The following is a 206,015-nucleotide window of genomic DNA, read 5'->3' on the forward strand; positions in this document are numbered from 1 at the left end:
ACTTGGACCCTTTTCTTCTCTCAGAGCACCTCCTGCTGGCAAAGGAAATTGGCTTCAGAACATAGGCTTCATTCTTTTCACTGAAAGAGGGGCATTTCCTTTCCCAGTTTTTTCCTCAAAGGAAGTGGTTAGTGCAGATTTGAGACACAAGGCCAGATGTTCAGCTGGTGTCAATAGACATAGCTCCCTCAGCATCCATCAATGAGAATCTAGCCCACTGTATTTTTATGTGCTCTAGGGCTGTTGTACAGTTATGTTGCAAATACCATTTTCCCTGCACATTGTCAAGATATTTTATTTGTACACACACTATCAGTAGTTTTATGCATTAGCCTCTTGAAACTAAAATCTGCGTCAGGGCCAATTTGGCTTTCCTCTGCTGGGACCATATAATGGTTTGCTATTGTAATAGGTCCCCCAGTGCTGGCTTCTGACATTTCTTATTTTAAGTTATCTGAAGCATTTGCTTTTGGGGGGGAAACTTCAGTGTAGCAGAGTGTGAGGTTCCCAGCTATACTGCCAATTTACGTTGATAGTCAAACTAGGTTAGTTCCAGTTTGGGAGTATAAGAGACTGAATACTGCAGGCAAAATATAAGGAATACAAATGTTCCCTTTTTAGTCTTGTCTGTGTCAACTTCTATTTGTTCTTTGAGCATGCACAGGTTGTTTTATTGTTATGGTAACACCTCAATCTCAGCCAACCTGGATCGGGGGCTGAGAGGGGTACTGTGCTAGTGCTGCATAAACACAGAGTCATAGTCAGTCCCTGCCCCAAAGAGCTTACAGTCTAAACCAACAAGGGACAAAGCATGGGAAAAGAAACAAAAGCATGGTGAGGTGTTCAAGGTCACACTACAGATCGATTTTATTATTCTACCCAATTTATTATCCAACCCAATTTGCACAGTTAAATGGGCCACTGACTAGCCACCGGGTCTGTCATGCACATCTTTTGCCAATTACTTTATCCAATTTTATCATGTGGACCACTTGATGTGCAGAGGACATCAGGAGAGTTGTGACAAGCAGCTCTATCATTGCTACTCCACCTCCACCTAATCGGGTGAAACAGCAAAATGTTTTATTAATCGCTTTCTATCGGCTATTGCTTGCAAAATTGGGTTAGGACTTTTTAGAACTTGCTGTGTCAACAGTGTGTCTATTCTGCTATTAAAAGGAAACTGCCAGTCCAGCTTTTTCTGACCCCTAATATCTTCATTGTACCATCTTTCCTCCCCTTCAGGAGTGTAAATAGATAAGGCATCTGAACCAGGCTCTCTCTTATTTTACTTCTTCCTGTCTTTAATAATATTATCATCAATGTCTGGTTTAGATTTTACTAAATATAGGGCGAGAGGCTGTGCAGTGGTCAGTTCCTGTTGGGCAAATGCATTTGGAGCAGCTGATTTAGAAATGTCTATTTCTTTTCTTTGCTTTTTTCATTTATCTTGATTTGTAACCATGTTGTTCTACCAATAGACTCTGTTCCAGGCACCTGCCACCCTAGCAACTTATACAGGTGTCCTTGTCAAATGCTTTCAACCCAGGGGAACATGAAGTGAGTTTTTCAAAACATCTAAGTGGATGAGGCATTGAAAGCCAAGGAGCAGTAAGTACCAGCCTGAACTTTTTAAAACTCCACCCCTAACAAACTGCTCTTGTCCATGGATAAATAAGGTGAATAAAAAACACTGATTTCAGCTGATTTCAATCCTAGCCACCTACTTCTTTCAAATGACAGAGGAAAGATAGTCCTCACAGCCTGTTGATCTCCAGGATGGCAATAGAGTAACAGTCACTGCTCCGTTGCAGTCTCCCATAGGTTTTCCCTGATCTCCCATTTTGAGGGTGTGATCCTGCCTGCCCTTACTCACCTGAGCGGTCTCCTAAGCAGCACTGCTGTGTTATGCCACCCACTAATGCTGCTGGAAGGGAAGTGACTGTACCAAGCTGCACTTTGATTAGCTGACACTGCAGCACAGTGAGATGAGGGGCCCCAAAAGAGGAAGTCACCAAAGGAAAAGTGATGAATCATGGAGTGTGTGGGGTCTAGTGAAAGCATTACTACATGTAGTTCACATACTACCTATCCACAGGTGGGCAAGAAGGACTATAAGGAGGCCTGAGGCCTGGATACCCAGGCCTCTCTGTTTAAGAGCAGGCAAAGCAAAAGGGTCATGAAACATTGCATCTGTATGCTAAAACCACACTGGTATCTGTGTCCCCCCCACCTCCCTTAGGATATAGAGCCCAGAATGCAGCAGGCGTTCACTGCTACAGCTACCCCCTGTCCTCGTGCAGTGTAAACCCAGCCTTCAGCCCCCCGATGCCTGCACTGCTCACACACAAACCCGGGAAGCCTGAACTGTGTATTTGACCCAGAAAGGTTAGCTGGTGAACAGTGGATTATGCAGCCATTGTCTGATAGCCAATCCAGATGGAATCCCATTGGTAGCCATTATTAACAGGTTTCACTCTACTTCATTTAATCCAGCCCCTGACCAGGCACTTATCAAATGGCATAGATCTGTGGATCCAGGGTAAAAGATGAAAAATAGCTTGCCACGTTATGTTGCCTTGAAGAAGGGTTATGGGCAAGTGTTAGGGCTGGATTCATCGCCCATTCAGTTTATTGTGGCGGGAGGTGCTATTGACTTAACTGGGAAACAGAGAGAACCATGAACTTCTTTGGGCCTTGGTTTCTTCCCTTTGTAAAATGAAGGAGAAAAGGAACAGAAAAAAGATGGGGCCTACCCCCATCATTAAGAGTCCTTTCAGGCCTGTGGGTGAACAATGCTAGGCAGCATGACCCCATGACTCTGAGCTGAACTCCCCTTTTGCCTCTACTATTGACATGTGTGACAAAGTGGGGCCTGTATTCACTCTGTTCCCTTTGTTACGCTGCATGAGATTTCGCTTTGTTATGCTGCATGGGATTTTTACTGTCCTGTGGCAACCCTGTGCCTGTACCTCATTTTCCTTGGGCGCTGCACCAATAGCTAGATGGGGATGAGAAATCCTGGTGTGACTCCCACTGAGGGAGGCTGGACCAGCTCAGCATATACACAATGGTGGAGGCTCTCTGAAACCTGAGCCTGGGAGGGGGACGTGATCAGGTAACACTTTTCCCCTGAAAAGCTGGATAAAGGCTGGAAGTGGGGTTGGCTGCCGGAAGACATGGACTGCTGGGGGCATGAGTGAGTCTTGCTGGCTTGGGGTGCATTGATGGGTGGAAGGGCCTTTGGCTCTGAGCCTCCTTCTCCCCCAAGATGGATTGTACTGACTACTTCTGGTTCCTGTGCTAGTAAGTCTGCTCTATGCTGTATCCCTGCAAGCTAATAGGCTTTCTGTTCTTTCTGCTGGCTGAGAGTCACATGTGCCTGTGGATGGGGGTGTAGGGTCCAATGGCCCCCCACTCCTCAGTGACAACTTGCAGTGCCCCCCCCCCCACCTGGCAAAAGGGGCTAATTCTAGACACCCAGCTCTGGAAAATGCTTTGAGCTGAAGAGGGGCCTATAAAGGGCAAGTCTGTCCAAAGCTCAGACTTGTACAATGCCCCAGTGGGGTGCTAAGCCTCCGGGTGCTGCTGCAATGATTAATAATATTGCTCCGGTAGCTTGGCTAACACAGGGCTTAGAGATACAATGCCAAAGCCAGAGATATCCACTAACAATGCAGGGAGAAGGCTTCCGATGGGGTCAGAAGGTCAGCCCAGGGCCTGAAGCAGAGAAGCCCTCCCAAGTAGAATAGCACAGGATGCATCTCTCTGGACAGACCCAGCCTTGCCCCAACCAGCACCTCCCCCCTTCCATTTAATTTGCTTCCCTGTGTTTGGATGCTGCCTGTAGAAGCCGGTGTTTTTCACATTACTAAGTATAAATCCAGGTTGCCAGCTGTCGCCACCATCTCGCTTGTTCCCAGGCTGTCTCCCAGCTTTATTACATTGTGTTTCATTTCTTGGCTGTATTTTTATTATTATTATGGAGCCGAAAGAAATGAAAAGCCCAACTCTTCCCTATCTCACCTTCTTCTTTGCTTCCCCTCCTTCCCCCCCCCCCTCCAGGCTGGCGGGCTAAAGCTGCAACATGCCTTACTCAGAGGCTTGTGTGGCAAATGGTTTGAGCAGTTTCGATGTGTTTGGCGGCCTCTCGGTGCTATACACAAGTTCTCCAGCTCATTAATTTCCTGAAATGAGAGGGGTAATGGAGAGGAAAGTCTCTGTCACTCCCAGACAAAGCAAGAGACCCTTTCAATAAGGGATGCATTTCATCACAACTCAAGGAGTATTTAGTGGGTTGTTTCTTACAACAAGGGAGTGCCACTGAAAATGTCTGATCCACTGGCTGCGGGGTGAATTATTCTTGGGGATCTTGGCTACTCCTAGCTTTATTCCGGCCATTGGTTATTAGCTTGTCACTTAGCCACACTGAGAAGTGGGAAGGGGCCAATTCGCATTGCATGGGAGGCCGCTGGGAGAGGCCAAGAGAGGTCTGCCCGGAGCTGGGAGAGCTGCTCTGGGAGCCCAATGCACTTTGCACCGCTTGGGACAGAAGCAGGCCACATTTTAGCAGGGGGAGATTCCAAGGGGCCAGATGGGATTTGGGGTTTAACCTGGGGGAAAGGGGCTATATATTTGCTCCCCCACCCCAGGATATCTTAGAGACACACGGGGGCTGGGATCAATCACCCGGTTACTGCCCCAGCTCTTGGCCGGCTTCCGGTGAGCCAGCTGCCCCGTTGACAGGCCAGGCACCGTTGCCCATGTGCCCGCTGCTCTCACCCAGCACGGCGGGGACCACCCGGCCCGGGGGTTGCTGTAGCTGCGTGGGTCCCGCCGGGCTGCGCAGCGGTCCGGGCGTTCCTGGGGTGTCATTTGCGCCTCAGTCTCCTGCCAAACTTCCGCCCCCAGGCTGAGCAGGGCCGCCCCCCGCCTGGGCTGGACTGTGCCCGCAGCTCCTTGCAATGGGGGGGCCGGGCTGTAGCAGTTACCCAGTCCCACCGCTCCGGGAGAACCGCTCCAGCCCCGCTAGCCCTCTGCGCTCCCTTGTCCCCGGCTGTCCCTCCCCAAGCCAGCCCGCACCCTGCCAGGCCCGATCCACCCCCCGGGCCGCGCTCCCAGCTGCCACACGCCGAGGCATCGTCTCCTCTCGCTCCAGCGAACTTCCTTCTCTCCAGCCCCAGGACCGAGGCCCTGCTGCAGCCTGGTCTCTCTGCCGCGGGGATCCCGAGGGTGTGCTCCTGCCGGAGGGGTGGGGTGGGTCGTTACTGACCCGGGACTGGACGGCTCCGGGTCCTAGCCAGGCTCGGGGCGCAAAGGGAGCAGCGGCCCTAAAAAGTTCCCCGGAAAGTTTGCAGGGCGCCAGAGCCCGGCCCGATGGGACTCTCCCCGCTACGGCGGCTCGTTTTTTTTTTGTGTGTGTTTGTTTTTTTTTTACTGCGGTGAGATGCGAGGCCTCGTCGGACCCCCGCCCGGACTGCCAGCAGCTCCCCGGGGTGGAGGAGTGATGGGCTGGGCCCGGAGCCTCGGGCTGGGGGCGGGGGGCGGAGGCTTTCCTAGTGGGGAGCTCTTCCTTCCCGACCCCCCTTCTCCTCCACAGGCAGCCTCAGCCCAACAAGCTGCTGAGAAGCTTCGGTGCTTGCACATCACCCAACGCTCCATTGGATCAGCCCGCGCCGTGTGCCGAAGTTACACACCCCCTTCCCTCCCCTCCCCCTCCCCCCGCGCCGCTCCCAGCCCCTCCCTCCACTCGGACTCCTACATTAAACCTTTGATCACGCTCGGCAAGAATGTGCTACTACCTAAGCGCGGGGCAGCGCCGCTGCTGGATGGCCGCTTCCCAGCCCCGGAGCGCCCTGGACTAGATGAACCCGCCCCCCCTCCCAAGCAAAGAGCGGAGCCCAGCGCTTCCCACCGCGCCTCGCCTGGCATGAATCCCGTTGCATTTCCTGGATCTTGGAGGTTCCTTGCTTGACGCAGTGAGGAGCTGCAGCCCTTTCGCTTCTCAGGCCGAGTCCAGCCCTGGGATTTGTCTGTTTCAAATTTCCCGTCTGGAGTAGGAGCTGCAGGCGCGGGGGGTGTGGATCAGCCGGAGAACGTGTCCCCCCCCCCTCCCCCGGGCGGAGACCAAGGACCATCCGACCCGGCCGAGGGACCCCTCCCCCATGGCGGAGACAGGTAGGTGAGCCGGGCTGGATGGGATTTGCCTGGCAGGGCGGCGGGGCCAGCAGCCCACGCCGTGTCCCTGCCTTCCCTTCCCGTCCCTCCCCTGCCGCAGTACTCGGGCAGCGGGCGCCCGCTCCCCCTTCCCCCGGTGGCTCCGGGCAGCTGAGGCGGAGATCGGTGGGCGAAAGGGGCCGGCGATGCGTAGGGAGCAGCCAGTCCCGGTGTCCGCCCACCCAACTCCGCGCTCTCTTTGCAGCGCGACCCGGTCGCTGGCCGGCGCTGCCGCCTTCCCCTCCCCCGCTGCCCTCTCCCCATCCCGCGGCAGATGTTGCCGGAGATAAGCCCTCTTACCCCGGGCTCTCCCAGGCGAGCGCTCAGCCGGCCGAGCCAGCCCGAGCCGCTCCTGCGCTCTGGGAGAGGCGCCAGCAGCCGGACTGGCCCGCTCCCTAGCTCGCCCCCCTTCGCCGGCATCCCGCCAGCGTCCGTGCAGCCAAAGGAGCCGGCGGGTGGCCGCACCGGCTCGCCCAACTTTTCGGGCCGGGGGATTGTCGGGGCTGAACTCGGCTTGGCCTCCGTGCCGCCCCCGCCAGGAGTCCCCGGGGCTCTGCGGCGTCCCTGAAGGCTCTCCGGGTCCTGGCTCCAGAGCGCCGAGCCAGTCCGCGGAGCCGGCAGATTTCAGCACCCACGGACAGCTCCCAGCCGGGCGCCTCGGGCTCGCAGGAGCCCAGCCGGAGGGAATCTCCCCTTCCCTGCCCGGCAGCCGCCCCTTTCCTGAGGCTGTGGGGTGTAAAGAACTGGGAAGCTGCCGCCTGCAGCCCTCCTCTTCCTCCCGCAGCTCCGGGGCCGGCCCGGCCCAGCCAAGCGGAGCTCCTAGCGGAGTTAGGTTTCTCCCTTGCTTTGGGGAAGCTCATGGGTCCGCCTGCACTTTAGTAGCTCCCTGCGGCCTCGTCACTGGGAAGGTTAATGCAACGGTTACCTGCAGAGAGGTCTGGAGATCCGGGGCTAACGCGATCCGCGCCCAGGCTAGTTGTGGGGGAGTGGTAGCCCTGTGGAGGAAGAAGCTCGCAAGGCTTCAGGGCTCACTGTCCGCCGGCAGAGGAGGGAAGAGTTTGGCAAACCTCAATAAAATGTGTGTTGTGTGCGTGTGTGCACGCGGGCGTGACTGTGAGTGTGAGTGTGTGTGTGTGTGTGTGTGTGTGTGCACGCGCGCGCGCCGTGGCGGTGGGTGGATAATAGCGAGATGCCCAAATGTTTCTTAACAGGCGATTGAAATCTTCCTGACAGGTTAACTTGTGCTCAGATAAAGCTGTTTACTGATCGCTTTGGACCTTGTCGAAAATGACTAATGACCTGACGGTTACTGTTCCTGAGAGAATGCAACTTCTTAGCCCTGCAAATCAGGATGGCTTTCTCTCTCTCTGTGTGTGTGTGTGTGTGTGAGTGAGTGAGTGAGAGAAAGAGTGTGTATGTGTGTGTGTGTGAGAGAGAGAGAGAGAGAAAGAGAGAGAGAGAGAGAGAGAGAGAGAGACTGTCAGTGTGTGAGTGTGGCTTTCTCCGGGTGTGTGTCTGTGTGTTGATTTATCAATAGATTTCTTTAATTCGCACGTTGCTAATTTGCTTCTGAGTTGGCGGCGCTCTGCTTCTAACTCTCCACATGTCCTCTTTAATAGGAATTCTATTTTTGCAGCCAAAAACGTGCCACACATATAGTTTTAATTAAACGGAGGAGCAGGGTGGGGGGAACACTCTCTTGCAAATATGGGCTTGGATTTTAATCACCTCTTATCCCCGGTCCAACAATATGTGACTCTAATTGAAATGAGGACTGCAGAGAGTTATAACCTTGTTAAAGAAAAAAATTCCTATTGAACCTAAATGTTCTTCTCTTGACATCTCATCCTCCCTCCCACCCTCCAAGATTCCCCAGCATTGGCTAAGTTTTAAAATAATAATAAAAGCCAGGCTGGACAGATGGACAGTCCATCTCTTTGATTGGTCTCCAGTGGGTTTTCTCCTCTATTAGATTATGTAGTTTTAGCTTGTAAAAGAGATTTCCTTGCTATCCGATGAATGCATTGCAGCCTTAATTAGAATGACAGATGTTGCTGCAAAGTTCCATCTCAGTAACAGAATTAATGATAAACACGGAGCATCCAGGAGCTTGCCAATCAGGGAGCCCATTGTGAAGCCGCAACCAGGGTTGCCAAATAATTTCGGTGATGCATTTTAATGAAGCGAGGCCAGTAACCCCTTAGCCCAGTGCCCAGAACCGGCCTCAGCGCACATTGACTCTTTAAACTGGGCCTGCCAGCCCATGCTTAGTCCGGGCTCTGGTGCACACGCATGTTGGACCCTGGACATTTCTTCCAGTCCATTTAAAATCTCTGTTCCTTTACAGCGTGATAGCCCCAGCGCTGCTGTACGAGATGCACTAAACGAGTCACGTCGGCCCTGCTTTTGATTTATTTACAGCGCCTGTTTCCTTGGGGTGCGAGGCAGGCTCGATCTTCCCGGCTCGGCCGCGCTGTTTGCGGAGGGGGTGTGTGGTGGAATTGGGCTGGGCTGTTACTCTCCCTCCGGCTCTCGCTTTCATTGGCCTAACACTCCGAGTCCTCACTTCAGGGCTGCCTTCGGTTTACTAACGCCTTCACTCCCGGGCAAAAATAGAACAGGTTGACTCGCAGGTTGCTGTTTTCCTCCCTCTGGAAATGTCAGCGTCTCTTCTAACAACTTGCCACCTGCTCCCGCGTGGAGCCGGGAAGCTGCAGCGAGGCCCGGCTCCCAAACCAACCCTGGCGCACGGCGAAGCTCTTTTCGGCGACCCCAAGCCCAGCCCGCATCCGATTAGTCCCACCAGCCCCGGTGGGGGCTGGATCCTGCGCTGCTCCAGCTCCGGCTGGGCCCTCTGGCTGCTCCGCCAAAGACCATCCTCCCCCCCGCCCCGGCCTCCCATCGCAGCTGATGCTAAGTCCCTTCTGGTAGCTGATACATCCCCCCTTCTCCGGAAGGAAGGTCCGACGTATTGGGCGCGAGGCGCGCCTTGCTGACATCTCCCCTGGCTTGTCAGGGCGGCCTCTCTGGCTTTCTCCCTGCAGCCCGAGAAAGAGCCGGGCTAATGGCCCGCCGTCACCAAACTTCCCCCCTGCTTCCTTTGCGCCCTGCGCAGGGGCGCAGTCCAGCACCGGTGCTCTGGGCTTGTAACGTACCGGTTTGATTCCTGCTGCCGGCTCCAGCGCTCACAGCGGCCCGTGGCCCTGCGAGGGGGCTCCTGTCGGGCGAAGGATTTGGTTTGGGGGCCCTGTTGAGTGGGGCGTGTTACACTGCTGGGAGACGTGCCACGGTCGCGCGAGGAGATAAGGGATCTGTGGGACTCGGGACTTAATTAGGAAGGGTGATTACTTCCCTGTTCTGAACCCGCAGTGGCTGCGCGCTGGTCCCCTCCGGTTCTCGGAGCTGTCAGAGAAACTGCTACCACTGACTTCCCAAACGACACTCCTCTTCCTGCCCGCTTGGGCTGTCTCTCCTAACCCACAGCACCCCCAAAGGCACCCACTGTCCCTAGCTTGTTGCTCTGTGGCAGGGAGCTTTGGATTTGGAGTGTCAAAGAAAATCCACTTTGTTCTTTCATTGCTGTGTGAGGATTCTGCATGGCCCAAGGTTTCCTTCCCTTTCTCAAAGCCCAGAGCCCCTCTTGCGGACCAGCCTGCCCTTATCTAATGGTTTTAACCTGCCACACAGGCCCAGTTCCCTGAAGAACTGAGCCAAAGGTCTGGGGATGTCACACAGTGATGTCATTGAATACACAAGTCTCGTGTTAGTCTGCATCTGCAAAAACCGATCTGAAAACTTGAATATCTGGACACACACAGCCTTTGCTGTTGCATTCACTTTCCTAGGAGGACTAGACAGTCGCCAGATTCGGATCACAATTTCCTTCCATCGTCCGCCTCGCTCTCCAGCTCGGCTGGGTATTTTGCTCCTGACTCTGTACCAATTAGTCGGTTCCATTCGAATTCTGAGCCGATCGCTGCTACATCAGGGCGACCGCTTTTCCTATACACTTGTTCGAGTAGCAAGCACACACCCAGCCAAGGGGTTCAGCTGGGTTGCTCCCAGCTGGACTGCTTCCCTTCTCTTGATTTCCACTCATCAAAAGGTGCTTTGGTCAGATTTTCAATTTCTGCTATCAACAGGCTTGCCCAGTGGGGGGAAGGCGCAAACAGCAACTCACATGACAGTGACCTTTTAGCTCGCTCTCCATTAGAGTACACTTTACTTGCCCTTTCTGTAATTACGGTCCTCAAGATTTAGCTGCAGATACCTTCGCTCGGCTATGGGAACAACTTCCTTCTGCTAGTGTGAGACACTCTATTGCCAGTTTGCGCTGGATTACACACTGAAAAGTTTGCCGCGGTGAAGAAAAAGATCATTAATATAAATGGATTCCAGTGTTTCCAAGGGGGGGTGCCGCAGTCTACATAAATGACATCTATTAAGGACGCCGTAGAGTGAGCAGTTGGTGCCTGGCGAGGTGAATTTCGAATGATTTCAGAATGTTCCCACATTAATGGGGTGTCGCTCTGAAGTCTCCGCCAGCGCCAAAACACCGACGCTGTAAAAGGGGTGTGGGGGGGGGGATCAAGACGCCTTGAAGGGTTTGCAACCGGCAGTCTTGGTTGAGAGGTTCCTTCCTCACCTTAGATTTATTGTAGCAATAATTGGGCGGCTTTTTATCTCGCTTCCACAAGCTTAGGGGGAAGCGGCCCACGACTGGAGCGGGTGGGGACTGGGATGCTGGGCACCGCTGATCTAGGTGCGCAGGGAAAGCGGAGAGGTGGCTCTCCCCCGGACCGACTGGACAGGCTGTAAAAGGCAGTTCCTCTGACCCCCCCCCCCCCCTTGCCTTCCCAGTCACCAAGCCACAAGCAGCGGCTTCTAGGCCAACACTGGGGGTGGGCGCTGGGAGAAAAGCTTGTACCCGAAAGTGATGGGAAGAAAACAAAGCAAACAGGCATCGACCCGGCCTGTCCTCTTGGCTTGTCTTAAAATCTTTATAGCCGCATCTGGTGGATTTCCAAGGGCAGCGACTGTGGCCAAGAGGCGTAACATAAACGTGGTGGCAAGGCCGGGCCCACAAATCCCTGCGTTTATTGAGCGTGGGACAGAAAACAATCCTTCCCAGGCGTCGCAGGGGCAGGCCAAAGGCAGGTGGAAGCGGAGACGGGGACCAGGCGCAGCGTGGGCTCTCACACAGAGCTAAGTACTGTCCTGACTGCCCATCCCGCTTCCTGACCCCTCTCTTTTCCCTCCTCACTCCCTCGCTCCCCGCTCTGTTGAACCTGGAGAGCCCTTTGCTTGGACCCCGTGTTCTGTGACCGGCCCGCAAAGCCCCGCAAGAAGCTTTGGTTGCTGGCACCGGGCGCTGGGTAAGCACTGCACAAGGGTGGCTAGTTGCTCTGGTTTTGCGCCTGGGACAGGGGCGCGGGGCGTCAACGCCTCGCCACGCCCGTGTCCTTCTGTTGTTGGATGCCTAGTGACCGCGGCCCATTGGGCTCCCCCATGCCCTGTTTCCAAGAGCGTTTCTTCGCGGGGAGGGGGGGGGGACTGTTCTTCCTTCGGCTCCCTCTCTCCCCCAGGCCTAAGGGTTTCTCGCTGTCTCTGGGCTTGAGTCAGCTCCTTTGTATGCCGCTTGAATTGGCCAGCTGCTTTGTGGAGAGAGGCTGAGATCGTGCTGTGGGTACAGAGGAAGAGGGAAATCAAAGCTCGGGATGAAAACGGGACAGGAAGCTGGAGCTCGGAGGGAAACAAAGAGTAAAGAGGGAGCGAGGGAAGGGGAGCTCTCTGGGGAGCTGGCTGCCGAGCCGGCCAGATGGCTCCTGGCTAAGAGGGAGGGGCTGCAACGGAGGGTCTCCCTCCCTAGCCGGGGGCCAGACGGACGGACACACGGGCCCTGGAACAGCGAGTGCCACTGGTTCAAGGAGCAGCGCCTTGGTCCGGGGACAGAGAGGGGGTGCAGAGTTGTATTCACAGAGCAGGAAGCGTCCTCATGGGGGGTAGGGAGGCGCTACGGCTGAGTCCGGCGGGGGGGTTATCCACTTTTACACCCGGAGCAGTGAGGAGCGGACACATGGAGGATGCACAGAGCAGCGGCCGGGTGTGGGGAAGTCAGGGGCCCGGGTGAGGGCGCCCACAGTGATGGGCGCGAGAGATGGGTGAGAGCAGGACAGGGCCTTATCAGCTGGGCGAAGAATCGGCTCCCTTGTGCAGCTGAGATACTCCCGATCGTTCTCCGGCCCAGAGAGACAGGCCCCCGCCGGCTCATGCCCCCGGGGAGCCTGCATCCCCGCACCCCTGTCTCTGCTGACCTCCCCTTCCCCATTTCATCCCCGGGGGATCCCGCAGGCGGGCTAAGCCCCGCTCCCTGCCCGGCGTGTGCCCAGCTGCCCGGCGTGGGGCTGGGCGCGCGCTCCCCATTCTAATGAGAAGGCGGCTCGGAAGGGGCGAGGCCTCATTCGCTCTGCCTCCGCGCGCCAGGGGCCGGCCGGGGGCTGGCGGGGCGCGCGCGGAATGAATGAATCTCCATAAAGAGCCCCGAGCGGGAGAGCGCGCGGAGGAGGAGGAAGAGCTGGTAGCAGAGCTGGGCTGGCAGGGAGCGCAGGTAAGGGTCGCCCCTGCTTCCAGCGCAGGTCCCGGGGCAGCTCCTGGCCCAAACCCGCGGGGAAGGGAGGCGAAGGCAACAGGTGCGTGGCTGTGCAGGCGAGCTCGTCCCCCGGGCTGCGTGGGGCTCGGCGCCGACGACTCCGTGGGTGGATATTGGCTGGAGCTTGCACAGCCCGGAGCTGGTTTTTTCCCTGCCGGAGCTGCTGAGCGCTGTGCACAGCCATGGAGGTGGGGGGAGAGGTTCCCCCTTCCGCATGTGGAAGGGCAAAAACTTCCCGAGAAGTTTCTCCATGGGCTCGCTCCCTTCCCCCACCGCCGCCCCCGTGGCCTTGTTCAAGCTAGAACCAGGAAGCATGGGGAGAAGTGGACAAGCAGGGAGGCCAGTGGCTTTAACTCTCCAAGGGGAGGGAATCTCTGCCCATCTCGGGCCCTCCTCCCCCACACGCCCCGCCAGCGCTTTGCAATGGGCGAGCTGCGGGGTGGCTGGAGCGAAGCTAGTTCAGTGCTACTGGCCGGGCACAGACAGAGCCTCTGAGCGGCATGACCTTGCGGGCACTCGAGCAGCTCTAGGGCAGAAAGTCTCCCCACTCCCCGAGAGGGACACACGGCCAGGGAGCGGGGCTCTCGGCGGGGCAGGCTGGAAGCAGGGCGCTCCTCGCCCACACAGGGGTGCAAGTCCCTGGGCTTGCCTGGGAGAGGGTGCTGATGTCGCCAGCGGCGCTGAGATCTGGGGTCTCTCTTCCCTCCCCCGGACACCTGAGGTGGAGGTGTGTGTGTGTGTGTTTGGGGGGGCAGGGTTGATTGCTAATAACCCAGCGGGCAGGGGGAGCAGGTTTCCTGGCGATGTCCTCGCGGGTTTGCGCCTTTGCGCTCCGTGGGCTGCACAGACCCGAAGGGGCACGTCCCTGAGCGTTGACACGAAACACCAAGCAGGCAGCGCTTTCCCTTCAGAAGGGAAAACCATTTGTACTGATCTGAAACGCGCCATCTCATTACCCGGCGAAATCGAAGAAAACAGCTTCGAAGGCTCCCCGGGGCATGGATCTCGGGCTCGTAACTCGCTGCATCTTCATTCCGCTCCAGGGCGCAGGTTTTCCTTTCCCGGGGCTCGCAGCACACAGGCTGGGATAGCTAGTGCGGGGGGGAAGAGAGGGCCGGTGCGCAGAGCCCGCCTGGATGCAGGCGCGGGAGCCAGACACCTGCTGCGTTCCGGACCCGGAGCGACTTCGCGACCCCACCGCTTGCTGCACAGCGAAGTTTGGTGGCTGGGGGAGACTTGTCCCCAGCCGCTGCGGGGCAGGGAGAGGGAGGCGCGGGGAGATCCCAGAGACAGGCCCCAGCTGCCAGGCGGCAGGGAAAGCTCTGCCTGCCCCCAGGCAGGTGACACCTTCTTCGGGAGGCCCGGGCTCGCCTGGGCTGTTCCGGGCCTGGCTTTGCAAGTTTCTTCCCGGTTCCCCCCGGCGAGCCCTTGGGCCCGGCAGAGTACAGCCAGCCCCGAGCCCGCCCGGGACTGCCACCCCGCCCGCCCGGCTGCAGGAGGAAAGGGCAGCATGCTAGCGTGGCCCTGCCAGGGTCAGTAGCCGCGCCAGCCCCCTCGGAGCTGAGAACACAGCGAGCCGGGGCAGGTGGTAACGCAGCCCAGCCCTGGAGAGTCCAGCCTGGGCGGGGCCCCACGTCCCACTGGCGGGCCAGCAGCGCTGCCTTGGCAGCCGGCTTTCCCCGGACCCCCGGGCTCGCTCTGTGTCTATCTCCTTCTCGGAGGCCGGTGGGGCTGGCAGCGTTTAGTTTGCACTGCGTAGGTCCGTGCCTCAGGCACACTCACCTGTCTCCTGCTCTCTCTCTCTCTGTCTCTCTCTCTCTCTCTCTCTCACACACACACACACACACACACACACACACACACACGACTCCTTCCACACTCGCACACCGTGACACGGACAAACACACCCAGACACGCTCCCAATCCAACACACCGTGACACTGACACACACACACACACCCCGACACGCTCCCAATCCAACACACCATGACACTGACACACACACACCTCAGCTCTCTCACAATCCAACACACCGTGACTGACACACACACACACACCCCGACACGCTCCCAATCCAACACACCGTGACACTGACACCCACACCTCAGCTCTCTCAGAATCCAACACACCGTGACACCGACAGCCGGACTCTCTCACAATTCAACACACCGTGGCACTGACATACACACACCCCGACACGCTCCCAATCCAACACACCGTGACACCAACACCCCCGGACACTCTCCGAAGCCAACACACCGTGATACTGACACACACAGACTCTCTCACTATCCAACACTCTGCGACACTATGACACACACACTCCTTGATACCGTCGCACTCCCTCCCCCTTAGGTCACTACGGGGCCTTTTAAAGTATGGCAAACTAAACACACGGAGGCAACGCCGGCTGCGAGGCCCCAGGGCTGAACACAGATCTGGGCCCTCCAGCTGCTATTTCTCCTGCCAAAGCCGGGGCGGAGGTGGGTGCGATCCATGCACAGGCGCCCAGTGATCACGGCCGCTCCCTCTCCGAATGGGGTGCCCCGAGCAGGGATTGCTAAATTGCTAACTTTCCCCTGATTGGCTTCATCTGCCATTCAGAGCAGTCACTGCATTAGGGCTTGATTTTTTTCCACCTTGGAGTCCCAACCAGATTAGATTATGGATTTGGCTGATTTCATGCAACTGGGGGAGGGAGGAGTCACAGAGAGAGAGAGAACAGGATCCCCTGGAGGGGAGAGAAATCGTATCTAGATAAGAGCTTGTTCTCCATGTCTGCTTAATGCAATCCTGTTTGATCATCAGGCAGCACAAGATCTAACGCCTCACCAGGAAGGATTAGCCAGGAAAGGTCAGACTTCGTGTTCCTTTGATGTGTGAGGAGTATTATTATGAATGTGGGGGATTAGTTGTTTCATCCCTTCCATAGTCCAAGCAGCAACAAAAACATGCAAACAAAAAACCGTATGGTCACAGCTCCAAAGATTTGTATAATCTAAATTGGGGATGTGATACTGTAGTGTGGGGAGGGCAACAAACCAGCACCAGCAAATTCTGGTCTGTCCCTGAGCTGTAGCGTGGTGACCAGCAACCCCTGCAGCTGCCTAGGAATGTCTCTTTAAAAGGTCTCTCTGCTCCACCACATGGTGCATTAGCCTTTGCTGGCCACCAGTTCCGGAACTGAGCCTAATCCCAAGGATGGACAATGCCTGAGACTAGGAATGGCTAATCAATGCACAGCATGCCAGAGCAGAGACTTAACATATTAACTGTAATAGAAAGGTCTTGGGACCATTTCTGGTAGATGTCCTGGCAGTAGTGACATTCCAATGAGTGGATAATAGTCTAAGGTGTGGGATCAGGAAGGCTGCTTCAGGTGGAGTGAAGGGAAGAAAATCCCTTTGTGAAAAGCAGGCAAATAGGATGTGCTGGGTAACAGCATTGGTAGAATATAGGGAAGGAGTGGATTATGCAGTCAGAGATAAAGTCAGAGAAACGGGGAGAGGCAGGGGTAGGTAAAGCTTTGAGGGCATTGATAAGAAGGCTGAAGTTGCAATGGAGAAGGAGAAGCCAGCAGAGGGATTAAAAGTGGAGGTGGGATGACATAAAGAGGCCAGGTACATCATCCTGGTGATTGCATATTATACAGACTAGAAGGGGACAAGCTGGGTGACAAGGAGGCTTGAGAGTGGGGATTGGAAGGGAAAAAATCTTTGAGTTGAAGGTGGTGAGCTCCTGATGAAACTCTCAGAAAGCAAGATCAACAAGGCTACATCTACACTGCAAGGTTTTTGTGCAAATCCACCGGGTTTTGCACAAAACCTATGGAGCGTCCATACCTTAAATGCACTTTTGCGCAAGAAACTCAAGAGTAAAATGGCAGAACAAAGGTTTTTTTCTGCTGTAGATAAACCTTCTTTTATGAGACATAACTCCCTTTTGCTCAAGAGTTCTTGCATAAAAAGGCAAGTGTGGACGTTCCAGAGAGGTTTCTTGCACAAGAAACCCCTATTGGAAAAAGCACAGGTGCTCTGATGGCCATTCTGTGAATGGACATCAAAGCTTTCTTGCGCAAGAGCATCCATGCAGTGTGGACGCTCTCTTGCGCAAAAACACATTGCTTTTTGATGTGCTTTGAGGGGTGGACGTGCTCTTGCGCAAGAAGTTTTTGTGCAAGCGGTGTAGATGTAGCCTGAGAGAATGAGAGAAGCAGGCTTAGGACTCATCTGCTTTTGGATGGTCATTAGAGGTGTGTGAACAGATGAGCTCAGCCAATGAAAGGGTGCAGAGAGAGCAGGGAACTCTAAGAACAGAGCTTGGTGGGACCACCACAGAAAGCAGGAGGAAGACGACCCACCAAAAAGACAATGGAGGGTCATAAAAGAAAGGGAGAGACAGAGGAGCAGAGCTGTGGGAAACTAAGGAAGGGCAAGAGGTCGAGCAAGACCAGCAGCGTTAGCAGCCGCTAGGAGTCCAGGAGAGTGATGGAGCACTGACCCCTAGCCAGGAAGAGACCATTACACATCTGGGAGAGTGCAGTTTGAGGAGTGGAGAAGGTGCCAACTAGGATGGAGTAAAGAGACAAGGCGAGTGCATTTGGAGAGTGTGGAAGTGAGTGTATGTACAGCATCTGGCACAATGGGGTCCTGATCCATGACTAGGCCCCCCTGCTACTGTAACCCAAACAAATAAGAAGAAAGGAAATGAGGGGTAGTTGGAGAGGAAGGTGGGGGACGAAGTGCTAGCATTGTCGGGTTGGGGAAACTGGAATATGCCTGGTATATTCTGTGGGGCAGATGGGAGTAAGCGGTTGAGTGGGGGCAAAAAGGAGTGAGCATGAAGGAATGAGGTCAGGATAAATCAAGGGCAGATGAAGGAGCTGGAAGTAGAGTCTCAGGCTACATCTACACTACAGGGTTTTTGCTCAAAAAAGGCCGTTTTTGCACAAAAACCAGAGGAGCATCCACACCTCAAACACGTTTTTGCCCAAGTAAATTTACAGTAAATAAAAAGAACAGAGGGGTTTTTTGCAGTGTAGGCATTCCTCTTTCTACGAGAAATAACTCCTTTTTGAGAAAGAGTTCTTGCGCAAAAAGTTGTGTGTGGTCGGGCAAGAGGGGGGTTTTGTGCAAAAAGAGCCAATTGAAAAAAGCACAGGAGCTCTGGTGGCTATTCACAGAATAGCCATCAGAGCTTTCTTTCGAGAGAGCGTCCATGCAGTCTGGACACTCTCTTGCGCAAAAGCGCATTGCTTTTGTGATGCACTTTTGTAGTGTGGACGTGCTTTTGCGCAAGAAGGTTTTGAGGAAGATCTCTTCCGCAAAAAGCTTCTTGTGCAAGAAGCCTGCAGTGTAGACGTAGCCTCAGTGTCAATCTGCATATAAAGAAAATCTACCAATTCAGCCAGAAACCCTCCGTCTGCCATTTCAGTTTAGCCTGGCTAAAACAGCACCTTCTTTAATGCTCTTTTGGCATGATTCCTAACATGGGAATTAGATGTAAAATTCAAGAGAATAGCGCAGCCTAAAAAATATTCTGAAAGCCCTTTGTGGAAATGAAATCACAGTGAGCCACATTTATCAGAATAGCTCCTCACTGCGCCATGGCTGAATGGTATCTGTAGCTTTGGATAGCACCAGGGAAGAAGAAAAGACAGAAGTGCAAAAAGAGGAACAATCTGCAACACTGGTGTCACAGGGAGGAGAGTGACTCTGGAGAATATACATTTGATAGACTCAAATCCGGAAGTCTTTACTCATATGAATAGTCCCCTTTGCACAATGTCAATAGTCCTACTGAAGGCATGGGGGTAAGAGCTGTAGGACCTCTCACGAATGTGCCGCAGAACACAATACACACGTGCAATATTTTAAATACACTGTAGATTTGTCCAGTGTTCATAATAACACTTAGTAAGCAAAGCCTCCACAAGTATAAATCAAGGGAGCTCTACTGAATTCAATACAATTATGCCAATTTACACATGCTGAGGATCAGCTATGACCCAATAAATCTGAAAAATATTGTCATCATTTGCATCCTATTATAGTGTTTAAATATAGGAGCTGGACAAGTGCAATCTTTTATAGCTACGTCACTTTAAAAATCAATGGTAATAAGTATATGGAAATGTATGTGAGGTCCCCTGTATTGGCTTCTATCAGCTTTTAGTTTTATTACAGTAAATGCATACATTTATTGTGCCAAATTCAGTCATTCATTCATCCAGTTAAATTGAGTTAACTATGGGCATATTTGGCATCTTGCTTCTCTCTATACCTTTCAAAAATGAGCAGGTGGCGATAATAAAATGTTTCACTTTGTGGCATCATGCATGGCAAAGATTCTTCATTTTTAAATTATGCTCATAAATTGTATCGTGTGTATTCATGTACATAAGTCAGATGCATTGACATGGTCTGTATTTTCTCATACTCGTGTATGCGTGTGTGTGTGTGTGCAGATATAAATAACACATTATTTTGCTTATGCCACATTAAAACTTCCTCTCCTTGCAAGATAAACAATTTTAGCTAGGACTTTTCTCCTCTGGAGCATGGTGTGTTTTAGTTACCATGAGTCCACCTCCAAAGTCCTAAGAGAAAGGTAATACATGTGAAGTCCCTCCTTAAATAGATGTTTTTCTAGACCTAAAAATGTCACAAATGCAAAGACTGCTATCCCTGGACCTCTTAAGGGTAGACGCAATTGTTGTGAGGGCCATTTGGTTGTTCAGAATCTCACATTCCAGTGGCTTAAAGTTCCTACTGCTAGCACAGTAAAGCCCAAAGACACTGGTCCTTGAATTCTAGTTCATCTTTGGATATTACCTGTCTGGGACCCAGTGCTAGAGTTCTGTGGGGTAAATCACATTTTTTTTGCGGGAGAGGAGGCAGAGCAGGGAAATACATTTGTGGTGCATGAATTATTGTTTTGAAAATGATTGTTGTTCATCTTGGCCTCTGAGGATAGAACAAGAAGCAATGGGCTTAAACTGCAGCAAGGGAGGTTTAGGTTGGACATCAGGAAAAAGTTCCTAACTGTCAGGGTGGTTAAACACTGGAATAAATTGCCAAGGGAGGTTGTTGAATCTCCATTTGTGAAGATATTTAAGAGCAGGTTAGATAAATGTCTATCAGGGATGGTCTAGACAGTATTGGGTCCTGCCATGAGGGCAGGGGACTGGATTCAATGACCTCTCGAGGTCCCTTCCAGTCCTAGTATTCTATGATTCTATGAAAACAAAGCCTCTGAAAACTGCTCACCCATCTGGATTCTTAGTCCTGAGGAGCTGGGTTAGTTGGACTACTGCAGCAAGGCAGTTGAAGGCGTACACTAAATTAATTTATTACACAGCTCAGTAATTTATCACATGGAAGTGATGTCTACATATGGGATGTGTGGGTGTGTGTAATTGTGGAGAGATGACATAGATATAGAGGGTAAATAAAAAAACAGTGGTGAGTAACAAAGACATAAATATAATTTGGGATTCTGGTGACACTAGAATAAGTAGTGAGTAGTAAACCATGAGAGGGATATGACGCCAAAGGAACCCTATAATGAATTTATATCCATGTTCAGGATTAGCTGGATTTTATAAAATAATGCATTAATTCAATTACACATTTTAAAGTGTTTGCTCAAATTAGAGTGATGCCATCAACTTTATTTTACTTCCTTTTGATATTTCTTTTGCTTGGTTTGTGGATTTTGTTTCCAGTTTTTCTCCTTGCTTAGTGAGACTCATAATACACAGCTGTGATGTACAAAACATGAACTTCCATTTCTTTGATAATATCAGAGAGTTATGTGTTATGAATATTTTTATGCTAGCAGGCTATAGAGCATGAAGCAAAGTCAGCAATTAGAGAGACAGCACAGTCCTCCTAAGATTCGGAGTCTCTTACTTAGTGCCCCTAACTTCCGCAGACCTGGATGGGAGATGAGGGTGCTCTGCAGCTCCCAAGAACTCAGCACCTTGCAACATCAGGCTCAGATGAGGCACAGAGAGATGAAATCGGGTGGGCAAGATCCTCGGTTAGAGATTTTTATATGCTATTTTTTTTCTCTTGTGTAGCACATCGCTCTGTTATTGATGGAGACAACTTGCAAGTTATAAGCTGGGGCCAAATTTTTGGCTGCAGCTGCTAGTTCTGTGCTTGCAACAATGTACCTTTTCTATGTATCAGGGAGATATTTGTGACTGGGATGTGCAGATTTGGAGACCAATTGAAAATTGGGCTCATTGTTGCGCCCTTAAAATAAAAGCCCCGTGCAATGTCACCTACTCTGGCTCTCCTGACGCCAGTGTTCACCTACCCGCTAAGGCCTCTTGAAGTGGTTGCTTCATTTTCAGGATATCAAAACCTTTCATTCCTACTTCATCCAGAAATTTGTTTCCTCCCTCTCGTCCCCCATAACTGTCACCTAAAGCTTTTTGAGGACTGTAGCTCACTTCTGTTGTGATATTTATCTCCACTTGGGAGGAGAAGAGGGATAACTCACAAAAATCTAGAAATTATTCCTTACCTGCTTGTTTCTGAAGAAAAAAGTCCCCCCGAGATGTGGTATTTTCTCTCTATATATATCCCTCCTGTGAGGAAAAATAGCTTGAGATAGCTATATACCTGGTATACACGCAACAGCCATATAAATGCTCATGTTGCACTTACCCAGTTTAGTTAAGAGAAGATTGTTCCTTTCTTCCTTATAATCTTTTGTATTCTCACCTATCTCCTCCTCTTCGCATCCTTCCTATGGTTCTCTTTACCCACTCATCTTCCCCCAATTTGGTGCCAGGAAAGAAAGGCCACCTTCAAAGACCATCACAGCCTGCTGCTGGTAGCAACTAACAGCAGCAGTGACTTAATTGACTGCATTAGCAAGCGAATTTCAAATCATTAAACTCCAGAGACAAGTTTTCAAATAGAGTGAGATGAAATTCAAATTTATAATAAGTACAGGAACTGACCACCACTGAGGTCTTTCTGAGGCCCACACTAGACACACATGTTATGGTGACCCTCTCTCACATCTCTCTCTGTGATGTAGTTCTAGCAACTTTCCTTTACATATGGAGTGACAGGCCTCCAGCAAAGTGAAGGAGCGAGTGTGATTTACCAAATCTTTGTCTATAATAATTTCCTAGTTCATGAAGCCTCCTATCTGAATATTTGAAACCACTTTCTTTACACTAATTAATAAATCGATTAATTAAAGTCTTACAACACCCTGGTGAGGTAGATAATTATTATCCTCATTTTACAGATGGAGATAATTTAGATATATAGAGGCTAAGACCAACAATTTCAAGCTAGGTGCCCAAATTAAGATGCTTTACTCTTTTTTGGATCAATTGTGTTTTTTCACCTTAAGGTATGTTGATTTCAGCAGTTGTAGCTCCTCAGTATGTCAACGAGTTTTCCCAAAGTGTCTCAAGTTGGGCACCCCAACATTTAGGTGCCTCCAAACAGTGGAGATCTTTGAAGATTTATTTCTAAGGGACTTTGCCTCCGTCTGACAGTAAGTCTGTGTCAGGGCCAAAACTAGACCCAAGGTCTCTGGACTCCTACTCCTGTTCTGTAATCAGCAATCCATTTCCCTGCTAGTTAACATACCATATTACAATTCCATACATCATATGATATTAATGTTATAGTCTTTATTCGCCCATCTTTACCATAAAAGTTTCCACAAACAGAATCTGGCTCATAACCCTGAATTCCTCAAAGCCCTTGAAACTTTCTGTGTACATTTTATACATAAGCTGCTATCTGATTGGCTGACCACACAGAGCAAGTCTCTTCTGTATGCTAATCAGAATACAACTTTTCAAGAATGCTACATTGAGCAAATGTCACTCTACAGCACTAAAAATCCATCAAACCGAATGACAGTAGCTGTAATCATCAATCATTTGGGTTCCTCAAAATAAAGTCATTGCAATAGAACATTGTCACAGGATAAATGCCTTGGCTTCACCTTGGCGCCAGTTCCTGTTAAATGCTGCTGGTTTGCCAAGATGTTTAGCAGGTGACTGTAATCCTGTGACCTGTGTTCTAGTCCATTAACATTATTATGTATCTAGTCTACCTCCCAATGAGACAGCCAATCCAGTGTTTCCAAGTTTTCCAATCTTTTTTTTCTGTGTGCGCCCAAGGCCACAGGGCTTGGATATTTTTAGCATTCATCCATCTGACACCTAGGTAGATGAATTTGTTGGCTGCACTGATGAGGAAAAGCAGCTCTGTCAACAACATAGGCTACTCTCACTGGAACACAAAAGAAGCAATTCCCCAAATCAGCTAAAACATCTAATCCAGGTAGGGCTGAGCATCACGAGAAAGACTTTGATATGAAATAGAACAAGTCTGTTGGCTACTTTTCCCATTATTGAACTGATAATCTGGGTTAGAAAAGCGTCTCTTACAGCTACACCTTAAACCTAAATGACACTTACCAGAAAAAAAACAAAAAAACCAACCCCCACACAAAAACCAACCATGTACTCCCTATCCCTTCTGCCTTCAAGTCAAGGCAGGATGCTTCCTACAGGACATGGCCAGCTATAGCATTGGAAGCAGTTAGTGCAGCCACCGGAGGTTCAAGAAACAGAACTGCTCAGGTAGCTGTCACTGAACAGATTAACTCCTGGGAAAAGTGGGGAGGGGAGAGAAGGGAAAACACGGGAATAATGCAGCTTTGAGCATCATCTTCTCTCAGGGAAATTGTGCAGAAGAGCAAATCCCAGGTCCAGCAGATAGTTGAAGAGGATGCCTCTTGGCTCCAGTAGCGCTACAAGTTCCCAGACTTACACAGCTGTCAATAGAGGTGATGGGAGCCAGCTATCAATGCTCCTCTGTCTTCACAGTGTGGGAGGGATGCACACTGTGCTAAGGGAACCAACAGAATGAAATACAGATTAGCATCAGTGGTCACCTGGAATCCCCTTGCAGGTTTGGAAACATACTACAGAAAGAGTACCTCTGTCCTCCTCAGTCCATCCCTGTGTGTTCTGTGTGTCTGGCACACAGGAGTGCTGGCAAACCAGCTCCTTAGCTGATGTAAACCGGTGCTGCTCCAAGGAGTTTAACTGTTGCTTGAGATCTGAAAGATGTGGCCTGCTAGTTACAGCTTTGATACTTAAAGTGTGTACAACGGGAATTTAGCTGGACATGGACCAGACAGGGTCCCCTTGTCCCTCAGGGCAGGCTATTCAGCATTCATAGCCTGTTTATCTAGGGATTACTTTGGGCCATACCTAGACTTTCATAGAATGCCTCACCAAGCCCTCGCTGAAGAAAATGACCTAAAAAATAAAAAACAAAAAAACCCACCACCCAACCTGCTCAGCAAAGTAGCTGGTTCTACCTGAGTGAGCCGATACACAGGCACTAAGAAGTTGTGAGCTTGCCTTTTACTCTTTGGTAGCCAAGTCCTGCTCCCCACTGTGCTTCAGCTCTTCCTAACATCAAGTGACAAGCCCCCATGCAAAATTTGTTTCTTAAGATGCAAGGCACATCACAGCTAGCCCTGTTTAAAGATGTGTGTAATCCACCGACCCGCCATTTTAGCTCAAGGCACCCTGTTTAAACAATTCTCCCCCTCCCCCCAGGAACCTAGCTGTCACTGCCAGATGGTGTACTAGCCAATCCTCATCTCATGACAGATCTGACAGCCCAGCCCCCTGGCTTTGACCTTCCATGCCATCTTCGGGTAAAACTCAACTGCTTCAGATGTGAAGTGATCTAATGACTATAGTGGGGCTTTGGTGTTTCCCCCACTTTGCTACTGTGGTCAGTTAGAACACATGGGTCACATGAGGCAGGCTGTACCCAGCGCAAGGCTGCCTGGTTTCCTCAGGACATGCACAGTGCTCTTCCCCCAGCTGTTGGGTAGTTAGCACATTTAAAGTAACCACCTTTATTTGTCTCTCTTTATAGATGTCATCACAATATATAAAATGGCATAATAGGGTACAACCCCATCTGAATATCTGCCCCTGAAACTTGCTCTCCTGGCCCCAGGCAGATGATAGAAGTGAGGATTCCACGGGTTAATACCCCTTGGCATAGATATTTCACTGGCTATTCTTATACCTGCCATGCCCACAGAGGGGCTTCCCTGGAGTCAGGAGGACCAAGAGGCAAAAATACCAACCTAGCAACTCTTCTTCCTTCTGTGCTCCTGCCCCTGGATCGACCAGTTTGCTCCCCTCTCCCTGTTGAAGTGGGGTGGAGAATTTAGGGTTTGCGACGTGGTTCATATTTACTATTCCCTTGCTTTAACATTTTGCATGAGCCACAAGGATTATAAAGGCTGGAGAATAAGAAATAAAAGGAAACATCAATAAATCACCACATTTTGACAGCTTTCCTAATTCACAAAGTAACCCAAATCAGAACACAGAGTTTGCATAAGTGATTCACATTAAAAGAAATCAGAGTGGGATGAAATTCTTGAAACTTCCATGCAAAGGGATTCATAAGCAAAACCAATGACACCACAGAGACCAGACTCTGGAGGTGTTCTGAACATTTCCTGCTATTATGATCGGCTTGCTAAGCCTGAATTTTTCTAATAGTTTTCTGAGGAAGGTCACCTACATTAACCTCTCATCTCCCTGTTTAGTTGCAAAATCATTTGTAGCTTGTTTCCCCCCCCCCCCCCCCCCCCCCACTGTTTTTAAGAACAAAAAGTGGAGGGTTTTTTTTCTGTAAAGATTTACTGGTTGTGTCCCATTGTGTTTTGATTTTTTCCCTCCCAACAATTATCTTAATAACAGGAACAGCTATAACAATACTAAAATGTTTGCATACCCCCTAGCTGCGCTGAGAATGCACCCTCCGGTGCACTGTAAATCTAATTTGCTAGGGTGAGCAAAGTAATACACTTTTCAGTTTAATTAGTTCAGGATGAGTTGGAGACAAACACACTTTACTTTTGCTCTTAGCTTTCCCCTCCCCACCATTCAGTGTTGTGGCTTCTATTTTCTGTAGAGGAAAATCCTGTCTATTGTAGGAAAGTCTGATCTTATGCCATAGAGTAATATGAAGATTCGAATGCAGCCCAAAGCTGCAAGTGGAATAGCCTCTCCTCATTAAGTAGTCTACAAATGGCCTGCTATAGGGCAGAGTTTAGAAGCAGCCTTTAATTTCTATCAGAGCTCTCAGAGCATTGCCAAGTGGTTCACAATAGTGTATTGAGCCTCACCATCCTGTGATATAGGTATGGCTGTTCCCATTTTACAGATGGGAAGTTGAGAGGGGCAATGACTTGCCCAGTGCTATGCAGTAAACCAGTAACAGAGCTGGGGCTAGAACCCAGATCTCATCATTTCCACTTCTTCACTTCAATTAATAAATATGCTTCCTTTCTTTGTCTCTGATTCTGCAGAATGCTGCATTCACTACAATGGAATTTAAGTACGGGATAAACCTAGGCTCTATGGATATGTCTACACAGCTCATGTAAGAACAAACTAGGGATGCCAGCTTTGTAAATGCACAAAAATAAACACCCCTGCTGCTTTTCCAAGACCATACCCTTTCTCTGTGGCCCCGCCCCTAATTTATCCATCCCCTCTCCCTTTGTTGCTTGCTCTCCTCCACCCTCACGCACTTTCACCGGCCTGAGGCAGGGGGTTAGGGTGTGGGAGGGGTTGGGGACTCTAACAGGGGGGGCTTTGGAATGAGGGGTTTGAGGTGTGGGAGGGGGCTCTGGACTTGGGCAGGGAGTTGGGGTGCAGGGGGATGAGGGCTTCAGCTGGAGGTGCAGGCTCTGGAGCGGGGCTGGGAATGAGGAGTTTGGGGTGCAGAAGGGGGCTCACGGCTAGGGAAGGGGGTTGAGTGTGGTGGGTGGGGGCTTCAGCAGGGAGTTTGGGTAAGAGAGATGAATCCAAACCAGGGAGGCTTCATACACTGCCCTCTTGCATGCAGGTACCACCCCGACAGTTCCCAGCCAATGGAACCTGCAAGGGCAGCGCCTGCAGGCATAAGGGTGGTGTGTGGAGCCTGCTTGGCCACCCTTGAGTCTATAAGCCTCTTTTGGGAGCCTGCCTGGGCCTTGGGCCCCCACTGCCCTGCTGACCAGATTTTTAACTGCTGACCAGAGCTGCCAGGTTCCCTTTTCAACTGGGTGTTGCAGTCACAAACCGAATGCTTGGCAACCCTAGGTCAATAGACTCGGGCTTGCGGCGCTCACGCTAGCATTCTAAAAATAACAATGTAGACGGCACTTTGAAGTTGTGGCTCTGGTCCTGAAGCCTAAGGAAGGAGGGAGGCTTCAGTGCCAAGCACCAGATGACGCACTCGCTTCAAAGGACTGTCTACGCAGCTGTCTTAAGACCACTCCCAGGAACCTGTCGACACAGGCTGGGCAGCTTGGTACAGTGAGCAGTGTGGAGATAGCTGATATGTACACATCTGAACATGGGCACTATAAGAGGGGGTCTACAATTTTATGATTCTGAAGACCAGCAAGAAAGAGGTCATCTCCTCACCCCATAACCTGCATTCTTGGTCTGCCTTGATCATCCATTGCACTGTGGCACTCATTTAATCTGATCTGCATTTTTGAGGAAGGTTTAGAAAATGAAGCCATGTGAAGTCCAGGAAAAAATTCGCCAGGTTTTCTAAGGCCCAAGGTTATCAATGGTAAAATACTTCCTTTCTGCTGACATCAGCAGGAGAGTTCTGCTGCATCAACCACCAATTTGGCATTATTCAGAAAGAATAGGTCTTCTGCATTCAAAACCTGAAGTTGTATACAGTTGGGCTTGGTGCCCATAAATGCATCTCCGAAACCACAGCAATAAAAATACAAGTCAGTTACATTCCTCTGGAATTCTTTGCTCCTGTGGGACTCACCCAGGGCTGCTTAACAGAAAATCATCTTTCTTAGATCAGCGTGTGTGTAATAAGCTCAGAGTAGCCTTCATTGGAACATCTAGGATTAAGTATTATGATGAACACAGACTGTGGGAAATTCTGTGGGGCCTTCCCATTAAATACAGGGCATTGGATGAAATGATCTTGGTGATTCCTTCCAGCTTTATAGTCCATGACACTAGTGTGATTCCACCACATCTCCCCCGTGTATTAGTTAATAACATTTAGCGAAGGGAAACAGACACTTATCCAGCACCTGGCATCCCAAACTGGCTCTTTCTCCTGCACTTGCTCTTATAACGTTGTCACTAAAGATAAAATGCAGCGACTCCTTTGGGGGGTGGAATGTAGCAGCTTTAGAACATCCTTCTGTGACAATACCAGTGGATCAGGACATGGGAGGAAGAATATTTTACAGATTGAAACAGCAGGGTAATTTTTAGGCATATAAAATTGGGAGGCTCAGTGGTTTGAGCATTGGCCTGCTAAACCAAGGGTTGTGAGTTCAATCCTTGCAGAGGCCATTTGGGGCAAAAATTTGTCAGGGATGGTACTTGGTCCTGCTGTGAAGGCAGGGGACTGGACTCAATGACCTTTCAAGGTCCCTTCCAGTTCTAGGAGATAGGCAATCTCCATTAACTAAAAAATTAAAAATATAGTTCCCTACAATGAAATTTGCTCAGTCACTTTTGCTAAAATTACCATGGTCTCTTTAATGACTATTAGTGGTATTAGACCCCTTCCAAAAGGTGGCACCTTCAATCACACAGTGCCCCCATCACCATGGCTGGGCACTGATTCAATACTGACTCAGAGGAAAGATCCATAATTATTCTGTGGGATCTGGGTTTCTCCCATTCATGTACTGACTGGACCACGCTGCTTAGCCTATGACATTTCCTCACAGCCCATAATGGTGAGACTGTAGGATGGAAGAGTTATTAAAAAAAAGGAAGATAAAGTAAAATGAAGTCAGAGTTATGTATGACTATGACTTATTTAAATGAGAATGGATAGTTATGTATAAACCATTTAAATATTTCATCCACGGAGAAGCCCAGAATGAAGAATGTAATATGCATGCATATGTGATGAGCAAACGGCAAAGCGTTTTGTGGATATGGTGCACAGAACACACTAGCAAAAGTAACTTTTGAACATTTTGTTTTAACCTGACCCACTATATTCATAGCGAAGAACAAAAGCCAGGAGACCCCCGAATGGGTCCTTGGCCAAGACGTGTCTGTCTCCTCACATCCCTCCATTATCCAGTTTCAGCTTCTCATCTTCCTCTGCAGGGCACTGCGCTTCTCTTTGCTTATAGATATCTCTAGATAGCCAAAAAAAAAAAGTGTGTTCTGCCTGGGATTAGCTAATTTATATTAACTGCCTGGAAGTAAAATAGCAGTGAAGACAGAGCTTTTGTTTGGGTTAGATGCTTGAGTTTGACCCCAGGCTGCCCTATTGTTGTAAACTCACGCTGCTAAGCAGGTTGTTGCTGTTGTAGCCTGTAAGCTGTGTGCTTGTGCAGCTGCTCAGGGGAGATTCAAATGCTGTCCAGCTGATTAGCAGAGTGCTCACAGCTAGGATTTTTGTTTCAGCTAGTGGTGCACATTCACACATGCCTCGGTGCACATAAGATTTATCCCGCACATGGATGGAAAAAATCTGCACATGGATGGAAAAGATTAGAGAGAACATTGCTGCTAACCTGAGTTAAGGACACAGCTTTTTTTTCCAGTGTTGTCATATACTCTATATCTCTGCCTTTGTATCTTCCCCGTCCCCTTCCTCCTTGCCCTTTTTGCTCTGTCCAGTTCCCTCTCTTTGTGTTCTCCTTCCATGCTGTCATTTGTGCCTGGAGCTGCCTCCCACTGCTGGCCTGCACTGCTCTCTGCATTCAGATACCCCCTCCTTAAAATTCAGGTCTTCTACAAAGCCCATCAATGCCTGCCTGCCTCAGTAAACTGGCTCTGATGGACCAAATAGACAAAACAAAGCAACTTGCTGTGCTCTAAGAGGTCACCCTCTCGCCTCGCCCCCCCCCCCCCTTCTATGTCATTTTGTGTCTGAAATGGTTTGTCTGAGTAACTGGTGTATGCTCCTGAGCAGCCCTGACTGTGATGCCGAATGCCCTCCGCTCTCATGGAGTTCAGTGCTGGGCATCACTCAAAAAATGATGGTCAACATCTTGCATCGTTGATTTCAATGTGAGTTGCAGGTTCTCATTAGGGGTGTAGGTCCCTAAAGAATGAATTCCTTTGTGCCCAATCCTGAGAGGTGCTGAGTCAATGGGAATGAGGTTGCCCACTGGCTGGAGGTATTCAGTACTTCACAGGATTGGGTCCCTTGGCAGAGGCAGAGGCTGTGTCATCTGCCACAGTCTGTACAGCACGGAGCCTTCTGCTAGCACTTAATGACGGTGATTCTTTTGATTCTGTGTTTCTGGGGAGCAGTTGGTGATGCAAGCTGATGAGATGCAAATTGTATGATAGAGAAAGCTTTGATATTAAGCAAACTCGTGGATTAAAAAGAGTCCCAGCAAGGTACAGTACATGGGCCAAATTCTCTCTGCTCCACCAGTGCAACCCCATGGAGATTAATATGGTCACTGGTATAAACGGGGGCAAATTTGGCCTAGTGTGTGTATAACTATATCTGCATATATAGATAACAACATTTACCTTTGTAACACACATTTACTTATAAACCTAAAACAAAATGAACATAGAAACTGCACAGATTCCTTCTTGTTCCTAAAATACTTAGGTTTACTGCTTTTCTATAACCAGGATTAAATAGCTGTTTCCCATTTCTGCTGTGGAAAATGCACTCTGATATCACTAAAATGGGATTCTGTAATCTTCAGCAACTAAAGTGGTTAGTTAGGGTCTAAGAGTATTTTTTTATCCTAATTCTGTCCATTCTTATTGAAGAGTAGGGTTCCCAGCAATGAGTGATTCAGGGCTTATCACATATGGTATTGCACTTTAGTTGGAAGTGCTGTGAATACCAGGCCTATACTTACATGAGAGTAGAAATGCATGAATTTTTCCAGATCAATAGGAGCTGGAGGTTTTTGTTAAAGGTGTCTGCAGCTGCAAATACCGAGATATGGCTCTTACTAAGAGCTGTAAGAAGTCAGAAACCCATCTGCAAAATTTAAATATGGATTTCATGCTTCAGAATGCTGCCTGTGTACAATGATACATTCCATGTGCAATCCTGCCCTTCGATACCCAACAGGTGTCTTGGGCTTTCTGGTAAACCTTATGTGATGGGGATATTTAAATTGTTCTCTCGCGCAAATTAACTGGCCTCCCCAAATCTACCATAGGAAAAAATCTGCGTGTGTTAATATCTGCAGCATAAATAAGCTAGATGTGCTCTGCCAATCATCAGAAAATGGAAAGGAAGTCAAGATAAAGGAAGTTTACTGGAGGAACACACGATTCTTGTGTGTTATGATTTCAAATCAAGGAGGTTCTGATATTTAGTAGGTATAAATCAGAGCCAGTGAGTCAATGGAGCTTAAGTGATTGATATAAACTGAAGATTTGGCTTCAAACATTTAGTGTCATCACTCAATGCATAGCTTGACAATAAAAGTTTGATTAAATATATGTTTTATCTGACATCTGTTGGGAAACCAATACGGCAGTATGCAGGCAATCCAGGAAGTTTTTGGAGAATGTTGGGGATAACTTCTTGACACAAGTGCTGAAAGATCCGACCAGGGGCCGTGCACAGCTTGACCTTATGCTCACAAACAGGGAGGAACTAATAGGGGAAGTAGAGGTGGGTGACAACCTGGGAAGCAGTGATCGTGAGATGGTAGATTACAGGATCTTGACCAAAGGAAGAAAAGAGAGTAGTAAAATACACACCTTGGACTTCAAAAAAGCAGATTTTTACTCCCTCAGAGATCTGATGGGCAGAATCCCCTGGGATGCTAACATGAAGGGGAAAGGAGTCCAGGACAGCTGGCAGTATTTTAAAGAAGCCTTATTGAAGTCACAGAAAGAAACCATCCCGACGCATAGCAAGAGAGGCAAACATGGTAGGAGACCAGATTGGCTTACAGAAGAAATCCTTGGTGAACTTAAGCACAAAAAGGAAGCTTACAAAAAGTGGAAACTTGGACAAATGACCAGGGAGGGGTTTAAATGTATAGCTCGAGAATGCCGGGGGGTTATCAGGAAGGCGAAAGCGCAAATGGAATTGTGACTGGCTAAGGATGTGAAGGATAACAAGAAAGGTTTCTGCAGGCATGCTAACAAGAAGAAGGTGATCAGAGAGGGTGTGCGGCCCCTACTGGATGAAGGCGGTAACCTAGTGACAGATGATGTGGGGAAAGCTGAAGTACTCAATGCTTTCTTTGCCTCTGAATTCGTGGACAAGGTGGGCTCCCAGACTAATGCGCTAAGTGACGCAAGATTGGATGAAGCTGGACAGCCCTTGGTGGGCAAAGAACAGGTTAGGAACTATTTAGAAAAGCTAAACGTACACAAATCCATGGGTCTGGACTTAATGCATCCGAGGGTACTGAGGGAGTTGGCAAATGTCATTGTGGAGCCTTTGGCCATTATCTTTGAAAAGTCGTGGTGATCGTGAAAAATCAAGGAAGATTGGAAAAAGGCAAATGTAGTGCCCATCTTCAAAAAAGGGAAGAAAGACAATACAGGGAATTATTGTCCGGTCAGTGTTATCTCGGTTCCTGGAAAAATCATGGAAGGGATCCTTAAGGAATCCATTTTGAGGCACGTGGAAGAGAGGAAAGTGATTAGGAATAGTCAGCATGGATTCACAAAGGGCAAGTTGTGCCTGACCAATCTGATTAGCTTCTATGATGAGGTAACTGGCTCTGTGGACATGGAAAAGTCAGTGGATGTGATATACCTTGACTTTAGCAAGGCTTTTGATACAGTCTCCCACAATATTCTTGCCAGCAAGTTAAGGGAATGTGGATTGGATAAATGGACAGTAAGATGGATAGAAAGATGGCTAGAAGGCCGGGCCCAGTGGGTAGTGATCAACGGCTCAATGTCAGGATGGCGGTCGGTTTCTAGCGGAGTGTCCCAAGGTTCGGTTCTAGGACCGGTTTCGTTCAATATCTTTATTAATGACCTGGATGAGGGGATGGATTGCACCCTCAGCAAGTTTGCAGATGACACTAAGCTAGGGGGAGAGGTAGATACGCTTGAGGGCAGAGATAGAGTCCAGAGTGACTTAGACAAATTGGAGGACTGAGCCACAAGAAATCTGATGAGGTTCAACAAGGACAAGTGCAGGACAGAAGAATCCCAAGCATAGTTACAAGCTGGGGACCAACCAGTTAAGTAGTAGTTCTGCAGAAAAGGACCTGAGGGTTACAGTGGATGAGAAGCTGGATATGAGTCAACAATGTGCCCTTGTAGCCAAGAAGGCTAATGGCATATTAGGTTGCATTAAGAGGAGCATTGCCAGCATATCCAGAGATGTCATTATTCCCCTTTATTCGGCTTTGGTGAGGCCACATCTGGAGTATTGTGTCCAGTTCTGGGCCCCCCACTACAAAAAGGATGTGGACGCATTGGAGAGGGTCCAGCGGAAGGCAACCAAAATGATTAGTGGGCTGGAGCATATGACTTATGAGGAGAGGTTGAGGGAGTTGGGTCTGTATAGTCTGCAGAAGCGAAGAGTGGGGGAGGGGGGGAGATTTGATAGCAGCCTTCAACTTCCTGAAGGGAGGTTCCAAAGAGGATGGAGAGAGGCTGTTCTCAGTAGTGACAGATGGCAGAACAAGGAGCAATGGTCTCAAGTTGTGGTGGGAGAGGTCCAGGTTGGATATTAGGAAAAACTATTTCACTAGGGCTGTGTCCAGACTCAGGGTTTTTTTTTGGGAAAAGTAGCCTTTTTCCGAAAAAACTTCACCTGCGTCTAGACTGCAGCAGTGTTCTTTCGAAATTAAATCAAAAGAATGTGGCTTTTCTTTCGACGGCGGTAAACCTCATTGCACGAGGAAGAACGCCTTCTTTCGAAAGTGCTCTTTCGAAAGAAGGCGTTCTTGAATGTAAATAGGGCTTCTTCGAAAGAGAGCATCCAGACTCACTGGGTGCTTTCTTTCGAAAAAGTGGCTTGCTTTTTCGAAAGTTCTGCATGCAGTCTAGACGCTCTCTTTCGAAAGAGGCTTGCAGTCTAGACATAGTCTAGGAGGGTAGTGAAGCACTGGAATGGGTTACCTAGGGAAGTAGTGGAGTCTCCATCCCTAGAGGTGTTTAAGTCTCAGCTTGACAAAGCCCTGGCCGGGTTAATTTAGTTGGGATTGGTCCTGCCTAGAGCAGGGGGCTGGACTTGATGACCTTCCAAGGACTCTTCCAGCTCTATGATTCTATCTATGGGTCTAATGACTTTTTCCGTATAGTCAGATACAGCCTTGGCTAAGTCCAGTGTGTGGACAATGACCAATCTGCTATATTGGACCCAACCATTGGATCTGATGTACTTCCAAGCCAGCTGGGTTTGGACACAGTCCAGACTCTGTCTGTAGCCTGGCCGCTCAGGCACACTCCTAGCACGCAGATTTTCTGTCTGGCCTTCTTCCTTGGGACATGATTCTCTGAAATCCAACTGCCTTGAGCTCCAAGACCAGTGCTGAATGTTTTATATCTCCCCAGTAGCTTATGCACACTTCCTCAGGGCACCATGCTAGTGGGTCTTCCGCTGTATAGTTTAATTGTCTGGGGCTATGTGTCAGGTAAAGTACGGAACACAGACTTTGCGAAGGAACTTCTTAAAACCACACACTTCACTTATCAACTGCCCAGAACAGGTATCTCCCCATAGAATCTTCACCCCTCCTCAGAGTCAGTGTCTTTGGGGGAGGGCAACAACCCGTCTACCCCCACTTCTCCAGCTTTGGAATGGCTCTCCTAGCTTATAGCACATTGCTTTTTAAAATAGGTTCTGACACTTTGTCAACTGGAGAAACTTTTCACCAGCTCTTTTAGGCCTGGGCTCCGGGCATAGAAGGATTCCAAACCCTTCCCTCCCCACCCAGCTTCTCTCCAAGCAGATTTCTGTGAAACACTAATCTACACGAAGGCCTTGCTAGCAGAACTCTCCCTGTTCAAGCAGCTAAGAGCCATCCAAGGCTGAGGGGCTCTTGATTGCTTTGTCACATCTTTCCATGCTCTTCACTACATGCCAGGTTCCTGCTACCAAATGGATGATCTAATTCAGAATGACTGTTACAAGTTCAAGTAGTGTTCATAAAGCCACATGGAATCCATAACTTGACACAGACATTCCCCAACCGGTAACAGCCATATATTATATACAAGAGAGCAAAGATAGTCCAGCCTATGAAACTCTTAGACAGTGGTTCCCTGACTTTGTGTGACCTTAGGTTCCTCTGTGCCTCTGTTCCCCATCTGTACAATGGGGATAACAACACTTCCCTCCCTCAGAGGGGTGTTGTGAGGATAAATGCTTTAAAGATTGCCAGGCAGTGAGATACTATGGCAACAGTAGCTATATATATATATATATATATATATATATATATACTTAAGATAGATTGGCTATATGCCAGGGCGGATAAATAAAGTTAGGGAATACCCTCCAAATTAGTCCTGATACCCTCCAAATAAGTCCTGATAGTGGTTACACACCGAAGGAAATATAAAGAACATAAATAAGACTGACCTATTGTTTGTTGCCTTTAAGGTTTCTTCATTAGAAGGAGCCAAATAGCAGCACAGCTTGCTTAATAATAACATTTAGCACCTTTATAACATGTTGCAGATACAAACTCATTTAAAGTGTGATTTTGTTCTGAGGAGGGACTGTCTAAAAATGATACCTCCTTACTCAACAGATCTGCTTTCTGTAGAGTCTAAATTGCTTACTCAGGTAATGAAAGTAAGTTCTTAATACTTTTTATGATTGTTAACCCCGCACAATGAATGCCTCTTTGGGAGGGAGAACTGATTCTCCTCTTGCTCAATACATCATCAACAAAAATTCTAGCTATCTTCCAACTGCAGGTCGAGTCCTATCCTTGTTTACACTTGAGTAACCCTATGGAAAACGTTGGGGGACACCCCACTGCAACCAAGGACTGGATCTGGCTTGCAGAATGTCGTCATTTGCTCAGAAGAAGCCAGCTTGACTGGCAGAGACCAGAACCTCTTTGCAGGGGTGATGGTTAGGAAAAATCTCCTTTGACTTGTAAACTGGGTATGTTTGAGTGGGAGGTCACTGGCCAATGCTAAACACACAGCTTCATGGCGCCATATTTAGTTCAAATTTTAATCTTTTCAGCACCCTGAAGGGAACAGTGAAACTGAGCAGCTTGGCCACTAGCTAGGCTGAAAACTCAATGGGTCCTGGTTCTTAGACTGCTCATTAAATCATGTCATTGCCTCACTCTTAATAACCGTACACCTGCATATGCACACATATTCATCTCTTTCCCACATACCCACCTCAGCTGCTGTTGGTTGTGGCCAGTGCTCAATTGCTAAATATACCCTGGAACATCAGCAGAATGATGTCAGGGCATGTTGTCTAAACTCCAAACTTTGAACGGAGCCAGAGTTGTAATTCTGCCTCTCCTAGGGTTGATGGACCAGCATCACCATCCACCAAACAAACACGCTGGTTTAAGCCTGCTTCTGCTGCCAGCTACACTCGCTTGACACCTAGCTAATGGGGGAGCAGGAGCTCATCACAATGTGTGTGTGTGTGTGTGTGTGTGTGTGTGTGTGTGTGTGTGTGTGTGTGTGTGTGTGTGTGTGTATCAGTGTAGTTCCATGCTTCAGTTGGCACCAGTTGAGGATCTAGTCCCTGGGCTTTTCACTATAACTGGTCAGTAGTGCACATATAGGGTATGTCTAAACTACATGCCTCTGTCAGCAGAGGCATGTCGATTTGTTTGTTCAGCAAAGGCAAATGAAGCCGCGATTTAAATGATCGCGGCTTCATTTACATTTACATGGCTGCCGCGCTGAGCCGACAAACAGCTGATCAGCTGTTTGTCGGCTCGTGCGCTAGTCTGGATGTTCCCTCTGTCGACATCAAAGCCCTTTGACGACAGCCCCGGTAAACCTCATTCCACGAGGAATAATGGGGCTGCCGACAAAGGGTTTTGATGTCGACAGGGGGAGCGTCCAGACTAGTGCGCGAGCCGACAAACAGCTGATCAGCTGTTTGTCGGCTCAGCGCGGCAGCCATGTAAATGTAAATGAAGCCGCGATCATTTAAATCGCGGCTTCATTTGCCTTTGCTGATCTGTCTAATCTACATGCCTCTGCCGACAGATGGCATGTAGTCTAGACACAGCCATAGAAAGCAGGACTCTGCTCCATAGGACTCTCCATGTTACTTTGTGCCTCAATGGACTACTGCCGGTTCCCAATACAACCCTCATCTTCTCTCTCAGGAGAATCAATAACCCACTGCCTGGTTCTGAGGGTTTAAACCATTGGCATGGGTTTAAAACACTGGGTCTGAAATCTTGGTCCCAGTGAAATCAATAGCAAAGCCACCATTGACTATAGTAGGGTGAGTGTTTCATTCTTAGATTGCACAATCAGTCTCACATCATTTGTAAGATCCTCAGGGCAGGCCTCTTTTCTTCCTACATGCTTGTAAAGCATCATTTATACCTCGGTTGCTTTATAATTGATTACATGGTTTCCTTCAACCAATACACAGCATAATTATAGAAAGGAGTCTATAGCTTACTGGTATTTCCAGCCAGATGCTGTGTAATATTGTACACTTTGTGCATACTGTGAGCCTCCAGGATCACTGGAATGCTCTGCCTCGTAGTGGGTATTGTGGCATGCATTAGCATTACAAAAATGCTTTTTTTACTATATGTATCAGCCACAAAATTCTCTACCTCCCGCCTCAGAAATTGCCATAGAATTCAGATGCCCTGCATGTAGCTAATGATTAATAGTAAAACAATACTTCACTCCAGCATTACTTAGAAAAAAACATCGAATGCATTGTACAGTGAATAGCAGCATTGATTGAAGCAATATTTAATCCCTATGATGCACATGATGCATGGTCTAGGACTTCTTATATATTCATCATATAATGTGCATCACCGGGCTTAAATCTCTCTTCTGTAAAGTTGTCTAGATCAGTGTTGTTTTTTTGGTTTGCGAGTGGTACCGACAAAAATACTGAATGTGATTAGCAGTGGTTTTTCAAAAATTATCATTTTGCCCCAAATTGCGAACCTCTCTGGTACAAGGACTGAAACATAGCAGGGAGACATTGGGGGATGGAGGAAGTGAGAACATGTACATCATAATAGAGCTGCTCTTGTTATAAAAATGTGATTGAAAAAGAGGTGATCTACCATCAATTGCATTAATTGACCACAACAGTAGGTCCAATATAACATGATGGAAAAACGCTGGCTGTTTGTCAGAAGGAAAAAAGAAGTGGGAGGGAGTGTGATTTGAAAATGTAGAATAAAATGTTTTGATAACCCTGGCTATGGTAAGCCGACAGCCTAAGGCCCTGATTCAGGTCCATAGGTAAGTGTGTGAGCCGTGTGATGTAAGTACCTTGCAGAATTCGGGCCTATATGATAAATATTAGGCAATGTGTCGGTCACAGTCTTGAGCTGGACATAAGATCCCACTTAGTCTAAATGTATGCATGTGCTACAAGCCACATTGATACTTCTCTTGATCTTTGCCCTTACTGGAGACCAGAACAATCTTCAGCATAGCTTATTGCAGCCTAAAAGCTGCTCAAAGTTGCCTTGGTTAGAGCAGCTCTCTAGGAACCTCTCTAGTGGCGGAATATTGTGCAGAGCCCTGTGCACTCTGGCTTTGTCCCTTTCACTCATGAACCCACCCTCTAGGCGCCGTGTTGCTGAGGTATACGCCACTGGCTGCTAAAGGCAATTTTAAGTGTCCGTTGCACCATGGAATGACGCAGAATGGATGAACATCTGACCTGTGAGATGTGATACACTCAGGAAGATGTATAATGCTATGGGCTAGATCAATTCACCTTTGAAATGGTCATTGTACCATTGCAGTTGTTTGTTTTTGCAGTTACAGAATTTTTGGTTGTACTTGCTGTCTAAGGGTACATCTACACAGCAGCATTATTTCAGAATAACTGACATTATTCTGATATAACACAGGGCACGTCTACACTACAAGCCTTTATTTCAAAATAAAGTCAAGCTGAAGGACTTCTTACTCCGACTCATAGTAACCCTCATTTCACGAGGAGTAAGGGAAGTCGAAAAAAGAGTGTTCTTCCTTCGATTTCCCGCTGTGTAGACCGTGCCAAAAGTCGAGTTAAGATATTTCAACTTAAGCTTCACAATTGATGTAGTTGAAGTTGTGTAGTTTAATTTGACTTTAACCCTGCTGTGTAGAGGTATCCTAGGTGAATAATTATTTTGAAAGCACTTCTTTCTAAAATCTTAGGAAAAAAATGCCAACGTGGTACAAGCTCTGCAATGACCCATGGGAAACCACTGGCATCTCTTATCTGCTGCAGTCCACCCTAAGAACATAAGGAATGGAGACATAGCCAATTAAATTACTTAGCTTGTAGCATCTTTGGGGTTAGGGCCATTGTTTTTGATCAGTGGTTGTGCAGTGCCTAGCCCAGTGGGATCTAAGACTGGCACTATTGCAATGCAGGGAAGTAATAATAAAAACAATGAAAATAGTTGTTTCCTTGTGATCACGTTGGTGATCCATAGTAAAGTATAGAAATACTGAAACCCTTCTCAGAGGCATATCTGTTCTGATGCGTTTACGTGCTCAGTAGCATTTCACCAGGAGAAATACACATCCTACAGTGAACACCAGCAGGCATCCATGTAAATCATCATGGGGCAGGAATGGTCTTCACTTGTCCTTCAGGGTTGCCTTTGCCTCTGTGCTAATATTTCCTGGAGCTGTCCAAACTGGTGAAATGCCAATACTTTTTCTATATGACATAAAATAATGAACTACTAAGGGAGACAACAACTCCTCTAGCCACCAGAGGAGCCTATTTATTTTCACCCTCTGTTCATTTGCTTTGCCCTGCTGCGGCTGGTACATTTTTTATAGTAGCTGCAATTTTTACAAAGAGCATTGTAGTCTGAGAATTTGGCACTTATGATGAAAGGAAGAAAGAACGATGTACCTGGTTTGTGTGCCTGATAACATCCTTGAAAGAGCTAACCCTATGATTTCCATGGATTCCATTTGCTCACTGTAGAAACCATTTAAGAAACAAAGATATGTTGAAAAATCCCAAAGGATCCAAGGGAGTGAGATGCCCAAATATCAACGAAATTCAGTGGGAGTTGGAAACCTAGCTAACTAGCTATATTACTGATACGGTCTTATTGCTGTCGTGTCTGCACCTCCCACTCTTTAACATATATCTCCTCACAACACCGCAGTAAAGTAGGGAAATGCTATAATCCCCGTTGTACAGATGAGGAATTGAGGCACAGAGTGATTAAATGACCCGCCCAAAAACACACGGCGTCTGCTGCCGCCCGAGGGATTGAACCTGAATTCTAGGCTATGGTTCTAACCACTAGACCAGCCTCTCACTCCTAATGCCCATAGGCTCCTCTGCACACCCTAGCCTTGTATAGAAATTGGTTTTAAAAAAAAGATTCTGGACTTCCATTTATTCCAGGTTAGTGGCTTTCCTGATATTGAGGCCAGAGACTCTGGGGAACGAGGTGGTGCCTGTCACACGAGCTTGTTTTAGACTGAAGAGATGAAGATAAAATCCCTTAAATTAGCCAAGAAGTCTCTGATTGGACTTGCCATTTAGAAGCCTTGACAATTTCAGTGTACTTAGTAAATCTGTTCCTCTGGTGAGACTGTAAACAGAGCAGCTGCCCTGTGATGTGGCCAGTAGAGGGTAACTGAGATGGATTTGCTGACCTCTCCCCTTGTTTTAAAAGAACATAGGTGGCAGGCAAGGCATTCTGGGTGAGGGCTCCAGGACTTTGAGACTTGCTCCCCCAGTGGGTCTGAAATAGCCCCTATCTGATGACCTGCTAGGCACGCAGCAAAGTCTGTTCCATGGGGTTTATGGAGAGGCCTGAGGTGATCCGTCCCATAATGATGAAGGAATGGAAAAAAATTTGTGTAGGCGTGAAATGATATTTTTTAAGACCAATGCTATTTTATTGGCTCAATAATAATGTATTCAGGTGCCTAGAGCCTAAATGCATCCCCCTTTCTTCCCTTTTGCGGCAGCATTCTTGGGGAAACACCGCTCCTTGACTCTTGCAATAAAATGATAATTTATCATTCCATTTTATCATTACAAGTTCCCTACAGGCCATCTCTCTCCTTCCCCCTCCTTTCTCTTGATAATCATTCTGTGGCTTCAAAAATAATTGATGACTCTAAATCTATAGTTTATTATTAGAGAAGGGATGGGAGGAGAGCGTCTTAGGTTTAGAATAACATCTCAATCTCCGGGCTCTGGTTTTGCATGGACAAAACTGCTCTTGCTTTGTGTGTTGGATTCACAGCCCATACAGGCCGCCTCAGAGGCCTCCAATCTTTATAGGGAAGGTTTTTGAAACCCCTAGAATACAGAGGAGCATTATTCCAGGAAGAAAGCAGGATCAAAAGTCCAAGTCAGAAGGGAGAGTTGAAGAGAGGGAGAAAGAGCAGAATGAAAGCTAGGTCTTTGGGTTCTTAGGGACAAGGGACCAGTGTGGGGTTGTAACAAGGCACAACTCACCACCGCGGCACCTTCTGCTGGTGACTATAGGAATTAACTCCGTTCAGCACCTGAGTGCCCCCTTCTGACCAGTGTCTCTCCTGCCGTTCCCTGTTTTCTATTAGCGGCTCCACTGCCTTGCTTTAGGAGCTGTCCCCCCCCCCCCAGACCATGGCGACTTTCCTCCAAATACTAGCCCACAGCAGTGCCCCCGCGCTCTGGTGTCCTCCCCCTCAGGGAACCCTCAGCCCCCTATACCCACCTTGCCTCAGTGCTTCTACTGCCATTTTGTCATCTAGCCTCTTACCTCAGGGGCAAACTGCAAAATGAAATGGCCACTCATCGTAGGCAAGGGGGTATGGATCTGCTGCCTTTGCCTGGCCTGGCTGCCACACCGCAACACTAGTATCCCTCAGGCCTTACCTCAGGCCCTGCAGCCTGGGGGTGATGTCAGGCCAGGGTTCGCCTGCTCTGCCTGCCTTTCCCCAGCACTGCTCTGTCTCAGGAAGCCTCTAGCTTCCATGGCAGCCAGGTCCTTCCTGCTCCGCAGCTGGAGCAAAAGTGTCTCTTTCCTCCCTTCTAGGAGCCCTTATTTATAAGCCCTCAGCTGGGCTCCACCATCTCAGCTCTCTCCCAGGGCTGAGTTTAACCCTTGCTAGGCCAATGCAGGGCAGATACCCCATCACAGGGGTACAGACTGCTGAGTCATCATCAACAGCTCTATTTAGCCACTCCCAACTCTGCTACTGACCTGCTGAGTGACCTTGGGCAAATGACTCCCTGACTTTGTTTCCCCTCCCACTCTGCTAGACTGAACATTTTTTGGGACTAAGCTTGTCTCTTGCTCTGTGTGTGTGCATGTGTGCGTGCATGCATACACAGTGCCTCGGATGATGGGGGCAGTAATCTCATAAACCAATTAGCAATAATGATGGTCACGCCTCTGAAAGGTCTCTGAGACCCCCGCAGAGAACTACCCCGGGGGAAAAAGACAGAAAAGACTAATGGCCCCCACTGAGCACCGACGATCTTTTTTTTATTCCACATACAAAGAAGTCTAATACATCAGGAAAGGGCAGACAAATAAACAGTGGCAAATTTTTAAAGTGCTTCTCCACAAATGCTAGAAGTTTGACTAATAAGATGGAGGAGATTGTATTAAAGGAGGAGATTGACATAATAGGCATCACAGAAACCTGGTGGAATGAGGAAAATCTGTGGGACACAATCATACCGGGATATAAAATATATCGGAAGGATAGAACAGGCTGTGTGGATGGCGGAGTGGCACAATATGTGAAAGATAATGTAGAATCAAATGAAATAAAAATCTTTAATGAATCAACATGTTCAATAGAATCACTATGGATAGTAATTCCATGCTCCAATAATAAGAATATAGCAGTAGGGATATATTATCGACCACCTGACCAGAACAGTGATCGTGACATTGAAATGCTAAGGGAGATTAGACAGGCTACCAAAATAAAAAATTCTATAATAATGGGGGATTTCAATTATTCCCATTTTGACTGGGTACATGCCACCTCAGGAAGAGATGCAGAAATAAAATTTCTCAATGGCTTAAATGACTGCTTCTTGGAGCAGCTGGTACAGGAACCCACAAGGGGAGAGGCAATTCTTGATTTAGTCCTGAGTGGAGCGCAGGATCAAGTCCAGGAGATAACTATTACAGGACCACTTGGAAATAGTGACCATAATATAATAACATTTAACATTCCTTTGGTGGGAAGAACACCTCAGCAATCCAGCACTCTGGCATTTAATTTCAAAAAGGGGAATTACACAAAAATGAGGAGGTTAGGTAAATGGAAATCAAAAGGCATAGTGATGAGAGCCAAATCCCTGCAACCTGCATGGAAACTTTTTAAAGACACCGTAATAGAGGCCCAACTTAAAAGTATACCCCAAATTAAAAAACATAGGGTATGTCTACACTACCGCCCTAGTTCGAACTAGGGGGGGTAATGTAGTCATACGGAGTTGCAAATGAAGCCCGGGATTTGAATTTCCCGGGCTTCATTTGCATAAAGCCGGCCAGCGCCATTTTTAAATGCCGGCTAGTTCGGACCCCATGCCGCGCGGCTACACGCGGCACAGACTAGCTAGTTCGAACTAGGGCGGTAGTGTAGACATACCCATAGTAAGAGACCTAAAAAAGAGTCACCATGGTTTAACCACCACGTAAAAGAAGCAGTGAGGGACAAAAAGGCATCTTTCAAGAAATGGAAGTCCAATCCCAGGGTGTGTCTAGACTACATGCCTCCTTCGACGGAGGCATGTAGATTAGCCAGATCGGAAGAGGGAAATGAAGCCACGATTAAAATAATCGCGGCTTCATTTAAATTTAAATGGCTGCCCCGATCTGCCGATCAGCTGTTTGTCGGCAGATCGGGGGAGTCTGGACGCGATGCCCCGACAAAGAAGCCTTTCTTCATCGACACAGGTAAGCCTCGTGAAACCAGGTTTACCTGTGTCGATGAAGAAAGGCTTCTTTGTCGGGGCATCGCGTCCAGACTCCCCCGATCTGCCGACAAACAGCTGATCGGCAGATCGGGGCAGCCATTTAAATTTAAATGAAGCCGCGATTATTTTAATCGCGGCTTCATTTCCCTCTTCCGATCTGGCTAATCTACATGCCTCCGTCGAAGGAGGCATGTAGTCTAGACACACCCCCAGTGAGATAAATAGAAAGGAACAGAAACACTGTCAAATTAAGTGTAAAACTTAATAAGAAAAGCAAAAAAAGATTTTGAGGAACAGCTAGCCAAAAACTCAAAAAACAATAGCAAAATGTTTTTAAGTACATTAAAAGCAGGAAGCTTGCTAAAAACCCAGTGGGTCTCCTAGACAATCAAGATACAAAAGGAGCAATCAAGGATGATAAAGCCATTGTGGAGAAGCTAAATGATTTCTTTGCATCAGTCTTCACGGATGAGGATATTGGGGAGATTCCCAAACCTGCACCGTCCTTTGTGGGAGATGACTCTGAGGAACTGTCCTGGATTGAAGTGTCATTAGAGGAGGTTTTGGAACAAATAGAAAAACTTAACATTAACAAATCACCAGGATTGGATGGCATTCACCCAAGGGTTCTAAAAGAACTCAACTGGGAAATTGCAGAACTGTTACCTGTAGTTTGTAATCTGTCCTTTAAATCGTCTTCCGTACCTACTGAATGGAAGATAGCTAGCGTGACACGAATATTTAAAAAGGGCTCTAGAGGTGATCCTGGCAGTAATAGACCGGTAAGTCTAACGTCAGTACTGGGCAAATTAGTTGAAACAATAGTTAAGAATAAAATTGTTAGGCATGTAGAAGAACATAATTTGTTGAGCAAAAGTCAACATGGTTTCTGTAAAGGGAAATCATATCTTACTAATCTATTAGGGTATGTCTACACTAGCCACCCTAGTTCGGACTAGGGTGGCTAATGTGGTCATTTGAACTTGCAAATGAAGACCGGGATTTAAATATCCTGGGCTTCATTTGCATGTTCCCGGGTGCCACCATTTTTAAATGCCCGGTAGTTTGGATTCCCTGCCCGTGGCTACATACGGCACGGGCTAGGTAGTTCGAACTAAAGCACCTAATTCGGACTACTGTTACTCCTCCTTCAATGAGGAGTAACGGTAGTCCAAATTAGGGGCTTTAGTTCGAACTACCTAGCCCGTGTCATGTGTAGCCACGGGCAGGGAGTCCGAACTACCGGGCATTTAAAAATGGCGGCACCCGGGAACATGCAAATGAAGCCCGGGATATTTAAATCCTGGTCTTCATTTGCAAGTTCAAATGACTACATTAGCCACCCTAGTCCGAACTAGGGTGGCTAGTGTAGACATACCCTTAGAGTTCTTTGAAGGGGCTAACGAACATGCGGACAAGGGGGATCCAGTAGATATAGTATACTTAGATTTTCAGAAAGTCTTTAACAAAGTCCCTCACCAAAGGCTCTTGTGTAAATTACATTGTCATGGGATAAGAAGGAAGGTCCTTTCATGGATTGAGAACTGGTTAAAAGATAGGAAACAAAGGGTAGGAATAAATGGTAAATTTTCAGAATGGAGAGGGGTAACTAGTGGTGTCCCTCAAGGGTCAGTCCTAGGACCAATCCTATTCAACTTATTCATAAATGATCTAGAGAAAGGGGCAAGCAGTGAGGTAGGAAAGTTTGTGGATGAAACTAAACTGTTCAAGATAGTCAAGACAGAAGCAGACTGTGAAGAACTTCAAAAAGATCTCACAAAACTAAGTGATTGGGCAACAAAATGGCAAATGAAGTTTAATGTGGATAAGTGTAAAGTAATGCACATTGGAAAAAAATAACCCCAACTATATACATATAGTATGATGGGGGCTAATTTGGCTACGACAAATCAGGAAAGAGATCTTGGCGTTATCGTGGATAGTTCTCTGAAAACGTCTACACAGTGTGCTGCAGCAGTTAAAAAGGCAAATAGAATGTTAGGAATTATTCAGAAAGAGATAGAAAATAAGACACAGAATATCTTACTGCCCCTGTATAAAACTATGGTACACCCACATCTTGAGTATTGTGTACAGATGTGGTCTCCTCACCTCAAAAAAGATATTTTGGCCTTGGAAAGGGTTCAGAAAAGGGCAACTAAAATGATTAGGGTTTGGAACAGGTCCCATATGAAGAGAGGCTAAAGCGACTGGGACTTTTCAGTTTGGAAAAGAGGAGACTGAGGAAGGATATAATAGAGGTATATAAAATCATGGAGAGGGTGAATAAAGAAAAGTTATTCATTAGTTCCCATAATATAAGGACTAGAGGACACCAAATGAAATTAATGGGTAGCAGGTTTAAAACGAATAAGCAAAAGTTCTTCTTCACACAGCACATAGTCAACCTGTGGAACTTCTTGCCAGAGGAGGCTGTGAAGGCTAGAACTATAACAGAGTTTAAAGAGAAGCTAGATACATTCATGGAGGTTAGGTCCATAAAAGGCTATTAGCCAGGTGGTAGGAATGGTGTCCCTTGCCTCTGTTTGCCATAGGCTGGAGATGGATGGCACGAGACAAATCGCTTGATCATTGTCTTCGGTCCACCCCTTCTGGGGCACCTGGTGCTGGCCACTGTCAGCAGACAGGCTACTGGGCTAGATGGACCTTTGGTCTGACCTGGTACAGCCATTCTTATATTCTTATGTATGTTCTTATTTCTGTGGTTATCTGTACAGTTTGGATGGCACTTGACCTCAAGACTTGTGTTATCCTGCAACAGCTTTTGGTAAGAAATGCTTCCTAGATGCAGCTGGTTCTGGGGTGTCATAACCTTGAACATGAGGCACACTCTAGCGGCTATGCTGGCAGAAAAAGGCTGCATGTCTACAGCTAGCACAGTAACGATGGGGAGTAATTTGCTTGGATCTTCCATGCTCTTCCGCTTGCTGCTGACTGTGTCAGAGTTAGTTGTTGCCTGGCTTTGGGGGAGCTGAAATCTTTTGAGAACAGTTAATCCCAGGAGATTTCTGTCAGCAAGCAAATAAAGATCAGAAATTGGGATCTCCTGGAACCCAAAAGTACAAGAGAGCTGGTTCAGCATCAGAGATTCTTCTTCCCCTCCTCAATTCAGAGCACTTCAGGAGAATTAGGTTTTGTCCCGCTGCTGTTTATCTCAATTTATTATGGCATCAACCTGAAGCAGAGTCAAAGCACACAATAGGATAAGAGACGGCCTTATCAGGAGACTAAGATGCACTTTCTCTCTCTGAAGAGACGTGAATGGATGAGAGTATTGGCAGGAAAATGAGGTTTTCCTGGCATTTGTTTTAAATGTGGCCTAACCAAATCTCCCTGATCAAAGATCTTCCCAGAAGGGATTCCTCACTTCAGAGTACTTCTCTAATAGCAAACACGTCACAGTAACCATCTCTAAATGTCCGCATTTGGGAGAACAACATTTTCTCAGCCCTAGCACACCTGTTGTCTCAGCCCAGAGTGGCAGAAACAAGCAGTCTTTAGGTTGTCATTGTATTAGCACTTTGGGGCACTGCAGCAGTGAGGTCTGTCACCATCGATATGGATTTTATAAAGCATTTGAGATTGTGTCTCATGAACTCTCACATGAAAAATCAATTCAAATTGGCTTGCGTAGAAGTCCTGCTGTGTGGATTGAAAACTGGCTAAATGACCCTAAACAACATCCAGTGATGAATGGCAATTTAGTGAATTGTGGGGCCCTGTCCGGAGGGGAGGCTCAGAGTTATGTGGCTTGGATTTGATAGCTTTCTTACAGAGGAGAAGTAAAATGGACGCTGAATGGCATTTGCAGATGATGCAACACTGAGTAAGTTGCAAGTACCAGTTTGGGCTGAGTAATAATGCAATGGAACGCTGAGAGATTAGAAACAACAGGAAATAACAAAGCAAGAGACAGCTACAAAGAAATGACAGGGTTGCATCCATGGGGAAATAATCTGAAACATGTTTACTTAGGCTAAATCTACACTGCACTGGTAGCCAGCGTGACTGGTACTGGGTCAGCATAGTGTGAGTGGGAGCAGCCACTTTGCAAGGCCCTAGCTGTGTTGCTGTGTCCTTACTGTTTCAGCACTCACTCATGCATGTCTGGTGCTATGGTGCTCTGGGATTCTTTCCTAGTCAGTTGTGCCCTTTGCTGGAGAACTTGTCTGTCTTTCAGGGGGAGCTGTGGGAAGGTAGTAGAGGACTATCAGCACTTCAGTGATTTAGCCGCATCCTCACTGCAATGGGGAGTGGGTTCCAGCCTGAATTAAAATCCCCCCTCCCCAGCCTTGTGAGTTAGCCAGTGTTTATAGCACCTGGAACTTGCAGGTCAGAAGTTTTTCAGTGTGAAAGGTAGAGAGGTTGAGGCTAAAACTTGGATCAGAGCCCAGGTTAACTGCAGTGCTAACATACCGCTAATGACAGGGAGGTACACTGGAAGCAGCAATTCTGGCCTCTTGGCATATGAGACCCAAGTTTACAAGTTGGCTTGGAGACAGAAAAGACCCAAATAACATGGGACTGCAAAATCAGAAAGCATCATTTCATGGAGCAGGGAGCTAATAGTTTTTCTCTGTCAGATCTGAGGTAAAATCCTGGTCCTGTTGAAGTCAGTGGGAAGTTTTGCCCAGACGCACATAGGATTTTACCCCAATGCATCCATCCCAGGAATACTGGGCCAAATTTGTCTTCATGAATCTACTGATTTCAGTGGAGTTACCTGAGGGATTAACTTGGCCTATTGCGGTCCATCCTGGCACCGCATAAACAGAGCTGGAGATCAAAGAGCGGAAGAAAGGATCAGGAGGCTGCTGAAGTAGATTTACGAGGGAGGACTAAAAGCACTAAATGGCTGTAGTCTGGCCAACATAGGGGGATGCGGCAACTGTCTAGAAATGTTTGAAGGCTATAAATGCAAGGGATTGAAAAGGCTTGCTTAGCATGGTATATGGGAGTGTGGGGGAGGGGAGCAATAGCAGAGTGGGGTGGGTGAGAGGGATTCAGAGAGGACACACTAAGGCTGGGTAGAATTCCTGAGTGTGAGCTTTGTAGTCCATGTAGCAGGAAGATGGTGGGAGCCCCAGAGGTTGGGCCTTTTTAAAACTGCAACCAACCCCCATCCTAGAAACATACAAAGCAGATCCCAGGTAACGAGAGGGCCTGAGTATGTCACTGCTGCTATTTTCCATTTTTCTCTTTTTCTGATTTCTGTTTGAACTCCTAGTTCTCAGGATTGATTTAAAACTACTCAGGGTTGGGATTGGCAAACCCTGCACACTGGAAATATAGGTCCAGGCCACATGCCACCATGACCCTGTGCATGTCCAGAACTGACCACCATGATATCTGCCTTGGGACTGGGGTCATACAATGAATTCCTGCTACTCCATGTTACCTATGCAGGGAGCAGAGGAGAAGGGGCAGGATGAAGCATGCCCCAAAGTTTAGCCCTGCTGCATTTTATATGGCCTTGTGTGTCACAGAAGAGTCAGATGTAGGGCGTGCAGCTCATCAGGCTAGGATGGAAGTTTTCATCCCTGCTGTACACAGCTAAGCATAGCCTGGGATCCTGCTGGCAAAAACACCAGGGGCTATGTCTACACTGACGCGATCTTGTGCCAGAGCTATGTAAATGAGGCTAAGCGTGGAATATTGCCAACCCTCATTTGCATATCTAATGAGCTGCCATTTTTGCGGAAGAGGCTCTTGTGCAAGAAGGAGCTGTCTACACTGCCACTTCTTGTGCAAGAAAGACTCTCTTGTGCAATGCCGTTATGCCTGAAAATAATCAGCATAACAGCATTGCACAAGAGGGTTTTTCTTGCGCAAGAAGGGGTAGTGTAGACAGCTCCTTCTTGCGCAAGAGCCTCTTCCGCAAAAATGGCAGCTCATTAGATATGCAAATGAGTCTTGGCAATATTCCACGCTTAGCCTCATTTGCATAGCTCTGGCGCAAGATCGTGCCAGTGTAGACATAGCCCAGGTGTTCTTTATCAGACAGCCTTCATCTGCTTTAACCCATGTCTTGACCTGGGAAACTACTAAGTGGTAAACAAGTTTGACCTCAGGCTCAGCTCATGAGAATGTTGAAAGTGGTGTTGAGCCAGAGCGTTCACACCCTGCAAACAATTATAGTATAACTGGTATAGGGAGTCCCGTGCCCGGTGAGTCTCACCAGGGATCTAGACCTTGGAGGGTGCCCTGGATTCCTTCAGCTGGAGCCACATCCACTGCAGCCTGGTGCGAGGTGACAGGAACAGGACTCCCTGCAGACTGAAGGGCGTAAGCATTTCTAAGTGCCTGTTGCACGCTTTTATACATTGGTCTGCTTAAGCTTATTGATAGGTTGCTTTGCAGTAGCTGTATAACCATCTGGCAGTATTAAACCTGTAATAGTTGTGACGTAGTGTGATTAATAAATGCAACTATCCCTAATCAACTCTGTTGTGAAGTGAATCTAAAACCCTGTTTGGCCATGGCCCTGTGATCTGACATTGTGGAGAGGAGGTGAATGGGTGTGTTTAGTTAATGGTGACTCTCAGTCTGAATTTTCCCCTGGATGTGATGACAACCAAAATGTTACAAGAATGCAGAGATTCTGTCTTTAAGGAACAGCTGCTAAGGGGCTCAATTTCTTTTTTTCTCTTTTACTAAGTGTCCTTAAAACTTAAAGTTCAGGGCTTAAGTGTTTAGCTCTCATGGATCTGAAATTTAGCATATAACTTCCTCTCTGACCATTGTTCTCGTCAGAGAAATACACTTGAGCACAATGAGCCTGAGGGGTGTGGAGACACAAGGTGGGTGAGATATAATCTATTGGACCAACTTTTGTGGGTCAGAAAGACAAGCTATTACCTCACCCACCTTCTCCAGCTACTATTTCTGATAAGTGTTGCTACTTTAATTTGACAAAATCCCATTCAAATGAATGGGCAGTCTGTTCAGTAAATGAAATGCACTTTTGCCGATACTCAGTTTTGCACAGTTGATTCCAATGACCTAATTTTCAAAAGTGGCTAGCAATTTTGGGAACCTCAATTTTTAGAATGTCCATCATGGAACCCCTTAAAGGGGTTGATTTGCAGGGGGCATGTATTAATTGTGTTTATTACAGTAGTGCCTTAAGACTAACCAAGAATGGGGCCTCATTTTGCTAGACATTGTACAAACCCAGTGTAGTAGATAGTCTCTTCCCTGAATAGCTTAACCTCAACCCGCCCCTCTCCTCTGAGACCCCATAAATAAAGGGGCACTCCATCCCTATTCCTAAATTCCTTGGCTTTGAGTGGGGACTACCACATGGTTGTTCATTGGTACCAAATCTCTCCCCCTTCATTGACTTGGTATATGCAGTTCAAATTCCTACCCTTGGACACCTGCATGTCGGTCTTGTTGTGCTGAATGGGAACTGTGCACAGATATGGGAGGGTAGTGTGAATTTAGAGGCTCTACAAATACTGCCAAACCCTGTTGCCGAAAGCAATGGCTATTGTCTCTGTTAATCCCACAGTAGCAGACTCTCCGTATTCTTAATAGCATTTTGTTTAGATTACTCTGAGTCTCTTCTGTATAAGTGTCTATAACCAGAGCAATGATGCGTGAGTTTTGAAATGCGGGGTTATATTTTGTAGTGGGGGAAAAAAAACAGAAAAAAGAGATATTTGAATGTCTGAATAGGTCTTTCAGATCTTGAAAAGCGTGAACCAGATTCTGTCCCGAGCTGCAGTGGTATCTTTGGAGCACTTCCATTGACTCAGTACAGTTACTCTGAATTTAAACTTGTGTAACTGAGAGCAGAATTTGGCCTGGTAATTTTATTTATGAAATTCCTAGCTGGGTGGACAACAGTACTCAAAGGTCTGGAAGCCATAGACTAAAGCAAATAGCATGTCATAATATGTTAAACAAATAATGCTAATGCAAACCACAAGAAAAAGGGTGGAAGGGAAATTACATTCCCCTGCTTGGGAAACTGGGGGATATTTAGAACCAGAGAAGACGTCTCTTAGAAGAGAGGGGCGTCTCGTAGGCTCATCATTCCCCAATCCCTCCAGATAAATTGCTGCTTGCTGGTCTGCCTAGTATGAGTCAATCATATTTTGCGTGGTGCTTTCGTGAATGATTTCTAGCTGGTGAAAAAGCTCACCCAGAGGCAGGAAAGTGGGAGTTAAAATGAAAATCATAGCTGTTACAGATGGGAAAAATACCTTGTCACAGTATTAAGAGAACTGCACAGTAAGAAATATTTGTTTCGTTCTCATATTTTAGGATGATTAGAACTATATATATATATATATATATATATATATATATATATATATATAAATATGAGAGAGGCAATTTTTTTCCTGGAAGTTTTTCAGTTAATAATAATTATGAATGGGAGAATACATTTCTGATTGATAGGGGTACATTGAACGCTAGAATCATTTAGAGTCATGTTATTGGAGAGCCACTGACTCTGCTCCGGCTGTTTATTCACTGTTTGGGTAATAAGTTAAGACAATGAGGATGCGTGCTGCGCTATTTGGCAGTGAAATGAATCCCCACGGATATCAGTACAATATTGTTTACTGGCGGGGAGCCTCCCGTGCCGAAGGGTCAGGGTTTTGCAATTAAGTAGAGAATCAGGTAAACAAAAGGTCCCTGTTTTAACACTGGCTTCATTACAAGAATATATGACGAGGATCATTAGTGCAAGAGCCATCATTATCTTCCAGTCAGATTAGTTTTCTCTCTCTCTTTTTTTTTTTAGACAGAAAGTCTGACAAAAATAATGGCTGATTCCTGTTAAATCAGATATAGTCAAAGACTAGTGATACCAGAGAGATTGAGGATTTCAAGATTTAGTTCCAAAGGGAAGAGAAATTACAGTTCTGAGTCTGCTTGCGGCTACACCAGCCGTATGGTTAGGTGGCTTGCTATGCAGATAAACAGGCCAAAATAAAAGGGCTGTGCAGGAAGAGATGGCAAGAAAAATAGGAACTAATCAGCAGACGCAGCCACTGTAATAGTGCACTAAACATGGAAAATTGCATTATATTAGCTTCTCTATTTCTCAGTGTATACATTAGACACAAAATCATCAGTCGACAATTCACTGTAATGATGCAACGCTGCAGACTTTCGGCTTCATTTTCGCTGGGGAAAGAGTTCATGATGCAAAAGGGGAAAAAAAGCATTTTCTCATTCTTCTAGCAACAAAGTGGCTAAAGTAGGGCCCACCAAATGAGCACAACCCATTGAGTTCTAAAATGTGATGTGAGCAATAGATTGATCAATCCTCCTATCTTGGATGCTTCGACAGCTCCAATCACCCTAATTTTGAGATGCTAATGAGCCCCGTGACTTCACTTTATGGGGGAGGAGAAAATTGGTCCATTGCAGTTTCTTTTTTAATAGCATGCACATTTGTTTGGAAAATAGGCATGGTCGTCTGATTCCTAGCAAACAGCCAATGCAGCCCCACATGTTGCGAGATTCAGCAATCCTGCTGACATTTGCATGGGATTAGACAAGTTTATTCCTAATAAAGATAGTATCACCAGACGGGAAAAGAGCCAAATTTATTTGAAAGAAGCAAATTCAAAATGAAAGAAGATAAAACCAGGATAAGCAACATACAAAAGTTAATATTAAAACACCTGTTTTTCTCCATTACTTCGGTCAGGTGCTCCAATCATGATTAGTACATATATCCGTCTGCACTGCAACTGTAGGATGTTGGAAAGTTATGGAGAGACAGCCACATACTCACAACTACTGGGTACTGAGTTAGGCTTCAGGTACAAATTGTTGTGTTGTCCAAGCCTACAGTCCTCATCTCTGAGGAACAAAGCCTGTTAGTTGCGACAACAACAAGAGGAGATTCATCGCAACAGTAACAAACACTGAAGTGCATCTCTAAAACTGGCTCATATAATGTAAGCAAATGTGGTCACTCTTCATGGGGAAGACAATGGGCCATTGAAAATACATGGGAAGCACTCTGACCATAGCAAGTACTGCTTCGATGAAGACAGAGCTGCTCTTCCTTCTGTATGTCAATAAATGCAAAGGAATGCCCATTGGGAAACATAGCCCCAGGTATGCATATGAAATGATGGGGTCTAAATTAGCTGTTACCATTCAAGAAAGAGTTCTTGGAGTCATTGTGGATAGTTCCCTGGAGAAATCTGCTCAATGTGAAGCAGTAGTAAAAAAAAAAAAGACAAAAAAATTGCAAACAAATATTAGGAACTGTTAGGAAAGGGTTAGACAAAAAAGACAAAAATATAGACATACAAAAGCAAGTTGGAGAATATCATAATGCCTCTATATAAATCCATGGTATGCCCACATCTTGAATACTATGGGCAGATTTGGACAACCCTTTTAAAAAAAAAGATCTATTGGAACTGGAAAAGGTACACAGAAGGTCCACTAATATGAATAGGAATTTGGAACAGCTTCTGTGTAAGGAGAGATTAAAAGGACTGGGTCTTTTCCACTTGGAAATGAGAATAAATAAAGGGGGCGTGATAGTGGTCTATACAATTTGGAAGCGGTGGGGAAAGTAAATAAGGAAGTGAGTTTTACTCCTTCACATAACACAAGAACTAGGGGTCACCCAATGATATTAGTAGGCAGCAGGCTTAAAGCAAACAAAAGGAACTACTTCAATGTACAGTCAACCTGTGTAACTCTTGGCCTTCACAACATCCACTGGCAAAAACTAAACGGAGTTCAAAAAAGAACTAAGCAAGTTCATGAAGGATAAGTCCATCAATGGCTACTAGCCAGGATGAGAGGAATGCAACACCATGCTCCGAGTCTCCCCAACCTCTGTTTTCTAGAAGCTGGAAGGGGATGACAGAGGGTGGATCCCTTTATGATTGTCTGTTCTGTCCATTCCCTCTGAAGCACCAAGCATTGGAAATTGTTGGAAGACAGGATACTGGCTAGAAGAATCCAATTCGGCCATTCTTCTGTGCCTGCTATTTCTGAACACACAATATAAACTAATGGCAACATTTTCACTCACATCCAATAGTGGCCTAATCTGCTCCAGTTGAATTTATGGTAAAACTCCTACTGCTGTCAATAGCAGCAGAGTATCACAGATGATAAGACTAGGAGGGACCACAGTGATTATCTAGGAGGGCCTGAGTTAGACCAAGGCTGAGCATTTCTGAAAATTCCAGTTTAAACCAATACCTGATACAACTTTACCTTTACTCCCTGCAGCATCATTATCAAACAATGCGTACACCCTGCCATTGCCACCTTCCTGAGGTCAAGTGGAATGTCTCATCTAAAACTGCTGTCCACTATGACCTAGAAACCACTTACCGCTGGTGAAGGTTAAATGGACAAAGCTGTGCATATTGCCCTCAGTGAAGTGCATTTTCAAACATAGGTGCTGGCATTTTCAAAAGGGACCTAAATAAGTTAGATGCATTAAAACTCATGTGGATGCCTCCAGGCCCTTTAAAATTACAGCTTAGATTCACACATAGGCACCTAAATGAAAGCATTCTGCTTCTGCTTCAACTGAAAGTTAAAGCTTTGAGAACCATGTGGCTTTCTCTAGGTACCCAAATGTGGATTTAGGTGTCCAGATTTAAGGTCCTAGCTTTGAATGTTTTTGGTCATCAGCTCCCACAAGAAACCCCTTCCTCACAATATTTGGATAGTGTCTGTGCTCTACCTCATCCCTTGGAGACAGGTGACATAAGGCAAATGGGCACATCAGCAAATATCACAAGCTTCAGATGGTGTCTCTTTCACCTTACAATACAGTCATACTGGTTTGCTTCCAACAAAAAAAAATATTTCTGTACTGACCATGACTCTGCCCTCACAAACTCTATACTTCTTCTTCCCCCATCAGCAAGGTGGGCCCCAGATAGACATAATAGCTTCAAGGTGCTTTATTCCCTCCAGATAGTCAGAACGGCTAATTGGCGTGTTGAAGAGAATCAGGTTTCTGTTAGAAAAACTTTTACCTGGTTTGAGGCATGTGTTTGTTTTTTCTCTCCCAGACAAATGGTTTGTAGGGACTACGTAATGCTTTAGTTTGTTTCCTTTAGGCGTCTGTGTCGATCTATCTAGGTGAACACTCAACCAGTGGAAAGCCATCTCTGCAAGTCATTTTCACTGAGCAGTGTCACTCTTCTAAACTGTAGGCCATTATCACAGACTGGAATTGTGAGCTGGTCACTAAAATGCATTGAAACATTCTTGGGCTTTCTACAGAGTTCCCTAAATCTGCAACTGCTGTAAGTGGATTCCACCAGTTTTCTGCCCAGTTTTCAAACCCAGGCAATTTAGTAGGACATATACATTGTAGTAACTCAGGGTATGTCTAGACTGCATCCCTCTGTCAGCAGAGGGATGCAGATTAGGCAGGTCGACATTGCAAATGAAGCGGGGATTTAAATATCCCGAGACTAATTTGCATAAAAATGGCCACCATTTATGCTGACTCAGCACTTTGTCAGCAAAAAGCAGCAGTCTAGTGGGAGATCTGTTGAGAAAGAAAGCCTTTTTTGACAGATCCTGTAAACCTCCTTGCAGGAGGCAAGGGGAAAAGGCTTTCTTTATTGACAGATCCCCCTCTAGACTGCTGCTTTTTGCCGACAAAGTGCCAAAAATGGTGGCCATTTTTATGCAAATTAGGCTCAGGATATTTAAATCCCCGCTTCATTTGCAATGTTGACCTGCCTAATCTGCATCCCTCTGCCGAAAGAGGGATGCAGTCTAGACATACCCTCAGAGCCCTCCCCATCTAGTACCCCAGCCATTTCTGGCCCTTGGGGATTTTTGCTAATGACAGTTGTTGATGGGCCACATGTCATCATAGGCAGTCCCAATACTATCCCTACCATAAACTTATCAAGCTCAACCGTGAAGCCAATGAGGGTTTTTGTTTGTTTGTTTGTTATTTGCCCCCAGTGCTCCCCTTGGAAGGCTGTCCCAGAACTTCACCCCTCTGGTTAGAAACCTTCATCTAATTTCAAACCCACGGTCTGTGTCTAGACTGGCAAGTTTTTCTGCAAAATCATCTGCTTTTGCGGAAAAACTTGCCAGCTGTCTACACTGGCCGCTTGAATTTCCGGAAAAGCACTGACGATCTCATGTAAGATCGGCAGTGCTTTTCCGGAAATACTATGCTGCTCCCGCTCGTGTGAAAGTCTTTTTCCGAAAGATTTTTGCGCAAAAGGGCCAGTGTAGACAGCACAGTACTGTTTTCCACAAAAAAGCCCGGATCACAAAAATGGCGATCGGGGCTTTTTTGCAGAAAACCACGTCTAGATTGGCCACGGACGCTTTTCCGCAAAAAGTGCTTTTGCGGAAAAGCATCCTGCCAATCTAGACGCACTTTTCCGAAAATGCTTTTAACGGAAAATCATGCCAGTGTAGACGTAGCCACACTGTTTAACTCTATTTGTTCTTCTTTCATCATCACTACTTAGCTTAAATAACTCCTCTCCCTCCCTGGTATTTATCCCTTTAATATATTTACAGAGTACAACCGTATCTTCCCTCAGCCTTCATTTGGTTAGACTAAGCAAGCAAAGTTCTTTGAGCCTCCTCTCAGAAGGTAGGTTTCCCATTCCTCAGATCTCCCTAGCAGCCCTTCTCTGCACCTCTTCCATCTTTTTTAAACATGGGAGACCAGGACTACTCACAGGGTTCCAGAGGAGGTCTCATAAGTGTCTTTTAGAATGGTGCTATCACTTCCCTATGGCTGCTAGTGATACCTCTTCTGCAATATTTGTTTAGGTGTTGGGCCATGCCTAGATTATCTTTAATCTCCATCTAATCCTGAGTATTTAGTGGTCCCACTTCTTTCCTTGTTTTCTGTTTATTTCTAGGCTACGGAGCCTTTTGCAATTGGTTTTAAATCCCTTTGCAAGGTCCAGCTCTGCTTAGAGTTTTCCAGTTCTCTCTTTCCCCCCTCTGCTCTCTGAGAGGTAGTTCTCCTTGCTGATTCCGTCCATCTTCCATTCCTTGAAGGGTTTCTGCTTTCTCTTCCTTACCTGTTTGATCACCTTGGTCATCCAGTTTGGTCTGCAGCCCTCCCTAGCAATTCCTCTCCCCCCCTCCCACTTGTGCATGAGATAGTGGCTTCAGATAGCTTCTGTAGCATGTTGGCTGTATACAGAGGAGGTTTTTTTTTGGGGGGGGGGAATGGGGCTTTCTACACAGTAACTACATCAAGTAATCTCGCTGTTAATTGAGGAGCTGAAATATATTATTTGTTAATGAAACAAAATACAGGACTATGTAGCACTTTAAAGACTAACAAGATGGTTTATTAGATGATGAGCTTTCGTGGGCCAGACCCACTTCCTCAGATCTGAGGAAGTGGGTCTGGCCCACGAAAGCTCATCATCTAATAAACCATCTTGTTAGTCTTTAAAGTGCTACATAGTCCTGTATTTTGTTTCAGCTACACCAGACTAACACGGCTACATTTCTATCATTATTTGTTAATGTCTTTGAGATGCATGGGGGACGACTGTCTACGACAATGTTTCTTCCATGTGTATGGATATGTATGTGTGTAATTTCTAGGAGCAAGAGATGGGGAATAGTGAGCAATACTTCCATTGTTCCCTACTAGGGCCTATCTATTGCCGCTGGGTTTGGTCTCCTCTTCAGACCTCTCTTGTTGTTCCCCCTATTGCAGCCACAGGGCAGTGATGTTCTAAATCACCAGGTGTTTCACCTGGGACATGTTCTCCTGACAGCACATTTCCCCCTTGTACTTTAAAAGTACGTCTACACTGCAAAGAAAGGCCTGCGACAGCAAGTCTCAGAACCTCGGTCAACTGTCTCGGGCTCACACTATAAGTAAAAAATGGCCATGTAAACATTCCTGCTTGGGCTGGAGCTCCAGCAGTGAAAACTGGTGAGGTGGGTGCAGGGGGGGGGGCAGAGTCTAGGTGCCAGCCTGAGCCTGAACCCTGGCATTTTTAGCCCTATAGCGCAAGACTCATGAGCCCAAGACCATTGACATAGCGTCTGAGACTCTCTGTTGCATGGTGGCTTTTTCCAGCATAGATGAACTCTTAAAGACATCCAGAGCTGGATTTAGGTTTTTCCACTCAAACCACTCATGAGCTGTAGCAGGGCACACACATGAAACATGGCACAAGGAAATGCCAATGACAGAAAGGAAGGAGACAGTTCATAGGCCACTGGATGTTGTGATGTCAGGTTCTAACCTCCCTGTATTGCCACCACCATCAGATTTCAACTTCCATTGCTTACATTTATTAGAAGGGCCTCAAAACAACATTTTTGCTGTTTATATACAAACGGCACATCAGCCTCTGCGCCTGTTTTTGTGCACTTTGATTCATATGTGGACTGGCCGGTATCCACAAGCGTAGGGGTGCATCAGACTTGCATGTGGAAACCATTTGCTTGCATACACAAATGAGGTGCAGTCAGTTGCATGTGCAAGAGTGGAGTGAGAGTTCCAATGCCCTTTAATATTCCAATTTATAATCCTCTCCTTAATTATCCAGTGAAAAGCTCAATAAAACAAATCACTGTAATTTCATACTTGTATTCCCTGACTTTTTCAGTTTACTTAAGAATGTAAGAGCCATTAAAGAGCTCTTTCTCACTTGGGATCACTTTCCAATGGATCATAGTTATAAAATGGATTTATGCTTCTATCTTGTGTTTTATCATAATTTTCATTGCCGGTTTTGCTAATTACCCAAGATATTTTGTTGAAACAAGTGCTGTCTCCCTCACACTCCATCCTCTCCTCGGTAATCCAGCTGTGAAGTCATAATGCTGAGTTTGTGACATTCCCATGGCAACTGATTGTGATGTCACAAACAGGGGATTACAACTTCATTGGAGGGTCAAAGCAAAGGCAAGGGGGCTGGGAGGATGAAATACTTTTATTCTCACACAGATATAAATAAGGAGCGAGAGAGAGAAAACCAAGAATCTTGAAAGTTCCTGAGAATGTAAATGGCTCTTTTAATATTACCTTCCCCTACGTTAGTCCAATAAATGGTTCTATCTCTGAGGCTCTGGAAAAGACTTTGTATTTAATTCAACCCCAGCTGCTAGTGTCATCAGGTGGAGGAATCAATCTAGATCTCTTGTCACCTGAGAGGTAGTGGGAGTTTTTCCTGAATACATAAGATCTCCTCAGTTCCTGTGGATCAGGACTGCAGGGTCAAAATCATAGACCTTTTTGTCCAAGCATTTCCAAACACTTTTTAAAAACAATTACACCTCATAATATCCCTGCATTATGAATAAGCAGGCTTGGCAGACTTCTTATTTTGTGTGTGTGTGTTTTTTTATAATTTAGATGAATAATATCAATGTTTATTTTTAAACATTTTAATATTTTGTATCAGTTTCCACAGCTGTGCAAAATCCTGGAGTTTAAGCAGTTTTTAATTTTTAACCACTTAACTTGTTATCATTGCAGGAAATTACAGTCAGACAATAGAGGGTGTCAGGCAATAATTTTTTCTTTAGAGAAGACCTGATGATTCAAAAAGTTAAACCTATGTACCTCTTAAAACACAAATTGTCAACATTATGTGTCAGAAATATACAAAGTAAATATCCTTAAATCAAACTGTAGCAAGTTCTCTAGTAGCAGGTTTCTTATTATCTATCTTTACATTTTGATGATTATTGATGGATTTTTTTTCTGTGTGTGAGTGTGTGTGTTGAAATCAGCATTTGCTCCCATTTGCCAATAAAAATCTAATTCTTCCAAGCCTATTGATAAGCAGCATGGTCTCTACTTTATGGAGGTAAACTGAGGCACCAGATGGGAACGTGACTTTCCTGAGATTTATCTGTCTTTGGTATTTTAGGTTCCCAGTCACAGTGTTCTCCAGGCATGTCACATAGATTTAAGATCAGTATAGCCCAGGATGAATTGGAAGAGTGGCAGTGAATGGGAGGTAAGCTCTCTATTGCTATTTTTGCCGTTGAAAAACTCCCCTTCATTCTTAGCATCCTGAGGTCACTATGGGCAAAAAAATACTGCAATAAAACACTTGTGCCTGGCTCAGGTCAGCTGACCAAAGGTCATGGGGCCTGGGATGCAGAGCTATCAAGCAGTGGTGTAGATTTTGGGGCTTGGCTGGAGTCTGGGCATCTACACTCCCATTCTATAGCCCCGTGGCCTGACCCTGTGGTCCCGTGTCAGCTAACAGGGACCAGCCACAGGTATTTCATTGCCGTGGTGACATACCAGAGTGACACATCAGCCTGCTGTAGCGAGGCAGCGTGGTCTGGAGATAGGGCACTGGACTATCACTCAGGAGATCTGGGTTCTACTTTGCCCCCAACCTGCTGTGTAACCTAGGCAGGCTTGTCAGGAGAGGGCAGCTGTCCTGGGACCCAATTATTCAAAGGGGCCTGTGGCTGCCACAGCCACTGGGATGGCAGCTGGAGTCCTGGGCCCTTTAAATCACCGCCAGAGCTCTGGGTAGCTCTGAGGGCTGGGGATGGAAAGCATCATTCTCTGGGCAATTCTGAGGACTGGCTTTGCTTTGCCCCTCTCCTCCCAGAAGTGTAGGTTTCCCTCCCCACCTTGCAAAGAGGCCTGTAGAGGCTGTTGGCTCCCCTGGACCAAGGGGAAGTCATTTACCCTCTCTGTGTCTCTATTCCTCTTTCCTCTCCCCCCCCCCCCTTGTCTGTGTGGTCTATTTAGACTGTAAGTTCTTTATGACAGGGACTGTCTCCTTCTATGTACTTGTGCTGTGCCTAGCATAGTGGGGCGCCACTGTTACTTGGGAGTGCTGTAGTAGTAATAATAAACAGGATAGGCGTTCCAGTCCCCACTCTCCTGATCTAACCATTTATTCACACTCTGTCCCAACACCTAATGTGAAAAAACTGTATTCATTCCTTGCTTTCTTTAGTGTTTGTTGTCTTATATTTATAGCATTAAAAATAATGTAATGTCACCTACACATTCCCAACTGACATGAAAATAACTTTAGGACAATACCTCATTGCACACCTCAGGACAAATCAGGAGAGAAAGAATGGCTCTAGCAACTGACTAACACAAATTAAGTGAGACATCTAAAATGACAAACCCCCAACTTACATAAATATCAGTTATCTGGCTTCCCTCGGTAACTTCTTTAGCAGGCAATAGAGAGACAAGTAGACAGCAGAATCAATCCTTTTATTTTATTTTTCTAAGTTAGGAATAAAAACAATATTTCAAAGCCGGCAGTGTCTCACCCAACCAGTAAGGTGGAAAACCAGGCACCGCAACAGAACATACTGTCCTGTCTCTCAGCTTCTCAGATCATAACTTCTAAGCTGGCTGCAACAGGAATAAATGCTCAGTAGTTGCTGTGGTGGCTTTTGGAAACACAGCTAATGGAGCAAAACTATAAAACTGGATACAACGTTTTTGACAGGCGCTTAAATATTTAATGCTATGCACAGCGAAACCCTACGGCTGGGAGTTCATAGCACACCTGCAGGGAGCTGTGCCCTTTGTTAACAAGAAATAAGAGGCCCCTTGTGTGCACAGGGTGAAAATTAAGCAAATGATATTTGAGTTACTCGTTAGTAAACGAGCGCTCCTCCAGGCATTGTGCATTGAAAGCACACAGAACTGAAAGGGCATTCCTTCAGTCCACCTCCCGAGTTAAACAGCAGAGGTTTTGCTTTCTGTGGAGTCATGTGTTTCTTTCTATGTCGGTGTGGCTGCTAGAACTAGAGCAGTGGTTTTCAAACTACAGGTCACGATCCAGTACTGCGTCGTGGAATGTCAGGCACCGGGTATCATTGCTGCTGGTGTTCAGGTGACCGGGGTGTGTGTGTGCTGAGGCAGGCTAACTGCCTGTTGTGGCCCTGCAGACTGAGCTGCCCAGAAGCGGCCAGCAACAGGTCCGGCTCCTAGGTGGGGAGAAACATACAGGGCAATATGTGCTGCTCCTGCCTTGAGAACTAGCTCCGCACTCCCAGGGGCTGGGAACCTGATGCTGGCTGCTTCTGGGGCGCAGCATGGTGTGTGGTGCAGGGAGGGGCAGGAAACTGCCCTAGCACCCCCCGCTGCATTGCTGACTGAGAGCCGCTCGAGAGAACCCCTCGTGACCTTCCCCCTGAAGTTGGAGCCCCCTCCTATGCCCCAAAACTGTCCTCCTCAGCTCCACTCCAGAGCCCACACGCTAGTCAAATGAAGTTGGGTTGCAGGCATCAACAGTTTTCTTCAAGTGGGTCATGGACAAAAAAAGTTTGAAAACCGCTGAACTAGAGGGAGCAAGTGCCTGTGTTCTGTTGCTTACTGGGTACAACCTGGGGTAGCACTCCAATTCTGAGGGGGAGATACGTATCTGCCACACACCAGATGATGAGAGGGCTGAGGAAAACTATAACACTACACACCACAGAGACAGAGGAGATGAAGGGACTGCAGTGATTAAATAGGATCTGCTGAAATCCTTCCAAAGCAGGCTTAAGAATTAAGAGCCAACAATGTCATATTGAGGGTCATCCGCCAGAGGATTCCTTAGGCCCTGTGTCCAGAGCTTTGCGCCAATGCTGCTTGGTCATGCCCTTTTAGACCCCTTAGGGGAGGAAGACCCATGACTCCAGTGAAAGCCAATTTGGCTTTGTGCAATAGATCTTTCACTCCTCCGCTGCTCAGGTGAATCTCAGGCCTCAGAAACAGGAGCCCAGAAAAGGCCATTGGCCTGAAGGGGGGGATTGAACTGTCAGCGTGTGTTTCACATTTGCTACGAATTCAGGCTTCCTTGCAGATCAGTGACAGAGTGAAGGTGTTGAATAAAGGAGTCAATAAATGTAGCTGCTTCTGTCTGAGTCTCATTCATACCAGAAGGTGGGTGTTTCTGTAGCCCTGCCAGCAGGAACAGATGATCAGCAACAGTGATGGAAACAAATCTCCAAAGAAGTGTGTATCAATAACATCATGTGACTTGGAAGGTGTACAATGTCTATTCTGAGAGATCAGGCATCCAGACCTTACTATTATCTATTGGTTTGGCTGTATACTTTGAGGCCCCAACCCCATGGTGCTGTGCAATCAGACAACAAAGTGGTGATCCTTTCCCTAGTGGTGGGTTGTCTACTCCCACACAAGGCCTGCAAGGGTAAATCAGTAGCTATCCACTTTATATCTGTGGGTATCTGCAGCCATGGATGTGGCTGCAGATACAAAACGTTGTATCCATGCAGAACTCTATAAATTAGTCCAGCTAACCTATATGCTATGCCTGGAGAACAGCCAGCGAGTGCTAAGATCTAATTGGCAGATGGAAGTCCAGCTGTGGGAGGAGCTGGGTCAGGTTTATAAAACCAGGAAGCTGGCAACAGAAAGGGGCTGCGGGAAGTAGTCTGCAGTTGCTGCCAGGAAGATGTGTTTGAGGCTGTAGGGTCCATAATCTGTAGTTACTCCGTGGCAGGACAGAGTTTGATCTGGGATGACCACAGACTGAGAGCAACCAGAAGTCCAGGGAAAGAGCAACAGGGTCAGAGGGAACCTTGTACATGGCTGTCCATGGCAACAGTTGCCAGGTGTAAGTTGCCTGAACTGGCTCCCAGAATAACGGTTGGGCTTAGATTCCCCTCTTAGCCACTGAGGAAATAGCACCGGTAGAGCAGTGCCAGAGAAGACTACATGGGGCCATTGGTGTGGCAGGACTTCAGTACCCAGGAAGGGAAATCCACATAGTGACCAAGCCAGAGGGCCATGTGATGAAGAGGAGGCTGCAGTTCCTGGAATGAACGAGGGGCCATAGAGAGAAGAAAAGATGGAGTGCCAGTGCCAGAAGGGGAAACAGCCTGGGTGGGTTACCCTTCAGAGCCTTCAAAGGAGGAGGCACCATCCAGGGGTGAGTAGAGCTTTCCAATATAGCCCTGAAGAACTTACAGTATAAGACTAGAAATATCAAGGGACGAGGGAGACAAGGTGCTGATAAGGCAACTGTGATCAGCATGATAAGCCGTGGTCACCACAAACCAGCTCCCTAACCATCAGTAAGTTGTTTGGAGGCATCACCACACAAGTGAGGGGAGATCTGAGAGGACAGGGTGGTGGCTCTGCAGATATTCAATGGGGAACAACTCCCAGGCATACCTGTGTGGTGCTGATTTTGTTTGCTTCAGTACATGTTTTCTTGTCTCTTTCTCCATATGAACAGATGGTCTCCACATCAGTCCTGATTGACTTTTAGGCTACGTCTACACTGCACGATTATTTCAGAATAAGCTATGCTGGAAGAAATACTCTGAAATAGCATATCTCAAAATAGTGCATCTACACTACAGGGAAGCCTCAAAATTAGACGGAGGCTGGCTTCCTTAAGGTGGATGCACTACCTTGATTTAGAGCCCCAGGAGGCACTGAGGAGTAAATATTCTGAATGGCCCTGGGGAGGTGCTATTTTGAAATAGCAGCAGTGGAGCGTCCACACTACTGCTGTTCCGAAATAGCTGTTTCGGAAGAGGTGTTATTCCTCATGGCATGAGGTATACAGAAGTTGGAATAAGCACTCTGTTATTTTGAATTTATTTCAAAATAATGGAATTGCTGTGTAGATGGATTGTTATTTTGGAATAACGGACGTTATTCTGAAATAACATTGCTGGGTAGACGTACCCTTAGTGCTCAGCTTTGACTCAACGCTGCTCCCGTTGGCATGCTAATATTTTCATCTCTGCACCAGCTTTAAGCTCCCCTGGGCAAGGAGGACTGTGTCTTCACATAAGTTTGCACAGTGACTAGTTTAATCCTGAAGGTAGCTTCTGGGAGCTACTGCAATATATCAATATATCCTCTCTATGCATTGCAAAGGGTCATGCACATCTATTGTAATTGCAGCAACAACAATAAACAAGCCCTTCATTTAAAAAGACTGCTAGCAGAGGACAAGCCACAAACATCAGGAGCAGTGTTTCCTCTAATTTACCATCTGTGTGCATAATAAATTTTATTTTGTGTATAATAAATTTTGTTTAGTGCACCAAGGCATGTGTGAATGTGCACCACTAGTAGAAACACATGTTGCTGACTGGATGCTCTGCTAATCAGCTGGGCAGTATTTAAATCTCTTGGGTGGCTGCCTAAGTGCTCAGCTTACAGGGAACACCGACAGGAGAGATATTCCTGGCTGGCAGACAGACAGATGCCATGCATGAAATCTGCTACCATTGCAGACTGTTTGCCATCATTTGGTTCCATCACTCACACCCCGTAACCAAGCCAACCAACTAGCTGAAGAAGGAAGCTTGATTCCTTTTGTCCCTCAGCAGAGAGACGAAAGCCAGCAGAAAATGATCTTTTTCCCCCTATTACTGTTAGAGACCAAGGGCTTCGTCTCTCAGACAGACAGTCACTCGGAGCATGTGCGGTCTCGTTTCCAAAGACGTGCCTCTCTCTCTGATCTGGGTCTCTCTGTGGAATTTTTCTCACTGCTGCCAGGATGCGGCGGTCACAGCAGGGAGCCTTTCACAGATCATTAGAGCGGAGTGTCCAACTTCACAACGCTATCAACCCCAATCAAAGCAATTTAAAAGGGAAAGTTTCCTTTAATCATCAGCAGGCACTCACATTGGTTTGCACTGCCAAATCTGTGGAGAATCACACAGGTCCCCTACGCACATGGGCCATCTTGATGGGGAAGGAAACTTAATCAGACCATGGTAATGAAATAAGCTCGTGTAGGCCCAGCAGCTGGGTCAGCGGGGTCATCGCTGTTAGCTCCATGTTTCATCATCTCTGTCACGGCTCAGCCTTCAAGGGGATGTGAAGGAGGCCTTTAGTTCACCGTCTCTTCTGATGAAAGTGGGTGGACACAGGAATTGGCCTTGCTGGACATGGCCCACAGCAGGATAAGAAGCTGTTTCTTTCCATAGCCTTGCGTCTCCTGAGTAGGAGAGGATGTCTAACCCTGACTAACCATTCGAGTGTATCCTTAGCTAAAGCCTCTGGGACATAGGGGCTGGAACTAAACGGGCAGGACCCCCTGGCTTGAAGTCGTTTCCATTATAAACAGGGTTTCCAGTTGGCCGTGGCGACACATGGCAGGGGAAGGAGGGGGAGGCACTGGCCCCATTGCTCCCTCCCCCTTGCTCTGCCCCCATCCTGCTCTTGCTCCACCCTTCCCCACCCACCTCTGCCCAGCACCCCCCAAAGCAGTGTGGCCCGGGAGTCATGCCACAGGGCTGGAGCCACCCAGCCTGTGCCTTCCCCGCCAGCCACTGCCACTGCCAGTTAATGGAAGGAGGACGGGAAGAGAAGGAGGAAGGGGGCTGGGCCGCAGCATGGACTCCTGCCACCACCAATCCTCCTGCCAGCTGCTGGCTGGCTCCTCCCAACTTTGGGTGGGCACTCTAGGTTCAACAGCTCACAGCACCCCCACAATAAAGATGGTTCCAGCACCTCTGGTGTGGGGCGCTAAGTGGAAACAGTCTTCTGAGCAGAGGCAGCCCATGACTATCATCTGATTACCTGAGAAGGTGTCAGAGAATCCTAGCTACTACGTAAGTCCAGCAACCCTCCCAGAGCTAGCAAGTCACCTGAGATGTGCCTTGCCTTTCAGTCCCTTAGCTAGCGGCCATGTGCTCAAACATGTGAAAACATGCTCCTGTGTTCACAGTCCCTACTCACACATACAATCACTAAGTCCTGGCACACAGAGCATGTGCACGTGTACAAACAGGCTGAGTGCATCCCCATCCACCTGCCCTTGAAAACATTAGATACATGTGCAAAAGGCATCCTCATCCATAACTGACAATCCTTACCTATGTACGCACACAGCTGCAGTACCTATAATGCACAGTCACTACTATATACAGTAATGATATGCCTGTAAAACATGGGACCATGCAACATATTCAAATGCAGACATGAAAAAACAGTCATTCAATTGCTAACATGTACTTGTGTGCTGTGGTACGAAACATTTCCTGCCGCATGCACAACAACCAACATTCCCATGTGTGGGTAGACACACACAAAAGCATATTTACTATGTATTGGCAATGAACTTACATGCAGGAAACAAGAGCTGGTTAAAAGATGATATTATAAAAATAATTTGTTAATGTATTTATGTGAGTGAGTGTCACTTCTAAATTTCCCATTAAATTTTTGGGATTTTCAGTGTATGTAATGGAGTGTGTGTGCAATGTTTAGTTTTTCGAAATCCACCAACTGATTTTTTTTTTTACCAAATACCTGACACAGAATGCAGTTTTTGTTCTTTTTTACTTAAAAACCCTTTTTTGGTCTCAATTACTTTTCAGCAAAAAATGTTGATGAGCTCTGCTAGAAATCTACCCACAGGGATACACACATGCATGCATGTGTGCCTGTCACATACATGCAAATAGAAACCCCCCACACAACTGTCAATAATGCTGGCATCCCCAGCGATAGGAAAGTCACAATGAAATTCTACTATTAATGCACAACTGCCCAGAGAATGCAGAGTTGAAATTAAATGGCCAGGTTGCCATTATAGCTAATGCCATTTAAGAGTTGGAGGTGTGGAATGACATACAGATGTGAATCAAGGCAAGACAGCATCCTACTGCATTTTCACTTTGATCTCTTGGTTTTAGGGTTGGTCTTTCCCAATCATTATTTTCAGAGAAATTACATAAAGGAAAGGGAGAAAAAGTAGCAAGTTGCCTAGAACTAGACAGTTACTTTTTGGAGCTGCCTTCATCGATTGGCTAAACATGAAATTATGGTCCTTGACTGGAACTGATCCTCTGGAGCCATGTTATTCGGCAGGGGAGAAGTGTTTATCTCTGCTTTTCAATGTGGATTATTTTTATGATGGATAGTAATAGCTTCTTTGGAGGCATTAGGGTTTATTATGTCAGGATTTATTTAAGGCACAAAGTAATTGGACCACATTGCAAGCATATACTGGCAACATTTCATTCTGCTAAAGTGAAATACAAGGGGCCATTTCCCTTTTCTCTCATGCTGATTCTGAGGCAGCGTCGCTCCATCAGGCCAACTCAATCAAGATGGTGTCTGTTCGCTGTCTCTGGGCTAGATCTTCCAGACAGGTTTTCACAGGTTCCCTCATGGATGTTGCAGGAGTAGGTCTAGGAGTGAGTGGCATCTCCAGGTACATTTGTGCTACAAACGCCACAGTGACACAGCTGCAGCAGTGCTGCCGTACTACAGCAATGGAAGGGGTTTTTCCCTCACTCTGATAAATTCAGCCCCTCTTTTGTCAACTTATCAGTGTCTATACAGGGGATTAAGTTAGCTTAACTGTGTCTCTCAGGGTCACAGAGCTGTAGCAAAGGCCCCTTCCTGGCCCTGCACCAGGACTGTTATGAAGAGAATCCTAGACTCTGTGCTTGGGATCTTTCCTAGAGTGTTTCAAGCTTCTGGAGCAGTGGTGGGCAGCCTGCTGGCTTCTGTACAAGGCTGAAAGTTCTCAGCACCTCAAAGGATCAGATGTGCAGTGAAAAACACTGAAATTAGCCATAGTTCCAGAGAAGATACTTCTTTTAGCCTTGTGAAAATACAAAGAGCGTCAGGCCCAGTCACAGATGAAGGAACTGGAAACTCATGTAGTGCTGAGGAGATTTCAGAGTATAGTGTTCTCAGAGCCAGCATGATTATTTCTGGGGTCTAGCTTGAATATATGGAGCAGGAGCGGGCCTATAGATTTATCTGTATATGTCAATATAGATATATAATGGGTGGCACAAAAATGATGAAGAAAAGTAATCCAAATTCACTATAAAACAATAACTAAAACCAGATTTCACCACATGAACGTCATTGACACACTGAGAATTGTCAAAACGGCCGATAGGCTTATGCACCATACGCAGTGGGCTATCTCTGTATTTTACACGGCTATGCCCGCATTACTGACTTCGTTATGGGGCTTGGTTTAAAATGGACTTATGTATTTCAACCTTATTTGCCTATGTCATAAGGAACATTTTACTTCTGCAAAACCCATGTATGTACTAAGGACTAATCAACTATCCGATAAGCATGATCAGATAGTCGAGTCGACTAGTAGCTTCTCCCCCTCCCTTTGCTGCCTTTATCAGATAGAGACAGCAAAGAGGGGAGGGAGAAGGGGTACTTCAAAGTGGCTGCACCACACAGAGCCTGGTAAGGTCTCCATGCAGCGCTGCCCCTTTGAAATGCCGTGGCGGCATTTCAAGGGGGCAGTACCCCACAGCTGATCCCGGGCTCAGTGCAGCGCTGCCTCTTTAAAATGCCATAGCGCGCACAGAGCCCAGGATCAGCTATGCGGCATTGCCCCTTTGAAATGCTGCAGTGTTTCAAAGCGGCAGCACCGTGTGGAGCCCGGGATCAGCTGGGAGCTCCCCAGCTGATCCGGGGCCCCATGCGGCATTTATGCAGAACCCAGAGTCAGCTGGAGAGTCCCCAGCGGACCCCAGGTTCCGTGGACATGCCACATGGAGCCCCAGATCAGTTGGGGAGTGCCTAGCTGATCCTGGATTCTGTGGAAATGCTGCAGGTCAGTTGGGGACTTCCCAGCTGAACCCAGGTTCTGCAGAAATGTCACGTGGCGCCCGGGATCAGCTGGGAAGTCCCGAGCTGACCCTGGCTCCTTGTGGCATTTCAAAGTGGCAGCGCTGCATGGAGCCTGGGGTCACCAGGGGACTCTGAATCCTCCGCTAACTAGAGGCTCCATGCTGGTGCTTCTGCTTTGAAATGCACAAGAGCCCCCGCTGGGAACTCTTGTACATTTCAAAGCTGGCATGCCGCGAGCAGTACAGGGCCAGCGGGAAGTCCCACTGACTCCGGGCTCCATGTGGGCACTTCTGCTTTGAAATGCGCATCTTAAAAATACGTAGGTGCCTGTGTTCTCTCTAAGCGGCCTGGCAGCCCAGCTTCACAGGTGATTGATCAGCTCTGCCCAGTCAGAGGCTCAGGGCTCCTTCCACAGAGCAGACTGACGGGGCAGGGCTGATCAATCACCTGTGAAGCTGGGCTGCCAGGCCGCTTAGAGAGCACACAGGTACCTACGTATTTTTAATAGAATTTGAACTTTTAATCATGATTTCTTTTAATATGTAATAAAACAAAGTCTCCAGTTCATGAGAATAGAGCATGGAGCGGGGCCAATAATAAAACGCAGGGCCATATGCAGGGGAACTGACTGTACCCGCCTCACGCTGGCCCTGAATGGTGCTGTTATTGCACATCACCTGGGAGCCCCCGTCACAAACCAGGACGCCGCAGGGCCAGGGCCCGCACTGATACAGAACAGAAAGATGGTCCCTGCCCCCACAGCATTACAACCTCTGTCACGTCCTGCTGTGATTGCTTTGTAGTGCTCTGGTGATACAAAAAGCTTGCATGCCCAGCTGAGCTGGCCTGTTAAAGCGAGGGCAATGCCACTTTTCATTAGTTGACAGCTGCTTCATGTTGTTGGAGTGGCACTAAGCAATGGGAGCCTGGGAGGAAATCGGGCCCTTAGTGTGTGTCAGTGAGGGAGAGAGATTACCATCAAGTAGCTGGTTTTGCGGGGAAGACAAGGAGCCTTCTGCTACAGAGAGCTAATAGAGTTCTCCTGCAGATGGGATTGGAAGCCTGTGGCTTGGAGTGGGCAAGCTCTCTAGTTCCAGCTCCTGGAACATATGCGACCTGGCCTCGGAGCCATTCGGCCCACAGCCTCCTGCTAGACTCAGCTACTGTCCATGGCTCTGCTCGGTGTGATTCCAAGAGCCGGGATTCTCAGGAAGCAATGGCAGGAAGACGACGACTGCGTGCAGCAGCTGCACATTCCATTAATTTAATGAGGGTGGTTTTTTTACGAGGCAGATGGTAAAATAGCTATTTTCCGTTGCCTAATAAATACCATCAGCAAGGCAGAAAATGTGCAATTGCGCCAAGCCTGTTCTGAAGCCGCCCCCCATTTACACATTCCCCATTCTCTGCTGGGAGCTTTGGGTGGGGAGGGGGCGGAGGAGGGATGCCTAAGACATGTCTGAGGCTGACGACAGGCCCTGCACAGCCTCGCTGAGGCCTCCTGTGATTGGCCAAAGCCTTCACATCCTGCTGGGAGAGATGCACTCTGGCAGCCCCTTGCAGAACCAATTCTCACTTCATCTGATTGCGGTAATAACAACTTGCACAAATTTCCTGCCTCAACCTGAAATCTTCCAGCTCTGCAATGCAAATAATATAATGTGTGATGAGGAGGACGATGACGAGGATAATAATAATAATGATGATGCCTTTATTCAATGAATGAGTGAATCAAGCAAGCAAAAATAAATGGCATTCAGGGCCTGAAAAGCAATAGGAAGAGAAATCAGGAGGACATGCTGGGGGTGGTGGAGAGGGCTTTGGGGGAGGGTAATCTTTAGCGATGGGATCTGCTAAAGAGAAGCAAAGTGTCCGCCTGTTCTCCAAGGTACTCGCTATCCTCACAGGCTTATCACAGCCATGCTCACAAATTTCCCTTTCCCCAGCCCATTGGCTGGCCTGCCTCGGTGTGTCCCAGAAATCTGACAGAGCCTGTTCCCTGCCTCGTAGCTGACCTTGAACTGCATTCTTTTTGCCCTCCTGTTGCACTGCCTGTTGTGTGCTCTTCGGCCATGTGTCAGACAGCGCGGGATTTTGGGGGTATTCCTAGATGGGGTGACAGCCACCTTCCATCTCCTGTGTGTGCTTTCATCCAGAAAAGCTCCAGACATCAGTCTTACTCTGTGATGAGATTACCTCCCATCAGCGTGGTCTCTCTCCTTCCTGCATTCTTCTCCCCTTCACCTCTCTTTCCGTCTCTCTATTCCCTGCTTTTCCCCCAATTACTTTCCTTATCTGTACCTCCAGCCCTCTCCCTTTTACCCTGCTGGGTCTCTGGCTCTCTGCTTCCTCCATTCTCTTCCTCCTCCTCTCCCCTCTCCCTGCTTACTAGATGCAGGTCAGTTTGGCCTGATACTCCAAGTTGTTGCTGCTGCTGCCGTGAATAGAGGTTTCTCTGAAATCCCGGCTCACAATACTAGCTAATACAATAATTCCACTGGAGTCCTTTTAAAAACGTAAAGCCTTGGCGGGCAGTAAAACTCTCCTTTTAACTTGGTTTCCTCTATCAGGGATTCATTTCAGACAGGATTTCCTTGTGCACAGCTCTGCCGCACTGTGAGCACAAAAAGGATTAATTCCTTCAACAGGTGACTACGTTTTACAGCTGATGAGCAGGATGTATTTCCCACTTACTGCAGGTACATGGGGGATTTAATCATCTAACACGGTGCTCTTTTTTGTTGAGCATGTGTTTGAATTATTCTCCTGTATCTGCACCGAGATCTCCCGTACAATGGCCTATTTTTTACCCAGTATGGTATTCCCATGAAGCCTCAGCAATATCTAAGGGATTTCCCCACTCTTGAGGCATGTAGTGCTTGGATTTGCACTGAAGTTCTGGTTTCTCAGTCAGCCCTTGGCCGATCAGATCTATTAAATCTTTTCCCCACAGTACCATAGGTGTTGCCTGGTGCACGCCCAGCCCTCTGAGGATGCACAGGGCCCGGGGAAACGAGGCAGGGGCAATCTTTGCCCATCTGTGAATGCAAGGACTGCTCAGAGCTGCTGCCTGCAATGGGGCTAACCTTCACAGAGAGAGTAGTATCAGACCCCTCTGCACTGGCTAATGGACTTGACCCAGGTGGTGGGGAATGGCTCCATGGAAAAAGGTGGTGTGGTTGCCGCATCCTCATGCCCAGCTCCCTGAAGGATTAAACCTGCTTATAGTGCAATACCAACACAGCCCATGGGCTACCAGGTCAAAGTTCGGGCAGGCAGGTGGGCAGCATGGGGTCTGCATGCACTGCCCCTGCCTGGGCTGTCTCCCGTCTGTGCATAAGCAGACCTCCCCTCTGCTCCTGCTCTGGCATCTTTCCAGAACTCACTGAGAAAAAGAGAGGTGCTCCTGGACTCTTCTGATGGTGACTGGGAAGATTTGTATTATATTTAAATATATGTAAATCTGCCTTTGTATAAATGATGCAAAGGGCAGCTCTGGGAAATTGATTCTGACTTGCAAGGGTGCTGGAGAGTGGCGTTTGGTAAATTGAATCCAAATCACCTTCCCTCCCTCCCATCACTTCACAGTGACACCAGCAAGGGGGTTACTGCCAGGAAATATACAAACAGGCAACTCCTGAATGGAGTGACCAGGCACGTCCCAGCTGCCGGTTGGGGCAGGGTGAGCAATAGCAGAGCCCCCATCCCCATTAGCCCCAAACAGCAGCAGACCTTCCTGGCATCCTCTCTTCTAGGGAACGCCAGTGCCTTATGGCCTCTCTGCCACCCTACTGCAGGTGCAGAGCGCAGCTCTGACCATACGGGGGGTAGATCCCAGCTCCCTATGGAAGTGAGTAAGTGCTCAGGGAGCCTTGCACAAGCGAACCTGAAATCCTTTGCTCCCACTCCTTCAGTGCATTCCTTCCCCATATGCAGAATACACAGTTGTGTAGGGCACCCAAAGATTTGGGGCACCACTGGGCCTTACTCTCCACCCATCTGCTTCCTTTTATCTGTGGCGCTGCTTCCCCTGGAGAGGATCTAGTTAACTTAAAAGTGAAAAAGCCTGCCAGAGCTATTAGCAGAACACTGAGCCTGTGAAAGAGCCATTCACATGGTAATGAAGCTATTTAACAGGCATTTGCCAACCCCAGGTATAGACCGTCACTTTTTTATTTACTGTATCAGTTGACAGGACCTTAGTTTAAACTTTGCTTTAAAAATATTTCGTGGGAGTAAAGAGACAAAGCCCCACTGGACGGAGCAAAGACTCTCAACGCATGTTGCATACATTTATCTAAGCTGCCCAGCTCTTTTGCCTAGCAATGGAGGTATTGCTATTTCCATTGGCCAGAGCAGAAACCTCTGGGACAAAGAAGTAACCTGGCTTGCTCAAAGTCATACAATTAATCAGTGGCAGAGTTGGGACTAGACTCCCCATTTCCTGAAACTCAGTTCTGTGCTTTCTGCACTAATGAGTTATTCCAGGAGTGCTTACGGGCCCCATCTCCTATCAGGGCTCCTTGTGCTGCATACGCATAGTCTGATACAGTCACTGCCCAAACAGCTCATGTGCTAAGGCCAAAATCCAAAGCCCACTGAAGTCAATGGAAAGATTCCCACAGAGTTTACAGGAGGGGCAAATGTTGCAGGCAGAGCCGTGGCCCAAAGGAAGCTGAGCTTTGCTCCACAGTCTGCTGGGGGGTCGACAAAGGTCTGTTTTGGCGTACAGTTTAGCAAACATTTTGCAAATGTACATATTGGCCCAGATCCATTGGGATCAGTGGGGTTTGTCTCTTTACTCCAGCTAAGAAGTAAACAGCCATATAATCAATGGAGCTGTGTAGCGCCACTAGTGAAACACACCAACTTGTATTTGGGAATTATTGTAGTGGAAACAACCATTTTTATTTGGGGAGGAAGCTGGAATTTAAAAAATAATCTTAACAATCGCTCTCAGGAGTGGGTTTGTACCTGACCACATTTGTTCCTTTTATTAAAAGTGAAATAAATGAGCTTCTATTCTAAACCTGGTGCTTACATTATTTATTAATACAATTGCTTAATGGCGGGGGGGCTTGTCTAAGCCCATATACTGTGTGCCCTAAGTCATCTCTGCCTGCCCCCTGAGCTGGTGGCTGGGACATTGGGCTCTAGCTTATTTAATCCTTTCAATGCTCCATTTCAGTGTTCGCAGCTAAGTGAGCTCACTTGTACTTCCAAAATAAAAGCTTCTACCCTCAGTCACAGGCCAATGAGGCCCAAACTTTGGGTATCTATTGGTTCAGCAGGGAGCCTGAGTGAGAATTCCAGCTGGTAACAGCTGATAACAGAGTTTTAGAAAGGAACAGCAGACCTATCTAATTATGCGTATGCAGTAAAGGGAGCTTTCCTGAGTGTACTGGTCCTTCAGGAGAAACTAACAGACCCCACAAGACCAGAACTCTCTAATGGAGTCTACTGGAATATCCCCTTAGGAACTTGTTTTGGCTCTGCACTGGAAGGGGAAACTTAAGGCTGCCTATGGTTACAATGGGATATTTATTTGTCTTCTCTTGTGCTAAGCAGGTTGGCACTTTCAAGAAGACAGATTCAAGTGGTGTGTGTGTGTGTGTGTGTGTGTGTGTGTGTGTGTGTGTGTGTGTGTGTGTGTGTGTGTGTGTGTAAAACATAGGTAACTGTATGCTTAACGTTATTAGCCACATGGACCATGTAACATCTGATTTTCAATTTGCTATTCAAAGTGCTGATCTTCATTCATAAATCCCTACCTTGCCAGCTCCTGGCTGATCATCTTTCTCCTGCCATACCTCTGAGTCCAGTAAGGAAGCTTCTGTTAACAGGCCTCGGTATTTTACTGCGGAGGGACTGCATGCTCTGTGTGTTCTTCTTGGAGAGCCTTTTGGTCTGGAATTCACATCCCATTGGTCTAGCAAAACAATAACAATTGTATTAGAGGGCCTGGCGCAAGACTCATCTGTTCGCTCTGACTCTTAAGGTCAAATTGAGGCTGTCAGTCTGGGGAGATGATTTGGGCTGACACTTTCTATTGTATTGCTGTATACACTGCACATGAATCCAGAGAGGCTCTGACGGGCACACAGTGATAAATATAATCGCAGCCAGGTCAGTGTCTGGGTCCTGGAGAGCCTTTGTTCCTGCCCATGTGCTTCCTTTTGCTCACTAGTGCGATAATAAGTGCTATCATGTTTAGGTTAGTTAGGTTCTTGTTCACTTTCACAAGCTCTGCAAGACCGAGTGTTTGTAGCACAGCGAACGCCAATTAGTTCTGGAAGCAGCACACGCCGGGTTGAGCTTGCAGTTATTTCACTCCCCAAGGCAACAGCAAGGAAACAAGGCTTGAAAATGGGTTGTCTTCATGGTCGGATGCAAAGTGTTTGGCTGTTGCTGTGTCTAGGTATGTAGGACATGCCTCCTTCGAAGAGGGCTGGCACTCGTTCCATTGAGAGTCCTTCTTGTGTAGATGCTGTTTCAAGAGACCTGAGCTTGGAAAATTAGCCTTTAACCTGAGTCCTCTTCTGCCCCAAAATTCACCCTAGCTCCCAAATCAGCCTCTCTCCCTGGTCAGTGTCTATCAGTGAAGTCGGATGGCTGCTCAGTTTGTTCGTGGGCCTATCCCAGACCAAGGAAGACAGCAGCCAGGCAGAAGGTGGTCTGGGGAGGGTGAGCATTTGTAGGTAACCAAAAAAGAGGGGAGTCCCAGGTAAATGGAGCCCTGTGTAACCCACATGCCTTCTGGATGTGCTGCACTGTCCTACCTAGTGGCATCAAGACCACTTACAGAGATAATAATGACTCTCCTCTACAGCTTTATCTAATAGACAGCTGGCTTTTAGCTCATGTGGTAGAGACTCATGCACTCAGCTACAGAGGTACCAGGTTTGATTCGGCCCACAGACGACTGGGGTTTGTCAGCATTACACCTGCACACCATGTTTGGTAGGGCACCCCAGAAAAGCATGTGAGATATGCAATTGGCAACATTATACACAAAGTGGGATTGTTGGGTGAATAATCACTGGATAGTGGGGATCCAATAGGAAATCTCTTCTTGTTGATCAGTCACTGATATCTAGCAGGGATCTTCTGATTTCAACCTGTGAACAGATTCAAGAGGGATTTCAGCACCAGGACACTTGCAGGTAGTGCTCAACCTCTTTGGTTAGTGGCAAAAACCAAATACAGCTCCTTCATTCAGAGATGCTCCTATAGAATCACAACACACTAGAACTGGAAGGGACCTTGAGAAGTCATCAAGTCCAATCCCCTGCACTCATGTCAGGACCAAGCAATATCTAGACCACCCCTGACAGATGTCTGTCTAACCTGCTCTTGAATATCTCCAGTGTTGGAGATTCTACAATCTCCCTAGGAAATTTATTCTAATGTTTAATCACCCTGACAGTTAGGAAGTTTTTCCTAATGTCCAACCTAAACCTCTGTTCGCTGCAATTTAAAAACCTCCCATTCTTTCTTGTCCTATCCTCAGAGGCCAAGGAGAATAATTTTTCTCCTTCATCCTAGTAACACCCTTTTAGGTACTTGAGAGTTTCTGTCATGTTCCCTCTCAGTCTTCTCTTTTCTAGACTAAATAAACCACATTCTTTCAGTCTTCCCTTATAGGTCATGTTTTCTAGAACTTTAAGCATTTTTTGTTGCTCTTCTCTGGACCTTCTTCAATTTCTCCTCCTCTTTCTTGAAGTGTGGTGCCAGAACTGGACACAATAATCAAACTGAGGCCTAATCAACACAGAATAGAGCAGAAGAATGACTCTTGTGTCTTGCTCACAGCACTCCTGTTAATGCATCCCAGATTCATGTTTGCTTTTTTTGCAACAGTGTCACACTGTTGATTCATATTTAGCTTGTGGTCCACTATGACCCCTACATCCCTTTTAGAAGAACTCCTTCCCAAACAGTCACTTTCCATTCGGTATGTGTGAAATGGATTGTTCCTCTCTAAGTGGAGTACTTTGCATTTGTCCTTATTAAACTTCATCCTATTTATCTCAGACTATTTTTCCAGTTTGTCCAGATCATTTTAAATTATGACTCTATCTTCCAAAGCACTTGCAACCCCTCCCAGTTTGGTATCATCTGCAAACTTTATAAGCATACTCTCTATGCCATCATTTAAACAAGATAATGAACAGAACCAATCCCAAAACTGTTCCCTGTGGAACCCCACTTGTGCCCTTCCAGCATGACTGTGAACCATTGATAAATACTCTTTGAGAATAGTTAGCCAATCAGTATGCACCCACCTTATAGTAACCCCATCTAAGTTGTATTTCCCTAGTTTATTGATAAGAAGATCATGTGAAACTTATCAAATGCTTTACTAAAGTCTAGTTATACCATAACTACTAGGGATGTTAAATTTAGTTTAATCAACTAATCAACTAGTCGGTGGATTTTCCATTGACTAGTCGGTTAGTTGATAAGCAGGGGAGCTTCAGCAGGATTAGCTCCCAGGGCCAGAGCTAACCCCACTGCGGTTCTGCCTTTTAAATGTATTAAGAGCTGGCAGGCTCTTAAATGTAAAAAGGCTGGACCACAGCAGGGGGACCCAGTGTGAGCCAGGAATCAGCTGTCCCAGCTCATGCCGTACTCTTAATACATTTAAAAAGCAGAGGCACAGCATCTGGGACTGGGCATGAGCCAGGAATCAGCTGATTCCTGGCTCGCACCCGGTTCCCACTACTCCACTAACTCTCCTGTCTCCCACAGAGACAGTGCTGGGGAAATTGGCTTTTAAGCTGGCTCCCCCCAGCACCAGCTCCTGCTCCTCCCCTCCCCACTGCTGACCATCTGATAGTGGCAGCAAGGAAGGGAAAGCAATTAGTCGACGGATAAGTTTTTGCTTCTTGGATGGTCAACTAATTGACTAGTTGCTTACATCCCTAATATCTACCACTTCCCTCTTATCCACAAGGCTTGTTATCTTATCAAAGAAAGCTATCAGGTTGCCTTGACATGATTTGTTCTTTACAAATCCATGCTGGCTGTTACCTATCACCTTATTATCTTCCAGATGTTTGCAGATGGATTCCTTAATTACTTGCTCCATTATCTTCCCTGGCGCAGAAGTTAAACTTGTCTGTAGTTTCCTAGGTTGTTCTGATTTTCCTTTTTATAGATGGGCACTATATTTGCCCTTTTCCAGTCTTCTGGAATCTCTCCTGACTTCCATGATTTTTCAAAGATGATAGCTGAAGGCTCAGATACCTCCTCTATCAGCTCCTTGAGTATTCTAGAATGCATTCCATCTGGCCCTGGTGACTTGAAGATATCTAACTTTTCTAAGTAATATTTAACTTTTTATTTTTCTGTTTTAACTTCTGAACCTACCTGATTTTCACAGGCATACACTAAATTAGGAATCCAATCACCACAAACCTTCTTGGTGAAAACAAAAACAAAGAAGTTGTTAAGCACCTGTGCCATTTCCACATTTTGTTATTATTTTTTCCTCTTCATTGAGCCATGGCCCTACCCTATTTTTGATCTTCCTCTTGCTTCTAATATACTTGCATTTGGCCAGGAGTAGTCAATTATTTTTTTCCTAGGTCCAAATTTGTTGGTCAAGGCATAGTCAAGGTCCAGACTCAATAATGATTCTTTCAAAAGCATCTGGCCCAGAATCCAGTATTGACCTTTCCTATGTTCTCTTAATTTTCTTCATCCTTTGCTTTTCCCCAGCCATATCCCTTGCTGTCTGATATAGGGTGTGTGTAGACTACAGGGTTTTGTCGACAAAAGTGGCCTTTTGTCGACAAAACTATGCCTGCGTCTATACTACCACCGAGTTCTGTAGACATAATGTATACAGAACTCGGCAGTTTTGTCAACGGCAGTAAACATCATTCTACAATAACGTCTTTTGTTGACGGAGTTCTGTCAGCAGAAGGCATTATTGCATCTACACTGTCCTTTGCATCTACACTCTCATGTCTACAAAGCGGCTTGCTTTGTTGATAGAACTGGCCGTAGTCTAGATGCTCATTGTCGACAGAAACTTTGTCGACAGTGTCTGTCGACAAAGCCTCTGTCGACAAAAGCCTGTAGTCTAGACGTACCCATAGATAATAGGCCCTGTCTTGCAATGCTTACTCCTGGAGGGCTGATTCTGCTTCCATCAAAGTTAATAGCAAAACTTCCATTGGTTTCAATAGTACAAGATGTGGTTCTCAAAGCTCATGGAAAGTCACATGATCAGTGATGCTTGCCACCAACTTAGCTCTTTTTTTCTTCCCAAATATCTGCAGAACAACTGGCACAGCCTACAGAGACCTGTTCCCCGCAGCACTTCTCTGCCCATTATTTGTGGCACACGGGAAGAAATGCAAGGCAAGTGGTCAGGGCCGGCCCACAACATTTTGGCACCTGAGGTGGGGAGCTCAAATGACGCCCCCATCCCCCTTTTCTCCTGCCTTCCTGTTATGTCTCTTGTGCCCTCCTTCCTCCAGCACAGCACTCCACCATCTTTATGCGTCTAGAGCAGAGAGAATGCATATAAACCAGCAGCAGACACAATTTTCTACACTCTGGGTCCTAGTGGTGCCCCCGCCACAGTCTGGCACCTGAGGCGGCCACCTCAGTTTGCCTCATGGTAAGGCCAGCCCTACAAGTGGTACTATCTCCCACCCCTGACCGGAAGACTGAAGCTTTTTTTATCTAAGGCAAAATGAATAGTGAACAGCGCACAAGAGTGGAAAAGCAAATGCCACCCTCCCACCAGTCCTAGTGATCAGAAGATTCATTCATCACAGCTGGAAGCTGTGAAACATTTAGGATTAGCCACAATCATTTTGACATGCCAGGTGATTATATAAATATGCATGAATAACAAATGATACGGTCCCATTGATAAAAGCTAGCTGAACTCAGCACTTTTCACACAACATAGTCACAAATCATTTTTTTTTAAATATTCAACTAGCTCTAATAAGAATTTTAACTAAGTAAGGTCTGCACCATTGCCCTTTCTCCCATCAGGATGATTTGAGGGGAATACTGATTCCATAGCCACCCTGACCAAAGTGTCTTCTGAGCCTTTTCACTTCTGTGTTTGGCCTCCCATATTGGCCCTCTCCACACCCCCATGCGGGCTGCTGGTTGGGGGAGCACACAGATTTCTGCAGAAAGAGAGCTGTCACTAGAACATGGATCGGGCAGGCAGCTGTAGGGAAAAAAAGAAAAGAAATGCAGCCAAAATGTCACCTCTACATCATACTGCAATCTCCAGACTAAGCGCAGAGAAGTTTGTGTCTGCCCTTGGTTTGTGTTCTTCCACCTCATCCATTCAATGCCCCATGGAACTCTTTGCCTCAAATATGTCTTTTTCTGAACTGTGGCCCTCCTCATTGTCATGAGATGTTCTAGCTGACAAGGACTCCTGCTTCCACTGACTGCCCTTTTCAGAGTGTCTGTTTTCAGTGTGAAATCACAGCAGAGTCTCAGAAGGAGGACAAAGTCTGGCTTTGCCTCTTGTACTAACAGGCCTTTATTGGCTGGTTAGTCCAGCTCAGGGCTTTTCGAATCATCACTCAGAAAAACTCCTGCAGTCCTGCTGCTTCCCAGCTAATGCAGGTGGTCAGCCAGTTGGAACTTATTAAGATTTAAAAGGAGAAAAGATGCACTTGGATTTACAAGGTGAATCATGAGAGAGATTATTGTGTTTAGGACTATGCAAGCCTAGAGGGTCAGGTCAGATTAGTCTATCCTTCTAAAATGAGTATTATCACAAAGTCCTTCTTCCACTCTTGTCCCCTCTCTATGTATGTTTTAGTGTCTTCACATATTCAAGTGCAATGTACACTCACTCCTGACAGTGGATTTCCAGCCCTGTTTAGGAGAGACAGCTGCATTTGCACACACTAAAACACACGCAAATAAAGATGCATATGCTCACACTTAGAGGCAAATAGCCTCATTCAGATAAATTCACAGATGCACTCATACGGCACTCAAACAAGCATGCCCGCACGTTTACATATTAGCAAATCTCCAGGAAACATACACACGCGAACACGCTTCTTGATACCAATGTGCTAGGTCCTGATACAGAAAGAATGTTTGTATTTTCCAGCACGTCCTCCACTTTATTCAATCTGCCAGTCCTACATCACCACGGGCAACCCTTCCCCTATCCAAATGCAATAACGTTTTCCCAGGTGTCTGTCAGGATTAATCCCACCACAACCTAAAATGGCTCCTTGAAAAGAGATTGACAGGCTGAACTGAATACATCTGGAGCTGGGAAAGTCTTGGCTGAGCGGGAAGGAAAAATGTTGGAATTTGTGAAAAGGCAAGAGCCACATACATGTGAAAATAGCCAAGCTTTCTGATCACACCCGCTTCTTTATGTGCATGAAGAACAGAGGCATCATACGTGTAGGTGACAAAGAGACCTCAATTAGTTTGGAGTTGCACATAAGCAGGACCACCAATGAGGGATATGGGGGGTGGAGAATTGCCCCGGAGCCCCATGATTCAAAAGGGCCGTGGGCTCCCGGTTGCCTGTGCATGCTGTCGGCTCCCATGCACATAAGTCACTGATCTGGCTTGGGAATTTTATCTGTCCAGATCCTGCATTTCAAGCAGGCCCTGCGGTAACAGATCTTTTTGTCTGTCAGCATCTAGGACAGGGGTGTTTCATTCCTGGTGCCTTTTCTGGCCTTCCTGCTTAAGCAAGCCTCATTTCCCTCTCTGTCGGTGAATGGTTGGGTGTCCATGGGTAGGTGTTAGAATGGCCCATTCTATCCAAGGGTGTTTGGGTGTTTACTAGGAGCTGCTCTAGTGCAGGCTGATCCGGGTTAGGTGAAATTTAGGAGATTGCCTCTTCTATCAACTCTTAATTGGGAGAAGAAAAGGTTCTCTTGGATAACAGAAAGTAAGCAAAAGTCTGCTCTTAGTGACTCCAGTGTAAATCTGGAGTAACTTCATTGAAACTGGTAACTGCAACCCAGGGCAGCATTTGGCCTGGTGGAACAGAACAATGACACCTCATTCAGCAAATAGCCCCATCTTTGATGCTCTTCCCAGAGCTAGGTTTCAGCTGTCACCACTCAAGTGCACACTGTCATGTCGTCTGCTCTCCAATCATCAGAGGTACATGGCTTCAGCCCGTCAGACAGCGGTCTGATTCTAATGCTGCCTTTTTCTCCTTCTGTCCCTTTTCCTCTCTCTGTGTCTCTCACCGTACATCTCTCTCTCTCTCCTCCTCATTCTCCCTGCCTGGCGCTGGAGCATGGGGTGGAGTGGGAAAACAGCACAGGGCTGTTAAACCAGAACTCACTGGAGAAACAACACATGCTTCCAAGCCAGACTGCCTTTCTGCTGCTCTCCTGCTGAGTCTGCAGAGCCATTGCTGTGGTAGGGACCCTTTGACATCAGTTCATTCCCACAGCCCTCGGCTGCCTGAACACAAAGCCCTCTGTCACGGCAACATGCTCATCTAGTTGAAAAGCCGCTGCCAATGGGGTCACCTGTTCTATTACCCTCTTCCCTCTTCCCCTTTGAATCATTTTGTTGAGGTCAGTGTTCAAGAGTCAGATGTTTTATTCATTATTCATAGGGGGCGTTGAATGGAATCCGACTTCCTGAAGCCTTTCTAAAGATATTAGATCTTCTCAAATTGCTTGTCTTCCGCAGAAGTGACAGCTTCCCGGCACCTGGGAACAAACCTTTCACTGTGACAAGTCCATTGTTTCTATTCGAGGCATCAGGAATCCCTCAAATTTACCTTCCCTACAGCCCGCCCCTAAAACATGGCTATTTTAGCCTACCCCCAGGCAGCTATGGATGGGCTTTACTACTCAGGAGACCAATCAGCTTGAAGCCAAAGAGCAGTTTGGCCTTGTGGCTCGACATTTGCCTTGCTCGCTGGATCTGCAGTGGCTGGGATCACCCCCATTCTTCACAGTCACTCGTAAGCCAGCCTGACTCCTACGTGACAGTGCAGTTGGCACCCGCTCACAGCTGTGACCCTACATATACCCCACATACGATAAGAAAAAGCTAATAGGTTAATGCTATAGACTACACGCATTTCTCCCACCCCACCCCTTGCCAGTAAATTTTTTAGCAGGCTGGCCAGCAGCCCATCTCAGTCCTGGCTTGCATTGGGTCCAGGACCTACCCCCGCTGCGGGTCTACATTTAAAGTATGTTAGGAGACAGACAGGCAGGCAGCCCAGCTCATTTCCAGCTCGTGCTGGGTCTGGGAGCTCAAACCCGTCCCCCCCAGACAGAGGCTGCCTGGGGACTATAGAATAGTTGACTAACTGATAAGAATTCATGAGGTTAATCGACTATTCAATTAACCAATATTTAACATCCCTAATAAGGACCCACTAAATCGACAGCTGATGGTGCCCCCGTTGGCCCCAGTACTCCACAGGGTCATGAGGAGTAAGGGAAGTCGATGGGAGAATTTCTCCTGTTGACCTCCTGCTATGGGAACATTACAGAAATTTGACTTAAGGTACATTGACTCCAGCTGTGCTATTCTCATAGCTGGAGTTGCATATCTTAGATCAACTTTCTTGTGCAGTGTAGACATGGCCTAAGAAAAGGGGGATGTACTGGCAGCCAACTTCATTTTCCAGCTCCAGTTGCCTGCCCGGCTTAGAGTTACAAAAGGCAATATGTCTAAATACATGATATGGGTCAGCATCCATTGACTGAAGTGGCTACTCTCTTAATTCTCCACTATTTTGCATAGTGTGGTCTCATCTACACTATCGTCAGCCATCAATCTAAGTTACACTACTTCAGCTACATGAATCATGGGCATACTTAGATCTACTTACCACGGTATCTTCACAGCAGTAAGTCAACAGCCAATGCTCTTCCCTCAACTCTGCCTACAGCTTCTTCTTCTGGTGGAGTACCGGAGTTGATGGGAGAGTGTTTGGTGGTTGATTTATCATGTAATAGGCATGATAAATCAACCCCTATTGGATCAGTTGCTGCCCATTGATCTGGTGGATAGTGAAGACATACTCTGTGTAAAACATTACGGCTAGGTCTACACTGCAAAGATAAATCGGAAAAAGAAACGCAATTTGCAGTACACAATTGCTTATCTTTTTCCGATTTACTTCCTTAAAGAGGCTTCCTTAAAGAGGCCTCTCTCAGAACATCCCTTCTTCCTCGTAAAACAAGGTTTACAGGGATGCCGAAAAAGCACGTCTGCTTTTCCGACATTTTTTTTTTGGAAAAGTGGACGCATTCCTTGGATGTGGCACAGATTTTCCAGGATACCTCTGGTATGCACTTGTACAGTTAGCCAGGAAAAGGACTTCACCACAAAGGCACCTTATATTTACTGCTAGACTACGTTTTTTCATCTAAAAGATTTTTTTCTACAGGACATATTGAGCTATGTGAAGATTTTAATTTTTGATCATTTGGTTATGATTAGATTTGAATCTAAATTATTTATTTTAATTTCCTCCCCTTTTAGATCCCCCGCCTCTCATTTTTCTATTGGAAGGGAGAGAAAAGGGGACAGGGAGAGATAGGGAACCATCCTTCCCTCCAAAAACATCTGGTAACATTTGATTTCCATTAGAATCGAATTGAAACCAGAATAATTAATTCCACTGAAAAATAAAGTCAGTAAAAAGCTTTGACTGAAGCAAACATTGTTTAATCCCTGTGAAAATTGCCAAAAGCAAAATATACTATTTTTGACCTGTTCTACTCATTCCCAAGTGGGGTAGCCACCCTTTTCCCCTGATTTCATAAAAAAGAGACCTTGAAAGAGACCTTGACCACAGAATATTTGGGAGCCTCTTTTATAGGTTCTCTGAGACTGTCTGCTCTGTGCACTGAAAAAACAAACATGATTTCAGGTGTCAAGGATGCGAGGGGAAATGGAATTGGAGTTTGAGTTGGTGTTGGTTTCCCTCCGAATGCGCTGGACACACATGGATCCTTTTAGTTTCCAGATTTGTAATTTCTTATTTCCAAAGGGCACAAATGCTCACCTCGGCAGTTAATAAAACCACTCGCCCTGGCTGGGCTGTGAGTGACAGTTTGAAAGTCGGTGATATTCTCCTGGGCTCTCCTATTAATCCACAACTATTTTTTATTGCTCTGCCTGTTTTTTATTGCTTTCCACACTTGCATTGCTTTTAGTTGTCCATGCATCGTATCCCTCTCTGCTTTCCTACACATATGTCTCTTGTTGGAATTTCTTCTCCCTGCCTCCAGCGTTTAAAGAGCTGAGCAGTGTTTGTGCGTTTCCAGCAAGTAGTCGCTGAGCTTGAGAAACACATTAACTGCCTGACCTGGTTCCAGCCAGGTGTGAAAAGATTCACTGGCTCTGGCTTCATTCCACCTTTTTAAACCCTGTGAGGAGAGGCAGAAGGTTCTTCACCTCTCCACTAGTTCACTTAATTCATGTCCATCGATTTACTAAATAAATAAATAAATAAAGAGGATGTCAGTGGACAGAGGAGAGAGGCAGTCAGGAGGAGAACTCTGCAGATTAAAAAGCATTTACAGGACATTCTGTACTGGGAACTTGAGAAACCCCCTTCAATTAGCCATCTGTCCGTGGACTTGAGCAGGGAGGTAGATGACAGCTGAGAGGGCTTTGCACAGCTCCAGGAGTCATGGAGATGGGGAAATAACTGGCATCAAAACTTGTGGGCTTTGGTTCCAAGCAGCAGCATCATATCTAGGCAGATGGAGAGAAAAGTGTTGAACACAGAAATCCACGGGCTGCCTGTATGGGATGTTCAAGAGAGACAAGGCACTTGGCTGTTTGGATGATAGGGATCTGGAATCCACCCTTTCACATTTCCGTTGTCTCCTGGTGTTAATCTCCTTTCCATCTCGTGGTGGACCAGCTCTTGAAGTCCTTAATCAGGGCTCACTCTATGGAAGTTTGCTTGAGCAAGAGGTGGTCCTGGAATGGTTGACAAGGAGCTTTTCTGCTCACCTGACAACAGGGGAACAAAGCTGCTTTGGCCCAAGACTTTTATCACCTCCCAATCCAAAGAGGCAGCTAGACTTCTTCATAGCTAACAGGTTTTCATTTTCCTTCTCTGGGGAGATTCAGTCATGTTCCCTTCAGGTGAATTCACAGAACATCTCGGGACACGGTATAAAGCCAGCGAATGGGGATGAGAGACAATGGGTTACAGTGGGTATTTCCAAATCTGGCAAAACATGCCACGAAAGCAGATTCCTAACAGTCTGGAGAAATGCAAGTATTACAGTTGTCCCTTTCCCTCATCGTGCTTCTCAGACCTTTGTGCTGGACACAGTGTGTTGTAAAAAAGTACCAGGGAGAGGGCAATGGGCAGTCCATGAGCTGTCAGAGCTCTAGGCATGAATCCCTTCCTGGTCACCCGCAGGATGACACGCTTTGGGGCCTAAGTACTGCGGATTGGGATGTTTTGAGAAGTGGGGGAAGGGTTCTGAGGATCTTTCTCTTAAGTAGGGATCACCAAAGGATGGTTGCAATAGGGGCACTGCCATGCTGAGCTGTAGAATATTTTGTGTGCAATGTGTGTTCCTCATGCCCTGTGCCTAAAGTCTGCAGTGACTTTAATGGAGTGGCACAGAGGACAGCCAATGCAAAATCTGGCCCTGAGTGTTGAAGAAAGTGCTGGAACTGGTGTCCAGAAGTTACCCTGAGTAAGGATGGAATAAATGGAAAGGCACGTCTGTGTTTACGTGTGTCTGGATGTGTGCATGGAGTACAGGGGAATACGGGACTGGAAGAGTTGGCTGTGAACATGTGTGTGCCTATGTGTGCGTGTGGCAGATCCCATGCTATTTCCAGTAGGAATTGCCCTCTCCCTGGTACTTTTTTACAACATACTGTGCCCAGCACAAAGGTTCTGCATACTGGGATTGGCTAAACATTTTCGATTATAAGTGCGATCTTTGGCAAACGCCCCAGGGAAAGATTCTAGTCACCAGTGTCACTGGTGTGAGCTCACAACAGGCCCTGAGCCTCTGGCACGTAAGGAGGGAGGGAAATTACATTCACCTCTGGTGGAAGGAGGCAAGTCAAAGGGCCTCCCACCTATTCTGAGTTTCCTATTTGCTATATTTGATTTCCATTGGTAAATTGAATAAACAGCTAGGAGTGAAATGGGTTATTAAATCACCTCTGAACCTGGAGGTGCAATTGCTGCCCAGGCAAAGCCCTGCATGCCCATCCCCCAGACTTCCCAGCTGACTCTGCACTCTCTCATGTCACTCGCGATGCAGGAAGGACTTTTTTTTTTAAAAATCTCATCACCATTTTGTGAAACAAGCACAGGACCAGGGGAGAGAAGAAACAGCTGTTTTGCTTCATCAGGCTGCTAGCGTCAGCTCTTTTCCCTGCCACACGCTCTTCACCTAACTTAGACAATTATTGAACAAAATATGCAAATAGTATAATTACTGTTATTTGTTTAGCTGATATAAGCGTTTGAAATGCAAATGTCAAGTTGGGGGGTTTTTTTGTTGTGCATTTCTTAGTGGTTTTGTTGGGGTTTTTTTCCTACTGTTTGCAATTTGACGAGTTCCTTCTTGTCCAAGAGAAAAAAAACATAATGTGATTTCTTTGCGAGTACAGCAAGAGATGCTGAAGAGGGATTACTCATAGTAACTCCTCTTACTTAGCCAACCTGAGTGGGAGGAAGGATTCATTACATCGCAGCAGAAAAACAAAGACGAAATGTCTTTCACTTGACTGCTTTATGTCTGTGGAGGGAATCTCATTCACAGCCAGGCACAGAACTTCCCCTCATTAGGAGTCACGGGGTCAGGCAGAGTGGAGCTGACAGAGCCAGGGCCCATGTAATGGGTTCACAGGGACCTGTCACTTACAGCTCCAGTGTGCAGGGGAAAGGCAGGGAGTTTTAAAGCAAGCCCTAGTTCACTGGAAGGTGACTGTTTCCATGTGAGAGGGGTGAGATTTAGAACCATGTTACTGGTAGGCTGATCAGTGGGCTTTGCAGGGCACATGTAGGGTTGCCAGATACTTTCCCAAAAAATCCGGAACATGGCAGGAAAAAAAAATTGGTTGAGCAAAAAAAAAAAGCCTTTAAATATCCCCACGCTCCTCCCCCCTCCCTTGCCAGACACAGCAGAGGAAGAATGTCCCTGCCGGCCTTCCGTCCAAGAGAAACAGAAAATACCAGTCATTTTACATGTCTAGTATTTTCTGTTTTTTTACCAGACAGGGGCCAGAAATAATGGCTGTCTGGGCGAAAACCGGACACCTGGAAACCCTAGACACATGAGTCTCAGCAGCAGTGTGTGGGTGTGTCAGTGGTTATATGACAGAGATCCTCCATCCATGCCCAACCAGGATTTTGGAACAATCAAAAAGCCATCTAAGCTATCTGTCGTCTTCACCATAGTATAATCCCTGCCCCCGGAAATCCATAAGAACATAAACAGAGCAATACTGGGTCAGACCAAAGGTCCATCTAGCCCAGTGTTCTGTCTTCTGACAATGGCCAATGTCATGTGCCCCAGAGGAAATGCACAGAACAGAGAATCCCTCCCCATCACCCACTCCCAACTTCTGACAGGCTAGGAACACCATCCCTAACCATCCTGCCTCATGTTTTCTGCTGAGCCCAGTGCACACTGGGATGGGACTTGGGGAGTTTAGTCAGTCTTTTGAGAATGTGCATGAGCCTTCCTAGAGTTTGTTGCCTAAAATTTCTCCCTGTAGCTCCCAGCGGTTCCACCTCCTCAACAGTAGCAGTGGTGGGAAGTGCTGCTATCAACCAGGCAGGGTTAGGTGACAGGAGTTTAAAAGGCAGTGGCCTTGGAGCAGCACGTGCCTTCATCCTGCCCCCTCCCCCAGGCCATTTTTACACATAAGGCTAATATGGACCATATAGTACCTAGAGATCATGGTTATGTCCCCGACTTTGGAAGGACATCAGTGCCTTGATTTAAGGAGCTTCCTGTCTGCATTCCCAATACAAAACTGATGGGTTCCTAAACTGGCAGCATATCACCTGGGACCTGATGCTAGCACCCTGCTGTGCATGTCTGATTGGCCTCCATTGATCACAATGCAGGTATCATGCAAATGAAGATTGTATCATTACCCAGGCTTCCATCTAGCTATGTTCCAGCCAGCTATGTCCTGAGCAAATTCTCTCCACTTACTGCGCTTTCCAGGGTTGGGATCTCATGCTTTTAAAGAGAGTACCAGGGATTATCACCAACAGGAGTGTGAGCCAGGGGATCAGACAGAAAAAGGCAGCAAAAGCAACTAACTGCTTCACTTCCTACGGTCCCAGAAGAACGCATTCACCTCCCACTCAGCAGAGACCCTGTGAAATCCAGAGAGAAACACACATTTAGAGAGTTCTTGTTACTAGAGGCCATAAGTCCCACCCCTAAGCAGCATAATTATACCAGTATAAAAACCATGTGATGGAAAAACCTCTTTGCTTTGGGCAAATATTGTCAGATGGGGCTGCTCATGTTGGTTGGCTCCGTTTCCAGGTACCCATATTTGAGACACTATGGGCCTGTTTTCCAGAAGTGATGTGCACCCAGAACATCACTGCACACAACCAAACTGGTGGCCTGTAGTAGTAGCAGTTTCACTGAGCTGGCAATCAGCTTTGCATCTGCAAGTCAGCATTGTGACCCTTGGGCAGCGATGCCTGGCTGTTTCCTGAGGGGTTGTGAAGCATAAATTCTCTGTGGAGATGATTGGTTGTTGGTGCAGCAGGAAAGATGCAAGCTCCCAACACTTGGGAATTGGTGAGTCTTGTGCACTCATGAGCTTGGATCCTGACCTTTGCGGTGTGTTGGGAGGCTGTTCAGACAGTGAGCATTAGTGGATAGTCACATGCTGAGACCCTGCGTCTTTGAGTCCTCATCCCACTCAGAAACTTACTAGCCAGTTCTTTGCCCTGAGATTCAGGTGTTGAATTGCCACTGGCTCCTGGTAGGGAGGCTCTGGAGGACCAGGTTGTAGGTTGGAACTTGAGATCTGCTCTTATCATAATTGCAAAGACAGCAAGCAACCTGTGGCAGATTTCATGCCCCAACAGACTCATGTAACTGGAGCCAGTGATGACTTGTTGAGGCCACAGGTTCTCTTTGTCTCTCCACCTCTTTCAGTCTGTTTCATTTAGGCCAGATCTACACTACAGCCAAGAGTCGGTTTAAGGTACGCAATTCCAGCTATGTAAAAAACGTAGCTGGAGTTGACATATCTTAAGCCAAGCTTCGGTGCCATCCTCACAGCGGAAGGTTGATGAGAGAAATGCTCCCATTGACTTCCCTTACTCCTCGCAAGGAGTACTGGCATTGCTGGAGGTGCCCTCAGTGTTCGATTTAGCAGGTCTTTACTAGACCCACTAACTCAAACCCAGAAGGATCGATCACCAGTACATCGATCCTCTGATAAGTGGAGATGTGGCCTGAGTCTCTTCCCCCCTTCTCCTTTTCTTGCTCTCTTTGATTATCATTTATCCCTTCTTTTGCTCATGCTTTCAGTATGGCTGAGCTTCACTCTATGCTCTCTGTCTTTTCTCTTTCAACTCAGCTGCTTTCCAGTCAGAGGTTGGATCTCAGGCTCCATCTGGCTTTGAGGGATATAGCGGTGTTAGTTTCATTACTATCTCTACTTTGTGTCCATTATCCAAGCCGATCTATTTCTACCTGTGACCAGGAGACCCGAGTCTGCTAGGAAATTCCTTCTCCAGCAGAAATCATAAATAATACATCGTTGCAGTCAATACCTACAAGAAAACACTTTCTACCTCCATCTGGTGAGGGTTGACACTACATTAGTATTCTACCTATCTGTATTTAAATTCCCTCATAAGCGGCAGGTTCAGTGCTATTAACATATTTCAATTTGAACCATTCTTATTTTAATTAGGTTTAAGTAATTAGTTCTAATTTATCATCATTTTTCCTCTCTACATATTTTTAGTTGTTTACATCCCTCGCTAAGTAACAATTTGCAGTGATGATGTGCCGCCCATTCTTTCTATTTACATACACTCACTCACCTAGACGGGCTTTTTTCCTTTGTGTAAATTTCAGCAGATCCTCTGAATTCCCTGTGAAATTGTTTTCTGTGTTGTCAGTGATGTGGAAACCAGGACATGGAAAAGAGAAATGATCCTGCTGCCTGCATGCCTCTTAAGCCTCTGGTGGTGCCATTGTGTTTGAGTACATGACAGGGAAGCTGACTGATTCGGGGGGATGGGGTGTTTGTCAGTGTTCCAGCGAAAGGAGTTTGGTGAATGTGTCCTTCCTACATGATGGGCAGGATTTTCCAAAGTGACTTGTAATTTTGGATGCCTAATGCACTTTGATGCACCCTCTGAAAGACACTTAAGAGAGTCTGATTTTTTGGAAGGTTCTGAGCATCAACTCTCTGGAAGTCAGCTCCCTTGAAGTCTTTCAAGATGGGCTTGCCAATGGGGGAGGCAAAGGGTGCAGTTTCCCCAGAGGCCAGTGATACACCACCAATACTACTGCAGCAAAAAATGAGGAGTAATGGTAGCTCGAATCAAGGGGTTTGATTCGAACTAATGCGTACCGGAGCGCACTTCCTGGTTCGAATCAGCTGTTGAGCGGAGTAATGCGTGGGCAAGATTATGCTAATGAAGCGCGGGATATTTAAATCCCCGCTTCATTAGCAATTTCGGTTGGCTATGTTTGCATCCCTCGCTCAAACTAGGGAGCAAGTGTAGACGTACCCTCAGAAATTCCAGAGCAGTCGCATGTTATTTGACTGCTGAAAGGGTTTGAAGCCTACTTCTCTCTCTCAAAGCTGGATTTTTTTTTACTGTAATCCTTTTGCTGAAGCCTTATCAATACATCCCATTCTTGTGCAGTTAGCAAACACCCTTGATTGCCCAAATAAGTACATTTGCTGTGTTGCCCTAACTGCTCCCCTTGAAGTCAAAATAAAACTCCCATTGACCTCAAAGATAACACAGTCAGGACAACACAAAGTGCTTTAAAAATCCCATCCCTAGCTACTGTCAGTTCAGTTTTAAGCCATCTACACAATAGCTGTGAGATGGAGCTAAAAACAAACAATCAGTAAAGTGAAAAAAAGGCTCAGATGATGTGAATTGAACCTAGAGAGTATAAATGCTCCAAGGCCAAGCTTAATAGCTGGGATTCAGTGTGGGTGCAATCAGGCCTCCTGGCAGGTGGAAGGAAATGGGGCAATTGCTTTGGGGGCCTGGTGATTCCAAGGGGCCCAAGCTTCTGGTTGCTGCTGCTGCTACTTCAGCAGCAGTTGCGATCCAACGCTCAGGCACCATGCTCCAGGCTGTGTGGAGGGCTGGCAGCCCCACCCCTTCTGCCTGAGGCCCCGCCCCTTCCAGAAGCATGGAGCTGCCCCCCACAATTTGCCCAAAGGTCTGCAGAGGCCCCTAAGGTGCAATTTCCTTCTATATGGGGGGCAGGGGCAGGGGCCCCCTCCATCACTTTCACATTGCTGAGGGGACATGTCCAAGGATGTACTAGCTAGGCAACTGTACACCACAGAAAGAGCCTCCCTTCAGGATGATCTCATATGGGACAGCAAGAAAGGCCACATTATGGAAGGAGCCTCAGATCCACGTTTAACTCAGATCCCGTGGCCTCAGTACTCCCACTGCCTATAGACTAGTATTGTAGCTGCTACCCCATTCATAAAGCCTGACTACATGGACCACACATATATGGAGAGATTTTCACTCTGTGTAGCTTTTAATGCCCTTGCCTGTGTACAAAAGTATAGTATACCTTACTCCAGTCCACTGACAGAAAGGCACCCAAGGAATCTCTATAAGTGCACACTGGAAGCCTTTTTGATTCAGCCCAACTTCATTTTAAACTATCCATGGGTGTGAGGATATTTTATCATATAATATAACCCACTGACTCCCTGGGGTATAAGCACATGCTTAAGTGGTTTACTGACCAGGCATGCGCTTAAATATAAGTAAGTGCTTAACAATTTTTCGAAATCAAGGCATGTTCCCCTGACAGGCACAACCTCTTTGTGTTTTAGCATTTGCTATTTCAGCATCACTTATTCCTTAGATTATTTCCAGTGGAGAGAACTGAACACTTTTCATTCCAATAATATTTTTTGTAACCGTTACTATTTTCTGACAATACGTCTGTATTTTAGGACAGAACCAAATTACATGTTCTAAGCTCCCTTCTCCATTGCAGCTTCTCCAGCACTACTTATGAGTCAGTAACATCAAGGCCCATAATCTGAAAGAGTATAATAGAAGCTATATTAAGGCTTATTCTGTATTGCTATCAAATTACATGCAATAGCACTGCTGCTGGCGCATGGTATTGTCTCACTCCATTCTTCCTCTTCCATTTGGAAGTCAATTGTTTTTTTCCCCCATTTATCTTGATGGCTCATTCTGTTAATTCTGCTCAAACTCTCAATGCATTTATAAATTCTACCTGTCGGCCTTTCCCACTGAGAACCTGGAGTAAAATTGGCTCCAAATCAGCTTGGTTTTGAGTTATTTCCACTTTATTTATTCTTTTTTTCTGTTCCAAACTATACAGCAAGAAAGAGGTCTAAAGGGGAATTGTGAAGAACCTTCTCACTGTTTTTATTTTAAATATATTTTTCTCATAGCTACAAGGTGCAGGACAATGGAGAATTAGGCACTTCTCAACAATGGCCATGTTGCTGGTGTGCTAAGAGCATTGTCTATTATGCTGGCCAATATTGTCTCATTGTTTCCATATACTTGCCTACTATTATTCTCCTGTTGCCACTTGTCTTATACTTGGATAGTAAGATGTTTGAGGCAGGGGCTAGATTTTTGTTCTGTGTTTGAACAGCAGCTAACACAGTAGGCTCCTGGTCCATGACTGTGGCTTCCAGATTCCATACAAATAATGGTTAATATAGTATAACTTTCTTAGCAAGGCTACTTTCCCAAGGATAGAGGCCTTCTGGGGCAAATATCGGAGGATCTCTAATTGTGGCAACTGACCTTACTTTGTGTATTATTTCCAGTTTCATTTTGTAAGAGGTGCCTAATTCATATAAATTTCAAGTGCCTAATTCTCCATTGTCCTGCACCTTGTGAAGTCATTTAACCCAGTAAAAAACAGGTGTAACACACTACCATTCTCATTTGGTGGCATTTTATACTCATTCTGCACTGCTGTAATTGGCTCCATACAGGGCAACAGGTCTCATATCTCTAATGTTCCGAGAGATAAAGGATGCTTCTCAAGACTAGATTCCTTATGCTTGTTCATAGTAAGACCTGGGGAGATTTGGAGATTCTCCATTTGGATCAACGTGAATCCTTTTTCATCTCTGTGCCAGTCAGCTGTTGTTCTTAACTTTACTGCCCGATATTAATATTTACATAAAAGTCTGTTCCAAAGGCAAAAATGTAAATTCTTGTTGACTCAAAGACTTTTAAAGGCCTGTTACATTCTACTTGAAGTTTTTTTCTAACTTGTTGAAGATCTGAGGTATTTTTATAGGTAGCATGTAAAACTAATAGAAAACAGCAGAAGCCAGTTCATACAAATGACACCTCATCCACCTAGCCAGGTAACATACATTTGATTCTAGGTTATATCCAGTTTATCCCAAAATTTTGTGAGAGAGGCTTATGGAGTTAATCTGCTGAAAGAATTAAATATAGCTGGAAAAGTTTTATTTTGTACATGTGCAAGAAATCAGATGTGGATTTAGATATCTGTATATAAAAGGCTGTTTTCTGCTCTCTGGCTTAAAATACAGGCCCTCTAGTAATCTCATTTGCTCTGATTTTCTTTGCAAGTAGCACTATTGCAAGGGCAAAAAGAAATGTCCTCTTAGGAAATGTTTATTTGGTGAAGGAATCATCTACCAACCCATTAGGTCTTTGGATAAAATATTTGGTATTTACTTAGTTTCTAAATTTGAGACCAAATTCAAATAATTTGAAAGATCACTAGGAAAGCCACTCAACACAGTCAAAGGCTTTCTGTGTATTTGCAGATATTGACAAGTTGCTGTTTCTTTATCCAGGCTGAGTGGATACAAACCATTATGCACGGTAAATTCTTTGAGGGCTGTCTTCCAGAAATATAACATATGTCAATTGTTTGTTTATGGTTTCCAATTTCTTTGCCAATATTTTGTCCTAAATTTTAATGTGTACATTTAGAAGTGAAATCTGCCAGTGCTTGTTTGCTGGTTTTCTTTCTTTATGTATCAGAGAAATGGTAGCATGCATCTAAGTTTCCAGGAGTCTGTGTTTTACTGTATTTCTGTACAAACTCTATTCAATAAGGAGATCTATTTTTAGGAAACGTGTTTTAAAAGTGTAGTACTAGAACTGTGCAGAAACCAGGATTTCCATTTTGTAGGAAGTTCCATGATTTCAAATTTTGTTTTTATGCTTTGAATTGAAATGAAAAGGAAGTATTTCAAAATTTTCCATGAAACAGAATTTTAAAAAAATGTTTTGGATCAATCAAAATGTTTCATTTTGGTTATGATATTTACATAAAACAAAATATATACTATAAAAAAAGATGGAAACAAAAATTGAAATGTTCTGTTCCAAAATTATCAAAGGAATGTTTTGAATCCATCAAAACATTATTTTTTCTTTTTTTTCAAAATGGAATTTCACCCAAATAATTGTTCTCACAGGAAGTTTTGGTTTTGACAAGCCAGTATATTCTGACTAGAAAAACATTCTGTCTGACAATTTTTTGACTAGCTCTAGTTATCACTGAGCCCATCTGGTCCAAGACGTTTGCCTAGTTTTAAGTTATTTGTAGCCTTTTCATTTTTGGTTTGGAATAGTGTTTTCTCTGACCTAATTGCATCTTCTTTTCTAAATAATGTATCTCCTTTGAAGAATTTACATAACAGCTAAGTATTTGAGAGAGTTTATCTGTCTGTGCATCTATCTGTCTGTTCAAGAACTCCTCCTAAACAGTGAGCACTAGGACCACCAAATTCGATATGCAGCTTCCACTTATCATAACTTTGACCAAGGTAAGGGTTTGACTATGCCAGGAAAATGTGCTGTGCCCATAATTCAGTGTTTCCCAAAGTGGTCCGCGGATCCACTCTGAGAAGCCTGATAACTGGCCACTGCAATTTGTTTATTTAGCAGCTCTGCAGCCAGGGAGCCTCATGGTTCCCATAGACGCCGATTCGCCGTTTGCAGCCAAGGGAAGCATCAAGAATCTTCATGTTCCCATACACCTAATTTTTATGGGAACATTGCTGGCTGTTCCCCTTAATCAGGGGGCGAGAGACAAGTGCACAGTTTGCTGCATTCCTCACTCCAGCTGGGGATGGCAGGGGGCAGATGAACCTGGACTTGCCCCAGCTGGGGGACATGCACACTCTCCCAGCTGTGCCTGCTGGAGATGAAGCAACCATGGCCTCACCTGGCCCCAAGCTGCTGCTTGGGTGAGAGAGGGCTAGGGTAGTCCTCTCTCCTTGGACAGCCTGCATACCTAACCCCTTATCCCCAGCTCCACCCCAGAGCAGCGATTTCAAAGAAGCAAAACAAAAATTAATTGAGTTAAGGACCTGAGCAACAGGGAGTAAATCTTCTAGTTGTGATATATATAAATTAGCATGGAAATCCTCAAAACCTGATTTCACAGGTCTCAGATTTTTTTGTCATAGCCATTTGAATTTAATTAGATCGATAACTTTTCCAAGTGTATATTTCTTAGAAGAAAGCCAGCATCTTGTATCTTAATGCCCTTTTCATAGAAAGCTCTTTTAACTACTTTTATTTACAACTTTGACATTTTACTCAGCAATATACTGTAGTAAGATCTCCCTTTATACTTGTTAGTGTTCTGTGTTGCTTTTGTTTTCTTGTACTCTCATATGGAGCTTTCAGTCTTTTTCTTTCTTTCTCCAGGAAGGCAGTCCTCTACAATTGTTTTCCTGAATGCCTAGAAATCTCTCTGACATAATTACAGACTTCAGTGCTTCCTATAGGGTAGCATCACTAGTAACCCAGAATCATTTAATTTTATATATTCCAGAACATCTTTATAAATCTGTGACAGTAGCTTTGTGTTCTGTATGAGGGCACCATTTAATATCTAGTGCATTCTTTGCTTTTCCTTCTTTATATTGTGTTCAATGGCCTACTCAGGGGATGGTCTAAAAATAATATTATCTTTGTAAGTTTTATGCACTTTTATATGAATGTTTTCAATCAACATACTTATGCTCTGTTATGGAAGATTAATATTGGATATTGAATGAAATTGTGGAGCCTTTTTACAGAATTTAATTCTGTCCATATATCCACCAGCTGCATTTCAGAGCTTTCTTTTGACTAGCACTCACTATATTTTAAAATAAGGAAAAGTCCCACAAACTTATATAGTGCTTTTCAACAGTAGATTTCAAAAAGCTTTTACAAAGGAGATCAGTATCATCCTTGTTTTACAGATGGGAAACTGAGGCACAGAGCAGTGAAATGACTTTGTCCAAGGTGTCATCAATGTCACAGGGCCCCACACCTCCATCCACAGTCAGATGTGACGCTCAACCAGCAGGTAGAACTGACGGTTTATTAGTCGACAGGGTCACAGCATAGAACAAACTTGTCAGTACAAAAACCACAAGAAGTCGATGCAAACTGTCTTGGGGCGAGGGGGACCAAGAGCCAGGGCCCTGCTCCTCTCCCTGTACCCCACGCCAGCTGAGACTGACTCACACCCAGCTCCAGATCCCAGCCCTCCAGCCGGGCTTCTCCTCCAGCCCTTCTCCTGCTTCCTGGGCAAAAGTTGCCACCAGGTTGCATCCTCTTCCGAGCTCAGGTTACAAAGGGCATCAGCCATTGTGTATGTGGGGGAAGACTATCACACCAAAATTGTCATCACCATATAAGTATTGGTGCAGTGTCCAGGGAAACTGAGGCACACAAAAGGGGTTACTACAGAACAGAAGAATTCACATGCACCATAACAAAGTGCATACAATCCTCTCTTCATCACACAGCAGGTCAGTGGTAGAACCAAGAACAGAATTCACATATTTTGTGTTCCAGCCCAGTGCTCTGTCCACTAAAGTAATAATGCCTTTGCTGGTGGAACTTGCCTTCATTTGCAAATTTGATACTATGAATCAAGGTTTGAACAAAGACATGAACTGGATGGGCTGCTACATTCAACACCATAATGACATCAAAAGCTAAGTATCGGGCACTCTATTAGCCTCATTTAGCATGGACACTCTAATTGACACAATTGTTTTTTCCTTCTCTTTCTGTTCCCATCCCCTCTTTTTCTGCTGTTTATTTGTACCTCTGGACCCCCTTGCTCCATTCATCTGAAGAAATGGGTTGTGCCCATGAAAGCTCATGATACCATCTACACTTTTTGTTAGTCTCTAAGATGTTGCAGGACCATTAGTTGTTTTTTCAGTTAGGGTATGTCTACACTACAATGTTAATTCGAACTAACGGATCCAGACTAAAAAACTAGTTCGAATTAGCATTTTGCTAATTCGAACTAGCATGTCCACATTAAGTGGACCCTGAACCGGGCTTAAGGATGGCCGGAAGCAGTGCCGACAGGGCATCAGAGGAGGACTTAGAGTGTGTAGATGCTGTCTCAGGCTAGACGAGGGCTGTGCTTAAAGGGTCCCGACCCCCACCCCAGACAGATAGTTCTCAGGGGTGCCCCGCTTGCAAAGCAGTCCTGGCTTCGATTGCCTGGAGTACCCACACTGGGCACATCACACCACTCGGCCATCAGCCCGGCTGCACTTGCCGCAGGCTGCCATCTGGGGAGAGGGGGCAATCGGGGGACTGCAGGAGAGCTTCCACCCCCAGAAGCCTGCAGAGCCAGCCCAGTCCTCCCCATCGGGGGCTCGTGCCCCATTCCTCCCTCACCTCCTTCCACTTACCCTTCCCTAGCCCCTCTTCTTGATGTACAAAATAAAGATAACGTGTCTTCCAAAATGGAATCTGTCTTTATTGAACAAAACTGGGGGAGACTGGGAAAAGGAGGTGGAAGAGGGGAAGAGAGAGGCTGGGAGAGGGAAGGGCAACTAAAATGATCAGGGGTTGGGAACAGGTCCCAGATGAAGAGAGGCTAAAGAGACTGGGACTTTTCAGCTTAGAAAAGAGGAGACGGAGGGGGGACAGGATAGAGGTCTCTAAAAGCAGGAGTTGGGTGGAGAGGGTGCATACAGAAAAGTTCTTCATTAGTTCCCATAAAGAAGGACTAGAGGACACCAAAGGAAAGGAATGGGTAGCAGGCTTCAAACTAGTAACAGAAAGTTGTTCTTCACAAAGCAAAGAGTCAATCTGTGGAACTCCTTGCTGCAGGAGGCTGTGAAGGCTAGAACTAGAACAGAGTTTAAAGGGAAGTGAGATCAATTCATGGAGGTTGGGTCCATGGAGTGGTATTAGCCAGGGGGTAGGAGTGGTGTCCCTGGCCAAGGTTTGTGGAAGGCTGGAGAGGGATGGCATGAGACAAATGGCTTGGTCACTGTCTTCGGTCCATCCCCTCCAGGGTCCCTAGGGTTGGCCACTGTCAGCAGACAGGCTACTGGGCTAGATGGACCTTTGGTCTGACCCAGGACGGCCATTGTAAGCTCAGGGTCGGGGGTCTCAGTGGACCCCCTTGATTCTCTTGCATACCTGCTCCTGGGTGGCCAGGCTGGCAGCTCTCCTGCCCTAGCCAGCCACTTTCCTGTGCCTAGTGTGGAGATCGTGAACGAGGTCCACGATGTCTGCACTAGCCCAGGCGGGTGCCCGCCTCTTGCAGTCCCGGGCAAGCTCCCAGGAGCCCCCAGGCTGGTCCCGGGAAGAGGGGGAGGGCTGGGGGGCATCAGGTGGGTGGCTCTATCCGTGCCAGGTGCAGGGTCTGCTGGCTGGGTGCTGGCAGGCTTACACCTGGCACGGGCACCGTAGCCAGCCCGTGCCCCTTTAAGGGGTCCGGGGCCGGGAGGGGGGCAGACAAGTTTCCCTGGTGTTGGCCAGAGTGGCCACCAGGGAAAGCTGGGGAGGGCTAGCCTCCCACTAGTTCAAATTAAGTGGATGGAGACTTTGATTTTGGGCACCTTTGATATAGAGGCTCATTATGACTAAGATTATTAGGACTGTTCTGTTGAGGAGTCATTTATTGAAGTGAAGAGAGGTGATGGCTCAGTGAGGGTCACTATGTGTTTTGTAAAATAATAGCTATGGCAAGATTCGTGATTAGAGCGTGCTTTGGCACAGGTCTCTGAAGCTACCCTGAGAGGTTTTTTCGTGACACCATATTCCCCAGCAGGGAAGTGACCGGCCATTGCTGCCCTGCTGTCAATTACTCAGTACCATCTCAGAGTCCCTAGGTAATGATTTGGGATGCTGTGGCCCTATTGCTCATAGGATACGGGCATTCTTACAGGTATCGATTTTTCATCACCCAGAAGCTCTGTGCTCCCCTTGATCTATTCCAGACACTGTCTTGAGTGAAACAGTTAAAGTTACCGGCATTCAGGGGAGAGTGCTTGAAGATCAATTTATCATGTGTAAGCAGATGTGATAAATCGATGACCAGAAAATCAATTGCTGCAGTGTCGATCCCCAGCGTAGTGTCGATCCCTATCACCCTAGGATGGAGCATTTTCAGTCGCCCCGTAGAGATGGTCTAACAGGTTAAAGCATGCTCAGTAGGGATGGAGTCGTTGGAGATTTTAGCTGTTAAACTCTCCAAGAATTCTCTCCTGAGCATAGGCAAATGGTGATTTTTCAAGGCTTGTAACTTGACCAAATTTGGGCAGATTTTTATGAGGACAGCAAAAAGACACTTCTCTAACTAAAAAAACTTAAAAAATGCCCCTAAGCGTAGGGGCATTAGTTTGTTCAAAGGAAGGGTCACCAGAATTTTTTAAAATGGGCAAAGCAACATATTTTTTCTCATCCTTGTTCTCAGAAATGGTTGAACTGTATTGACTGAAATCCAAATAGTTAAAATTGGTCAATGTTATAAATAACTGAAAGAGGGTCTTGGAATGCGAGTAACCTTAAATAGAGGCATCACTACTAGCCCAGCCTATCAGATATTTTGCCCACACTTAAACAATACAAATATTTCACAGCTGGCTAACTAGCCGTTTCCTTTCACTCACTGCTAGGGATATTGGAACAGTAACTTGGAACAGAACCCAACATTTTCATACAAGTAGCCCTATTTCAGATGTCAGTTACTAATCCAATGCAATTTTTGTATAAATGATAAAGGAAGGAGAATACATTTTTCTCCTCCTATTCATTAACATACCTCAATAGATAAGAACATCAGAATTATAAACTTGCAGCATATTCTTGCCCAACACCTTTTTTTGTGACACCTCTATATTTTCTTTATTTAAAAAAAACCCACTGGAATAGACAGAAAATATATGACCAAGATTTTAGTGTGCGATTTTCCGAAGCATTCAACATTGGTCTTCCTCTACTCCTATTAAAAATGAATTCAATGCCAGCAGAGTGATTCTAATATTGAATGTGTTTGAAAATCTCATCCATAAAGTTCACTTCTGTTCTTGTCCTCTGCTTACTCCCTTCAGTGGAGATCTATTGGGTTTACCATGGATGAACTAGCTTCATCTTGATTTTCCAGAGAATCCAGGGAACCATAGCAGCTTCTGAAGAATATCAAAAGATCCTTAAACAGAATTTTATTCCATTCTGGATAGGTTCTTACATTATACTTAACACTGTAGCATTTGAATATCATTCAGTAGTGCATTAAGCAATGTGATTACCCATCTGTCACATATTTTTTTCTCTCTTTCCTTCCCAAGTGGGAGAAGCATGTGCTGTGGTGTTTCTTGTTTGGCTAAGATTTTAGGTTTTGTTTTGCTTTGTTTTGGTTGTGGCGGATTCTTGTTTTAAATGTACATGTTGCTGATGTATTTTTTGCACTTGGGGTGGAAAGCATAGAGATTTGGGATGGCCCTTGGCTACTTGGGGAGCTCATTCCCATGTCCTTTTCACCCCCTGAAAAGGTTTGATCTCCTGCACAGACCGTTATTGTGAAGAGTTCCATTGTGCCAGAGAAGCAGAGGTATCACAATCCTGTAGGTTAACATGAAGCAAAGGAAGATCCTTTGTCTTTCAGTTATCATTTTACAGGAACAAACTGCATCCTTCTTCTCTTTCAGTCACATTCCTGATAGCAGTGAAGAATATGAACTCCGCCTTTCCCAGCTGTACATTGAAGTCCATTATTGTGGTTAATTTGATAAGCTGCTTCTTCATCTTGGATTTTCACAAATTTTGTTACCACCTCTCTTGGAGGTTTGTCATCAGGTAGTTTTAGCAAAAAGCTGTGATGTGCTTTTTCCACTTCAAACACAAGCTCAGAGGCCTCTGTTGCAAAGATACCCTTTAAAAAGCTATTTAGAAATGGTAATCTATCACCTCCTCCTTCTGCTCTCAGGTAGACCTATTAGCCTTCAATCTGATCTTTTCACTCTGTTTTCTAGCACACCCAGGGTTTCCTGCACCTTTGCAATTTCAGGATGAGGTCCGTGGATTTGAGCTGGAGTAGGAATTTCTTTGTCCTCAGTGTCCCTAATGTGGCAAAAACCTTTCTTGGAAATTCTCCACACCATTTGGAATATCATTTGCTCCTCTGTGCACAGAAGTAGGCTGTTCTCTAGCCAGGTGGATACCTTTTTGCGTGTCTCTTGGGGTTTTCAGCATTTCAGCTTACGGTTTCCTGTGCAGTCCATGCACAGGGGCAATTCTGCATGGCAGCAGACCCTGTAGAAACCTTGCGCTTCCAGCTTTGCTGCCTGGGCTCTGAAAGGTTACCATATCTTGATATAGCCAGGGTACTGGAACTTCAAAATATCCTGGTGGCAAACATCTGGTAAAATCCTGGCCTCCACCTATGTTAATTGCAAAACTCTCAATGGCTTCAATAGGGCTAAGATACCAAATCTAGGTCATGTGATCCATGCAATATGACTTCTTTATTTCTGCCTGTCTTGATGTATTAAAGGTGCCTGCCCAGATCTCCAGGTTGTCAATAGGTGGACCTCAGACCAAGTCCAGACTGTTAGATGCTTTTCAATGGACCAAAAAATTATATTGTTGTTATTGTTATTATTAATTTATTTTCTCTGGCTCTGGACTTTGACTATACCATGACCAAGAATTTTGGACCCTTACAAAAATAACTGACTCTACCTGCTCTGGGTCATGTGAGTAAGTCTCTAGCCTCCATGGCTGCAGAGAAAAGCAGGTAAACATGGTCACTCACGGCACAAAAGCAAGCCGACAAATAAAAAGAACCCAACATTTATTATTTTGCAGATCTCATGATTAGGGTGGGCCTGGTGCATGATTTTTGAATGGTGGGGTTGCCAATACAAGGCCACACCCACTTTCCCACACTTGAAAAACAGGCAAGCCCTGTGCATTGGATTATTTCTTCCCTTTCTCCCCTGGGATTATGAAGTAGCAATTGTCTTGGTATAATTTCCTCTCTTTGGGAGAGGGTTAGATGCACCTTGAACCTGTTGTGTCAGAAGAGGCTGGGGATCAGATGAGACAAAAGAGTTCCAGGAGTTCCTGGAAGGTTGTCAGACGCTCAGACCACAACTCTGAGGCTATGTCTGCACTGCGGGGGTTTTTTTGCAGAAGAGGATATGCAAATGGTGTGCTCATTTGCATGTCTTCTTCTGATTCTTTCTGCGGAAGAGGTTTTGCCGCTAAAACGCCCCATGTAGATGGGGCCATTTGTTGGAAAAAAAACCTTTTTTCTCAAGATCCTGTAAACCTCGATTTTTGAGGAATAAGGGATCGTGCAAAAAAGGTTTTTTTTCCGACAAATGGCCCCATCTACACGGGGCTTTTTAGCAGCAAAACCTCTTCTGCAAAAAGTATCGGAAAAAGATATGTAAATGAACACTCCATTTGCATATCCTCTTCCACAAAAAGAACGCAGTGTAGACATAGCCTGAGTGTGAGAACGGTGATAAAGAATTTTTGTATCTCTGCCTCTTGTCAGACTCATAGTTTAAATTCTATGCTGTCTCTCTTGTGCCAGATCATTGTAAAATACTGGAGAACTTGGGCAATGTTCTCTAACGTACGGCGGAGGATTGGAAACGGCTCTGACATTGTACTGCTGTGCGTTGGGATGCTCTTGCACTAAAGGAAAAAGTTCTAAAAGTGACTTAGGAAGCAAAGTCCTATTTTCAAAAGTGACTTAGGCACTTAGGAGTCTGTTGTTTTTGAAATGAGACTTAGGCTCTAAGGAGCACATTTTCAAAGGTATTTATATAGCCAGAGGTGCAGCTAGATGGCTAATGGGATTTTCAGAAGCATGTAGGTAGGTACCCAACTCCCATGGGCCTTGGCATGTCTGAAAATCCAGCCAGAAATATTTGGGTACCCACATACCTTTCAAAATCTGGCCCTAAGTCACTGATGGGCTTTTGAAAATAACTCCTAACACAGATAAATAGATGGACTGCTTTAGTTTCTTTTCCATTTTAGAATTGTCCAGGCACAGTTTATGATGGTCTCAAAAATATTATTTTTAGTGGCAATTATTTGCAGCACAATTTTCACCATTAAATCTGATAGGGAAGCATCCTCACGCGAGCAGCCTGTTGTGGGGAGCTGACATTCAAAATCTGAGCTGCGTTGGGTAGTTGTGAATGGAACGTCGTCTCTGTTCCCTGAATGGCTGAGCTCAATCCGGAGGCTCACCCAGCGCAAATACTCACCTTTGCAATTCAGATTTCATGGTCTGAAATCGCTTGGTTCAAATTTATTCTTGACTCTTCCAGCAAATGAGTTCGCTGACAGCAATGTTCAGCTCTTTGCAGCAAGACAAGAGGGACTGTAAGCCGCTGGTTCATGTGTTACGGGTGCCCTTCAGTATCCAGTCCACAGAGACCTGAGACTGTTATAGCCTTAGTTTTCAATCTTTAGTTCAAATTGTAGCAGTTTGTTCTTTCAGCTTTGCAAGCCGCCCTCTCAATCGCCAGTATGCCAGCCAGCAGAGGCGACTGGGGAAGAGGGGTGGGTGGGGAACATTGGCCACATGAACCCCTTCCCCCAGGTCGGAGGAGAGCCAGGTTGGCCTCTCTGTCCTAGGCCCTGCCTCTCCCTGCCCCTGCTCTGCCCTTCCTCACCCCTGCTCTGCTCCCTCCCCACCTCTTCCCCCTCCCCTGAGTGATGGAGCCCGAAGGACTAGCGGGGCCGGAGAGCCAAAGCCATCAGCAGGCCTCCCTCCTGCACTCATGGGCAGCAGCAGGAAAAGCAGAGCAATGCAGCCCCAGCTTATTTTGCTCCCCCGACCACATTGCTCCCCTCTCCCGAGTGATGCAGCCAGAGGAGCGCAGCGATATGGGGCCGTTGTTCCGCTTGCCCCACTGCTGCTGGTGCGTGCAGGAGGGGAGGGGTGGACCACTGCTCTTGGTGCCAGCCTCCATTCCCCATAGCGCCCCCATCAGCGGCTGGATGGCCTTTTGCGCCTCTTGCCAATGGCATTTGGGACACGTGGCCCCTTGTGCCCCCCACACATCACCTACGTCAGCCAAACTGGTAGCCACCATATGTCTCCACCAATGTTCCCTCTAATCTTTTCCATCCACGTGCAGATTTTTTTCATCCATGTGCAAAATAAACACTTATGTGTCCCAAGACATGTGCTAATGTGCACGGCCGGGCGCTCTGCTAATTAGCTGGGCGACACTGGACTCTCTGCTGAGCAGCTACATCAGTGCACGGGGAACAGCGGAGCCCACCTGCTGGAATTCAAGCAAATATTCAAGTAAAGGTTGGAGGTTGTCTCCCAGCTCTGGCTATTGCCTCTTCCCCCTTCTGCCCCGCTGAAGCAACAGCAGAATTATGGTACACACCCGCTACCATCTCACACACACACTCAGTCACTCTCCTCCACTCCCCCCAACAGGAACCATGCTGTACCAGACAAATTCCTTCAGACAGGATCCAGGCAAAGCTGTTTGCTTAACACAGCAGCTCTTTGAAAAGGGAAATAAATGGATAGCAATGCTACACAGGCATATCACTGTGCAGTGATTTCCGTTTTGCATTCTAGTTTAGTGCCAGCGGACCCTGACTATGAGATCAGAAGGAAAGGGAGAAAGCAATTGTTCATTATTACAGTTTCAAGTCAGGCACGTGATAGAAATCAGTATTGGAATATATACAAACCTTTAAAGACCAAGGCTGGCTCAAAGCTTCTGCCACTCCCAAATCAAGTATTAATTAAGGCCCCAGTGCTACAATTTGTGCCTAAACAACACACCATTAATGGGGATATGCATAGGGTCAAAAGTCAAGGGGTCTAAGCACCAAGCATTGGTCCTATTGAAGTCAATGAAAAGCTCCTTCAGACTTTAGTAAGAGCAGGATTTGGTCCTAAATATTCTTCAGGATGTTGGGCTAGATTCTGCTGGTGTCGCTGTAGATTTAGCTGGAATTATTCCAGCTCTGTATCAGTGTAACTGAAGCAGAGCCTTAGTCAAACAGGTCGACAGAACAGCCATTTAATAAGTGTCAGAAAAAAACCAAAACAAATAACAACCTAGAGCAGCCTTGCAAGGAAAAGAATCACCTCGGAAAGAAAATCAAAACCGGTGTGATGTTTTCAAAAAGAAAGCTCATATGTAATGGAACCTTGCTTATGTCAAGGTGAAAGAGCCAAAACCCATTGATCTCTCAGCCATGTGGAATATTCTCCTCTGACTCACAACTGCACTTTGATAGATGCTGAATAACAGAAACGGCGATGGGTTTGGCTCATTCAGCCTGACATAAGCAAGACTCAATTAAACATGAGCTTTCTGTTTCCCAAGCAGGGTTTTGGCGGGGGAGAGGGTTGGTAGTGATTTCTCCCCTCAGAGATGAAGCTGGTTATCTTGGGCCAAGTAAACACCTGGGCTACGTCTAGACTGGCATGATTTTCTGCAAATGCTTTTAACGGAAAAGTTTTCCATTAAAAGCATTTGCGGAAAAGAGCGTCTAAATTGGCACGGACGCTTTTCCGCAAAAGCACTTTTTGCGGAAAAACGTCCGTGCCGATCTAGATGCGGTTTTGTGCAAGAAAGCCCCAATCGCCATTTTCGCCATCGGGGCTTTTTTGCGCAAAACAATACCGCATTGTCTACACTGGCCCTCTTGCGCAAAAGCATTTGCGCAAGAGGGCTTTTGCCCGAACGGGAGCAGCATAGTATTTCCGCAAGAAGCACTGATTTCAGACAGTAGGAAGTCAGTGTTCTTGCGGAAATTCAAGCAGCCAGTGTAGACAGACTGCTTTTGCGGAAAAACTTGCCAGTCTAGATGCAGCCCTGGTGTCAGTCAGCAGGGATAAATTTGTCCCTTCGGGTGGGTGGTTGTTTTTGGAGTCACTCCAGAAGAGTTTAGGTTGGAAGCAATTGCTGGGGCATTGGCAGTAGGGAGGAGAGAAGATGAGGACGGGGGTGTTCTGCTTATCAGGGGGGCCAACAGACTTGCCAGGCCCCTGGACAAGGTGGGGGAGGAGTCTGGCTCCACGCTTCCCGAAGGGGTGGAGCCTCGGGCAGAAGGGGCAGGGCTGGGGCGAGCTTCCCCCAGGCTCCCTCAGCACTGTCTGGAGCGCACCATGTGAGGCTCCAGTGGCAATTTAAAGGCTCTGGAGCTCAGGACCCTGCTGCTCCTGTGGCAGCAATGGCTGGGAGCCTGGGCCCTTTTGAATCACCAGGCCCTGGGGCAACTTCCCCCTCTAATCTCTCTCATTGGGGGTCTGCTACTGATTTAGGGACAGGGCTCAGTTTCACAATCTGCTGTGCATATGTCAATCTCAGGACAGCTCCAGGCAGTTAAGAACTAAGAAATCCCCATTTTTTTTATTTTTACTTAATCTGAAGCTGTCCAGCTGTGCCTTATAAGTACCAATCTATTACTTTGCAACTTGGTAATTCCAGGGCTCTCAAGACATAATGATAGCTAATCTAACTGCATGGGGTAGTGGAGCTGCTCAGCATTACACAAACATTAGACGCATACTCCAGGCCTGAAACTGCTGGAGGAGGCATGTATAATAGAAACGTCATCACAGGAGCCCAGGGTAGCCTTAGATTCACAGGGTGGTTTCTGCGGAGAGCCAGCAGTCGATGCCTACCTATTTATCTGTTGTCTTTAATGCCCATCATCTGAGAAGCGAAGTGCTGATTTTGCCCTTTGACTTCTGAACGGTGATGCTTAGTTTTCATTTTCTAATTTCTCTGGCCTTGGCTGAACCCCCAGAGTGAAAACCATTCCTGACTAAGATGGAGTATGTCCCAAGGCTCTTACCACCCACATGCTAGTTACTGCACCTCTGTGGTGTATATAACGATCAGGGCCCACTGCATGGGAATAATTAAAATTCCTGCTGTTCTTTTAAATGGTTTGGATTCAGCCTTGCAGCTCACTGTGTGGGCAATAGCCAGCCAGCATGTAAGCAATTCCTGCCTTTTTGGGGGGAGGGCCTCGGGCTCCAGCGGAGAGAGGCGGGCATCCAGGAAGGAGCTTGGGGTTCGGTTCTCCTCTCAGGAAGGATAAAAAGAGAGATGGGACAGTGTCCTAAGCCTGTGGGGCACGTATCGTTCCTACTCACCGCGAGGCAATTGATGACTAAAGTGGCTCATCCTGCCACTGAAGTGACGAGTTCCAGCAGGAGGCTCACACCTCCATGCATTTGTACAAGCCCAGCCCCTCCAGGAGATAAACAAGGCAGAAAAGGAGACAGGTTGAGCCCCTGTGGGGACGGAATTCCAGGCTCATTCCAGACCATTCTGCTAAGCACATTCAGGGCAGCAACAGGGACCTGGTAAGAGGTTTTGAAAAAAAATGGGATGTGGTTCTTTGGCGTCTTTTGAAGGGCTAAAGAAGCCTGAAAAGGGAGGGGGGGTGCATGCGCATTTTGGAATGGGGAGGCGGATTGGGACATTGGGGAGTTAGGTGCTTGTCTGTAGGTTTTTCATGTCCAAAATGTCTGGAATTGCCAAGGTTGGTCCTTCTAGAAGTCTGAGTTCTCAGGCCTCCCTGGAAGGCTTTGGGGTGTTCAGTCGAAGACATCATTTCTGTCGTTAATTAGACAGTTGTAACAAAAACAAGCAACAGATTGTTCTCAACAGCCTGTCGGTGGCTGAGCTCTCCCTCTGCTCTCATGATAGTGTCACATGACTAATTAGCCCACTTCCATCGCTCTGGTTCACACTGGGGCTTTCCTTAAATTCTCTCGCCATTGCGCTATCACCGCACAGCTCCAGCGGTGATAGCACCGTTGAAAGCACTAGTGCAAACCACCCACTGGCTTGCAGCTGGCAAGCCATCTCCCAGTGGCAGAGCTGCCCTGCTGGTGACTCAATGGTGAGCGGTATTATCAAAAATGCCAGTGGCAAAATAGCCATAGAATTTTCCAAGGCAGAGAAGAGCCAAATTTCTAATCCAAGAAAACAAGCAGAGGGTGGGGGAAACCCTGTAATGAAGAATGGAAAAGAACTCATGAGGCTTTCCCCCACTCCCCCTATCACACAGGAATAAAAGGACACAAGTCCTTTTTTCCCCTCCCTTTTGAGGTCACCTTGAAAGAGCAAGAGCAATTCGGTCAACATCCTCTCCCTCAGCCCGTCTCACACTAGCATACCAAGGGCAGCAGTTCCCGTTCTCCCTGGGCTGAAACTGGAGAGTCACAAAATGAGTTTGGTTCTCTCCAGCATCACAAAATATTATTCATCTACTCCACTTTTTAAAAAGAATTGAATCCACGTAGAGTTTGACAAGCCCTTCGAGCTCAGTTGGTCTGATGAATTGATAAGTGTGTGTGTGTGTGTGTGTGTGTGTGTGTGTGTCTGTGCGTATGCGCGTGCATAAGAGCAAGAGAGCTCCTTCTGCCTCTCTATTTGTATCAGTCTGTGTTTGTTTTCCACAGCAGCAAATCACTAGAAGCTTGAAGAGGCTTTTATAAAATCCTGCTAAAAGTCAGTCTTCAGCACCGTTCCCCTTCCCAAATACCTCGCTAATGCCAGGTGGACTCTGAAAGCCTGGCTGATCATTTAAAAACTGCGAGGTGTTATTAAATAAAAAGACCATTCTTCACCATGGTCCAGATAGAGAGAGGAATGGAAACGCTCCTGCCTCGCTGCTGCCGGCTCCCTCAGTCTAATGTCTGTCTCCCATCCATCTCCTACGTGCTCTGCCTCAACTGCCTGATGTATTGCCCTGTGGCTTTGCTCACCCTCTGGCTTCCTTATCTCTGCCTTAAGCCTTGTGTCTCGTGCCATTATCAAATTCATTGTTCTGCTCTCCGTGGGCAGGCAGCCAGGTAGGAAGTTTTTGCTGCCCCGGGTACAACATTGCATAGGTGCATTATATGAGAAGAGGGCATTCACCTTCCTCTGAAGAATCTGGCATACGCCTCTGCCCAGGGCAGGACGCCATTGGTAGAATCTGGCATGGCTGGATTCCGGGACGGCGGGGCAGATCCCTGAAACTGAGGCCCACCGATAGGGGTGGGGCAAAGGAAGCAGTTGCCCTGGGGCTAGGTGATTCAAAAGAGCCCAGGGCTTCTAGTGATATTCAGAGCCCTAGGCCCTTTAAATAGCTGCTGGAGCACCACACAGTGCACTCCGGGTGGCTCTGAGGGCTGGCAGTGGGAAGCAATGCTTCAGGTTGGCTGCCCCCAGCCCTGCCCCTTCTTCCCAAGGCTGTATCCATTCCAGGAGCATGGAGCTGGGCCCTCACCTTGCCCAGAGGCCTGGCAATTCTGCCGGCTCTCCTGCTGCACCTGGTGGAGTGAGAGGTGAACCACACTTCCCTGGGCCAGTCTCGTGCCCCAGTGAGGGGCAGCGGGGTGGAGTTCCCACAGTGGCCCTGCAGGTGCTGTGTGTGATAGGCCCTGAGGTAAACGTGGACCTAGGTGATCCCATAGAACTATGAGTTTAACGCCAGAAGGATCCATCTCCAGCCTCACCCCAGCAAGCGCCCATCTCCCAGGGACTCTAGGGAAGAAGGCGTGGCTTGCAGAGTTAAAATGCCTGCCATTTTAGTTTCATCCTTTGTTATGATGCCAGACCTCGTGTTTCATTGCCCATTTTTACCATCAGTGACAGAATTTAGTAAATTGTGGAGCTGGGGGAGAGAGCAGGCAATGATCTGGGGATGTTCATTCAAATTTGAAAATGAATTTAATTCCAGTCAGATTCGTGGCTTCCTCATCTTTGCCTTCTATGAATGGTCCAACCTCTAAGCTTTACTCACACTGTTATGCCGGAAAAACAACAGTGATGCTCAGATGCTGACGTAGTGGCCCAAAGCACATTTCAAATGGACTATTTGATTGCCAGATTTGAAATTCACGGTCCGTTTCATAAATCATCCAAGAGGGGAACAGAAACGGTGCCACCTGGGTTATATAACTAATCAACAGGGCGTGAATTTCAAATAAAGATTATCTCCAATGAACAGCTAGGACAATATTTGCACAGGGGGGGAATTGAAAATTAGCTCTAATAACAAACAAATATAAGGACTTCACAATCTGTGTGTGAACATTCTGTGGATTGGAAAAACAGGTGAAAATTGACATAGATATTTATTATGAATTGTTCATTCAGCTACATTTGATGAGATCTAACCTTTGTGAAAAGACTATGTGATCGTTTTGCAAATTACAATAAATAAATTCAGTATAGTGACCATACCAAATGACTCTGTGCTCAACAGACATGCTCCCTAGATGTAGTCTACTTAGTTTAACACCAGTAATAAATTGTATTACCACACACAATCAACCTGTGGAATTCCTTGCTGGAGGATGTTGTGAAGGCCAAGACTATTACAAGGTTCCAAAAAGAGCTAACTAAAATCATGGAGGAGAAGTCCCTCAATGGCTATTAGACAGGATGGGCATGGATGGTGTCTAGGGATGCCAGATACTTTCAAAAAAATACCGAACATGGCAGGAAAAAAATGTGGTGTTTTTTTTTACCAGACAAAGGCCACAAATACCAGACTGTCTGGGCGAAAAACGGACACCTGGCAACCCTAATGGTGTCCCTGCCTCTGTTTGTCAGAAGCTGGAAATGGGTGACAGGGGAGGGATCACTTGATGATTGCCTGTTCTATTCATTCCCTCTGGGGCACCTGGCATTGTCCACTGTCAGAGGACAGAATACGGGGCTAGATGGATCTTTGGTCTGACCCAGTCTGGCCATTTTTATGTTCTTATATTCTACTTTTAACTCTTGTCTCTGTTGGGCTCATCTTGCAGTGGGAGAGTGATCTGGAATCCTATTCTGGCTTGCACTTCTCCCACAGAATTCTTTACAAAATTCCTCTTTGCAGAATCTGGATTTTGAGGTATAGTGAGGTGTATGCACTTCCACCACACCTTAATTAGTTTAGGCCTCTCTTGAGTCAGGGTTACTGATGATGAAGCGCGCGCTAGACAGTGTCCAGCTTTACTTTCAGATCTTGATGGAATTTGCAAGCCTGCACTTCAGGAAGAAAAAAAAATCTTTGTGCTTTTCTCCTAAGCAAATTTGGTATGGAAACCCTGAGAGGTAATTAGCGTGGAATCCCCCCATGTCATTTTTATGGGCTGTTTCCAAAACGGAGCTGCTCTTTAAAGTTTCCCCTGTTCAGTCTATTTTCTACATAAGGTGTACCTGTGTCTCAGATACCAGATTCATTATTCCAGAATTGTTCTCCTCTCATCTATGTTTTTCTGCACTGACATTTGCTACACTCTAAGCACGGATCCTGCATTCAAATACCTGCCTTGCCTCTCCAATATCCGTTTCACTGTTAAAAAGCAGTCATGGCTTTTGAGTTATTGTCCTCCTATTTCCAGTTTAGATCCTAGGCTTCATAACTGACCTCCAGGTATCAGTTGCCTTTCCTGATGCCTCTCAGCCTTGTCTTTCTGATTGATTATCCAATTGTTCTCCATTGTTCCGATAGTTTGCAGTTTGCCTGGTATATGTCACTGACCTGCTTCTGCTCTTTATTATTTGCTTTTGGTCTTTCACATGTCTTTAGTGTCTCCCGGCCTCTATCCCATGTCCCTGATCTCTGTCACGGTTCCATCCATCTTACAGATGCTTTTCTTTTGTCTGTCAATATTCTTTTGCATCTGCTTTGGAAGGAGGAGAGAGGTATGTTATCTCTCTAAAGCCCTGTCCACAATAGGATCAGGAATATGCTAGTTAAAACCATGTGTAAATCACAGTTGCTTCTAAGCTCAATTTCTCTGACAGGTATGGATGTGGAGGTTACAGTTCTATGCAATAAAATCATACTGCAGGCTAGCTGGTCAATAGCATGGTTTGGCAGGCAGAATTCACAGGGAAAAAAATCACCATCCAAACCGGTCAGAGAAACTGTGTGAGAACTCTGTGAGCAACAACTGTATTTAAACATGCCAGTAACTAGCATGCTTCTGACACTAATAGACTTGTCCCAGATCTGTGTGTCTCCTGCTGCTTGTCCCCAGGTTGTCCATCACTGATATTTGTTCTACGTCTATTGATCTCTCTGTCGATCTGCCCCGTTGTTCTGATGTTTAATTCGCTGCCTCGTTTTCCTAAATCCTGCACAGAATTTGTTTTTCTTTCTGAAACTTTTCCTGGTTTTATTTCTGTCTTTTTAGTGCCAAAGATCTCTTGATTTTTTTCCCTCAAATAAGGGCTGGCTTACTTTCCTGTTTATTTACTGGGTCCAACAACTGATCTATTGAGGTCTTATGTTGTTTTATATCTGATATCTTTGCCATTGTGTCTGATCCACTGTTTGACAACTTTGATCTCTGTGCAGTAACTGATCCATTGCTTTCATTGACACTCCTGTATGTCCCTGATGTATCCTCCTCTTCTATTTTGTTTCTTGCAGTTCAAATATTGGCCTTGGTGACCCATCCTTAAGGATTCCTAATGTTGAGTCCCCAGTGCCTGTCGGCAAATGTACATGGTGATTAGGCAACATTCATGACATCAGCTGGAAAAAAATCCACTGAGCTGCAGCTTTTTGATGTCAGGAACCAGCAGAGGGACATAGGCACAAAGGTAAGAGGAGACTTTCTCAATCACACCAAAGGAAAGAGGACAGGGTGAACGGCAAGGAACAGGCAGATGTGAACAGCTGGGGAAGGAGAAGCAGTGTAAGGGGATCATGCAGATATGACAAACCAGAAAGAACAAATCAATTTTTGGTAGAGTTCAAGTACATGAAAACAGTATCTGGAAATGATGCATGGGGGGATTTTACATCTTTAGATTCCAGAAGAGAAACCTTGGGCCAATTTGTGTCTTGGCACAGACATAGTCAGTGACCCAGATATGTTTCTCTTCCACTCCTTTCTGAAAACCCTTAGGCCATGTCTTCACTCCATAGAAGATCAACACTGCTGCAATCAATCTTCTGGAGTTTGATTTAGGGGGTCTAGTAAAGACCCACTAAATCTAACTCAGAGGGCACCCCCATTGGTGGCCGGTATTCTTGGTCCTGCAAGGAGTAAGGAAAGCTACCAGGAACATTTGCTCCCGCTGTGGGGACAGTGGGGAAACTCAAATCAAGGTACATTGACTCGAAGTATGTAATTAACATAGCTGGTGTTCCGAATCTTGATTTGACCTTCCCCTTTAGTGTAGACCAAGCCTTAGAGCCTGCAATTGTTTCCAGAAGGCCTCCTCTCTGTGTGCAGTCTAACTGGGGACTGTACTCACACCCACAGGGAAGCAATGAAAGGACAAGAGGATTACCTGCACACTCTTCTCAGGCATGCTAGGAGTGGAAAGTGTCACGGTGACAATCTTGCAACCCATCTGCTTGGTTGTACTGGCTGAGAACTGGGTGGCATCTCCTGGGCCTGCCCCCTGTAGAAGCTCAAGGAGAATTAAACAAAGCGCTTTCAAAAGCATGCCATAGGCAACCCTGTCACCCACCAGCATAGTTGCTGCATCTTTCTATGCTGACTAAGGGAACCACATTCACAGAATATTAATGATGATCCAAATCTCAGACCTCAATCCACACAGCCCACACATTCGATGGTGTTCAAAATTCAAACTCGGAGCCAAGCTTCAGCTGAAGGCCAGCGACAGTGGCCACTTTTACAAAGTCAGCAGTCCCCATAGTTAACACAAGACTAGCGGCATTCTCAAAATCATTGTCTCTGAGGAGTTTAGGGAAAGGCTGCGGCACTGCAGTCTCCCCTGCTCCCCCGAGGAGATGCAGCTAGTTGAAATAGCAGTTGAGAAATGCATTCAGCAAATTTTGCCTTTGTTGTTTGCAATTCTCTTTGGTATTCAGCTGCACTTAGAGGAAATCACAAGTGAAAAAGCAGCAGCGTATGCATTATACATAAAGGTGGCCAATTTTCAAGCTTCCAGACTGGTCATTCAGTTGATTAATAAGTAGCTGCGCATGTCCTATGATACATACATTAGTTTGTGGTCAAGCACGTGTAGTCACTGAGTATGAAGAGGCTAAAAAATGGACAGATCCAAGCGAATTCTTGAAATACTCATTCATTTTCCTCCTCCTCCCACACACACACGCACACACTATTCAAACAGCTCTGCCGTGCATGTTGCCTTGTGAATGATGACTCTCCTCTCTAAAAAGTGTTTTTTGGGGAGAAAGTTGGGTGGGTTTTTTAAAAGATTAAATTTACTTTCCTTCATTGAATTTAGGGATTACAGAAAAATAAATTTTCCAAAACCAAAGTACAGTATGTGCCTTCACCCCACTTGCACAGAACTGTTTTTTGCAAAGCAGAAAGAGAACATTAGGTTCACATCACCTATATAATTTAGTTTTCTAAGATTAGTCTTTGCCATGTGTTGGCTGTTGAAATGTCTGGCTGCATAGAGCTCTAGGAATTTTTGTGTCTCTTGCCTCCACCTCAATACCATTTTAAAGGTTTTCATCCATCCATTGAGAGAGATAACTGTTGTAGAAAGGCACACAGCAGAGTACCTTTTTTGCAGTGTATAATTTTTTTTCCACTGTTATTATTTAAAATATGCTTTTTAAGAGGACAAAAGGGAACAATTTAATGGAAACAAATTTGTATAGGAAAATGCACAGCTGGATAAAAAGATTTTTTTCCATTATTGCTTGGGAAGACAGGCTAATTTGAGCAAGGGTGGAGTTAAAAAGTGAGCTTAAACATTACTTTGTTGAGACTGAAAACAATAACACCGTCAGGCATAAGCTTTGCTTAGCACCTCCGTTTTCAGTAGAGTCGGGTTTATGGCAACAGCATTATTTTACCAGACTCCACTTCTTAATTTTTTTAAGTAAATGCAGCACTGGTGAATGGGGCTGCATTGACAATCCTGAAGACAGGCCTGGTATTCATCTAAAACATTGGTCAACCTTGTTAAATTGCTAAGGGCTGTGAAAAATGCACACCCCTCAAAAACGTAGTTAACTGGACTAGGCCCCAGTATAGACGCCACTAGGTCAATGGAAGAATTCTTCCACTGACTTAGCTACTGCCTCTTGTGGGAATGGATTTATCACAGAGACCCAAAAAAGCCTTTTGGATGCTGCAGCAAGCATCTACACTAGCGCTATAGCAGCGTAGCTGCACCACGGCAGCTGTGCTGCTGTAGTGTAGACAAACCTTGAGAGAAGGTTACACAGTCAGCAGTCCGAGGGACAGACAAGTCCTGGAAACACATGAACAAATGTAGAGGCCAAATGAATCAAAGAGGTAACAGTCAGGGGGTGAGGCAGGAAAAGATGGAAAAATTCCTTGTCCAGGGTAACATTTTCAAAAGCACCTAAGTCCCATTTTCAAAAGTGACTTAGCAACTTTGACTCCATGTTTAATTGAAAGTTAATGGGACTTATGCACTTAAACCTCATTAGGTACTTTTGAAAATTTACTCCCAGATCACACAAACACATGGCTACTGACTAGGCCAGGCAGACAGCAATCTGTGCCTAGACAGAGACAAACCCAGACCCAGGCAGTGAATTATAAACATCAGTGCTAAGATAGCAGGCCTGGGACAGGCAGGACAAAAAACAATTTTTTCATCTCAGTTTATAAGCCCTGCATCTTGAAGGTATTTATATCAAAGACTCCCTTGGGGCTTTCTCAATTGACTCTTATAAAGTCTAATGTTGAGTTATCAAGGATGTAAAATGGAACTTACAGCAAGAGCAGGATAAGGGCTTTATTCCTGCCACGAAACAGGAGAAAACGAGCTAGTTGAGAATTATTAAGCTGAACAGGTTGGGATGTGTCTCTTTGGACACAATGAGCAAGAGATGGATTTTGCTCACTGCAGAATGGTTAGTTGTAATGAATGGCCACCTTCTCCCTTTCACTATTCCACCTCCCCTCCACCCCAGCCTAGCCTCGGCAGCAGCTGCTGCAAACAGCTGGCCGAATGCGGCCAAACCAGTGTTTGGGAACATCCAATGAAAGGCAGATGTTTGCTTTGTCTCTCTTTGCACTCCCCACAAACAACTGCACAAGCAAGTTTGTGTTCACAGGCTCTTTGCAGGAAGGGGAAGTGCCACGAATGCTTGCACAGATAAGTATTTACACAGGTAGTAGTGCAGCCAGCCTGAGAACAGTCAGGGGCTTGGGAGTCATCCCATAGAGAAGAGCAAGCATAGCATATGACTGCTGCACAGCACAGGCAGGTGGCTTTGGGCTGGTAAAATACAGCAAGCGGAGGAGTAACCCTAGGCTGACATGTTTGCATAAACCGTTTGCCAAATGGTTTCACACAATGAACAGATTAATAAAAGTCGAAGCATTTCTATGTTCATCAATTAAACTGTTCGCTGTGAACAGTTTTGCCCTATCTAGCTACAGGATTTCAGCCTTGTAATTTTGCTGGCATAGGGTACTGGCACCACATTCACCAAGTCTCACTGCCAACCTCTTCTTCCCCCGCTTTTTGCAGGCCATCGGCAGTGAAAACCCTGCCAGTAGTCCAGCCTGCAGAGTGCAAGCCATTCAGTTACACTGAAGGCGCTCTGAGTGACTCCATCTGCTAAGTGATAGTAATAAAGGGGAGCCCCGGTTACTGCTGTGCCCTCAGAATATAACTTCTTTATTTAATGGGTTGGAAGGAAGGGGGCATGTGATTGGCTGATGGAGATTCTGAACCACTTAGGTGTCTTGGAGGGCAATCTGTCTTGTTATCTTCACCAGTATTAGAAAAAAGGGCTGGCTAAAAATCGCTGCTCTCTGACAGCTTGTGGTGTGAAATGAGATGGTGGTCTCAGTCCAGATATCCCCATGTCAAACACACCACCGCTCCCTCCACAAATGACACTAATTGATGCTCTTGTCACTTCATCAAGAAGCCATGGAGGTGAAATTCCCTTCTCATGTCCTGAATGCTCTCTCCAGTTATTCATTGAAGTATATGGGGTGGGGGAGGGAGCTAGAAGGTGCATAGATGCTTTCATTGTTTTTGCCCATGCTGCTCCTGTTCTTCAGCTTTGTCTCCAGGGCTGTTAATCAGGCACTTGCACAAGCTCTAGCTAGCTAGCTAGTAGTCTATTTATCTGTCTGTCTATCTCTCTTATCTATTCCCTCCATCTCATAATTAATCATTAACACTTAGTTTTTATCCCATGTTTTCCTCCCTGTGTCCCATAGCACTTCACAAGGCTACTTGTTCTTATGTTACAGATTGTAAAACAGAGGTACATATAAAGGCACATCCAGAAGTGTGGCCCATTTGGATCAAATGTACCAGTGACCTGGCCTGTGTCATGCAGGGGACCAGACTAGATGATCATAAGGGTTCCTCCTGGCCTAAAATCTTATGAAAGGACAAATACTAAATTAACACTGTTTAAGTCATCCATGCCATGTGTATAAAATAGGCCTAATTGTGTTGCGTGCACTTCTGTAGTGGGAAATTAGGCCACTGTTGTACACATAGTATGCATCCAAAAATTGTTCCAGTTACAGAGATCTGTTAGAGTGTGAGGTTAATCTCTGACCAAAAAGTGGAAACTTCACTGTCAGAAGCATTTAAAACCAACCTGGACAAAGATATGCTGAAGGGAACAGCCCTGCATTGCCAGGGGTGAGAAGGGAGATGAACTCAGTTTTCTCCTCTATAACTGGAATGAGTCTGTGATCTGACATCCATATGTAAAATATTAGGGCAAATAGCTACCACTGTAGCATCACATGCAGAGCAGCAGAAACTGGAATTGCTGCTCCAAAACCGCCTTCACTGAGTGCTCAGGTTTCAGATTCTGATGCACACCCCTCATATTCTGCAGTCAGACTTTCTGTGCTCTCTGGATCAGGCCCTTGTTCCCCAGCCTCTAGCAAGTGGGAACATGAAATCTCCCATGATGCATGTAGCCAAATATGCAAATAGTGTCTATGGGAGCAGGGGATAATTCCTTCCTGATACTCACAAGGAATCAGCTTTCAGCCTCCAGCTCTGATTACATTTATCTTAGTCTGCCTAATGGAAACTACACAAAGCTCCTAAAATTACAAAGACCTTTTCAAAATGCAGCCACTCTGTTGGATTCAATGACCTCCCATGGGAGTAAATGCCACAGGCTGCCTTTATTATTATGACCTGGCCCAAGAAGCCCCTTGCACAGACACACAGCTAGACACAGTTCCATCTCCTGGCTTTTTACCTCCCTGCACCAGTGAAAATTGAGGAGATGTGTGAAATCTTAAATGTCTGCTATGGGAAGCTTCTCAGTGCAGTAATCCAATCTGTCCTGCTATTCTGGTCCTGTGAATCAAACCTGAACAAGAAGGATACAGGATCTTGTCAGTCCCATTCCTGGATGTAACCATCACATCGGAACCAACCACTTCAGCGGACTCATCAGCAGAGCGCCTGAGCCTGGCTGCTAATGTGCCTCTGAAACAAAAGGCAAGGACTACATGCTTTCAAGCAGAATTCAGAGTGGTTTGGCTGATGGGATTAAATTGAAGGTCCCACCTCCCAGGTGTGTTTCACACCAGACAAGGAGAATTTGCAGGGATTTCACCATGACCCAGAAGAGGATCGTCCATAGCTTGGCTCTTCTTTATGGTCTGAAACTTCCTTGTGCGCTTTCTTAGTTATTTGTTAAACCGGCCTGTTTGGAAATTAGCCATCAAGTCACCTTTCCCTCCCACTCCCATCCTTTGTGCCTCTGAGCCATTGACAGGAACACCGAAACGCTGGCATTGGATTTGAATGGTTTTAATAACCCCACGCAGGCCTACATTAATAAACCAGAGTGAAAGGCAGCATGCCGCAGCTTGAAATGAGCTGCCTGGAAACTGGCTATAAAACATCTACACTGGTCTGCTTGTCAGATAGACAGAGGGATACATATGGTGATAGAGAAATGGTCTGTCTCAGCTATGTAATCTATCATCTCCCCACCACACTCATATTTGAATACCTACCTAAATCTAACATCTAGCTCGGGGTTAGTCAATAGATAGACTCTGGGCCAAATCCAGACCAGTAGGTGCTTTTGAGCAGACCCCAAAATCTTTTTATTTAATTATTCTTCTTATTATTTTCTCTGGGGTCAGGCTCTTGATGACACTTTGATCAAGAAATTTGGACCCTTGATCTAAACTGGGGTTACAAAGCCGGATTTCACTTCAAGTGGCTTCTGCCAGTGTAGACCCTGAAATAGACAGAGCCCTGCGTGGATATAAATGTGTCTATGCATGGATGTAGATACCCACGGATAGACATTGATTTCCACTGATCCACAGGGCTCTATTTCCAAGATAGAGTGGCCAAGGAAGAGGAGCATGGTCCTGTCACTCCCAGGAGCCAGTGACCTGCATCAGCAGCTCCTCCCGTCTGTGTGGCTGTACCGCCCCCAACCCCCGTGTCTCGTGTTGGGGGTCATGCAGCCCTGCTGGCAGCAGGGGTGGGGGGATGGGGGTACACTGCACTGCCAGGCGGAGCTGCCAACATGAAGAACTTCATTGGCTGCAGTGTCTCTTGGAAACAGAGCCCTGCAGATCAGTGGATACTGATGTCTATCCATGGATATCTGAATCCACTGGCAGACATTTACATCTATGTAGGGGCCTGGACATAGGGCTCTTGGGGGCAGAAAATTTACTGGAGAAAAATTGTGGTGGCACAATTCTGCAACTGTCCTTCCACCAGAGGGCCCATAAGAGGCCAGCAAGAGCCACTAAGTGAGTGGTACTGGCCAGAAGTGTGTGTGTGGTGGTGGGCAGGGCGTGCTTGATTTGGTTAATGTCTGCTGCAGCCTCTACCCTCCAGCCTGCTGTAGATGCAGAAACCCAGAGAGTGGGTGGAGATGGGGAACACAGCTGCCCTCTCCTAGTGGGAGAATCTTCCCCGTGGGGCAGGGCTCAGGCTGGTGAAGGGAAGTGGAAGCACAAGAGCAGATCTGGCCTGGTGTCTGAGAAGCGGGATCGAGCTAGCAGTACGGTTGTACGTGGTGATTAATATAAAACGAAGGTCTTGGTTTAGTACAGCCCCATATGTCCAATGTTCGAATTAGATACAGTGTAACCCAGCTAAGATGCGGGGACAGTGTATAAAACAGAACAGGAAGATTAAACGGTGTCCCCAGGCAGAAGAGGATATTTATTTATTTACAGCCTGATATAGTACCTGACAATCGTGTAAGAGCCAGAATTGACAATGCTGAGAGTGGCCTGAGATATCAGAACTAAACATGCTTCTGGTCTGGACAAGATCCTGTTAGCTTCCCTACAGGATCAGCCTTTGCATAACCACCTTGCTGATACTCCATGTTCTATTGTGCTGCTTGGGTTAGAGGAAATAATGCATCTTGTTCAAAGGGCTCATAATGAGCACTCGCATCTTGGCTTCTTCAGCCACAGGCTTGTCATAGGCTCTCCTCTACTCTTCTTCTGAGAGCAAAGTGTTACCAATTTACCCCCTTTTAGAAGAGATGTGTCTCTTCCATGGCTGAACAGTTGAAGCTGCTCTAACTCATGCTTAGAACTGAATCAGCCCCATGCTGGGCCCACTGCGAACATGCTATGAAGTTACTTGTCGTGCACCAAGTGCAACTTCACTTGACCGGAAGATATAGTTCCTTGGTGGGCCAGTTTGAAAATGTACATGTGCACTGGGGGCAAGGCTATCGTGCTTTCTTGTTGGTATTAAATTCGGCATGTGTAACCACTTGTGGTATATAATGCACAGCTTTGAAGAGTGGTTTGAAGTGCCCAACACAAGCCACCTTAACTTCCTGAAAATTGGATCATTTTGGGTACCTGTCTGGTATCCAGAATGACCAGTCACTTTGGAAAATATTGGCCCAAATGGGCCGCCGTTCGTTGTTGCTTAAGAAGAAATGGCACTAACCACCAAGTCATATGAAAGAGACACATTTGCCCTCAGTAAATGCAAAATGGTCTGATGCGTGGAAAGCATTTTCCATTAAGCTCATTTGTACATAAAGAGCTAACAGTTTGAGATTATGATTATATCAACAATGATTATTATTGCTAGTTTGCCTTTAAATTGAACTGTTTTTAACCACCCGGTTCTCCCTTTGGGTGAAGTAAATAAGCCTTATTGAAGAGGCCAGGCTTCCTCTATGAGCCCCCCTCTCTTTTGGTTTCTTCATGTCTCATCCCTTCTTTATTCCCACCTAACTCCTTTTATCCCCATTTTCTCTTCCTTCCAGCCATTACAGCAATTTTGATGTCTAAGGAACTTTAAAAAAAAAACCACACACACACATACATCCTTCTGCAGAGTGAGGCTGGGGACTGCTTAGAGGGGAGAATGCCAAGAGAAAATTAGAGGTGATCAGAAGTGGTATGGATGGAAATGCAGTCTTTCCTCTGAGACTGGACTGAATTAATGCTCCAGCACTGGATTGTGGTGCATGGTGCGGTAGAAAGGTGCTGTCTGTTAGAGATATCTAGGAGAGCCATTTAAGTAACCATGGCAATATTAACCTCAATTTTGGTGGCATCACACCTTGGCTCATTAGTAAATTTACTTCTTGTTTATTGAAATTCCCCTCCCTTTGTTGTTGGGCATAATATTGTATGTATGGACGGCGTGGCAGTTCACTGTAAAAAAAACTGCCGGTGTTCCACTGAGAGGTGGCCGCACTTCAGTTGGCGAGTGGGAGCAATCTCTCCGCACGCACAGTGAAGGCCGTTAAAACATTTAGGCTGACTCGGAGGCTGAGATTTTTCAGAACCACTGTGGAGATTCAAATACAGATATCCAAGCCTGATTACCTTTAATGGCAAATCCCAGACACAGCTTTGAAACGCTCAGCCTGAATGCCTGGAAGGAAAACTCTACCCCCTGTTTTGAAACATGTATGTCTGGCCAGGATGTTGCCTTTTATTGATCTGTAAAGTGCACTTACCACTCTGTAGAAAAAAAACAAAGAAGGTGGAAATGATCCGCTTAGTGTGGTTTTATGTGGTATTCCCTTTGTCTAAGAATACCTGCCATACTGTGGTAAAGGTAATTAACTCTGGGTATGTATTAGTAAAGCAAACTGCTTGGCGATGGCAGGGATTATATAAAAGTGGATTTTTTTCCCCCATCCATGAGCACAATAATTTTTATGTGCACTGAGGCAGGTGTGAATGTGCACCACCTGAGGAAACACAAACCTAGCTGTGGGCACATTGGAATCTCTCCTGGGTGGCTGCAGAAGCCCACAGCTTAGAGGGAAACCTTGTTCAGTCCCTTCCTTCACTGGAAGTGGCCGCACGCCAATGGCTGAATAGAACCATTTAGAATGGGTGGAACTAGATGGCCCAGCTTTATGGCTTAGAGGGGGAGAAATGGGGACAGGATGGAGCAGGCTTGTCCTCCAGTCATCTAGCTCACAGCACTGCTGCACTGACTAGCATTGCTCCCCACCCAGCACAAGTGATGAGCTGGGCATGAAGGGATTTCTTCCATATCACTGAAGGTCAGTGCCCACGCATGAGTAAATGAAGAGGGAAGCCCCAAAAGCCCACTCCTCCCATGGTCTGTGGTGTTGCATGGCTGCACAAGATTGTGGGGGCAGTTTGAGCATTGAGTGCCGTGATCACCGAATGTTAAACAAGTCCCTGAAGTTCTTGGTGCCAGTGCTTGGCTCTCTCCTGCCATACGTGCAGTGAGACAGATGGGGAACACTGGAAGGCATGGTATCCGCCCTTGTACTGAAGGTGCAGGAAAAGGTGGGGGAAGGTGAAAAGCAGCTAAATTCTGCCAGTGTCATCTTACATGTTAACCAGCAGGCCGTGCTCCAAGGAGGTTTCAGACTGCCCAGAATGCTGGCTCCGCAGGGCGCTCTGCCATGCTACCAATGTGCTGTCTCCTTCCAAATGAGACATCATCATTTCTCCTGGAGAAACTCCCCCGCAGTCTCGATAACTGGTCAAAACAGCAGCGTAGAGCCTAGAACCTGTTCTTCATTGAGGCGTCTGCTGCCCTCCTGGGGCGCAAAGGGAACGGTGTGGAGCACACTCAGAGAGAGGAGTTGGCATCATAGCAGCAGGTCAGCTGTTTATGCCTCATTAATCCTCCATTGTCAGGCTGTTGTATTGTATCCGTCAGGTGTACCTGTAACACCCGTGTATTTTTGGAAGCCAACGTGGCAGCAGTCCCAGAGCAGGCGAGAGTCAGTCCCGAAGAAAATAACCGAGGCGGTAACGCGAGAGGGGACCTGTCAGGACAGGGGAAGTGTGATGGAGGTGCACTGAGCTGACACTTTTCCAGTGAACCTTCTCTGCTTTCCACAGCGCTGTGTCATGGTGTCAGATTCAATACGGCCAGCCCCTTCGGATAGACGGGGGCAATTTCACATCATTTAGATGCAACATCCTCCAAACGTCTGACACGAACCTTTATTTTTTTTTGAGTGTCAGCCAAATGAAGAGTGAGTTATATAGTCAGGCATGTGTGAAGAATTGTCGTCGCTCTCCGTGCAGGCAGAAAATCCCACTCTTGGCCACCCACGATCTCTCAGCTGAGCACAACAGTTGAGCTGTAGCTAAGCAGAGAACTGCCCGAATACACCTGTCTGATCCGGAGCCAATGGTGGCCACTGCAGTGCAAGTTAACTCTTGGCAGTGCTCAGGCAGCCAGTCAAGCTTGTTAATTGTTTAAGCGATGGCAGGCACATGGACACAAAGGTAATAGCCTCAGGGTGTGCTGCTTGTATCTCTCCTGCATCGGTTATCTTCTCCATCCCTGAAATTCAATGGAAACAACAGTTCTTTGTCCAATAACCACTCTCCTCTGACTTTTAACATGGGATTAAGTTGGGGATTTTATAGCATCTCTCATACTTCCATCTACCAAGGATCTTTACATAATAATGACTCAGATACAGGCCGGGAGACAGTGCAGCATTGCTAGACATGTGCAGCAGCCGATATGTGCTTAGAAATACTTGTACACATAACCTCGGATCCCAGAAACAGCCCTTCTGGAATGGTATCAGGCCACAAAACCCAGCTAATGATTCCAGCATCCAGCCTGTAATGCTGGGCTTTGCCGGAGCCTGTCTTTTAGAAACACCTACGGTCTTGCGTCTGTTCAGTCACCATGCCTGGGCGCATGAGAATGCCAACAAGGGGGCCAAGAGGGCTGGTGTGTTTTGTGAGGTGTTTTGCTTAATTGCTGGGCTCTGAAATGAGACAACTAATTAGTTCACATCAGCCAATATCCAGCTGTGAGATGGCAATGGAGTGTTGTTGCTGTGTCAGTCCCAGGATACTAGAGAGACAGGATGAGGGAGGTGATATCTCTTTTTGGACCAACTTCTGTGGGAGAGAGAGAGACAAGCTTTTGAGGTTACACAGATCTTCCTCAGGTCTGGGGCGTATATAGTGTCACCGCTAAATACAAAGTGAGACAGATTGTTTAGAGCAGGGGCAGTTAAAATACGGCCCATGAGCCAGATCCAGCCTGCCAAACATTCAGATCCAGCCTCCCCCCCTCCGCACGATACACTGAGCTGCTCCTGTCCTGGGGCTCAGCAGGACCCTCGGGCAGGACTCTCACATGCTGCTCAAAGCGGATGGCTGCGGGGGCCACCTTGTGCATCCCTGCGCAGTGCTCACGTCAGGGGAGGGGGATATCCACGCACTGCCCCCCCCCCAGCTCAATTCTCGCAGCTCCTATTGGCTGGAAACAGGCCAATGGAGCTGCCTGGGCCACGCTTGCGGGTGCATGCAGAATACAGAGACCCTGTCAAGGGGTGTGCTGCACAGATGCACACACGCTGGCCCCAGCAGCTGGCCGCTTTGAGCAGTGTGTGGGGATGTGGCAGGCAGGGAACTTGACTGAGGATCCCATTGGGCTGCTGGCCAGTAGCCTCCTATGATAAGTGCCTCCCAGACAGAGCCTGCACCTGGTACTCCACCCCTCCTGTACCCCTATTCCCTGCTCCAGATCACAGCCCAAACCCTCTGCAACCCCTCCTACACACCTGCCTCAGTCACAACTCCCTCCCAGACCCTGCACCCCCTCCTGCTCCCCAATCCTCTGCTGCAGGTCACAACCCCTCCTTCACCCAATCTACCTCCCAGACATACCCCTCTTGCACCCCATCATACCCCTCTTGCACCTCAGTCCCCTACCCAGAGCTCCCTTCTGCACCCAACTTCCATCCAAGACCCCTCACTCCCTCCATTAATAGTGTAGAAAAGTGCGGCCCTTGACCACTTACCAAATTCTTGGAGGGGCCTCCCATCAAAAATTATTGCCCACTCCTGATTTAACGCAAGTGGTTAATGTGTATTTCTAGAGGAAGTGGCCCATTAACACTCCTTCAGTCATAGGGGGAAAGGAAATGGGAGCGGGGAAAGGCAGCTGGGGATGTTAGTGGGTTATAGATCATTGTAATAAGCCATAAATCCAGTGTCTCGGGACTCTGCTCCTTCAAATAAAGACGGATGCATGTTAGTGGGATTTAAGAAGCCATAATCCTCTCACGCTGACTCCTAATGGAGGACAATCTGTAAAGGACCATTTGAGACAGAAGTTCATTCTATGCCATGTCATGGCTGCATTATAGCCATGTAATTCTTATGTTGCTGCTGCAGTTTGGTGGACACAAATAACTGCCGATACATTTTGTAGCATTTTGATCGCAGTATAGCTGATTTGCTGGTGCAATCCAGATGCTATCAGTTGGATACTTAAGTGCCATAAAATGCACCTGGAGTTATTTGCAGGTGCAAAGATGCAAGCGCATAATTGCAGATGGCACCAGAAAATTGGTCCCTAAATGACCTAAAGTGCACCAGCAAAATTGTGAGAGTAAACTCTGAGGTCTAGTTAAGCTCAGGCTAGAAACCAGGCCCCGTGTCTCATTACCAATCCAGTTCATAATCAAATTTAATCTCAGAGCAATGAATCCAGAATCCAAGGCACAGTGACCTTTAATTGAGGTTTTGAATGGGACGGAGAACTAAAAATATCAGGATCCAGCCTTTTAGGAAAGTGAGCGTAGAGGGTTTAGCAATTCGAGGGTCGAGTCAATTGGGAAGTCTCTCTCCTGTTTACTCAGCCCGTAGGCAGGTAAAACTCCTACTGACATTGCTTGAGTCAGGATGTCATAGTGTGATCTTTAGAACTAGGTGTCTAGAGCAGGGGTGGACAAGAGGCGGCTAGCGGGCCAGATCCATCCTGTCAAGCCACCAGATCCAGCCGGGAGCCACCTCATCTGCATACTTACATAGAGCAGCTGCAGCCTCTTTAAACAACAGACTCCAAATTGCTATACAGCCTGGGCAGGGAGAAGAAAGCTTTGTGCACTCTCCCCAGCCCCCAGCAAAATCCCCCAGCTCCCATTGGCCAGTTTCTGGCCACTAGGAGCTGAGCAATTTTGCTGAAGGTAGGGGCAGTGAATGAAGCCTCCTCACTCCCTCCCCGCCCACCCCCTCCCCACCAGAGAAGAACCAGGTGAAGCAGCTGCCCAGCACACATGCAGGGAGTCTGCAGAGCTGCTGACTGGGAGTTGCCTAGGTAAGCGCCTCCCAGCCAGAGACTGTCTCTTGCATCCCCCCTTTCTTTCCTCCCAACTACCTGCCCCAGGCCACCACCCAAACTCTCTGTATCCCCTCTCCCCACCTCTTCCAGGCCATACTCTCTCCTGATATGTCTACACTACAAAGTTAATTCGAACTAATGGACGTTAGTTTGAATTAACTTTGATAGGCGCTACACTAGCGCTCCACTAGTTCGAACTTAATTTGAACTAGCGGAGCGCTTAGTTCGAACTAGGTAATCCTCATTCCACGAGGACTAAGCCTAGTTTGAACTTACTAGTTCGAATTAAGGGGTGTGTAGCCCCTTAATTCGAACTAGTGGGAGGCTAGCCCTCCCCAGCTTTCCCTGGTGGCCACTCTGGCCAACACTAGGGAAATTCTATTGCCCCCCTCCGGGCCCCAGACCCCTTAAAGGGGCACGGGCTGGCTACGGTGCCCATGCCAGGTGCAAGCCTGCCAGCACCCAGCCAGCAGCCCCTGCACCTGGCACGGCTCGAGCCACCTACCCGATGCCCCCCAGCCCTCCCCCTCTTCCAGGGACCAGGCTGGCGGCTCCCGGGAGCTTGCCCAGGACCTCAGGAGGCGGGCACCCGCCTGGTCCAGTGCAGACATCGTGGACCTCGTCCACGACCTCCGCACTAGGCACAGGAAAGTGGCCGGCTAGGGCAGGAGAGCTGCCAGCCTGGCCACCCAGGAGCAGGTGTGCATGAAAATCAAGGTGGTCTACTGAGACCCCCAACCCTGAGCCTTGAGCTTAGAATGGCCGTACTGGGTCAGACCAAAGGTCCATCTAGCCCAGTAGCCTGTCTGCCGACAGCGGCCAACCCTAGGAACCCTGGAGGGGATGGACCGAAGACAGTGACCAAGCCATTTGTCTCGTGCCATCCCTCTCCAGCCTTCCACAAACTTCGGGCAGGGACACCACTCCTACCCCCTGGCGAATACCACTCCATGGACCCAACCTCCATGAATTGATCTCACTTCTCTTTAAACTCTGTTCTAGTTCTAGCCTTCACAGCCTCCTGCAGCAAGGAGTTCCACAGATTGACTATTTGCTTTGTGAAGAAGAACTTTTTGTTATTAGTTTGAAGCCTGCTATCCATTCCTTTCCTTTGGTGTCCTCTAGTCCTTCTATTATGGGAACTAATGAAGAACTTTTCTGTATGCACCCTCTCCACCCCACTCGTGCTTTTATAGACCTCTATCATATCCCCCCTCCATCTCCTCTTTTCTAAGATGAAAAGTCCCAGTCTCTTTAGCCTCTCTTCATATGGGACCTGTTCCAAACCCCTCATCATTGAAGTTGCCCTCCCCTCTCCCACCCTCTCTCTTCCCCTCTCCCACCTCCTTTTCCCAGTCTCCCCCAGTTTTGTTCAATAAAGAGAGATTCTATTTTTGAACACAATTGTCCTTTATTTTGTACATCAAGAAGAGGGGCTAGGGAAGGGTAAGTGGAAGGAGGTGAGGGAGGAATGGGGTACGAGGCCCCGATGGGGAGGACTGGGCTGGCTTTGTGGGCTTCTGGGGGTGGAACCTCTCCTGCAGCCCCCCAATTGTCCCCTCTCCCCAGATGGCAGCCTGCAGCAAGTGAAGCTGGTCTGATGGCCGAGTGTTGTGATGTGCCCAGTGTGGGTACTCCGGGCAAGCCAAGCCAGGACTGCTTTGCAAGCAGGGCACCCCTGAGAACTGTCTGTCCGGGGTGGGGGTCGGGTCCCTTTAAGCAGAGCCCTCGGCTAGCCTGAGACAGCAGCTCCATGCTCTAAGTCCTCATCTGATGCCCTGCCGGCATTGCTTCCAGCCATCCTTAACCCCAGTTCAGGGTCCACTCTGTGTGGACATGCTAGTTCGAATTAGCAAAACACTAATTTGAACTAGTTTTTTAGAGTGGATGCGTTAGTTCGAATTAGCTTAGTTCGAATTAACTAATTCGAACTAAGTTAGTTCGAATTAGCGCTGTAGTGTAGACATACCCTCCCAGACCCTGCACCCCTCTTGCACTCCTCCCCCAGGCCAGAATCCTCTCCTGCACACATACCCCTCCTTGACCTGAACCCCAATCCCCTGTCCCGTGTCACCACCCAAACCCCCTGCATGCCTTTCCCCAGGTCACAATTCCCTCACAGATCATGCACCCTCTCCTACACTCTTCCCCCAGGCCAGCATCCTCTCCTGCACCCATTATCCCTCCCTGAACCCTTCACCCCAAGCATTGCCCCAGATCGTAGCACTCTCCTTCACCCAAACTCTCTCACAGACCCCACACTCCTTCCTCCAGTCCTCTGTCCCAAACTCCCTTCCACATCCTACCCACTGTCCCAGACGCCGCACCCCCATCCACAGAAGTGCAGCCCTTAACCACTTACCAAAATTATTGCCCACCCCGGTCTAGAGTGCCAGAACTCCAAGACCCAGCTGCTGTGGGCAGGCCCAAAGCAGTACAATGAAGCAGGCAAAAGCTATTCTGCTGTAATGGCACTCGGTGATGATATGTTTCATCAATTCAAGATACTGGTTTGGAAAAAAGAGTCAACAGTCAAATTCAAAGGCATGGGCGACTGGAGAAGGCAACCGAAGCCCCATCTCTTCTGCCCAAAGCCACACCCCTTCCCCCGAGACCATGCCCCTTCACAATCTTCCCACCCTCGGCCAAGCCCTGCCCAATCCTAGCTGAGGACTGTGGATGCCACACAGCATAGCCTCAGCCTTCCCTGGCCACTAGGCTGCCGCATGGCCCTAGCCACTCCTGGGCAGCTGGGCAACGTAGGCAGTTTTCCCTTGCCTACATTATCCATCGCCCATGTTCAAAGGGTTTTGCCTCACTCCAGTTCAAAGAAACAGCAACCGGCAGTTGAGTTGGCACAGAGTTAGTCCTTTATTTTGTATCTCAGAGCAGCCCTTCACTGTCACCAAGAAAGACTTGCAGGGAGAGCAGAAGACACGGAGAGGCAGTTCTGCTTGACATGTTTTGGGGCACACATCTGGTGCCTGCCACCCATCTGCAGCTATTTGGAAACATCCTGAATTAAATATGAATGCTGCCAGGGGCAGAGGAGTTTTGCTCAGGTTCTCATCCTTAATACAACAAGTACCATTCTCCTTTCAACTCTGAATTCTCTTCAACTGATCTCCTGTATTTGGGAGCCATTGGGAGCCAATATTGAGTGGTTTATGCTTGAAAGAACGGCACAGGAATAATGATGTTTTCTAGTAATCACTGCACATCCCATCTTCACTTTTCCTGCCCTGTCCCTAGTAGCCACTGAATCCAGAGTAAGTACAAATGGCTCTTTGTGCTGCTGGGTAGGAGTGAAAAAAGGGACAAGGAGAAGAGAACAATTTGTATGAGGTCATGTAATTTGTTGTCTGTGTGTGCTTGTGTCCCTGGCTGTGTCTGACCACAGAGGGTGTAAGTCTGTTATAGCCATAGTAGATGTTCAACTTTGTCTATTTTTGTAAACGTGTAACCACTGAATTTTTCAGGGGTCACACGTTTACACATGGGGGCAGGTGGGAGCCAGTGCTCACAGGGAGCCAGCTTTTAAGCCAGCTCCCCACAAGTACCGGCTCCCACCTACCTCTGTGGGAAGCAGCAGCATGCGGGGGAGGACAGGTGGTGCCGCAGAAACTGGTACGTGTGGGGCTCCCCACATACATTGGCTCCTGCCTCCCTACCCCGCCCCCTGCCGTCCATCTATGCTTAGTAATGACCCCTGGGCCTGGGCAAAGAGAACAATGAGGGAAACTGCTTTAATTTCTGCAGCCATCTTCCATCCCAATGATATCCCAATGTTCTTCTGGGATTTCAAATATCTAGGATTGAAAGGCAAAACTGTCAGCCTCCTGCTTTTCTATTAATATTTAACTCAAGACGCTCAGTGGAGAAAGCCTTGGGGCCAATTTAAAAAAACCCCTCAAAAGTGCATGCGCATTTCTATGCACTGATTTTGAAAACTGTGGGCCTTAGTCATTTGATCCTGGGTCACTGGTTGTCAGTTCCACTGGCTAAATGCCCTACCCATGACCATTAGTCATTAGACTCACAAGAGGAAGAGTCTTCTCAAAGATAAAGGGCCCGAAGCAGCTGTCACTCAGACCAGTGTAAATCAGCAGTAACTGCACTGAAATCAATGGCATTACACTGGCATAAATAAATCCCAATCTCTTTAAACTTCTGGTCCGGGGTTTGGTCCAGCACCAGTTAATGTAGCATCTCAGAGGACATTCCAGGAATAGAGTCAGATAGCGGGAAACATGAAGGCCATGCCTACACTACCGCCTATGTCAGCAATACATCTGTCACTTAGGGGTGTGAAAGATGCATAAGTTACATTGGCATAAGTGGTACCGTTCACAGCGCTATGTTGGCAGGAGAGTTTTGACCTCACCGTGGGTGGTTTAGTTATATCAGTGGGGGAGACAGCATGGCAAGCCAACCACTTTGTGTCCTATACCAGGTTAATCTCAGAAGTCTTGGTTCATGACCATAAAAAGAGAATGGGGAGCCAACATCTAGGATCTCCATGACAAAAGAGAGTAGAACAAGGCTTGGCTCAAAGAAGATGCAAAACCAGACTGGTAGGATTGGTGAGAATAGCAGAGTGACGCATGGCACTAGGCACTGGAATGACACCCACATCCCATAGGCAGGTTGACTTCATAGGTGACTCCAACACACGGTGTTCCAGCCTTTCCTGTACAAAGATTCCACTTCAGGTCTGTGCCTCTATGGGAATGTCTGCACTGCATTTTAAGACCAGGGCTGTGGGATCTGGGCTTGGGGGTCCAGTGTTTCCAAGCCCAGGGATTTACAGTTGCTGGGGCCCAGGTCTCACAGGTGCACTAATGCATCCATGCTGTGCTATGCAGACCTTCTGACCTAGGTCTGCAGCTCAAGCTGCATCCACACTGCAAAATTACCAGGCTTGGATCCGAGCCACAGTGGGATTCAGGCTCTGACCAACTCCCCAGCAGGGTTCTAAGACCCAGGTCCTGGGTGCTTGCTAACCTGAGTCAGGCTGATTTATGTGTGGCTAGAAGGAGGCCTTGAGCTCAAACCAGAGCCAGAGACTTTGCTTAGTTCGAGATATAGATGTAGCTTAAGACTCTCCAGAACTGGACTCCTGCTGTCATCTCTTCCTTCAATGCGTTCAGGAGCTCTCCCCCCCCAAAAGTCACTCCTGCCTCTCTTCCTTTTCTCCACTCCCATTACTGTGGATTCTTCCATGCTCCCCCTTGGACTTGAAGCCACAAAAATCAATCTCCATGTACGTTTTTCCTTTCTCATATGTTGTCTTTTACATGTGTCCTTCCTCATAGGGGTATAAAGTCTTGTCTTCTCCTTCTATCACCCTCCCCTCCCCTCCTGCTTTCTCTCTTTCTCTGGACTTGGGACTGAAGTCTGTAGTTAGCCAATTTATTTTCTCCCATCATGTCCCTTTTCTGCCCATCCCACTCCTACATCTCATAACTTTACATTCAGCTTGAGCTGTTCCTTACGTGGCCTGTCGTCTCCTCCTCTGCCTACAACTCTCCCTTAAGAAGTTCTCATTGTCTTCACTGACTCTACTGCTTGACAGGAATAATCATTCCTTACTATCGCCATTTCCAAAGCCTCGCCCAGTCCTCTTGCAGGACAAAAAAGTCATTGTGGTATTGTCAGCCTCCTTGTCCTGAGCTCACCCAGGACACGTTGTCCCTGAAAGGACTATGGGATTGGTGGTGATAATTGCCAGGGAGATTTTTATTTACCGGGACCTTTCTGACATTACAGTAAATGTGTTTTGGAGCCTGAGATGTATAAAAATAAACTGCAGGAAAATCAAGACAGCTAATTAGCAAAAGGTTACTGCTGGGCTCCCTGACTGCCAGCCCTTTTGAAGTTCTCCTTCAAACAGCCTGGTACGTGTGCGATTCTCACGCTCACTTTAATAACTGTCTTGGTTACCAAAGTGGCGTCATAGCTAGATGTGACTCAGCATTTGTAAGCCCTGTGAAAGGCAGCCTGGCCTGGATACAAATGTCCTACAACCTCTCACTTGCTAGCATTAAAGGGGATTTAATCTTACAAACTGCTGATCAGCGTTCACCTTCTCTTTGTTCACAGACCAATCTGGAGCATTTGGTTAATCCCTTGAACAGACATGGCCATGTCTCAGTGGGTAGAAACTAGGCAATATGGTCTCCTGATCAACCATCTTAACTGGGACTACAAGATGGGCGGAGACAAACTGAGGCCGGAGAGCTTCAGTGAAGTTTTTCACATGGATCCAAGTCTTCCTCTTTGAAATGCACCTGCCATCAGCCTCTAATGTCTCCTGCTCTGTTTTCCCATCTACTCTTTATTTGAGAGAGTTTGTGCATCTGTCTGTCTGTGTGCCCATCTATCCATCTATGAGTCTGTTTGTTCAAGAACTCCTCCTAAATAATAAAAGTGGGATCACCTTTTATCATAACTTATAGCAAGAGAAGGGTTTGCTTGTGCCAGGACAATGGGATGTGCCTGGAATTCAATTGTGGCTCATTAAATGGAAAGGGAGAGGTCTGGGAGGAAGGACAGTTATACTGTAGAATGACCATAGGGGGCAGCGAGGGACCAGAGATAGAGACCAGGACAACTATAATCCCATTGGGCCAGCAGGGGTGGAGTAAGGGACAACTATCTACTATATATTTCAGAGAGTCTGTCAGGTTGTCTGTGTGTCTGTTCCCCAGCCAGGGGACATACACTCCTCCCCCAGCTGTGCCCAGCTGCAGCAGCCATGGCCAGGTGTTTCTCACAGGGCCCCAAGCTGCTGCAGTGAGAGAGGGCTGAAATTGCCTCATCCCCAGCCCCACCCCAAAACAATAATTGAAATGAAGAAAAACAAAACTTATTTGAGTTAAAGACTCGAGCAACACTGAGTAAATCATCTAGTAAACCTTCCAACCCTTTCTTTGGGACCCCTGCCTTCATTTGTACTGTTCCAACCACCCCGGCAAAGCTGTACTTCAGATTTCCTTTCTGCATGCCCATGACTGAGGTGTGTAATTGCATATCCCATAGTCAGGGAAGGAATAGTCATTGTGGGCTTAATCCAGGAGGGTGCTGAGCTCTGGGACTTCAGGATTTACCTCTCTGGCTTCAGTGAGAATTGCATGTGCTCAGCACCTTTGGAAGCTCCATGAGCACATTGTGAGAGCATCCAAAGTTTCATTAGCCACTTCTCCACCCCCTAAATTATGTCACTCAGTGAATGGATGGCAATCAGTTTGCTGGGCGCATGGGATATTCAACATTCCAAATACCAGCAGCACTGTTTGGGTTTGATTGGTCAGATAAATCACATGGTATCCTTTCTATTCCCCACCTGAATGAGCCCCCGCGGGCACGCCCAACGTGAATACCCATTTGTGCACATTTAAAATTGGGTGTCCACAACCACTGACACTAGTGAAACTCCATCACTCACAAAGTGAGCCCATGAGGGCCATGGCAAACGTAAATTCATTGAACAACAGAAGCAAGAGGGAATATTCACACCATTCATTTCCATTCCCCTCGCCCCAGCTCTGTGCCTTGTCCTTCGGGTTGCCAACTCTCCCAACTGGACAGACCATTTGCAGCAATGGCGCCTGGTCTGGGAAAGATGACCTCCTTGTATATATCTAGAATGGGGTAGACCCATCGATTATCATGAGATTAAGGAGCAGGCTTTCTACTCGGATCCATTCTCTTTGTGCTATTCTGAAGGCCAGAATCTGGTTGCAATTAGCCAGCAGAGAATTTTCCTGTCAGAGAGGATCTCTCTGGCATGGCAAATGTGCCATGTTATGACCCTGAAAGAGGCATGGGTAAGCATGTTGACATGCTAGCCTTCACAGGGGCAGAGTGTTTTAAAGCCCTGATATCCATGAGGCAAATCCAAGCCTCTAGCATGCGGCTCTGGAAGGGGTGAGATTCAAGGAGTTGAAACAGCTCCTGCTCCCACCATCCCCAAGTAGAGTGGAGGTACAGGAGAGAATCCAGGCTAAAGTCTCTGGTTAATGGGCCCTGTTGAGTCTCCCTGAGAAGCCCAGCACTGTGGCAAGATTATTTCCTCTATCACAGCCTTCTGTCCTTGGGGAGGAAATCCCAGATACGGTTCAGCTTCTCTGATCTACTCCAGCTGACCCTGACTGGCAAGCGCAGTTCACAGGCTAGTTCCCAGTGTCACAGAGAAACAGTCTTACATATCCATTAGAGTTGCCAACCCCCCAGGATTGTCCTGGAGTTTCCAGGAATTAAAGATTCACGTGTCAGGTGATGAAACCTCCAGGAATACATCCAACCAAAACTGGCAACCCTCCCTCACATAGGAATAGCTCTGAGGGCTAGGTGTCTAACATCCTTTGTCTGAGGGAGAAAGGAAATAGCTCCAGCCACAGCAATTGTTGCATAGGAGACCAGTGCTGCCAAAAGTGTGTTAAAATTATGAATTATCATTTTAAATTGTAATGGGTTTTTTTGGTCCTGCTTGCAGGCTAGAGGGATCTTTAGTGAGGAATGTGACCAGGACATTGCTAGAGCAGCTGGTCAGCAGTAAGCCAGCATAGCACAAAGTGTCTTCATTGGGGAGCAGCCTGTTTTGTCTCTCTCTGTTTTGGAGTGATTGTGTGTTCTTGTTCTGAATTCTATGGAGTAAAGGTTATTTGGCAACCTTCCAAGTAAGAGTATCGTATGTTTTCATATAACTTGTCTGTGCAGCTGCAGTGAACATAACAGAAGGACTGATTGCTAAGGGAGAGGGCTGCAGGACTTGTGTTGACATGCATAGGGTGGTTTAATCATGAAAAAGGGTAGAGTGAGCTAGCTCAGGGGATGTCTACACTTGCAGCCTATTTCGGAATAGGGCTGCACATGTAGGCATTCGGAATTGCAAATCAAGCCCAGGATTTAAATATCTCGCGCTTGATTTGCATCTTCCCGGCCGGGCGCCACTTTTTGAAATTTACAAGCCCGGAATAACTGCCCACGTCTACACGCGGCAGTGAAATGGGCGTTTGAAATAAAGCCCTATTCATCCTGCAATAAGGTTTAACAGGTAGTTCAAAATAGGGCTTTATTTCAAATGCCCGTTTCACTGCCATGTGTAGACACAGGCAGTTATTCCGGGCTTCTAAATTTCAAAAAATGGTGCCCAGCTGGGAAGATGCCAATCAAGCACGGGATATTTAAATCCTGGGCTTGATTTGCAATTCCGAATGCCTACATTTGCAGCCCTGTTCAGTAATAGGCTGCAAGTGTAGACATACCCTCAGTATTTCTCAACCAGTGGTACCAGTACCCAAAAGAAGGGGGAGGGATTCATCAACACAACTGTAATTTGGAGAAATCTGAATTTTTGTTTTAAGTTTTACAGCGCTTTATTATTTTTGTACTTTTAAACCCAAACATTTCTTCACCCGCCTGGCTATGATTAAATAAATGTGTTGCAATGGTAGAAAAAAATGGTGTGTGCCTGAAAACTGTAGGTACTGGGGGTACTTATAATATTTTTTGTTTTTTTGTAAAAGAGGTACTTTATAAAGAAAGGTTGAGAAATGCTGAGCTAGCTATGGAGTCATTGTGCCCTGGCAGGGGACTTCAGTGGGTGAGTGAGGGGGCAGAGTTATGTATGCCTTAGGGAACATCTATTGTAACTGAACACTGGGTAACAGCTAAGTAACCCCATGACTTCATGCTTATATCTCTTCTCAGTCACCCTCACCCATCTATCGACTCACTTCTTGTGCTATGTGGGCAGAGACTACAGCTGCCTGTTTAGAAAGAAACCTGGATAGCTAAGACATGAGTGCCGAATAAATAGCATAAAAAACAATGAATGGTCCTGCAGCACCTTTAGGCATGTCTACCCTGGGTTATTTCTATTTTGAAATAACAGGGCGAACATCCACGCTACGGCTGAGTCTAGACTGCAGGGTTTTTTCGAAAAAAGTAGCCTTTTGGGAAAAAACTTCACCTGCGTATAGACTACAGCCGCATTCTTTCGAAATTAAATCAAAAGAACACGGCTTTTCTTTCGACGGTGGTACTCCTCATTTCACGAGGAATAATGCCTTTTTTCGAAAGTGCTCTTTCGAAAAAAGGCACTATGTAATACAAACTGTGCTTTTTCGAAAGAGAGCATCCAGACTGCCTGGGTGCTCTCTTTTGAAAAAGCTGCTTGCTTTTTCGAAAGTACTGCTTGCAGTCTAGACGCTCTTTTTCGAAAGAGGCTTTTTCTAAAGTATCTTTCGAAAAAGCCTCTTTCGAAAGAGGCTTGCAGTCTAGACGTAGCCTACCAAGCCTGTTGTTTCAAAATAATGGGCTTGTTATTTCAAAATAGTAACTCCTGCTTGTGAAGAGGAATAAGCTTATTTCAAAATAGTTATTTTGGGAGTTATTATTTCAAAATAATCCAGTAGTGTAGACATAGCCTAAGGGCATGTCTACACTACAGAGAAGATCAATGCTGCCACTGTCGATCTTATAGGGTTCGAATGATCAGGTCAAGAGAAAATACGCCAATGTGAACTGAGAGGGGCACTCCGGTCGATGCTGGTAGTCCTGCTTCCACAAGGGGTAAGGGAAGTCGAAAATGGAGAGTGTTCTTATCCTGCAGTGTAGACATACCCTGAAAGATTAACAAAAAATGTAGCTAGTTTCATATGCTTTCATGGGCACAACCCCTTCACTATAACTGTCTTGCTGCTCTCTCCCTTTTCAGTCTTTCCTCTTCCCCTTGCCTCTTTCTTTCTCTTTTTATTTTCCCTTCCCTTTTCACATTCCATTCCTCTCTCCTCCTCTTCCTTTTCCTGACTTTTATCTTTCTGTGCTCACCCTACAGGTGTGTTTTTTCTTCCCCCTCCTCCTAGCTCCAGCATTCTCCATCCCTCTGCTGTTTCAACATCATGCCTGCTGCTTTCATTGCCTCCTCTCAAATGTTAATTTGCCTTCTCATTTCCTTATAGAATTTACACCACATTTGTGTGACTTAATTAAACACAACACAATAAAACCAGGGGAACCAGAAAGAGAGGCAGGCAAGCAGCAATTCTTCGCTCTCCAAAGGCTCTGTCTCCTCTCTAGCTGTGAGAGCAGCCCCCTGGCACAGCCTGCTCACATTGCTCAGGTTTGATGTTACAAACCTTGTGGATCTCTTGAGTGGATTTAACTCATTCCTCTGGGACCTGGTACAGTAGCTCCCTTTCCTGACAGCTTTATCGCCTGAACCTGTGGTTGCTCCATCTAGTAAGGTCAAACCTCAAATAGTTTTGTGGTTTCAGTCAGACAAGCCCTGAGACGTTTGGATGCTCCTATTAATCATCCCATTTTTCTCTCTCCATGCATCCTTCCTGAGTATGTCGGACCCTCCTGGGCCTCTCCTTCCTCTGGTCCACAGCTCTCTGCCTTCGTCCCCCTGAGATTCCTTTTCCACACACCCAACTGGCTTCCTTAGCCCTCCAACTGTCTCTTCCTCATGTTAAGCAGGAATCCACATTGACTCCCTCTCGCTTAATGCAGCCAATTTCTCATCCAGTCAAGGGCTCCCGAGTGTCCCAGTCTCCACTGGGATCAGGGCAGATGCTCTGTTCCAAACCTGGCACTTCCCAAAGGCATTTCCCCTCAATCAGAGACATGCCAGAATGCAAGGCGCCCCCTTGCCTCACAACTCCAGAGCTTACCAGGTTTGCAGACAGGAACTGGCTGAGCTCTGTCTGAAATATGGGGTGGAGCTGGGAGGGACCCGGGGGAAGTGTGTCTGAAGCAGGCACTGCTGTGGTAAGGAGATCTTAGGGTATGAGGCCACTCCAGCTACGCCAAGCACTGTGCATATTCTGTGGAAAGAACAAGAACAAGGCATCGTGCATGGTCGTGCTGCAGTGCGCGAAGAGGACTTTTACTGTGACCTGCTCAGCCCTTGAGTAATAGAAATACGCTTTGCTGGGCTATGTTTGCACCATCCCTTTCCTTCCTCCGTCCCTTCTCCCGCCCCCCGCCAGCTCTACTGTGGGTGACAGAACCATCTACCCCAGCTACACAACACCCAGAATGGCAGCTTGTGAATGTCGTTCCCTTTTCTTCGCATAGGCAGCTGGTCTCTCTGAGGGGACTCTGCTATAACCCAGCCTCTCCCTCCTTAGCTTGCCCCTTCCTCCTCATCTGTGGTTCTCTTCCTTGTTTTTGTCCCTTTTCTCCATGGGCCCAGTTCCATTTAGATCACTAACACTAACATACCTTCCTTTCACTTCTCTCTTGCGCCTTTTCCTGCCCTCCCCCCACCAGCCTCCTCCTCCCTCCCTGCTGGGTGTGGGTGTCTCTCTCTGACACTTTCACTTCACTCCTCTCTGACTGGCTCCCTGGCTCTGTACATGTAAATTCTGTGAATCCATCCCTACCCTCCAGCAAGACTGTACATCTGACAGTTAAAGTGGGTCAGTGAGGATGCAGGGAGGCAGGCCAGGGAATAGAAACAGGAAGCGAACGCGAGCAATGGAGACTGGCATGTGACAGCATTAGTAGGGGGCGGGGAGAGAAGGGGAGTGAGATGAGGATGTTCTGAAAGGGAAGATTTCGGGGAGGAGGGGGGTATAAATGGTACTAGCTACGCTTCATTGAAATCCTGGCACTCAGCGCCCTCTTCTTAGCAGCAATGGAGAGACTTAATCAGACCCTCGGCAGAACATCAGCCCTAGGGACAAGGCAGAGCTATTGAAAGGTGGGGCTGAGGCATATTAATGGACTCAGGTGTCACGGGGAAATCCCGTCAGTTGCTTTCACATCAAGAAAACCTGCTGGAGAGGGCAGTGCCTGGTGCTAGGACACTGGAGGTACATCTAGACTACAGGATTTCGTCGACAGAGGCTTTGTCGACAGATACTGTCGACAAAGCCTCTGTCGACAAAAAGCATCTACACTACAGCCAATTGTGTCAACAAAGCAAGCCGCTTTTTCGACAGAGAGTCTAGACACTCTCTTTTGAAAAAGCACAGTGTGAATGCAATAGCGCCTTTTGTTGACAGAACTCTGTCGACAAAAGGTATTATTCCTCGTTGAATGAGATTTACTGTAGACAGAACTTGGCAGTAGTGTAGACGCAGTCCACTTTTGTCAACAAAACCCTGTAGTCTAGACACACCCTGGCTGTCTCCAGGCCAGGCTGCAATTCAGCCACATGGAGACGGGGCTCCATACATCTTGTCCTACTGTGGGAAAAGGTCAGCGCCATGTTTCTAACCATGTTTCAGTAGAAGCACAGTGACCATCTCCCCTCAGAGCCCAATAATGTGGGGACTGAAGTGACTGGAGACCACACCTCTTTGAAAACTGGTCTCTTACATTAGGATCCACCCCCCCTTCAAATGAAGCATGCAAAATTACTAGTCACTTTTGAAAATGCTGGGCCAGAATTAGATTACAGGAAAACTTGCCGTGGATCAGCCCAAGAACTTATCAATGGACAGTCCCCAGTGCTGAAAATATCCCACCTTGCCATTGGGCAGGGAGCTATTCCTCCCTGATAACCCTGAACCATGAGGTTTGAGTTCCCTGGCATTAGTGACTGTGGCAGATATTAATCACATTCATAATATTCCCCAGCCTTAAGAAAAAAGCCCTGCCCCATAGTTTGCCCCTCTGCAGCAGTGAAAGCAGCCAGTGGGCCCTGTGCTGTGCTAATAGACATTTTCTCTTATATGTACTGTCCATGGGGTGGCAACTTGTTCTTCCATACTGGGTCAGGATATAATTGTTGAGAAAGCCAGCTCCATGACAGGATCTTTGGTGTTTTATAGAGCAAGTATGTAGTCCAGTGTGCCCTCTATTTTTTTCATCCCTGTGCAGAATAAATTTTGTTATGTGCACCACTGCACATTTATATGTGCACCACCAGTAGAAACACATTCTGTCAGCTATGAAAGGTTGTGGGTGCTCTGCTGTTCAAGTGGGTGGTGCCTGAGGGTATGTCTACACTTGCAGCCTATTTTGGAATAGGGCTGCAAATGTAGGCATTCGGAATTGCAAATCAAGCCCGGGATTTAAATATCCCACGCTTGATTTACATCTTCCTGGCCAGGCGCCATTTTTTTTTTAAATTTACAAGCCCAGAATAACTGCCCGTATCTACACGCGGCAGTGAAACGGGCGTTCTAAATAAAGCCCTATTTCGAACTACCTGTTATTCCTCCTGAAATGAGGTTTAACAGGTAGTTTGAAGTAGGGCTTTATTTAGAATGCCCATTTCACTGCCACGTGTAGATGCGGGCAGTTATTCCAGATTTGTACATTTCAAAAATGGCGTTCATCCGGGAAGATGCAAATCAAGTGTGGGATATTTAAATCCCGGGCTTGATTTGCAATTCCGAATGCCTACATTTGCAGCCCTCTTCTAAAATAGGCTGCAAGTGTAGACATACCCTGAATGTATCCTGGGTGGCCACCCAAGTGCTCCACTTACAGGGATTGCTGATCTAGACCCTGATGTTGTTGAATTCTAATCTGCACTGAGCAATCCCCTGCATTGTTAGAAACACAACCAGCACCTTTTGCCTAGTGCATGAAAAACAGGGTTTGTAAATGCACTGAGTAGTAAATTAGGTTATCAGGTATCAGATGGGCATAATGTTGGATCTTGGCTTTCCAGTTCTGGGCACAAAAACTAGATGGGGCTAGGACTCCTGGGCTATGTCTACACTCACAGCTTCTTGCGTGAGAAATATGCAAATGAGGCTAAGCGTGGAATATCGACAAGCCTCATTTGCATACCTAATGAGCCGCCATTTTTGCAGAAGAGGCTCTTGTGCCAGAAGGAGCTGTCTACACTGCCCCTTCATGCGCAAGAAAAACCCTCTTGCGCAATGCCGCTTCGCCGATTATTTTCAGGAATAACGGCATTGCGCAAGAAGGGGCAATGTAGACAGCTCCTTCTGACGCAAGATCCTCTTCAGCAAAAATGATGGCTCATTAGTTATGCAAATGAGGCTCGGTGATATTCCATGCTTAGCCTCATTTGCATATTTATCCTGCAAGAAGCCGCAAGTATAGACATAGCCCTGCAGTGTTCCCTCTAAGCTGCATGCCTGTGCGGCTGTGCACTAAAAATTTTAGGTCTGCTCACATCATTTTAAGAGCCTTGCAGCAGCACTCACCACTCACCTTCCTACTGGAACAGAAGATGAGTAGCGATGGTGGTGGCAGCTGCCAATGGCTTGGTGGGTTCCTGGCACCAGGTGGCTGCCCTTTTACTCGTCCTGGAGTCAAGGCACACAAGGTAAAGCTGTTCTCACAGGGCCCGGGACCACGGAACTAATAATAGCACCATGGGCAGTCTCTGCTCCAGTCCCAGCACACAGTCCCACCCCAGGAGCAGCTGGGGCCAGGGTAGTGAGCTTCTGGGGCTGGCACCATGGATACTAAAAATAGCAGCACGGCCTTGGCTCTAGCCCCCACAGATTGCTTTCCACATCAAAGGCAGGGAAGTGGCAGGGAGAGAACTAAAGGGAAGGTGGAGGTGAGGAGAGGAAGAGGCTAGTGTTGAGGAGAGAGAAGAAAGAGGAAGGCACCAAGGAGCAGGGCAGAGGAGAGACAAATGCCAGGGGGTCAAGAGAAGACAATGAGGAAAAGGGCCCGAGGAGTCAGGGGAGGAGAGGGAAGGTGTCAGTGGGAGTGTGAGAAGGGAGGGGACAGGGTAATGCTGGGAGAGGGAAAGAGAGGGACAAGAGGGAGGAAGAGGAGAGGGGAGGAGTGGGTGCCAGGAGAAGAGGGATTGAAAGGAGGGGTGGGCATGAAGAAGGCAGGGGATGGAGCAAGTCATGTGTGAGGGCACAAAGGACCATGAGGAGAACTGGGGCAGAGAGTGGTGAGGGGGTGGGCACCAGGGAGAAAGAGGACAAGGAGGGCAAGAGCACTGAGGGAAGGGGGAGGCACAAGGACAGTGCAGGGGTAAGGGAAGGTGCAGGTGCAAGGGGGTTGTGGGAGTGAAGCAAAAGGGCAGACACATGGAGGGGAGGGACAGGCACCAAAGGAGAGAGGCAGGGCAGGTGGGTAGACAGGAGTGTTAGGAGAGGGGATGGGGCGGGGTAGCTACAGATGATCCGAATGGGGCTAAAGGAGGAGTGGTGCAGCAGTCAAGGAAGATGGGGAGGGTGGCAGGTCACAGGAGGGCTGAGGGGTGTGAGAAGGGCAGGAGCCAGGACAGCAGAGGGAGGTGAGAGGTGGGGGGCAGCAGGCACCAGGGGAGCAGATGGGGCGAGGGGAGGGTGGGAGACATGGCAGCAGAGGGAAAAGGGAGATGATTATAAGATATTTATTAATAACTTGGGTGCCTCAGTGGCACATCTGAACAAGCCACATGAACTCAATACTGGTGCACAAGACAAAACTCACTCTGCTCCTGGGTGAAAAATCTTAGAGGGCACACTGGACTCCTGGCCCCCGACTATCCATAATTTGAGGCTACTTATTTGCTGCATAGCCTTCTCAATAGGGGCAGAAGAGCATCCTATGTGCATCTAGCTGGCATCCTCCTAAGGATGAGGTTACGGCTCTCCTGCTATTTATCCAGACTGCTCCCACCAGTGAGGACCTGGAAAAAGTCAATAGGATGGGCCAATCTTCACGCTCGTAAATTGTCCCACCATCTGAATAGCAACTGCCCTGATACAGGAAGGCTGGAACTTCCTTGTGAAGCAGAGAACGAGCAATCCAGGCCCTTCTCCTCGTGGGCACATTTGATCCAGACCAGGTCCTTTCTGTCTAGATCCATGATTCCACAGCTCTAGTTCTGCAGACCATGTGTTCCTCACAGCACAGGAATAAATTTTAGCTGACAGCAGTTCTGCAGAATTTTCCATGCATGTAACCAAAGCACCTGAAGCTGTTCCTAGACGTCGCTCCTTATTAATACCCCCTTAGCAATTGTCTGAGGACCAGCCTCCATCTCCAGCATTCAGAATGGTCCCCTCTGCTTTGATTTATGGATATTAATCCATGCCAGCAGGCAAGTGACATGACAGGTCTCCATAATATATTCATTATTACATTGGTTTCATTTCTTTCCCTTCCCTGCCATTAAAGCTTCTCCTTTGGTATAGTCCCACAACAGCTACCAGCATGGAATATTCAGCACTCAGTGCTAGGAAAGACCTTACTGCTGTGAATTTCCTCCCCACCATGCCAGGCTAAGACTCCAGCAGTACCCAGCAACACTCCAAAGCTGCATCTCCGCTCAAACCAGGAACCCAGTGCTAACAATGGTGTCAACCCTGGTTTGGACAGGGTGCAGCACCACATCATGAAAACCTGCTTTTGAGGCAGGCATAGAATGTAGGCTTCCTTGCAGCAGGTCCTGAAATAGCTCCCTGGTAGGAATCCAATTTGATGAGCTGCTTCTGCAGTAATTCAGATGCTGTCTCCAGATTAGTTTGGGTTAACACTGGGCAGCCTTGTGATGCATGCACCTAGGCTCAGAGTTTGATGGAACAATGCTAGCTCCCCGAGGTCCAGCGTTCAGTCTGCTTGAGTTACTGACTTGGCTTCACACAAGCTGTAGGATGAGGTGTGCCTATGCAACCCACCCACCTAGTGGGTGAGGTTCACTGCCCCATGTCGTGGTGCTTGGACCATGTACAGCAGAGAGAGAAAAACGAGAGAGCTCTACAGACTAAGCTGAAAGCTAGCTGGCTTTATAGCTCAAGCTGTAGCTGCTCTTCTACTAAACTCCAGAGGTCACAGGTTCAAATCTGTATACAGGCAGTTATACCTGCAGGATGGTCTAGTGGCCAGGATGCTGACCCAAATACAATTCCTTGGATGTCCTGTGTGATGCTGGGCAAGTCACTTTAACCCCTTGCTCCTCCTTTCCCTTCCCCCCTCCACACAATGGAAATGTGAGCTCTCTCTTACCCAAGGGGTGTGCTGTGAGGAGAAATACATTAACGCAGGTGAGGCACTTTGGGATCTACTACTGACGAGTGCTCTATAGGAAATGATTATTTTATTAAGGACATGACAGATGAGATGGAGCAGCCAGCCGGCGGGCTCCAGGCTCCTTGGAAGAGTGCCGCACAACGTCCTGGCCATGGAGGAAATTAGAAGCAATGCCTCGGGGCCCTGTAATTTATCAGCTTTACTTGGAAGTTCCAACATTTTACTGATTTTTTTCCCTATTTTTGACATATGTGTGAAATATCAATCTGCCTGGTGCCCACCTGGCAGATCCCAGCACTCCCTGTGGATCCCAGAGACTGATGCCCACAGATTAGTCATCAAGCCCAGGCACTCGCTGGCCTCCCTTTCAGACAATACCGGCCTGGGGGAAACCTGGGAAAGGGTGGTGGAGAAATCCTGGGCGGTCAGGGGGTGACGCGTGGCCAAGCAGAGCCTTGCTCTGTTCGGTGGGATGGCTCTGCTACGCACCCTCTGGCTTTGCTATTTGTTTGTGCAGCTTCCTGACAGGGAGCCAAGTTGCTGTTTGTTTTTGGGGTCTTTCTGCCATCCCAGTGTGTGCTGTCCGGCCAGGAGAGTGACTGGCACTTTCCTAGGGGCCTGGTCCTCCTTTACTCTGCTCAGTGCAAAGCTGGAAGGGAAGAGGAATGATATGGCTTTTGCGCTCCCTGTGCTCGGAGCTGTGCAAAACCCCGCCTGGACTCTGAGGCTGCTCCGGCTTACAGAGTCCCCATCACGCCCTGGGAAGCAGATACCATAGTGCGGCACACCCTAGCTACAGTCAGTACTAAGCCCATATACCAGGCAGGGCCCTTACACCAATTCTGCACCTGCCACTAACGCCATGTGCAGAGTGGTATTCGCAGAGAGCCATCTCTGCCCAGCTGAAGTCCCCTTTACAACGCCAATGTGGCATCACAGTGTCACTAAGACTCAGGGCCCTATACACCATTCATGCTGTGAGCTCTTCCCAAGGCAAACTGGGTTCCCCCCCCCCACCTGCCAAGTTCCATGGCCCACTGACGGGGGAGGGAGTTTGAAAGGCAGCAGAGTTCAGTCATTTACGCCTGGGTCTACTGCACTGGCCCTTGCAGGTGGGAGCCGTGGGGCAGGAGGCCTGGGGACTGCTTGCTCCTATTTGCTAGCGCATTGTCATTTGGGCTATGGGAGCAAAGCAGGGACAAGAGGGATTGCCCAGAAATCTCATGAAAAGTCCTAGTGTTCAGACGAGAGTATCTTTGCTCCTGGCCACCAGCCCCCACATTGTCCCTGGTGCGTGTGAACCCCAACCTCACCAGAGACCCTCATGCCTCCAGAGTATGGCTAGATGAGGGGAAATGTCAGTAGCAGCAAAGACAAATGTGTCGCGCACACTCAGCGCTTGACACCTGCCCGCAGGTGAATTTAGGTTCCAGAGCATAATGCACAGTCCATGCCCACAGACTCACAGAGTACATGGGGCCCTAGCCCCGCCGCCTCAGCTCTGCCAGGCGTCATGCTTTCAGTCAGGTTACCAGCTCTCCACTGGCGCCATCATGCACCTGGCCCATTCAGCATCCTGCGCTGCTCTCCTTGTGATTTACCTTCTCTCTGCAGTGCTAATCATTCTTTTACAAAGCGCTGTCACGTGCCTGCCTATTCATTTCCTCTCTCAGCACCCTCCGTCCTCAATCCTTCTGCACACAGAAACCTTTCCAGGCCTCTGATGATTTGTATTGCCTGTGTCTGGACTGCTCTGCATCTGCTGTGCCTTGTATATGTAGCTAGACATGGCTTTTTAGAGCAGAAGGGACAATTAGCTCCTATAGTCTGATTTCCTATATAGCACAGGGCAGAGAATTTCATCCCGTCACACCTCTAGCAAAGCCAAGACAGTGTAGCCATTTCATTTTAACTACAGAACTGTGATGAATGAATCGTCTCTGAACTGTCCCTTTCACGGTCTAGGCATCTGCAGTGAGAAGGGGCAGCTGCCACTGTGTGAGCATGTTACACAGGAGAGAAACACACCCTTCACTCGCTCGCCCATAAACTTTACTTTTGTTCTTTCTTGATTTGCTTTATGCCAAAGGGGGGAAATTATTCCGCATGGCATTGTATGACTCCTTCCTGGGTCCCTCAGCCAGTTTTCCCTCCCTCCCCACCAGTCTCTGGGGCAGCTGATCCAGCCCAACCACACTATTTGCACCTCTCCCCACTATTCATGCACTGAAGCCACTAGCTCCCAGAAGCTGCAGAGCTGCTCCAGACAGGCTGTTGCCGTGTCATAACCCGGGGTCATAGCAGCGGGAGTGGTAGGAGTGCAGCTAAAAGTAGAGGGTGCCACCTCTCATCCCACGGCTCTTGCATTAATCCCCCTCCTCTCTTGGCTGCTACACTGAGTGCTACCCCCCGTTCTCATCTGCTTTAACCATTGGCCCCCACCAATCTCCCAGTGCCTCCACCCACACATGTCAGCCTCATGCAGCTCCCCATTATGAAAGTGCCTAGAAGCAGCATGCTGCTGGCAGCTTGAGGAGTCCAAGAACAGTTGGAAAAATATTTGAGTTTCTTTAGGTAAAAATGATTCTATCTCAGCAGCAAGACGGCTGCTTTTGTTCCGCAGGCGTTGAGCGGTGGTTATTATTGTTTTTCAAGCTAAAACCAGAAGTCCTATTTATAATGAATAGCATATGGCTTGAGCCCTTTTTTCCCCCCTCTTCCTGTAACCAAACATCTGAGATCTGCTCTGAATTTTACTATTGCCAATCTGGGGAAGCAGAGACAAAAACCTGCCATCTTGCTCCACCTACAAAGAACCAAGCAGACCGATGTGCTTAAACCTGCAGCTTCCCGCATGAATGGCACAGTGATTCCAGGACAGGCAGGGCTTTGAGCTGCTCAGAGAAGAAGTCTGGGCAGGATGAGCATAAGATCCAGGGCATAAGTGGGGCAAAGCCTCTAGGGCAGGATGGGCAACCGAGGCTAGTGAGTGGGCTGCAAAAGTGGCCCTCCTCCATCTCCATGCGGCACAAGGGTGTCGTACTCCTGGGATAGGGTAGTTTTGCGAACTACACTTGTGTATGTTGACTGTGCAGGAGCGTGCTGCCTGAAACTTAGCAGCGCTTTGATTGGATATAGCAGGAGCGCACGGCTCTCACAGCCAATGCTGTGTGCAATCACCACGCACTTCACTTCATGTGCCCTGGCTTTACGTGTGTGCCACTTTAGTAATACCGGCAGGAAAAAAATACATGGACAGAATCCAGTGGAATCTGGCAACCCTGCATATGGACAACGGTAAACAAAATGTCTCATGGGCCACACATAGAATCCCAATGGGCCACAGGTAGCCCTCCATAGTCCTAGAGCATAGGCAGAAATGGTCCCAGGGTGAGTTCAGAGATGCCGGATCATACGTCCTCACAACCCTGCAGTGTATGTGGGGAGCATGGCAGGGTGTGGGTAGGAATGTTTGACGGGTGTGGATGCAACACATGTAGCAATGTTTTAGGGCTCTCTTACCTGTTGCATTCCCTCGTTTTCCCCACTTCCCACCCGTCTAAGAGCGTGTTCTTTCATAGAATAAGAAAATCCCTCCTGACGTTAGCATTGAAGTGTGCCTCATACCCAGCACATGCAGCCCTGTGCGCACAGGGGGCCGTGATCAGCATAGGACTCAAGCATTTATTTTTTGCCTGACTGCAGAATTTCATCCCTAGATTGGCACCCACCCCAGCTGGGTGCAGAAGTATGCAGAGGAGCACAGAAATGGTAACATGGACCATACTGGTGTGTTGGCATAGATCACACTGCTGTGTTTTGCTCTGCTGGCATGGCTTTGTCAGGCACATTAGCATGGGATGGCCCATGGGCACTGGTATGAAAGACTGGTTTATGGACATGGGGCAGGGCTGCAGCATGGTATGGAATGCCTGGGCACAGCCGTACAGCCCAGTGTTGGCAAGGAATGGCCTTGTTTGCTGGCGTGAACATATGTGGTGTTCTACTCCGGCATGGCGTGTTCTGGCACCTCAGCCCTGGGCGCGCTGGGCACTGGGACAGGACATGCTGATGGGGTTGTGGTGGCCTGGCATGTGCTGGTTTGTGGTTGCGGATTGCCCGGGTGCATTGGCAAACAATCACAGCCCTTCATCCAAAACAGGCATGAACCAGCTGGGGGCAGGCCTACTGAGGGGGCGAGGGGCAAACGGGACAGTGGCCAGAACCCCGGGCCCTTTAAATCATCACTGGAGTGGGGATAATCCAGGATCCCATTTATCTGCAAACATTGTTGTACCACCCGCATCCCCTTTCTCCTCCGCATCGAATTCCCTGCCTGCCTGCCCTTTGATGATGCCTTTTGTGCCAGATCTTGCTGGGAACTTTCCTGCTGTGGGCGTGGCCATGGTGGGAGGGTCCCCGCTGCGTGTGCCTTTTGTTACAGTACTTACTGTATCTTATCTCAAAATGTTTCTCTCTTCCTCCCCCCTTGTTCCCCCTGTTTAGTCATTTTCTTAATTAAATATAGATTATGGCACTGGGACTCAGGGATGATTATTTATTCATAAGCTACTTAGATTTGAAAGGGTATGCAGAGCCGGGCTTATCTTACGTCTGTCTCCGCACCATTGGAATGGCTAGAGCCAGGGTGAGCCTCGGTGGTACTCTAGGGAGACCTGCCCACCCTCCCTGCTTGCATCCCTGTGGGTTTTTGCAGCCAGACGCAAGCTGCCTCTTTCCCGCTGAGTCCCATCAGCTCACCCTGTTTTGCTGCTGGGGCCCCCGATTAGCTGCCCAGGCCATGAAGCAATGTCTTTATCGAGCCTCTTTTCCCAGGGTCTGCGAGTTTTCTCTCTGCTGCCAATTTGACTCCCCTTCCCCAGGTGGAAGAGCAGAAACTTATTCGCTGTTTGCTCAGCAGCAGGTGCCTTTGTAAAGTTTCCGAGGTAGTGCTTCCCCGCACCTGGGCAATTGTTCCTTGAACCTGAGCTCCCCTTGGGGGTGTTGTTGTCGAGCTGTCAGGAGAAGGAGGGAAGAAAGGAAGGCAGCATGGGGAGCAACCGTCTGTCTGTAATGATCCCCTGAAGCCAGCTGCCCGCTGGAGGCTAGCATGTTCCATAAACAGGCCCAAGTGGAGGTGTCGGGAGGAGAGCTCTACACTAGAGAATGACTGGGGAAGGAGTTTGCACTTCAGGCAATTTTCTCTGCTACAGGCTTTATAAATAATGGAGCTTTCCGACATCCTGGCTGTGGTGTGACAGCGGTAATTAAGGCTTAAAGCCCCTCCTTTCCTTCCCAGCTCATGGAGGCCATGAATGCTGCTCCTCTAGACATTCAAGTCATGGCAGCTTCCAGTCAGAGGATCTTTTCATGCCCACCCAAAACAGATGAGACATGCGTCTGGGGAGTTGTTGGCTTTGCTCTGTGTCAGGAACAGCCTTGAAATGGGGATACCCACAATTATCCCCATATTCTTTATGGAAATTTTGTATGAACAGGAATATGACACAATTTGAAGATGCTTTATCAAATTACTTCCTGTAATATACCATTTTAAAAGTTATAATCTGCTGAACGTGTATATTCTATTTGTGTGCATGTAGCATTCCTGTATTTGATGTTATCTTTACTACTCTAGATATGCCTAAGTGAGGGCCATTAGAAGTACTCAAAGAACTTAATGGCCCAGTACTCGGGACAATGATTTGTGATGGTTAGCCCTGCCATGTGCCAGGTCACATGTGAACTGCTCTCAGTGTCTGTGTTGCTCTGCTGTAGTCTGTGACCCCAACTCTGTGCCATCCCTGCAGGAGACCAGAGGGCTTTGTTCAGCAGGACAGGGTACTGGAGCGTCCCAGATGGCAGTAGGCAGGCCTCAGTGGTATTTCAAGTCACAATCTCAGTAGGATCTCTGTGACTGAACCTGTCACACGCACCACTTCACTGAGCCACAGAAAAGGCCCGACCTGGTGCAATGGAGCCAACTGTGTAGTATTCATGCAGCCTGGGGAGCACTGTACCATTGAAAGGGGGCTGCCATGAGACTCTCTGGGCAAAGGACCTGCCTAGTACAGTGGGTGTAAGGGTGGGAGAAATGTCTCTACAGGATGTGACATATGCAAAAGGCTGAGGTCAAGCCCTTGCCATATAATACTGAGCACCTGATGGCTCTGAAAACCCCATGCCTCTGCCTCCAGAAACCTGTCTGCTGTGATTGTTATAACACTGGGCACCAGCTGTGAGCAGGATCCATTTCACTGGGCAAAACTGCAAATTTAGAGCCTGATCCTCCTTAGGAAGCACAACATATCCCGTAGCGGTCAAGCTCCTCCAGCGTGCTTGTGGCAAGAGGCTCCCCATGTCCTTAGCAAGCTCCTTTCCCCAAATCCTCCTCCAATGCTCTGGGAAAGCCCCGAGCCTCAGTAGCTCTAGAGAGGGTGAACAGAACCAGCCAGTTGCTGAGAGTCCTGCCAGGATCCCCCCACAAACAAGAAGTGACTCTCCTGCGGTGATGCCAGGGAGCAAAACTGTAAATCAGTGAAGCTCCCGGGCCCCTGATCCATGAGGCAGCAGGGTTCCAGCAGCATAAGGGCTTGGGAACAGCTTGACACGGTTGTTGTTCTAAAAACTGCAGAAAGCATTAATAAACCCTTCAGTCTCACACACGCGGTGAAGCGATGCGTTTGTACACCCACCCTCACCGGCACCACACATGCATGCCCAAGCGATGTGCTCCTGCACACACACACCCCCACACACAGCCATGCAGCAATCTATTTCTGCACTCACAGCCAGACATGCAATCCCCCCACACAACCATTGTTTCGCCATGTATTTCTACACCCACCCACTCAGGCATACTGACATGCACCACACACACACACACACACACCTGAGTGATGCATTGCTGCACACGCACACACGCCAAAGTGACATATTCCTACACAGACCCGCCTGTATACACAAGGACATGTGCACACTGAAGAGATGCAGCTCTACAACTAGGCTCACTCTCTGTGCTCTCTCCCATCCACCCAGTGAAGTGTGTAGTTTCCGACCCACGCTCATCATATGCCTACCCAAGTGATGCATTCCTCCACACACACACACACCCATGTGCACACTGAAGCGAGGCATTCATACACACACACATGCACTCTCTGAAGTGATGTGCCCTTTCAACAATCTGTTCCTGGCATAGTCCACAGGCCGCAGTCCTCCCGGAAACTGAGTTGTCTCTTCCCCATCTCCCTTCCATTTGGGAAACCCTTCACCACCATTCCAGCCTCCTCCTCGCTCCAGCCCTGGTTGCTTGGGATTGAGTCAATTTTTGTGACTAACCGCGTACTAGCGCTCCCCACCAGCTCAAGCCCTTTCAATAGTCTTTCAGCTATAATTAATGTTTGCTGTATAATTAGATTGATTTTTTTAATCTATTCAGAGAGATGAGGGGAATTCGCAGACTGGGGGGGGGCAGCTGCAATTGCAAAGTGTGCGAGGGATGGGGTCTGGCAAGGGGGCGTGTGGGGTGGGATAAGAGAGATGCAGCGCATCCATGTCCAGTGGGGCAGGGTGGAGCATTTGGGAGCCAGGGTGGGGGAGTTGGGTGGGGAGGGGGGTCACTGTGACCTAGACTCACTGTATTTACAGAGCACGTTAGTGTACTGGTGTCTGCAGTGGGGGGAAGGATGTAGGCACGTTTCTGCTGATGCATCCTGCTTTGCTGCCAGAGGGGAGGAATGGGGTTGGTTTTCTGAAATACCTCAGGGCTCAGCCCATAGGCACCTGGATGAGATCCTGGGCTTCTGCTGTAGCGGAGGGAGCAGACTGGCTGGTAGGTATCACCGTCTTTTGGATGGAGAGACAGAGCCTCTCTGCACCACGAAGGCGGGGCACTGGCTAGGAACAACACCTCCTGCTGCTCTTGCTGCCTGGTCTGTAAGTCTGCCTGCCATGCTGTCGGTTTGGTGCCCCAGGCCTTTCCAAATGCCTGCAGCCTCCCTGCTCGCTGTGGGGCTGCCAGGAGCAGCACACCGGGTGGAGGTGGGATGGGCCCATAGTAGAGTCAGCCGTACTGTTCGTGTTACAGCCAATCGCAAGCTGTCGAGCTTGTCTCAGGGCAGCGAACGAGAGGGACTGCAGTATCAGGATGCAGCGACAACAGGGATTTCAAACACAAACAGGATTCCGGGTGTATGCTACAGGCTCGAGCAGTCATGCAATACTGACAGAGCTAGAGGCAAGTACAGCAAGGAACCTCTTAGCTCACTGACTGCTCACCTGGCGTCGGGGCGAGGCAGAGTATGGTTCACTCACTGTACTCCTTGCTCATTCATGCCACTGGCAAAGCCATATACAAATGCGTGAGATCTCCTGGGCTGCTGAAAGCAGTGTCACTCGGACGCTGTGTAAATGTCATAAACAACCAGAGGTGTAGAAGGCTAGACAGTGCTACTGAGTGGAGCTCTGGCCGAAACAGACAGGCAGCAGACAACTTTCTTGTAGGTGGGGCAGGGGGTTTCAGAGGTCTTGTGGGCTGTGAGGCTGCTGACTCAGATGCTCAACAGCCACTGATGTTCACTGGAAGTCCATCTCTCCATTTGTAAACACCAACCTGGGTGATGCAAACTTAGACACGCTCATTACTGTTTCATCATATGGACCAACTGCCAGGTGTTTGCAGCAGCCTCTTGTCATTGACTAGAGCAGTGTTTCCCAATTTTGTTTGGCCACAGACCCTTTTCAGCTTAAAAGAATTTCAAGGAACCCCTAGGTTTGCCAGGGTAAAATTTGTCAAGCCAAAAAAAAAAAGCCACAAAATAGACTCTGTCTCTTTAAGAGGGGGCGGGGGGATGCCACGTTCTCACAGAACTCTTACTTTCGCCCCAGGGTTCCAATTGGGAAACACTGGACTAGCTATAGGGGTGACTGAACGTGAGCCCTGCCTGGTGCTTATGCCCAGGGTGAGAGTTAGGATCCTATTACTAGTAGTAGTAACTACTCAGGTTCTCCTTAGCACAGGTGCTTGAGGGCTGGGATTTTAGGAGGTGCAAGATCAAGGTTCTGGCTCTTTGCCATCTAAGGATGTCTGTGATTTAGCTCAGAATGGTGTCAGTCATCCACAGCAAATGGGCTTGTTAGACTTTGCCTTCAGCCAGACGAGTTGCTGTGGTGGCTTCTGCAGCCCATTCACATACCTCTGCAGCCCTCTGGGGTAGTGGTAACACCCTGCAATGGCCAGGAATACCGTGGAGACCTTGTGCAAATGCTAGAGTGGTGATTCTAAGGTACCGACGGTTGCCATGGAGATTTTGTGTAAATGACAGAAAGGGAGCGGTATCCACAGAGTCAAGGATCCCAGAGAGCTCAGGGGCAAATGCCAGAGTGGTAACTCTGCTACTGGTCTCACAAAGGGTTTGTGCAAAAGAGAGGATGGTAACTCTCTGGCTTTGCTATTGGGTGGTGCCTTAAGATGATGGTCCAGACGTTCTTGGTGGCTCTGGTGTAACTGCCTAAATCTGACAGTCAGGCCCTCAATATTTAGCTAAACCTGCTTTTTTTTTAGGAAGAAGCATCGCAAAGCAGTCTCTTATTTGCCTTCAGGCTCCTTCTTGGTAGAACAGCTGTCTCGCATGCCTCCTCCCCCCTTTTTGTTTTTAATTTTGAAACTGCATTTTATTTTGTGTTGCCTGTTAATTATAAGCCCTTTTGAGTCGCCTCCCTGCATGCGTAGTTCAGAGGAGCCCACAAAGCAAGCTCAGGGCTGCCCAGACAGAGAGCCTTGTGACAAGCGACTATGAAAAGCAACCTTGTCGTGCACAGGTGTTATGAAGCAGCCACAGATGTTAGACATTTTTCAATTAAAAACCCCCTAAATTAAAAAAAAATAATGAGACAAGCTGCACATTCTGCAAAGACAAAGGAGCAATCCGTCACTAGCGAGGCGCTGGGCACGCTCTCTCTTCTGGGCATCAGAACGTTCAGCTGGTCAAACAATGCGATCGGCTAAACATCTGCGGGGACTCTGTATTACAATGTTGTTCGGAACATTTGCTTTCTGGTCTTGGCAATGGGCCTTTTGCCCACGGACGTGTAGAGGAGGAGTGCTTGCTCAGGCAGACCTCGCTCCTGGGTTTGATTCTCCTCTCTTTTACTCCCGGGTGCACGTAGCAGATAGGCACTGGGTAGAGACCTTTAAACAGTTTGTAAGCCCTCTCATAGTGCTCACTGTATTCACATTTTGCATAGACTCAGGCCCACCGATGGGAGGGGGGAGGACAAAGGAGGCAACGGCCCCAGGGCCCGGCGATTGAAAAGGGTTTGGGGTGCCCAGCAGCCACTGCAGCAGCAGTCAGAGTCCCAGGTCCTTTAAATCATCAGCAGAGCTCTGCCCAGCGCACTCCGGGCAGCTCTGAGGGCTGGCTGCCTTAAGCTCCGCCTTCTTCCTGAGACTCCGCCCTTTCCAGGAGCATGGAGCCCCACACACACCTTGCCTAGGGGTCCAACAAGTCTGTCACACCTTCGCCCCCCGCATATCCTCAATGGGCAACATTAATTGCTCCTCTGCATAGCTGGTATTTGTGCTATTCTGTTTATCTTAAATACTTCTATCACCACTATTGCCATAGTAACAGAGCACCTTGCAACACCCCTGTGAGGCAGGGAAATACTATTATCCCCCTTTTAGAGATGGTGAAGCAAAGCATCGAGAGGCTAAATGAGTTGCTCAGTGTCATGCAGGATGTCAGAGCAGGAATGGATGCCTGGTGTCCCACAGGCCAGGCTAGTGCTGCGACCGCTGGACAATCCTTCCTGCCTTCCAGCAAAATTGTGTTATGAGACTAAAAGATCATGGCATAAATGGTGAGTAGCTCCAAGAGACTTACAACAGTGTAGATCAGAGATAGACTTTCCCTCTTCTGTGACTTCAGGGACACAGGGGTTGAATCGTTGGCTCAGGCCGGTTCCATCTATCCTGTGTGACAGTGTAACTCAGCAGAACAAGGGTGTTCATCAGAAGGAAATCAAGGCTGGCCCTTTCACTGTTTAAAACACTTTTAACCAGTCCAAGGTGTGTGAGGCCGGCCTACTGGCCCCCCCCCCTCCCTCCCTCCCCCCAAGAACTGCTGAGTTGTATCCTTTAATAGATGTTCTTAGGGCCAGTGGCACTTAAAGTGCCCCCTGCTTGGAAGCCAAAGAAATCCTATAGCGTGTGTCATTGAAAACTGGACTGGAGAAGCGGCGTCTGACGAAGTGGGTCTTTCCCCACGAAAGCTTATGCTCCTACACTTCAGTTAGTCTATAAGGTGCCACAGGACTCCTCGCCGCTTTTGCAGATTCAGACTAACACGGCTACCCCTCTGATACTGGACTGGAGAAAGCTCTCATGAATATTCTGCAAGGGAAATTCTTGCATTCGCAGGGGACGGGACAGATGGCCTAACAGGTTTTCCCAACCCTAATTCTCTGTTTCTCTGCACATATGTGCACAAAGTCACTTGTTGCCAGGGCACGGCGGCACTGCTCTCAGCACTGACGTTACCTTGCCACTGTGCTGTTTCTCTAGTGTCTCCCCTGCCCTATGTTGCACCCATTGCTAGCAGTTATAAATAAAACAATATCCAATTATTCCTCTCTGGTTTTCCCCCCTCACACAATATATCATTTTTTAATTTAAAAAATGCCTGGTGGAAGCGTAACTGGCTATTAAATGTTTGGATCCGTAATTAACATCAAACCCCTGACTTAAAATCTTTATGGATTGAGCGAGCTCCATTAGCTGCTACATGAATAATACCTTGCACTGCTCAGCATCCCACCAGGTTAATATCGGCTTGTTTCTGTTCAGAATGTTCTAGCTTCATAGAATCCTAGGGCTGGAAGAGACCTCAGGAGGTCATCAAGTCCAGCCCCCAGCCCAAGGCAGGACCAATCCCAACTCAATCAACCCAGCCAGGGCTTTGTCAAGCCGAGACTTAAAAATCTCTAGGGATGGAGATTCCACCACCTCCCTAGGTAACCCATTCCAGTGCTTCACCACCCTCCTAGTGAAATAGTTTTTCCTAATATCCAACCTGGACCTCTCCCACTGTAACTTGAGACCATTGCTCCTTGTTCTGCCATCCGTCACTACTGAGAATAGCCTTTCTCCTTCCTCTTTGGAACCTCCCTTCGGGAAGTTGAAGGCTGCTATCAAATCCCCCCTCACTCTTCTCTTCTGCAGACTAAACAAACCCAAATCCCTCAGTCTCTCCTCCAGCGCTCCCGCCCCCTAATCACTTTGGTTGCCCTCTGCTGGACCTTCTCCAGTGCATCCACAACCTTTCTATATTGGGGGGTCCAGAACTGGACACAATACTCACCAGAGCCAAATAAAGGGGAATAATCATTTCTCTAGATCTGCTGGCAATGCTCCACCTAATGCAACCTAATATGCCATTAGTCTTCTTGGCTACAAGGGCACACTGATGACTCATATCCAGCTTCTCATCCACTGTAATCCCCAGGTCCTTTGGGAATGGCCACCCCTCTCCCTCACCTCTTTCCTGGGAGCTAAGTTCAGGATCTAGGCCATCTAGCCCAACAACAGCAACATGTACAAAAAAGAAAACCGTACCCAGCACATTCAACTCTGCCCCCAGGGAGAGAATGAAACACACATGAGAGAGGTGAGCCATGTCACTTAATGCAAGACTGGAAAGCAGCCAGATGAGGGCAGGATAAGAAGAACCTATGCAGAATAGACACTCTCTCCACAAACAAACTGCTGCATGTAAATAAAATAACAGCTTTTCTCAGCCACTGAGATGAATAGCGAGGGAAAAAGAACATGCCACTCATTATCTCTCACAAGGATCAGAATAATGAAGGAGAGGCATGGAAGAGAGGCAGCTGATACAGCCTTCTTTAAAAGGTGGAGGAAGAAAATGAAACTTGCTTGGGAATTCACAACAAGTTTGCAGCATGAAAGCCCTCACCCCCACCCCCAAATAAAGGCCATAGAGAAAGCAATCTGTCTTCTGGTCTGTGCTGGTGTCAGGCGAGGAAAAGGCCTGGAAAGACAAGGTTGAGTTTTAAACCAGAGTTGGAAGAGTTGAGGGGTGATTCTTCATGTTTCAAGAAACGTTTTGTTTCATTCACATGGCATAGCATCACCGTAAGACAAAAACAACAAGGAGTCCTGTGGCACCTTAAAGACTAACATGTGTTTGGATATAAGCTTTCATGGGCTGCAGCCCACGAAAACTTATGCCCAACTAAATGTGTTAGCCACAGAACTTGTCATTGATTTCCTGAGACAGACTAACACAGCAACCCCTCTGAAACAATAAAACCAGTCACAGCTGTTCTTGGGTACATTTCTCTGTGTGTCAGAGACTGTGACTCTACACATCTCACTCATGATCTGACTGGAGGGCCCTGCTTGCAGTCACTCTCAAACTGATGAATGTCTCATAGATGTAGGCCAAGTTTTGGGATGCCACAATTTTTGAGTACTCAGCCTGACAGTCCTTAGAGAGTCCTGGTTTTTGGAGGGCAGATGATCAACCCTGGAGATCTGAATCCTCCCTACACTGTCAAACTTTACTTAGGGCACAAAGAAGGCTCAGTCATGCCTGTCTATCCTTGGCCTCTCTTTGAATATCATCTGTGGCGGTCAGTCCCAGGAAATTTCCCTGTCTAAGGTCAATGGAGGGATTGTTTCATTCAGCCCTTCTGAAGTCTTCTTCCAAGTGCCTCTGGCATGCCTGCTATGGCAGATACTCTGGGTTCATTCTGTTACTTCTGCCTTCTCTTCTAGATTGTTTTAGAGATAAGAGGATTGCTGAACTTTCTGACAACCTTGACATTTGTCAAATTCGTTCCATTTAATGTCTAGTGCGTTCTGGCATGCGCATCCACAAGTTGAGGTGGAGATAACATTTGAATTGAAGAGTCATAATTTGGTCTGTAATGGCCAAATAATCTTGTTGAAATGGGTGAATGCAGAAGGCACCTTGCCACTTTGTGACGTTCTTTTCTTCTGGGCATCCCCATTGGCTCACTCATTTCTGCCAAGGTATGTGAAATGACTCACCTCTTATAGTCCTTTGCCTTCTCACATAAAGCTAAAGTTGGGGGTTGCTGGCATTCTCCTTAGAAATGGGGGGTTTTCAGAACGGCCCAGAGCACCTCTCATTCACACCACACAGATCCCTGCAACAGTTGTTTATCTGGCAAATTAGTAGTAGGGGAGTATCTCTTGCTGTTTGTCAGTGCACTTGGAGTAAGTGAAAATAGGGAGGAGCCAGGACTCTGTGACCAGCCAACTCTCCACAGACCAACTGCAAGGTCTCTGGTGGCTAGAGGTGATCCAAAGGCCTCTGTCTTATTCTGAAACCTGGATGAACGTTACCATCTCCAGTGCGAGAAAGTGTCTAGCAGAGTCCTGGTGATGTGCTTTCAGCTCTCCTCTTTTCCCCCGTTCTTCAATCTTGCCCTAGAACAGAGGTGAGCAATAAAACCGGGGTGGTTCACCAGAGTTAGCCCCTAATGGGCTGCTGCCACTATATTTACCTGCACCTCCACAGCTACAGGTGATAACAGCTCCCATTGGCTGGGAACGGTGATCTGCGGCCAATGGGAGCTGTGATCTCCTATACCTCAGAGGCGCAGGTAAATACAGCAGTGTTGGGGCTCACCAGCGGCTAAACCTGACCAGGCCTGTAGGCCAGTATTTGCCCACCCTTGCCCTAGAAAAAAGAACCAGATTCTCCTGGTGAAATGAGGGAATGCAGCCTTCATGTTCCTTCAGGCCAGGGCTACCCAACACGCGGCCCGTCGCAGCCCGTTTGTTTGTGGCCCACAGTGCAGTTTGGGTTTACGCAGGGCTCAACACGCGGCCCATGGGTGGGATCCTTTGAACATGGCCCCCATTGGGAACATGCTCCACAACGGCGAGGAGTCTCCCAGGCAGGGTGAGCACTGAAAGACACAAGGGGATGGGCTGGCTGGAACAGACTGGGTATAGGGTGTTGGCACTTCTAGCCCTCGGGGTGCTGGGAGTGCCATGCCCATCGGTGTGAAAGAAGCTATTTGCGTATATATTTGCATGTAGATGCAACCACACTTAAGCTGCAGCCCTCAGCATGTGATGTGAGTATTATTGTGGCCCCCAGGGCTTCCAAAGTTGAGTAGCCCTGATTTAGGCCAATGCTGTCCCACACTGCTCCATCTGCATTGGCAGGGACTTCATCTGGGCTAGCCGGACTCTCAACGAGCTCCTTAGCACAGACCAGGCCATTGCGGAGCCTTTTTGCAATCCTTGCTGCTTCGGAGACTTTAATGGGGGATTCAGACACTGAGCTCTGTACAGTGAGGAGGCCAAGGTAGATCAAGAACTAGGCTCTGATCCTGAGAGGGTTTCTCATGGGCCTGATCCTGTGCGGGGCCGACTTCCCTCAAGGGCTCAGGCTCATTCAGATTGAAAGAGCTCAGCACCCCATAGAAGGCAATCAGGAATGAGCAGCATTGGACTTCCAAACTGGAAGATGAAATTAAAAGCCCCCCTAGGCTCATGGAGGACCAAGCAATGAGGGCCTGGTTTAAAAGTCCATGGGAAGATTGTCAGTGTCTTCAGCCGACTTTAGATTAGCTGCTAAATTCACATGGGCAGAGTTAACACAAACAGTGAGGCTGGACAGAGCAATGCCCAGAAGGTAAGGAACTGCATCCACCACCACGGCTGGGAACCAATGGAGCGGGCAGCCCTGGAAAAGGAGGACTGAGGCAGGCTGTGCACCAAGGACTAAGATAAATAGTCCAAGTTCTGAAGTGCCTCTGTTCTGCAGGGGGGGAAGGGAGGGAAACAGCATCTGTCCTGTAGTGTCCTGAAGGGATAACGGATGATATTTGAATAAGCTGAGGTTTAGTAACCTTCCCAGCGAGTTCGATGCTGAGCAACAAAGCTGAAAACTAATCACTTGCAGGGGTTATTTTGGGGTGTTTTGATCTCCCCCCCCCCCCATCATAGATTTATTGAACTTTAAATCAGCAGAGTGTGGAATGCACGGAAGAGAAAAAGCAGGGCAGGCACTGGGAACAGCCCCTCGCTGCATCAATCTCTCCATCCATTTCTTCATTCCTGTCACCTCCCCTCTCCCATCCCATTGGGCTCAGCTGCCCTGATAGAAAACAAGGAAAGCGGTCAATCTGATTTCAGCTGCTCTGTTTTAATCCATGCCCAGCAATGGTATAAGCTCACTCCGGCACAGGTTCAATACAGCGTGTTCTGCTGAGTCAGCTTTGTTTGGCACTTGGCCTTTCCAGAAGACTGCAGCTCTCAGAAACTCACGCCAAGATTTTATGGATAAATATAAAATGAATTAGGAGGCAAGTTTTAAAGTAAAGAATTGCTTTGGACTCCAGGAGTAGTATTAATTCATCTTGAGCCTACAGAATCTCTTAATACCCACTAACGTAACTATGCACAATCAGCAATATGGCACCCGGATCCTGCCAAACGCAGGCACAGCCAAATCAAGGCATGGCCAGTGGCAACGGCACCCTGACGTTGCCAACAGGGATGATAAGTGTTGAAACAGCCTATTTCTTTGGTCTCCCTTGCAACAATACCCATTAGAGCTAATCAGTTTCCAGTGGATCTAGAGCGCCCTCGCATTTAGTGATGGGCAAAGGCAGGCGTGATCACTGGTTATTTCTACAGTGCTTATGTGTGATGTGTTCTGACCAGCACAGACAGAAGGACATGGCTGCTTTCCAGAAGAGCTGATATCTGAGCCAGGGTGCAACAAACAGGGGTAGCAAAGAGGACGTGAGATGCAGAGGGACAGCAGAAGAGCAACGGAATGGGGCAGATATTTGAGCTAGACACGCGGATGTTAGGAGCCTTCAATTGAAAGAGCTGTTCATGAGAATTATTGCCAGGGGTGAGCGTGACAGTTTTTTTAGAGATGTGATTTTATAATCTTCAGCAACACACTAATGAAATATTTCTAAAGCAAATTTTAAACCAAGGTCCTGTTGACCAACACTGACTTCAGAAACTGACAGGTAAACAACTGTCTGTTAAATAGCTTCATTAATGGCTCTTTCACAGGCTCAGTGTTCTGCTAATAGGTCTCTTTCATTTTTAAGTTAACTAGAGCGGTGTTTCCCAAATTTATTTGGCCACGGAACCCTTTTAAATGTGAAAGAATGTTGCGGAATCCCTAATAACAGTCTTATATATGGAACTGAAAAAGTAGACCACAAATAAATAAGGATAATACTCAACAAGGTCATGAGATCAACATGTAGTTTAATTGCACAGATTTAAAAACAAAAATCACATTCAATGTGTACAAAAAAAATTAAATTATAAAATGTTATTGTAATGGAATTTTCTCACGGAACCCTTATTTTCACTTCGCAGAACCCCGGGGTTCCACAGAACACCATTTGGGAAAAACTGAACTAGATAGTCACAGGAGGAAGCAGAGACACAGAACAGGAATAAGAAGAGGTGGGTAGGTGGACATTAAGGCCCAGTGATGCCCAAAATTTTGGGTGCCCTATACAGCTGAGTATTTTGTGTATGGGTAAGAATGGTCCTGCCTTCCATCATGACAAATACATCTCCGGTCTCTGGGAAAAAATTGCCATAAAACTGGCATCATTATCAGTCTTGTGGGCAACAGCTGGATTTTCAGCAATTCACTCACAGAGGAGGGGTTCTATGTTGTTATTTTCCCCCCTAACCAAAGCTGCACTCATGTTGTCCCTGATTCAGCAAAGCACTGAAGCACATAAATTGGGGGGATTTTCATTTTCTATATAGTGAAGACCCAGTTTGGTTAGTGCCCACTGAGGTCCTGCTCCTCTCAGAAGGGATCCTCTTCTGTGCAAAATCAATTAATATTTTGTCATTGATCTCAGCAGGTTCAGGATTGGGCCTAGGGATTCTCCCCTTTTTACAGACCAGCGGCTTTCAGATTTCACAGCTCTAATTAAATTGTATATTTCTCAAATAAAACTTTCCCTTCCGCAGCTATGGGGCAGGAAGCAGCTCCAGCATCTCAGTGTACAAGAAAAGGGGAAGGAGGGTAAAGAAAGAGGAAAATCATTAAAAAAGGGCAACACACAACTTCTAAGCAGGACCCAGTGTGTAGAGCTGGAAATCTAACATTGACAAACAGTTTGAAAAGTTACGCCACCACCGGAGCATCCCTGATGTTCTTGTACATAAGAAGGGCCGTACTGGGTCACACCCATGATCCATCCAGCCCAGCACCCTGTCTTCTGATAGCGGCCAATGACAGATGCCTCAGAGGGAACAAACAGAACCAGGCAATTTCAAGTGATCCATCCTGAGTCATCCAATCTCATCTTCTGGTCATTGGAGATCTGGGGCTGGCCAGAGCATGGGGTTGCATTCCTGACCATCTCTGCAAATAGCCATTGATGGACCTGCCTGCCACAAACAGATCTCATTCTTTTCTTGGTCCAGTGTTACTTTTGGCCTTTCCTTCATCCCCTGGGAAGTAGCTCCACAGGTTGACTGTGTGCTGTGTGAAGACATTTTTTTCTTATGTTTGTTTCAAACCTGCTGCCTATTGACTTCTTCGGGCGATGACCGGCTTTTGTGTGATGTGAAGGAGTGGTCCACCCTTTCACCACACCACTCATGATTTTATAGACGTCTATACAGGGGGTTGCCAGCAGAACTGCTAAGCCCTGAGCATGATGCGTGGGTGGCTCCTGGCCCCCAGAAGGGACCGGGTTGGGAGCTAGTCTCTCCAGCCAACCTTACAGTGCTGCCCAGCCCGCACCACCCAGAGCACCAGTGGCAATTTAAAGAGTCCAGGGCTGCAACCGTGGTGGTGGCAGACAAGAGAGCCCAGGGCCCTTTAAAATCATGAGGCCCGGAGCTGCTGCCCCTTTCCGTCTATCGGTGGCCCTGTCTATATATCCCCCATTAATTGTCCCTTTTCTAACCCAGACAGTCCCTGACTTTTTACTCTCTCCTCATACACAAGTTCAGCCCCTCTGATTGTATTACTGTAGAGTAGTGGTCACCATCCAGCAGATCGGGATCTACTGGTAGATCTTGGAGCCTCTGACAGGTGATCCTGACAAGTTTGTCCAGGAGGCTGTTAAGTACCAGTGTTTCATCTGCCCCTCTAAGCACTGCTGTGTTGTTCCTGCCCTCTGCCCTGGAGCTGCCCCCTTGCCCCCACCAGCCCTGGGAGTCTCTTGCTTGCTGTACAAGCACAGGAAGAAGAGGAAGGGGGAGTGCTGATGTCAGGGTGCCCCTCCCTCCATCCCATCTCCACAGAGCAAAGGGGGACAGGGATGGAGAATGTTTGCTGGTTGCTTTTGGTAGTGGCACAGGGCCAGAGTAGGGGTAAACCTGCCTTAGTCCCCTGCACTACTACCCAGAATCCACCTATGGTAAGAGGTGCCCAGCTGAAGCCTTCATTCCAAACCCTGATCCCAGTCCTGAATCCTTCCTGCCCCCCAAACCACTGCCCTAGTCCTGAGTCCCCCTGCACCCAAACTCCTACCCAGAGTCAGCACCCTGAACCCCCCTCCTACACCTCAATTCCCTGCCCCAGGCTCAGCTCAGAACCCCTCCCCCACTCCTTTAGCCCAAGATCAGAGTCAGCACCCCCTTCCTCCATACCTCAGCCCCCAGCCTGATAAAAGTGAGTGAGGATGGGGGAGGGAGGGAGGATGGAGTGAGCGGGGCGGGGCCTTGGAGAAGGGGCGGGAAGGAGGCAGGGCAAGGGGGTTTGGATTTGAGGTGGATCCTGGATTGCATTTAAATTCAAAAAGTGATCTCATGCTTAAAAAGGTTGGAGACCCCTGCTGTGGAGCCTCAATCCCCCAATTGGGATCGACACTCCAATGTGCGAGTTGCTGTTCATACATGTGATATGTGCCAGTCCCTGATCCAAAGAGCTCACAGTCGACATAGACCAGCCAGAAAAGGAAGTGATATTGTAATCCACATTTCAGAGCTAGGGGAAGGAGGCACAGCAAGATTAAGTGATGTGACAAGAGTCCCACAGGGAGCCTAAAGCAGAGGTTAGAGTGAAGCCAAGTCCATGGGATCCTCATTTAATGCCTTCACCACAAAATCCATCTAATCTTTCCTAATACCATGGGAGGATCTTCCTCCCTGGCCCCCAAAATCCAAGTGACCCCTTTGGATTGTATCTGGCCAGATCTCTTTCTCTTGCCTCCCCTTAGAGTAAAGATTTTGTTTCCTCTGAGCCTGTTGCATCCAGTATCACAAGCAAACTGGCACTGGCTAATTCGTCTTTGTAGAAATAACATTCCACCGCTTCAACCGGCAAAAAGAACCCTCGTGCATGTAATGAGTAAGCGAACGTCTAAACCATTAGCAGTAAACATGATCTATCTTTAAAACATAGTCACGTTAACAGTTATTGATCTATAACTTTTAACCAATTTCTTTTTGACAATGTTGGATTGTGTCCTAATTTTAGCTTTTTTATGTTCAGCGCTTGGCAAACTCTATTTCATCAGCAAGAAAACAGACCCCGTGGGCCAATCTGTGCCTTCTACTCCAGCTGAATGATAGAGGAGTGAAGCAATATTTTTAGACAGATCAGTTCCTACTCTGGGTAGCGGTGGCCATTATGCAAATCAAGCCATAAGAAGTTTAAAAGTCTGGAACCATCATATTTCTTTATTTCATTAACAGCAGTGCAAGTGGGAGAGTTAATATGAACCCATTCCAGGGCTGATTCGAACAGTCCCTCTATCATTTAACAAGATTGGTGATTTCCCCTAACGAGTGCTCACAACAGCTGGATTGGGGGCACTGAAGCTTTTCATGCTGCGTGGAGCAGATGGGGAAAGGGGAGGGGGGGAGGTGAGTGACAAATGTCTCTGAAGAAATGAATCTGCAGGAATCCTCAGTCCATGCCAACAGACGGCTGGGAAGGCCATGGTCTTCGCAGCTGACAGGGATGCATAGCACTAGGGAGATGGATCCATCAAATGGGTCTAGTGTTTCCCAGCACCTTCCTGAGCTGGATTACTGATGCCGTCTCTCTACATATACAGCAGCTGCGCATGCGCGCGCGCACACACACAAACACGTATATATTTGTATCTACTCTCACATTACCAGCTCTACACATTGTCCAGGACAAACATGTGAGGTACCAACAAAACCCGGTATACATCTACCAACAAAACCCGGTATTTACAAACCAATACCTCCACACATCAGCACTTGTACAAGTGTGTGCATACACACACACATACACACACACAAATCCTCACCCCTACAAGCATGGGCCTGTATCCCTAATCACACATACCAGTGCTTCCACACAAGCACACCTGCACACATGTCAATTCTGAAATACTTTTCATTGGAAGGTCACAATGAAAACTTCATATATCATCATGTAGCATCATACAAACATCAGCTGTGCAACACTCCTGAAAGGTATCTCCATTTTACTCATGGGGAAACTGAGGCATGGAATTGTTAGGTGGTTTCATAGAAGTATAGAAACATAGGACTGAAAGAGACCTCAGTAGGTCATCTAGTCCAGACTCCTGCACTCAAGGCAGGACTATATAATAACCAGACCATTCCTGAGATGTGTTTGTTTAATGTGTTCCTAAAAAGCTTCAGGGTGATGCCACAACCTCCCTGGACAATTGTCCAGTGCTAAACCACCCTGACAGGTAGGCCAGGTCTACACTAGGGGAGAAGGTAGACATATGTTATGCCACTACAGCTATGAAAATAGCACAGCTGGAGTCTATGTACCTTAGATTGATTTCCATGATGTCCCCCCGGGGAAGGAGGGTGTGATGGAAGAAACTCTCTTGTTGACTCCGCTAACTCATCACAACCCCATGAGTACTGGGGTCAATGGGAATGCCATCAGGGGTTGATTTAGTGGGTCCTTACTAGACCAGCTAAATCAATTCCTGGGAGATCAATCTCCACAGCGTCTATCTCCAGATAAGTATAGACAAGGCCGTAGGAAGTTATTCCTAATGTCCAATCTAAACCTTCCTAGCTGCAACTTTAGCTCTTTGCTTCTTGTCCTGTCCTCAGTGGTTAAAGAGAAGGCCGCATGGCACGTCATGGGAAAGTCAGAAATGGAATGCGGGAGTCCTGAATGCCAGCTCCACAGCACTGAGATCTACGAAATTCAGTCGTAAAATATGAAAGTAGCCCAATATCAACTTACTGTGCTTGGGGGAGAACACTCACCAACACTTTACCAATATACTGACAGTTCCTCCTCTACCACACACCAATATACTATGCAATACTCACAAGTGAAGAAAAAAGCACCCGTGCACATCCATACACGCATGTATAGTTACATAGACTTTTATAAGAAATACTGAAGCATTCTACAGTAATGAGCCACAATGCTCTAGTAACTCTTGTAAATGGTAATGTGGCAGAGCATTAGTGACAAATACTGTACCTGTTAGTGTTCAAACTTTTAATTGATTGTAAAATACATAATCCATCACAATTAAGAAAGGGCTCACGAAGATGCTATCATGCATAAGCACCTAAAGATAGCATTTAAAACACAATTAACAACTCAGTTAAATAATAATAGGAACAGAAATGTGATTAATTATTGAATCATGTACACAAAGAAACAACGATGCAATAACATATGTGAGTGCTAGAGGCCAGACGTGACAATATTATTTAATACTAATGGACCCTCGCAACAGCTCTTATAGCGGACAACATATGGCTCAGGTTAGAAGCATCTTTCCAATTAAAATGAAAAAATTCCTTTGAATTTTGATAGCACCTCTTAAAGAAGGTGAAGCAACCGAGGGCACGTCTGCATTGAGTTTTCAAAGCTGACAGCCGCAAGTCTCATAGTTCAGATCTACAGATTTGGGCTCATGCTATATTGCAAAAAACCAGCTGTGCAGACAGTCAGGGTCAGACTGTGTTTCCAAAGAAAGAATCCTCCACCATCTCACTCACTTTCTGTCTCACGTCAGGCAGGGTGGTAGGATTCAGACCCCAAGCCTGATTGTCTATAAAGATGTTTTCAGCACCATAGCCTGAGCCCTTCAAGCCTGAGTTTGTAGCCACAGCCTTGAGGCCTGGTCCACACTACAGCCAAATTACGGTACACATTTCCAACTATGTAAAAAACGTAGCTGGAGTTGATATACCTTAAGCCGAGCTTTGGCACCATCTTTGCAGTGGGAAGTTGATGGGAGAAATGCTCCTGTCGACTTCCCTTTCTCCTTACTAGGAGTAGGAGTTTTGACGCCAATGGGGGCACCCTCAGTGTTCAATTTAGTGGGCCTTTACTAGACCCACTAAATCAAACTCTGGAAGATCAACTGCCACAGTGTTTGTCTTCCAGAAAGTGAAGATGTGGCCTGGTCTCACAGCCCCAGTGTCGACACATCTTCAGGCACTAAGAAGTTTTGTGATTTGCCCAAGATCCCAAAGGCAATCAGTGACAGGAGAAAAACCGAGATCTCCTGGCTCCTAATGCTACGTGATAGCCATAAGATCATCCTGCCTTCCACCTCAATCAGGGAAGGCTGCCACTACTCTTTGGAGCTAGGAGAAGGATTGTAGCCATCTGCCAAAATTCTCATTTCAGAGCTATCCCAGACATTTGATCGGCTCAACTCCTGCAGTTGGGAGAGTTAATGCATCGGGTGTTAATGGGACAGACAGCTGACCTATAGATACAGCTTTAATTTTTAGGATACTGTTCAAAATTAAGGCAACCTTGCAATGCCTTATCCTGGCCTATTAAAACCAACTCCTCTTGTTTGTGAGCAGAACACACCCTAGCAGCCAAATAGCTGAGCCAGAAATCATCCATTATTTCTTCATGTAGGAACAACTTTTGACATGTATACCCACAGGAAAAGTTCCATTAAAAGCTATAAACACAGCCAGCCCATAAAGAACAGCACCAGGCTGGTGGGGAGGGGTGAGAGGAGTAACCTTACCATAAAAATATTTACAAGCACCGAGTAAGAAACAGCACAGCCCAATAAATGAATTAAATGCAATTACATTCACATTGCTCGGGGGGGTTGGCCTGGCTTGTGAACAGAAAAGAGTGAAAAAAGAGGTGAGTTCCAGAGTCTTAAAACAAACCCTGCTAGCTGAGGAGCGTCCCAGTTCTCTTCAAGGGGAGCAGGTGAGGTTTTCATTTAGGCAGCTCTGAGCCCCTGGAGCAGGAGCAGGAGCAGGAGTGAGAGGGAGGGAGATTAGTTCTTTGGAAACTGTACCAGCCGTTCTCTGCTGTTTGGCACAAGGGATATGCCCAGGAGGGTGCACAAAAATGTTCTTCCCAAACAGGCTTTAATCTCAGGCCTTCACACACGCATGAACACAAACACATGTGCGTGAGGACATGACCATCGATGCCCTCACACGTGAGCATACGCCTGCATGCCAATTCACACACACATAGATATGCGCACATGCACATCCATCCCTGGACACACACATTCACTTACACATATGAACCCACCCACAGGCTCATGCATACAAACAACCATGAACAGACAGGCATGCACACCTAGGTACATACCCAAACACATGGGCATAGGCAGGTATGCACACAGACATGACCTCAGACCCACAAACATCACGAAGAGCTGCACGCATATATGTACCCAGCAACACACAAAAAACATACACACACACAGGCACATGCCTGGTTTCTAAAATGTGATGTTCATTTTTTTCTCTTCACAAGGATGAACTCAGACTACACATATCACACGCACACACACACACACACCCTGCCCCCTCCAGAGAGCATCAACCCCCAGTCTCTCTCAAGAGATGAAAGGACTAGGATGGTGTGGAGCCCAGGCAGCAAAAGGTGCTGCATGAAAGCACTCTCCTCCGCTCAGAACGCCCACGCTCAGTGTTCACTGGAATGTTTGGGTGGTTTGCAGCTCCAATTTGCAAACGCAGACATTTATTTCCACTTAATTAGGAAAAAACAGCACCTGGGATCCAGTTTCTAGCTCCAGCTCAAAGTCAGCGCCTGACAACAGAGCGGGAAGTAAAAGCGTGTGAGAGACGGGGAGAAGGGAACAGTGATGGAGAGACGGAAGGGAAGAAAAAAGAGGTGAGAGGCGAGAGTGCAGGAGAATGAGCGAGTTAGCAGAGAGTGAAGGCAGGAGGGAATGCCATCAGAAGAGGAGAGGTTTGTGGTGAAAGGTAGGGAGAGAAAGCAATCGAGTGGAGGACAAATAACAAGTGGAGTCAAACGGAAGGCAAAGGCAATAGGAAAGAAGTTGGGTAAGAGAGAGAGGAATAGATGCGAAGCTCATTGTTTGGCAGGTAAACTCATGAAAGTGAGGAAGGAGGCAGAAACAGAGACGAGATTCCGACCAAGGATGTCAAGCCATGCAGAGAGATGGTCAGGGTGGGCGTGGGAAGCCTGGACAGAGCCGGATTAGAAAGAGGACGTGCATTTCTTTCCTGAGCGCAGCTTCAAATCCTTTCTAATAGAAAGGTCACTGCAACATAGATTTGATTAGCAGATAAGCATAAATCATGGCCAGCTCTCCCATCTTCATGAAAAGGCCCTGCCTGGCCCCATGTGCTGGCTGTGGGGGGAGGGAGGGGTCCACGGACAATGAGCTCATAGCTGTGCATCATTTCTTTGGTGCATTTCCTGGCTCCCGGCTTGCAGACTCAGAGGCGAGGCCCATGATTGCGTAGACAATTCACTCCCCTCCCACCTCCAGAGGAGCCTCTCCAGGTCTGGGGGGTGGCGTAAAACTGGATAAATAACAGGTTTGGGGTTTTTTTTCAGTTCAGTGGCAATTTCAAAAAGTAAGGGAAATATTATTTGGAGCCAGCCTCAAAATGAGAATGTTTGTAATTTTCAGTGAATCAAAAAGTTCATACTGTTTTGGGTCAAAGAAAACATTTTGTTTTGACTCAGATCAAAGCATTTCATTTCACTTTTGACCGCTTTAAAATGGTTTTCTAGGTTTAAAAATAAAACAAAAGAAAAGCTTGACACCATAAGTCGTTTCCAACCCCAAAATCAGAAAGTTTCATTTTGAAAGGGCCATAAGGAAACATTTGGATTTTTTTTATTTTTAAAACAATCGTAAAGGCTTGGGGTTGGAAAAGTCCTTAGAAGGTCATCGAGTCCAACCCCCTGCCCAAAGCAGGACCAACCCCAATTAAACCATCCCAGGCAGGGCTTTGCCAAGCTGGGACATAAAAACCTCTAGGGATGGAGATCCTTAATCTCCCTTGGTAACCCATTCAGGTGTCTCAACACCACCACGGCTGTGCCAGAAATTTGTAGTCTAATCGCAATTTGAGTATCTTTTTGCACTTTTCTTCCGAAAGAAGCTTTTCTGACAATTTGCCCGTCTACACTGGGCCAAATGTTGGGGGGAAAGCCTCTTTCAGAACATCCCTTCTTCCTTGTAGAACGAGGTTTACAGAGATGCCAAAAAAACACATCTGCTTTCCAAAAAATAATTTTGGAAAAGCAGATGCATTCCTTGGACACGGCAGAGCTTTTCTGGGATAAAAACCCTGCAGTCTAGATATACCCTAGTTTTTCCTACTATCCAACCTAGACCTCCCCCACTGCAACTTGAGGCCATTGCTCCTTGTTCTGTCATCTGCCACCACTGAGAACAGCCTCTCTCCATGCTCTTTCGAACCATTCCCCCTTAGGTAGTTGAGGGCTGCTATAAAATCCCTGCTCATTCTTCTCTTCTGCAGACTAAATAAGGTCCCTCAGCTTCTCCTCACAAGACATGTGCCCAGCCCCCTAATCATTTTAGTTGCCCTCCACTGGACTCTCTCCAATTTGTCCACATTCTTTCTGTAGTGGGGGCCTCAAAAGTGGACACAATATTCCAGATGTGGCTTCACCAATGACGAATAGAGGGGAATAATCACTTCCCTCAATCTGTTGGCAATGCTCCTGCTAATGCAGACCAATATACCATTAGCCTGCTTGAAAACAAAGGCACGCTCACTGTTGACTCATATCTAGCTTCTCCTCCACTGTAACCCCCAGGTTTTTTTCTGTAGAACTGCTGCTTAGCCAGTCAGTCCCCAGCCTGCAGCAGTGCATGGGAGTCTTCCGACCTACCTGTGGGACTCTGTCTGCAAAGGTGAAACTGAAATCCATTCACAAATTGGTCTGGTAGTGCAGAACCTACATTCTTTGCACCCCCCCTCTCCAAAAAAAAGTTTGGACAAAAAATTTCTCCTAGCTGTAGTATAGGGCAGTGGGAGGCGCCCTGTACTCCCATTAGCCTGCCTGCAGCTAGACAGAAGCTTTCCCTCTCCAGGACTGTCCAGGGGACACCTACAACAGCCCCACACTGTCACTTGCAGTTGTCCTAAGGAGCTTTGTGGCCCCTCCCCTACACGGCGACCCAAAGGGGCCCCCTTGGCTCCTCAGAAATCAAACAGGCTGGAGCTGTCCACCAGCCTCCCTGGGTGTGTGGTTCTAAAGTGAGCATTCCTAGCACCATGCCCTCTGCGCCTGGACCCTGCCTGCACTCCTCCTTCCCGAGGAGGATCAGGCTGCATGGCACTAGATGAATGTTATCCTGCCCTTTAATATCCCTCCTTTATTGTCTCGTGCGCCAGCCCCGGGATGTTTTATCGCACTGATGCGCATAATACAAATGAAAAACAAAAGGGGAAAGTTTGAATTGTTTTTAATATATTCATCCCAGTCCGGAGGAACGACAAGCCATCTGATTAAATCTGGTTGCTGGAGTTTATTAAATGGCCGTGGCCTCGCTCCTGCTCTCTCTTTTCGGCAGGGACAGTATCATTAAAATGAACACACTCGGCCCCCCTCCTCTTCCAGTACCTGCTTTAGGGCCAGCGCCAGACTGCTGCCGCTTTGCAGCGATTATTGAGAGGCACTCAGAGCTTATAGAGAAGGAGCCTGGGTGGTTGTGTTTTTCCCGGCATACAGAGGTGATTGACACCAGGGTGCACGTTGCTGGCATGCTCACAAGAGCCTGGGAGGGTCAGGAATTCACTGGCCAGCACCTGATTAGGCTGCAAAGAGAATAACTGAGACCGCACCAGGAGAGGGGCTCGTGATAGATGAGAGGAGGCAGAGAGTAGGGAAGGGGCATGGGCCAGTGCTTGGAGTAGGGGACAGTCACTAGCCAGGGCTGTGATCCTGCCTCTGTCCATCACTCACTTGTCATTAAATCCCTTTGTGCCTCAATTGTCCAATCTGTAAAATGGAGGTGCTCGCAGCCCTCTCTCCTCGAGGGGGTTGATTTGTGTGTGTTGAGTACAGCTGGGTGGGGAATGGCTTCCTTATCCTATAAGACTTATTGAGATTTCAGAAAAATCCCCATTCCCCACTGGGACAAACCCTGGGCCTTCTAAAATTTTCGGTGGCTAGGGTCTCACCTTGGTTGTGACAGACGCAGGTTCAGGGTCTTGCTCTGAATCCGGAACAGCACAGCATCATCTGCCTTCCACATCCCATGCTAATGGCTATTCTGGGGCAGGGGTGTGTCTCTCTCTCTCACTCAGCAGTTCCAGCCTGGGCCTGCGACACCTTCTCCAGTGACAGTCTCACAAAACGGGCCCATTCCCAGGAAAGGCGTCACGGTTGATAGATCCGCCTTTTCTAATGAAAGGACATTTCGTCAGGCAATTCCTGCACAGCTTTGGGCTATATTGCTGCGTCCTAAGGAACAATGAATAAAATAATGTCAGTAGCACCGAGCTGGTAGGCAGGCCCCAGCATCAGATGTTGGTGTTGGTCTGAAATCCCTGTCCTCACCTAGAACCTCTCTCCTCCCTCTCCCCTTACTGGAGTGCATGCCCAGAGGTTCCTCTCTCCCAATACTCAGGCAAACGCATTAACCTCATAATGTTCACCCACCCCGGGCAGTCTCTCCTGGGATTGGGTTGAGCACCTTAGCTCCATGGCTCTCTCAGGCAGAGCCGGGGTGAGAGATGCAGGTTCTTCTGGCATATGGCAGACCAGTGATTCTGCCACCCGACTGCTGCCTATGTGTCCCCTGCGGCTCCCTGTGGAAGATGAGTCCGGTGAGTTCTAGAACCCCATGGCTTGCACCAGACAGAGTCACGCCCGCTGAGGGAGCGGCTGACAACACAGGCTATTCGTAGACGTAGTAGTTCCAAAAGGTTGGTAATGCTGCTCCTCTTCTTCCCCCTCCGCAAGCCTTCAGAGGCAGCTAAGTCTGTTACACACAAGCGATAACAGTGTTAGGCCGCATAATCCCTCCTTTACTTGACTTTGGGTTATTTTGAGCAGGAGATTAAAGGAGATTATCTGCATCACCTGAGATGCTGTACTTTCTATCTTGGCCCCCTGTCATCAGTTCCCGAGGGCCTGGTTCGCCAGTGCATAGAAACCTCCTGGCCACCTGTCTCTGCCACCCCGTTAGGCTAGCTGTTATCGTAGTATAGGCGTGTGCCTGACTGTCTGACTCTAGCACCAGGCAGCCAGAGATAAGACCTAAACAACCAGGCCTGGCTCCTGGTCAGACCACCTCCAATCTATAACATGGCTCCTGGCATCTTTCCACTACCCGGCACTTTATGCCGGGCTGACATGAAGCTGTGTTTGTGCAATAGTGTTGGGGGGGGGGGGGGAGGATGGGAAAGGAGTGAGCTGTCACATCTTGGCATTAATCAGGATTATCTCTCTCCAGCAACTCTGAGGAAAGAGCCAGTAGCAGCAGAGGAACGGGAGCAGAGATCTCAATTTTTAGGATATTGCAGGGAGTTATGGTCTTCCCCCTTTTGGTCAGTGGGAATCTCCCACCCAGCCAATGTGATTCACCATACAGAGTTTTCCAGGCATGGCTAGAGCCAGTCTGATGTAGCCTCATGCCCCAGAAGACCACTGCCGGGCCTGGCTTTGGCAGCTCAGGGAATGAGGCCAACCCACAGAGCCATTTGTCTCTTGGTTACCAGTACAAATCCAGCTCAAGTTGATTGTGGTTGAAAGCTGTGCCTGATGGCTATTGATTGGCTTGTACTGGCCGTATTCTGTGCTGAGATAGTGATGGGCACATGAAAAGCAGACAGGCAGGTATTGGACTCAGTCCAGTTCTTGCACAAATCTACACAGCCACGGTAAGAAGACAGAGGGCCGTGACCGGCGAATTCCCTCTCGCTCCAGACTGGGGTGGAGGCACTGTGGTGGGTAGAGGGGATCAGGCCCGTCTCCTGCCTTCTCATGATGATTACAGCAAGACCCTGTTTCTTTTGAGTGTGTTTTGTTTTAAACTTTTACTGACTCTCTCGCACTTACAACATGGAGCTACTGAAATGGATTTCAAATGGGATAAAACCACATTCTCTGCTCAGCAGGAAAAATCCTACCTGACAACATCAAACCGCAGCGAGCAGAACGACTGGTTCCGTGTATTGGTGGCAGCGGTGAACGTAACTTAAAATTTCTTACAGGTCCTGTCTTATTGCAAACCAGGCCCCTGCTACCTCTTTAAATAGCTCCCTGCTGCCTTTTACCGCAGCTCAGCCACCTCGTGCCGGAGCCGTGCACCGGGGCGCACCTGCTTACTTTCACCTTTGATTGGAAGTGAGCTTTAATTGCATTCTAGTGAGACAATTCTCAGGTCACTAAAGCAGCCATTCAGCAAAACACTTCAGTACATGCTTAATTGAAAGCACACCCTGAAGTGCCAATGACCTCAATGTGCTTTGCTGAATCAGGGCCTAACCAAGCAGACGCGGTAATGGGGGTCACTGAATTCAGTTCAATTCAAGACTCAAGTGTGAGCCTTAGCCAGGCAGTGGTCACTTCCCCCAGAGCACATGCGCACATGGCGTGCCCATCTAGACACGCATGGCACGCACCCAGCATGCATGCACATATGCACAGCAAGCACACACCTTCACAGACGGCTGTTCTCATTTCAAACACCACTAGACTAGAATCCATCTGCCACCTTGGAAATTAATAGCAATCATTAAACAAAAAGAGCTGGTGAACGGAAGCCCGAGGTGAAAAGCAGCTCTTTCTGCCAGAAAAAAAATTAAAACTATTTAGACATACAGCAAGTCATTTATTACTGTGGAGTCCTCCCTCCACCTGGGGTTGAAATCTCATTACAGTTTGTCCAAAACAGATGTTACCCTTTTAGCAGTAGATTATTAACGATAAACTCCATTCCCCCAGAGAGGCTGGGTGTTCTGCGTTGGCTTGGTTTTTTTCATCTTGGGTAACCTCCATATGAAAATGATAAACATACTGGCATATCCCTGCACCTTGTCCTTTAGGTTTCGTTGGGAGTGACTTAAGTTACCCAGCAAGGATACAAAGATGCCTGAAATGGGATTCTCATGATCTATTGTGCTTTTTTTGTAGTACCATAACGGCCCAATCAAGACCAAGGTTCTGGTGTGCTAGGCACAGTACATACACACAGCCAGAAAGAGCCTGTGCTGCCCAAGACATTACAACAGTGGTGGGTAACCTGAGGCAACATGCGGCTCATTGGGGTTTTATGTGTGGCTCATGAGACATTTTGTTTACCGTAGTCTACGCGCCAGGTTGCCAGATTCTGTTGGTTTCTGTCTGAGTAGTTCTTGTCTACCGCTATCACTTAAGTGACACGCATGTAAAGGAAGTGCACGTGAAGTGAGGTACATGCTGATTGTGCACAACATTGAGGGTGAGAGCCGTGCGCTCCCTCTGCATCCAGTCAAAGTGCTGCTTCAATTCAGTCAGCTCACCCTGAGATTTCTAGGTACTCAAGAGCAGTGAGCAAAACTGCCCTATCTCAGGAGACCATTTGGTTACGACAATCTTGTGTTCCGTTGAGATGAAGGAGGGCCACTTGTGCAGCCCCCTCAGTAGGTTACGGACTAAATAGGGCTGATAGCGTGTGGGAGGGGAAACACAGTACAGTGAGGTGAAGTGACTTGTGTAAGACCATATGGCGGCGGCAGGAATAGAGCTCACGTCACCTGAATCCCCAGCCCCTTGGCTCACCCTGATTCCCTGTAGTCCTGTGCCCACTTCTGGCAGAGGGAGCATGAGCATTCTTCCACAACCTCATTTTTCAGAGCTTGACTCTACAGCAGACCAGTGTGTGGTCACTGCTGCTTCTGACCTGACTCCTTTGCAGGTATCTTGGTTTTGCACCCTCAAGATGGGGAGCTGTGCATGTGGCTGTCAAGCTGTGGGTATGATTCCTGATAGAGGAGGTATCTGAGCCTATAGCTATCATCTTTGGAAAATCATGGGAGACAGGAGAGATTCCAGAGGACAGGAAAAGGGCAAATATAGTGCCCATCTATAAAAAGGGAAATAAGACCAACCCAGGAAACTACAGACCAGTTAGTTTAACTTCTGTGCCAGGGAAGATAATGGAGCAAGTAATTAAGGAAATCGTCTGTAAACACTTGGAAAGTGGCAAGGTGATAGGGAACAGCCAACATGGATTTGTAAAGAACAAATCATGTCAAACCAATCCGATAGCGTTCTTTGATAGGATAACGAGTCTTGTGGATAAGGGAGAAGCGGTGGATGTGGTATACCTTTAGTAAGGCGTTTGATACGGTCTCGCATGATATTCTTATCAATAAAGTAGGTAAATACAACTTAGATTGGGCTACTATAAGGTGGGTGCATAACCAGCTGGATAACTGTACTCAGAGAGTAGTTATTAATGGTTCACAATCCTGCTGGAAAGGCATAACAAGTGGGTTTCCTCAGGGGTCTGTTTTGGGACCGGCTCTATTCGATATCTTCATCAACTATTTAGATATTGGTATAGAAAGTACGCTTATTAAGTTTGCAGATGATACCAAGCTGGGAGGGGTTGCGACTAATCTGGAGAATAGAGTCATCATTCAAAATGACCTGGACAAATTGGAGAAATGGTCTGAGATAAATAGGATGAAGTTTAATAAAGACAAATGCAAAATGCTCCACTTAGGAAGGAACAATCAGTTTCATACAAACAGAATGGGAAGCGACTGTCTAGGAAGGAGTACGGCAGAAAGGGATCTAGGGGTTATAGTGGACCACAAGTTGAATATGAGTCAGCTGTGTGATGCTGTCACAAAGAAAGCAAACATGATTCTGGGATGCATTAACAGGTGTGTTGTAAGCAAGACACGAGAAGTCATTCTTCCACTCTACTCTGTGCTGGTTAGGCCTCAATTAGAGTATTGTGTCCAGTTCTGGGCACCACATTTCAAGAAAGATGTGGAGAAATTGGAGAAGGTCCAGAGAAGAGCAACGAGAATGATTAAAGATCTAGAGAACATGACCTATGAGGGAAGGCTGAAGGAATTGGGTTTGTTTACTTTAGAAAAGAGAAGATTGAGGGGGGACATGATAGCAGTTTTCAGGTATCTAAAAGGGTGTCATAAGGAGGAGGGAGAAAACTTGTTCATCTTGGCCTCTGGGGATAGAACAAGAAGCAATGGGCTTAACCTGCAGCAAGGGAGGTTTAGGTTGGACATTAGGAAAAAGTTCCTAACTGTCAGGGTGGTCAAACACTGGAATAAATTGCCCAGGGAGGTTGTGGAATCCCCATCTCTGGAGATATTTAAGAGTAGGTTAGACAAATGTCTATCAGGGATAGTCTAGACAGTATTTGGTTCTGCCATGAGGGTTGATGACCTCTTGAGGTCCCTTCCAGTCCTAGTATTCTATGATTCTATGATTCACCACTTGCCTTCACAGCTAATTAATCTGTGGGCTCCTCCTCCACACACAATGAAACGTGGTGAACTGCAGCCACCTCGCTCTTCTCCAGGCCCTAAACTGGACATGGGCAGATGTGCTGGACAGCAACATCCTAGATAGAGATGCATAGATGGGTGTTGTCAGCAGACTGGAAACACCTCACTGCTTGCAGCCTTCCGAGCCCCTGTGTGCATGTGGAACAGGATGGGGCTGGAATAATACAGTGCAACTAAACAGCCTTCTTACAAGCTAGACAGGAGATTGCACAGCAGCTCAACGTAGGGCAAGAGCACAGGGCCATCCCAAACCCCGAGGAAGGGGCAGAGCAGAACGGTACAGCCTTTCGACTAGGACAGAGTCACACGCCAGCAGCAGAAAGTCACAGATAGGTGTCTGCTCACACTTGCTCCAGCAGGAGAAGTAAGGTGAGCTAGCCCTCTACCGAGTACCACTCACTTCCCAATCTGGGCATGTGCAGCGGGGGGTGGGTGTCAAGGTGCCACCCACTCCTTGCCCCTGCCTCTCCAGTCCTCACCGCCAGTTGGCTGCTCTTCTCCATGCTAAATGCAGGACAATGTAGCACTTTAAAGACTAACAAGATGGTTTATTAGATGATGAGCTTTGGTGGGCCAGACCCATGCTGTGACCTATGATGCAAGCAACTTTTGTAGAGGAGTAAAGGAGCACCTTACACTGTTATTCCCCCATATGGGGACATAAAGGGAGATCATGACTGACCCAATCATTTACAGCCCTGTCTTAACATACACAATCATGTCTTTTGCCAGGAAGGGAGCGGAAGGACTCAGGACATAGCTAGTAAATATATAATACATGGGAATTCTTTTTCTTCTCTTCCTCTACCTCATAGTACACTCTCAATTTAGGTCGGCTCCCAAGGCAGGTTTTGTAAAATGATAAATATCATAGTGGGTGGGATTAGCAACCAGAGCAGGCGTAAATTTGAAAAGACGACAAAAATTTTTAAATCTTCCTCGGCAACTTCAGTCCGACAGTGACAAAACAGCATTATGCTAGCAAATTAAACCCAGACAGTTACACTTTGCAGCTTATCCTAAAGTGAACAAGACTAGCTGAATGAAATGCACAAAGAATGAGTGAGACCAAAAAAACTAGCTGTCTGAAATTCTTTCTGCTATAATAAGCTCCACAGGTATTAGTAACACAGGAAAGAAGTTTCTTAACTATGATTTTTTATCATGACTGTACCCCTTTAAGGAGTTAATTTAGTTTCCCCAATTGTGCCTGAGTTTGAATCTTGGTATCAAATTCTATCCAAGATGTATATATTTGTTTGTGATGCAAGATTATTTTGTTAGATTTTAATTTTAAAGTAGAACACTAAAAGGACACTATCAAATTAGAAGTCAGTCTTTTGAGTCTAGTTTTGTTACAGGTAATCCTCGATAATACTAGAACTGAAAGAGATTAGCGGATTTAATATATTTCAGATTGTTTCCTTTGCACATTTGTTAACACTTCATGTATAATCAATTTCACTGTTTCCCCTGTAAAGCCATAAGAATCCACTTCTAGAAATCCAACTGCAGGATTACAACCTGACCAGTTTCCCAGATCATATAGGATGGCTTTCAGACTGCAACGAAGCAGGAGAATTACTTTTAAAAATCATTTTGTAAATATGATTATAAAAACCACACAAATTTGCAGAACAACTCAGAGACAGGTATAGGACTTAAACCTGCTTTAAATTATTTTTTTTTAAATTGATTAGCTCTTTTAATGTTGTAGCTCCATCGTCTTTTTTTTTTTTTTTTGACCAAAAAGATAAGGTGAGTGAGGTAATATCTTTTATTGGACCAACTTCTGCTGACGAGAGAGACAAGCTTTCCAGCTTACACAGAACTCTTCTTCTTCTGAACAAAAGCAGACTTTACTGTCAGAAAGGTGAATGATTCATATGGGCCTCTTACAAAAGAATAGATTTAAAAATCCAAGCAGTAAAAACACTATTCAAGTAATAGCAAAGGTTGGAGGGAAGACGACAGCACAGAGAAAAAGCAGTTTAGCTTCTTTCCCCACAAAAGAACAATAGGGCATTTGTTCCCTTGTTTACATCTTAGCTCACACCATTGTACTAAGGCATTGGAGGAGGCTTAAGTAAAAGCGCCTTAATCTTTATTATTATAAAATAATGAGTAGTCCTGTGGCACCTTAGAGAATAACTGTGTGTGTGTGTGTGTGTGTGCGCGTATATATATATATATATATATATATATATATATATATATATATATAGCATCTTGAGTTTTCATGGGCAAAACCCACTTCTTCAGAGCTGAAGAAATGGGATTTGCCCACCAAAGCTTATATTTATTTTGTGTGTGTATATATATATATATATATAGTTATAGTTTTATATATATAAATATATATAGGTATAGTTTAACTATATATATATATATATATATATATATAGTTAATCTCTAAGGTGCCACAGGACTACTCAGTGTTTTCAAAGTTACAGACTAACCCAGCTACTCTTCTGAGACTTTATTATTGTGTTATTCGGGGAGGGAGGGAATTTGGGGGCTGTTTCACCACCACTCCATTACTCCAATGTTATGCCTGTTTAACCTCAGCATAGCATTAATGAGGTGGCAAACCAGGACAATTATTTCTAAATACACATCTGGTCATTTTTAGGGGAATTCTTCCCCATTGAAAGATATTTTTTTCCTTTCTGTCAATGTTATACTTGCATCTCCCTGATTAGCGTTCTTGGCCTCTCCTCGTCCCTGAGAGATTTGCACTTTCCTCTAATTCTTTTCCTCTCATGGTCATGCTTGTTGATTCTTTAAGAGCCAGCTGCTCTCCCATAAGCTTGATATGACATTTACTCTGCCCACAGTGATATTTCAGGAGGTTGGTTTAATGCACAGGTAACTGGCTGGTTTCAGAAGGTCAGTTACCCAGGAAGATAGTCCATGCCTTTACCTGAACACTGCTTATTATTCTATTCATTGATCTGCAGCTGTGTTCTCTAGGGCTGCAAGCTTCTTAGCCCTGGAAAGCTTAGCAGCGTGGGGTGGAATGCAGCTGCGTCAATGACTGCAGAGTAGAGCTCAGGGAAAATTGGCATTTCCTTCATCTGGGAAATTCCAATAGTTGGATGTGATTTTGTCCAGATTTGGGATGAAAAGTTCAAATATTGATTTTTTTTTCATGAAAGGAAAAGTTACAAAACATGCCCACACAGAAATATCTAGTCCTTTCCAAATGGAAATAGTTTGTTCAGTGATTTGTGTCTCCTGGGCATTGTAGTCTAGCCAATGGGTCTGTCCCATTGGAGAGACTGGGGTCATGAGGCACATGAACTACAACTCCCATAGGGCACTGCAGCGCTTTAAGCAGATGCAGTTTCGTGTTGAACTGACCCAAAATGAAGTATTTTGTTTAGAAAAATGTCAGCAAAATCAAAATTTTTCTGCTGAAATTTTTTCAGTTCATGGAAACTTCTGCAAACTGGATCTCCTTGTGGAAAGCGGCAAGTTTCACGAGTCAGAAATTGACCCTCACTATGCCTGATCCCCAAGTGCCCTCCCTAGTGCAAAGTGAGTGTGAAATGTATTCAGTCAGACTGGAATCATTTGCCCTCCACTCCCCACTTATTTCACATGTGTCAAGATGCCAGTTCCTCTGACAGGAATAACCCATTGGGCCATATATTGCCCTCAGTCTATATACAGAGCACTCTCTTGTGTCCATGGTACTTCTGCATACAGACCACGGGCAACTGAACTGACCTCCCTCTATTCCACCTCCCTGCTGCCTCCATCTCTCTAGCCCCAACCTCTTTTGTGCCCCTCCCCACAGTCTCACTAAAAGCCTTCTTTCATGCATTCCCAGTCCTCCGCATCAGCCTCTCTGCTGCTCTCTGCTTCATTGCCTCTTCGTCTCCCTTCAAACCTCAGCTGAAAACATATCTTTCCTCCCTTGCCTCTCCCTCTCAGTAATAAATAAAAGCAACTCAAGAGAGCGAAATTGACTGGGGAACGCTATTATCTGACTGGGTGAAACACTTGGAGATCAAGAATACTTAATTTGGAGTGAAAGAGGTGTTAGAGTGCGAGGAAGTATTTGATTTTCATAACTGCTGCGGCAAGCACAGAGGAGCCATGGCTATGAACGGTCTTAGCCGTGGTGCACATTAAATACTGGGGATCAAGTATAGACGGTAACCATTATGCAAACCCAAGCTCTGCTCTACTGAGCTCTTAGCAAGGAATCCAAATGCTACCTGTGTACTGAACAGGAACCTGGATTTGATTGACCTGGGCACCTTTATTATTCAACATCATGGCAATGCTAACCGATATCACAAGGCAAGCATGTAAACCAATGCCAGGAATATGAATTAGAAGAAACCTTGCCTGGGAGCCTTCTTTCTGCACCTGACATATACAGAATGGACATTAAGCCATTTAGGGGAAACTTCATCATTAATACATGTTTTCTCTGCCATCTTAGAGCTGTCTCCTTGTATTATTTTACACATAATGAATAGCCTGGGTTCATTTTAACATTTGGTGCCCGTTAGCCAAATTTTCCCTCTCCACCTCGTTGCATGATTAAACATTTATCATTTGTAATGTATCACTGCCGCTTTGCTATTGCTCTCTTTGTAGTACGGCTCCTTCATTTATTGATACCCTGACCTGGGTGACTGTGAAAGAGGATCTAAGAGAAATTGACATATGGCCAGATGGAGTCAGAAAGTAGGGAGACAAACAGAGGTATGGGAGAAAGGATATGCCAAAGAGAGAGGAGGATGGGGGCTAATCTGGCTCTTTGCCCCTCATCAGTAAATCTAATCCACATCTTCAAATAATTCATTCAGTAGAATAATACAATTAAGAATTGAGTGCCAGGGACTGCACGTTATTAGATCTGCTGCCCAGATCCCTCTCCCTACTCGGCTGCTTTGTTTATTTCAATGGTGGCTCTCCCTACAGCTGCTGCACTTGTCCAATTGACTGCGATGCCATTAGTCGAGAGAGGGAAACAAAACCCAACAACCATGATGGTTGTTTCTTGAGCTTGGGAGATGCCCATTTGGTCTCAAGTAAACCTGGTCCTGGAGTTCTAGGAGATCAGAAGTGATGAGTTTGATACTCTCTGTCCAGTCCCTAGTGGATACTTGTCCACATCACAAACCGCAGCAGTCCCTGCTTGTGGGGGGGTTCAGTTGAGAGAGATGTGTAAGAACCCAGCAATCAAATAACTGGGTGTGGCAGATCAGAACTGAGGAGCAGCGAAGGGCTGTCAAAGTCCAGGAGGAAGGTGCATCAACAGAAAGGTCTAAGGTACAGAGCTTGTCTCCTGGCTCTAGTGATCAATCTTGCATCCCCTTCTCTCAAGCACCAAAATGAAACATATTCCTGCATAAATGGAAATCCAGCAGAGTCCATGCTTTGTTACATTGGGAGACCCTGCAACATGCAACTTCCTCCTGACATAAGCTTAGTGGAGCTTCAACTGTTTAGCTGGGGAGTTTAAGACTCCTGGTTGAACGTTTGGCTGTGGTCCACATACAGGACTCATTCACAGAGTCCATCTGAAAGCTACGGGACTGTACTCAGTGTGCTCCGTTGACTGACCACCAATTAGCAGACCAATAAAGTCGTCACATGCATCTGACAAAATGAAGCCATATTAAACCAAAGGGCAAGACATCTCTGGTTTGGTAATCATGTCAGAGCGGTGGGTATTGTTGTTCCCCACTAGACAGGAAGCATCTTTGGTTCCTTTTTGTTTCTTTACAATGGGCAAGAAAGATCTGAAATGTTTTTTTTGGTTTTTACAATAGAAATGCAGATTCTTTCTCCTCGGCTTAGTCTACACTGCAGCTTTTTGCACAAGAAGCCTTTTGTGGAAGAGATCTTGTGCAAAAACTTCTTGCACAAAAGTGAGTCCAGACCTCAAAGCACATCACAAAAGCAGTGAGCTTTTGTGCAAGAGAGCGTCCACAATGTGTGGATACTCATGTGCAAAAAAGCTCTGATGGCCATTCTGTGAATGGCCATCAGAGCACCTGTGCTTTTTCCAATAGGAGTTTCTTGAGCAAAAACCCGTCCAGAGCATCCACACTTCCCTTTTTGTGCAAGAACTTAACGCAAAAAGGAGTTATTCCTCACGGGGAGAGGAATAATTCTACCTGCAAAAGCCATCTGTTCTGTCAATTTTCTTGCACAAAAACGCGCTTGAGGTGTAGATGCTCTACCAGTTTTTGCACAAAAACGGCCCTTTTTGTGCAAAAACCTTGTAATGTAGACATAGCTCCGGGTTTTTCCTAGCAGATGCTCTGGATGACTGCAGAATGGGTGGAATTATGACCTCCCAAGTACAGAGAGAGCAGTTGTGGAGGGGAGAGGGATTTATTAGTCAGGCTGATTAAACCGGTGTTGTTGTTCTCTCAACACCAACTAAAGAGTGAGGAGCAAAGATCACACAGAGAGCAAGCATCAACACCCCGAACCCTTGTAGTGGAGGAGACTGGGAAAGCTTTCTTCCCCTGGCCTCCAAACACCCCCAGCAGAACAGGACAGGTGAGATATACTAGCCTTGATTACTAGCTGGTAGAAATTGATGGGGCGAAACGGACAATGAGTTACACCATTTTACACCAGCTGAGAATCTGGCCTAATGTTTCTAAAGGAAGAGCCAACGGAAGGAAAAGCTTTCTGGGGGAAGAACTGCCTAGAGCAGAGCAGAAACTGACCCCTTCTCTGTCTCCTTTACTCATTATAGCAAGCAAAAGCGGTAACCCTCTGCAGGTAACCCCCTTTAACTGATTCCCCTGCACTGCAAGATGCCTAGTTGCCCTGCCCCAAAGACAGTGCTGGGAAGCACGCTCCCAAGAGCCAACAAGATGAGCAATTATCCTCTCGGTGCAAAACAACCAGGCCTGCATCTCAGCTCCCCAGTCATGTCCCGGCAAACTAATAAAGAGGGAGATTAGCCCTCTTTCCTGTTACATCTCCTTAATGCTGTCATTTTATTCACACTTTGCAAAGCAAATAAACCAGCAAATTGCTTGCTTTAATGAGCTGGAATTAAACTCAGCAGCTGATAGAATGGGCCTTTTTTAGTTTCTGTTGTTGGAGAGAAATCAACTGATATGCAGCGTACAGGCAGTAAAAGCAAACACATGGCGTGGGCATTACTGAACTTGTTAGAGTCACTTACATTCTCTATCCCATTTGCACTCAGTCTGAATGAGAAGGCTGCTTGGGATCAGCTGGGCGCTCATTGTGGTTTTTGTCTCCACTTTCTCCTTCCCTGTAAGCTTCTGCTCCGATAGCCAAAAGCACGGCTCCGTAGGCCACGTGGCAGGGCTGAGAGGTTCAAGGGCTGGGTTCAGATGAGCCATTCTGCGGGATAGATCCAAGCTCTGAGGCCCCCAGAGTTTGAGGGTTCCGCTCAGAAACACTGGTTTAGGCTAACATGGGAAGCTCAGAGCCCAAGGAGGCAGAGATTCTGCCCACCAAAGAGAAGGGAGTACCTAGCCATAATTCTTCATTTCCTGTCCTGATCTAGCGTGTCGTGCTGCTGTGCTGTGGGCAAACAGTGGGAAGTGAAAGAATTCTTTGTATACAGTGTGTACGTGTAGGTCAGATTGTGCCTTTCATGCATAGGCCCATGTGGGGGCAGTAGTGTGCTGCACCAAAACAGGAGGTACAGGGTGTCAGGGAGGTCCCTGCACACAGGGGGAGAGCACACACCGGACCACCCTCTAGTAGGATGTGGCATGCACAGCCCTCCATGGCTGGGAGAAGAAGGGGGGGGTGCACTGTTTTCGGAGTGGCTTGCTCCCAGAGTTGTGACCAGTGAACACTCTCTGGCCAGGGGAAAGCAAGGAGCTGCAGTTATGGCTGGCAGCTGCCCACAAACAGAGTGGAAAAGGCTCTCAGGCCAGCAGAAATCTAATGCCACGCATAAGGAAAACATCCAAGCCTCATCTGCCAGCCGCTTGTGACAGCGTAGGGGCGAAAGGTGCCGTATCCAAAGTGAAAAAGCCGCAGTCATACCGTCCACCCCCAACGACACTGGCCTGCTCCTACTGAGCACAACCTGTGAGCATCTCTTCTGAGTCTGCTTTGTATGAGGAGAGGCTGCAAGGAGCACAACAGGGCTTACAGGGCAGGGCTGGATGCCGAGAGGAAGCCCAGGACCCACATGGCTTCTGAACAAAGATTACATTCAGTAGCATGTGCTTACACTGAGCTCCAGAGAAGAGCTCCCCCTCATACGCCAGAAGGGTTCCAAGTGCTTTAATTCAGCCTCCCACCACCCCAGGCACCAGGGAAGCAATTTCATGGTCCTTCTTTTATTGAAGAAGAAACTGAGGCACAGCAAGGTTAATTGACTTGCCCAAGGCCACAAGAGACACAGTGGAACATCTGAGAGTATCATCTACAGGATGCTCAGACCTATGCTGCCATCAACAGCCTGCCACTCCTTTCATTAGAGAAGGGAGAACAAAGGCTGTTTGAGGCTAATCTCTGACACGACTGGGGGCAGAATTTCGTTTCTGTTCCATGCCACGTCCAAAGCCTATAAGGCAGGGGTGGGCAATAATTTTTGCCCGGGGGCCACTTCAAAATTTTTTGAAGTAGCCCTGGGCCACCCCGGAAGGGGCATGGCATAAACAGGAAGGGGTGGGGTCTAAACAGGAAGGGGCGGGGCTACCCACCCCCAGACCATGACAGGGCCTGGGGCAGGGGAGCATGTGACACTTTGAAGTGCTGCAGGCTTCTTGCAGGGCCAGGGGAGGGCGAAGGAAGCTTGACGCAGCTCCCCCGCCCCCAGGCCCTGATTGGTGCATGAAGCCTCCTCTGCCCTCCCCCGGCCTGCCAGCAGCGCACGGCACTTCAAAGCACCACATGCTCCTGGCAGGGCGGGAGGAGGCTTCACGTGCTCCCCCACTCCCAGGCCAATTAAGTCCTGGGAGCGGGGGAGCAACAGGGCCTCTGTGGGCCAGATCCACCCACTTGGCAGGCCGGATCTGGCCCGCCGAGGCCTTTATGCCCACCCCTGCTATAAGGGTATGTTGCACTACCAGGTTTTGTTGACAAAAAATAAATGACTGGAGGATGTTCACACTTGTTCCCTCTGTGGACAGATCATGTCCACCTTAGGGCACCACCATCGACCTTGTGAGCAATGCATGGTGGGTAAGTGTCCTACAATGCTAGGTTGTGAGAGGGCAGAGTTGATCCCTGCCCATCTTGGGATTCCCTCCGAGTTTTCCCAAAGCCTCCTCAGCAGCTAGGAGCATCATCATGCGTAGCTCTGTGAGCTGTCAGTGCTGAGGCATGTCAAAGCAGCAGAGCAGTCTGTAAACTCTTCCCTCTCCCCCGCAGCACCAGTCTGCCTGCCACGATGTTCCTCAGGCAGGATGATTTCTTCTTTGTTCGTTCCCCAAATGGAGAAACTCACTCAGCTGTCAGATACTTCCTGGAGCAATGAAAGGGGAGGGGTACATGCTTGCAGGGTGGCAGAGATCAAAACGCTGAGCAAACCCAGCAGGTCAGGCAGTGTGGGATACTGGCGGAAGCTAGTTCTGTTGACAAAACAAACAGCAGAGTCTATACTGGCTCAGGGATGTTAAAAGGTGAGTATTTAACTAATTGAGTAGTCGAAAGAATTTTTATTGACAACTCGATTGGTTGATAGGTAGCCATGCCGGCTGCAGGACCAAACCCTGCTATGGCTCTGCAATTTAAAAGGCAGCAGGAACTCTGATACAGAGGAGCAGGGGGGAGGGAATGTGAGTAGTTGATTCAACTACTCCCTAACATCCCTACCTGGCTCTTTGTTGACAATAAAGGGAGGGGGAAAGAAAAAAGTCTGTCAGAGAGGTAGAAGTTTTTTATCACTGACACTAGATGTTTTTCCCAGCAAGTTGCATTGCGGTGTGAATGCTCTCACTTGGTCCCCAAAAGGCAGGTTTGGGGGGCCAGATTTGGTAGTGCAGATATCTAGTGTCCCCTGGAAGAAGGTTGCTGGTGTAGTTAGGGTCAAGGTTCCCTCTACGCGTCGTAGCAGCATGGCCCCACCGCTGCTTAACGAGCCCCAGCCAGGCAAGGGCTTCGGGCACTGCCCACGGAGCTGCCTAGGCAACACTCCCTCAGCGATCGCAGTGGTTCCTTGCTGGGGACAGCGCAGCGAGTCTCTCCCAGCCAGTCTCTCTCAGCAGGGAGCTGCTGCTGTAGCTGAGAAGTGCCCCTCCCCCAGCCAGGCAGTAAGGCTCATTATGCATCTGTGGGGCTGTGCTGACGCACAGCTTAGAGGGTGCCGTGGTTAGGGTATGTCGACACTTGCACTTAATCAACATACCTTTTGCCGTTCATGGATGCTTACCTCCCTCCCATGCATGGCAAAGGTTTGCCGCAGCAAGTGAATGCTGCTTTGTAGGCAAGAGCACTCTGCTTCCAACAAAGCAAAATTCCCTCCTAAAGGGCGGAAGTACTTTTCCAGCAAAAGTGCCAAAAGACGGCATTCACACAAGCCGCCGTTTAGCGACACATCCCTTGTTGCTAAAACTTCCATAGTGTAGATCTATCCTTACACTGACAAACTCCCCCAGTAGAGAGCTTATACAGACCGTCTTTGCTATAAGTCCAAGATACATTCCAAAAAACTTGGACTTATAGCGAAACAACTTAAAGCGGAGAATTTTTTTTACCACGGGTAAGTTCCATTTGTGCACGGGTTTTTTTGTTTTGATTTGGGGTTTTGGGTTTTTTTGCACGACTTAAGAGCAGGGAATGGCAGGACTTATAACACAATTCCTACAAGCGTCAATGACTTTAGTGCCGAACGAATGTATACCGGGGCAACTTATAGCGGGGACACCCTTTAGTGGTATGCCCCAAACAAAATAAGCTACCCCAAAAAGTGCACCCTTTTTTTGAGGGGGGGCTAGTTTAACTTCACCCACTCTAGTGTTTTGGCTGCTACAGAAACGTCATGAATGTCCCTTAGCTGGCATTACTAGACGGACAAGTTTCTAGGCTAGACCTGGCCTGTGTATAGGACATTTTGGCTTCCTCCAAATACATTATCAATGTCTGTCCAGCTGTAGGGACCCGTGGAGGAAATGTCTGGATTTTCCTGTGTCACAAACAGCTTAAGTTAGAACAGATTTTGTCATTAATGTAGCATAAAACAAACCGCCCTGTTTTGGAATATTCATTGTTCACTACTCAGTAAGGGACAAATCAACTATTTCACTGTTCCTCATTACTGGCCTAATTACCAGGCTGTAGAATGTGACAGGTTATCAGGGTCCTGTGCTTTGAAAAACAGTCTGTCTCAGGTTCTGCGAGTCCGAGATAGAAAATAAGGGCCAGGTTTCGGCAGGACTGCTTGCAGAGTGAGGTCCTGCTCAACAAGAGAAGGCAAAATCTGGCCCTAAATTCTCACTGTCAACGTATTTCACACGACTCATCTACCTGCCCCACCTAGCACAGTCACTCAGTGCTGAGTGGGAGGTGGGAAAAGGGACTGTTGGTAATGCTGCTAGACAATACTGACACCCTGCACCATGGTCCGGCAAATTCTCTGGTTCATCATTGGTCAGGTTTTGAGGGTGCCGGACTTGAGAGCTTCAACCTGTACAGGCTCAGTTAGGTGTGCCCCCACCCCACAGGAATGAATAATGGAAGCCATGTAAAAAAACCTGGCCTCTAGTACTAGGAGGAAAGCAAGGCATGGAAAGCCAGTCCCATTGCTGCCCCAGGAACTGCTGCAGTGAGGCAAATGCCCTTAAATCTTATCTGGTCTCGCTTTTGTGTTTTGGATTTTTTTGCAGGTGAGCTACTGGCCAGGGCACTGAGAGGGGCGGACAGCCAGATGTGCAGCGAGGCAGATGGAGAGGAAGCCCGGTGCCAACCTGGAGAGGGGCAGCGAAAGGAAAACAAGGAGCGGCACCGTAGAAAGTGAAGGAAAAGCCTGTCTCTAAACCAGAGTGAGTCCCCTTCCAAGCACCTACCCAGCCCTGCGTAACTTCAACGGAAGCCTGAGAAGATGCCAGAAGGGCCAATGACATAGGATCAGCCCCACGCAGCCTGTAGGGGTGTCGCGCCGGTTGGTCACTGAGCAGTAAGACAACAAGGTTCTCCATTCCCCTTGGATACTTCCCACTGGATCCAAACCATGAGGAGAAGGGAGCGGAAAGTGAAGCTGCCCAAGGAATGTTAATCCAAAGCTTCCCTGATCTCTGACCCAGCACCCTCCCCGCTTCCACCAGACAAGGGAACTCCTTCTCTGTGTTGCCCTTCCAGATGGCAGGTCGCCGGTGGGCAGTGACGTCGGCGCTGTGTGCGTGTGTGGCGGCCATCTCTTTGCTGCAGGCAGGCAGGGTGCGGGCAGACTGCTGGCTGATCGAGGGCGACAAGGGCTTCGTGTGGCTGGCTATCTGCAGCCAGAACCAGCCCCCCTACGAGTCCATCCCTCAGCAAATCAACAGCACCATCGTGGATTTGCGCCTGAACGAGAACAAGATCAAAAGCGTGCAGTATTCCTCGCTCAGCCGCTTTGGCAACCTGACATACCTCAACCTGACAAAGAACGAAATCGCCTACATCGAGGATGGTGCCTTCTCAGGACAGTTCAACCTCCAGGTGCTGCAGCTTGGCTACAACCGCCTGAGGAACCTGACCGAGGGAATCCTCCGGGGCCTAGGAAAGCTGGAGTACCTCTACCTCCAGGCGAACCTCATTGAGGCAGTCACCCCCAATGCCTTCTGGGAGTGCCCCAACATCGTGAACATTGACCTGTCCATGAACAGGATCCAGAGACTGGACAGCAACACCTTTAGGGGCCTGAACAAACTCTCAGTCTGTGAACTCTACAGCAACCCCTTCTATTGCTCCTGTGAGCTCCTAGGCTTCCTGCAGTGGCTGGAAGGCTTCACCAACATGACACGCACTTATGACCGCATGCAGTGTGACTCCCCGCCAGACTATTCTGGCTACTTTTTGCTAGGCCAAGGCCGGACCGGTTATCGCAATGCCCTGGGCATGCTTTCTACCCTCTGCACTGGCAGCTCCTACACCATGATACCTCGCTATATCCCACCCCGGTACCAAGTGACCACAGCTCCATCTGAAAGCCCATGCTCTGAGGAAGAGTGTTTCTCCGGGGATGGCACGACACCCCAGGTCTCCCTCCACACGCCCGGGGGTGAGCCAGAGATACGCCCCAACATCCGGGTGAAGCACCTCACCCACAACTCGGCCACGCTGACAGTGCAGATCCCATACCCGTTCAGCAAGATGTACATCCTGGCGCAGTATGAGAACGGCTTCTCTACGGTCATCACCAAGCTGAAGAAACAGAAGGAGGATGTTGAGCTGCCTAACCTGGTCCCACAAAGAGACTACACCTACTGCGTGGTCTCCCTCCACCACGTCTTAAGGTACAACCACACTTGCCTCACCATCTCCCCAAACAAAACAAACAGAGAGGACCCAGTGCCCACCCCCTCCACTGCCACCCACTACATCATGACGATCCTGGGCTGCCTGTTCGGCATGGTGATTGTCCTGGGGGTGGTGTACTATTGCCTCCGTAAGAGGCGTCAGCAGGAGGAGAAGCACAAGAAGGCAGCTGGCAGCATGAAGAAGACCATCATTGAACTAAAGTACGGGCCAGAGATGGAGACCACCAGCATCACCCAGCTGTCTCAGGGGCAGATGCTGGGTGGGGAGACAGTGACCCGCATCCCCTACCTGCCCTCCGCTGGGGAAGTCGAACAGTACAAGTTGATAGACAGCAGCGAGACCCCCAAGGCCACCAAGGGCAACTACATGGAAGTGCGGACGGGTGAGCAGCCCGAGAGACGAGAGTGTGAGCTGTCCATGCCACCTGACAGCCAGAGCTCCGTGGCTGAGATCTCTACCATCACTAAGGAAGTGGACAAGGTGAACCAGATCATCAACAACTGCATCGATGCCTTGAAATCAGAGTCCACCTCTTTCCAAGGGGTAAAATCCGGGGCAATTTCCACTGCCGAGCCTCAGCTGGTACTCTTATCAGAACAGATCTCTGGCAAACATGGCTTCCTGTCCCCAGTCTACAAAGAGAGTTACAGCCACCCGCTGCAGAGACATCACAGCATGGAGGCAGCTCCCAAACGCTCCAGCACATCCTCCAGTGGCTCCATACGGAGCCCCAGATCCTTTCGCTCTGAGGGCTCTGGCCACAAATCAGAAGCCAAGTACATCGAGAAGACCTCTCCAACCGCAGACACCATCCTCACTGTGACACCAGCTGCTGCCATTCTACGAGCAGAGGCAGAGAAGATCCGACAGTACAGCGAACATCGGCACTCTTACCCGGGCTCGCATCAGGGGGAGCAGCACGACAGCATGGGCGGCCGTAAGCCCTCCATTCTGGAACCTTTGACCAGACCCCGCCCCAGAGACTTGGCCTACTCTCAGCTCTCCCCCCAGTATCACAACCTGAGCTACAGCTCCAGCCCAGAATACACATGCAAACCATCGCACAGCATTTGGGAGCGCTTCAAACTCAACCGGAAGCGGCACAAAGATGAGGAGGAGTACATGGCAGCCGGCCATGCCCTGCGCAAAAAGGTCCAGTTTGCCAAAGATGAGGATCTTCACGACATCCTAGACTACTGGAAAGGTGTGTCTGCCCAGCACAAGTCCTGAGTCCTCACACAGCTGGTGACTGAACACTAACTGGACCAAAAAAACCCCTGCAGCAGCTATTTTTATCCAGACTGTCTTTCAAACAGACCAAGCATAAATTATGAGAAAAATCTATCATTAGTCTATATAATATATGAAAGAGAAAGAGATCACAAAAGATCTCATATTTGTGAGATACGCACTAAATTTGAACACAAAGACTCTTAAAAACCCCTATGGAGTGAAAAAAAAAAGGTTTTTTTATAAGAAAAAATATAAAAAAGGGTGGGAGATGGGCTGAGATCTGAAGTCTGGAGTACTCCAGTGTTACATCGCATGATTCCCTATTCCGTGATTTTGTGGATTCTTTGTGTACAGTTTGTCTTCTTCTTTCTCCTTCCCTTCCAAACAAAGCAAAACAACAACAAAAAAACCAAAAAGAAACCAGAAGGAGAAAGTTCTTTTGGGCTTTTTGCAAACGGAGTCTTCCACCTTAGACTTTCATCCAGTCGAAGGCTCGTTCATGTGTTTATTCACTGGGAGGTTTTACCATATGTTGCATTGTAAGCCGAAGCTGTCCTACTGTACAGAGAAAATTTCTATATTTGCAATGTTTGCTGTATAACAAGAAAGAGAGAGAAAAAATAATATTACATCTACTAAATATATATATATATATATTCACCTGTTTGTACCAGGTTTTAATCATGGATTTTAGACAAAGCAATTGGGTTTGATTTGGAGGGTGTTTTTGTTTGTTGGTGGGGGAATTGATACTGGTGTGGGGATTTTGGGGGTGGGAGTTGGGTTTTTTGTTTGTTTGTTTTGTTTTTATCCTCCAGTGAATGTCTGTGTCTCGAGTTCTGAGTGATTCCAAGTGCACTACGAAAAAAGGCACATTCTAATAGAAAACCAGCGTCCCTCTCGTTATTCCACTCAAGGAAAGATGGGAGCCTGCCTCCTTTGGGAGCTGGAAAGGGGACCAGAGTGCAGGAATCTCATGCTGCCCATTTGGTGCAACTGTTGGCCAATTATTTGCCAAATAAACACACCAGTCTCTCTCTCTATCACTATCTCTCTCTGGATGTATTTAGAAAGTGGTGGAAATTCTGAAAATAAAATAGACTCCATCTTTGTGGGAAGGGGCATTGGGAGCCAAAAGGGTAGGGTAGGGATTAGTCATTGGTACGAGTATTGGTTACTTGATTTTTTTAAACCTGAAGGAACCATGACATCACCTAATCAGACCACCTTCATAATGCACAGGCCAGAGGATCTCACCCAATGACTCCTGTATCCCACCAATAGCCTGGTGGACCCAGCGCATAGTTTAGCATCACCAACTACTGGCCCGTCCCAGAGCTTTGGCCCACTTCCCTGCTATTGGCCCTCCTGCCACCAGCGAGTTGTGGTGGAATAATCCAGCCCTGGGCGATGGTGAAATTCGCCTGAATGTCTACAGCATAGGAGGAGGCAGCAGGAGAAATGACGTAGCTGCAATTTGCCCAGCTGGAGTGTCCTGTATCGCTACCGCATGGCAGAGATGATTGTGAATGAGTCAGTCAGCCTCGCCCCCTTCCTCTGAAGTGTAGTCATCCATGTGTCTGGGGGTGGATGTGAATGGTCTCCTCTTCCAAGAGAGATGCAGTCAGGTGTTGGGCTTTTTTTCCCCCAAGCATGAATGAAAAGGTGCTAAACAGTCAGAGCTTGCACCCGGGCCTCAGGAAAGTGATTACAACAAGAGCGGGCCCTCCAGCCCCGCCACCTTAACCCATCAGCTCTGCCCCTTTCCAGGCTGCACCAATCCAGCTGCACCACATTGCTCCACTGGGCACTGGCAGCTCAGGCTTGCCTAGGTAGCAAAATGAAAAGGACATGAATGGAAAGAACAATACATGGGCCTGCCCACCCCCCCCCCCCCCAAGGCGGCAGCACTGTCTCTTTAAGGGCACTACACAGCCCTCGCTTCTCCAGAGCTCTGTGCCACACAAAGGGCGGCAGCCCGGAGAGAGATCAGCAAGAGTAGCACCTCGGGGTGTCCCTGGGCAGCTGTGGCAGAGGCTAGTGCACTAGTGAGTCTCCAGCCTGGCAGTGAACAGTTAGGCTCTGCGGAGCGACCGCATTTGGCGGCGTCAGCATCGCCGACATCCATTGCATTGGCAAGAAGAAGCGGGGTGGTCTTGTGCAGAGTCTGGCGGCAAAACGTCCAGCATCTACGCCCAGCTCCCACGCTGACCTTGGGGAGGTGACTTAGGGTACGTCTAGACTACAGGCTTTTGTCGACAGAAGTTTTGTCGACAGATACTGTCGACAAAACTTCTGTCGACAAAGAGCGTCTACACTACATTCAGTTCTGTCGACAAAGCAAGCTGCTTTGTCGACATGGTAGTGTAGACGCAAAGGACAGTTTACATGCAATAACACCTTCTGTCGACAGAAACTCTGTCGACAGAAGGCATTATGCCTCGTAAAATGAGGTTTACCAGCGTCGACAAAACTGCTGAGTTCTGTCGACGTTATGTTGACAGAACTCAGCGGTAGTGTAGACGCAGGTATAGTTTTGTCAACAAAAGTCCACTTTTGTCGACAAAACTCTGTAGTCTAGACACACCCTTAGGCTGAGTCTACTCTGCCACGGGAGGCAGAACCTCCCAGCTTGGGTAGAGAGCCACATGAATACAGGGCTGGAGCTAGCACATTAAGAATAGCCACGTGGCTGTTAGGGCCCTGGCAGAGGCTTGAGCTAGCTACCAAGCTCAGACCCACGAGTAGGGCAAGCTGGAGCCAAGGTAACCCACACATCTGCTGGGTGTGGTGCACTGGCCCAGGTAGTGGCACTGACACCATGTACAGAGAGGATAATGAGTGTGCTCAGCCTTAGCTAACCCCCAGCTGTCTTTTAACTCATATGGTAGACGAAGGCTCATAGCTTTCACTCCTGAGGTTGCAGGTTCAATCCCCCCAGCTGACCCTCTGCTTTACAAGTGGGGACTCGACCAGGACAAACTGCTGGGAGGTCTCTGAAGCTCAGGATGTGCTTCCTCAGCAGAGGGAAGTATGCAACGCAGACTCACTGAGACCACTGACAAGGGAGAGTGAAGTCTATTTACAGCCTTTGCATGGCGCCAGGTGGCTCTTAGCTCAAGCTGTAGCGGCCCATGCACTAAGCTCCAGCGGTCCCAGGGTCATTCCCACTCACAGATGACTGGGATCTGCCAATGTTGTGATAGAGTGGCTAGCTGCACCATCCTCTAGGGCCACACGGCCCCCCCTCCCAGCTACTTTTATGCACTTGCAAGAGCCTCACCAGCCCAGGTCGGGCTATGGGGCTGGGCGGCTTGCTCCCAGCTGCAAAGCAGGCTCAGCTCTTCGGAAGTGACTGATAAATTTTCACTGCCCAACATGAGGTCCATCGGGGCTCATTTGTGAGTTACTGAGCAGGGCCCAGAGGGGCCTAGCAGATCTGACCCGAGCCTACCTCTAAAAGGAGGCTGCGCTATTCCCTCCTCGGTGAGGGGAGGGGGATGTTTTGAGGCTCCATTCAGAAAGGGGTGTAAAACCCTTTGACAAGCTCCGCTCACAGAGGGACAAACTGGCACTGAGCTAATGTCCAGAGGCACTTTGTGGGGCTAGCCAGTGTCTCTACTAGCTGCCGCGCTACCGCAAAACAGGGGCCACGAGCCCAGTGAGTGCAGGTGGGCTTCTTGGCATACGTGCGGCAGGACCAGTATTTGTCGTGAGTGTGTCAAAATAAGGCAAGACCTACGTTAACACTAACCCCAAGCAGACCTTCATGAGACAGCACTTAACGCTCTTAGCTTGGACCTTGAGACACCAGCACAGGCACCACTGCTGAGGTCTGAGCCCACATGCCGGGCTGATGGAGAAGGCCCTGTTGTGAGCAGGAAGGGAAAAGCAGCCACTGAGCATAAATTCAGACCCGCTTTATTTCATGGGGAATAAATTCTGCTCTTCGCAGGGGAAGAGTGGAGCATCATATCAGGATCACTAGCACCACTCCCAGGCTCCCCCACTTGGCCACTCCTCACGTGCGTTTACATCCCCCACTAAGCACTGGGCTCAGACCTGTCACTGATATTTCAGCAGAAAACAGGACTGTACTGCATGGAGGCACCATGCGTCAAATGAGACATGAACACAAGCCTGTCATCTCTTGGGCACCCACGAGATAGCAACACCAGAACGCTGTCCAATGTGCCTGTGTCAATACAACAGCTTCTATAGACGGTGGCTCTGTGAGCTCTTTCAGGGCCCAAAGCAACGTAGCTATGTACTGTGCAGGCATCACCCCATAGGACACAGCCTACACTGACAGAAGAGGGGGGTTTTCTGTCAGCATAGGTTCATCACCTCCCCAAATGGCAGTAGCTAGGTGGACCAAAGCATTCTTCCAAGTGTCATGGCTGTGCCGACACCTGGAGTCAGGTTAGCATAGCTACCACGGTGGGTGGCTATTTCACACCCTTGACCGAAATAGCTAAGTCAACCTACATTTTAAGTGTAGGCCAGGCCTAAGCCTACACTGCATTTTCTGACACAGTCACTGCCCAGTGGCCATTTAATTTAGGCCATGTTTTCACTATGGGGAAGAATGATGCAGCCTCAATCAATCTTCCGGAGTTTGATTTAGCGAGTCTCATAAAGACCCAGTAAATCAAACTTAGAGGGCACCCGCATAGATGCCAGTATGCCTGCTCCTCACAAGGAATAAGGGAACCCGACAGGAGCCTTTGCTCCCATCAACCTGCTGCTGTGAAGACCGCATGGAAACTCAAATTAAGGTACGTAGACTCCACCTACGTAATCAACGTAGCCGGAGTTGTGTATTTTAATTCGACTTTCCCCTTTAATGTAGACCTGGCCTTAGTGATTTGAGAAGGCCTGTATATTGTACTCAAAGCAAGCCCACTGCGGTCTCTTCACAAAGTGTGTTTGGCTGCCCTTCCAAGTTGCCTTTGAGGGGGAATATGCAGCCCAACATGGCAGGCACTAAGGCCCAGGAACAGGCTGCGTCCTATCATTTTAGTTCAATATTTCAGAATAATTTTGACAGACATTCTTGCAAAAGGTTATGTTTGTTCAGAAAGAGAGCTGAGCGAGGGAGACATGGAGCAGGCTGAGAAGTGGACGCGTTCCTTCCCTGTGGTTATTTGTGTAGACAACAGGCTACTAATGGGGTTTCATTGTAAAAGACGGACACGTTCCCCAGGAAAATATTTACTCAGCATAAAGCAAAGCAGGTTGCATCAACTCCTCAAAGTGCCCCAGAGTCTATTCTGGGCACACAGCTTCCAGGGTTTGCATCTTACTCACCTGTCACACAGGTGAGCCCTGGAGGGTAGGGCAGGGAAATGTGCCCACTGGCCAAATCCCATCTCTCACTCCATCCCTTTTCCTCCTGGGAGTAAACACAGCAACACACTGTGGTAATACCATTGAGAAAGTGCATTTGTCACCCAAGTTCCCGCCCTTTTCACATCTGTGAGGGCCTTCTGGAGAACTGGGACTGCAGAGAGATGCATGCATCAAAATAGGAACACTGACTGAGGGCAGGGTACCCTTGGCTTGCTTACGGCATCTCCTGAGATGCATGGATCCAGGACATTTGACCCTGGGGGTGTTCATAACAGACTCCCCTGGTGCACAGAGTGCGAGGTGAGCTGGGAGTACAGGGCAAGGGAGGGAGTGCTGCTGAAGGGAGGGAGTGCTGCTGAAGGGGATGCACTTTCTCAACACAACCCAAGTCAGGGAGCTGCAGCTATCCCAGCAGTTGCACAAGGCAGGAAACTCTGTGAAGTCAAGGCTCTGCAGCTGGTGGCATGCAGTCAATGTAGGTTAGGGGTGGGCAAGAAACAGCCCACGGGTAGAATTCAGCCCGCCAAGCTGCTGGATCCAGCCCATGGGCTGCCCTGCTAGGACCCTCAAGCAGCCCGCTGCTTCAGAGCCCTCCGCACCACTTTAAGCAGCTGACTGCTCCCTGTGGCTCTCTGCTCAGCGTGCTGGGGCAGGAAGAGACTTTGTGCAATCCCCCTCCCCCTAGCAAAATTGGTTTATGGCCAATGGGAGTGGAGAGATTTTTCTAGGGGTTGGGATAGTGCCAAAGCCTCCCCTTCCTGTCCCCACTGCCTGGAGCAAAGAGCCACAGGAAGCAGCCAAGCATTTTGGGCAGCCTGGGGCTGCGGGCAGGCAGGGAGCCTGCCTCAGGGTCCTGCAGGGTTGCTGGCCAGGAGCCACCTAGGTAAGCGCCCTCCCAGCCACAGCCTGCCTCTCGAACATTCCACCTCCTCTCTCCCCACTTTGTACCCCCTTCCTCCAGGTCACAACTCCTTCTCAGACCTTGCACCCTCTCCTACACCACTCCTCCAGACCAGACTCTTCTCCTGCACCCCTCTTCCCTCCCCAACCCTGCACCCCATTCCCCTGTCCCAGCTCATCACCCAAAACTTCTGCACCCCCTTCCCCAAGTCACACCTCCCTTCCAGACCCTGCACCCTCTCCTACACCCCTCCCCCATGGTAGAATCCTCTCATAGAATCCTAGGATTGGAAGAGACCTCAGAAGGTCATCGAGTCCTACCCCCTGCCCAAAGCAGGACCACCCCAACTAAATCATCCCAGCCAGGGCTTTGTCAAGCCCGGACTTAAAAACCTCTAGGGATGGAGATTCCACCACCTTCATAGGTAACCCATCCCAGTGCTTCACCACCCTCCTAGTGAAATAGTTTTTCCTAATATCCAACCCAGACCGCCCCCATTGCCATTTGAGACCATTGCTCCTCATTCTGCCATCTGTCACTACTGAGAACAGCCTCTCTCCACTATCTTTGGAACCTCCCTTCGGGTAGTTAAAAACTGCTATCAAATCTCACCTCACTCTTCTCTTCTGCACACTATACAAGCCTAAATCCTTCAGCCTCTCCTTGTAGGTCATGTGCTCCAGCCCCCTAACCATTTTCATTTCCCTTTACTGGACTCGCTCCAATGCGTCCACATCCTTTCTGTAATGGGGAGCCCAGAATTGGACACAATACTCCAGATGTAGCCTCACCAGTGCCAAATAAAAGAGTATAATCACTTCTCCGCATCTGCTAGAAATGCTCCTCCTAATGTCCCCTAATATGTCATTAGCCATCTTGGCTACAAGGGCACACTGTTGACTCATATCCAGCTTCTCATCCACTGTAATCCCTAGGTCCTTTTCCGACAAACTGCTGCTTAGCCAGTCAGTTCCCAACCTGAACCAGTGCTTGGGATTCTTCTGGCCCAAGTTCAGAACTCTGCACTTGTCTTTGTTGAACCTCATCAGATTTCTTTTGGACCAATGGCAGCAAACGCTCCAATTTGCCTACAACACTCTGGATCCTATCCCTGCCCTCCAATGTATATCTACCTCTCTTCCTAGATTACTGTCATCCGCAAACTTGCTGAAGGTGCAATCCATCCCCTCATCTAGGTCATTAATATAGATGTTGAACACAACGAGCTCCAGAACCGATCCTTAGGACACTCCACTTGATACCAACAGACAACCAGACATTGAGTCGTTGATCACTACCCACTGAGTCCAACTGTCTAGTCAGCTTTCTATCTACCTTACAGTCCATTTATCCAATCCATACTTCCTTAACTTACAGGCAAGAATACTGTGGGAGACCATATCAAAAGCTTTGCCAAAATCAAGGTGTATCACATCCACCGACTTCCCCACATCAACAGAGCCAGCTATCTCATCATAGAAGCTAATCAGGTTGGTCAGGCATGATTTGCCCTTGGTGAATCCATGTTGACTATTCCTGATCACTTTCCTCTCTTCGCGATGGATTCCTTGAGGATCGCCTCCATGAGTTTTCCGGGGACTGAGGTAAAGCTGACTGGTCTGTAGTTCGCTGGATTGTCCTTCTTTCCTTTTTTAAAGATGGACACTACATTTGCCTTTTTCCAATTGTCCAGGATCTCACCCAATCTCCACGAGTTTTCAAAGATAATGGTCTATGGCTCTGCAATCACATCTGCCAACTCCCTCAGCACCCTCAGATACATTAAACCCAGCCCCATGGATTTGTATTGTCTAACTTTTCTAAATCATTCTTAACCTATTCCTTCTCCACCGAGGGCTGCCCACTTCCTTCCCATACTGTGTTGCCTAGTGCAGTAGTTCAGGAGCTGACCTTGTCTGTGAAGAACAGAGGCAAAAAAAGCAGAGTACTTCAGTATTACTTTTCCCACATCATCTGTCACTAGGTTACCTCCCTGCTCCCATACCCGTGCCTGGACCCTGCACACCATTTCCCTGTTCCAGGTCATCATCCAAAACTTCTGCTCCCTACCTCCCCCAGGTCACAACTCCCTCCCAGACCCTACATCCCTCCCCCAGACCAGAGTCCTTTCCTGCCCCCATTCCTCCTCCCAGACCCTGCACACCAAGTCCCTGCTCCAGATCACAACCCCTCCTTCACCCAAACTCCTTCTCAGACCTCACCCTCTCTCCTGCACCCCAGTCCCTTACCCTGAGCTCCCTTCTGCAACCCCCTCTGTCATTGACCCTGCTCCTCCATCATAGAAAAGTGCAGCCCTTGACCACTTACCAAAATCTTGGTGTGGCCCCCATCAAATATTATTGCCCATCCTGATGTAGGTCAGGCTCCAGCACCAGTGAGTGCACACGGGTGTCCTGCGCCCTGGCACACCATGTGTAGCAGGCCTGGGCATAGTCCAAAGGCTCCTCACAACCTGGTCTTCAGTTCTAGCCAGTGAGTGCTGGGGCTCAAGGCTTCTGAGGCCAAGGACATGAAGGGGCCATTTCTCTCTTCTGGGCTTGGGCAAAAGCAACATACCCAAAAACCTGGCCCCAACATAAGCATTGGTGCACCCCTCCCAACTCCAGAGCCCAGTCCTCAGCACAAAGGTGTGAGTCCCACGTTCCTGTCCCTGGCCACAGTGTCGGTACCTGGCCCATGTCCCCGTCTCTGGTGGCAGACAATGTAGCAGCCCCATCTCCTGGCTCTTTGCACAGATGAGATGTCACTAGCAGGAATACCTTCCTCCTAACTGATGAAGAAGAAGATGCCCGCCCGCACCACTGCTGCAGGCGGGCTCTCTGTGAGCCAGTCCCTTGGTGTGCAGCACTCTAGGAGTGTGTCTAGACTACAGGGTTTTGTCGACAAAACTATACCTGCGTTTACACTACTGCCGAGTTCTGTCGACATAACGTTGACAGACCGTGGCAGTTTTGTTGATGGTGGTAAACCGCATTTTACGAGGAATAACGCCTTTTGTCAACAGAGTTCTGTTGACAGAAGGCGTTATTGCATCAACACTGCCCTTTGTGTTTACATTCTCATGTCGACAAAGCGGCTTGCTTTGTCAACAGAACTGGATGTAGTCTAGACGCTCTTTGTCGACAGAAGCTTTGTCGACAGTATCTGTCGACAAAACCTCTGTCGACAAAAGCCTGTAGTCTAGACGTACCCTAGATCCCGGCCCAATACTCAAGCTCGCTCCACAGCCCTTGTGACCATTTGCTTGCGTTTCTTTCCCCCCAAAGCACAAGGCATCTCAGAGACAGCTGAAGCGAGCTGGAAACAGGGGGTTCCCGCTAAAAGTCCCCCTCTCCTCATTTGACCTTCCTCCTCCCCTGGGGCAATGGGGAGGTTCGGAGTGAAATCCCAGTGCCCTGGAGTAGTGATCCCAACCAGTTCTCTTGCATGATCAAGCAGACAGGCTCCCCAGGGCTTAAGAGTCCACACAGCCAGCGCACAGATGAAGGGCTGACCATGGTCCTGGAACCTCTTGGAGGGGGGGGTGTTTCTGGGTATGTTTGAATACACTCGGTCAGGAACACAGAACCTGGAGCCTCCATGCTGCAGGGCTGCTATGGGATCAAACCCCTCCAGGTTTTGTGGCTCTGAGAGCCATCCAGCCTGTCAGTCTCCCAGCAGAATCCCACCACCTTCAGGGAGCAACACCTGCCACAAGAAGTACAAGGGATTCACAGAGAGGAGAGGCAGCTCACACCAACCAGCAGCAGCACGCTACCCTCCACCTGCACACAGGAGAGCTGTCCATCGCTGCCTCTCCCCTGCCACAGAAATCCCAGCCCAGCCCTAGAATGGAGACAGACTCA

At 47.4% G+C, this 206,015-nt stretch overlaps 1 protein-coding gene across 8 annotated transcripts; it reads left to right on the top strand.

Annotated features, from left to right (window-relative positions):
• The first annotated feature begins 5,735 nt into the window (after positions 1 to 5,735).
• Positions 5,736 to 196,562, top strand: ELFN1 (extracellular leucine rich repeat and fibronectin type III domain containing 1). Of its 8 annotated transcripts, XM_075899588.1 has the most exons (5): positions 5,736 to 6,177; positions 60,840 to 60,929; positions 115,410 to 115,582; positions 164,859 to 164,948; positions 193,031 to 196,562. In XM_075899588.1, exon 5 carries the CDS (start codon positions 193,503 to 193,505, stop codon positions 195,891 to 195,893), a length of 2,391 nt encoding a protein of 796 aa, XP_075755703.1. In that variant the 5' UTR covers positions 5,736 to 6,177; positions 60,840 to 60,929; positions 115,410 to 115,582; positions 164,859 to 164,948; positions 193,031 to 193,502; the 3' UTR covers positions 195,894 to 196,562. The 8 variants fall into 8 exon arrangements, with proteins under 8 accessions (XP_075755703.1, XP_075755699.1, XP_075755704.1 ...); XM_075899584.1 differs by lacking the exon at positions 164,859 to 164,948; XM_075899585.1 differs by lacking the exons at positions 5,736 to 6,177; positions 164,859 to 164,948 and adding an exon at positions 12,704 to 12,823.
• Positions 196,563 to 206,015: the final 9,453 nt, after the last annotated feature.

This window comes from Pelodiscus sinensis, chromosome 16 (genome assembly GCF_049634645.1).
Source record: "Pelodiscus sinensis isolate JC-2024 chromosome 16, ASM4963464v1, whole genome shotgun sequence".
Classification (NCBI taxonomy): Eukaryota; Metazoa; Chordata; order Testudines; family Trionychidae; genus Pelodiscus; species Pelodiscus sinensis.

Coding starts and splice junctions, on each gene's coding strand:
- ELFN1 (XM_075899588.1), top strand. CDS start 193,503: ATGGCAGGTCGCCGGTGGGCAGTGACGTCGGCGCTGTGTGCGTGTGTG.